At 43.4% G+C, this 257,963-nt stretch overlaps 13 protein-coding genes and 2 long non-coding RNA genes across 38 annotated transcripts; 10 read left to right on the forward strand and 5 right to left on the reverse strand.

Annotated features, from left to right (window-relative positions):
* Positions 1-7,304: 7,304 nt before the first annotated feature.
* On the reverse strand, positions 7,305-21,993 carry LOC100932522 (tubulin alpha-1D chain). Of its 7 annotated transcripts, XM_012546357.2 has the most exons (8): positions 21,498-21,993; positions 21,305-21,346; positions 18,904-19,024; positions 13,754-13,804; positions 12,747-12,869; positions 9,810-10,032; positions 9,250-9,398; positions 7,305-8,333 (listed from the first exon to the last, which is right to left on the reverse strand). In XM_012546357.2, the coding sequence occupies exons 4-8, from the start codon at positions 13,754-13,756 to the stop codon at positions 7,350-7,352; spliced, it is 1,482 nt and encodes a 493-aa protein (XP_012401811.1). In that variant the 5' UTR covers positions 13,757-13,804; positions 18,904-19,024; positions 21,305-21,346; positions 21,498-21,993; the 3' UTR covers positions 7,305-7,349. The 7 variants fall into 7 exon arrangements, with proteins under 7 accessions (XP_012401811.1, XP_012401810.1, XP_031813874.1 ...); XM_012546356.2 differs by lacking the exon at positions 18,904-19,024; XM_031958014.1 differs by lacking the exon at positions 18,904-19,024 and having other exon boundaries at positions 13,754-13,955.
* LOC116422222 lies at positions 13,084-21,432 on the forward strand. Its single transcript, XR_004232784.1, has 4 exons — positions 13,084-13,226; positions 20,033-20,176; positions 21,099-21,183; positions 21,353-21,432. It is a non-coding gene; the product is annotated as an uncharacterized LOC116422222 (long non-coding RNA).
* Positions 21,994-22,078: 85 nt separating the features above from the next.
* Positions 22,079-26,687, forward strand: LOC100932786 (tubulin alpha-4A chain). The gene is made up of 4 exons (XM_003765898.4): positions 22,079-22,186; positions 24,182-24,404; positions 24,718-24,866; positions 24,983-26,687. The coding sequence occupies exons 1-4, from the start codon at positions 22,184-22,186 to the stop codon at positions 25,952-25,954; spliced, it is 1,347 nt and encodes a 448-aa protein (XP_003765946.1). The 5' UTR covers positions 22,079-22,183; the 3' UTR covers positions 25,955-26,687.
* Positions 26,688-27,371: 684 nt separating this feature from the next.
* On the reverse strand, positions 27,372-30,873 carry STK16 (serine/threonine kinase 16). 3 transcript variants are annotated; one of them, XM_031958017.1, is made up of 8 exons: positions 30,698-30,873; positions 29,950-30,093; positions 29,464-29,683; positions 29,077-29,210; positions 28,770-28,890; positions 28,527-28,622; positions 27,944-28,065; positions 27,372-27,817 (listed from the first exon to the last, which is right to left on the reverse strand). In XM_031958017.1, exons 2-8 carry the CDS (start codon positions 30,033-30,035, stop codon positions 27,679-27,681), a joined length of 918 nt encoding a protein of 305 aa, XP_031813877.1. In that variant the 5' UTR covers positions 30,036-30,093; positions 30,698-30,873; the 3' UTR covers positions 27,372-27,678. The 3 variants fall into 3 exon arrangements, with proteins under 3 accessions (XP_031813877.1, XP_031813876.1, XP_031813875.1); XM_031958016.1 differs by lacking the exon at positions 30,698-30,873 and adding an exon at positions 30,378-30,463; XM_031958015.1 differs by lacking the exon at positions 30,698-30,873 and having other exon boundaries at positions 29,950-30,103.
* GLB1L (galactosidase beta 1 like) lies at positions 30,471-36,363 on the forward strand. Of its 3 annotated transcripts, none has more exons than XM_031958011.1 (16): positions 30,471-30,576; positions 30,864-30,985; positions 31,539-31,689; positions 31,794-31,854; positions 33,165-33,259; positions 33,340-33,514; positions 33,600-33,658; positions 33,762-33,883; positions 33,989-34,029; positions 34,171-34,289; positions 34,467-34,541; positions 34,644-34,733; positions 34,883-34,996; positions 35,227-35,361; positions 35,592-35,807; positions 35,950-36,363. In XM_031958011.1, exons 1-16 carry the CDS (start codon positions 30,484-30,486, stop codon positions 36,148-36,150), a joined length of 1,869 nt encoding a protein of 622 aa, XP_031813871.1. In that variant the 5' UTR covers positions 30,471-30,483; the 3' UTR covers positions 36,151-36,363. The 3 variants fall into 3 exon arrangements, with proteins under 3 accessions (XP_031813871.1, XP_031813870.1, XP_031813872.1); XM_031958010.1 differs by lacking the exon at positions 30,471-30,576 and adding an exon at positions 31,075-31,241 and having other exon boundaries at positions 30,901-30,985; XM_031958012.1 differs by lacking the exons at positions 30,471-30,576; positions 34,467-34,541 and adding an exon at positions 31,075-31,241 and having other exon boundaries at positions 30,901-30,985.
* Positions 36,364-36,412: 49 nt separating this feature from the next.
* Positions 36,413-40,986, reverse strand: ANKZF1 (ankyrin repeat and zinc finger peptidyl tRNA hydrolase 1). The gene is made up of 13 exons (XM_031958009.1): positions 40,548-40,986; positions 40,244-40,341; positions 40,047-40,149; positions 39,772-39,959; positions 39,533-39,645; positions 39,295-39,442; positions 38,800-39,028; positions 38,483-38,614; positions 37,441-37,909; positions 37,192-37,303; positions 36,929-37,096; positions 36,754-36,833; positions 36,413-36,651 (listed from the first exon to the last, which is right to left on the reverse strand). Exons 1-13 carry the CDS (start codon positions 40,687-40,689, stop codon positions 36,534-36,536), a joined length of 2,100 nt encoding a protein of 699 aa, XP_031813869.1. The 5' UTR covers positions 40,690-40,986; the 3' UTR covers positions 36,413-36,533.
* A 166-nt stretch (positions 40,987-41,152) lies between these two features.
* ATG9A (autophagy related 9A) lies at positions 41,153-48,488 on the forward strand. 3 transcript variants are annotated; one of them, XM_031958006.1, is made up of 16 exons: positions 41,153-41,241; positions 41,886-41,941; positions 42,449-42,577; positions 42,660-42,703; positions 42,941-43,005; positions 43,227-43,388; positions 43,732-43,873; positions 43,956-44,704; positions 44,821-44,974; positions 45,084-45,263; positions 45,460-45,708; positions 45,963-46,141; positions 46,334-46,451; positions 46,601-46,823; positions 47,093-47,238; positions 47,407-48,488. In XM_031958006.1, exons 3-16 carry the CDS (start codon positions 42,475-42,477, stop codon positions 47,410-47,412), a joined length of 2,520 nt encoding a protein of 839 aa, XP_031813866.1. In that variant the 5' UTR covers positions 41,153-41,241; positions 41,886-41,941; positions 42,449-42,474; the 3' UTR covers positions 47,413-48,488. The 3 variants fall into 3 exon arrangements, with proteins under 3 accessions (XP_031813866.1, XP_031813868.1, XP_031813867.1); XM_031958007.1 differs by having other exon boundaries at positions 41,226-41,324; XM_031958008.1 differs by lacking the exon at positions 41,886-41,941 and having other exon boundaries at positions 41,180-41,241; positions 47,407-48,487.
* Positions 48,489-48,827: 339 nt separating this feature from the next.
* On the forward strand, positions 48,828-55,257 carry ABCB6 (ATP binding cassette subfamily B member 6 (Langereis blood group)). The gene is made up of 19 exons (XM_031958005.1): positions 48,828-49,424; positions 49,514-49,648; positions 49,847-50,039; positions 50,514-50,615; positions 50,755-50,938; positions 51,042-51,163; positions 51,609-51,718; positions 51,984-52,049; positions 52,147-52,272; positions 52,401-52,477; positions 52,561-52,624; positions 52,714-52,799; positions 52,960-53,017; positions 53,164-53,268; positions 53,403-53,577; positions 54,207-54,319; positions 54,491-54,585; positions 54,665-54,733; positions 54,953-55,257. Exons 1-19 carry the CDS (start codon positions 48,909-48,911, stop codon positions 55,083-55,085), a joined length of 2,529 nt encoding a protein of 842 aa, XP_031813865.1. The 5' UTR covers positions 48,828-48,908; the 3' UTR covers positions 55,086-55,257.
* A 62-nt stretch (positions 55,258-55,319) lies between these two features.
* ZFAND2B (zinc finger AN1-type containing 2B) lies at positions 55,320-59,793 on the reverse strand. Of its 4 annotated transcripts, none has more exons than XM_031958021.1 (9): positions 59,492-59,792; positions 58,936-59,030; positions 56,893-57,024; positions 56,591-56,742; positions 56,263-56,358; positions 56,142-56,181; positions 55,992-56,059; positions 55,820-55,892; positions 55,320-55,607 (listed from the first exon to the last, which is right to left on the reverse strand). In XM_031958021.1, the coding sequence occupies exons 1-9, from the start codon at positions 59,544-59,546 to the stop codon at positions 55,569-55,571; spliced, it is 750 nt and encodes a 249-aa protein (XP_031813881.1). In that variant the 5' UTR covers positions 59,547-59,792; the 3' UTR covers positions 55,320-55,568. The 4 variants fall into 4 exon arrangements, with proteins under 4 accessions (XP_031813881.1, XP_031813880.1, XP_031813879.1 ...); XM_031958020.1 differs by having other exon boundaries at positions 55,320-55,710; XM_031958019.1 differs by having other exon boundaries at positions 55,320-55,710; positions 56,142-56,358; positions 59,492-59,793.
* Positions 59,794-79,790: 19,997 nt separating this feature from the next.
* Positions 79,791-85,636, reverse strand: RETREG2 (reticulophagy regulator family member 2). The gene is made up of 9 exons (XM_031958023.1): positions 85,374-85,636; positions 83,698-83,804; positions 83,556-83,586; positions 83,013-83,148; positions 82,570-82,654; positions 81,992-82,135; positions 81,792-81,886; positions 81,438-81,573; positions 79,791-81,203 (listed from the first exon to the last, which is right to left on the reverse strand). Exons 1-9 carry the CDS (start codon positions 85,634-85,636, stop codon positions 80,587-80,589), a joined length of 1,614 nt encoding a protein of 537 aa, XP_031813883.1. The 3' UTR covers positions 79,791-80,586.
* A 29-nt stretch (positions 85,637-85,665) lies between these two features.
* Positions 85,666-92,093, forward strand: CNPPD1 (cyclin Pas1/PHO80 domain containing 1). 4 transcript variants are annotated; one of them, XM_031958025.1, is made up of 9 exons: positions 85,666-86,258; positions 87,105-87,193; positions 87,638-87,740; positions 88,277-88,358; positions 88,544-88,664; positions 88,795-88,923; positions 90,058-90,119; positions 90,450-90,567; positions 90,852-92,093. In XM_031958025.1, the coding sequence occupies exons 2-9, from the start codon at positions 87,125-87,127 to the stop codon at positions 91,398-91,400; spliced, it is 1,233 nt and encodes a 410-aa protein (XP_031813885.1). In that variant the 5' UTR covers positions 85,666-86,258; positions 87,105-87,124; the 3' UTR covers positions 91,401-92,093. The 4 variants fall into 4 exon arrangements, with proteins under 4 accessions (XP_031813885.1, XP_031813886.1, XP_031813884.1 ...); XM_031958026.1 differs by lacking the exon at positions 85,666-86,258 and adding an exon at positions 86,276-86,648; XM_031958024.1 differs by lacking the exon at positions 85,666-86,258 and having other exon boundaries at positions 86,803-87,193.
* A 172-nt stretch (positions 92,094-92,265) lies between these two features.
* Positions 92,266-98,757, forward strand: SLC23A3 (solute carrier family 23 member 3). Its single transcript, XM_031958030.1, has 12 exons — positions 92,266-92,902; positions 92,998-93,155; positions 93,294-93,391; positions 93,585-93,658; positions 93,824-94,005; positions 94,309-94,429; positions 94,556-94,670; positions 95,220-95,473; positions 95,567-95,672; positions 97,578-97,742; positions 98,264-98,359; positions 98,456-98,757. Exons 1-12 carry the CDS (start codon positions 92,777-92,779, stop codon positions 98,686-98,688), a joined length of 1,728 nt encoding a protein of 575 aa, XP_031813890.1. The 5' UTR covers positions 92,266-92,776; the 3' UTR covers positions 98,689-98,757.
* A 52-nt stretch (positions 98,758-98,809) lies between these two features.
* NHEJ1 (non-homologous end joining factor 1) lies at positions 98,810-207,557 on the forward strand. 5 transcript variants are annotated; one of them, XM_003765922.4, is made up of 8 exons: positions 98,810-99,016; positions 100,964-101,143; positions 103,521-103,733; positions 134,907-135,045; positions 140,533-140,591; positions 205,894-206,011; positions 206,478-206,593; positions 207,139-207,557. In XM_003765922.4, exons 2-8 carry the CDS (start codon positions 100,964-100,966, stop codon positions 207,211-207,213), a joined length of 900 nt encoding a protein of 299 aa, XP_003765970.1. In that variant the 5' UTR covers positions 98,810-99,016; the 3' UTR covers positions 207,214-207,557. The 5 variants fall into 5 exon arrangements, with proteins under 5 accessions (XP_003765970.1, XP_012401805.1, XP_012401807.1 ...); XM_012546351.3 differs by having other exon boundaries at positions 98,810-98,995; XM_012546353.3 differs by having other exon boundaries at positions 98,810-98,931.
* Positions 207,558-208,400: 843 nt separating this feature from the next.
* On the forward strand, positions 208,401-213,475 carry LOC116422223. 2 transcript variants are annotated; one of them, XR_004232786.1, is made up of 3 exons: positions 208,401-208,621; positions 211,971-212,186; positions 212,763-213,475. It is a non-coding gene; the product is annotated as an uncharacterized LOC116422223 (long non-coding RNA). The 2 variants fall into 2 exon arrangements; XR_004232785.1 differs by lacking the exon at positions 208,401-208,621 and adding an exon at positions 209,272-209,966.
* A 7,289-nt stretch (positions 213,476-220,764) lies between these two features.
* Positions 220,765-228,517, forward strand: IHH (Indian hedgehog signaling molecule). Its single transcript, XM_031958031.1, has 3 exons — positions 220,765-221,782; positions 225,191-225,452; positions 227,342-228,517. Exons 1-3 carry the CDS (start codon positions 221,471-221,473, stop codon positions 227,998-228,000), a joined length of 1,233 nt encoding a protein of 410 aa, XP_031813891.1. The 5' UTR covers positions 220,765-221,470; the 3' UTR covers positions 228,001-228,517.
* The last annotated feature ends 29,446 nt before the right edge of the window (positions 228,518-257,963 follow it).

Genomic DNA, 257,963 nt, shown 5'->3' on the forward strand with positions numbered 1-257,963 from the left:
AAACATCAACCTTGACGTCAGGAGGACCTGAATTCAAATTTGACCTCAGACACTTAACACTTCCCAGCTGTGTGACCCTGGGCAAGTCACTTAACCCCAATTTGCCTGGGGGGGGGGGGGGGGGGGGGGGAAAGAAAGAAAAGAAGGAAAGGAAGGAAAGGAAGGAAAGGAAGGAAGGAAGGAAATTTCTGCTGCAGAGAAATATAAGTGAAGCTCCTGACAGAAATATGAAGAATAGGATGCATGTTTTTGGACATATAAGAATTTGTTTGATTGACTCTGCATGTTTGTTACAAGGATTCTGTTTTCTTTTCTTCCTTCTTGACCCTCAGTTAGGAGGGGTGGGTGAGAGAGAGAGAAAAAAAAAACTAATGTTTGATAATTAAAAAATAAAATGAATTTTAAAAAATATAGCTAAAGTATAAGTGATATAGAGCACTGAAAATCAAAGTAGGTTATAGCTGATATACAGTACAGGTGATTATAGTTTTTTTAAAAATCTATTCAAGCAAGATATAGAGCAGGGATATTTTTCTCTAAGAATTATTATGCTTTTTTTCTTTCCCAACAAACTACAGCAGCCCTGGAATTGCCTAAGTTTACTCAAATTTAAATGTTCCTATTTAGTTAAACTCCATTTCAAGTTGAAGTAATTTTGACAGTGTGCTAGGAAATATGCTTCAGAGAAAAGGAAGGAGGCAAAGAAAAACAAGCCAATGTTCAAGAACAAGACTTCCAGGGACCTGGTACCATAGAGACTTCCAAGAAAGTAGAGACATTGAGTCCGAGGTTATACGACAAGACAATTCAGCAGAAGCATTATGAGATCCAAGTAAGAAGTAGTGCTTTACACAAAGACAAGCTACGAGGCAGAAGAGAGCAAAAATGTTACAGGAATGCATCACAGAAAGGAAGCTGTGTCTGGAAGAAACTAAGAATGATGTTAGGGCCTGCAATGATGCTCATTGGAATTTAAAGTGATTTGACAGTCCCCAACCTCAAGATGAGTAGAGAAATGGGACTGGAGCATTCCCGAACAACTCATACTGGCAATGCCAACTTATGACTTTGAGAGTATCCAAAGTCAGGATACAAAGGCCTCCAGTGTGCTGAGTGGACCCCATGTGGTGATTTTATGGAAGCACAAGGGTTTAGAGTCCCATTGGTTGAGTCATAACCTGCATTGATGAAAAAAATCATCCAAATCAGTGAACTGACAGATCCTTCTGAGTATTTGAATAAGAAATATGTGCTCTATAAAATCATCCTTTTTTATATAGTTAGTAAATTTTTACTTTTATAGTTTGTCAGATTGGGGAGAATTTTTAATTTAAATGTTGTTTGTTGATATCTATTATTTTTATATCACTTTTCTTTCTGACTATACCTTCTGCTATTATCACCACCATTACTTATACTTCTCCTCAACACTAATGAGCCATCTTTCATAATAAAGAATTTTTAAAAGGGTGTGTGTGTATGTTTGTGTGTGTAGGGAAAGGAATTCAACAAAATTATACTAATCTAGTCCACACCCATAATCCCTCACCTTGACAAAGGAACAGGAGAATTGGACTTCATCAGTTCTTTTCTTAGGACAAGCTTGGTCTTTATCATTATACAGAGTTCAGTTTGGGACACTTGTTTGGTTGGTTGTTCTTTTTATTTGCATCGAAATCATTTTGTAAATTATTTTCTTAGAACTGTTCATTCTGTATCAATTCATAGAATCATTTAGAGCTGAAAGGGACCTGACAGACCCTGAAGTCCAACTGCTTCATTTTTTAGATAAGAAGCCAATTTCTAGGCTAAGACACAGCAAGCTGAAATGATTGATCAAAAGTCAGTGTTTGTGGTAGGATTTGAATCTAGGTTTTTCTCACTCTAGGACATGTTCCCCATCCACTAACCACAAAACCATGTTTCTCTGATTTTTCATATTTATCATATCTATTTCATTCATATAGCACAATTTATTTAGCTATCCCCCAATCAATGAACAACTACTTATTTTTTATGAATAGTGTGATAGTGAATAGTACATGAGGGACTTTTCTGTCTTAAAATTCTTTAGAGGTATATGCCTAGCACAAACTCATTCTTTTTTATGCATTTATACCTCCCCCTACCTTTTCCTTTTATTTCTTTTTAAAAGTTCCTTTTGAAAAAGTCCAACTTGGTTGTACATGTATAGCCTCTATCAGATTGCTTGCTGTCTTGGGGAGAAGAGAAGTAAGGGAAAGAGGGAAAAAAATTTGAGATACAAAATCTTACAAAAAATGACATGAAATATAAAATACAATTGAGGAAAAAGAAAAAGTTCACCTTGTCTTAGCTGAACTGAGGGGAAATAGGATTTGTGAACATGCAGAGAAAGCAGTGTGGTGTGAAAGGCCAGCTCTGGAGATGCTAACAATTAGCCCTTGGTGAGATCAGGAAAAGCAAATAAAGCTAAAGGGCATTGGGGTAAGGAGAGAGACTCCCTGAGAAGCAAAGTTACACCTTCTCATGTTGGCAACACTGGTGTGAAAACTTCTAGCCAGGTGTTGAGCCCTTACAACCTAAGGAGCTTAATTTTTTCAGCCTACTCTGGGCTCTGAGGAGTTAGTTCACATACAGCAGACACACAAGAGACTGACATAATAAACTATAATGCCAATTTGTTAATTTACATGGGAGATCAGGCTGGCAAGAAAACCACTGCTGGATGTCTATGTGAGCTCTCCCTCCTGGTGTTCAAGTCCACTCAGGAGACCAAATTACAAAGAACCAGAAGGTTTCTGGGTGAGTCGAGAATTAGAACAAACCAAGACGGATTTTCTTTAGGGATCCTGCCATCAAGCCGTGGTAATATGGTAAATTATCTTTCACATGGGTGGGGGGTGGGGAGAGGGGGGATATAGTCCAGTCTAAAGTACTCAAAACAGTCATATATAATCAGAGCCCTCTTCCCCCTATGCTATACTGAGTATATACTGGCAGACTTTTCTCACTTCATTCTGCCTTTTCTAGACTTCACATAGACCATACCCCCTTCTGTTAAGACAACAGTATCCCAGATGTTACTATGTAGTTAAGAAGATGACAGTTTTATTTGCTTTAGTTACATTTTAGCTTGACAAGTATCCTTGCTAGTGATTCAGGAGACACTGGCTCCTAAGGGAGATTTAGGAAGCTGCTCTAGTCTCATCAAAACCCCATTCACACCAACATGAAACAACAGAGATCATCTGAGTCCTTGATTGAGAATGCTGTGCTCTGTAAATTCATTCTTTTCCATGCTTGTCATTTTTACATATTTATTTATTTTATACTTTTTTCACCTCCCTCCCAGAAAATTGGCAAAGACGATAAGTAATGGAAATAGTCAGTGATAGAGGGACTATAGAAAGATTCTTTTGCCTGGTGATGTCATTATCACCCATGGGTTCAATTCTCATCTCTGTGCAGATGACTCCCAGAGTTATCTGCCCCTTCTCTCTTAAACTCCATACTTGCATCATGAACTGCCTTTTGGATATTTTGAACCATAAGTCTCATAAGTATGTTAAATTCAATGCATTCAAAATAGAACTCATTGTCTTTCCCCCCAAATCCACCCCTCTTCTGAACTTCCCTACTGCTATCTAGGGCGTCACCATTCTACCCATCACCGAGGCTCACAGTCTTGGTGCCATCCTTCACTTCTCTTTCACTCATCTCTACATTTCCAGTCTGTTGTCCAAACATTTTGTTTTTATTGCTATAAAACACCTGTATAATACACTGCTATAATACACTCACTTCTCACTTGGAATAGTCTTGCAATAGTCTTCTAATTAATCTCTTTGTCCCAAGTCTCTCCCCAATTCAATCCACCCTCCACACTGTTGGCAAGTGATTTACCAAAATCATAGGCAAATAATGTCACTCCCATCCCCCAAGAGACACACACAGAACACCCTGATCATATGATTCCAGTGGCTCCCTATTACCTCTAGAAAAAAACTATAAATCCCTTGTTTGGCATTAAAAACTCTTCAAAAGCTGTGTGGTCCTGATTTCCTGGCAGTTCAGTGGTATAGTAGATAGAACTCTAGACCTGGAGTCAGAAAGATCTGGATTCAGATGTGATCTCAGATATTTATATTAGTTGAGTGACCCTGAGCAATTCCATTTCTTTGCATATATGTGTGTATATACACATATATTATATATATGCATATGTATATATATATATATATATATATATACACACACACATATTTACATTTACATATGCACATAGATGCAGTCATCTCTTTGTGTCTAACTCTTCATGATCTCATTTGTGATTTTCTTTCCAAAGATACTGAACTGGTTTTGTCATTTATTTCTCCAGATCATTTTATACTTTTTTCACTTTCTTCCCAGAAAATTGGCATGATGAAGAAACTGAGGAAAACAGAGTTAAGTGCCTTGCCTAAGATCACAGAGTTAGTAACTGTCTGAGGCCAGATTTGAATTCAGGCCTTTTTCAGTCCAGCAACTCTATGGATTGTACCACCTGGCTCTGTGTGGTATATGTGTGTGTGTGTGTGTGCGCACACACAAGTATACATACTTACCATATATACAATACATATATGTACACCATATCTACCCATCTAATATATATATACAGGTATATCTATTTACACATAAACTATGCACAACATGTATATAAGTAAGTATACATGTATATTTATATACATATTGTTTATATAATATAAAGAATATATATATATACATAGAATGTGTGATATGTGTATGTATGTGTGTAAACATAGATAGTACATATATACACATACATGTACATATACATTCCTGTATAGATATCTATTGTCTTTCCCATTAGAATGGGAACTCTATGAGAACAGGAACTACCTTTTGCTTTTGTTTTTGTATTCACAACTTCTATGTCAGGTGATATGACACGATGAATAGAGTTGTCCTTCCAGTTAAGAAAACCTGAGTTCAAGTTCCACTTTTGATACATATTAGCTCTAGGTAAGACACTTCTCAGTGCCCCAGGCAATTCTCCAAGTCTATAAGTTGCAGAATAGGAACTAAATTGCATTAGTCAAGGGAGCTCCTTACTCAGAGCTCCATACACTGATAAAATCAAAATTTTAATGGTTTAAAAAAAATTTCCCAGTGTTTTATCACAGTGCATGTCCAGTAGTAATGGTCTTATTGACTGATTTCACTTTGCACCCAGAAAATTGGCAAAGAGAACAAAAAATGGGAATAGTATTGATGGAGGGTTGTGAAAAGATAGGCACAATAATGCTTGTGATAATACACTGTTAATGGAGTTGCGAATTGTTGATGTGGTGCAGCTTCTAGGGAAGATGCAGCAATAATCTGAAGGTCCCTTGGCCTGGGAATGATGTCGTTAGAAATGAGATGTTTCGTCCCATAGATTATCCTGCCCCAGTTTACTCTATATGACAGGGTGCTATGGCTACAAATGTTGCTGGATGTCAGATAATAGCCTGTTGGTCAATGATAACATTAGTCTCAGAAACTAATGAGCAACAATAGTGGGGTGCTTGAAATTGATATAAGCGCAGAACAAAATTGGGTATCTGCCATTTGACTTAGTGACATTTCAGGCCTAAAAACATACCTCCAGAAGGTTCCCTGTAAGTTCTACGCAGAGAATTATAGATGTCTTACCTGCTCACAAAGTTAGAACCAGACTATCCTCTATTCTACCTCTAAGACAAAATTAGCATATTAATAACATGAAGCACCTGATTTCTCTAGATTTCCTATAAATTCATCTTCTGGTTCTTTGCTAACTTCTTTGGAACTTAGCCCTTATCTCAACTGGCCTTACTATTATAATGAACTTTATCCCTTGACTTGGAAATGGGTCAGGGCCTGCGAATTCTTTAGAGACATCTCCCAATGCCAGTCTGGAACCCCAATATTTTGGGGTCCTCCTTGAACCCTAACAATTTCATTGCTTGATTAATATTAGTTAGGGACAAGCTTTTTCGTATGAGAGCATTCACTTTTGATCATTTTGGTTTTGTTTTTTCTGTTAATATCATTTGCAGTCATTTATACTGTTTTTCTGGTTCCTTTTGTTTTACTTTGTATCAGATCATTTCAGCTAAGTAATACTTTGTATTTTATGTTATCAAAAGACTAGAAACAAAGTAGATTGAGGTATATGTATATAAAGAAGAACTACTTAACAAAAGATACAATGAATATGATGAATATAGATAAGCATTGGAAGACAAATGATCTGATCTCTAAACAACCAAATTAAATAAACAATGAAAAAGTATCAAGTATTTACTATGTGGCTAGCACTGTGCTAAGTTCTAGGGACACAGAAGGAAAAAAAAAAAACATTCCCTGTCCTCAAGGAGTTTCCTTTCTAATAGGGAAAACCAAAGATAGATAAATAGATAGAAGCAGGTAGGTAGGTAGATGGATGGATGAATGCATGAATGCATGAATGGATGGATGAGAGAGAGAGAGAGAGAGAGAGAGAGAGAGAGAGAGAGAGAGAGAGAATAGCATACAAAGTAGAAGCAAGGTAACTTTGGGGTGGGGGGGAGGACATTTTAGGCTTGGGGAATGTTTGTAGATAGGAAATTGTTATATGAAGAAGTAGGTCAGAAATGACTGGATTGTAGAGTATATAAAAGATGGTAGCCTGTTTGATTACAAAGGCAGGACACAGCAGGCTGTGAAGAGCTTTAAATGCCAACAAAGGACTTTTGTATTAATTGCTAGAGGTAGTAAGTAGTCATTGGAATTGGAGGGTGGGAAAGACTTGAGAGAGTGACTAATTAGAAAGCCGCTGCAATAGTCTAGATGAACTGAACATGCTGGTGCATGCCTCTAAGTAATCCCATCTCTCAAGAAGCTAAAATGTAGTTGCTGGATCAATTGAACTCAGGAGTTCTTAGCTGCAGTAGAAATGCAACCTCTCTGGGTCTTAAAAGTCCCCTCATTCACCTCCCAGTCCTGGGCATTTCTTGCAAGGAAAAAATGCACAAATAATTGAGTTTCAGATAGATGTGATTGCTAATCTTCTAGCATGCTTTGTGATTATAAAATCCTGTAAAATATTTTTCAGTGAACTCCCACCCTAAAAAGGCTGATTTATCCTGATTTATCCCCCGTCATTTCTCCTGTCTGAGAGCAAATTCAGAGCCTGAATAGAAAGTTTGTGGGATAGAGAGGCACCAAGTGCTATTTCTTCTTAAGGTCAGAACTCAATTCCCATTCAAATTTCTAAATCTCAGACATAGACAAAACGAGGAAACACATGTGGACAATAAGAATAAAACACTTTATTTGAAACAAGCTTCCAAGTTCTTTATTTAGTACTCCTCTCCCTCTTCTTCCTCCCCTTCCCCTTCCAAACTATCCATGCCCACCTCCTCGTAATCTTTCTCCAGGGCTGCCATGTCCTCCCGAGCCTCGGAGAACTCTCCTTCCTCCATACCCTCACCTACATACCAGTGCACAAACGCCCTCTTGGCATACATCAGGTCAAACTTGTGGTCCAGGCGAGCCCAGGCTTCAGCAATGGCGGTTGTGTTGCTCAGCATACACACCGCCCGCTGCACCTTGGCCAGGTCCCCACCAGGGACCACGGTGGGCGGCTGGTAGTTGATGCCAACCTTGAAGCCAGTGGGGCACCAGTCCACAAATTGAATGGTACGCTTGGTCTTGATGGTTGCGATGGCAGCATTGACGTCTTTGGGCACCACGTCGCCACGGTACAGGAGGCAGCAGGCCATGTATTTGCCATGACGAGGGTCGCACTTCACCATCTGGTTGGCCGGCTCAAAGCAGGCGTTGGTGATCTCGGACACCGAGAGCTGCTCGTGGTAGGCCTTCTCGGCCGAGATGACAGGTGCATATGTGGCCAGGGGAAAATGGATTCTAGGATAAGGCACCAGGTTGGTCTGGAACTCTGTTAGGTCTACATTAAGGGCGCCATCAAAGCGCAGAGAAGCTGTGATAGAAGAAACAATCTGACCTATGAGACGATTGAGGTTGGTGTAAGTGGGACGTTCGATGTCCAGGTTTCGGCGGCAGATGTCATAGATGGCCTCATTGTCCACCATGAAGGCACAGTCGGAGTGCTCGAGGGTGGTGTGGGTGGTCAGGATGGAGTTGTAGGGCTCTACCACGGCTGTAGAAATTTGGGGCGCCGGATAGATAGAGAACTCCAGCTTGGACTTTTTGCCATAGTCTACTGAGAGCCGTTCCATCAACAGGGAGGTGAAGCCAGAGCCGGTGCCACCCCCAAAGCTATGGAAAATGAGGAAACCCTGGAGTCCTGTACATTGGTCAGCCTGGAAATGAGGAAGAGGTCAGGAAGGAGAAAATGAAAAACGTGACAAGATGCCACAAGTGTGAGGGGGGGGAAAAGACAGAAAAGAAAATTATTTGAAATCCTTAAAGGTTTTTTTTTTTTAACTTTTGAAAGCCCTTCACAAGATACTTCACAGAAATGAGCAAAGGGTAACAAGGGATCCTTTTTGCTATGTCTCAAAGAAAAAAAAAATATATTTTTTTTCATCTTCCTCCTCTTTTATTTTGGAAAAATATCTGATATTCCAAAGGATCAATTTTCTGCCATTTGCTCTAGACATGATTTAAGAACCAGTCTATGCCCTTCCATTTCCCTAGACTCCTGTTTCACCCTAATTCTGGAAGCACTATATATTATGGTCAAAACTAAAAAGGGTGGTTTGTTGGGGTTTTTTTGTTTGTTTGTTATTTTGCTCTTGGTGAGTTGCCCAAATCAATCACTGGGTAATCAGCAATGGCCAGAGAAAGAAGTTAGTATCCTTTCATGTAAGTTAGTCGATTATAGGGATCTTTGTATTTTATACTAGCTACCTATCTATATTTATTATTTAGGCTTTCCCATAGGATATTTCTGGATTTCATAGCTCTCTCAACCAATCCACTGGCTTCTATATCTTGAGCTCTCACCTACTATGTGTCTAGCAATGTTGTGGGATACCAACAAGATATGATCCCTACCTTCAAGGAAAATACAATTTCTCACTTTCAGATCCTGTTAGTGGTCAGCCATTTATGTTCTTATTCTACTTCTGGGACCTCAAAATGAGACTTTCCTCTTAAACTACAATTTCCTTTTCCCCTGTCTTGGTCTGACTTCTTCCTCACTACAAGGGGAAAGGACCTAGCTGTCCCAATGCCCCCATGATCTCCCATCTTCTTTGAACAGACAATCCTTACCAGCTTTCGGATACGATCTAGTACCAAGTCAATAAGTTCTTTCCCGATAGTGTAGTGGCCTCGTGCATAATTGTTGGCAGCATCTTCCTTGCCTGTGATGAGCTGCTCTGGATGGAAAAGCTGGCGGTAGGTGCCAGTTCGAACCTCATCTGTAATGAGCATAAACTTTGGTCTTTCCATGTCTTATGGTCTGGTTGAAGGGATAAAGTAGTCTGAGAGACTTGGGGAGCTGAAGATACCCTACTTAAAGGTCCTTATCTTTGTATCTCATCTAGTTATAGTTATTGCTAAAGTCCTTCAAATCAATAAACATTTACCAATGATAATATATCCAGAGCAGTATTCTTTACTTTGAAGTGGGAGTAGGGGAATAGAGGATCATCTTGAACCAAAATAGATCCTTGAAGCTTAGGGACTAAAAGACAGAGTTTTAACTCCAATTAATTGTTGTAATAAGAAAAATTAAGAATATGGAATATTTGCAGCTCCTATGATCTCCAGTGGAATAAAACATTTGCATGTGGTAAATAGGGCTAAGGACAAGTGAAAGCTGAACTCACCAATTACTGTGGGCTCCAAGTCCACAAAGACAGCCCGAGGCACATGCTTGCCAGCCCCAGTTTCACTGAAGAAGGTATTGAAGGAGTCATCACCCCCTCCAATGGTCTTGTCACTGGGCATCTGCCCATCAGGTTGAATGCCATGCTCCAGGCAGTACAGCTCCCAACAGGCATTACCAATCTGCACACCAGCCTGACCCACATGGATTGAAATACACTCACGCTAGGAGAAAAGAAAAGAAAGAATATTTGTGAAAGAGAGAAACTGGTCTTCCAGAAGAGGGTTTCCTTTCCTGCTTCAGTATAGATTATGACAATTTTGAGCTAGAAAGGATTGTAGAAAATTGCCCACTCTGATGCCTTAATTTTACAGATAAGGAAATTGAACTCCAAGAGGGAGAACTGAAGTTCCTAGGATGATGAAAAAGGTCTAAATAATCTAACTTTTTGGTGTCCAATTCATAAAAAATAATAAGTCAACTAACAAGAATCTAATATTTGATTTTATATGCAAGGCATAGGGAATTAAAGAAAAAAATAACATTGGCTTTTCTCTCAATTCATTTATCAGAAGTAGGATCTAATGCTAGATTCTTGGATCCTTAATCTAGTACTCTACCCACTATCTCACATGGAAAAGGGGTGTGTCTCAAGCATTGAGAATAACCTGTGTAAAATGACATGGATGTGAGAGTAAACAGGAAGGGTTTTGATTAGAAGGAAAACTGGAAGAATTTAATTAGGATATAGTTGACTGTAAAGAGGAATAGTATGGAATAGTTCCGGAAGGGAAATTTGGAACCAAATTGTGGAGAGTCTTAGGTAATTATCAAAAGAGTTAATATTTATTCTGAAAGTAATGAGGAGCCACCAAATGTCTTTGGGCAAGGGAGGAGCATGGCCAGACATGTGAATTAAGATTCTGGCAACTGTAGGAAGTTCTGGTTGGGAAGAAAGGGATGATGATTCAGAAAGACAAATTAGGGAGCTGTTACAATAGTCCGGGTAAGACATAACATGGATCTCAAATACAATGCAGTAGTGTGAATAGAGAGGAATAATGAGTACCAAGGATTTTATTGCCAAGGTAGAATGTAGAATGAGAAGGGCTTCGTCTTGATTGTAGGGGAGGGTATGGGGATGGTGGAGAGGAGAGGATGAGGAAAATTCTCAAACAATTTCAAGATTTACGCTTAAGTAACTGGGAGAATGGTTAATGCCATCATTAGAACTAGGAATATTGACAGCAGGATTTTGAAATGAAGATGACTTGTTCAATTTGATGCCAATTGGGCATCCAGATGAAGCTGGTGAACATGCAGCTGGAAATGTAAGATTAGAGAGTAAGGAGATCAGATGTTGACTAGAAGGTACTAAATTCTAGGGTGCCCCAACCTAGCTTTGAGCAGGAAGACTGAAACCCAGCAGGGCAATTGTAGATTGGGAAGTGTTGACTCTAATGACAAAGCATCTTGTAGAAAATTCTGCAGTCTGGCAAAAAAAGATACAGCTAATTCTTGTCAGAAAGGAAATGAGGATCCTTTAAAGGATGAAAGCTAGATTTAAGTGACAGTGCAGGAAACAAGAGATAATAAGGAGGAGGAAAAGTGGAAAGGAGAGACTTTTTTGTTCCCGTTTAAGCCAGAGAATTTAGTAGAAAAGCCAGGAATGGGTCTGGAATCTAGGAATCCTCAGGGAGAGCTCAGTGAAACTACTGAGGCTTTTTTTCTCTTTTAGCCATACAAATTTCTAGAGTGTAGTATTTAATATGTCTTCAAAAAAGTCCCTTGATTTCCTCACCATATGACCTAAGTCTAAGGGTCAAGGAAGGTCTGAATTTTTAATCTTCATTCTAAAGCAAATTTTTGAGATCCAACAAGAGAAAGAAAAAGGTACCCACCCATATACTCCTCCACCTACCCCCATTCTGTGATTCTGTAGCAACTAGAGAAGCTAAACCCTTTTGTTTCTTCTCAATTTTGCCCTGTCCTCAACTCCCAGATTTCTCAGGATTTAGAAATGAAAAGGACCTTAGAAAGCACAGATTTAGAATTGGGAGGGACCTTAGGGGATATCTAATCTAACACATTCATTTTACAGATGGGGAAACTGAGGGCCACTCAGTGGCTAAGGTATACACATGGTTAGAAAGTAGAAGGTTGGGATCTGAGCTAAGATCTTCTGACTCTTTCTACTATATCATAGTAATCAACTCCCTCATCTTGCATATAGGGAAAATGAAGCCTGGAGTGGTTGTGCTTTGCACAAAAATTAAAGTTAGTAAATAGTAGGACTAGGATTTCCAACTCAGGTCTTTCAACTCCATTCCCAGTGACTCTTTCCACTATACTATACTGCTTCTCTGACCCTAGGTAAGAATGCAATGAACTCTTACTTGATGTTGACCCATAAGGGGAGGAGTTAGTCCTATCCCCTAACACCAATAGAAGGAGATCAAGGGGTTTTGACTATCTGGTATTCATGGCATTGATTGATATGAGTTGAACCTAGGGAGATGCAGTAAGGCTGAAAAGATAGGTTGGAATCAGTTTGTAGAGGGTGTTAAATATTAAATTAATAGATTCATAGTAACCTAAAGCTAATTTCAAGTAAGAGTATGATATGATTATATATCTATGCAACTAAGAAGGGGGTATTGAGGAAGAAATGAATTCAGATGAAAGCAAAGGGGTCAAAGGGAAAGGGAAGTAATTGGGCAGCTCCACTGGAATTTGTGGAGAAAATAAAGGAAGCCACCTCTAAAGAGGAATTCTAATTGATGATCAGGTAAGAAGCTAACCTGAGTCCATTTCAGAGTGCTTTAGAATAGATTAATAGAGTATTAGACTCTAGAGAATTTAGGATTTAGGGCATTAATAAAGAAAACTACAAAAAATATTCTGAGTACTTTTCTGTTTTCTCTATAATTGCTATTACCTTTTGGAGGGGACCCCTGAACTTCTTGTGCTCAGTATTCTTAGCTGAATGAGCGCGCATATGGTTCAGACCCCAATGTCCCACTCCCAAACCGCTTTGCCTCATTTTAAAATCTGCTTTTCCCTAAAAAACAAAAAGCAAAAAACTACCCATATCCCACCTTTTTCTATTCTGCAAGTTTCTCCTGCTTCTAGCATATACTCTCAACTTTTTATGTAAATTTATTTTGTTTATTCTGTAATTACTCCGCCTAGCAACACATCCCAACACACCCCAACACACACACATGAGACATACACACACACCCCAGTACTCTGAAGAGAAACTGGATGAAGGAGGCACTGGGGAGAAACATTCAGATAAAAGCAGAAGGATCAAAGGGAAAGGGAAGCCGATGAGCAGCTCCCTGGGAATTTGTTGGGAAAATAAAGGAAGTCGCTTCTAAATGGGATTTGCCTTAATTCACACAGAGCTGGTCAGGTAAGGGGATGAAATGAGTTCATTTCAAAGAGCTTTAGAGCAGATTCTTGGTCAACTCCCTAGATTTTAGAATTTGGGGCTTTAATCATTAAAGAAAACTACAAACTTTTTGGGCTAGTTCTGTTTTCCCTGTAATTTCCATTACCCTTTTGGGGGAAACCAATGAACTTTTTCTTCTGCTGGATATTCTTAGCTCCAAGAATGCAAATATGATTCAGACCTCACTATCTCCCCTATCTCCTAAAAATCCTCCCCTCTCAGGAAAAATACCTTTCCTCTTTACTTCCAGTCTCTCCCGTTTCTGGGACACTCATCCTTTTACAGAGACATATATTGTATATTTGTACAGTTGCTTCTTCCCCTAGCAAAACTCTCTCTCTCTCTCTCTCTCTCTCTCTCTCTCTCTCTCTCTCTCTCTCTTTCTCTCTCTCTCTCTTCTGAAGATTTCTGTTATAGTAGCAAATAGCTCCCCTTTTTGACCCTTCCCCTGTATTACCTGTCACCACCACTTAAGCCCTTAGACTTACCATCTTGCTCTGATGTTGTATGCCAAATGATGCTTCAGGAGTGACAGTGATCTGAATGAGTGAGAACAGCCAGAGAGATCTCTTCTTATAATCTGGGTTAGACTCTCAGGGGGGGGTGTTGTTAGAAACAACCTCAGAGAAGCAGACTTGTCAGCTTGGTTACCATGGCTTGAGCTTGCTGGCCCACAGCCCAAACAGAAAGCTGGAGGAGAAGGTGCCCTGGGCTCAGTAACTGTGGGCATGGTAACAGGGCAGGTACACAGAGCCTCTGTTGCCCCAGCTTGTTTCCTGATGTCACACCCTAGGCCTTCACAGACTACAGAAAAGTTCTTAGGGAACTCTTCCCTTAAACTCTAGTCCCAAATGTCTAGATGGAGTTTTGGAATTGGGATGGAACGCTTGTAATGACTCAGAACAAATAAAGCCAAAGGGAAATAAACACCAAATACAGGTATGGAGGATAATTGAAGGAATCCTAGAATTCTATGAAATGTTCATTTCCTCATGCATAACGTAATGGAAGGATCTTTGGATTTGGCACTGGAAGGCCTGGGTTCAAATGGCAATTCTCCCAATGACTAATCGGATTACTTGGGCAAAATACTTACTTGATGATCTCTGCTTTCTTAAATATCAAATGAAATAGTTGGATTTAATGATTTCTCTAATTACTTACTTCCAGTTCTAAATCTTATGAATACAAAAGGTGAAATTCATTTCTGAAGCTCAACTCTTCCATCTACACTGTAGTCAGCCTCCTCCTTCCATAGAAAGAGGCTTTGAAAGACTGTACTTGAAGACACGCCATTTTGTTGGAGTGCCAGATTGATTTTTAAGCATACTTCCATTGCCACTCTTTCTTTGTACCACTTTGACCACTTTCTCTCTTGTAGGTCACTCATAGTATAACAGATAAAGAATTGTGTTTGAAGTCAGGAAGGCTTCATATCATCCCTTAGGAGCATATTACCAGTGTGACTTTGGGCAGGCCATTTAACATTCAAGTCTCAGTTTTTCTTAAATACAAAATGGTGATATTAGTGATCAAATTAGATCATGGATGCACAGTGTTTTGCGAACTTTATGATATTATATAAATGTGAGTTATTATTATAGGTCATTTCCCTCAATCCTTCTTCTCAAGGCAAAATATAACATTAAAAATACAGGAGGTCATTCATTCTATTAGTGGAGATACATTTATTCTCTCCTTGAATTATTTTAAAAGAAGATCTGGACATAGAAATGTTTGGGGAGGAGAGGGATTTAGGAGTGTTGCAGCAAACATTGTGATGAGAATTCTTTATTTTAGATCTTGATTGCTCCATTCTATGAATAGAATGGATTTGCCTGTTTAGATCACTGATAGATATTTCCTGGGACATGTCCTGTAATAGCTCATCAAAAATGAGGAGAGCTCTTTAAGTCTCATCCACTGAGGATAAATTAATTGGTTTAGACTAGTTGGCCCTGAACTGGTAAACTCCAAGGGAGTTCTCTTTGCACTTTGTGCTAGGTCTTTAAAAAGGATTGTTATATACAATATATATACAATGTTATACATTCATGCACATGTAACATATCACATATTCAGGCTCTTTTTGCTTGTTTTTGCATTCCCTTCCCCCTCCCCCATTTTCTGAGACCAATGAGCAGAGAATGGTTTAGAAGGAGGAAATGAGGGAACACAGGAAGAATATGACTCCCCCCTTTACTCTGGGAAAGGATTAACACCCCCAATTTAGGGTATTTCACCAATGCTCCTATCACATTGGGACCAAGATTAATATCTCTAGTGCAGGACTGAGAACAGGCAGAGGATGGACACAAACAAAAATGTCACTGGTAATTATGTGCACTCTGGTCTTCAGGCTGTGAAGTATGGGGGGAATGGGGAAAAGTGCTGGATATTGGCTTAGGAGACTGGAATTCAAGTCTTGATTGTCATTTCCTGCTTGTGTCACCTTGAATAAGTTACCTAATCAGTCTCTCTAGACCTTATGTCTAGAATGTAGGGTACTGTAATGAAGGGTACTACATAAACCTCTAGGTTCTTTTCCAACTAACAATCTATGATCCCATGATTCTGCCATGGACTCGAACTCTAAAGTCCATGCTTCAAAGAAGTTTATTCAGCTTGGAGGTCAGGGCAGCTGCTGGGATGCTGATAATAATATCTGAGTACAAAGCTACTCAGATATTTCCATATGTAGGAAAAGGGATTTTGTGATTGCTTTCCAAGCCCTGAGGTCAGAGACATGAAGAAACCAACTAGGAGACTGAGAAATTTTTAGTCTGGAATATTTCTACAGAGGTTTCAATATATAGACATAGAGGTCCAAGGGAAATGATAGGGAATAAGGGGTTGATCCAAAGCATGAGCAGAGGAAATAATTAGGGAACATACAGATCACTGGACAGATACAAACTAGGCCATAAACATCCGAGTTTTATTCATAATACCACCAATTAGGGTGAGAGAGAGGGGTTGTTTCCCTTATCCCAAGTTGCTTTTTTTTTGGGGGGGGGGAGAATCTAAGCTTTCATAATAGTATCATAAATTTGGAATGCCTATACTGATCCCCAGGGTGAAAGAAGGACTAATTGGAGTTCTCTGTTTCTAAAAAAAATAAAACAGAGAGATACTATTCTCCTCTAGAGGACTGAGGAAATGCAGACAAAGGTAAGACCTACTGAAGAGGAAAGGGAAATGGTGTCTACTGTTCATGGTCTGTGTTTGTTTTTCATTTTTCTGGGGCAAGAAGGCAGTCCGGTGACTGATACATGCACTGTAACCCTGAATATTTATAAAGGAGTAAGGACCCTTTTAGCTCCATCTATAGAGACCTAGATTATATATAGATATTTCCAAAAAGGAACTCTTAATCTTTGTCCCCTTCCTCCCCTCCCCTCACCCATAGTCTTCAAGTCAGCAAGATACTCCATTTGGCAGCTCCAAGAATTTTTCTCTGGCTATCCCCCATCTTGCCTAAAATACTCTGCCCTCTTCATCTCCATCTACTGACTTCCTTAGCTTCTCAAGTCTCAGTTAAAGTCCACTCTTCTACAAAAAAACTTTTCCAGTCCTCCTCAATCTTGCTGCCTTCCTTCTGAGATTATTTTATCTTATATATATCTTGTTCATATAATAATTCTTTGCATGCTGTCTCCTCCATTAAATTGCTTCTTGAGGCCAGAGAATGTTGCCTTTTTTTTTGTATGCCCAACAGTTAGCGTAGAACTTGATACATAATTGCAATTAATAAATGCTTGATTCACCACCAGTGAGGATATAATGAATCAGATAGGGTGATTTGAAGGATGAACTCTAGATTCAACTGAGTCCACATGGGCTCTGAGACTATGTTGCTGGGATACAGTTACATCTTGGGAACTTGTCTGGGAGTCCAAACTAAGGATTAAAGTTACATAGTAGGACTCGCTAGAAAGAAAAAAGGATTTCTCCCCCCTCCCAAAAAAAGGAATTTCTTATGGTGTTATTTCCAACATAGTGGCATCTGAAATAATAGGAGACAACAGGGCCTTCCTAGAGCATCTCAAATCCCTGTAGATAGCTAGGAGGCACATAGGATCACTTAGATTTAGGACTTAAACTCAGGAAAATTTGAGTTTGAAACCTGTCTTGGACGCTTAATAGCCAAGTGATCACTTCATTTTTTTTAGCCTAAGTTTCCTCATCTATATAATGAAGATTTTATATGTAATAGTATCTGACAGGATTATTAGGATTAAAATATCTGTACAGACCTTTGTAAACCTTAAAATCCTATATGAATGCTAGCTATTATTAAGTTGGTTATAAATATGGTTTGCCTAGGCTTTAAGGACTATAGACCAAAGATTCCAAGGATAGAAATGGTCTTTCTTCCATTTAGTTACTTGAGGTCCAGAGACTGAAAACTGCATTAGTTGAGGGGATATCTAAATAGAGGCTATCATAATCCATTAGAAATTGAGGTTGCAAAAATTCTTCACTTTCTACATAGAATGAAAAACTCCAGAGAATAGGAAAGGAGAATCAGGTTCACAGGACTATTGTTTTTCCTTCATTCTCAAAGAGGACCATGACATCAGGGAGATAATGCCAGGAGATAATGGTTGTAAATTAATTGGATTTAAGTGAGGGAGAGCTGTGCTATGCTAAGTCACCAACTTCACTTTCTCCTCCTGAGCCATCTGGGTCCAGTAGCAAGACATACATATCAGGATGACTGTAGATATGGCCCTGGAGGCAGTGGGAGACCTTGCCCTTTTTTAAGCTAATAGGTCTCAGTTTGTTTATGAAAAAACCCATTTAGTGATTCAGGATAGATTGGAGATTAGGCAGTAAAGGAGAGGAGATAGCCAAAAAAGGAGACCAAGAGGCTATTAGAGAAGTGGTAAGGGAAAGGGAAAGTCACACATGACTCAAAGGTTACAAACCTAGTGATAAGGAGACAAACTTCAGTAAGTATTGGAAGTTGGCAAGGTGGAACAAATGAGTTGTTTTAAATGTACTCAAATTTAAGTTCTAGGAGGCAACTAAAAATATGAGAGGTACTCAGGAGAGGCTGGGAAGATATACAAGATATCTCCTCTGTGGATACGTAGGTCTCAGGGACCTGTTTGAAGAGGGAATTTTGGGGGTCACTTTACAGAAGCTTTCTAGTACCTATTTTTTTTTTTGTCCCCACTAAGGTTTGCAATTAGAGAGGCACTATGATAGAACTTGATTCAAATTCTTTCTTTATAAACTTGGTAATAGTAGGGCATTTAACCTCTCAGCCAGTTCCTTATTTGTTGCTGTTGTTCATAGAGAACCAATGACATCATGAGTGATGTCTAGACTTGTGTATGAATTGGATTTAAGCTAAGCAGAGCTACAAAGTCATCAGCTTCACACTCTCTCAGAATCATCGTAGTCCAGTGGTAGAACAAAAGTCAAGATGACTGGGATACAGTGGATGACTTTGGCATCTTATCTGTCTAATCAAGCCCTAAGAGCTCCATAACTGTTGTCTTAGCATGGACTTCAAGGTCACTGGAACAAATTTTTTCTCATCTGTCCAATTCCTCCAGGGAATTCACATGCTTGGGATAAACATCCCCCCAACTCAAAAGGGCCGTGAGACCTATCAGTTTCCTTTAACCTGGGTTTAGGCCATCAGCTGAGACATTCTAGCAGGGTGTGGCCACTGCCGTGCTACATTTTCTTAAGAGTCTTAGGTAAGAGTTGAGTGCACAGTGGACACCAAAGGTGAATGAGCAATTCTGAAAAAAAAAAAAAAAAAACTAAGTAAACCCTCATACCAGAGATGCTAGTCCTCCTTGAATGCCCCACATTCCTTCTTATTTGTAAAATGAGAGGAATAGACGAAAAGACCTCTAACTTCCCATCTAGTTCTAAATCTAAGATCCTATAGATTGATGACTCGGCCTTATAGTTCCAACTGATCATTATCTAATGTGAAAGAGAAATTCCTTTAAAAAGCAAAATAGATCCAGTAGGGCAACAACATAACATTGAGCAGCAAAACCACTGGGTTCTGGTCAATCTGGTCTATCCCACAAATGCACCCTGATCATATATTTATCTCTCTCCTTAGCTGTCTGGTTAGCTAGGGCGAGTTACTTGACCTCTCTCTCAGCTTCGGTTTCCTCATCGGTACAATGAGAATTTTGTATGTAATAGCTCCTACTTCATAGAATTCTTAGAATTGAAATATCAGTATAGTACCTTGCAAACCTTAAAGTGTTATAGAGGTGCTAGCTATTATTAGAGAAAGCTAATAAATATGACTTAACTAATCTTCATGAAACAGAGACTCCAAGAGCAAAAGTGTTATCTCTCCCATTTATATTTTCCTTCCTCTTCTCTGCCTATCTGAATCCTACTTATCCTCTAAGGAAAGCCTAACTCAAATTCCATTTCCTTTAAAGCCTTCCTTGGACATTGTCATCACTCTTTTGAACATTTGTAATATATGTTGTCTGAATAATTACTTACTGATTATATATTGCCATGGTTCTATTACTTACCTTTCCATACATATGCCTTCCCCTTCTAGCTAAGATCAATGGTTCCAAAAAGTATGTCCTGAATTCTTGCCAATGTATCCCAAATTGTATAATTTAAACTGATAATCATATAATGTACTTCAATTTCTCATGGAAAATGATATTATTGGGAGCAATTTTTTTTTTTGAAAACTACTGTACTACATTTGTAAACTCTTTGAAAGTTGCTGAGTTTTCCCCCCTTTCCTTGTGTCTCCACAGTGCTGAAGATATTGTTTAAAAGTAGACATGTATTTATTTCATTTTAAGTGAGAGCTCTCCTATAAGGAACCCACCAGTGTAAATGACCCACTTCTTTGCAATTTTATAGTCTTGAAGATGGTTTGGAGAACCCTAAGAAATTAAGTAAGTTTGTTCATTGACATCGTTAACACATGTCAGAGTGAAGTCAGGTCTCAGTACATCAATTCAAATTTTGTTCACTGTGCCACTGCCCCTTCATATATATATATATATATATATATATATATATATATAAATTTTTATATATATAATATTTTCGTACCTATATATACATATCTATAATATTTATGTACCTATATATACACATATCTAGAATATATATGTACCCATATATACATATTTACAATATGTGTACCTATATATAAATATCTATAATATTTATGTACCTATATATACATATCTATATGTGGACCTATATATACATATCTACAATATGTGTACCTATATATACATATCTATAATATATGTGTACCTATATATACATATCTACAATATGTGTACCTATGTATACATATCTATAATATATGTGCACTATATATATATATCTATAATATGTGTACCTATATATACATATCTATAGTATATGTGTACCTATGTATACATATATATAATGTGTACCTATATATGTCTATATTTATATACCTATATATACATATCTAGAATATATATGTACATATGTTCCTATTAATATTTATAATATATTGTCTATATATACATATCTTAATATTCCTATAACAAATATCTATAAATTTATGTGTGCCTATATATACATATCTATAATGTGTACATATATATCTATATTTATGTACCTATATATACATATCTGGAATATATATGTACCTATTATGTGCATATCTACAATATGTGTACCTATACATACATATCTATAATATGTGTACCTGTATATATATCTATATGTGTACTATATACATATCTATAATATATGTACCCATAGATGTATTTAAGTGGTGCACAAGATATTTATCAAATGATTGATCCACACTTTTGTTCCCTTCCTTGACAGAAGTAGAAGCAGCCTCTTTTGCCATGATCCAAATAAGAAGGCCCAATCGGGAAATGTGAGTGCAAAAGTGACCACTGAATTCAAGGTGAGACGGATCTCTCTAGCACCGAGGGCACTGAGAGTAGTGGTAAAAGTGACAGTGATGATGGTTTTGAGTGGGGGGTGAGGGATGTGAAGTCGCACTAAGAACTCGTAGCATCCCTTACCTATATATACAAGGAGCCGCCCCTTAAATTGTTGCTGTCTACCTGTAGGGAAAAGGAAATTGGCGCAATTACTCTTGCAAAGAAACCTCAGGCAACCTTTCAGAGTCGGGCACCGGGGCTTCCTCTCTCCAATCCCTCGGATTCGCCAACCTCTATCCTTTTTTTTTTTTGAAACTCTGGGGACCGTGGGTACCTGCTGGAATTAACAGTTGGCGTAGCCAGAAGAACGTTCAAGAGTTGATTGATTGACGCTGCAGCTACTTGGAATCTTGTCCTAGGAAGAAAGGATGGCAAGGAAAGAAAGCGGGACCTGAGCACCTTTTCTCAGGAAAACGGGTCAGGAGCGCGGGGCTGGATCAGAAAGCCTAATCAGCCAGGATCTAAAGGCTCCGGGTGCAACCATCCTCCCCCAACGGTTGGGAAAGGACGTTCCGTAAGATGAAAAGTTTCCCCGCGCTCCTCCCCATGCTAGCTGGCCGAGTCCTTGACCAGGACTCTATTCTGAGAAAGAGGCGTCAGAGTCTGGGCTTGTGCTCCCAGACATAGTGCAGCAAACCAAGGAAGGGTTCGGGCCGAGTGTTGCAGGGCGATGCAGTCCCAGGGCTGGAGCCTCCCCTGGGTGGGACAGAGGAGAGCGAGCTGGAGAAACCGGCCCCACCGGCCGACCGCCGCCGGGGTGTGGTCTCAGGGACTGCGACCTCCCCATAATGTTTGGTGGGCGTGGTCGTCCGCCTAAGCGTCCCCTCCTTTGTGGGCGTGTCGGATGCGCTTGGCCCCACCCAAGTCATACAAGAGCAGTGCGGCACTGCAGCTAGCGCAGTTCTCACCGAGATCCGTCACGCAGACTCAACGTGAGACATTCCAGCCCGGACCCCAACCATGGTGAGTGAGGCTCGAACTGGAACCCCATCCCCGCCTCCGGGACCCTCCGTTTATCCCTTTTTTTCCGTGGGGCACCCCCCCGAGCCCTAGCCCGGGTCCTCCGCCCCGCGGCCCCAATCCCTCCCACTGGGCACTTAGATTTAAAAAATGGTTTGATATATGTGTATATATGTATATATATGAGATACGTGTGCGTATTTATAAGGATATGGCGATATCTGTGTGTCGGGGTGAGTCCTGGCTAGGCTAGGCAGGCTGGAGCGGAAAGCTTTACGACCTTCAGGAAAACGCAGGAGGGGATCAGGGCTGGGGGCCCGGTGCTTCTGTGGAGTATAGACAGGAAAGGGCCCCAGTCTCTTCCCCCGTCCCATTTTCCCCAAGCACGAATGCGTCCCTTCCCCCTCTCCTGGGTAGTCACGCGGCCTCCGCTGCCCCCCTGCACCTTGGCCTTCCCGCGCGAGGGAAGTCCGGCTCGCTGCCCCCCCATCTGGGACCACTGGGATGGAGGGAACACGTGCTTCTCGGGAGAGCAGGCCAGATTATTCCGGGGATCTGGTCGCGCATCCTTCTTCCTTTTAATATCAGCCCCACGAGCGCTCCTCCGTGACTCAGCACCCCCTCATCTGAGCTGGGAAGTTGGGGGGTGGGGGGCGAAGAGATGCTTGGGAGGCGCTCACCGGACGGCGGGAAAGGGTTTCGGACCGTGCAGAGAGTTAACCCCTCCCCCTCCGGCCGCACGCTCTGATGGGCAGAGACAGCTGGGGATGGGCTATGGAGAGAGTTGGGGTTGAGGCCAGGTTGGTGGGGGTGGAGGGGAAGGGCGAATGGTATTTATAGCCGGAGGTTGGGGGGGGGTGCTGTAATCCAATCCCGTCTGCAACCTCTCTGGAAATTATATCGGTGTAGGGTGGGGTGCTATAGTGGCCCTTGCGGAAGGGGAATGCGGAGGGAGGATGGAGGGCACTTGCCCTCGGGCCCCACCACAAGTTCCACTTCCTTTGCTGAATATTTTGTAACCTTCCTTCTGCCATGCTGAGGTGGGGGTGGGGAGGCCCTCCTGGACTCTGATCCTTAATTCTTCTCACCCTGGTTCTTCAGTATTTAATGTCGCACTAAAAAGAACCGTCACCTTGAACGACATTTGCTATTATTCTTATAACCCCCCAGCGCTTTGCTCACTTCCTTCCTTTCCAGCTCCCTACCTTTCGCTCTGCTTTCCCCGGGGTTGGTACACAGTGACAAGCTGACGTGGTGCTTCGGGCTTGAGAGCGTGGGGGTGGAGGTGGGAAAAGCAGCTGCAGTCTCTGTTTTTTTCTTTTTTTGCTCCGGAGAGGATGGGATTTAAATTGGGAAGCAGGGAAAAGTAATAGGATACATATTAAACCTGATAGGGCAATGTCCGAACCTAAATTTATGAATGGGAGAAATTCCAGCTGCTCCTGGAATTGGATGTTTTTATCATCAAAGGGAAGAATCTATCAGAGAAGGTGATTATGCAGACTTCCAAAGTCTGAGAGCCTTTTGTGATGAAAAGGCTGTTCTGGTCCTCTTATTTCAATGTGGTAGGAAGGGCAGTGAATAGAGTTCAAATCCCAGCCTCAGACACTTATTGGCTGTGTGACTCTGGACAAGTCATTTAACCAAGATTGTCCCCCCCAAAAGTGGTAGGGATTTTATATTGTTCTCCTACATCTTGTATATAAGAGAATTAGCTCTTGTTCCTGCTCATTTCTTATAGTTAGCCATCTCTAGCCCATTTTTGGTGAGCCCATGGACATTTTGATGAGTGTTTTCTCCTCTCAGGAGATTTCAGAATCGATCTTCTGCAGTTTTAAAGAGCAAACTGAGTATATTGCTTACATTTGGAGCTCTTTACCCATTATGAGTGTTGAATCTCCCAAGCCCAGTCCATCTTAAATGAGGATTTAGAACTGATGATAGGATGGACAGTCTGGTGAGTTTAGGGCTCATTTTGTCACCTCTCCCGTCCCTCAGCGTGAATGCATTTCAGTCCATGTGGGGCAGGCAGGTGTCCAGATGGGCAATGCCTGCTGGGAGCTGTACTGCCTGGAACACGGTATCCAGCCTGATGGGCAAATGCCCAGTGACAAGACCGTCGGGGGAGGAGATGACTCCTTCACCACCTTCTTTTGTGAAACTGGAGCTGGCAAGCATGTGCCTCGGGCTGTCTTTGTGGACCTGGAGCCCACAGTGATCGGTAAGAAGATGGGCATGGGGGCTGGGGGGAGGGACTTGGGATGCCTGGGTGAGGGAACAATCTAGGACAAACTCTTGAAAGTAGGTCCTTGGACCATAACTCCTGCCTTCCTGTTCTTGCCAGAAAGGCTCATGGCCTGTTGAAGTGAAGTGTACTGATCTCATTCTGAACTTAACAATGAATACAGTTTGTTGCTACCTCATGACAGGCTAAACTAAGCGCAAACCAGAGTGTCTGGGGGAAGAGTGAGGAGTGTTTAGCAAGCAGCACCTCCCCTTCCTCCCCTAACGTTGTACGGCCACCTTCCTTCCAGATGAGATCCGAAATGGCCCCTACAAACAACTCTTCCACCCAGAGCAGCTGATCACGGGTAAGGAGGACGCTGCTAACAATTATGCTCGTGGCCACTACACCATTGGCAAGGAGATCATTGACCCTGTGCTGGATCGAATCCGCAAACTGGTGGGTTGTGGGGTTGGGGCGGGGGCTTGGGAGGTTGGTTCGGGGAGGTGGCCCGGGGTTCTTGGCCCCCCTCCCTTCCGGACTCCTCTCCCTGACGGGCCCTCCTTGCCTTCCAGTCTGACCAGTGTACGGGACTCCAAGGCTTCTTGGTATTCCATAGCTTTGGGGGCGGCACCGGCTCCGGCTTCACCTCCCTGTTGATGGAACGGCTCTCAGTTGACTACGGCAAGAAGTCCAAGCTGGAGTTCTCCATCTACCCGGCGCCCCAGGTTTCCACGGCCGTGGTAGAGCCCTACAACTCCATCCTGACCACCCACACCACCCTCGAGCACTCCGACTGTGCCTTCATGGTGGACAATGAGGCCATCTATGACATCTGCCGCCGAAACCTGGACATCGAACGTCCCACCTACACCAACCTCAACCGCCTCATCAGCCAGATCGTCTCCTCCATCACGGCTTCTCTGCGCTTTGACGGCGCCCTGAACGTGGACCTCACGGAGTTCCAGACCAACCTGGTTCCCTACCCTCGGATCCACTTCCCCCTGGCCACCTACGCGCCCGTCATCTCGGCCGAGAAGGCCTACCACGAGCAGCTCTCGGTGTCCGAGATCACCAATGCCTGCTTTGAGCCGGCCAACCAGATGGTGAAGTGCGACCCTCGTCATGGCAAATACATGGCCTGCTGCCTCCTGTACCGTGGCGACGTGGTGCCCAAAGACGTCAATGCTGCCATCGCGGCCATCAAGACCAAGCGAAGCATCCAGTTTGTGGACTGGTGCCCCACTGGCTTCAAGGTTGGCATCAACTACCAGCCGCCCACCGTGGTCCCTGGCGGGGACCTGGCCAAGGTGCAGCGGGCGGTGTGCATGCTGAGCAACACGACCGCCATTGCCGAAGCCTGGGCTCGCCTGGACCACAAGTTTGACCTGATGTACGCCAAGAGGGCGTTCGTGCACTGGTACGTAGGTGAGGGCATGGAAGAGGGAGAGTTCTCCGAGGCTCGGGAGGACATGGCAGCCCTGGAGAAAGATTACGAGGAGGTGGGCATCGACTCCTATGAGGATGAGGATGAGGGGGAAGAGTAGAGCGGCCACCTAAAGCCATTTTACTGTTTGTTGCAAAATCCTTTCGAAATAAACAGAGTCTCTGTGTTTTGAAACTAAACTTGCCCCCACCCCTTGTGCTCTGCGCTCTCTTGCCACGTTTGTGAGCTGCCGCCGCCGCCACCCCTCCTCCCTGCTGCCGCCTTCCCTCCCTGCTGCCTGGTACCTTTTCCTTTCCTGTGGGCTGAAGGTAAGGACTGATGAGGACGATCCCTGTCCCTGCCCAGGGGCCTGGCCCCGTTTCCTTGTGTTCAAGGCCTGAGGGCCCTGATGTTGGGCCAAAGAGGACCACAGAGTTGGACGTGTCCTGGGTGGGGGCTCCTTCCTCCACCGCAGCCAGCTTTGCCTGCTCTTGGCAGGATGCACTCACCTCAAAGTGAGACCACGAGGCCAGTTTTGCTCCTCCGTGCGAATGAGCTCCTGCCGCCTTCACACTGCCTCTGCGCTCTCCAGAAGACAGGAGCTTGAGCCAGATCATTAGCTTCCTCCCATAGGGAGGCTCTAGCTGGGGCAGGGAGGGCTGAGTCCCGGGGTGGGGTGCCAAGCCTTCCCGGACAGGAGAGGGGCAGGGCACTGGTGCTATCAGTGGTGTGTGTGTATGTGTGTGTGTGTGTGTCTCCTTTGTGCCCCTGCCATCCCTGCATGGCTGGCTGTTCTCTCCCACTGCTTTGCCGGGGACCTGGAGCTGTGGCATTAAAAATCGGGTCCTCTCCCCTTCTGTCTGTGCTTTCTTTCCAGATCCAGTCTCGCCTCTCGGGGGCCTCCTGCCAGGGCTCCAGGGGAAATTATTATTGTGCTGATAGGTGGCCCAGGGCCCAGCCCTGCGTCAGCATGGGGGGGGGGGGAGGGAGGAAGCATGTGTCACAAGGGCAGCGGGCGCCAGCCCTGCCTTCTCTGGTGATTCAGGGACGCGGTGCCCTTCCCTCAGGGAGTCGAGGCAGCAGCCAAGGTTGGGCCCCATTTATTCAGCAGGCCCTGCAGCAAGGGGCACTGCCACAACAGCCTGCTTATTAATCATTAACTTGATGCATGCTGGGAGCATTCGGAAAAAGCCTGGGCTAAAATGGCTGCCGCCACCAGTACCCTGAGGCTGTCAAGACCTGTTTGGTGGCTTGCTGCTGGCCTGCTGGCTGAGCCATTCCGGCTTAGCCATCGCCCTAGAGACTAGGGAAGGGAAGGGAAAGGCCAAGGCCGACTGCTTTTTTTTTTTTACAAACAGCCTGGAGTTGTCCCAACCCACATTTGGTAAAGGGCTGGTGTCGCAATCTACATCCTAAGAGAGGGAGCTACTTCTTCCCTACCCTCTGAGTTTACTAACCTTTCCCATCTACTATCTAGAAAGTACAAATAGACTTTGATACCTTTTCTTCTATCCCCACAAGAAAACAAGAGACAAATATATGGACATGTTTTAGCTTTACTTCTGTATTTACATATTCTGAATAATGCTATTCCCACCCCCACAGACCATGAGGTGAGACCAGCAGTCCAACTCAAGGGCCTGATTGTACAGTATGTGACCATTTCTTCACTTCTAGGTCAGCCAGGACCCTTCCCAAGGACCCACTCTTGGTCCTTTATGGGTAGGAGCTCAAAAGCACCTAGATATTCTTGAAATTGTGGATGCAAACCTATTGTGAAAGTCCCTTTGAGGAAAAGTAGTTCCCTCTTATAGAAAGTTCTCTGTTCTCAAACTGCATGCTCTCTCAGATGTGAGTGGTATGTTGGCCCGGAGCTGTGGGCTGCAAACTTTCCAACTGATTGAGGAGGAGAGAAGTATGTGGCCGGCACTGGGGGTCCACAGTCATCATGGAGGCCAAGAGCTGCCGTAATTCTGGGGAATGCCTAAGGAGTACAAAGGTAGCAAGCTACACACATACATACAAGCACACACACTCCCCTAAGGCGTAGGGCCTCCCACATCACAGAAAGTTCAAAGCTTCTAGAAGGGCGGTGCCTCCCTGCACTCACCTTGGGCTCTGGGGAATGCTGAGCTGGTTCTGTACTGCCAAGGCCACGCTGTCCCCTTTCTGGAACACCATGTCATAGGGGCCTTCCCCAAACATCATAGCATACAGCACACAACCTAGGGACTGAGCACACATCCATGATTTCTAGGAAATGGGCCCCAGGAGGCCTGTATCTATCACCAAACATTTGTGAATTATCTACTACGTACTAGGCCAGTCTACAGCAAGTACTATGTCCCCCCATTCCTCAATGTGGGCAAAGGAAGCCGCCTGAGCCAATGTGGGGAAGGGAGAAGTCTGCTTGGCAACAGGGAGCTAACTCAGTGGGAGAACTGTTTGTGGGTTCCTCTTCCCTGCTGGCTCTGGAGGATGGATGGAGCTCCAGGCCTACATACTCCTGTTCAGAGACCCTGGCTATACCACTTCCTGTGTACTGCCACCAGTTTATAGGAAGGAAGTGGAGGAAAAGAACAGCATGACAGGTTTCCTGGGGCCCCAAGCTGTAGAAAGGCAGATGTGCCCTATTTCCCCCTTAAGACGTCACTCCAAGGTAGACAGAAGCCTCCAACTCCTTTTAAGCTCACCCAAACATCAGTCCGTTCATCAATGACACAGTGGCTCTGTACAGAGAAGAGTTCGGGGGCACGATACGAGATGGTGCAACGCTGGGCTGCCCAGTCCTGGAAGACAAAATTCCCAGAGGGAGGAGTGCATTAAGGGCTACAACTCCACCTCGGTTAGAACCTGAGGAGTGTAGCCTGACTTGCAGTGCTCATTCCACCCCGCCTCATCTCCAATATCCCCAAGCAAAGTTCCCAGGGTTCTACCTGCAGGGCTAGTGCCTGTCTGGAGCCTTCCACTTGGATTTGTGCCTGGTTCATGGAACCCAAGTCCATTAACACTGGCTGCCCATCATCTCCCAGCAAAATATTGGTAGGTTTCAGGTCCCTGTAGGAAAGGAAGTAGGACTTATGGCCGCCCTGCTGAGGACTGCCAGTCACACGTACTCAAGAAGCCTGCGCAGGCTTCTGGCCAAGAGCAGAACACAGGTCAGGGGCCTCTCTCTGGGTAAATGGCTATTCCATCCCCCTGGCACACCGTTCCCCAGCAGCCGCACAACACCTTCTCACTGACCTGTGGGCATAACCCTTGGAATGAATGGCCTCCAGGCCCCGGCAAATGCCTAGCAGCAGCAGCAGGATCTGATCCTCAGACAGGAAGCTGCCTTTGTCTTTCAGGCCTTCCACTTCGCTCCACAGGGTGCCCCTCTGTAAAACACAGGGCGCTTCCAGTCCCCGCCAAGGCCGGCTGTGCTCTCACGCTCACCAGGCTCGGAGCCTGGCTTCGCTCAAAGGGGGGCAGGGATCTCAATAACAAGGTCCGAAGTCCGGGACTCCTTCACTAGAAAACCCTTCAAAAGGGCGAAGGGCAAAACCTCCCCCCAAACACAAGCCCCGCTTCCGCAGCTTCGCACCTATTTCCCTTTGGCAGAGAACTTTCTGGGTTGCCAGGGGGGCTCACCTTGAGGAAGGGCAGCAGCAGCCAGGCTTCCTGCTTGGAGCCCCGGTCTGTCAAGCAGTAGGCTTCCAGGCGGAGGATATTGGGGTGCTGGAAGAGCCGGTGCATGTCGGCCTCGCGCCGCGCCTCTTCCTGGTCCTGCTGCTCGTGGCACAGGATTCTTTTCAGGGCATAGAACTGCCCGTCCTGCAGCCCTTCCACCAGGTCCACGTAGCTGAACCCGCTTGGGGCCAAAGGAGACCACAGCCGTTACCCTACCTGCCCGGGGGGGGGGGAGGGGCACCTTTCCCCGGCGCACAGCCCTGCCTGGCGCGCGGGCTTCTCCCCGACCCTAAATTCCAGGGCCGGACCGATGGAACCTGGAACATTCGGAGGCCGGGCGGGTTCAGATTCCATCTTGGAGGGCCTGGATCCATCCGCCCTGCCCCCCAGCGGGAGGGGCGGCACTACCCCCCCCAGCCCCGCAGGCCAGGGAAGGGCGGCACTTACCCCTCCCCCAGCTTCTGCACGAAGAGGTATCTCTTGTTGTCGATGGTGAGGGTCCCCCGGGAGCAGACACACAGCGCGTGGCCCATGGCGCCTCAGGCATCCTCGGGAGGGCACCGGCCGCCCGGCCAGGGGGGCAGGGATGAGCTGCGAGGGGAACCCAGGACGCCGGGGCTGAGGCCCAGCCGGAAGGCGCGCGGGGGGTGGGGGGGGGGGCAGCAGGCCCTCGGGCTCCCAGCCCCCCGGGGGAGAAGGTGAAAGGAGACCCGGGGACTGGGCGGGGAGGGCGCTTCCGGTCAGCGGGGGCTGCGGCCGGGCGGGGAAGGAGGGAGACGGAACCCGCGCCGGCCCCTCCCCCTGGGGGGCCTCTTCTCGTCCTCAGCCCCGGCTCCTCGCTCCCCCGGACCCCGGGCGCCCGAGCTGCCACGGACCTGTCCCAGGAGCGCGAGCGGCCGCAGGAAGCGGCGGTGTGACGTCATCTTCTCGAGACGTGGTAACGGCCCCCCGTATCCTAGCAACCGCGTGGCTCCGGGAGCGATGTGCGCCCGAGATCCGAAAGCCCGCGTCCGGGCTGAGGGCTGGCTAAAGTTTAGCCGGGCGCTCGGGGCGGGCGGCACCTCCATGTCGGAGGTAGGGGGTGGGGAGGAGCGGGGCAGGACTTTTAGGAGGGGCTGCGCCCCTCGTCCCCTCCCTCCCCGAGACTTTGCAGACCTCTCTTTCGAGAGGCCGCTCCTCTCGCCGCCTCCCTTACCCCCCTATTCGTCCTTCTCTCATGCACGGTTTTCGGTTTGCCTAGAGGTGTGGGAAGACCCTTCCGGGTCCAGGAACATCTTCCACAGGGAAAAGAGAAGGTAGGGGGAGGGGCGCTCGGAAGCTCGTCCGACGTCATCCCCCGCCCCCCCCCCGTCTCCCTGCAGGAGCGAGGCCACGTGACGCCGGAGGGGGAGGAGCTTCGGCGGAGCTCGGAACTTCCCGCTACGCCATGGGCCTCCGGCTGCGACTCTGGCTCCTCCTCCTGCTCCACCTGCTGCGGGCGCAGGTGAGGTCGGGGCGAGGCTTCCGGGGGAGCAGGGGAGGTGGGGCGCGCGCGCGACCTTGCCCCCACTCCCTGGGGCGCTTGTCTCCTAGGCAGCACCCCGGTCCTTCGTGGTGGATCGGGGGCGGGACGTGTTCCTCTTGGATGGAGTCCCGTTCCGCTACGTGTCAGGCAGCGTGCATTACTCCCGGGTCCCCCGCCAGCTTTGGTCCGACCGGCTGCATAAGATGCGCATGAGCGGCCTCAATGCTGTACAGGTGTAAGGGAGCCCCCCTCAGACGGGGGGCGGAGCTGGGCAGGACGCCGGAGAGCAGAATGGGTGCGGGCGGCGGGCTGCAGCCCGGACGGGGTGGGACCGAGGGCGGCAGGGAGCCTCCCGGACCCGCAGCTTTGGAGACCACCCAACCCGCTATTCCGCTTACAAACAGGACTCTGAGGCTCGTAAAGCTCCAGGGTCGTGTCACAATGCTAGGGAGGGAGGGAAAGGAATGATGGGAGCTGGGGGGGCCCCTTGGATCCCCTGCCACTCCAGGGGCTTGTAACCGTCTCCCCCCAGATACGTGCCCTGGAACTATCATGAGCCACAGCCAGGGGTTTACAACTTCCAAGGCAACCGGGATCTGGTGGCGTTTCTGAAGGCAGCCTCCAGGGAGGACTTGCTGGTGATTCTGAGGCCCGGCCCCTACATTTGTGCAGAGTGGGAGATGGTGAGCGGGGAAAGGGCCAGGACCAAGCTGATCAGCCCAGCCCAGCCCAGCCCTTCTCTCCCTTCATAACTCCATTTGTTTCTCATTCTGCATTTCCTTCTTAGGGAGGTCTCCCATCCTGGTTGCTTCGAAAACCTGACATTGTCCTAAGGACTTCAGATTCAGGTGAGTTTGATCTGAAGGTCAGAGTTGAAAATATAGACCACCAAAAGTCGGGCTGGGGACCTGGCTTTAGAGAGGCCCTTCCCATCATGTTTCCTGCCACTTTACAAGGTGGTTCAGGACAGGTTTCAGTTTCTCTTATCAAACTGTTCAGCTGGGTGGGATATAAGGGCTTTTCCTAGGGAGAATTCCTTAGGAAGTTTCCTTGGCCAAGTAAGTCAAGATCATGTTCAAGTACTACAGAAGGTTAAAAAAGCACTGCCCTGAGCTGGTAGTCGATCAGAATGCAGGGCTTTCAGGAAAATCTCCATGGCCAAGAAGTCTCCAGGACTACAGAGGGTTTCATGATTCCCATTGGCGTTGGACCAGGTGGTTCCCAAGAGCTCTTCCAACCATAAACTTTTATGATTTAGAGCTAAATTAAATATTTCCTGGGAAACTAAAAGAGGCCACAGTGAAATAATATAGATGGAGTTAGATCTTTTATGAGTTTAAGTCTCCAAACAGTTCCTTATTGTTCATAGGATAGATAAATCTGCCCCTTCAGTTAGTGGCACAAATGCTCCTTCTTTAAAGTTCCTCTTTGAAGCTCAAAATCTCTGGATTAATAATTACATCCTTGGGTTAGTATTCCTTCATGTTGGCACTTTAGCACCTGCTTAGGTAGTATTTTATTCACTTCATCATATCAAATGAGTATTTAAAGGCTAGCATTAATGATATAAAGACAAAACACAGAGTCTCTGACATCTAGATGTAAAAAGATGCAAGTCATTAAGTACATACATGCTAATTGGAGCGGGTTTTATGATGCTTGGCCAGAGGCCATCAGCCTTCCATCTTCTCAGTCCCGCGTGACTTTGTGCAGGATGTACTGGTTGTCTTTGAGAAGAAACAAACTTGAGTGGCATCTGGAAGAAGTTGATGGCCTGCCATCCTTCCCACTTCATATATGTCTTTGAGTTTTTGTCTATTCTTTTCATTCACTCTTCTACTCTTTCATTTCCTTCCTATTTTCCCCAGTTGGAGCTTTAAGCCCATACTGATACTAAGGGCATAGCTTTATCTCCTCCTTGTAGCACTCCAGGGTGCCGAACTTCCAGGCTTCCTATGTCAGTCTCAGTGTAAGGTGGGGGTGGTGCCAGCTTGGTTTTGAGTTTTTAGTGATTCCCACATTCATTGGTTAAGAGAGATGGGAGAGACCTTGGTCCCAGATGAAGGATGCTCTGGGTCTGTGACCATCTCTGTTCCAGGAGGCAGCTGACTGTGAAGAAAGGTAGTGATGGAGCTCAGGCAGACTTCTTTTCTTCTAGACTTTCTTGCTGCGGTGGACTCTTGGTTCCATGTCTTGCTGCCCATGCTGCAGCCATGGCTCTACCATAATGGGGGCAATATCATCAGTGTCCAGGTGCAGAGGCAAAGGGATCTGGGAGGGTAGGGGAGGTGTTTTACTTTCAGCCCAAACTTATTATCCCATCTCTCTGACAGGTGGAAAATGAATATGGCAGCTATTTTATCTGTGACTATAACTACATGAGACACCTGGCCGGGTTATTCCGGGCACTGCTGGGGGATGAGATCTTCCTGTTTACCACAGATGGGCCTGAAGGGCTCAGCTGTGGCACCCTACAGGGACTCTATTCCACTGTGGACTTTGGCCCAGGTCATCTGAGGAGAGGGTATGGGTAGGGTCTAGGCAAAGTGTACTCTGACTTGTGACATCCTGTACCCCTTCATTCCTACTGCAGCTGACAACATGACCAAGATCTTTGCCATGCAGCGGAAATATGAGCCCAATGGGCCCCTGGTGAGGGGGGCGGGGAAGGGGAGTCAGAAGACAATGCCCATGAGGGAGGGCTGTTGGTTCCCTTTTCCTTTTCCTCTCCCTCATCTTTTCATCTAATCTCCAGGTGAATTCAGAGTACTACACAGGATGGCTCGACTACTGGGGTGGGAATCACTCGTCACAGGATCTGGAGTCTATGACCAGCATACTACAGAGCATGCTAGAGTTGGGAGCAAATGTGAACATGTCAGTGGGGTGTGGGAGAGAGGTTTCAGGATGGTAGCTGAGTTTCTGAATACTAATGACTTGAGAAATCACATCATGTTTCTCCCATGCCCTTCCCTGCCTCAGGTACATGTTCCATGGAGGCACCAACTTTGGCTACTGGAATGGTGAGTCCAGGACCAGCTGGAAGCAAAAACAGGGAAATGCAGACTATTCTACATTTAAAGGATAAACAGAGGGTGGGAAATGAGGCTGATTGCTTCTCCTATAGCTGCTGGACTACATTTTTTTTTCTTCTAACCCCCTAGGGGCTGACTGGAAGAAAATCTACCAACCAGTCACAACCAGTTATGACTATGATGCACCTATCTCCGAAGCTGGGGACCCTACACCCAAACTACTTGCCATCCAAAAAGTCATCAGCCAGGTGCCTATCAATTTTATGGATCCTTGATATTCTCCTGAAGAGCTCCAGGAGCTCAGAATATGGGATGGTAGGTGGGGTGGAAGTGGTAAGGGGAGCCTGTGGGGGTGAGGGGTGGGGCATTTTAGTTGTGTGTTTCTTATTCCTGATGGTTCCTGACAAAATCAATGTTGGGCTTAGTTCCAGGAACTTCCCTTGGGGCCCTTGCCCCTCCCTAGCCCTAAGATGAAGTTTGGACCTGTGACCCTGAAGCTGGTGAGACCCTCATCCCACTTCATTTGGTTCCACCCATTTTTGAGGACTATCTCTCTTCCCTAGTTCCCACTGTTCTTTCCAAATTTCTTTCTGCTTTTGTAGGATGGTGATCTGCTGAACTTTCTAAATGTCCTGTGTCCTTATGAGCCCATTCGCACTCAATTACCCCTAACGTTTGAAGCTGTCAAGCAGGTGAGGCAGCCTCTCTTTCTCCAGCTGGCTACACCCTCCTGCAGCCCTACCCAGTTGTTTAACCCTGCTCCATCTCCCCAGAGTCCCTTAAAATACCTCATGCATGCATGCTTCTTCATAGCTTACCTTACCCTCTTCTTTCTCAACAGGATTATGGCTTTGTACTGTACCGGACCTGGCTGCCTCAGAACTTTACAAAACCTACCCGACTCTGGGCACAGAACAATAGTATCCATGACCGTGCCTATGTAATGCTGGATGGGGCGAGTACTCACTTCCAAGACCCCTCAAAGTCTCCCACCTCCTGAATCCTCCTGCTTCTCCACCCCCCCCTTTCCTGCCCTCCACTCCCTATTTCTCTGTCTATTGAGAGGGTGGAACTTGCAGGATGGAAGGGAGTTAGGGAAGCTCTCCTGGGTTCTGTGATGGAGCAGAACAGCAGCAGTGAGAAGCATACCAGCTTGCCCTCATCGTTCCCCCACCCTGTTCACAGGTGTTTCAGGGCACTATGGAACGAGACAAGGAAGAAGCAGCACTATTTCTGACAGGGCAGGCCGGATCCACATTGGATGTGCTGATGGAGAACATGGGGAGGATCAGCTATGGGGCCAACTTCAGTGACTTTAAGGTGGGACAATCTAGGAACCACTCTGCCCCATCTCCTTGTAGAAAATCACATAACTGACTGAATGGGGAACCAGACCTGTATCTCACCCCAACAAGATTTTGCAAAGGGAAAAGGGAAGTGGTTGGAAGTGGGGTTTGGAAATGGGATGGTTATGTGCTTAAAATGATTAGTATGGGTTTGAACTAAGTGTTTGGTAGGTAGGGAACAAATTTCATTTGCCCATCCCACAGGGCCTGATACAGCCTTTGGTCTTGGGGAATGCTATCCTCACTAATTGGCAGCTCTTTCCTCTGAATATTGATGCCCTTATGGAGTCAGAGAATAGGGCATTTGAGACCCAAAAGTTGGATTTGAAGCCTCCCTCTGGTCCTGCTTTCTACTCTGCAATGTTCCAGCTCCCAGGTCCTGCCTGGGACACATTTCTTTATCTTCCAGGTTGGACCAAGGTATTTGGGGGAAAGTTGGGGGGGAGGGGAGGGGAGGTATGAAGGGAAGCTAATAACCCTGAGGACACATTCTTCTACTTTATCTGGGAGTCCTAGGGAGCCTCTTTATGAATAGGACTGACCCTTCCCATTTCCCCACTAGGGCCAGGTCTGGATCAATGGGTTTAACCTGGGCCGTTACTGGACAAAACGGGGCCCACAACAATCACTCTATGTGCCAGGACCCCTGCTCTTGCCCGCGGGTGCCTCCAACAGCATCAAACTGCTGGAGTTGGAGCAGGCACCTCCTAGGACTCAAATCCAGTTTTTGGACAGACCGCTCCTCAATGCCACTATATGCTAAATATACTGATAATGACCTCCAGCTGACTGCTCTAGGGGAGGGCCGCCGCACGCCCACCTTCAGGGAAGCCAGGTCCTAAGGAGTGAATGATTCTGTAGCTTTTCCTGATTGCCTGGTTTGGCAGAGAGGCTGGCAAGGTACAATTGAAAAAGTGTTTTCTTACCAAATTTTATTGCATTAAATTTCAGAGACGCTGTTTTCCTCCTCCTTCCATACACGTCTCTGCCCCTGTTTTTGCTGTGACCCCCTGTGGCTCTCTGCATCATTCTTTGGTACCACAGCAGAGGTATGAGTAAGGGTAGAAATAGGAGCTGGGGGAGCCTGACCCCTTCATTCCTTTGAGATCCCTTCCCTCCAATAGGCCTGAGGAGGCTGTTGGAAGGTCAGGAGTGTGCTCCCCCCCTTCGGTGCTCCTGTAGGCATCGTGTAGAGCAGAAAGAGAAGTCGAGATAGTGAAAGGGGACCAGGCCCTGGAGAGAGGCCCCACAACCCCAACAGCGCCTGAAGAAAAGAAAAACAAGGAGCTGACAGGTAGCAGCCTCTCCCCACAAACTCGGCCCCCTCACCCTCCTCATCCCCCTCCTACATCATTGTCCTTTGTACCTCGTGTTGAGGAAGCTGGAAGTCTGAGGGGTGGAAGCCCCAAGCTGGGCGGCCAGTCTGCGCTCTGCAGCCAGAGCTCTCTGGAGACAAGAAGTCACAGTGAGGACAAAACACTGATGGTAGGGAAGCAACTTGAGAAAAGATCAAGCTCTTTGTTGCTGAGGCAGCATCTCACCTTCTCCCGGTCGCTAAGTGCGGCAAATCTCTGCCGCTCCTCCTCCTCCCGCTTCTCATGCTCCTCTTGTTTGCGGCGCTGCTCCTCCCGGAGTCGCCGGGCTGCCTTGTGCTCTCGCCGGCGAGCAGCTCGATGTGCCTCCATCTCTGCTGTCAGGGGCCCTGGGACCTGGGAAGTTTCAAGAAAGAAGCTTAGACGTTCCCCAGGCCCCCGGGGAGGAGCAGTGCCGTGCACACGAGCTCAGGCTCCCCCTCCCAGCTCACTTGGGCCTTGCTGTAATCGTGAGCATCCGGATTTTTCTCCATGAACTTGCGGAATTCATTGCGTGTCATTTTGTCGGCCGCAACTGCATATGGGGGCCGGGCACAGGAATCCCTGTGGAGTGGATGAGAGAACCAGGTTGGGGTCCATCTTCCCCAGTATCACCTGGGGAGACAAGGGCTATGGCCCCAGAATCTTGGAAGTAGGATCCGCTCTCTACGTTGTTTTGAAATGCGCTTTCCTTCACAAACCTGACTGTGGGGTCAGCACCATTCTCCAGCAGTAGTTGGACTACCATGCTTCTGCCGGCTGCAGCTGCTGCATGTAGGAGGGTGGAACCCCCAGAGCCCAACGGGGCACTGAGCAGGGAGAGGACTGTTGTGTTGGAGGGGAGAGCATCTAGCTGGGGCTGCAGCTGTCCAATGTCTCCTGCTCGGCACGCTGCCCACAGAATGTCCCACAGCTCTTGCTGCCTCGTGGTTTCAGCCGCCTCCTGGGAAGGCTGCACAGGCACTTTGGGTTCCTGGGTAGTCTGTGGAAAGGGCACACTTTCTTGGGGGGAGCGTAAAGCCATCTCTACCCCAGCCCCAAGCTCCTGGTTCTTCTTCTTCCTTCTTCTTCTTCTTCTCTTGGGCAGTAATTCAAATTCACGAAGATCCAGAGTTCCCAGGGTCAACTCCACCAGCTCTAGCTCCACAGGGGTACTACCTCTTTCAGACCCTGAAGAAAAAAAAGGTCATGTTAGAGGATAGAAGAACTTGCTCATGCAATATGTGAGCTTCTTAGATACATGAGAATACCTAAAGACAGATGAGCTATATCAGTGAAAGCCTTGTTAAAAAAAAAAAACAACCTGCTGATCACTGGTGGTAACTACCATACTGACAGTAGGAAAAAGCCTCCCAGATTACACTAGAAAGATTTACCCAGTAGGGATAGCCAGGGGACTGAAGACTAGCAGCAAAGCCTGCGGCTCCTTGCTTTGTTTTTGTAATGTCTGGTCAGTATATAGCAACTTGTGATCAGAGCCTTTAAGTATAACTGACACATGGTTCTGCTCTGAGAAATCAGCGATACCGGCTGCTCCTCTCCTAGAGGTCAGAGCTGCTCCGGCAGACACCTGTCTCTTTCCACAGGAAAGCACACAAAGGAGCTAGTGACTGAAGGCATACACCCAGGGCTGGGTCCAACACATACACAACCACTCACATTCTGGTGCCTTTGTGGCTAAAACACTTGGAAAGGGGGCTCAAGTGGCATGAGGCACTTTGTACTTCTTGAGGACAGACTCACCACTTGACCCACAGACCTCCTCTTCCTCCTCACTTGGCCTCTTCTCCTGACTAGGGGTCTTTTTTTCTTCACTTTTCATTTTCCAGTTTGTCCGAGGAAAATCCAATCTGGTCATTTCCCTTGGGTCTTCTCCTGTATCAAAACAGGAGGCTGTGACCTGTAGGCTCCCCAGTAGGCTCAGCTAGGAGAAGGAATACCAGGGTCCTCACCATGAAGATGTGGCAGGGGAACCCTGTAGGAACCAAATGATTCCCTTTTCCCAGAAGTCGGGTCAGAGAGTAGGAAGAAAAGTCTGAAGATCTGGGCTAAGCTCTCACCATGAATGTGCACCATGGCCAGCACCTGAAGTACACGTTGAAGCTCTCGGAAGGTAGGTCTACGGGTAGCAAGGGGAATATCCCAGAGCCGGGGATCCCCCCGCTGCAGTGGTGCTCCACGGCCCCCGAAGAAGAGAGCCCGGCCAGATCGGGGGGCTCGAAGCAGTATAGTCCCTGCCTCCCCCAGTGGCCCTGCCCATCCTGGCCCCGCCAGCAGCTCGCGCACCTCCTAGAAAAGACAGCAGCTCAGCTCTACAGGCTACTTTATTCCGTCCGTCTATCCTCCAGCCAGACAGTGACTCAGTAATCACGAGTAAGAGAAGGCATAGAAGGGTTAAAAATTACAGGGACTGAAGCCCTAGAGATTTCCACTCAAATTCCTCCTTAGGAAAAATATTGGTAATTAAAAAAATATCCTATTGCACTTAAGTTTGAAGAAACCGAGCTGACGGAGAAGCAGCTTTTGAGAGGAGATTGCAGTCTTCAAGACCCCACCTTGTAGAGGGCAGCTTCGTTGTAGCGCCGTAAGCTGGCTCCAGCAGACCGCGTGGGTCCAGAGCGGGCATCCTGCAGCCCCTGGGCCGTCCCCCGCCGGGCCCGCACGGTGTAGCGATGGAAAGTTTTATGTGCCACCACTTCCCTCCTGCAGACAGTAGAAAAGTGGCCCTCCAGGTCAGAGGGCTGAAGCTAGCTGCAGAGCCCCCTCAGTCCAACCCCAGTTGCTGCTCATTACCCTCTAAAGACAGCACCAGCAAAGTGGCCTGCTGCAGCCATGAGCACCACGCAGCACTGAGGCCCCCCGGCCCGCAGGGCCTTGGACAGCACCTCTGCCTCCTCTGGGGGCTCCTACAAGGAGATTGAAATCTTGACCGGAGGCTGCACAACCCGAGGAGAGGCCCTTTAGTGTGACTTCCCCCTTCCCCCGCACATGCTAGCCCTGCCGACCCTGCCGGACCCCAGGGCCCTACTTGCCTGCCGAGGCCCCAGGAGGCACCGGTACGCGGAGAGGAACTGGCCCTGCGCGTTACAGAAAAGCACGCGGTGGGGGTGGAAGGCGCGGGGAGCCTCCCGGCCTCCCGGGTCGGGCATGTCCAACTCCTCCGGGTCCGGGTCCGGGTCCGAGTCTGAGTCTTCGGAGCCTGAGATGCTGGACAGGTCTCCTGGGGAGGGGTCAGAGGGTGGGTGTGGGACCCTTCAGGCGCCCCACCCGCGGCTGCCCGGCTGCCTCCCTCTCCTCTCGGCCTTACCCGAACAGCTCTGCTTTTCAAACTCGGGGGCGGCCAGGGGAGGCCGGCCTCGGAGCCGCTGCTTCAGGTTGAAGCGATGCCAGTCCGACCTGTAGTGCTCTCTCTGGGAAGGCAAGGGGAAGGGGGGAGAGGGAACACGCTCAGCCCCAGGGCCCAGGACCCCACTCCTCAAGGCCCACCTCCAGACCCGTCCGCACCTGGTCCTGGCGGCTCTGCAAGGACTGGCCGCATGTCGAGCAAAACATCCGGTCGGACACTTCGGGGTGGCCCTTGGGGGCCGCGTCCTTCTCGGACTCTGCAGCGGGGGGGAGAGACCCTCAGGGGCTGTGCCGGGGGGCGGGACGGAGAGAGAGACAAGGAGCGGTGTCCCCCCCTTCTCCCAGGGAGGGCGCACAGCAGGAGAAAGCCCTGCCCGACACAGTTGCGGGAGGGGGCGGGGCACAAGCGTCCCGAGGCCGGCAGAGGAACCCCCCGCCCCCCATCCTCCGGGCCCTCGGCTACCTGCACCGGCCGGGGCCGGGGCCAAGGCCTCGTCCTGCGCTCCATCCACAAGGCGGAGGCCCTCCACGAGCGGGTCGCCGGGCCCGAGGTCAAACACGGACACTGAGGCGGGGGGCGGGGCTCGAGCCGGGTCCGGCGGCATGGCGGCGGCGGCTTCCACCTCCACTTCCACCTCCCGCGCCCAGGGCGCCACTGAGACCCCCAGCCCTCTGACCGTTACCGGGGAGACGGGCGCCGGCGGTGACTGCACAGAGTCCTGGCGGCCACGGGCAGGCCCTCGGCGCGAGGCCCTCGGCGCCCACGCCGCCTCAGTCCCACTCAGATCCCAGAAATACCACCTCGGGCCCGTCACTACGGGGCCCCACGAAGGACACACCGCGCCGCCCTCTCTCAGCCGCGCCGCCCTCTCTCGGCCTCGCCCTCTAAGTTGCCTTGTATTGGTTCCGCTAAATCCCCACCCGCTACACACCACATGTCCCACCCCCGTAGCGAGCGATTGGTCGTCGCATCTCCACCCCCTAGAGTCATTGGTCCGGCTGGCTGCGGGAGACAATGAGTGGCATCAGCCCGGCCTAGCGCTCGGGATTGGGGCCGGAGTCGGAGCCCTGGACGCCAGCGCCTTCACCGCCGCCTAGGCTTAAGGAGGAGCCGAGGACCGGTAACCGGCGACGGAGGGCCCGGAACAGGACGGGACGTACGTGCCCCCTGAACCCAGAGCGATCGGGGCTGGAGAGGAGAGATTGTGGGGGAGGAGGAGCGGGGGCGCGCGTGCGACGGGTAACTGGGGGGGACTGGGCGGGGACGCGCACTCCGGGTGTTTTGATCACTGGGCACGCGCGGGCGGGGGCGCGCTCTTGGAAGGGGGCGGAAGGGGGGGGGGTCCGGGAGCGCGCGGCCAGTGTCCCAGGCCCCGAGGCCCCAGAGCGGTGGGCAGGGGCCGAAGGCGGCGGGCACGGGAAAAGGGCCCCTCCTCGTCGGGCTTGGAAGGCCGGGCCAGGAGGGAGGTGGCGGCCCGAGGAAACCTGACCCCGTGGCTGCAGTGACCCTGAGGCTGACCCTGCCTGCCCCATCGCCGCCGCCGGCGGCGGCGGCTCCGCCCGGGAAGGCAGCGGGTCTCGGGCTGTGCGGCGGCGCCTGGAAGGCCGGCCAATCGCTATGGCTGCGGAGCAGGGGAAGCCCGGGGCTCCCCGGCCTGGGGTCTGCACCGATTTCAGCTTTTCTCAGGGTGGAAAGCAGCAGTCTCAGTACCCGAAGGTCTGAGTACTCGGCGCCCATCAGCCCCGGGGCGCAGCCCTCCTCCCCTTCCCACCCCCCATTGTCTGACACCTTCTCCTGCAGCTGCTGCACCTCGGGGCATCCCACCGAGAGTGGAGCTGATGCTGTCCATGGAGCTGGTAGGTTCCCTGGGAGTTACATAAACCCTTTGTTGTGGGTAAAGTGCTCTCTTATCCCATCACCGGTCATGATTGTCTCCTTTATTCTTGTCAAAGACACTGGGAGAGGAATGGAAAAATCCCTTTAAATGAAAGTGAAACTCCCTTCCTTAGAGGCCACACCTAAGAGCCGGCCCTGTCTAGGGCCAGTGAACATTCAGCAGAGCTTTGGGGAGTGACCTCACTGACGCCAGGAGCCTTGGCTTCTGACTAGGGTCTTGGCTGAAAGGAAGCTGGTCCCAGAGCAGGGGGAAGTCTTGTGGGAGGTCTGGGTGAGGAAGCCCAAGTTCCCCCCGTTCCCCACTTTCTTGAGACGGACAAGGCAGGTAGTGGTGGTCTCAAGGTCTAGATAAAGCCCAAGTACTCCCCTTCCCCCTCTTTTGAGATGGACAAGGCAGGTAGGTGGTGGTCTTGAGGAGGGACTGGACGAGGAAGCCCAAGTCTCCCCCCTTTCCCTCCTTTCTTGAGGTGGACAAGGCAGGTAGGCCGTGGTGATGGCACAGTTTGACACCGAGTACCAGCGGCTGGAGGCCTCCTACAGCGACTCACCCCCTGGAGAAGAAGACTTGCTGGTGCATGTCCCTGAGGGAAGCAAGTGTGAGTTCCTGGGGAGAGGGCTGTGGGCTGGCTGGGGAGACTCGGGCAGAGAGGGGTGGCCCTGACTTCCTTATTTCCACAGCACCCTGGCATCACATTGAAAACCTTGACCTCTTTTTCTCTCGGATATCCTTTTTGTGTTGGGTTACGGGGGAGGAGAATGCCCAAACTTAGCCACTTTCCAAGCAGACTGAGGAGGAGGAGGAGGTGGGGTGGCATTGAGGCTGTGTCCGAGAAGCAAAGGTGGGAGGCGCTCAGAGTTAAGGGGCGGAGATGTGGGTGGAAGTGATGGCTTTGGGACCCACTGTTTGTTAGGGTATCCTGGTCCCTCACTTACCCAAAGTGCTTTCTTAACGGCCGCACGTCTATAACCTGCATCAGAAGAATGGCTTCACCTGCATGCTCATTGGGGAGATCTTTGAACTCATGTAAGTAGATTGAAGGGTGAAGGGTTCAGCCTCCTGCTCCCATTTCTCCACTAACAAAGACAGTGGAGCTGGCCCCCGAGCTGGGACCCCGCACGCCTCCTTGCTGAGGCTTCTCCATCCTGTGCTTCCCCTCTCAGCGTCCTTTTCACTTTGTGTGTCTCCCTGGTGGTGCCCTGACACCAGAAGACAGAAGTACCCCTCCTGCTCCTTTTTCCTCCTAGGCAGTTCCTCTTTGTGGTGGCCTTCACCACTTTTCTGGTTAGCTGTGTGGATTATGACATCCTCTTCGCTAATAAGATGGTGAATCACAGTCTGCACCCCAGAGATCCTGTCAAAGTCACCCTGCCGGACGCTTTCCTGCCTGCCCAGGTTTGCAGTGCCAGGTAAGGTCTAATTTTTCACTTACAGCATCACATTCCCTTTGTGTGTAAGACAGAAAATTTTCTCTGGGAAATGGAAATTTAAGCCTAAATGTCAGCCTTGTTAGTAGTGTTATGCTTTCTCTTGTAATTGTAAAGCTGGTACTTGTTCTTCAGCTATTTTTTCTTAAGGCAGGTCAGTGCACATCAAGGCTAAAACTTGTGGCATCGTTGGCCACTATCATACATCAGTTGGGGAGTGGTAGCGTGTAGGACGCTCAGATGTAGTGGCAGAGCTGCAGAATGGCCTTTGGGGCAGGCAGGCAGGTGGGCCAGGGCACTCCATTCCTGTCCCCTTTTCCACCAGGATCCAAGAGAACGGCTCCCTCATCTCCATCCTGGTTATTGCCGGCGTCTTCTGGATCCACCGACTCATCAAGTTCATCTACAATGTTTGCTGCTACTGGGAAATCCATTCCTTCTACCTCCAGGCGCTGCGTATCCCTATGGTAAGATGGACTGGGAGAGGGGAGCATGGGAAGATGGTGACAGGGAACGAGAGCTCAGCTTCTGGGGCCGTGGCTTTTTCAGTCCACACTTCCGTACTGTACCTGGCAAGAGGTCCAGGCGCGGATCGTGCAGACGCAGAAGGAGCACCAGATCTGCATCCACAAGCGGGAGCTGACAGAGCTTGACATCTACCACCGCATCCTACGCTTCCAAAACTACATGGTGGCACTTGTCAACAAGTCCCTCTTGCCGCTGCGTTTCCGGCTGCCCGGCCTGGGAGAAGCTGTCTTCTTCACACGCGGCCTCAAGTACAACTTTGAACTCATTCTGTTTTGGGGACCTGGCTCCCTGTTTCTTAACGAATGGAGCCTGAAGGCCGAGTACAAGCGCGGTGGTCAGCGTCTGGAGCTGGCCCAGCGCCTCAGCACCCGCATCCTCTGGATTGGCATCGCCAACTTCCTGCTCTGCCCCCTCATCCTGATCTGGCAGATTCTCTACGCCTTTTTCAGCTACACGGAGGTGCTGAAACGGGAGCCTGGGGCCCTGGGCGCCCGCTGCTGGTCCCTCTACGGCCGGTGCTACCTTCGGCACTTCAACGAGCTGGAGCATGAGCTGCAGTCGCGCCTCAACCGGGGCTACAAGCCGGCCTCCAAGTACATGAACTGCTTCCTTTCTCCCCTGCTCACGCTGCTGGCCAAGAACGGCGCCTTCTTTGCCGGGTCCATCCTAGCGGTGCTCATCGCCCTCACCATCTACGACGAGGACGTGCTGGCCGTCGAGCATGTGCTCACGACCGTCACCCTCCTGGGGGTCGCTGTCACCGTCTGCAGGTGAGCAGCAGTGCAGGGCGCAGGGAGGAGACAGAAGCAAAGGCGGCCGTGGGAGGGCGGGCCGGCTGGGAGGGCGGGCCGGCTGGGAGGGGTCACCAGGACGCCATCTCTTCCAGGTCATTCATACCCGATCAGCACATGGTCTTCTGCCCCGAGCAGCTGCTGCGAGTGATCCTGGCCCACATCCACTACATGCCTGACCATTGGCAGGGGAATGCCCACCGCTCTCAGACTCGGGACGAGTTTGCCCAGCTCTTTCAGTATAAGGCGGTGAGTGGGGCCGAGGTTAGGGCTGTGATGGCAGCCGGGGGAAGCTGGCGGCCCTGGGTCTCTCTGGAGTCTTTGCAGGCTTCCTGATCCCCAGCCCCTTCCACTTCAGGTATTCATTGTGGAAGAGCTGCTGAGTCCCATTGTCACACCCCTCATCTTAATCTTCTGCTTGCGCCCACGTGCCCTCGAAATAATCGACTTCTTCCGAAACTTCACTGTGGAAGTTGTTGGAGTTGGGGACACTTGCTCTTTTGCTCAGATGGATGTTCGGCAGCACGGTCATCCTCAGGTGATCCAGAGTGCCCATGAATGTCTCCATCATTGTTGGTGGTTCCACCCCTTCCCCCCCCCCCCAGCAAGTTACAGAGCCACTGACTTGGCTGCCCATGGAGTAGGGGGAGGACTGTCACAGCAGGGATGAGGGCAGGGGTCCCTGTGTGGAGAAACCCGCAGCTTCTCTGATAAACCGTTTTCTCCATCTGTAGTGGATGTCTGGGGGCCAGACAGAGGCCTCAGTTTACCAGCAGGCAGAGGATGGGAAGACAGAGCTGTCGCTCATGCACTTTGCCATCACTAATCCTGGCTGGCAGCCACCTCGTGAGAGCACGGCCTTCCTGGGTTTCCTCAAGGAACAAGTTCAGCGAGATGGAGCTGCAGTTGGGGTCCCCTCAGGGGGACCCCTTCCTGAAAATGCTCTTTTCACTTCTATCCAGTCCTTACAGTCTGAGTCAGAGGTATGCCTTGAGAATAAAAAGCTCAAATGTGGCAGTGTCCGCCTATGGGCCCTGGATGGTTTGGGTGGACAGAAGCCCTGCTTGGTCCATGTGGCACCAGCGCCCCATCCAGGCCAGCGTTTTCAGACATGGGGCTTTGGTCTAGAGTTGGGCAAGATTCGAGCTTGGCCACCTCCTTTCAGGGAGGAGAACCTTGGAGAACAGGGGGGACCCTGTCTTCCTTGGAGCCTTCTGACGACTCTTCTTCTTTGCAGCCACTAAGCCTGATTGCGAATGTGGTGGCGGGTTCGTCGTGCCGAGGCCCCCCACTGCCCCGGGAGCTGCAGGGCTCCAGGCACCGGGCTGAAGTTGCCTCTGCCCTTCGGTCTTTCTCCCCACTGCAGCCAAGCCAGGGCCCCACAGCCCGAGTGCCTGGTACTCTGAGTGGCTCAGGGTGAGGAGCAGCGAGAAGGCCGAGCTCCTGAGGGAGCTCTCCTTTGGCGGGGAGGGTGGCGAGGGGAGGGGACCAACTCGAGGGGCTTGGTCTGGGTCTCTGGAGGAAGGAACAAATAGAGAGCACTGCTTTAGAGAAGCAGATTCCTCTTGCTCTGGTGATAGAGCTGTGTTCTGGGGCTATGGGGGACAGGGTGGATGCCCGGACAGCCAGTTCTGGAAGCAGCGTGTGGGAGGGGCAGCTGCAGAGCCTCGTGCTATCTGAATATGCTTCCACAGAGATGAGCCTTCATGCCCTCTACATGCACCAGGTTAGTGGGCTGGGACTTGGGGCAACAGGTGGGAATGTGGGGGGCTGGAAACCACTAGTCTGGGGAATGGCAAACCTGGCAATACAGGGGCTGTTGGGGAGGGTCATTTTCTCCAATGTCATGCTGCTTGATTCCCTCAATGCCCACAGTTGCACAAACAGCAAGCACAGGCAGAACCGGAGCGGCACGTGTGGCACCGACGGGAGAGTGACGAAAGTGGCGAGAGCGTCCCCGAAGAGGGAGCCGAGGGCTCTCGGGCCCCTCTCAGCCTCCCTCGCTCCGCCAGTTACCCTTGTGCTGCTCCTCGGCCCGGAGTCCCAGAAACCACTGCTCTTCAGGGGGCCTTCCAGAGGCGCTACGGGGGGATCACCGGTGAGGATGAGGCCCATGGAGGGAGGAGAGGGTTGTGGGAATAAGACAACTGGGGCATCCCGAGATGAGCAGCAAGTCAATGATTGCCTCAACTTCTTTATGTAAAATTGCAATTCTGGGGTGACGACTCATGGAGTAGTTTCTGCTACACATGAGAGTATGGGCACCCCGATTCTGCACACATGAGTGCAGCATACCCCATAGTTAGGCTGGATAGCCCCACACCTGCCCACTGCTCACGGGACCTTGACTGGGGTTCTCTTCTGTAGATTCAGGCCCTGCACCCCGGGCTCCCTCTCACTTCTCCCGCCTCCCCCTCGGAGGGTGGGCAGAGGATGGGCAGTCGGCGTCACGGCATCCCGAGCCGGTGCCAGAGGAGGGCTCCGAGGATGAGCTGCCACCCCAGGTCCACAAGGTAAGGAAAGGCCTCAGCAGCTTCTCCCTCTCCCCCCAGCCGGAAGCCTGAAGGCAGAGGCAGGGGGACCCTAAGTTCCCCATCCCTTCAGCCCCAGGATGACTCAGAGGAGAGCAGAGCCTCAGAGCTGTCTCTGAGCCAGGCACCCGCTCTCCCTTCTCTCTGCAGGTGTAGCCCCGGCTGAGGAAGGCCCTAGGGCCTCGATGAGCAGAAGTTACCCTCGACCCCCATGTGGCTGAGATCGGCTGGACAAGGGGCTCCCTTGGGATTTGCTGCCTGGCTGTGCTGTGTGTGTCTGATTGGGGCCCAGGGAAGTGTCAACTCTGTACTCAAAGTAGATCCAGAGAGCGGCAGGCCAGTCCTGGCAGCTGCAGGGCCTGGGGACACTGGACATTGGCGTGTCCCAGCTGCCGAGCCCTGACTGCTGGCCCTACCCCCAAGCCTCAGTGTGGTGCTAGGAACCAGCCCCCGAGTCCCGGCCGCAGCACTGCCACCTCCCCTTGCTACTGCCTGCCCTGCCCGGGCTGTGCCAACTGGGGTGCCCGTGCCAACAGTGGGGAAGCTGGGCCTGGGCCCCTCCCCCTCCTGGTTTGGGTGGGAGTCGAGGTGCTGAATGACCGGGGACCCGCCCTGCCCCCCCTCCCCCCCTCGGCCCTGCCTGCTCCCCTGCTCCCCCCTTGCTGGGGTTTGTGTGTTTGCCCCTGCTAGGGCTTGGCTTATGCTTTGCACAGCTCCCGCTGGCCGAGACGGAGCCTGAGACGGCGCCTGAGACGGCCCGAGACTCCGGGGGAGGGCTTTGTTTTGTTTTGGGTGTTTTTTTTTTAATTGCCGGAGCGGGACTTTGGAGCTCCTGATTTCCTAGGGTTTGGCCCTCCCCCTTTCATAGATGGGCCCCTCGGATCCTCCCCTAGGTCCTTCCATTCTTAGTCCTCCTGCTGCTGGTCGCCGCCGCCCCCCCCCCCCGTCCTGTTCCCACAATCTCCTGCTTTGGAAGTGGGGCTGGCTCTGCTCCAGGATTTTGATTACCCACCAGGACTACACTTCCCGGCGTGCAGTGCGCAAGGGCGGGGTCGCTGCTCCCGTCTGGCCTTCGCTGGTGCGTTGCATGCTGGGATTCAAAGTCGCTACGCCGGGCACCGGTAACCACCCACGGATTTGCCGTGGTGGCTTTGGATCCAGAGTGGCGGAGCTCGCCCTGTAGGGCCGTGTACAGCTGGACGGCACTGAATAAAAGAGGGACTTTGATTTGGTTGTGGTTCCCTGGCTGTTTGGTGTTCTCGGCGGCGCTCCCCTTTTCCCGGCCCGGCGCCGAACTCCGTCCCTCCTTTGCCCTTCCCCCCATGGGCGGGGAAAAGTTGGAGCAGTCCGAAGGGACTGGAGGAGCCGCCGGAAAACCCACCGGTTGTCTGCAGAACGCCGCCGCGGGGGGTGTGCGGGACCCCTACCTCTGGGCTCACTCCGTCACGTGATGCAGGGGCGTCCTTGTTATTTTGTGGCCGCCGCGTGCAGCGCGGCCTCCGCCCCTCGGGCAGAATTGGCCAATGGAACGTCTCTAACGGAACCGGGGGGCGGAGTGACACACTGCGTGGCCGGGAGGCGAGGGTGGGGTGAGAACGCGCTCGGAGGGACCGGAGACCCCGGCGCATGCGTCGCCGCGCACCTACCCGGCCATGCTGAGGCTGGACAGCTACTGCGGGGCCGAGGGGCCGCCGACCCCGCGCTGGACCAGCGGCGGCCTGAGCCCCTGCTTCTTCTTTACGGCCGCGCCCGCGGCGCTGCTGGCGCTGGGGGCCCTGGCCCTGGCCCTGCGGCTGCGGAGGGCGTGCGCGCCGCGCGCCCGGCCAGCCCCGAGCCCGGGTCCGGCCGCGCGGGGCCTCCTGGGCGGCCTGCAGCTGCTGCTGGGCGGCCTGCAGCCGCTGCTGCCCGCGGCGGCGCTGGTGGCCCGGGCCGCGGCCGCCGCCGATGCCCCCCTGCCCGGTTACGCGCTGCTCTGGGCCCTGCTCGGCGCCGGCGCCGGGGCCTGCGCCCTGGCGCTGCAGCTGCTGGAGCGGGCGCCCGCCCGCCGGGCCGGACACGGCGCCGCTCTTCTCCTCCTGTGGGCCGCGGCGCTGGCGGCCGAGAACCTGGCCCTCGTGTCCTGGAACAGCCCGCTGTGGTGGTGGGCCCGGCGGGGGCTGCACCAGCAGGTGGGGGCGGGGCGGGGCCCTGACGGGGAGGGGGCCGCGGCGCCGCGGCCACTGGGCCACGGCTGCTGAGTCACGCCCGTCTCCCGCAGGTGCAGTTCGGCCTGTGGGTGCTGCGCTACGCCGTCTACGCGGGGCTCCTGGGCCTGGGGCTCTGCCTCCCTGGGGCTAGGCCCCAAGCCTATGCCCTGCAGGTCAACGGAGATGCTGACCCGGAGAGCAGCCAGGTGCCTCGGAGCCCCTAAACTGCCCTCAGAAAGCGCTTGATCAGTGTCCCTGGCGGAGAGGGATCACGGGTGGGAAAAGGGGGGAGAGAGAACCTGCCCTAGATCCCTGGCTTTGCATTCGCCCCTGAGGTCGGGCTGGGGCTGGTCTCCCCTCCCCTCCCCCAGCCTGCCCCTACCTCCCCCCCTCCCCCCCCACAGCCTCCCCAGCCTCCCGCCGCCTCCAGGTACGCGTCCACGTGGAGAGATCTTGGGCACAAGCTGCGGCTGCTGGGCAACCACCTGTGGCCCCGGGGAAGCCCGGCCCTTCAGCTGGTAGTGCTGATGTGCTTGGCCCTCATGGGCCTCGAGCGCGGTCTGAACGTGCTGGTGCCCATCTATTATCGGGACATCGGTGAGAGGGCCCGCGCCGGCACCCACCCCTTATCTGCGGCAGCTCTGGCCCCTCCCGGCCGCTGCCTCTGCCACGCCCCGGGTGCCCGTTGCTGCTCTGCTCCGCTCCTGTCCTGTCCCAAACGCGGAAGGAAGCCAGCGGGCTCTGGAGGGCACTCGGGAGAGGCCAGCTCTAGCCCTAGAGACCCCGGAACGCTTTGTGGAGGGGGGGCAGTTTGAATTGGGTCTGGAAGGGTGATCAGTCAAGGTGGAGAGGGGGTAGAAAACAACAGCGCGGGCGAAGGCAGCGAAGGCCGGCACCGGCTGGGTCCATTGGGTCTAGAACGTAGGTTAGGAAAGGAGTCCTGGTCCTGCGATGCCAACACAAGCTGCGGGCGTGAACTGGCAGCCTTCCGGGCACCAGGGTAGTGGCGAGGCAGGAACGGCTTCCCCAGAGAGCGGCTACAAACTGGTTCCAACACGTGTTTTCCCCTAGTGAACGCGCTAACCGCAAGGGCCCCTTGGAACTCTCTGGCCTGGATCATCTGCACTTATGTTCTACTCAAGTTCTTGCAAGGGGGAGGCACTGGAAGTACCGGTACGCAGTGATTTTTTTAACCCACTCCCAATTTTGGAGGCCACCAACTGTCTTCCAGGGGACGTTTCCCCTCCCCTCAACTCAGTTTTGTTTTCCTGGCTTCAAGCCGTCCCTCCTCACGTGCTTGTCCCTTGCCCAGGATTTGTGAGCAACCTACGAACATTCTTATGGATCCGGGTGCAGCAGTTCACAGCCCGGCAAGTAGAGCTGCGTCTCTTCACCCATCTGCACGGGCTGGACCTGCGCTGGCACCTGGGGAGACGCACGGGAGAAGTTCTCCGGATTGTTGACCGAGGCACATCTAGTGTGACCGGGCTGCTCAGGTAAACAGCAGGCCCGAGGAAGGAAGCGAGGAGGGGATCCCAGCAGCATCGCCGCCTCCCTCCTCTCCGTTCATCCTCCGTTCTCTCTGTGCTCGCTTGGCAGCTACCTGATATTTAACATCTTGCCCACCTTGGCCGACATCATCATCGGCATCATCTACTTCAGCATGTTCTTCAACGCCTGGTTCGGCCTCATCATCTTCGTCTGCATGACCCTCTACCTCAGTGAGTTCCGATTCCCCGACTCGGGGTCAGCAGGGGAAAGGGGCCGGTGGTCTCCCGTGGGGTCTCACTGCTCACCAACGGTGACAGTCACTGGGAGCCTGATGTCCGCCAGCTGAGCTCGGGGATGGAGTTGTGAGGGGGGAGAGAGAACGAGTCCTTTCTGCTGCCAGTCTGGGGCGGGCCCAGGGTCGGGAATTCACAAACAGCATGTGTTTGTTCCCTCACAAAATTATTCAGAAAATAGGAAAACGTGCTCAGTAAATGTGAGACTCCCTGGGGCGGTGGCGGGGGGGAGGCAGAGAAAGAGGAGCCACAGTGTGTCTGGAGAGTGCCTTCTCTGGAGCATCTGCTCCCTCTAGGTTTGTACTTGGTTGATCCTGGCCCGAACTGTTGGGGAAACTGCTGTGTCTTCTCCCCTCCCCCAACCGCTCCCACCACCCTCCAGCCTTGACGATTTTAGTCACTGAGTGGAGAGCCAAGTTTCGCCGTGATATGAACACACAGGAGAACGCCACACGAGCTCGAGCAGTGGACTCTCTGCTCAACTTCGAGACGGTAATGGGGCTTAGCTCAGGATCGTACGCCGGAAGGCCGAGGTTAGGAGGTCTGGAGAGGAGGCGGAGGCGGCCCCTGGTCCTGCTTGCGCCTCCGTGGCCGCAGACGAACGACGGGCTCTTTGTCCGTGAAAGAAGGGAGTCGGACTAAATGGGCGACTGCTGTCTCCTACCGTCCCGCCTCTGGGCTGGTGGAGTGGCTCTGGGCAGCGTCAGTGGCGCTGGCGCTACGGCACTGGGGGCTAAGTCGGTTCTGACCTTCCCAGGTGAAATACTACAACGCTGAGAGTTATGAAGCGGAGCGATACAAGGAAGCTATCATCAAGTACCAGGTGGGGCTCCTGGGGGCAGCGGCGGGGGCAGTGGGCATTCTGGGGCTAGGTCGCCTCGGCCCGTGACGCGCCTCCCCTTGTGTCGCCCATCCCGCAGAGTCTGGAGTGGAAGTCCAACGCCTCGCTGACTCTGCTGAACCAGACGCAGAATCTGGTGATCGGGCTCGGGCTTCTGGCCGGCTCTCTGCTCTGCGCCTACTTTGTTAGTGAGCAGCAGCTCCAGGTGAGGCAGCCCGAGGAAGGTGGGCATGGCTAGGGAGGGCAGCTGAAGGGATGGACAGAAGGGCATGAGGTTGGGGGGGACATTCCGGAGCCCTCCCCACTCTGACACCTTCTCCCTGTCACACGAAGGTCGGAGATTTCGTGCTGTTTGGCACCTACATCATCCAGCTCTACATGCCCCTCAACTGGTTTGGCACCTACTACAGGTAGTGTGTCCTGGGTCCCCCCGCCCCCCTCCCCTGGTCCCTGCTCTCTGTCCTCTCCCGACACCTTGCCCTCCCTCTCCCAGGATGATCCAGACCAACTTTATTGACATGGAGAACATGTTTGACTTGTTGAAAGAAGAAGCCAAAGTGAGTAGAGCGAGGGGGAAGTGGGGGGATGGCAACTGCGGCATTGCACAGGGGTCCTGTGGCCGTAGCAGTGCCTGTGGTGTTTGTAGGTGAAGGACGTCCCAGGAGCCCCAGCCTTGCAGTTTCAGAGAGGATACATTGAGTTTGAGAACGTGCACTTCAGCTACACCGAGGGGTAAGGGCCTCCCGCGCGGACCCTTCCCCCATCCCCAGTGCGGCTCTCCACTGCTCTCCTCATGGACGTTTTCTGCCCCTCTCTTCTCTCTTTAAGGGAGAGAGGGCAGGATGAAGTGAGAAGGTCACGGCCCACTCGCTAACCATCTCTGTCCTCCCAGGCGGGAGACCCTGCAGGACATCTCCTTCGCCGTGATGCCCGGGCAGACGCTGGCCTTGGTGAGCAGACGTGCCCCCATGCCCCTCTAGGGCTCCTCCCCCACCCACTGGTGCTGGAGTCCCTCCCGGGGGCAGGGGGTGGCCTCGGGCCGGCGGGCCTGCCAGCTTCTCGGGCTCAGCGCCTTCCGCCACTTCTCCCGTGGCAGGTGGGGCCCTCCGGGGCGGGGAAGAGCACTGTCCTGCGCCTGCTCTTCCGTTTCTACGACATCAGCTCCGGGCACATTCGCATAGATGGGCAGGACATCTCACAGGTGAGAGCGGAGGAGGGATCCTTGCCCGGGGCAGAGGTCACCTCCTGGGTCGGGGTCCCAGGGCAGTGCTCAGAGCTAGCGTCTGACGGAGCAGCCCCGAGGGATGACTGGGATGGCCGCTCTCTTGGCTCCAGGTGACCCAGACTTCATTGCGCTCCCACATTGGAGTCGTGCCCCAGGACACCGTCCTCTTCAATGACACTATCGCCAACAACATTCGATACGGCCGTGTCACGGCCTCGGAGCCCGAGGTGGAAGCTGCCGCCCAGGCTGCTGGCATCCACGATGCTATTCTGGCTTTCCCTGAAGGTGGGAGGCCTTCCCCACAATGGGCTGCGCTAGGGCGTCAGTCTGAGAGCATCTCAGCCCAGTTCCTGGCACACAGTACTGGGTGTAGGGGGCAGGGGGCAGGGAGCACTGGCCTAGAGTGGAGGGGCCCGAGCTCCTCTGTGCCCTGTAGGCAGCTCACAGCCGCTGTCGACCTCAGGCTCCTCGCCTAAAGCTGCACAGGGCTGCTGGGAGGATCACGCGAGTGAGCACAGCACTGGGCACATTTTGTCATTCACTTGTGTCTGACTGGGCAGATGGAGTAGTGGCCATTTCTTTCCCCAGCCATTTTACAGAGAAGGAAACTGAGGCCAACGGGGAGAAGTGATTCAAACTCATGAAGATCTATCTCCCTGACCTTGGGCCAGCCCCTCTATGTGATATCACTGGCTGCCCTTGGCACACGTGCTAGTGGATAAGGGGCGCATGTCGCGCTGGGGAAGACAATGTGTGAATGTCCAGATAGATACAAGATAACTAGAGAGAGAACGAAAGATAACGTCAGAGGGGGATGTGGGAGGTGGGCCGAGGAGGAGCGGGCGGGGTGGGGACTCACTCCCAGCAGGAAGGGCTTCCCAAGTGCTGTGTTCTGGGCTGGGGGGTGTCCCCAGGCTATGAGACCCAGGTGGGCGAGCGCGGGCTGAAGCTGAGCGGAGGGGAGAAGCAGCGGGTGGCCATTGCCCGCACCATCCTCAAGGCTCCGGACATCATTCTTCTAGATGAGGTGAGACTCCCTTGGCCGGGGCAGCTGCACCGTCAGCCCTTCCCTCCAGGTCTCACCAGACCGCCTTTCTCAGACCTTAGTGTTCCCTCCTCGCAGCCCAGCCCAGGGCCCTTGGGCCGCTTCTCTAACCCCTGTCCAGCAGAGATCAGTATTCCGGCTTCTTGTTTGTAGGCGACCTCGGCACTGGACACATCGACTGAGAGGGCCATCCAGGCTTCCCTCAACAAAATCTGTGCCCTTCGCACCACCATTGTGGTGGCCCACAGGTATGGGACTGGGCGGCAGGGGGCAGGGGTCCCTCCCCAGGAGAGGAGACTATGCCCACTGGTCTCTATGACTCCCCAGGTTATCAACAGTGGTCAATGCTGACCAGATTCTCGTGCTCAAGGATGGCTGCATTGTAGAAAGAGGAAGGTAAAGGGCGCAGTTTCCATTGGTTCTTGTTTTGCAGAGCCCATCTCTTGTAACAAAGTAACAAAGAAAAGAAGGGCAGCAGGACCAGCGAACGTACCAAGCGTGGAAGCACCTTCCTAGTATCATTCTCGGGGGTTCAGGAAAAGGGGGAAGGGTCCGGAGGGCAAGGTAGTTACTACTGCTCAATCCTGACCTTCATTCTTTCCCTGTCCCACCTAGGCATGAGGCACTGCTGGCCCGAGGAGGGGTATATGCTGACATGTGGCAACTGCAGCAACAGGGCCAGGATGAGGAAGTTGCAGATGCGAGGGGCCAGGCGCCAAAAGGGGGTCCTCAGCCCCCAAAGCCCTAATGGAGGTTGTGGGGAGCATCCTCGTCGTTACCGGCTCATGGGAATCCCGTGATTGTAACATCTGGCTTCTCACCCCACTTCACCCTGTTCCTGGGGTACATTTGTGGGAAGGCCTTACCTCCCCCTTCAGGGAAAATGGGACCTCAGAAATAAAGTGTGGAGTGAAACCTGAGCTCCATTCTGCCTTTATAGTATAGAGAGAGCTTGAGAAAGATAGTCATAAAAAGGGTACCACCATTTGGTAAGATGCTTTATTCCTTTCCAAGTCCAACCTGCCTGCTCACCGGCTCAAGGAACAGAGGCCACAGCTCCAGGAAAACCTCTCCATGGGGACACAGAAGGAAAGACGGGGAGGGGGAGAGGCCGGCTGCCAAGGTTCGGCTCCAAGCCGAACTCCACCTTCCCCCTTCAAACATGCGTAAACAGTAGGGCTTCCGGCCTCAGCTCAGGCACTCCTGGTGTGGTCTTCCTGGATTCCCGCCATCATTCTTGCTTTGAGCTTCTAGCCTCTTCCAGGGGATCCTGGAAGTGTGAGGGCCATAGCCCCTTCTAAGCTGAGCCACCCTCCCCACTCCCGGGCCTAACAAAGGCTGCAGTTGGAGGGTTTCGGGCTTCGGCTTTGGGCCTGGAGCAGGGAAAGGGGAGAGAGAGAGAGAGAGAGGGGAGGGGCAGAGTTAGGGGCAGCCCCAGGGTAGAGCCTGCACAGAGCCCTCCCCTCTCTGTTAGCCCCGTACCTGCTGCTTTCGGTACTCTTCCTCACTGGCTGACAGTGCTTGGGCCAGGGCTAAGTCTTCTTCCTCTTGAGTCCTGAGAGTCGAGGGTCAGCTTGAGACAGGATCCTTAGCCCCTTCAGCCCCCCATTCAACATCTCTCCCCCCATGCCTCCCCAGTTCTCAGAGTGGGTACCTGGGAGCCACAGGCTTGCCTTCAGTCAGAGACAGGATCAGCGCCTGCTGCAGGGCTTCATCCTCGCTCTGCCGAGAAAGACAAGTCACTCATCCCGCTCTCACTTGCCACCCATTCACTTCCCCCTCCTGGGTTCCTATCTCAACTCACCAGGCCATTCTGTAAGGCGTGAGTCGGTGACTCAGCAGTTCTAGGAGAGAGGAGAAAAACATAGCACGGGGATGGGAGCACAGGTGAGAAACAAGGTGGGGAGGAGCGGAGACATACATACCTGCTGTGAGAGGGGGGTGAGGTTCTAGCCAGCCCTGGGCCAGGCTCAGGGCAGGTGCTAGAACCTAAGCCCTGGGCTCTGGAGATAGCAGCGTGTCTGCAGGGGAGAGATACCTTCTACATACACCCCAGGAACCAGTCACCTTCCCAGCTACCTCTCCTCCAAGGAGCATCCTAAGAGAAGTGCTCCACTGGAAGGGGGGAGGGGGGGAGGCCTGTTGTTCTAGGGAGCCATTACGGAGTATGGGGCAGTTGGAGTGCCTGAAGCTCAGGGGGGGTGGGAGTAGGGGTGGGGGTGGGGTCCCTGAGGAAAGCACTCCTTGAGTTACCCGGGCTGGCTGGAAGGCAGTCTGTGCCCAGGGCACTCGTGGTCTAGCGGGTGTCTGTGCTTGAGACAAAAGTTTCGGCTGCATCGTTCACAAGTCAACTCCATCATTTCCCGTTGCCGGCAGCCAGGGCGGGTACACTTATTGGTGAAGATCTACAGGGAGACAGAAGACTCTTTACAACAAAGACCTCTTTTTCTCACTCATCCTCTCCTGTCTGGCGGTTGCCTAAAAAGCCAGCCTTCCCACACAGAGTCTGTACTGCCAGAACAGATAGAATAAAGCAAAGCACAGGTGAACCTCACCTTACGTTTGCGTTGGGCTGGGTCGGATCGGCAGTCCCTGTCGATGTGCTCCCCCACGGCACGGTCAGGGGATTCCCCTCTTGCCACAGGCACCGGTACATTGCACAGTGGGCACACAGGCACCTGAACATCCTACAGCCAGGAAGGACAGAAGGAAAGGCGCTGTTTATCCTATCTGCTTCTGGCAGTAAAGACAGTCTAGTAAAGCCCCAGGACGTGAACTGTGGACTCTGGGAATCCTTCTTCCCCTCCCCCCCCATCCAATAACAGCTCTGACATAGCCTCAAGCTTAGATAAAGTAAGGAGATACATTCAGTGGATGTGTAGCAAGGCCCCTACTATGCATGACAAACCATACTAGGTATACTGTGAGACCCAGCAACGTGTATCCTAGAGAAATATGACGGATAACTGGGTGATACAGTAGGTAGAGAACTAGACCTGGAGTCATAAAGTCCTCAGTTCAAATTTGGCCTCAGGTATTAAGCAATGTGACCTTGTGCAAGTCAATTAATTTCTGGCTGCCTTAGTTTCCTCAACCTATAAAACAGGGATGATAATAGCACCTATTTCCCAAGGTCACATGAAAATCTCCCTAAGCCTCTTTGAAAACATGTAAGGCATGATATGAATGATGAGTCAAACACAAATTGGCACAATGCAAGACAAATTTGAGCAATGCCATAAAAGATATATAAAGAGATCTATAAGGATTTAGAGAAAAGATGTATCTAGCTGAACATAACAAATCTTCATGTAGGAAGTGACATTTTATCTGTGTATTGAAGAATAGGCAAGATTTAAACAATTTGGGGAGGAAGGGGCAGCAGCAATCTAATCCATAAATGGCAACGTTCCGGATAGATCAGAGAAGTTGTAAGAGTCAAGACTAGAAAAGCAGGTTAGAGGACTGTTATGGGCCGCAACTCTGAACTTGAAACAAAGGATTCTTACAAGGTGCTAAGTCGGTGGAATTGATAGAGACAATGATTAGTTACCAGGGTGCTTAACAGTTCTCTAGTTCAGGACATGTACTTAGAACTTAATATAGTTCCACAAGATTCACACCTATGGTAAGCTCAGACAAACTGAACTAGAATCAGAACTGGAAGACGGAGACCGTGGTGTGGTTCTCCTGCCTCCCCCACAGAAACCAAGACACATTTAGGAGGACCTCAAGAACTTGGTGGAGGCAGAGAAGACAAAGGACTGGCGGCAGGAGCTTAAACTCTCGGAACAAAGGAGAGAGATGGGCCTCTAAGAAAGCTAACCGGGCCCCAGGAAAGGAGGCAAGACTTGGAAAGTGATAAAGAATTTGGACCTTAATCCCTAGCTGCACTTGGGGTGATTACTGAACTGAAACAAAGGCTGCCTCCAGAAAAAACCTCAACAGAGAACATTACATTTTAGAGAGAATATCACAGAGGATTATGAATGTCAGGCTTTTGAGTATCAGAGCATCAGAAAACTGATTGATCAATGAGAAACACATGACTGGTGATACATTTTAGAAAGACCTGGTATAAGAGGTAGGGCAGTAGAGGGAGGAGAGGATGGAGGCAATGACCAATGAGGCTAGTTGAATAGCAATGAGGTTCTGGACAAGTGGAAGTAATAAAAGAAAGCAGTAGATAACATATATTTTAGAAGCAGAATTGAAAGTGCTAGTAGACTGAATAAATGGGAGGGATGAGAAAGAGGGAAGAGCCAAAGAAAATGGCTCAAGCTTGGATGACTCAGAGAAAAATGGAGAAGGCATCCAGCAGGACAAGCAAGATAGGGAAATCATACAAATAATGCCTGAAGGCAAGAGACCAGATGTAATTATCAAGGGTCAAAGTATATGGAGAAAAAGCCTGGAGAAATCCTATTTATTTAGGGTGAGGGAAGATAAAAAGGAACCGTCAGTGATGGATCACAGAGAGCCACGGGAGGAGAGAAATGAAGGAGCTGCTGCTGAAGGACACCAATCAGTGTCAGTAGGGTCCGGGTTTCCCTCAGCCTCCAAAAACGCCACAAGTCCCAAGCCAGCCCCGCGCTCACCTTCTGGTAGGCAGAGCCACAGTGATGCTGGTCATAAGCCACGTGGTCCGCGCAGAATATGCCAGAACAGGCGTCACACTTGAGAGGCAGGAAATCTGCAGGGAGGGAAGGACGCTTAGCTTGGCGTCTCGGGGGAGCCCTAATGCTACATCACGCCTCATTCGGGCCCTAACTCCTCTTTCATGTCATCCCGCCTTCCCCTTCTCTCGGCCCAGCAATAAACCCCCCCGCCGCCGCCGATTCACTCCCTGTCCGTCTCAGCTGTAGTTTACACGTGTGTGCAGGTGCGTATACACCCAAATGGGGCGTGCATCTTACTGTGTGCGTGCGCGCACATGTATGCACACTTACACACACGCACACATAACGCATGACAGCAGCGCTTTGGGACTTAGTTAATTTCTTTAGTCACCGCACTTGCTCCGGGCCCCGCCCACTCCTCCATCCCGGAAGTCCCAGCCCTCGGCACACCCCAGCCACCCACAGCCCTCCCGGCCCAGGCCCCGCCCACCAGGCCCCGCCCCCTATCGAACCGCGTCTAGGCCCCGCCCCTCACCCAGGCGCTGACAGGTCGGTTCCGAGCAGTGAGCTCCCAGGTCCGGGAATTCCATGGCCGGGGATGGAGGGAGGAGGGGCCTCTGCGGAGAGGAAGCGAAGAGGGAGCGTTGCGATGGCGCTGGCTCCAAACCTGGGCGGACCTACCACGCCCCCGGGGGCTCCTCTGCCGTGATCCACTCGGAACCGGGCGGACCCACTGCTCTCGGATCCGAGACCCAGCCGCCGGCGACCCTCAAACATCTGCAGGCTCGGCTCCGCCCCCTTTCCGCGCCATGGGCGCGGTGACGTCACGGCACGCACCCCTACGGGCGCGTCCCCGTCCCGCGCAGCGAGCCAGCCCCTCCCCTCCCCCCCCCCGCCTCTCCCACCAAGCCCCGCCCCTTCATCCTTCCCCCCGTGATTTTCTGTCTTCCTTGGCCGAAGGAGCGCGCGCGCGCGGGTGCCCGAGCCGCGGTGAGCCCCTATCGGGAGCGCTCTCCCATCTCAGCCAGCCTCTGCGTGAGCACCTGCAGCGACAAGAGTCTCAGTCACTTCTCCGCAGCCTCGGGCGGGCTCCTGCCCGGACCAGCGGGGGGAAGGGGCGGCCAGGCAGAAAGGGCTCACCCATTTCTGGGCTAGAGGCGCAGTCTTTAAGTCCGAGACATTTTCCCCGGCCACTGTCTCTTCTCACTTCAAGTTATAGTTGTCTGACCCTGGGAAGGCCGCGGCCTCTCTGTGACTCAGTTTCCCCATCTGCAAAAGGGAGCGGGTGATGGCAGCTATTTCCCCGCGCTGTCATTAGGGTGAAGTATAATATCGCGAGCGCTTGGCAAACCTTAGGTGATATATGAATGCTAACCATCATTAGCTATTGACGTTTTCAGTCAACTTGCTTTTTAGAGGCTGATTGATGTCACCTGGTTAATATGGGGAGCCCGTTTACACCATGACACGCCGGTCACACAAAAGATCATCACAATTCCATCAGGCAACAAGCGGTTCTAAACTTATCTGCCATGTCCTAGGCAGCGCTGAGCACTGAGGGCACAAATAAAGAAAGAAAAAACAAAACCTGCCCCTGCTCTGGAGGAGCTCAGAGGCTAATGGGTGAGACAACATGCCCAGGAGTCAGTCTCCCAGTGAACCCAAAAAAGGAATCAAAGCTCTTAGACATATTAGAGTGTATGGGAAATTACAGGAATACTCCTGGGAGTGAGAAATCTCAGCCCAAGAGAAAGGCCCTATCTTACCAATGGAAAATTTCCCAAAGTCGCTAGGGAAATCACGGGCATCTTGAGGTGCCAGCTTCTCTTCTGAAAGTATTTTTTTCCCCTGTCCTCACAAATTTCTCCCACGAGATAGTCTGGAACCATGCAGACACATATATACAAACATATACAAACACAGACATAGGTATATATGCATATATGTATATACAGATATGTGCGGGTCTAATCGTCTATCCATCTATCCATCTAGGTATCATCTATCTCTATCCATCATCTATCCATCTATCTCTATCTATCCATCATCTATCCATCTATCTCTATCTATCTATCCATCATCTATCCATCTATATCTATCCATCTATCATCTAGCCATCTATCCATCTATCCATCTATCCATCTATCTATCTATCTATTTATCCATCATCTAGACATCAATCTCTATCCATCTATCCATCTATTTATCTATCATCATCTATCCACCATCTATCTATCTATCTATCATCTATCCATCTATCTATTTCTATTTATCCATCATCTATCCATCTCTATCCATCATCTATCATCTATCTATCCATCATCTATCCATCTATCCATCTATCTATCATCATCTATCCATCTATCCATCATCTATCTATCATCTATCCATCTATCTATCTATTTCTATCTATTTATCCATCATCTATTCATCTATCTCTATCTATCCATCATCTATCATCTATCTCTAGCTATCTATCCATCTATCTATATATCCATCATCTAGACATCTATCTCTAGTCATCTATCCATCTATTTATCTATCATCATCTATCCATCATCTATCTATCTATCATCTATCCATCTATCTCTATCCATCTATCCATCATCTATCTATCATCATCTATCCATCTATCCATCATCTATCTATCTATCATCTATCCATCTATCTATTTCTATTTATCCATCATCTATCCATCTATATCTATCCATCATCTATCCATCTATCTATCATCATCTATCCATCATCTATCCATCATCTATCTATCTATCTATCATCTATCCATCATCTATCATCATCTATCATCTATTCTATCTATCATCTATCCATCTATCCATCTATCTATCATCATCCATCTATCCATCATCTATCTATCATCTATCCATCTATCTATCTATTTCATCATCTATCCATCTATCCATCATCTATCTATCATCTATCCATCTATCTATCTATTTCTATCTATTTATCCATCATCTATTCATCTATCTCTATCTATCCATCATCTATCATCTATCATCTATCCATCTTCTATCCATCATCTATCATCTATCTATCCATCATCTATCCATCTTTATCTATATCATCCATCTATCATCTATCTATCCATCATTAATCCATCTATCTATTCTATCCATATCTATCCATCTATTCTATCCATCTATCTATCCATCTCATTTCTATCATCATCATCCATCTATCACATCTGTCATCTATCATCATCATCGCAACACATGATCGTCTATCTATTTCGTTTTATCCATCATCTATCCATCTTATCTATCCATCTATCCAGTCATCTTTATGCATTCATCTTATCTTCCATCTAATCTTATCTATTTCGATCATATCTATCGTCATCATCTATCGGCATCTCATCATATTATCGATCATTTATCCATCGATCAGTCGATCTTATTCGATCTATCAGTCTATCATCTATCCATCTATCATTATCATCATTTTATCGCGATCTATCATATCTATTTCTATCTATCTTATCCAATCTATCATCTATCTCATCATCATCCATCATCTACATCTATCTATCTATCCATCATCTATCCATCTATTTATCTATCTATCCATCATCTATCCATCTATCTCTATCCTCATCCATCATCTATCTCTATTTATCTATCTATCCATCATCTATCCATCTATTTATCTATCTATCCATCATCTATCCATCTATCTCTAGCCATCTATCCATCCATCTATCATCATCCATCCATCTATCCATCATCTATCTATCTATTTCTATTTATCCATCATCTATCCATCATCTATCCATCTATCTATCTCTAGCTATCTATCCATCATCTATCCATCTATCTATCTATTTATCTATCTATCCATCATCTATCTCTATTCTATCTAGCCATCTATCCAACATCTATCCATCATCTTATCTCATCTATTATCCTATCTTCCATCTTATCTATCATTTATCTATCTATCCATCCTTGATATATCTTTCTTTGCCAATCATCTCACCATTATCATCATATTCCTCATCATTCTTCTATCTATTTATCTACCTGTCCAAATCCACTTGAAATCCAGCACTACTGAGTTCAATTTATCTCTTGTATGAGCAGTCAGTTATCATCTTGATAGCTCTTCTCTATTTATCATATTGTATAACATCTTTTCACTTCAATCCATGTAAACTAGCTCAATTTCTAGGTACTACAACCCATTGTGATCTCTTGATTTGCTTAATTTCATTGTCCCTATTCTAAGCTTCCTTTCCATCCCTTGTCTACCATAATAGGATTTCTGTGTCAGACTCATCAGCTCCCTTCATGAATGGTATAATAATTATACAGTTCATTCTTTTACTAATTTATTTTGATCTTGGAAAGACATTGTGCTTGATTATGGTATATTTTGTAGATATTTTTCTTTTTAATAAACGTAATCTTTCCATTGAATTAGCCCTTCGGGCTATTCATGGAAATTGCTTACAATTTTTCCTAAAATATGTCTTTACTGTTTAGGATGGGCAACCCTGAGGAGGTAAACTTTCTAGTAGTTCCATTCATGATCCCCTATCTAGTGTGCTCCCCCATATTAATCAACTAATCAAACAAATCAATCAATTAATTTTTAAAACCACATTTACTATTGGAGAAGTAGGAAAACTGGGATAGATAGGTAGACAGATAGATACCATTGTTAGTAAAGCTGTGAATCGATCCAGTCATTCTGGAGAGCAATTTATGCCCAAAGGGCAATAAAACTGAGCATATATCCTTTGATCCAGCAGTATCATTACAGGTTTTGTATCCCCATGAGATCTTAAAAAAGGGAAAATGACCCACATGTACAAAAATGTTTGTAGCAAGCTCTTTTTGTGGTGGCAAGTAATTGGAAATTGAGTAAATGCCAATCAATTGGGGAAGGGCTGAATAAGTTATGGTATACAAATATAACCGAATATTATTGTTCTATAAAAAGTGATGAACAGGCAGATTTTAGAAGAGTCTGGAAAGATTTACATAAACTGATGCTGAGTAAACAAGCAGAACCAGGAAAACACTGTATATAGCAACTGCAAGATTGTGTGATGATCAACTATGACAGGCTTAGCTCTTCTCAGCAATACACTGATCCAAGCAAATTCTGATAATCTTGTGGTGGAAGACACCATCCACATCCAGAAAAAGAACTATGGAGATTGAATGGAGATTCAAGCATATTATTTTACTTCTTTGTTGTTTTATTCTTTCTTGTTATTTTACACTTTTGTTTTGATTTTTCTTTTACAATAACTAATATAGAAATATGTTTGAAATGATTGCACATGTATAATCTATATCAGGTTGCTTGCTGTCTTGGGAAGGGGGGAGAAAAATTTGGAACTCAGAATCTTACAAAAATGAATGTTAAAAACTATCTTTACATGTAATTGGAAAATATTATTAAATGGCAAAAAAGTATATTTGCTGAGGAAAAATAATAGCTATTCTTAATAAAGCACTTTAAGATTTACAAAGTGCCTTACAAATATTATCCTATCTTATCCTCCTGACAACTTTGGGAGATAAGTGCTATTATTATCCCCATTTTACAGATGAGTAAACTAAATCACAGGGAAGTTGTGACTTTCCCAGAGTCCCACAATTAGTGAAAATTTGAATCTAATACTCTGTGTACTATTACCAAATTCCCCCAAATTCAATGGCACTCACCCATATATATATATATATACACACACAGGATCCCTGGGGAGAATGGACTGAAAATTAAGGTGCAAAAAGTGCACAGGATACCAATTACCTCATGCTTACTGGCTACTTTTCTCCCTTCAGAGTCCCCAGTTACTCTGCTGCAGAACAAGACATCTCTTGGGGAAAAAAAACCTGCCTTGCTCATGTTCCTTGGCTCTTTGCTACGTGTGATGTCCCTGATGACCGGTAGGTAGATTCATACACTGCTGGGCTGGGTCCAGCAAATCTGCTGGTACAGTGGCTTCCCAGCAAACATTGCTGCTACTGCTGGCAGCTGACTGCTGACTGCTGGCTGCTAACTGCTGGCTTCTGGCTGCTACTGCTGCTGAAACAATCAGCAGGATGATTTCAGAGAGGCCTGGAGAGACTTACCTGATGCTAAGTGAAATGACCAGGACCAGGAGATCATTATACATGGCAACAGCAGGATTATTGATCAAATCTGATGGACATAGCTCTTTCTAACAATGAGATGATTCAGGCCAGTTCCAATGACCTTGTGATAAAGAAAGCCATCTGCACCCAGAGAGAGCACTGTGGGAACTGAGTGTGGATCACAACATAGCATTTTCACTCCTTTTGTTGTTGTTCACTTGCATTTTGTTTTCTTACTCATTTTCTTTCCTTTTTGATCTGATTTTTCTTATGCAGCAAGATAATTGCATAAATGTTTACATATATTGGATTTAACATATTTTAACATGTATAACATATATTGGATTGCTTGCCATCTAGGGGAGGGGGTGGGGAAAAAGATGGAAAAATTTGGAACACAAGGGTAATGCAAGGGTCATTGTTGAAAAATTATCCATGCATATGTTTTGAAAATAAAAAAAAAAAAAAAACCTTTCCAAAAAAAAAAAAAAAAAAAAAAAGGAATTCCCTTAGCTTAGCTTCTTTCTCCATCCTCTCAACATCATTAATCTTTTTTTTTTTTTATTATAGCTTTTCTACTATTATCTCATACATCCTGGATTCAGCATAATCCCAAGGAGAGTGAAACCAAACTTTTCTCACATTATCTGGCTGGGTATGCTTCCACTCTGGAGTACTTATAACCATCTCTTAAACCAAACTTTGCCATGTGTGGTAGTAAAGACCTGACTTAGCAGGCCAATTTCCTGGTAGTTTAGGTGAGATCATAGAATGAAATTAGACATTTCTGAAACATTTGACACCACTTAAAAAGATTTACTTATCCATAGCCAGGTACAGGATAAAAATTAAGATACTGTATTGATAGAACTCAGCCCAGCTCAGCTTTCCTGCTTCTGCGTATCCATAATGGTGTGCAGGTCAAGCATCAGAGGAGAGACAGAGTACCTCATAATTATTTTGTACTTAACATCAAGAGATATAGTGTCATAAGCCAATTAAATCTTGGCGATAGTTTTAATATCACTTCCATTTAAAAAAAATAAATTTTATTGATATTTTTATTTTTACATCATTTGGATTTTCCCCCTGTATTCCTCGCACTCTGGTCTCTCAAAAAGACATTTTTAACTAAAAATTTTTTTTAAGAAAAAAAGAAAAATCCAGCAAAACTGATCAAAAATGGAAAAAATCTAATGTCATATTAATAAGTATATTAATAAAATATTAATATAACAATAGTTGTACTTCATATATTACATGCAGTGTTTCACACCCATGGATTCTAATCTTTGCAAAAAAGAAGGATTTTTTTTCTCCTCATATATTTTCTTTGGGGCCAAGCTTGTTTTTTGTGATTTTACAATATTCACTTTTAATTACTTTGTGGTTACTGTTCTTTCTATATACATTTTTTAGTGTTTGCTATTTTTTGGCTCTGCTTATTTCATTTTTCATCAGTTCATATAAGTCTTTCCATGCTTCTCTGTGTTCATTTTAGTTGTTTCCTACAGTATAGTTAACATTCAATTATACTTACATATCACTTTGCTACCACAAAAAATCCAGCTATAAAAATTTGTGCATATGGAGCCATTTTTTTTTTTTTGTCATTGACTTACTTGAGATATATGCCTAGAAATTTTAATAGCTTTTAAGGAAAAACTTCACATTCAAGATTATTCATTCTCACCCCATCTCCAAGATTAGAATCATCCATTCTCAGTGCATCAGGGGTTAGACTCAAATACTTCTTATGGAGCAAGGCATATGTTCTGATCTTTCCATCAAGGATAACTGCTGTGGCCTTTTACTATTGGACATATGTGGCTAACAAGCTCCTGGTTGATCCCTATGCATCCCTAAGACTGGAGAAGACCTTGGGAAACTGCTCTCAACTACAATAGGGCACTAATTAGGTCCCCTCTAAAATGGATTATTACCAAAAAATTTAGAAAATTAAATGGATTATTACATAGTTTCTTCTACAAAATGTACTCAATAGGCAAACTCAATATGGAGTATTGAACTGGTATTTGTTTTCTCTATCACAAAAGAAATTCTCAAAATACACAAAAAAGTCACATGTCCACATGAGCAAACATTCAAACATGAAACAACAATCCATTCTCTAAATAACTCTCCAGAAAAGCAAAAACGCTTTGTAGAACTGATAAATTATTATTTTACTTTTATCTCTGACCACTCTGTGCAACTCACAAATATGGAACTTCTGAAACTAGAGCATGGTCTGTGCTGCCTTAACTCTTTCAGCTACAGCATCTTTCAGATTCTAACCTCACCACCATGCTGCTCACTCAACTCTGGGTTGACATTACCTCCCTCAGCCTCCTCTGATTGGAGAGCTGGCGGGTGGAGTACCAAATTCTTCCTTGTTGGTTGTTAGTTAGTCTCTTCAGTCATACCTGAGTCTTTGTGACCCCATTCAGGGTTTTTTTGGCAAAGATACTGAGTAGTTTGCTATTTCCTTCTCCAGCTCATTTTACAGATGAGGAAACTGAGGCAAAAAGATAAGTGACTTGCCCAAGGTCATATAGCTAGTATCTTGGGTCATATTTGAAGTCAAGTCCTCTTGATTCAAGCCAAGGCTTGTACCTAGCTGTCCAAACTCTTCCTAGTGTTTTCCTTTGTAGAAGATAGAAAGTGGGCTCTGAGCTCACTCCTCTTTGCTTCTGCTGTTTCTGCCTTATTTCAATTCCATGGGAAAAGGGCTTGGTACCATTTTGTGTTCCATTCCACTCTGCATTTTCTTGATTCCTTCTGTGTGTTGTCTCTTTGTTTAGAATGTGAACTCCTTGAGGGCAGGAACTGTCTACCTTTTTATTAATTGTGCCCCCAGCCTTTAGCATAGTACTTCGAACATAGTCCTTAATAAATGTTTAAATAATTGGATTGGATTAGAGTTTCTCCTAGGAGTAGTGTATCTGGTAGGAGACAAAAAGCTCTTCCCAATATCAACTTGTATCAGCTCAAGATTTGGAAACATGCATCTTTATCTTTCCTTCCCTGAATGTGAAGGATTAATAGCATGCTATCAGGGCCCAGGACGCACGAACTTTGCCAGTCCTCCACAACATTACTATGAATGATTTGTGTCATGCAAGGAATATAGGAAGCATTTGTCCCAAAGTCCCATAAAGTGTCTTTATCTAGAATAAGTTTAATCAAGATAATGGGTTATTGGAGCATTTTATTTCTATTTTTGTTCAAAGACAACTTGAGTCTTTTTCACTTGTGCATTTTCTTTGATGGATAAAATGATTTTTTCATTACCTACATAAACATTGTACTGATGTTATGTCCATTTGGGAATTGGGCAGTCTTATGCCCACTTCTGGGGAAATCTAGGCACTAAGGATTTATAAGTTTTATTCATATTTTCCCAGAATTTTACTCTAGGGCGAAGGCAATGAGCCAAAGAGAGAAACTGACCTTTGGAAATCAGCCCCAGGTCCATGTAAGCCAGAGTCTTTGGGGGAGGCAAAAAGAGGGCAGTCTTTAGAGTTCATTTAAGATGTAAAAGTTTGATTTTTAAACCCTGGTTCTTAGTCCATTGGGAGGAGCTACACACAACTTTTGGATTTTGTCTAAATTTATTTATTTTCTTTTAAATTTCCTTTGCAGGAAATTGGTAGGAAATTCCATATAGAAAGCTATATTAATTACAGAGATATATTGGAGAAAATTGTGGTGGCTCTATGAATAATCAAAAAGGGATAAAAGTTCAAAGGGACTTTTCCATTTTAGAGGGAACCTAATTAGTGCCATATTGTAGTTGAGAGTATTTTCAAGACTTGACACTCTTGCCTTTCAAGATCCAAATACTTCCACTATCTACCTCCTCTGCCCCTAATCACATACTGCTGAATGGCTCTAAAGAAAGTTGACTACTCTAGAAATTTGTATTCTCTAAACCAAGAATCTCAACCTGGAATTGTGAAGTTGTTGTTGAAACTGTTGTTTTATTTGATTTATTTAATGTTTCCCCCAGTTCAAAAAAAAATTTTTTTTTAATTTTTGAGTTTTAGGTTCTCTAAACATTTAAACATTTCTATACAAATCAAATTGTAAAAGAAAACAGATTTCTCACCCTAATGAAAATCAAAACCCTCAAGAAAAACTGTTTAAAAAGAAAGAGATAGAGAGAGAATGCTTCAATCTATATTCAGATACACTCAGTTCTTCTCTGGTATGGATAGGATTTTCATCATAAATCCTTCATAGTCATGGATGATTTTACTATTAAGAATAGCAAAGTCATTTACAGCTGGTCATCCCAGAGAATTGGTATTCATTGCAGCACATTTCACTTTGCTTGAGTTCACTCTCCAGGGGTGGGTGTGGGTGTGGGTGTGTTTCTGGGAGCATCTTGCTCATCATTTCTCAAAGAACAATAAAATTCCATGTGATGTTTTTTATATTTTTTGATAATTGAATTTCAATTTAATTGGTTTCCTTTGTATTCCTTTATGTCATATATTAAAAAACAATATTCTAAGAAGTGGTTAATAGGTTTTACCCAACTCTAAAAGCCTCCAAAGCTCAAAAAAGATTAAGAAACCCTTTATCTAATGGATCCTTACTACAGCAAACTGGTGCTTTTCAAATAGGGTCATGAAAAGGCTGAACAGCAGCAAATGGATTCTCTATGCTATTCACCACATTAGATGTTCTAAAATTTTTCTTTCCTTACCTCTTTCTTGACTGTCTTGGCTGAAGGCCTTGCCTCATTTTTACTGAAAACTTTTAAATTAAATTAAAAATTTTAATTCTAAACTTAACAGATACCTCCCAGTGAGCACTCCTCTACACAAGATAGAACATAAAAGGATTAGATGCAAAAGCATAAATCTCAAGTCCATATAGCATGCTTTTGAAAAAAAGCATATAATAAATTCAGTTTTATTTTCCAAACTTTTCCTGCTTACCTGTGTCTATTTAGGCAGTATTTCCCTTCTGGTCCCTTTTGTTTTCCTTTTTCTTTTCTTTTTAGCCTCACTCTTGACAGTTTCCATATTCACCAACTGATCTACAAATTGACACTCGACTCCTGAAAGCTGCCTCAATTCAACAAATATTTCTAAAAGTGTCTGCTCTTATTTATGGAGTGATACAGAATCCCATGGAGAAGTCCATCGGAGCTGCCTTTTTTAAAAAAAAGTTTTATTGTTTGAACAGGTAATTAAGGTTAAGTGACTGGTCCAGGATCACACAGCTAGTAAGTGTCAAAGATCTCATTTGAACTCAAGTCCTCCCGATTGCAGGATTGGTGATTTATCCACTGCACCACCTAGCTGCCCTAATTGGAGCTACAGCTGAAGCTTCCCACTGTTGATGTATCTTGCCCCACTTTGTATTTCTGTTTAAGTCAGGTGTTCCCAAGTCACACCTAAATAGACATCTCCTATTACTCTATGTCAGTCTTCCAGGCTCCATTGTTTCACACTGCCAGCTTGATCACTTGCTAGCCAATCCGTGGTATTGTGAACTGATTAATGCAGGATTTGTGGTGACTCATGCCATTTCATCTGGGCAGTTAATTAGTCCTGAATTGTATTTCCTGGTTACTAAATGCTGGTGGATGCTGACCCAGAACGATAGTGTTGATGATGTTCCATGTGTTTCTGCTTGTATATTCCCTGTCCAATAGCTTGTTTGAACCTTCCTTAGGATCATATATTCAAAAGCTGAAAGGAATTTCCTGTTAGCAGAGAGTCTGGCTGTTTATTCCTCAGCTCAAGTCCCATACTTGAGGGGTATTGATACATTTGATTCATGGTACTTAGCCTTGGGAATAGATAGGAAGGTAAATGATCAACTCATCTTGCTACAGAGCAAACTGGTTACATATTTTCTATAAATATCTATATCTTACTTAATGCTTTCAAAACCTGAGACTTTGTCAAACATTGTCAGGAATATTTACAAAGTATACAGGCCCCACTTACTTACTAGTTTGGAACCTGAAAACCTGTTTTATGCAGTGTACAAAGTATCATGTAGAAATTTGTGTTAATGGCTGTTGGGTCATTGGAATCTTTGGAAAAATATTTAGGGCGCAGTAGCATAGCTTTTGGGGGGACAAAATAAGTACCTAAATCATTTGGATATGATTTCCTTTCAGTAAAATTCTTTTTTTTCCCCTAAGGCAATTAGGGTTAAGTGACTTGCCCAGGGTCAGTAAAATTCTTTAAATAGGAGTTCCATAATTGACTCATGAATCATTCAGGTGGCTAAATTTCTTCGAGCCCTAATTGTTTCAGTTTTCTATTTATATTCCAAAGTGGTACCACCAAGGTAAAGAGTTTAATATTTATTTCATATTATCACCTTCTTACAATTCTGCATTTCAGCAAAAATCAGCCTTCCTGCTATTTCTCACCTCCATACCTTGAATAGGTTGTCCTTGATATCTGGAATGTTCTTCCTCTCCCCTTTCACATGATAGGATCCCTAATTCTCTTTAAGGATGAATTCAGGTGTTTCTTGCTGTAAGGAAGATACTTTTTAAAACTTTTTTTTTGGGTTATTTTGAACTCGTCAAACATCAACAAATATGAGCATTTCCATATACAAATAAGAACAGAAAAAGATTGTATGTGGATCCATGAACTTATATTAATACAGCAGAATTTTTAAAAGTACATTATCAATTCAACATGCTCATTTCAAAGTTTCCTTGTCTGTGTCTATTTCTGAATTTCCTTTATATTTCTTATGTGCATTAAAAATAGGCTAATTATCTTCCTTTTCCCTTGCTCTTTCTTTATTTTTTCATTCTTCCTTCTTCCCTTTCTTTTTCTTCCTTCTTTCTTTCTTTTCTTATTTTCTTTCTCTTTTCTTTTTTCCTCCCTCCTTCTCTCCTTTCTTTCTTTCCTTCTTTCCTAATCTGCTTGGCTGCCCTAGCACTCATATCCATTAACATCATACTGTCATCAATCACACTCATTATCCTTTTCCTCCACACAATCCTAGAATTGGCCGTAACTGTGATCCAGGCCTATGTACCCAACTAGTAAGCCTGTACTTACATGATAATTCTTAATCAACTTTCTTTTCTTTTCTTTCTTTCTTTCTTTCTTTCTTTCTTTCTTTCTTTCTTTCTTTCTTTCTTTCTTTCTTTCTTTCTTTCTTTCTTTCTTTCTTTCTTTCTTTTTTCTTTCTTTCTTTCTTTTTTCTTTCTTTCTTTCTTTCTTTCTCATACTTCTGTGTAATTCTTTCTCATTAAAAGAAAATCTTTGTTAAAAAAAAAAATCCACATTTAATTCTTGAGAGTTCAGATCCAACTCATCATCACTAGCTGGTTAGGTCCTCAGAGTAGTGCTATTACTATTCCCAGAGTTCTAAGAAGTGACTCAGTGGGTGTCTATAGTTTTAGGTATTAGCTGATGAACTATTAGTGTGATTGTCCTCAATAGTCAGCTAGGAGACCCAGTTCTCTAGTAAAAACATTTTTTTTTTTCAAATAGCATAGCAAAAACAGCAGTTTTAAAGCTGACATGAGGGCTCTCCCACAAGTATATCCAGAGTCCAGGAAGAATGAAGAACTGGTAAACACTTAAAGTATGATTGTACTTTGACACATATGTCAGGACAAAAATAATCAAGGCAACTTATAACTACAGAATCATGTCTTTCATTCTAGTGTTTTCTCAGTATTTGCTCTTAGTTGCTCAGATGTTCATCTGAACTCCTCCTAGAGTCTGGTCTCAAGGTGATCTTCTGGACCTGCTTAATCCAGTCATGGTGGCTATGCTGTCTTCCTTACTAGGGTAAGTTCCATTGCTTGCCTTTAGCACTATTCTTAGGCTTCAGAATATCAATGATCCATTGGTCTCTTGCCATTGCTCTTCAATTGACATTTATAATCTTTGGTCCTCGGATGGGCTGTGACACTGATCTCTTCTCGGATGTAATATATTATTGTGTTCCTTTTTTTTCAGTGAGGGACAAAATCCTAGGTTTTATTTACCATTCTTTGTGTGGAACTACTTTTCCTAAAACACTGAATAAATAAATCTCCAATAACTCTAAGTTGAATATAAGCTGCCTGCTGTTAGTGAGTAAAGCTGTTTTGTTTTCTCCTTTTTTTAATCCCCGAACCTAGTAGTAAGCCTTGTAGAGGCTTGATACATGTTTTTTGAAAATCACGTTCTGGATGCTAAGTGAAGTGAGTAGAATCAAGAGAACATTGTACACAGTAACAAGAAGATTATGTGACAATAAACTGTGATGGACTTGGCTCTTTTCAACAATGAGGTGATTCAGGGCAATTCCAAGAGACTTGTGATGGAGAGAGCCATCTGTATCCAGAGAGAGGACAGACTATGGAGACTGAATGTGGATCACAACATAATATTTTTAGCTTTTTGTTTTCCATTCTAATTTTTTTCTCTTTTTAATCTGATTTTTTCTTCTGCAGCATGATAAATGTGAAAATACATATAGATGAACTGTACATGTTTAACATTGCTTGCTATCTAGGGGAGGGGTGGGAAAAGGGAAGGAGAAAAATTTGGAACACAAAGTTTTGCAAGGGTGAATGTTGAAAATTATCTTTGCATATATTTTGAAAGTAAAAAGTTATTATTTTTAAAAAAAATAAAAGAAAATCATGTTTTACCTCTTCCCCCAAGATAAGTTCAGAAGGGGTGCTAATGTTTTTTGAGCACAATATAACAATATGATTGTTTAAAAAGGCAGAAAAAAATTTAAAGCATACAAAATCTTAATAGCATACACTTTTAAGTTATATTTGTATGACTAATTGCAGGTTTTGGTTTGGTCTTCAGATACTGGCTGTGGCCCAAGTTCAAGCATTGTTGATATTTTCTCCTGATTAAGCATCTTCACTGGAGAATCTTGGCCAGAAGAAAAACCTGGATATCCAGTTCTTTGGTATATTGAAGTAATCTTTATTAAATAAGAAATGAATCATGGATATCATTTGGTACCATTTCTATTCAGTCCTTAAGGATACAAACAAAAGGTGCCCTGGGTCCAGAGTTTATTGGGTCTCCATTGGTCCCATCCTTTGTAGGCTATGACACGATTGTACTAGCCTTTTGCTTACAGAGGTCTAAAAGTAAACTTACTTCTTAAACTTCACTTATGTTATAGACATCTCTAAAAGTTTGCTAAAGCCTATGAGGCCCTTTCTTACAATAATTTTTTTTAAAGAATCTTTCTCAATTATATATAATTTTTTAAAACATTCATTTAAAAAATTTTAGTTCAAAATATTCTTCTTCCTTCCCCTTTGCCTTACAGGAAAGCAATTGATTATACATATAGTCATGCAAAACATATTTCCATATTAGCCATGTTGCAAAAGAAAACAAAGGAAAAAAAACAAGAAAAATAGAGAAATTTTAAAAAAGGATAGACTTTGATCTGTATTCAGATAATTAGTTCTATTTCTGGAATCTCTGGAATTTCTGGAAGTTGGTCATTTTATGATATTGCTGTTATCATGTGCAATGTTGTTCTCACTTCACTTTGCATCAATTCATGTAAGTCTTTTCCCAGGTTTTTCTGAAAGCATTCTGCTCATTTCTTATAGCATAATAGTATTCTATCACAATCATATACCACAACTTATTCAGTCATTGCTCAGTTAATGGGAGTTTCCAATTCTTTGTCATCACAAAAAAAAACTGCTATAAATATTTTTATATAAATAGGTCCTTTTCCCTTTTCTTGTACCTTTTTTGGATATAGACTTAGTAATGGTGTTCCTGGGTGAAAAATATGTACAGTTTTAAAGCCCTTTGGGTGTCATTCCATCCTATTAAATTTTTAGAGAAATGTGATTTTCACTGAGAGCTAGAGTTACCTGTCACACTTAAGCTATGCCCAATTACAGAAATGTAAATTATTGGCAATCAGAATACTAGACTGTCAAAGCAAATAAGATACTTTAAGAATCACAGACATATTTGCCTCAAAAAAAGTATCTTATTTTTTCTGCCATTGTTCCATAATTAGTGCTACTTAAAATTACTCACTATGAAGCTTTTAAAGTGGATGATCTACTTTAATCTCCCTAAAATCACATATGCATTCTCAACAGTCCACTTCTAAATCAGGTAGTAGGCAACCCTCACTCAGAAGCTGTTTCTGGATATCGCAACTTCCATTTTACTTTTTAATTGCTGCCTGTGGCTGGAAGGCTCTTGGAATAGTCTTAACTACCATCTATTTACTCTGCCAATTTCATAAATTAGCTAAAACTAGGTAGTTAAATCCAACAATGACATATTTAGGTCATTTTTCTTTCAGGATAACGCTTAAATTGTTGAAAGGCATTATATTCAAATTTGCTATAAAAGGTTATTTTATATTTAAAAACAAGTTTTTATGGATATTTTCTGTTTCTTATATCACCATAGTTATTATAAGCATCGCTCTGTTCATCAGAGAACCATCCCACATGTTAAATGGTACTTTTTTTAGACGCAAAAAAATCAGCATAACTGATTGTTCAATTGAAGAAATCTGGAAAACATGTACAATGTGTCATATCTATGGACCCGGCACCTCTATCGGGGATAGAATGGAGGTGTCTTTTCAACTTTCATTTGAGTCCTGCTTGATCTTAACTTTGTTACATTTACTTTTGATTTTTTGATGTGTAATTCTTTCCATTAAATTGTTGTAATTACTGTTTATATTGTTTTCTTGGTTCTGTTTACTTCACTCTGCATCAGTTATTATAGATCTTTCCATACTCCCTGGATTATAAACACATATACACAATACACACCCACATACTTCTTTTAGCACAGTAATATCCTATTATCTACATGTACCACAAATTGTATAGTCATTCTCCAATTGATGAGTATTTACTGTGTTTACAATTTTTAGCTATCACAAAAAGTGCTGCTATAAATATTTGGGAGGATATGGGGACATTTTTCTATTTCTGGTTCAAAGGATGTGGCCCTTGTAATCACTTTATTTGTATAATTCCAGATTACTTTCCGAAATGGTTGTACCATTTCACAGCTCTACCAATAATGTATTAGTATTGGGGTACTGAGGTGATGAAGTGTGCGGAACACTACCTCTGGAGTCAAGGACTTGAGTTCAAATTCAGTTGCAGATACTTGATACGAATTATCTGATTTTGGGCAAGTCTCTTAACTCCTACTGCTTGTCCCCCACCGAAAAAATGTATTAGTATGCTATACTTTGACAAGACCTCCAAAAATGATGCCATTTTTGGTCATTTTTGTTTATTTTCAGGGTATGAGATGAAACTTTAAGTTTTTTTTTTAAAGAATAGTTTTTCATTGATTTTTAGCAAGATTTTTATTTCAAAATCTCCCTCACCACTTCTGAAGATGGTAAGCAGGTTGATATAATGTATACATGTGCTATCATGTAAAACATATTTCCATATTTGTCACAGTTGTGAAAGAAGAAACAGATCAAAGAAAGAATAAAGTGAAAAAATGTGCTTCAAGATGAATTCTCAGTCCATCAGTTCTGTATCTGTAGCATTTTCCTTCAGCAATCCTTTGTACTTGTCTGAGATCATTGTGTTGCTGGCAGAGTCAATCATACTTGATTATCACACAATGTTGCTGATACTATGTACAGTGTTTACCTGGTTCTGCTCATTTCACTTTGTATCAGTTTGTATTAATCTTTCCTGATTTTTCTGAAATTTGCCTGTTCATTTCTTATTGCACAGTAGTATTCCATTACATTCATATATACAGCTTGTTCAGCCATTCCCCAACTGATGGGATTCAATTTCTAATATTTTGCCAGCATGAAAAGGGATGCTGTAAATGTATATGTGGCTTCTTTTCCCTTTTTAATGATCTCTTTAAGATACAGACCTAGTAGTGGTATTGCTGGGTCAAAAGATATGCAGAGTTTGGTTACCCTTTGGGCATAATTCCAAATTGCTTTTCAGAATGATTTGGATCAGTTCAAAGCTCCACCAACAGTGCATTAATGTCCCAATTTCCCCACATCATTTCCAACATTTATCACTTTTTTTTTGTCATATTGACAATCTGATATCTCAATTTTGTTTTAATTTGCATTTCTCTGATCACTTCTTCATATGCTCACAGCTTTGATTTTATTTAAAAACTTTTTATATTTTTTGGTCATTTATCAATTGGGGAATGGCTTGTATCCTTATAGATTTCTCTATAATTCTTTATATATTTGAGAAATTAGGACTTTTTCAGGGTTGTTTTAATTTGCATCCCTTATTAGTGTTGTGGAGCATTTTTTCATATTATGAATATTTTATCATTTTTTTGAGAACCATTAATGTCACTTGACCATTTACCTATTGGGGAATATCTATGACATATATATACATATTATATGTTTTGATACTAAAGTCATCAGATATATTTGATATCAAGAATTTTCCCACTTTCCTTCTTATCTAAGGTGAATTAATTTTGTTTGAAGCTTTTCAGTTTTCAAATGATCAAGGTTATCCATTTTATCTTTTGTAATTGCCTCAATCTTGTTTGGTTAAGCATAATCTCTTATCCATAACTATGAGGGGTATATGATATTTCTAATTTTTTTATAGTATGATCTTCAACATTAAAGATTGCTTGCCTGTTTAAAATGTATTGTGAAATGTGGTGCAAGGTGTTGATTTAAGTCTAGTTTCTGCGAGACTTCTTTCCAGTTTTCCTGGTAGTTTTTTTTATTAGTTTCTTTTTTTCTCCTAGATAATTTGTTTTCTGCATCAAAATATTGGATTATTTAATTTTATAGCTTATTTCCTTTACCTTCCTCCTGGATTTTAAAGACTTATTTTGGGTCTATCCATTAATCTTGCAAGATTAATGGATAGACACAAAATAGTCTTTCAAATTTTTTGTGTTCAAAAACAGCAAAATTCTTCTCTGACAAAGATGAATTAAAAAATTTCCTCCCCAGGTTTACCAGTTCTAGACCCTAGATTCAGTTCACTTTCCCTCCCACATCTCTTTTTGAAATATTTCAGGTCCTACCATGTGTCCAATAAATTTTGTCTTCATTTTTTGGCAGTTGTTCCTCCTTTGATATCATTTTGAGACTCTGCCATCCTCACCACTTGTAAGTTTGCCAATGTCCCTGTTAAAAGTGTGGCACCCACAAGTGAACACAGTATGCAGCACAAAATACAGGACTATTGTTTCCCCTGATCTCTACATCATACTTCTATTATTGCATCTCGATTACATAATTTTTTTGGTACTCCCATCACATACTGTTGGCTCAATATGAAGCTTATAGTCTACTTGTCTGTCCCTTAAGTAGAAGCTAGAAGGCAATTTTTTTCCATCCTGAACATAAGCAATTGATTTTTTGACACTTTGTATTTTCATCTACCCATTAGTTTAATTATCAAGATCTTTATCCAGCCTGTTAAGAAACAGCCAATTGTCCACTCATTTATAGTCAAAGTAGCAACCACTTCTGGACTAGGCTGGACATCAAAATGAGAGGAGGCATTTATTGCAAAGCTGATTTAACAGTACAAATCACATTTTCCCCATTTTAACAGATGAGGAAATTGGGGTGAGAGGACTAAAGTCATACATAAATTGGATTCAGAACTGAAACTTTTCATTGTTGAATCCAGGCTTAGGTTGCAAATGTCCTGTTTCTTATTGACTATTATGCTATGGCCTCTCAAAACCCCACAAGCTAAGAGGATTTATCTTCATGTCTATTGTGGGATACATGGGGATAACATTGCTCCCAAGTCTCTCTTCACATGACTCCATTCTATCCTGACTGGATACATGAGCTAGTGAATTTTTCCACTTCCCTTTCTTGGCTCATCATGACTTACTAAATAATTTTATTCATTAGATGGCTTGGGATGTCTTCCTCATTAAATTGAAAATAGCTTCTACGTATATACCTAAAACGAAGGGAAAGGTAAATCTCAATATCTATGTGGGCTGTGAGGCAAGGCAAAACCAAAAATACCTCAAAAGTTAGTGGAAACCATCAGCCATCAACCACTAAGGCAGCCTTCAGTTCTGCTGAGCACTGAAGGGGAGAATTGCATAGGGCAGAGAACCAGAGCTGCATTTGAATCAAGTTCCCATCATCCACAAGTCCTCAAACCCACTCCCGTTCATGGTCTTCTCAAGTCGTCCACACCTCTTGTGGGTGCTCCCTGCTTACTTGATCCTTAGCCAAGAACAGGGCTGCTTGAGCTCCAAAGGAATCAACACCTTCAGCTAACTTGATGGGTGGGCACTTGGTGGAAAACTTTGGTTTGTGTCACTAACTGCTCAGTGAAAATCACGGTTACCAGACTATTTTAGATCAGGATCGTCCAAGGCACTTTATATATTTTTCATTGAATTGTTGCATGACTTACTTCCCGTGTGGCACAATGGGGGATAGCAGCAGCCCTGGAACAGGGAGGACTGACCTCGAGACGCCAGGTAGCTATGCCATCCTGGGCAAGTCTCGTCGCTGACTGCCTCCCCGCAACAACAAAAAAATAACCAACACGAGATCTTTGCAAATTCCAGAAAGCTCAGACAGCAGTAACTCAGGAGAGCCGAGTAAAGCTCTGGGCTATTTCAGGCATAACTTTTTGCCCTTCTCCAGGGCAGAGCTCTAAGCTATCTAAGTAAAGGGCAGTTGGGGAAAGGGAGGAAGTTATCAGTCCTGTCAAGCAGTGGGTGGGGGTAGGAAGGCAGCAGCAAATCCAGCCAACCAACACATTTTATTATTCTAGTTGATGCCTGCACAGGTGTTACAGTCCAGATCCAAACCCAGTCCAGGACACCCCACTTCAGGCCTTTAGCATACCTGATGTCCAGGTGCCCAGGTCCCTCCTCCTCTCCCTCCCTCCCTTCTACAAGTACCCCCCTCCCCCCCCAACCCCAGTCAGCTTAAAGCCAGGCTTTGTGCTCATCCAACCCCAGTGCTGGTGTATGTGCTGTGAATTCCCTCATCCCCCCTCCCCACCCCCCCACCTCCAAACAGCAACCTCCCCAAGTTCAGCTAGTGCCCGGTACGGGGAGGGAGCTGGGGCAGAGCAGCCTAGCTGTAAGATGAAGACAACAGGGAAACAGAGCACAGAGGGGAGCAGGAGAAGAGGAAATCGGTAAAGTGCCTTAACTAAACAACTTGGTGGGGACACTGGGGCAAAGCAGCACAGGTCCCTGAGGCTGGAAGGGAAAAGTTTAGGAGCCCATTGGGGTGAGAGGGAGAGTAGAGTGGGGAGGAGGGAGGCAAGCGATAGGCTGCAGGCAGGGCTGGCTTCCCTAGGCCTGCACATATCCACTAACCCCAATTTAAAGTTATTTACAAACTTAGAACCAACGTCAGGCCCAGGTGCAGGCAGGATGGTGGAATGGCCCCGGCTTCACTGATCCACTCCCTGCCTAATACAGTAGGGCCTAATGCAGTGGGGCTGGGAGGAAGAACAGTGGTACCCTCAGCTAACCAGCCAGACCTACGCCTGCCTCCCCACTCTGCGTCTCCTCCCTCAGCTGCCTCAGGGTGCCGCCGTAGCCCCAGCCTTTTGGTCTGGCAGTGCAGGAAGAGGAGCATCAGGAATGGGGGGTGGAGCATCAGGGGGTTCTGGGGATGTGCCTGGCCCCAATCCCAGCTCCACTTCCAGCTGCTCCAACTCCCTTTGATCCAGTAACTCAAAGTCCTCAGAGGTCAGTGTCTCCTCCTCCTCCTCAGGGGCCAGGGCAGGTAGGGGACAGTCCTGGGGAGTAGGCAGGAGGACAGGGGGAAAGGGAACTTTGCTGCTTTCAGCATGGCAAAGTGGGGTTGACAGGGTACTGGGCACAGTGTTGAGGGAATCACTCACTAGCTCAGGGCTAAGTGACTCCATTGGTTCCCCAAGGGGAGCCCTGATCCCAGCCCTGGGGGACCCTGCCCCATTGAAGTGCGTGTTCACAAAGTGCAGTGGGGAAGTGAGTTGAAGCAAGGTCCCCTTGGCGGCCACCTCCTCTTCCTCCTCAGAGTCCAGTGCCTGTTTTGAAAGGGCATGTTCATGGTCCAGCGGCTCCTCAGAAGGGGCCAATTCTGTTTCTTCCCCCTCTCCGAGATCCCTGCTCAATGCCTCCTCTGGCTCACTTGGCAAGCTTTGCTGGTCCAGATCTGCAGGGTTGGAAGTGGGGTCAGTCCTGTGTTTCTGATGACCAGACTGACTAGACACTAAAAGCCCTGGGGCTAGATCTCCCATGTGCACAGGAAGACCTCAGCTAGGGGCAAGAGACCCCTCTGGGGAACCTAGAGAGGGCTTGTGTAGGGAATCAGGGGTGGAGCCTGAGCACTCAGGATTGGAAGCCTAGCAGGGATGGGAACAGAGCAGAGAGGGAGACTTCCCCGTACCCTCAGAGACATCTGTCAGTTGGGGAGTCGTGGCCCGGGAGACAGAGAAGCCACCGCTCTCCAAAATAGAGGCCTCCTCATCTGACAGTTCTGAGTCTGTAATGGCCAAGGCAAGGGCTGTTTTCTTCATATCTACCTGTACCAAAGAAACGGACAACAGCAACTGACCCTTGTGCAGGGCCTGAAGCTTTAAAAAAGTCTTACACAGGTTGGATCATTTAAACACAGGCAAGCAGGGAGGAATCCCCTCCGTCTATGCCTTTTATCCCCCAATATGCCAACATTTGCCAAATGTGGTTCCCCCGACAGTACGCCTCCCTTGGGGAGCCCCTCACCCCTCTACCCAGGACTCACCACCGGGGAGAAGCCCGCCAGCTCGGCCTCGCTTTCGCTTTCCGTCTCTGCCATGGGTTCATCGCCTCCAGGGGGCATGCTCCTCATCTGCCGCTCTGGGGGAGAAGGCAGAGTGGGCTCAAGTCTGACGCTGGGGACCGGTGTCAGGGTGCCCCTGGCCCAGCCTCCCGGCCCTCCCCAAGCTCAGGGGCCGCCCTTACTCCTCTTGTCATGTTTGTGGTGGAGGGCCTCGGCCTCGGCTTTCATGCTGTAGTCCAACTGCATGAGCAGGGGCTCCAGCCGCGTGTACATCCTCTGGATCAGCTCGTGATAAACCACCAGGGGCCACAGGAGGATACTCAGCACTGTGAGTCAGAAAGCCTCCTCAGTTCTCGGGACCCCCTCCTTCCTCCCTTCCCCCGCCCTGGCCGGAGGCCCCTTAGGCTGATGGCTCCCCCCCACCTATTCCTCCACTGAGACCTACATGAATATATGGTTTGGGGGAAAAAGGAGGAGCATGAGAAGTATCTGTGTGGCCCTCACTATGGGCCAGGCCCAACAACCCTCAGAAACAAGGGCTACTTTACAGTGGAGGAAATGAAAGCCAATGGAGTTAAAATGACTTGCTCAGGGTCACACGGCTAAGGGAGCATCGGAGGCCAGACTGGACTCAGGTCCTCCCAACTCCAGGGCCACGGCTCTATTGAGGGGTCAGTTAGCTGCCGAGGAGGCAATGTCTTTCCTGGCCAGGACCGGATGAGGGGGCTCAGGGAAGGGTCGGTGTCTACACTCTACTCACAGACAATGTAGGAAATCATAATCCCTGGAACATAGTGTCCCAGCATGGCCAGCACTGCACAGCCAGAGCAGACGCGAGCGCAGAACTGCAGAGAAGAGCATGGGTCTGAGAACGGCGCTCGGCTGGCTAGGAGGGGCATTCCCTCCGCATCACTCTATACCTTGTGCGTCACTGAAACCAACACACCCGTATTATGAACCCGAGGCCGCTTGTCCCTGGCCTCTGTAAGATAGGGTCACCTTTACAGCTACCACTATTTAACCTGAAGTGTGAGCAGCCCGAGGGGCCTGGGGACCAACCTCTAGAGCCCCCCAGGGCGGCCCCCACAAAGGTCTGGAGAAGATTTCTGTGGTCGTAAGGACGGTCGGCGCTTTGCCCCCAGACAGCAGGCAGATCCCCTCCTCCCTCCTGGGGCCGAGCAGGTGTGGGGCCGGGGGATTTACCTGGGCTGGGTTCTGTCTCTTGTACTGCAGCAGCTCCTGAAGATGAATTTGGAAGGTGAGCCAACTCTCGGCCAGGTATCGGCACAGCTCAGGCACGCTCAGCAGGTGAGGCCGGGCGCCGGGCCCTGCGCCCTCGCTGGGGAGACAAGACGCCACGGCTGGAAGTCTGAGGCATTAGCTGCCTGGGCGTTCCAGACCCGCCTGCTCTCTAAAACGTGTGTTCTTAACCGAAGGTCTGCCCCCCCCCCCCACTTTAAAAATTGTATTTCAAGTTTCCATTGTGATCCACTGTTGGCACCTTACGTTTAAATAATTTGTGCTAAAGAGAGATTTTTAGGTTTCGCCCCATTCTAAGGATACCAGGACAGTGTTCTGTCTAACACAGGGATAACCCCACCGTCCCCACTCAGTCGCCCCCCACACGGCACAAAGCCCACGGCCTCCAATTCTCCCTCCCAAGGAGCCTGCGATCCAGCGCTAAATGGGAAGCCTTTGATGCTGGCGGGGAGTGGGCCCAGAAGCGAGGAGAGGACCTGCCCGTACCTGTCAGAGTGCGGGTCTTCTGGGGTGGAAGCTGGGGAAAGAGAAGGGCCGGGGTCACTGAGCAGCTAGAAGGGGGATAAGCCCCTCGCCCCATCACGATCTGGGGTGAGGGGCTGCCTCCCCCTCCTCCCCTCCTGCTCACCTGAAAAGTCAGCCAAGAAGTGGGGCTGCCAGAGGTCCAGCAGCAAGTAGCCCAGCAGAGAGACGCTGAGGAGGAAGAAGGGCCGAAGGGAGGAGGACGACAGCACCCTGGGAGAACAGACGCGGCCAGGCTCAGCTGGGGTGCGGGGCGGCCCCGGCCAGACCCCCGCCTTAGGGGTGTCTCCTCCGCCCCTCCCCTTCCAGGGCCCTCTCCCCAGCTGGGCTGAGGGGGGCCTGGTCTGTCCCGGGGGCGGGGGGAAGGGTCTCCTCCGCCCCTCCCCTTCCAGGACCCTCTCCCCAGGGGGACTGAGGGGGGCCTGGTCTGTCCCGGGGGCGGGGGGAAGGGTCTCCTCCGCCCCTCCCCTTCCAGGGCCCTCTCCCCAGCTGGGCTGAGGGGGGCCTGGTCTGTCCCGGGGGCGGGGGGGAAGGCTCCTCCGCCCCTCCCCTTCCAGGGCCCTCTCCCCAGCTGGGCTGGGGGGCCTGGTCTGTCCCGGGGGGGAAGGGTCTCCTCCCCCCTCCCAGCTGGGCTGAGGGGGGCCTGGTCTGTCCCGGGGGCGGGGGGAAGGGTCTCCTCCGCCCCCTTCAGGACCCTCTCCCCAGCCCTGGACTGAGGGCCTGGTCTGTCCCGGGGGGCGGGGGAAGGGTCTCCTCCGCCCCTCCCCTTCCAGGGCCCTCTCCCCAGCTGGGCTGAGGGGGGCCTGGTCTGTCCCGGGGGCGGGGGGAAGGGTCTCCTCCGCCCCTCCCCTTCCAGGACCCTCTCCCCAGCTGGGCTGAGGGGGGCCTGGTCTGTCCCGGGGGCGGGGGGAAGGGTCTCCTCCGCCCCTCCCCAGCTGGGCTGAGGGGCCTGGTCTGTCCCGGGGGCGAGGGGAAGGGTCTCCGCCCCTCCCTTCCAGGACCCTCTCCCCAGGGGGACTGAGGGGGGCCTGGTCTGTCCCGGGGGCGGGGGGAGGTCTCCTCCGCCCCTCCCTTCCAGAGCCCTCTCCCCAGCTGGAGCTGAGGGCCTGGTCTGTCCCGGGGCGGGAAGGGTCTCCTCCCCCCTCCCAGCTGGGCTGAAGGGGCCTGGTCTGTCCAGGGGCGGGGAAGGGTCTCCCTCGCCCCTCCCCTTCCAGGGCCCTCTCCCCAGGGGCGGGGGGCCTGGTCTGTCCCGGGGGCGGGGAAGGGTCTCCTCCGCCCCTCCCCTTCCAGGACCCTCTCCCCAGGGGGACTGAGGGGGGCCTGGTCTGTCCCGGGGGCGGGGGGAAGGGTCTCCTCCGCCCCTCCCCTTCCAGGGCCCTCTCCCCAGCTGGGCTGAGGGGGGCCTGGTCTGTCCCGGGGGCGGGGGGGAAGGGTCTCCTCCGCCCCTCCCCTTCCAGGGCCCTCTCCCCAGCTGGGCTGAGGGGGGCCTGGTCTGTCCCGGGGGCGGGGGGAAGGGTCTCCTCCGCCCCTCCCCTTTTACTGCCCCCAGTCTCCAAGTAGTACAAGACCGTTGGGGAGGGGTAAGGGGAGAGACCGGGCCGGGCCCCGCCCCCCCGCGGGGGTCTCTCTCTGCCCTCCCCTCCCACGCCCCCGTTTCCCGGAGCACCACCTCGGACCGGGGCGGCCCGGCCCCGCCCCCCGCTGCGCCTCGGGCCCCGCCCCCGGCCCCGCCCCTCCCGGCCCCCCGCTCCCGGCGGCGGCGGCGGCGGCCGTGGCCGTTACCAGAAGAGGCCGTTGATCGCGGCGGCCGAGACGAGGCTGTGCAGCGGCCTCTCCCACACCAGGAGTCGCTGCGCCGCCGCCAGCACCGCCTCCCAGCCCCGCAGCCGCAGCCACAGCGCCGTGGTCAGCCGCCCCACCGCCTCGGCCGCCGCCTTCTCCTCCGCCTCGGCCGTCGCCTCGCCCATGGCCAGGCTGAGACCCAGTCCCACGCCCAGCCCCAGGCCCAGGGCCCCGCCGCCGCCGCCGCCGCCGCCGCTCGCCATGGCCCAGCAGCAGCTGCCGCCCGGAGCGAGCCCGAGCTGCGCGGCCGCCGCCGGGGGCGCGTCAGGCGGAAGGGGGCGCACGCTGCAGAGACCGCCCTGGAGGCCGAGCACACCACGTGACTAAGGCGGCCGCGGAGCGCGAGCTCCGCACGTGACCGGGGACTAACCGCCCCGGGGGCGGGGCGTAACGCAGAGCGCGTGCGCGACTGGCGACTCGCCTCCCGGATGTAAATCCCGGAGTACGGAGCAATCTCAATCATCGGGATCCCTGGAGTCTGCGATTGTGTCCCCCCCACCCCCCTTTAGGCGAGCCTCTGGGAGTCCCCCCCACCACAGTGGATAGTCCTGGCCTTGCTTTTCTGGGCAGGGGTAACAGGGCTGGGGAGAGGGGCGCTTCGACACGGCCGGTACTGCGGGCTAGGTGACCCAGGCTAGGGCGTCAGGGGTCGGCAGCTATGCGTAGCCCTCATGACCTTGAGTGCCCCGGGGCCCGGGCGCCTGAGGGCGGTTGAAGTGTGCCGGGGAAGGACCGGATCCTTGCGGGGCTGGCACGGGGCACCCCGCGCCGCCAGCCCCGCCCCGTCAGTTGCGTAGCAAGGACCATCCCCTTGCCCCTCCCCCGGTGAGAAAAACAAACAAGAGCCGGTGACCCAGTTAGGTATCTCGGGCGGGCGGATGTGGGCTACGCCCTGCTGCCTGCCCTCGCGTTGTCATCCCCCCGAGCCCCGCGCTAACCCAAACTTCTTGTGGCGATGGGGCCGAGACTCAAGAGCTTAATTAACGCCACCTCATCTTAAGCTCCTCCGCGCCGGTTTGGTTGCTTTGGCTCACGCGCAAGCTTTGCAGTGGTTAATCTTTATCAATAAGCGAGCAAAGTGCGCACGACTAATTAGCCGAGCTTTTATTAAGCGCACACTAAGCGCTGGAGATGAAAAGAAACACAAAGTCCCTTCCCTAAAGGGCCTGATTATAGTCTAATGGAGAAAAGGTGTAGCTAAATCGTGTCTGCCAGGTACAGAGCAGGTGGAAGGCGGCCTGCCGGGGGAAGGGAAGGGACCTGAGTGCGCGGCCACCGGCCAAAGACTCCGAGGCCGCGGCGAGGGGAGAGCGTGCCCCGGCTCCCTCCTGGGACACCGCGCGCACAACTTGTTAGGTACCCGTAGTTCTTCGGCGTTGGAGGATTGGGTACCAGAGGGGGCGGATTTTCATAGCCCCGCCTCCCTCCGCCCTCTTCCCCCTCCTCCCCAAGCAGAAGCCGGGGGAGCGCCTTTGCCTCGGCTCCGCCCGCCTCTTGCAGGAAGGCTGGGGATTGGGGGAAGACTGGGCGAGGCCCCGCCCACTCCGGCGGAACCGGAAGTACGGATCGCGGAAGCCGCGCTGCAGCCGGCACCGCCCTGCTGTCGCTGTCGGAGTCGGGTCGCGCCCTGGAGAGGGCTCCCGGGCCACCTTTTCCCTGCTCTCCCCCCAGGCGGCGTCGGCGTCGGCGTCATGGACCTGTCCGGGCTTCTGCTGGACGAGGAGGGGGCGTTCTCGCTCGCGGGCTTCCAGGAGTTTACGGTGGGTCCCGCGGAGCCCTGAGTCCGGGCCGGGCCTCTTCAAGGGCCTGAAGGGTCAGGGCTCCCGCAGCGGGAGCCTCTCCTCGGTCCGGCCGGTGTCCGCGAGGCCGAGACATGGTAGGCCCGCGGCAGAGCGGGAGGGGCCGGCAGCATGAGGCGGGCCTCGGAACCGCCCTCGTGGGTGCAGCCTGGTGCCGGGGAAACTGGAGGGGAGGGCGGGGTTCGGATGTCAGACGGGAGGGACCTCGGGCGGCCCCTTCTCCCCGACTGTCTCTGATGGGACTTAGAGTGTAGCTCCGGGTCCGGGAGTCCCGGGGAGATGTGGCAAAGAGGGTGAGCCGGCCTTGGGCCCTGCCGAGGGCCCCGAGCTCAGGGCCTCCCCATGTGCCGGTCGGGCTAGAGATGGAGCGGCTCACAATCGCCTTTCCCTGGTTTCCTCATTCAGTTTCTCCCCGGACATCAGAAACTGAGTGAGCGAGTCAGGAAGCGGCTTTACTATGGCTGGGACCCAGATTGTGGCCTAGAAGAACTGTCCAGTCCCGTGGCAGGTCAGTGTGTGTGGGGGGGTGCCTAACGAGAGGCACCATCCACTTGAGCGGAAACTAAGCTGTCAGAAGTTGGAGTTGAGCAAAATAATCTTTTCTTCTGCTGTTCCCTGCCCCAGATTAGGAGTTCGTTTTCCTCACTGTTACCCGTTTTCTTCTGGAAACGTAATCTAGATGGATGTCCCGAGGTCTAGTACTTAGAAGTTAGTCAGCATTGTCACTTTATGAAGTATGAAGAGGTTTAATTTTTCAGGATGTGGCTGACTCTCTTACTCTTGGCTACATCTCTTCTCAGTATCAATTGGCTGTGAAAACTACCCTCCAACTTAAAGCTAGAATTTACCTAGGAAAGATACGGTATGGAATGTGAGGGGAAAGAGTTCTTTTGGTTTGGTTTGTAGTTTCTTTTTTGCAGTTCTTTTCTTTAGAGCACCGACAAATCTAGCATTATATCCCTCTAAATTTTGCTATATGAGAGTGAAGGTGAAAGGGGAGTTGACAGAAGAGTACTTCTTTATTTTGATCTTTATTTTCTATAGACATTGCTGTGGAGTTGCTCCAGAAGGCAGCCCCCAGTCCTATTCGACGGCTCCAGAAGAAATATGTGTCTCATGTGTCCCGGTGAGCCCAGAATTAAGGGCAGTGTGTGTGGTGGGGTGGGAGCTGATAGGGATAAGACAAGCTCATAAGGAGGATGGTGGATTATCTTGAATGAAGAATGGAAGATTAGAATACAAGTGAACAGGAGGAGAAGGGATGTGGAACTAATCCTAGGGACTAATGCTTATTCCTTTCCTAACCCTCAGGGAGGCATGTATCTCTCCATGTGCCATGATGTTAGCCTTAGTTTATATTGAACGGCTCCGGCACAGAAACCCTGACTATTTACAACATGTGTCATCTTCTGACCTCTTCCTCATCTCTATGGTGAGCCCCCTGCCTCTTCAATACCATTTCTTTCTTGGGTCTTTCTACAAGGTCTCCATGTCTCTCGGCCTTTTCTATGGATAAAGATGTCAGATAGAATTACTGAAAGTACCCTATCATGCTCTTTCAGATGGTGGCTAGCAAGTACCTTTATGATGAAGGTGAAGAGGAGGAGGTCTTCAATGATGAATGGGGAGCTGCAGGGGGTGTGGCTGTGCCAACCCTCAATGCACTTGAGAGAGGCTTCCTGAGTGCTATGGTGAGAATCTGTTTGTTTCCTTGACTTATTTCTCCTTGTGCCAGGATAAATACTGAGTAGTTGAGTACGACTTTTAAATTTCATGTAATCAGAATTAGTCATTTTGCATTTTGTAGTACAATTACATCACTACAGCACACTGAGCTGTAGTGCCAACTATAGAACCATTACATCACACTAAGTACTAAGTATATGTGAACTAGAGAACCATTATCTCATCAATCACACTGTGTAAACACCCTGCTGTAAGTATCGTTGCTTCAAGTATACTTTTCTCAGAGTTCCACAATATCTGTGGTCCTCTATCTCACTTTCCCAATATCTGTGGTCATCTACAGTTTTCAAATAGTAAATTGCTGTAGTCATTTGCTATAATATATTATGTACTTAATCTATTCTACTGATCTGCCATTGTATTTCTTAGCCAGTACCAGGTTGTTTTGATGATTACCACTTTATAATACAGTTTGAGATTTAGGACAGTGAGGCCATGTGCCATCACTTTTTTCCCCCCATTGATTCCTTTGGTATTCTTGACCTTTTTGTCCTTCCACATGAAATTTGTTAATTATTTTTCTAGCTCTCTAAAGTGATTGTTGGATAGTTTTGTTGCTGTGGCAGTGGAAAAATAAATTTAGGTAGAATAGTCATTTGTGGCTCAGCCCACCTATGATTTTTCCAGTTGTTTAGATCTGACTTTGTGTGAAAAGTATTTTGTAATGGTATTCATATAGTTTCTTGTATTTGTCCTGGCAGGTAGACGTTCAAATATTTTGAATTGTCTATAGTTATTTTAAAATGAATTTCTCTATTTCTTACTACTAAACTTTGTTGGTAACATAAATGATGATTTATATGGGTTTATTTTATATCCTGAAACTTTGCTAAAGCTGTTAATTATCTCTATAGTTTTTTAGTCGATTCTCTAGGAGTCTCTTCCCTTTTTCTTTTTGTTTAACTTCTCATGTACTTGTATTTTTCATATAAGGATTAGCTCTATCATCACTCCTCTTATATAATACCCAAAGCCTTTGGTGAATAAGAGTATTAGTTTTAAGAAAATATCCTGTCCCATTCCCTATTCTCTCTGTCTTGATTCATAAATACTTTGTTTTGTTTTGTTTTTAACTCTAGGACTGGAGCCTCTACACTGATCCTCGGGAGATCTTTGAGGTGCTGAGTTGGCTGGAGGGCTGGTAGGTTCTGAAACACTAGGGGGGGAAAGACTGATGAGGAGAGGAAGGGAGAGGGAAGTATGTTAGAGTAAAAGACACTGAGGGGTGTCTGGAATGTGGAAAGATCAACTCAGAAAAGCACATGACAACATTTTTTTCCTTGTATTAGGTATAACAGAAAGAAGGACTTTCATGGCAGATTTATTTGACTTGGTTTTTAAAACTGTAGATTTGATAGATCCCATGGACACCTGTATAGAATGTTGCCTTTAGCACAGTGGGAAAAGTTGGTTGGGGCAAAAAATTTTTATCTTGCCTGAACCTTTCAAGACATATTTCATCTTCTATCAGTGTTGCTGAGCAGCAGGGACGACGACGTGGCTGGTATACCTACACAGACTTATGTGTGCTGTTGGAGCAACGAACCTGGCAATTGGCTTTGGGATCACTGTGCCAACGTTTAGCCAAGGTGAATGTGGTCATAGGAGTGGAAGTTGGGTTGATGGGTAGTGTAGGGAAGGAGGTGTGAATAGGTGACTTGTGGGGGGTAGGTAAAATAAGAGCCAGAAGAACTATAGAAATAGGACTTTGAGAACTAGACAGAGATTGGAATATATATATATATAAAATCTTTAAGAGAGGGTAGAACTCTATTTTTTGAAGAAACAGGAGTAGGATTTGATGAAGGAACAGACTCTTGACGTGTAAGGAAGTGCTTTGGGGCTCTGACATTTGTTTTTCTCTCCCTGACAGCTGGCTTGCCTGTTAGCTTTGGCTTATGTGAGCAGTGTAGCTGTGGCTGTGGCCTCAGTGACTGTGCTGCACCAGACCTTAGGACTACATGGCATTCCTCCTCCAAGGCTCTCTGATGTTGGCTGTCTCACCCCCAAGTGCCCACTGGGGCCATGTTCTCTGCCTGCACCGTCTGTTCCACAGTTCCTACCCCTTTCTGCTAATACCTCCCAGAATCTAATGGGGGAAGTGGGACTGCATTCACTGTGGGGAAGTCTTCTGGCTACACTGACTACTTCCTTACCTCCACCACCTGTGCCAGGCACTCTGACTTCTCAGCATTGCCCCCTTTGTCGGCAGCTCCAGTTAGACTCCCCAGCCCACTCGGCCTGTCAGTGTACCAACTCTACAAGCACAATGAGACCTCTCAGTCCCTGGTATCCTCCGCCTGGCCAGACTCCACCCTGGCCCTGGAGCCCCGTGGCACCTGTCCTCCCCCAGCCACAGCAGTGCTCCCTGTTTGGTGCTATGGAACTGGCCCGTCTCAAATCCTTTATCTTTCCTGGATAGAGTCTGCAAGTGTGTCAAGGGATGTTAGGTTGCCTTGGGGGACTTACAGGACAAAGGTTATCCATTAGGAAAGAGGGAATTTAAAAACTTGGGATTTAGTGTCTCTTCTTTCCTGGGTTCTTTGTTCTCTGTCCTCTTAGGGGAAAGGTAAATGGGGTGGTGGCAGCGGGGTGGAATATGTTGTCTGTCTTTGTGGCCTTTGTCCTCTCCAGCTGGACTCCGCAGATTTGGATTGTGATGTCACTTGGGGGAAGGCTTGGTCCTGGTGACCCGTGTAATGTCACATGTAGTAGGTCATGGGAGGGCTCTGCCACTTCTCTGAAGCTTTCTAGAGTTGATAATTTTTGCTTTTGTTTCTTAAGATGAGTGGGCAAGTAGGAGAGTGGGGGACAAGTTAAGGCTGGTCTGTGTGAAGTCCCTAGAGCTTGAGTGCCAGGGGATGATAGGACCAGGGAGTCAGAAGGTGCTTTGGAATAACATCAGGAGAGGTGGTGGAAAAAGCCCTTTTTGAGTCAAAACTCCAGGGCCTTTGGTCTTTTTCCTCCAGGGCTCCCTGTCCATCCAGTTTACTCTTTGTTGGTACCTTTCTCCTGTGTCTTCTTTCCTCAGGTCTCTAGCCCCCTGGTTTGTACTTGTTTTTTTTCCATACTTTTATAGAAGAATTTGAAGTTTCAATAAAGAGTTTAAGTTGCATGTCCTGGACTCTTGTTTCCTGCGCCAGCCCCGACCCCATCCAAGAGACTTCTCAGCTCTTTAATTATTCTGTGCATCTTCAAGCCTCCAATGATTTTCATAGATTTTTGTTTCAGTTTCAAGACTGCTCTACGATCTCTGTATCCCAGTGGCCTTCGTTTTTATTTGAGTTCTCCATCCCCTATCTCTTGTGCAGTGAGGTCCTGGAAAGTTGTGACTGTGTCGTTTTAGTTAAAGGTTTGTCACTCATTCCAGGTGAGCTTGACCCCAGAAGTGATTCTCAAGATTAGCCATGAGAAGTAGTTGAAGATTTGTTTTAACCTAGCATGCCTCCAAGGGAGCATCGTTGATGGCCATTTTGGAAAGCTGGAACGAATGACATGTATGGTGTGCCATCCACACTTTCCTACTCTTCTGGAGCAGGGGATTTGGGAAAAAGACAAAAGACCTAAGAACTTGGGGGAAGGGACTTGGATTCGGCAGAACAAGGTCCCCCAGTTAATAGGTGATGGAGTTGACCACAGAGCTGGGCAAAGGTGAATGATCTGCTGTGCTGCCGCACATTCCCTCATCCCCTCGTGTTGCTTTGCTGCCACTTGGCCCCTCCCTGAAGTAGGCAGCTCACCCTTTCTGCTGGTGGCCCCTGCCCTGGATCAGAGCAGAAGGGCCAAAGCGCTGGCAGCATGAACAAACAGATCCAGAAACCTCATCCCCTTCCCTTGCTGGCTCCCCAGAGCCCCTCATCCCAGCCCTGGGATTCCCTCTGTGGGACCCCTTCCTGGGCCCTCAGCTGGCTCTTGGCTGCCCAGGTAGGAGGAAGCAGAAGATGCCTCCGGGGACATCTGGGAGGTAAGTGTGGCTGGGAGCAGTATTTGAGAGTCTTTCCCCCTTGCATCTCCTGCAGCATATTCTGGTTCTGGCTTCTCTTCTCTGTGTCTCCCATCTGCTCCTGCTTTGTAGTCTTCCACCAGGAGGACTGTCCTATCCTCCTGGTCAGCTCCTGGCTTCCAGTTTCTTCTCTTGTGGTTTGTCTACAGCTATGCAGACTTGGATGGGCAGCAGGTGAGATGAAAACATGGAGGGGAAATAAATCTGGTTTGGTGGGCCAGGGGCTTTTAGGGAGATTCCCCTCACCCTACCCCAATCACTGGGAACTTTTCAAGTCAGTTGTCTAGCCTTTTCTGCCTGCTGTTCACACAGGCTGCCTCTGGTCCAGGCCCCATCCTTTGAGTTTCTCATTCCTGCTCTGGCATTGACCAGCCAGAAACCATACCAAGTTACTTGGGCACCTGCAAACAGTGAGCATTGGGGAAAGGGAGGGGTATGGGAAAACCTCTGCAAGGTTAGAAAATGGAAATATTAGGGGACAAGAGTAAGAACACTGGGGTTGGGCGAGATGCTATTAATTGGCACGTCTGGGCAACAAAAATTGGTCTTCATCTACACAGCCTTCTAATTCTTAGACTTGTTCTCCCCACCATTCTTTCCCAGATTCCGATGTGCTGAGTCCATGTGTGGGAACAGGCTGCCCTTCCTTGGGAAGCTGGGACGATTCTCTCAGGGAGGTGGGTGTTCTTTCTTAGAGAGGTAGGAAGGGTAAAGGTGGCTTAAGTGGGGTGGGAAGGGACAGAGACCGGTTTTGCTTGTTCTTTTCACTAAGGTTTTTGGGACCTAACCAGATTTGCCTTCCCAACATTCAGGAAATCCTTTTTCTTTCCGTCCCCATTCAGGTGTCAGGTGCCGTGCTGATATCTGGGCTGCTTCAGGGAATACTAGGGTTGTTGGGGGGACCTGGTCGATTGTTCCTTCATTTTGGGCCTCTGGTTCTTGCTCCCAGCCTGGCTGTGGTAGGGCTTTCTGCTCACAAGGAAATTGCACTGTTCTGTTCTGCAAACTGGGGCCTTGCATTGCTGTACGTGAGTCTCAGCAGCCCGAGTTGCCTCACTTCAGTAAAGATCTTTTTGCCCAAGCTTTCCATAATTTTATCCTCCATGAATGATTCCATTTGTTGCCTCTTTCCCCCTATGCTTCTCATTCCACTTTTCAACATTGCTCATTCCCTGTAAATCCCCTATGGTAATATCCCCTTCCTCACTTTCCCCACTCCCTTATGGTACCTAATTTTCATAGCAAGCAAACTCAAATCACCCCTTTTCCCACACATGCCCTGCGCTTACTGCAATGGTTTCCTGATGCCAGAGTCTTTCTCTTTTAGGCCTATCCTACTTATGGTCGTATGTTCTCAGCATCTGGGATCCTGCCTGCTGCCCTTGTGCCCACTTCGAACTCCTGTTCCTCCAACTCACACCTACATCCCTGTCTTCCGCCTCTTCTCGGTATGTGGAGGCTGTAGTGACTGGGATTCCTCAGCCATCCTGCCTGTCAGTGTCCCCTGTGTGTTTTTCTGCAGGGAGGGAGCTGGGGTCAGGGATAATGTACTATCTCAGTCTCATTTCATGTAGGTGCTGTTCCCTGTGATCTGTGTTTGGATGCTCTCTGCTTTATTGGGCCTTAGTTTCACTCCACAGGAGCTGTCTTCCCCTAACTTCAACCCTTGGCTGTGGTTGCCTCACCCAGGTATAACCACCTAGATCACTTTTGTCCCCCCGGTCTAGTCAGCATTTCTTAAGTGCCAGGCACTGTGCCAATTGCTCGAACTACAAAAAATAAAAAAAGGCACAAATCAATTTTACCTTCAAGGAGCTTATAATCTAATGGAGGAGACAGCACAGAAAAAGTCAAAGGGGAGGTATGTGTCAGGGCATGATGAAGTCATGAATCTGGGATGGGAAATGTGAGGGGAAATGAGTTTTTAAGCTGGTTTCATGTTGAATGATGAATTGGTGGAGATGAAGTAGTCCCAGAAAATAGTTCTCTGAAGTCAGTGTTCAATGTTTTCCATTTGATCTTAGGACTTGTTTCCCCCAAGCTTACAGTGGCAGTGCTTAAGATTTTGTGCTTGTGGGAGAAATAGTTTTGTTGTGAGTGTAAGAGTTAATTAGAATCCTCACTTTGGAACAAGTAGATTGTCAAGACTCTAGGCAGGGAGCACATGGGAGCAGATTGGGCATTTCAGATTTGTTGTTAATATCTGAGATGCCAAAGGACTCCTCACCTTTTTTGCAGGTGGATGGGGCTGGCCCAGGTTAACCCTGCGAGGCCTGGCTGCAGGCACCACCATGGCACTGGCAGCTTCTACCAGCTCCTTGTGCTGCTACGCGCTGTGTGGCCGGCTGCTACAGCTGACGCCTCCCCCTTCACACGCCTGCAGCCGAGGCCTGGGCTTTGAGGGCCTGGGCAGCCTGCTGGCTGGACTGCTGGGGAGTCCTTTGGGCATTGCCTCTAGCTTCCCCAACGTGGGAACCATCAGCCTCACCCAGGTATAGACCTTGCAGGTGGAAGCTGAAGGAGAGGTGTCCTGAGGAAGGGAGGGAGTTGTGGCTGTGTAACTGAGCCCCTATCCTCCTACTTAGGCTGGGTCTCACAGAGTGGCCAGGTTAGTCAGCCTCCTGTGTATAGGGTTGGGTCTCTCTCCACGCTTGGCACAGACCCTCACCACCATCCCACTGCCAGTTCATGGTGAGTACAAATCCTTGCTGTAAGTTTTCTTGCCTACTTAGCCCCTTTTTAAAACTTTTTCTCTTCCTCATCAAAATTTCCTAGTTGAGTTAGTGATACCAGGGGATGGGAGCTGTCTTAGTTCTTCTCATTCTGAGGTTTTGTCATCCTTGGTACAAGAAGTCAAGCAGGCTTTCTCTGCAAGTGGCACAGAGCTGGTCACTATACAAAACTTTAACATTTACTACCTTTCCAACAAGCCTTGGCCAAATGCAGTGCCCTTTCCCCAGCTCTCTTGCTGTTGGGCCTCTCTTTTGTATTTACTAAAAAGCTCCCATCTTGCTTCATCCTCTCTTCTTTTGGCTACCTGTTCTCATTGACTCTAAATCTTTCTTCCATCTCTTCAGGGTGCCCACTTCTGGGACCTACCCAGGTTTGCCTTCCCAACATTCAGGGTGCAGCCTTTGTTTTCCTTTTATCCCCAACCCTCTTTCTTTCCATCCCCATTCAGGTGTTTTGCTCCCCAGTGTTTTGTTCTTAATTGTTCCCTTGGTAATGTCATTCATGTCATAGCTTTAATTATTACTCAGCGAGGTTGACTTCAGACTGGAGCTCTCTAGCCTCATGTTTACAACTGCCTGCTGGATATATCCTCTTGGGTGGGTATCAGCCAGTATTTACTATAACTCTAGGATGTGCTGGGCACTCCAGATGAAAACATCCTCGTCTTCAAAGAACTTATGTCCTCTCAAAGGAGGTGACATGTGCATGTGTAAATATATGCAGTATAAAATGAAAGGGAAGATGGTTTGTTATTTCTGTTGGGGAGACATTAGAACACAGGAAAGGTTTCATGGAGGAGAGGTGGCCCTTGAGCTGGACGATGGCTGTATTGGAAAGAAGGGATTCTAAGACTGGGAGGTGAGGAAGGAATCCAATGGCATGGAGATGGAATTTTGTGAGGAACAGCAAGAAAACTGCCACAGTTTAAACATACTTCAAATCGAGGTTATTTTCTCAAAACCTAGTCATCCCTTCTCATGCTGTTGCTATTTCTGTTAATAGTACCATCCTTTGAGCCTCCTTTCATTCTCACTCTGGTTCAAGCCCACATTACCTCATGGAGAGAGGTGTTTGCAAAAAATCAGTAACTGGTTTTTCTTGTTTTGTTTCGTTCCCCAGTCCTCCCTTTTCCCCCTTCACTTTTCCATGTGGTCTTCCTAATACATCATTCTGGTCATAGCATTATTTTTGGACTCTCAAATATCTCTTTATTCTAGTGCATAGTGGTCCACCATCTGGCCTCTAGCCAGAGCTTCCCTCTCTAGCATCATCTTGTGCGATTCTTCTGCTTCAGAGCTTCCATATTCCAGATAGAATGGTCTGGGCTATCTTTTATGGTGTCCATTGTAGAAAGGGTCTTGGACTTCAGTGAGAATTTGTTTTCTCTCTCCCCCTTAACAGTATGATTCCTTGAACAAAGCATTTCATTGTTCAGAAATGTTTTGTTTAGATTCCTTGTCTTTAAAATAAGGCACATCCTCTTCACTGCTTACCTCCAGGGTTCTTGTGAGTAAAGTGCTTTGTAAACGCTAAATGCTCTGTGAGTTTGATGGTGATATTTTGCTCAAGCAACTTTTCTCATGCCTGGAATGAACTCTTCTTTGTCTCCAGCTGTTGGAATTATTTTCTTCCTTAAGGCTTGGCCTCAGGTGATCAGTTTCTCCAAGAAGTCTTGACAAATCAGCTGAAAGGAAGTTTCCTTCAGTTTTCACATCACACTGTTAGATGATTTCTTTCTACTTTTTACATGGTTCACTTTATTATGATTATCTGTGCACATCTTTGTACCAGTGTTAGTGGTAATTTCTTTAAGGGTGACCCCAGCCCCTGGCACAGTATTGAAACGATGAGTACCCTACCTAGGTGCTGTGCTGGGAGTGAACCAGGCAGTCATCTTGTCCACTGGCTTTTCCTACTTCTACTCTACGGACATTGACTCAGGGCGGAATGTCTTCATTGTTGGCTTTGTCATCTTCATGGCACTGCTGCTACCTCGCTGGCTTCAGGAGGCGCCCATTCTCAACACAGGTGGGATGCTTAGGAAGGGGAGGAGATCTCAAGTAGACATGGCTAGAGGACTCCAGTCTTTCATAGGAGAAGAACTGGGGGCATTTGGATCTAGGAGAATCCAGCGGCCTAAAGGGTGATTGATATTTTGAGGTGCTGGGATCTCAAAAGCAGAAAGTATTGAGCTGATGGAATTGGTGAAAGGAAGAAAAGGGAGGGAAGGGAGGCTTGCTCCAGAAGGCTGGCCTTTTTAGTTCCAAGCGATCACCTGAAAAATGAGGAGGCTGGAGCAGATAATGGCTCCTATTTATACAGCCCTCTGCCTTTTCCAAAGTACTTTTTTCACATCCACCTTAAGAGGGTGGGCAATGCAGGCAGTAGCCCCCAGCTGACAGGAGAGGCCATAGTAAGATAAAGGGCCTTAGAGGCTATGCATGGGCCCAGCTCTGGAGTCTGGGTGGGGGGCCGGGGCCCTTCTCCCAGCCTGCATGACAGCGGCTGGCCCTGAGGGATTCTCATGGCAGCTCTCCCCTGGGGCGCAGGCTGGGGCCCGGTGGACGTGCTGCTTGGGGCCTTCCTGGCCGAGCCTGTGCTCCTGGCCGGACTCTTGAGCTTCTTCCTGGAGAACACCATCCCAGGCGAGTGGCTGAGGGCACAGTGGGAGTGGGAGGTGGGGGCCTCCCGTAGGAGAGAGACCCGCGCTGCTGACCGTTTTTTCTCGAATGGCTTTTCAGGAACTCGATTGGAGCGGGGTCTGCCCTCTCGGAAAGAAGCTCGGGGCCCTGTGGAGCTCAGAAAAGCGGCCCTGGAGTACGAGCTGCCCGCGCCCTTGAAAAACCTATATTCCTTGCTCCCCTGGCCCCTGCGAGGCTTCTGCTCCTCCCCTGAGGCGCCCGAGGATGAGGAGCAAGGGCCTGCGGAGCCCCTAGAAACCCTGGACCTGTTGCCCAGCCCCGAGCAGCGCTGACTCCTCATCGCAGGGGCGGGCTTCTGGGGCCCCGCCCCCGCCCTATAAATGTCATCTAAAGCTTAAAAACTGCTGGAGCGTATTCTGTTCGGCCGCATCAGCAAGGCTGAGGGTGGGGTCACGGGAGGGACCGCCCGTGTGGGAGGGGCATGGGAGGCCACGCCCGTGCCGGTGTCCGGTCCCACCTCCTCTTGGAAAGGGTGCGCACGCACGGCGGGGAGGGCAGGCGGCTATGACGTCACGGTAGGAAAGGAAAAGCCGGAGTGGGAAGAGAGAAACCGGGGCATTTGGGCCGGGGGCGCATGACGTGAGTTGCGCGTGGAAGGAGGTAGGGTGGGTGGAGACGAGACTCTCGTCCCGGACCAAAATGAGAGGGAGCGCGACTTGAGAGTGCCGGATGGGGGTGGGGCGGGGCTAGACGTCTCACGCATGCGCCAAGCAGCCCCAGCTTTCCGGGGAGCCGGGAGGGACTTAGAAGTTGGGGCTGGTCCTTGGCGCGGGTTCTCGACTGCGCATGCGTCCAGGTCGAGCCGGGGATAGAGCAGCGGGGCGGCCTCGCCCCCTGCAGGCGATGAGATCCCAAGGTCCTTGGAGCTGCGGTGGGCTGCAGTGCCCCCTGGCGGTGGCCCAGGGGGAATTGCTCCCCTAGGGTCCTGCCCCAGCCGAAAGGCGGGTCGGACGCCACGCCGGGGTTAGGGCGGGCGAGGAGCTGCCCAGGGTCTCAGTAGGTCCGAGGTGGGAGACGGAGCGGGCCTGGAAGGCGCTGAACGCCGTCGCCTTTCTCCCCGCGCGTCCGCCTCCGGCCCGCTCCCCCTCCCTCCCGCGGCTGGAGCGCCCCGGCCCCCCCCCCCAGTGGGCTTCTCTGCCAGTGTCAGTGCTCCCCCCGCGGGCCCGGCCTCCGCGCCCGAGGGCCTCACGCCGTTGCCTGAGAAAGCAGGAACAAGCTGCGATGTGGCTCTCCTCCAAAAGCAAGGGCCTGCGGATAGAAGGCCCAGGCGCGCAGTGAGCCACGCTGCAGCATCCCCCACAGGGCAGCGGCTAGGAGCGCCCGCGCTCCTCTCGGGCGCGCGCCTTCTGAGGGGCGCGGGCGGCGGCCTCTCTGAGGGGCGCGGGCACCGCGGCTTATGTTCTCTAGGAAAGCAAGAACCACCGTTGCGGTTGCGCAGACTTAGCTCCGGCTGGCTGCTGAGAAAGCAAAAGCAAAAAGTTCTGCCTTCGAGGGGCCAGAAGTCCTTGAGGATCCCCTCAAGGCTGACTCAGTGCCGCTAGCTCATACTCCGCGAAGGCCTGTGCCGATCTTTTTTTTTTTTTTTTAATTAATTAATTTATTTTAATTACAATAACTTTTTATTGCCAGAACCCATGCTGGGTAATTTTTTCACAGCATTCTCCCTTGCACTCACTTCTGTTCCGATTTTTCCCCTTCTCCCAGATGGCAAGCAGTCCTATACATGTTAAATAGGTTACAGTAGATCTTGGATACAATGTATGTGCGTGAAACCGATCTGCACTGATCTAATGGCATTTTGAATTTTTTTTTTTTACTTTTAAATCTGTTTAGTGATAACGGTGAGGAATAGACACTCTGTTCTTTTCTTTTTTTTTTTTTTTATTTTTAATGGATGAAGGAAGAGGTTTGAATAGGCTGTTAGTAGGGATCGCAATACCTGGTTAAGGAGATCATGATATACGTCAACAGCGATACTGTATGAGGATGTATGCTGATGGAAGGGGATTTCTTCGAGAAAGACAAGATCTAACTTAGTTTCAAATGATCAAGGATGGACAGAAGCAGCTACACCCAAAGGAAGAAATACTGGGAAATGAATGTAAACGGTTTGCATTTTTTACCTAATTCAGTTTCAATTGATCAAGGATGGACAGAAGCAGCTACACCCAAAGAAAGAACACTGGGAAATGAATGTAAACTAAACTGCTTGCATTTTTGTTCTTCTTCCCGGGTTATTTCTACCTTCTGAATCCAATTCTCCCTGTGCAACAAGAAAACTGTTCGGTTCCGCACACATACATTGTATCCAAGATCTACTGTAACCTATTTAACATGTATAGGACTGCTTGCCATCTGGGGGAGGGGGCGGAGAGAGGGAGGGGAAAAATCGGAACAGAAGTGAGTGCAAGGGATAATGTTGTAAATAATTACCCTGGCATGGGCTCTGTCAATAAAAAGTTATTATAATAACAAAAAAAAAGAGAAAGAAATAGCTGGTTATTGTCCCTTCAGTGCAAGGCTGGTTGAATGGATATTCCCTTACAGATGGAAGAACTGGAACAGGGTCTGCTGGTCCAACCGTGGGCATGGCTGCAGCTCTCAGAGGACTCCCTCCTGGCCAAGGCCTGTGTCATGACCCACAAGGGCTATGCCATTCTTCTCTCTGACCTCCAGCATGTGTGGCACGAGCGAGTGGACACGAGTGTGGTCAGCCAGAGGGCCAAGGTAAATGCGAGAGGTAGGAATGGGAGAAGACAGTTCGCTCTCCACCCAGGAAAGCCCAGGAGGACATATCCCCAAATTGGTGCTTTTGGATTGCTAAGGAGAGTTGAAGAATTAGTGGAACATAACAGAAAGGACCCAGCACTGGAAACCAAGACATTTGGGGTTTGGTCCCCGCCCTCTTGCTAACTAGCTTTGTCCCTTTAGACAAAGCATTTAATTTGGGGGGAGGGTCTGTTTCCTCAGCTAGAAAATGAGAAGACTGGATCACCTGAGTTTCAGCTAAAAGTCTCTTCTCTCATTAAAATTCTGTTTGTAATAATTCAGAGTGAACATTCTTTTGCTTGACATTAAAGGCTCTGTACATCCTTCTGCCACCGTATCTTTGCAGTTGGGTCTTACATTATTTACCTTCTCACATGCTACACTCCTGCCAAACTGGTCCTTAGGATCAAGTATTGAATCCCATCTCTGCCTTCGGCTGTACATGTGACTTTGGGTCTGAAACACTTCTGGGCTTCAGGTTCCTCAACTTTACAATGGGAGTTTGAATTCTATGGCCCAGGGTTCCTTTCATTTCCAGATTGGTGGTTCTATAATCTCCCTGAATTTTTCTGCCTCCTTGGGTTTGCTTACAATGTTTTCTCCTGCCAGAAAGGTCATCTCTTTCCTCCTTCCATTTGTAAAATTACCTACCCGTCCCTTAAAGCACAGATAAAATGCCACCTTCCTTCCCCATGAGGTCTGCTCTGTTCTCCCCAGTTAACAATGATCGTTGCAAGTCAATAAACATTTATTAAATGCCATTGGATGCAAGGCACTGTATTACCAGTGAAGGGTAAAAAAGTGAAACAAAATCATTTCTTGGTGAATTTATATTCCTCTGGGAAGACAAAATATGTACATTTAATTATTAATACTTTTTCTCTCCCATCCTCTAGTAGAATCTGAGAAGGAGTTGGGGAGATGAGGGACAGCTTTCTGGAGAAGTTAGCACCTGGTATAAGTCTTAAAGCAGGGGTCCTCAAACTTTTTAAATAGGGGGCCAGTTCACTGTCCCTCAGACTGTTGGAGGGCTGGACTATAGTAAAAACAAAAACTTTGTTTTGTGGGCCTTTAAATAAAGAAACTTCATAGCCCTGGGTGAGGGGGATAAGCGTCCTCAGCTGCCACATCTGGCCCGCGGGCCATAGTTTGAGGACCCCTGTCTTAAAGAATAATAAGGATTCTGAAAAGGAGAACATTCTGTCTTTAGAGGAGATTCTGAAAATATCTATGATTGTCCACTTTGACTGGAATGTGAAGTGTATGAAGGGGCTTTCAATGTGAAATAAAGTCAAAAGTTAAGGTGGGAACCTGTCTAGAAATTGTGGAGGATATAGTTTGTATTTTATTCTAGAGACTATTATACAGAGGCACTGAGGATTTTGGGGAAGATCAGATCTCTGCCTTAGAAATATTATTTTGGAAGAAGTATGGGGTATGGATTAGAGGGAGAGACATCAGTTAGGTGCTGTCCGAGCAAGAAGTGATAAGGAACCAGGCATGTGAATAGAGAGAAGGGGACAGACATCTTGTGAGAGATGTTTTTGATAGAATTTAGTCATTTGTTGTCAGGTAAAAGGGAAAGCAAAGGATTCAAGAACGACTGAGATTACTATCCTGGGTGCCTTAAGAGAATGAAGGTCTCTTCAATACATTTATGGAAGTTTGAAATTAGGTTTTAGGGAAGAAGATGAAGCAGGCTGTCTTAGATGTTAAATTTGAAATCATCTTAAACATTCAGATGGAAATGGCTAGCAGACAATTTAATGATCTAGGACTTCATTTCAGAGTTGGATACATAGATTTTGGAGTCATCTGCATACATAATAATTGGGAACTAGCTCACGAAGCAAGAGAGAAAAGGATCTAGGACTGGTCTTTGGAAAATACCTGTATTTAGGGAAGTAAGAGACAGAGGATGATCCAGTAAGGAAAACTGGGAAAATCATTCAGTTGGATAGAGGAAAGTTGTGGAAACCAGTGAATATCCAGGAGCAAGACCTGATCAGCAACACAAAACAAACTAAGAGATCAAGGAAGATGAGAATTGAGAAAAATCTATCACATCAGTATAGTTGAGGTCTTTAGTAATGGAGCAATTTCACTTAGTGTGGACTGATAGCCCCTAATGGTGGGATGAAATGCTAGAGGGAAAAGGGCCGAGAAATGAGTTGGTGGTGAAATGAATGGGTGAAAACTAATTACTCCCAAACTAAGGACAGTCATAAGAATAAAAATGAACACTTTATCAGATTTGGAGCATTGTCTTAGGCTACTCTGTTCTGCTCTTGAAGGACATTCTGCAATCTCTGCATCTCTTCTGGTATTCTTACAGGAGCTAAATAGGCGACTGACTGCAACTCCTTCTGCCTTCCTCTCCCACTTGAGAGACCTCATATGCACCTTGTTAGAAGGTTCGGCTGATCCCAAAGGGGCCACTTTCTCTTGTGAGCGTTTGCCAGATGGATTGACAGTGCGTGTTCGAAGTGAGCTCTCTGGTCTACCCTTTCACTGGAACTTCCAATGTGCCTTGGCCAGTCCTTTCATGGTGAGTGGGGAATGGCCTCATTAGGCCCTTTTTAACCTATAGAATTCTTTTCTTGTTGGAAGAAGAGATTTTTTTTATGGTGAAAAAAATCAGAAATATTGTTCTTTTACTTCTCTAAAACTCTTTTCCCCTAGAAGCCTTCTGGCTAGGGAAGAGGCAGACTTAAATTTTTATTTTTAAACTTAACTACCACTTTATTTTAGAGGATAATTTATTGCTAAGTTTTCCACTTTTGATACAAAATAGAATTTCTCATTTAGAGCCCCCAAATAGAGGGAGATCCTAAAAATGTATCAGACATACTTGTACACATTGGTTTCAGTAATCTAGTTTGTACAGAAATGTTTCCATTAAATTCATATAATTGACTTTAGAAGGAGGAACTTTTCACTTAGCTGTCTGACCGTCTGTTACTCTTTAACAGGCTCCCATATTTGGTGAATTGTGAAAAATTTTTGAGGCAGGTCAGTCTGGTCATATTTTCTCTTGGTTATACATTTTTCTTTCTGTTAATAATCACATTAGTTTTGAAAAGGGAATAATATGGACATGTAGGCTGCTCTAAATCTGGTGAAACTCACGAATGTGATTAAAGGAACAAGTTCTTTCTTTTTCATTATGAGTGTAAGATATTCACGATTGCAACTTTTTGAGCTGGCAGCCAGGTATATGAGAGAGACTTGATTCTTTCAACCTTTCCCCTTCAAAGGGAACTTGAGTTAGGTAGTTAGAATGCATTTCTATAGCTTTTTAAGGTTCACAAAGCCCATGCCATTTGTTGGCTCATTTGATTCCCCTCACAACAGCCCTGAGAGTAGGTGCCATTAATCTGTAGATGGGGAACCTGAGACTGAGTTGGGATGCTTGCGAGCTAGTAAATGTCTGAGGCTGGATCTTCAGCCCAGCCCTCCGGTCTGTACATCCCTTTTTAGCCTTCAGTGAAACAGTGAAATCAGTGGCGTGCATAGTCCTTTCCCTAGTGCACATTGCCAGCTGTGAATTGTCATCCTACGCCATTCTTGTCAGTGTTATTTTCTCCCTAGAATACCTTCTCAGAGGGCTGGGAGATTACCAGGAGGCAGCTCGGTGGTGCAATGGATGCAGATCTGGGATTAGGAAGACCTGAAGTCAAATCTAGACTCAAACATTTGCCAGCTGTGCCATCCTGGGCAGGCCATGGGAACAGTAACTGCACCTTCTGCCCAGGCCTGTGGTGAGAATCCAGTGAGATAATAATTGTCAGGTGCTTATTACAGTAGGTGCTTTGCAAATACCTCCTCCCTCTTCTCAGAGAACTTCAGCCATCCATTTTATATCACTTGTTTGTGCCCCATCATTGGCTCGCCCCCTTTTCTCATATCTCCTCAGTGCTTCCGTGACCTCAGGTGATCATTTGAGTATACCACATACCCCACGGACATGTAGATGATAGGCAGCATCCTTTCTATGTGTGCGGGTATAGAAGGCTGGACCCAAACACATAGGATGGTGCAATTCACTGACAGGCCACGAGGAGGCAGAAAGACTAACTTTCATGAATTCAAATGACTTAGTTTCCTCAATGAATTGGAGAAAGAAATGGCAAAACATTCCTCTCTCTCTCTTTGCCCAGAAAACCCCAAAGGGGATCACAGAGAGTTGGACCCAGCTGACACAACTAAACAACAAAAATTCAGAGCATTTTGGGTAATAGGCATTTTTAGGACATTGACTTTTTCCTGTGTGGACTATCAGTCAATTCCTTTTGAATGATCATGGATTTCATTGAAAAGGCCTTGTAAAGTCAGCCATGATTACACCAAGGACCTCACCATCTCTACGTCACCATTACTCTTCCATTTATTCTTTGATGTCCAGAATACATAACATTGTGGTCAGTCTAAGTTTCTGTTTCATACGTCACTTTATATTGCACAGATATGACAGAGTAATGCATAGAGCTAATTCTATTGAGTCTTTCAAGGATCCTTGCATAATCTTAAATAAGCAAAGGAAACACCTTATTGGAGGAGAACCTTTAAGGACATCCAGCATTGTCAGATCATAACAAAGGAGCAGTAAATGTAGTAGGATACTGTATTTTCCTCCCATTTCAGATGCTGGTGTGATTGTAAAGGGGTAAGTTGATGGGGAATATTGTTTGGGAAAGCTTGCCTATTTTCCTATTTTCATTGTGAATGCTTCCAATACACATGTAGCTCATTCTCCTAAAGATTTTTACAAAATTTAGAAAGGTATTTTGTGAGCAACTCTGTGTGTGTGTGTGTGTGTGTGTGTGTGCATGTGTATGTGTCCACACAATTCTTGATGTTCTCTTGATCATCTTTTAGGGCATTATTTGATCTTTGATTATCTCTGAGTTATCTTTTTTTCTTTAAAGTATAATCAGGAAAATGTTTTAACATGTATTCTTGATTTTGCATTTCTCTATATATTATCCCATATGGCTTCTTTCTATAAAATCCATACAAATTTTTATAATTAGTTATCAATTGGATGTGGATCTCCTTCACTCAGCATTTATCTCAAACACTTTTTTGTGTGTAAAATGCTGCCCTAGACTCTAGCATCTCTGGGTATCAACATCACTATTCTTTCTTATACTGCTGCAAGCCACTCATGCCTGCTCATCGGGATCAATGGCAAGATGCAGGAACCCTGAAGCCCTCCCTCAGTTATATTATAATGCTTTTCCCTGCTTCTTAAAGGTTACTTATTTCCCTGTTAACCATGGATTTCCTCCAAGTATACTTGGTCTGGTAAATACTTTATGATTCTCCACAGCCGTAAAAGTCTGGTCATTTCATACACTCTTTCTCTCATAAATCTTACTGTCAGGATTTGGGATTTTCTTTGGACTGGTCTTGTTATTTCATTGGTACTGGGAACTCTAGTGTCGTAACTCCTTGTATTGCTGCAGGACAACACCTGCTTTGATTCTTAGTCTGAAGAGACTTGCTCTGAGAGGTTGGGACTCGCCCAGGTCCCATTGTAATTGTCAGAAAAAGGGCTTAAAATGACATATTCCTTACCTGAGGGTCTCCTTCTCCACTACATTATCTTTGCCAAGAAAACCCCCCAAAATGGGATCAGAGTTGAACATGGCTGACACGATTGAACAACAAAAAAGAATTTTTTAAATTTTAGGGTAGAAGAAACAGAATATAGCCACTGCCTACAGTAATTTGGTTTGTGGCCCAGGGACAATGGTAGTTTCAGATATTTCCAGTCCTGTACCAAATCTATATTTCTTTTCTGTTCGAAGTTTCTGTAGCTTTTTTTCAGAGATGACAGCAGGGGGCAGTGTCTGCTCAGCAATTCTACCTTAGGGAATCAACTAGTTCATTCTGTTGCTGCAAGGTGATGGTCAAGCAGTTGTGGAATTTTGTCCTTTCCTGGAGGACATGGTCCAAGAAGATTGAGACCAAAGAGGCGACTCTCTGAGAGGTCATTTAACCCTGTAGGCTTTGAGCTGCTATTTTTCAAATGAAAGCAGTCAGGAGGCTCGTGTAAGGAAAACCCTTTTAATTTTAATGTATACAAATCCGTAGCATTTAACGGTGCTGGGTCAGCTTTCTAGGGGAGCCAGGAGCTTAGCTGTGTCACTCTATAGAACAGCCTCAGTAGCACAAACCAGTTCATCCAGTGGTGTTTGAGGTGTGAGGATCGGACCTATATTAAGCACAATTCAGCCATATGAGTGATGGTGGAGGTTTGGTCAGCCGTAGGCTTGGTCTGTCCAGAGGATTTCTTGGCTTGAGGAAAGCTCAGAGTGCTGTCTCTCACTCTGTTTGTTGAATTCTTATCTTTTTAAAGGAAGATGGAAATATCACCTCCATGAATACTCCATGAATACTTGCCTTGTCAGTAAACCTTTGGACCTCATAATCACATTTTATAACTTTCGAATGAGTTTACTAGGGAGAATGGAGTAGTATAATTGTCTATGTGCACTTATCAATATGGGATATGCCCGTGAGGACAGGGAGTACGTGTCTCAGTAAAAATTGAGATCTTTCCTAGCAGCTAGCATAGCATTCTGTACTCCATAGATGCACGTAGGATCTATTTGCTGAATAAATTAAAATGGTGGAACTGAGGGGTCTTGCAAGAATGTGATTACTGTTGCTGGTGCTGGTTCAGGTCTGCTTCTGGGTACCGTGAGGTAATATTTTCAATATATTCAATTAAAATATTAATTTAATATTAATATCAAACATTAATATCAACAACAATAATCTTAGCCTATATTTTTATAGTGATCTGAAGTTTACAAATTATTTTTTCCCTTAGTGGGGTATAGTAAGTGCAGGCATTATTATCCCCCTTTTATATTAGATGGAAATGAACCTTAGGAGAGGTTAAGTGGGGAGAGGTTAAGTGGTATGTCTCTCAACCTACAGCTCCGGAGGGCAGGAGCTGGGATTTTGACTTGAGTCAATGTTGGGGCTTCAAGCATGGTTTTCTATCCAGTTTGTCAAAAGTATTGTTTAGGGTGGATGAGAACAAAGGCCTATTGTCATCTTTCAAGGTCAGAAGAAAAGTCTAGAATGAAGAAGACAAAAAATACCTTTACATAATGCTTTTAGAAACGTTATTGGGCCCAGCAGTACCTCTGGGTGTTAATAACAGAGCTGGGGAATAGAAAAAGGTGTTGTTTTTTTTTTTTCTGAAAAAGCCTTCCCATATTAACATCTCTCTCCTCCTAGTTATCATTTTCCATCTGTTTAAGAATCCACTATTTTATTTTTGTGTTATCTCTCCTTACCTCTACAGTCTAGTATATTATCTAGGAATACCTCAGAAATGTTTCAGGTTCTCCATAGTTACAACTCAACATTTCTTTCTTTTCTTCCTTCTTGACATTTCATTAATGCTCTAAGTTGTTTATCCTTTAATAATAGTTGACATCTATATAGCTAATCCTATATACTTTACTCTTTGGTTCTCATTATATGTAAACTACAGAAGGGCTAAAATGACTCATTTGTGGTCACATGTGAATCAGGAAGGTTCCATGCTAGGATCTGAACTCAAACCTTCTAGACTTAGGAGTCTAGCATTCTTTCCACTATTTGATGCTTCCTGCTAGATTTTTATGGTTTTTCTTTATATACATTTTCCCTCTCATTCTGTAGTTATTCCTCATTATTTTGTTTAGACTCCTTATTCTTCCTTCTCTTCTTTTATGAGAATTTTAAGCTGCTTTTCTATTGTTTTAAAATTCCCATCTCTTTGTAGATGACATTTAAGAATCAAATAATTTAAGATTAACAGCAATCTAGTCCAGTTCACATCACAAAAAAAATCCTTTCTACAAAATATCTGACAAATCCTCATCTGGCCTTTGCTTGAAGAACTCAGTGAGGCTGCCTATCATTTAGATTACTGTAATTATTAGGAAGTTTTCCTGATTTCAAACCTACATTTGTCTCTGCAGATTCTCCCCATTGCTCATCACCCTTGCTTCTGGGGCCTAACAGAATAATCTAACCTTTCTTTCATTTGACAATACATAAGGTCTTTCATAGGTAGCTAAGTTGCCTAGTGGATAAAGTGCCTGGAATCAGGAAGACTCCATTTTCCTGAGTTCAGATCTGGCTTCAGACACTTACCAACCATATGATCCTGGGCAAGTCACTTAACCTGTTTGCCTCATATATAAAATGTGCTGGAGAAGGAAATGGCAAGCCACTTCAGTATGTCTGCCAAAAAAAACTCAAAGAGGGTCATGAAGAATTGGACAGGACTGAAAATAACTGAACAGCAGCAAAGATACTTCAAGATAGCTATCACGTTTCCTCTAAATCTTCTTTAGGAGATGTTTACTCTAGAGAACAATATTCATTTGATGTAGACTGGATTGATTGGTGTGGATTTTGATTGTCTTTCTGTGGATATTAGACTTAAAAATATTCTTAAACTTCTAATGCCCAAATCTGAACACAGTATGCTCTAAATCTGGCTTTTGGATTCTAGTACATTAGGATTTTCAGATCTTAATCCTGAACATATTCCTTTTTTAACTCAAGCTAAAATCACATTAATGTTTTTGGTTGACACTGAATTCTATTCATATTCTACTATTAGTCCCAGGTCTTTTTCAGACAAATTGCTATCTAAAACATATCTCCTCTATCTCATACTTATCAGGTTGATTTTTTAAAAATTCAAATGTAAGACTTTACATTTATTCCTATTAAATTCAACCTAATGTTCTGGGGCTTTTTTTTTTTTTTTTTTGATCTTGATCCTGTCTTCAATATGTACAAATACAATCTGCAAAGTCTTTATCTAAGTCATTGATAAAAATATTAAATAGCACAAACAGGGACTTGTTTTTTCAATTAAACATCTTTTCCTTCCTTCCTTCCTTCCTTCCTTCCTTCCTTCCTTCCTTCCTTCCTTCCTTCCTTCCTTCCTTTCTTCCTTCCCTCCCTTTCTTCCTCCTTCCCTTCCTTTCTTCCTCCCTCCCTCCCTTTCTTCCTCCCTCCCTCCCTCTCTCCCTCTTTTGCAAAGCAGTTGGGGTTAAGTGACTTGCTCAAGACTTGGTATTAAGTGTCCGAGGCTGTATTTGAACTCAAGTCCTCTTGATTTTGCTCTGTCTGCTGCTCTGTCTAGCTGCCCCTATAATTATTTTCAATTAATAAGCATTTAATAAACATTTACTTTCTTTCCCATGCAGTCCATTCCAGTGAAGAAGAAAGAAAAGAAAAGAAAATCCTTCTAACAAACATGCAGTGTTAAATTCTGACATTAGCCAGGTCTCTGGTTAATCTAGGGGTCTCATTCTACATGTTGAAGCTGGCACCTCTGTCAGGAAATAAGTAGTGTTTCATCTTCTGTTTTCTTGGACCATGGTTGACATCACCTTGATCAGAATTAAGTCTTTCAAGGTTGAATAGGTACTAGGATCATTTTAATGGAGACCTTTCAAAGTTGACTTTGAACCATAAATGATAACTTTTTGAATCGGACCATTCAGCCAGGTCTGAATCTGTTTTATTATGCTATTATCTAGTCCTCCTCTCTCCATTTTTCCAAAACAAATAAGCATACTTTATCATAATCTGTGCTAAAATTCAGGGAGACTTGCAGGATTTTTCTACTATTTTCTACCCTGCCAAAAACGTTAGTGACTTGCTTTTGTTGAAGCCATGTGGACTTTTTCTGATTATTGTTTTCTTTTTCATATGTTCATTAAAAATGTATTTAAAAGAACTTAACATTATCTTAAAGAATTTTGTCAGGAATTAAAGTCAAATTCACTGGCCTATAGTTTGCAGGTACTGTTTTCTAAATTTTCTTTTTCTTAAAGGGGGCATTTTTTTTCTGGTATAGTGCTGTTGTAATTTTCCTATTCCCTATTATCATTTCTTTTTTATTTTCTTTCATTATCTTTTGAATACTACTGGGCAGTGGCTTAGTAAACACATCCACCACTTTCCATACCTGAGGATGTTATTCATCGGGATTAGTTGACTTACATTCATCCAGAATACCCATGTTCACTCTTCTTATCTCTTTGTTTGTTTTAAGTGTTAACTCCCTGTTAGCCATTTTTTGCTCTTTCTAGACCAAAGGTCCTTTTCCTTTGATAGAGAAAAAAACAAGGGGAATCAGAATAGTGGCCTTCTCCCTTCTCCCTGTGTTGTTAGGTGGTCTTGCCTGGAGTGGGCAGGGAGGGTTTTTCCTTTAATCCTTCTTTATCCATAGAGTCAGAAAATCCCTTTTTGTTACCCTGAGCTTTCCTTGACAGCCTCAGCTCATTTTGAGCTTTAGCAATCTTGTCAATATTATTTTAATATTACTTTTATTGATATTTTGCTTTTTAAGTGTCTTTGATTTTGCATTTCTTTCTCTCTCTTCTATCCAGCAAGCTTATCCCTGAGAACAAAGATTTTAAATAGGAAGAAAAAAAAGCACTTCAGCAAAACCAGCCAACTCCTTAGTCCTAATAGTGTGTGCAGTATTCTATACCTGTAGCCTCATATCTTTGCAGAGATAGGTAGCTCCATATCTTTGTTATTTCTTCAGCTCTTCTCTATGGTTTAGTTTGGTCATTATAATTATACAGTGTTCAGTTTCTTGCTGTTTTTTTTCCATTTTCTTTGTGGTGGCCCTTATGTCTGTTGTTTTCCTGGTGTTGTTGACTTTACTTTTGGTTAGGTCATATTGTTCTTCCCATGCTTCTCTAAATTCTCCTTATATTTGTTTCAATAATATTTTGTCACATTCCTATGTCATAATATGGTTAGCTGGTTCCCATTTGATGGGTGTCCTCTTTATTTACAGCTTTACTTTCACAAAGTCCTACTGTAAATATTTTGTTGTGTATGGGACATATCTTTATATCTTTAGCTTCTTTCAAGTGAAACTTCCCTTGCAGTAGAATCTCTGTCTTGACAATATTATTAGAATGTTTTGTCTCTTGTGTCTTTATCCTTTGTTACTTGCTCTTGCTTCCCTTTTCTATTATATTTTAACAAAAATATAAGTTGGTTGATGAGTTTTTTGTGTACTTATACTGGTCACTTCAAACAACTATATTTCCCCTCCTTTTTGGAATTGTTTCTCTTTTTATTTTAGAACATAAGATCTTTCCATTTTTCTTGGACTGTGGAACTGTTCATGGGATCCTACCCATTCTTCTTCTTAACCTTTTGAAATTTGTTCTTCCCCAAACTAGAACCTTTCTCAGTTTATATACCTAGCTTTCCCTTCTTCACTATTATTTATTTTTGGCAAGATAATTGGGGTTAAGTGATTTTTCCAGTTTCCCATAGCCACTGAGTATTAAACTCTGAGACCACATTTCAACTCAGATCCTCCTGACTTCAGTGCAGGTGCTCTCTCCTTCACATTACAGAGCATAATAGGGAATAGTCAGTTCCCCAAGGCTCTCCAGGATTTCTCTTCTTGTCAGTGACAGTGAAATCTACATAGACTTTTCTGTGGCGGACTTCTTAAGTACCTTTTTTCCATATAAAATTCTATAGCTTATTAATTTTTAAAATAAATCTGTGATTTCTTTTATGTAGTAAGCTGCAAATGCAGAACTTCCTTTGCCAATGGAGATTGGCACCTTCTCCTCAATTTATTGTCTGGTAGCCCTGAGAGAGAGGGTGAATCACTTGTTCAGGTTCACACAGCCAAAATGTGTAAGAGTTGGGAATTGACCAAAAATCTCCTGATTCCAAAACTGTCTTTCTATCCATTTTGCTTTAGCCTACCTAAAATGTGTCACCCCAAAGTGAATATTATGTTTTGTTGGGGTTTGGGGAAGGCAGTTGGGGTTAAGAAACTTGCCCAGAATCTGAGGCTGACTCCAGGGCCAATGTTCTATCCACTGTGCCATCCAGCTGCTCCAAATATTATGTTTTAAATGTGGTTTAATCAGGGAAGAATATAGTTGGACTAAGAGGTCCTGAGAACTATGCTTCTTTGAAAAAAAAATTTTTACTTATTTATTTACATTTAAAAAATTTTGATAATAGCTTTTTATTTTCAAAATACATGCAAAGATACTTTTCAACCTTGTGTTCCAAATTTTTCTCCCTCCCTCCCCCCCTTTCCAGGCAATAAGTAGCTAATATAGGTTAAACATGCAATTCTTCTAAATATATTTCCACATTTATCATTCTGTACAAGAAAAATCAGATTAAAAGGAAAAATTGAGAAAGAAAACAACAACAAAAACGTTGAAAATACTATGTTGTGATCCACATTCAGTCCCCACAGCATTCTCTCTGGATGCAGATGGCTCTCTCCATCATGAGTCTATAGGAATTAGCCTGAATCACCTCATTGTTGAAGAAAGCCATGTCCATCAGAATTGATCATCATATAATATTGTTGCTACTGTGTACAATGATCTCCTGCTTTTGCTCATTTCACTCAGCATCAGTTCATGTAAGTCTCTCCAGGTTTTTCTGAAATCATCCTGCTGGTCATTTCTTATAGAACAATAGTATTCCACATCATTCATATACTATAACTCATTCATCCATTCCCAAACTGATGGCATCTACTCAGTTTCCATTCCATGTCACTACAAAAAAGGCTGCTACAAATATTTTTGCACATGTGGGTAAAGCTATACTTCTTTTTTTTAATCTTTTGGGGTTTTTTCCATTACCAGAGTTTCTCATAGTACCTTTCCTTCTTCCCCTTCCAGAGTGCTATATCATATAACAAATGATGTTTAAAAAGAAAAAGAGAAAAGAGAAAAAAATCTTCATAACCAATCAATATAGTTTAAAAGTTGAAAATGTCTTCAGTGTACTACAGCTGTGTACCCACCTCAGCAAAGGAGTGGGTTGGGAGCATCTTCTTATATTTCTTCCCCGGGTTCATGCTTATATTTTGTTGTTTTACAACTTAAATATTTGATTGTTTTGTCATTGTTTTCCCCATTTCCATTATTGTAGTTATTGCCTGTTTTGTTTTCTTTCCCTGCTTAGGAAGCTATGGCTCTTAATGCAGCCTGATACAACATTAACTCTCTTCCATTTTCCATCATTTCTTTGACTTCATATTGAGCTTGTGGTCCAGTAATCCCCCAGATTTTTCTCAGAAGAATTCTTCTCTAGTTGTGTGTTCCCCAGTTTTATGCTAGAAAAATGGATTTTTTGAATCCAGCTGTAAGACTTTGTCTTCACTGAAGAAGTTTTTCTCTTTTTGACCCTTTCTCTTTGATGCTTATATTTGTACATAGGACCTTCATTTGGAACACAACACTTTCAAGGCAGAATGCTTAGGACATTACTCCTCAGTAGTCCATTATTGACAGCCAGTCTTGAAGGAGAGCCACAGTAGGGTTGGAAGTGATTTTAGAAATACTGTAGTGTAGCCTCCCATTGCCACACATGGCCTTTGAGGGGAGGACGTGTGACTGCGTGAGTTTTACAAAGAGGGAAATGGGCCTCAGTAGGCTGAGAGACTTGCCCTAGACCATGTAGCTAATTGGTGGCAGGTGAAGGCCTAGAACAATTGGCTTCTAGCCCATTGCTCTCTGCCATGAACCTTTTCAGGTATTACAACTTTTGACTTCCTTCCTGAATGCCATCAGTGAGCTTCTTCAGGCTGTCTTCTCCAGCTTATTTTCTTAGCCCTCATTGTCTAGATTAGAGGATAATATGCTACAAGGCTTTTCCTTTGCCTTTTGTGGACCCCCGAGATTTGCCAGTGCTGAAACACAGTATCTTGAATTTGCAAGGTAGAGCTAGCAAAAGGCCAGTTACCTTCTTCTGAGATATTCCGCCTGTCATTCCTGGCACAAGGTGGACAGGGGCTGGTACTCTTTAGCATAGTAAAGCTTACTTTGCTTAAGCTACCTCCTGATGAGGCAGATAACTTTGTATTTTACTGGAAGAGACTTTGTAGTATTCTGAGGTTCTCATTGTAGATCCTCATCCCTATGACATCTTGTCTAGTCCTTGTCAGAATTCTCCCATAAATTTATAAAAAATCTGTCCAATGTGGTAGAGGCCTTTGTTTTTTTAAAATCTCATTTGTCTGAGCCACTTGTGTTATCTGTTTATTGTTCATTTTTTCAGGTCAAATGTGCTTTCAAAAATGTTTTTATTTCTCATATAAGCAACTGATTCTGGAAACATAACCATATCTTGTTTTAGCCGGCTGCATATCTCCTTAGTGTTGTCCATAATTTTCCTTCTTCTGTGATTGTTCTGTTCTATAATTTGCAACCACTTGGGAGAATATCAGTGTTAAAAAGATGGATTTTTGCAGGAGGGAACAATTTGAGATTATTTAAAGCACTACACAGTTTCCCAAGTGCCATTTGGCATAATTTCTTCTTAATTTATGACTCAGCTCTTCCATTTGTAATTTGTCCAAGATAAAGATATTGTCCTGTTTCTGGTAAGCTCATAATAAAATGTTTCTTTGAATTGAATTGGATGAAATGGTCCAGGACATCTATCTTGTTGCTTCATGAGGCAACTTGGTGGCTTATTGGATAGAGTACTGGAATTGAAGCCAAAAAGATATTAGTTCAAATCACACTTAGGCAAGTCACTTAGCTTTTCTGTCTCATTTTTCTTACCTGTAAAATTATAGCATCTACTTCACAGGCTAGTTGTGAGGATCAAATGAGCTATAATATATGTAAAGGGCTTTGCAAACCTTAAAGAGCCATATAGATATTAGCTATTACTGTGCCATAGTCTAGATAACACATTTTTTTATTTACCTTTTTTTTTTTCCTTCTGCGGATAACTTTGTATTTTACTTGAAGAGACTTTGTAGTGTTCTGAAATTCAATGCAATTAGTACAGTGTCATTTGTTAAAAGGAGTTTTTGGAGAATTTTCCATTAATGGAAAATTATTTGTTTATTTAAATATTCTATAAAAAACCTCCTGTGATCCAGCTGAACTCTGGGAGAATATTGTTTTTTCCCCTCTTAAAACTGTCCCCTTTTCTGAGCGTTCCCATTTCTGTTGAGGGCACTTATTTTTCAAATCAGACGGGTTTGCAACTTCAGTGCTATCCATGCTATTCAGTGCTCTCTCTCTCTTCTTTATCCCATATATCTCTTCAGCTTCTGTGTCTTGTCATTTCTATCCTACATGTCTTTCATACAGTCAGTGTCCTAGTTCAGCTTTTTATAACCTAATGTTTATGTTGCATATATTGCAATAATTTCTTCTTTGGTCTTCCTGACTCACATCTCTACATTGCTGCAAAAGGAATTTTTCTTAAGTATAGGTTTAACCACTCCACTCCTTTATTCAGTAAACTCTAGCAAATCTCTCTCACTTTTCAGATAAAATACAACATTTTTTTTCAGTTAAAAAAAATTATTCCTAATTTAACAAGGTAGTATTTTTACATACAAGGTAGAGCAGATTATGAGGATTATGCATGAAACTATAGGTCTCCGTTATGTACTACAGAGCTGCCCACAGAACTCCCAGTGGAACCCAAACTCAGTTCCAATGTAATCGGACAATGTTCAACAAAATAAAATAAAATACAACACAACAGAAACATTAATTCATGGTTTTCTACAATGATGTTGTAGAAGGGATGTTGTTTACAGGGATCCACTTCTACTTGAGTTTGACCTCACTGATGTTTAGCTTACTTTTCTTTTTAAGTATGCAGTAAATTGAGGAAGTTAGTGTGCTTTCAAAGATGTCATGTTCATCTTTTTTTCCTTATGAATTTCTTTCTATGAACTTTAAGAAATGTATAAATAACCTTGTGATTTTTTTTGACAATATTATTATGAGCCCCTTCTCCCATTGGAAAGAGCACTTAAAAAAAACAAACAAAACCCAACAACAACAACAACAAACCAAAGGACCCTTATAACATGTTGATAAGACCTGACCAAGCAAACTAACCCATACTTTGAGCAAGCCTAAGAAAGCTTAGTTGCCATAGTGCATATTGCTCTGGGCCAGTATTTCCCTGAGTTCAAATCTGGCCCCAGACACTTCCTAGCTGGGTGATTTTGGGCAAGTCATTTAGCTATGTATGCCTCAGTTTCCTCATCTGTAAAATGAACTGAAGAAGGAAACAGCAAACCAGCAGCTTTGCTAAGAAAACCCCTAATGGAGTCACAAACAGTAAGATGATTGAAATAACTGAGTATTAACAACACAAAGGCATTTTGCACCTTAATAGTCTCCTAGAAGGTATATAGCATGCTTCATCAATTGGGTCTCTGTAGTCATTATAGGTCATTTCATCAGGCAAATTTTTTAAGTCCTTCCAAAACTGTTTTTCTTCATGTTATTGTTGTATAAATTGTTTTTATGCTTGTTCCCACTTTGATCTGCAGCAGTACATACATTTCTTTCCAGGTTTCTCTTAAATTATCCTTTTGTCATATCTTATAGAATAATAGAGAGATAGATAGAATTCTATCACATTATAATTTTCTATCACATTATAATTTTTTTTTAGCGATTTTCTAGTTGTTAGGCAATGCTCTTCATTTCCAGTTTTCTTCAATATTAGAATTTGTTTCACTTGTGACTAATTCTTCCCATTTTACCTCTCTCATTCTTCCTGCCTGTTTTCCTTTTGATTTAATGTTCTTTTTTTTTTTTTAACACTAGTTCAGAAACTTTGAAGTACTGTCTCTGTTTCCTCTCAAACTTCTTTTTTATTTTTTCTTGTGTATTTAAAAATATTACATTGACTCTCTTTTTTTGGTATTACTATTATTAATACTAACTCTCCTCCCAATTAAAACACAGAGAAAGAAAAATAATTTTTTGTCATAAATAAGCAGAGGCAAGCAATAAGAATCCACAGAAACATTTATCTCAAGTGTTAGAGAGAGAGAAACTGTGGGAAGTTAAATTCATTAATGTCCTGTTGGTGGAGCTGTGATTTGATTTAATGAAAGGCAATTTGGAGTTTTGACTCCAAAGTTTCTAAACTGTGTCTTTCCTTTGACCCAGTTATACCTCTACTAGGCCTGAACTTCATATAAATAAATTTAAGAGGAAAAGGACCCAATATGTGCAAAAATATTGATAGCAGCTCTTGAAGCAGTGATAAAGACCTGGAAACTAAGAAGGTGCCGATTAATTTAGGGAGTATGTGAAAATAATAGAATATTAATGTTGTTCTGTTATGTCTAACTCTTTGTGACTCCATTTGGGATTTTCTTGGCAAAGATACAGGAGTGGTTTGCTATTGGTTTGCTATTTCTTCCTCCAGTTCATTTTACGGATGAGGAAACTAGAGCAAATAGGATTAAGTGACTTGCTCAGAGTCACACAGCTAGGAAGTGTCTGAAGCTGGATTTTTCCTGACTTTAGTCCCAGCACTCTATCTACTGAGCTATCTAGCTGCCTCATTAAATACTATTGCTCCTTGAGAAACATGAGGAAAATAATTTTATTGGAAAGATTCATGTGAACTAAATGCAGAAAGAAAGTACACAGAACTAGGTATAATACAGTAACAACATTATACAAACAAACAACTTTTAAAGACGTAAGAACTCCAGTCAACATAGTACCCAGCCACAATTCCAGACGGTGCCTGATAGGACTCCCTATTTACCTCTTGACAGAGAGATGATGGACTAGAGTGCCAATGGAAACATGCATTTTTTGGATGTGGCCATTAGTTTTGCTTTTATTATATTCTATATTATACAGTGGTTCAGTTTCTTTTTCTTTTTTAGTTAAGGGAGAAAAATTTTTCTTCATTGAAAAAATAAATTATAAAATTCAAAGTATATCTCTTTCTATACCTTGTATTTGTCATTTCTGTCAGGAGTGGAGTAAATGGTTTTCTGATGGGTTCTCTGGAGACGTGGTTGACCATTCCATTGATAGGGTTCTTAAGTCTTTCTTTTTTATCTAGTCATCCAGTTTATTTATTTTGTTCATAAGTCTTATAAAGGTATTTTTGTTTGGTTTTGTTTTTACAATGTGGCTGCCCTTATATAAATCATTCTGGTTTTATTCACTTCACTCTGAGGTAGTTCATACTACTTGGGTTTCTCAGAAAGATCCTCCCTTTCAGTTCCCAGTTTAGGAAGGTTGTTTTCCTTGTGACTATTCCCTTCCCAGTATTATCCTTCTTATAGCTCCCCTCCCCCAGCACTGCTTATTTCCTCCTGTTGAGTATGATGTATTTTTGCACCAAATTCTGTGTGTGTGTGTATATGTGTGTGTATGTGTACACATGCACGCTCAACTCACCTTTGTCCAGTTTAGATCAAAATAAGGTTCATCTAATGCCTACCCCACCAGCCCTTCCTCTGTATTGGTATTCTCTCCTCCTGTATTCTTTTATCAGAAATATCATGAAGTGGGTGGTGTAAGGAAGGGAATAACCATTTATATCGCATCCCCTATGAGCCAGGCATTGTATTTAGCACTTTTTACAAATATTATGTTCTTTGATTCTTTTAACGACCCTGAGAAGTAGGTGCAGTTATTATCCCATTTTACAGTTGAGGGAACTGAGAAAGACGGGTTTAAGTGACCTGCCTAGGCTCCAAAATTTCCAATAATCTTCTACACTGGGGCTTTCTGACCACTCTTGGGGAGTCCTCAGGGGAGTCCTTTGCTCTTCCTGCCTCTGGACACAGAACTTTACAGGCTACAAGTGATCCTGACCATCGTGGATCCTGTTGGGAGGCTTCCCTGTTTTGGGGCTAGCATTTCTTTCTTTATTCCCTCGTCCTGTTGACTGACCTCTGATGCATTTCTGAAGTGAAAGAAGTCACTGTTGGGGGAGTGGGAGTAGAGCAGGGAACTGACTTTTAATGAAACTGAGGACTTTGAAGTATTTCTGATAAAATATTAGAGCTGAACAGAATCCTTAAAATACAAACTCTGCTGAGACGGCTGTCTGAATGAAGGCGGACTGCCCAGCTTCCACACACCTACTCCAGTAAAACCCTGACATTTGTCCAGTCTGAATAATGGTCAAGAAATCCACTGTGCAATAATGGACTTCTCCCACTTGAGAACCTCATGAGGGCTCAGTCAGTAGGACAAGAGGACTAGGGAAGAACTCGCCAACAGCAGCTTGATCAACATTTTTGACACTTGCCAAATTCGGGTTATTTAAACTCCACAGACATCGATTGTTATAGACAAAGTGACTTGAAGGGGAACGTGTGAGGCTAGAAAGGGGACGGCCTCCTTAGGAACTCGATATTTCCTTAATCCTGCTTTCTGGACATCCCCTTTACTCCTCCTGGGTTTCAGTTCCTATGTACCCCCGAACCTTCTTTATCAGAGGCCAAAGACCAAGAGGCAGAATGCTGAAAGAGGCAAAGCTCCGGCAGAGGGTAGGTCTTGGGAGGACGCTTCAGGCTAATCGGTCACTAATGGTCATTCATCTCGTATTGGCTTCTTCTCCCCAGAGTCTACTCTGCTGATTCCTTACAGTTCTTATCTCAGTGGTATGACAGGACGAGTATGATCACACCCCTTGAGTATCCATCTCAACTTGGGCCATGATAAGTAACAAGAAACTTGACTAAATTCAGTACTTTAATAATACAGGGTTTCATCAGTGTGGTGTTTCCCTCTTCCAAGATAAATCGGAATCCTGTTTTTTGATGGCTTTTGAGAGAAAAATTTATCACCTATAGCCTGGTGTAAAATACACCAGACTGGTGAGGAGCGTCTCCCAAGTGATCTTATTAGGAAAAACCTAAATTTAGACTTGGTTGGTCCCATACATGGTGACTTTCCAGTTTGTTAAGGCTTACTAGAACTTTCATTCCAAGGGTATATTCTTAGCCATTTTAGTAGAGATATAGAAAACATCACTTCTCCTTTTTTCTCCTTCCTCCTTCTTCCTTCTCCCCTCCAGCCAAGCAAAGATTATTGTAAAACTATCAACTAGGACTTTCTGTATTCTGATTTGCTAATGTTCCTCCAACTGTAAATATCGTATGCTTCTGACAGAAAGTGAATATCTGAATCTCATTTTTAATTATTATAGCTTTTTATTGACAAAACATGCATGGGTAATTTTTCAACATTGATCCTTGCAAAACTTTCTGTTCCAACTTTTCCCCTCCTTCCCTCTGTCCCCTCTCCTAGATGGCAGGTAGTCCCATACATGTTAAATATGTTAGAGTATATGTTAAATACAACATATGTGTACATATTTATACAGTTATCTTGCTGCACAAGAAAAATCGGATTTAGGAATAAGGTAAAAATAACTTGAGAAGGAAAATAAAAATGCAAGCAGACAAGAAAGAGTGGAAATGCTATGTTGTGGTCCATACTCATTTCCCAGTATTCTTTCTCTTGGTATAGCTGGTTCTGTTCATTATTGATCAATTGGAACTGATTTGGATCCTTTCATTGTTGAAGAAAGCCACGTCCATCAGAATTGCTTATCATATAGTATTGTTGTTGAAATGTATAATGATCTCCTGGTTCTGAATCTCATCTTGCTCAGTATCTGAATTATTTCTTTTTAAAAAATATTTTGAATATTGAATTTGAATATTTGAATATTGAATTTGAATATTTTGAATATTGATATCATTAAAAATATTTGTTAAGATTTTGGCTATGATAATCGTAGGAGTTTTGATTTGGGGGTTTCTTTTAGGAGGTGACTGATAGATTATGTGTATTTTCACTTTTCCCTCTGGTTCCATTAGATCCAGTAGATCAGTTTTCCTTTATGAGTTCTTGAAATATGATTTCTAGGCTTTTTTTCTTTATCATGGATTTTGGGTAATCCAATGTTTCTTAAATTTTTTTCACCTCAAACTGTTTTAAGGTTGTTTTTTTTTTCTTTAGCTTCTATTTTTTCTATTTTTCCCCCAGGTTTTTTACTTTATTTTTAATATTTTTTGCTGTCTTATGCAGTCAGTTTCTCCTATGTGGCCCATTCTGATTTTCAGGGACTTTGCTTCATGGGTAAAATTTTGAACTTTTTGTAGCAGACTGTTAATTTCCTTTCCAATTCTTTCTTCAATTGCTTTAATTTCTTTTAATAATTTTTTCCCCTAATGTTCTCATTTATAAAAATATTTTAAAGTTTTTAAGGAAACTTTTGTTTCTTTTCTTTCAGGAATTCCAATTGATTTTATTTTGCCCAAGTTGTGTTTTAATTTGAGACTTGCTTTTAAAAGTTTTGTAGTCATTTTCTTCTTCTGTGTTTGTATCTTGAACATTCCTATTACCATAATAGCTTTTAATGTTAGGATTCTTTTTTTGTTTGTTCATTCTAACAGCTTACTTCTTGACTTCAGACTTTATGTTAGGGAGCAGCATCTACACACTTCTGTAGGGAGTGTCTTGAGTTGAGTTTGTGTCCTTCAGGGTTGATTGCTATTTTCTTGGGCAGTTATGTTATTTCGGGATCTTGTGGACAGCTCACAATGGAGACTTCCTAGTTTTCCACACTCCCAGAGTTGTCTTATCCAAGTCAAAGTTCTGATCACTGCCCTTCTGTTCTGAACTTTGTATGTTTCTCGATCTGCATTTGGGCCTAAGCTGCACATCTTGTGGGCTTTCTTAAGTTGGACTTCTAGCAAACTATTGCTAGATCCAACTGTTATCAGTTAGCCTATAAAGCTTTGCTGGTTTCGTGACAAAACTGCAAATTCCCTTTTGGTCTGGGATTTCAGACCTGGTTGTTCCACTGCAGGCCTCAGCCTGGGCTTTGGGCTAAACATAAGTTCTACTAGACAACTCCATACTGATCTAGATAATTTACCAGACCAGATCTTGATAGGGGGGTCCAAGAAAAATTTTTCCAACCCAAAATTGACAAAAGAAGATAAGAGAGATATACATATACTGAGGACAGGAGTAATGGCTGTATGGAACATTCTAATGCAAAGAGAGGCTTTGTGCCAAGGCAAGAAGTTCCAAGTTCAGTCCAAAGAAGTCTTTCTTTGTGAAGGTTCAGGAAAAGGTGCCAAATGGCATTCCATCAACACTTCCTAGTTCTAGATGATAGATCAAGGATAGATTTAGGAAAGGACCTGGTCCTGGTTAATCAGGGAGCATTACAGAAATTAGCAGAAGCACAAAATAGTTTTTAATAGATTGCTTTATTTCCTTTTCAATTGTTCTAAATGCTTTGAGGAACTTTGTTTTTCTTTTTTCTAGCTCTGTAAAATACTACTTTAAGCATTTGGCACAATGTGGAATAAGTAAATTAATTTAGATAGAATTGTAATTTTTATCATATTGGTTCAACCCACTCATGAGGAATGAATGTTTCTTCAGTTATTTGCCTCTTTATTTCTTCAAATTGTGTTTTATAGGAGGATTCATATAATTGCTGGTTACATCTTAGTAGATATACTCTCATATATTTTATAGGTAAATTAGTTTTTTGAATGAAATTTCTTTTTGTATTTCTTGTTGAGCCTTTTTTGGTAGTATACAGGAACACTGATGATTTCTGGATTTAAGTCATTTTCTTTAAATTTGTTGAAGTTATAATTATGCCAGTTAATTTCTTTGATTTGCTACAGGATTTTCTAAGTCAATTGTCATTTAATTGATACAAAGAGATATTTTTATTTTCTTTCTGCCTTTAATTGTTCCCTTGATTTCTTTTCTTATTGCTGCAGGTAGCATTTCTAATGCTATATGAAATAGTGTTGATAGTGGTTATCCTAGCTTTTACTCCTGAAATTAGAATTCTCTCTAATTTTTCTGCATTACATATGTTTGTTTCTGGATTTAGATAGGTATTATTTACTATATTGAGGAAGGTTCTATTTTTTCCTATATTTTCTAGAGTTTTTAATAGAAACAAGTGCTGGATTTTTAAAAAATCTCTTTAGCATCTTTTGATAAAATTGTTTGATTTTTATTATTTATATTATATAATTAATTATATTATAAGTTATATTATATGATTTCTACTTATAATCTTTCTTATGTTGAAGCAACCCTGAATTCTTGACATAAACCTAACCTGGTCAAAATATATAATCTTTTTAATATGTTGTTATAACCCTCTTGCTAATATTTTATTAAAAATGTTTGCTTTAGTATTCATTGAGATTATTAGTTCATAGTTTTATTTCTCTTCTTATAATTGCAAACATTTTATGTAAAATTTGAATTTATTGTTCTTTGACTATTTGATAGAATTCACTTGTAAATCTATCTGATCCTGGATTTTTTTTCTTTGGGAATTAATTTCAGCTGTTAAATATTATCAAATGGCTATTCTGTTTCAGATACTTTGCTAAACCCTAGAGATACACAGAAAGTCAAAAGATCCTCAGGAAGTTTACAATCTAACAGGAAACCACTAAAAAGTGATCTGAAAAGGAGGAAGGGATAACTGGCTTGGGCATGGGAATTATGAAGTCTAGAGGAGCATGATCAGATGGAAAATAAAGAAATGGCTGACTTGGGTGTCTTTCTTAAATGGAGGTCCTCCGAGGATCTTTCTAGTCTCCAACTGTTGACAGGGAAGAGCCCCAGGAACATAAATAGATGAGTTCCAGGGCTGACGTGACTTGGAAAGAGGTACATTTATGACTTCTCAATTTTTCTTTTCTTACATTATCTAATTTTGCTAATCTGTTTTTTTTATAGTTTTATAGTTATTATTCCCATTTCCTATAAAATTTCAGTTTCTAAGCATATAATTACACAAAATTATTTTCAGTAGTTTGCATTATTTCCTCTTCAGCTGGTCTAAGTTTTCCTTTTTCATTTTGATACCAATCATTTGGTTTTCCTTTAAAAAAAAATTGTTTATCTACTATATTTTTTTCCCTAATTTTCAAGTAAACAGTAGTTAATTTCTCATTTGAGTGATGTTTTATGCTCTTGATTTGATTACTCTTTAAGGTTTGTAATTTCTATTTTCTAATTTGAATGAGGATTTTTTGTTTGTTCTTTAAGCAGTCGATTTACAGGGAGATGACCCTTTCTAAGAGGGCTTTTACCAAGAGATTGGTTGGCAGATAATCTGGAAGCCACTGCATACTACCATATCTTCTCCACTAATTGTTTAACCTGTAAAAAACAAAGATAAGACAAAAATTGATATCTATGAAAGCAATGCCCTATTTTATAAGCTTAATAACAGAAACTAGTATGAAACTTTTTGGCAAGCTGAAGGGAAAATATTAGTGGCCAAGAGAAAAGGAGATAGCTGCATAGAATCTCAGAGAAATGTTTTCAGAGTAGACTGCAAAAACAGGTCCTGTTGGTGACAAGAGACAATTTCTGAGTTAAAAGTGGTGCTAAATCCAAATTCACCCATCAGAATAGTCTTCTGTAGTCAGGAACAAGAAACAAGTTAAATTGGAGAAGTTAAAAAAAAAAAAAAAAAGATGTTCCATAAACACAAGGATGTGAAATCTGAAGCAAAAACCATAGGAAATTCAGTATACTCAGAAGGTATGGATTGAGGAAATCTCACCACAAAAAAATAATATATTCTTGCTAGGGACAACTAATGACAAATACATGGAGTTTGACTATTTTTATTTTGACTTGGGTTGGAGCTCGTAGAGTTCATGTTTGTTCATAATGGGGGGAAAATAATCTTATACATTACTGCGCAGTCTACTGAATGAAATCTGGCCTTTGAGATAACTTTGAAGTGTAAAAATTACAATTTTAGCAAATAAATAGAATTTCATAAATGTGAGGGGAAAAAATTAGTTGTATGTCTGGTTGAATAATTTATTCTTTCTTTTTTGGTGAAAGCATTTGGAGATCTAAAATTTCCCCTCAAAACTGTTTTAGGTGCATCCTCTTAAGTTTTGCTATTCTGTCTTATTATTTGTTGATAAATTTTTTATTATTTCTACAATTTTTACTTTGACCCAATAGTTCTTTAGCAGTATAGTAATCTCCCATTATTATTTATCTTTATGAGTCTTTCTTGGATAAAATTTTTATTGCACTGTAATCAGTAGATGATATTTAGTGTTTCTACTTTTCTACATTTTTGAGAGGTCTTTTTGCTCTAATACATGGTCAGTTTTTGTTAAAATGCCACATATACCTATGGAGTATGTAAATTTTTCTTTATTTTCCATTCAGCAATTTCCAGGGATCTAACATCTCTTAAGTTTTCCTTTTATTTTTTCTCTTTTTAAAATTTCACTTTTTCTTTTCTTTTTTTTTTTTTAAATCTCTTAATTTTTGTAATGTTTTCTTCAGGTCCTTGACTTCTTATATTTCTTTTATTAAGATTTGTTTAGCTCTGAAAATGGTACATTAAGGTCCTCTTATGTTATAATTCTGTTATATATTTCTCCCTCCATTTAATTAAATCTTCTTTTAAGTGTTTAGATGTTATCCTATTAGAGGTATATAATAAGTTTTGGTATTAGTTCACTATCTATGGAGCTTTTCAGCATGATCTAGCTGTCCTGATTATCTCCTTTTGCTCTCTATATTTTACATGTAATGTTATCTGAAATCATAATTGTTTATATTCCTTTTTTGAATTTAGCTGAAGGATAATGGATTTTGCAAAGTCCTCATTTTAACTCTGAGTGATTCTTTGTGTTTAAATGTTATGTTTCTTCCTTCCTTTTTTCTCCTTTCTTCCTTTCTTTCTGCAGTTGGGGCTAAATGACTTGCTCAGGGTCACACAGCGAGGAAGTGTTAAGTGTCTGAGATCAGATTTGAACTCTGGTCCTCCTGAGTATAGGGCTTATACTCTATCCACTGCGCCATCTAACTACCCCCATATTTAAATGTTTCTTGTAAATGACTCTTGTAAAAGAGTCAGTTTTCAAATCTGTTCTGCTATTGTATTCCATTCTGTCATGAGTTTATTCCATTCACATTCATGATTATGATTGTTAAATATATACTTTTATTCATCCTGTCCCTTTGTACTTTTTGTTCTTGTTTCCACTTCTCACCCCTTTACGAATAAAAAGATGTTAAAAGAGAGGAAGTTTGTCCAAAATATGTGATCTATAAATATAACTGCCTGTCCTCTTACCATCTTAGGGCTTTACTCTTATTTCTTTTCCTTTTAATCCCCCTTTCATAGCCTTTTCTCTGACAATTAGTTTGTTTTTCTTATGACTGTTCCCTTACCTATCCTGCCTTTCTTCTTCAAATCCCATTTCCCGTATCTTGGCTCTGTCCCCCCTTCTATTTTATTTTTAAGTTTAATATATTTCAATATCAAAATCTCAATGTGTCTGCATGTGGGTGTATATAACTGGATTCAAACTTTACCAGGTTTAGATGAAAGTGTAGTTCATGGGATACCCATTCCTTCTTCATCTTTTTCTGTCATTATATGTTCTTCCTTTTATTTATCTCTTTAATGTTATAGTGATTTACTTCCCTTTCCTTTTCCTCCATTCTTCCCCAATATAATCCCCTATCCTTCCCATTTTTGTCTTTGGTCTAAGGAGACCATGAAAATAGAACAAAGTCACTCACAAGCCTCTAGTCTTTTTTTTTTTTATCCTTTTTTTTCCCTGAGGCAATTGAGGTAAAGTGACTTCCCCAGGGTCACACAGTGACCCTGTTAGTGTTAAGTGTCTGAGATCAGTTTTGAACTCAAGTCCTCCTGACTTCAGGGCTGCCACCTAGCTTTCCCAGCCCCTTGTTATTTTAACTTTAAAATATTAAGGTTTTGGGAAGACTTTTACTCCTCTCCTTAACATGCAAACAGCTCAAACCTACCTATTCCTTTTACAATTAAACAAACATGTGGACTTTTCTATATTTCTTTTGGTGCCTAAGTTTGCATTTAAAATTATCTTTTCTCTTCTGGTGTTTTCATCAAGGATATTTGGAAATCGATATTTCCCTGGAGTATTTTTCTTAATTTTACTAGATATGTTATCCTTGATTATGTGTCTTTATCTTTTGCCTTTTGGAATATTGTAATCTAAGTTCTCCTCTCCTTTAAAGTGGAAGATAGGTTTAATCTAGTGCATTTTCTATTACAAAAAGAGCTACTATAAGTGTCTTGTACATATGCATCCCTTTTTTATTTAAAAAAATTAAGTAAATTCACTTCCTTGAAGTGTTTAGATGTTATCCTATTAGACATATATATTAAGTATTGATATTAATTTACTACCTGTGGTGCTGTTCAGCATAATCTAGTTTTCCTAGCTATTTATTTTACTGTCTATATTTACATGTAACCTTATCGGAAATCATGATTGTTTACATTCTGTTTTTGGGCTTAGGTGAAGTATAATAGATTTTGCTCATGTCCTTCATTTTAACTCTTGTGTGATTCTTTGTGTTTAAGTGTTTCTTGTAAACAACATATTGTCAAAATCAGTTTTCAAATCTTCTCTATTATTATTTTCCATTCTATCATGAGGAGCTACAGTCTAGTAAACTATCTCGGCAAATGGACTAAATGAGATTGAAGATAACTGATAGGCCTCAAACCTGTTAGTGAATTAGAAGGCTGTCGACCCTAAGCATGTGACCTTGGCAGAATGGACAGATGAGAACAATTTATTCCAGTGGCCATGAAGGAAGCTAAAACAAGCATTGTAAAACACTTGGCTATTGGTCCAACATTGAAGACATTAGGGTCACTGCATTCTGGATCCTCACCAGTCATTTTCACTTTTTTTCCTACCATTGGACTTTGATGACTCTGGAAGAGAGAGGCTGATGACTTTGTGCAACTCTCTCTCACTTAAATCTAATTCACAAGAGTCAAGATGCCATCTGTAATATCATTGGTCCTCTTCAAAAATGAATGATGATTGAACTCATTTCTTACAGCACAGTAGTATTTCACTACAATCATATACCACAGCTAAACCCCAGTTATTGGGCATTCCAGTTCTTTGCCACCACAAAGAGAGTTGTAAAAACATTTTAGAACATTATAAATTCTTTTCCTTTTTTCCTGATCATCTTTGAACATAGACCTAGTAGGGGTATTTCTGGGTCAAAAAGTATATAGGCAATTTAATAACTATTTGGACATAATTCCAGATTGCAGCCTTAAATGCTAAGGTATTTTCTAGTTTTCCCAGCAGTTTTTGTCCTATAAAGATTTTTTTTTCCCTTGGGTAATTTCAGTTTTTCACTTTATCAAACATTAGATCATTGAGTGTTTTAGATTCTCTCTTTCCAGTCTGTCCATTGATCTAGCTCTCTTTTATTACCGATTTTGATGATTGCTGCTTTAAAATATAGTTAGAGGTCTAGAAGTGCTATTCCCCCATTTTTCATTCCCTTTGATATTCCAGAGCTTTTGTTTTTCCAAATGAATTTTGTTGTTGTTGTTTTTTAATCAGGTTCTATGAAGTTTCCCCTTGGTAATTTGATTGGTGTAGGATTACAAATGTAAATTAATTTTGATAGTATTAATAGTTTTGATAATATTGTCATATTTATCATATTGACACAGCCTAGCCATGGGCACTGGGATGTGATTGTGCTGGTTTTGTTTTTTCTAATTTTGAATATTCTATATATATCCCTGGAATTAATTTCACTTACTCATAAAGAATGAATTCTTAGATAAATCATTATAATCTGACAGGATTTTGTTTAAAAATGTTGAATAACTGTTCATTAATAATGTTGGCTTATGATTTTCTTTCTTTTTTTTATCTTTCCCTGGTTTAATTATTATCACTCTATTTGGCTCATAAAAGGATTCTAGTGGAGTGCTTTCTATCACAGTTTTTGAGAATAATTTGCCAAGTATGGATACTAAATATTCTTTAAAAGTGTGAAAGAATGCTCCTTTGAATTCATTAGCAACAGGAAATTTTTTCTTTGTAGTTCCTTTACAGCTAGATCCATTTCCTTTTTTGAGATTGATTTAAGATTTTTCTTTGAGCTTCTTATATTTTGGGTATTTTACACTTTTGAATGTATGCTCTAGTTTCTTTTGTGTTCTGACTTATGTGAGCATATATACATGTAGTACATAATGTATTTCAATGATTCTTTTTCTTCTGGTTTTGCTATGTTTTTACTTTCTTCATTTGCTATTTTATTGATTTGATTTTCTACTCTTTGATCAGATTAGGGGTTTATAAGTTTTATTAGTCTTTTTCAAAGAACCAGATTTTAGTTTTATAATTGCTTTGTATTGTTTTGCTTCCAATATATTTTTCTCTTTTGTACTTATTTTAGATATGTTTATTTATTGGCATTCTAATTTTGTAATGCATATTCAGTTCATTAATTTTCTCTTTTTCTGTAAACTATAAATAGTTATTAATTTTTTTGTGATTTATTATTTAATCCAATTATTATTTAGTATTTTATTGTTAAGTCTTTTTAGGTCTATATCTTTTTTTTTTTGTGGGCCTCGAACCAATAACTATTTTTATAGTGTTATGGTTGATAAAGCATGTTTTTACAAGTTATACTTTTTTTTACATTTATTTATAATGTTTCCAAGCCCTAGCAGATGGTCATTTTTGGGTAAAGATCCATGTAGAGCTGAGAAATATATATATATATATATATTATTTTTTTTTTTTTTTGCTGTCCCTTTTAGATACTATATGCCTTTTAACTCTATTTTCTTCCCCTATTTGCTCATTTCCATATTTTCCCTTATGTTCGTTTTTCTGTTTAGACTTATCCAAAACCTAGAGAGGGATATTAAAGCTGCTTGTTACTATTATGTTAATACCTCTTCTTATAGCTCATAGAATATTTCCTTTTTGAATTTGGATGCTAAAGTATTTGACTCAGACAATTATTATTGTAATATTGATTGGTTGTCAGTGGTTCCTTTCAATATGATAGTTTCTTTGTTTATTCCCTTTTATTTTTTGAATTTTTTTTTTTTTTGACAGCTTGATTGCAACTCTTGCTTTTTTGGATTCATTCAGTGCAAAGTAAATATTTTTCCATCTCTTCAGTTTTATTTTTGTTTTTCAAATGTGTTTCTTATAAGCAACAGATCATAAGATTTTCTTATGTAATTTTCTTATCTAATTTGTCACATTTTTATTTTTATCAAATTGTTTAATTAATTTACATTTAAAGTTAAATTAGTTTTATATTTTTCTCCAGTTTTCTCTAATATTGTTTTTTTCCCCAATTTATTTTCCTTCTCTTCTTTTATAAACACAGGCTTTTGCTGTAAATAGAATTCCTCCAGTTACTTTACCTTAATCTTTTAAAAAAAGAGTTCTGTTCCTACTGGCTCTCTTTACCTCATTCTTCATTCCTTCCTTTCCTTTACTGTCCTTTCTCTTTGGAGTTTTGCTTATTTCCTTTTTTTCTTTCCTGCATTTATTATTTCTTTTTTCTTTCCTGTCATATAATTTTCTCCCCTCCCCACTTTTTTTCTTCTCTGTCAAGTAGATTCCCTATTCCTCTTTTTACTTTCAGCTTGTCCTGTTCATTCGTTTTTGAACTTTTAATTTTTTTGTACTCTTTTCCAAAATAAGATTTCTCTCACCGTTTTCATTATTGAACTTCTTTTTCTGTTTACTCTAGACCTTCATTCCCTAATAACTAGTGACTCCTGTATTTATCTGGTTTCTTTTATTTCTCTGTATTTCTCTTGAAATCAAAATTTTCAAGATATCCATTTTAGGTTCTGTCCTCAATGTGTTTTCTGTCCTTCGTAGAGCTTGTATATCAGTTTCCTTTTTCCTAATAAGAGTACCAATTGCTACAAGGGTTAGAAAGAACACTGGGCCATGATTAGGCCTCTTTTCTACCATATCCCTGATTATGCAGACTGCTACTGATCTATGTTCTTCCTTGGTTACTGTTTCTCCCCATATACTTTATAATCATGCTGTTCCATTCCTCCAAGTATCTGTTGCCTTCAGGAGTTCTACTCCTCCCTCTCCTGAAGTAGGAAGGATATACTTTTCAAACTTTCCATATCTCCCAGACTCAGCACTTAATCTCCCTTCATCCATAGGCTCATGGAACTCTCTCCCCCCACAAAAGGACCACCTTTTGCCCTTTCTGACCCTTTTCCCTGCCTCCTCACCCACTCCTCTGTTTGGCTTTTCTCTTTCTGACACTACAATAGTCACCTTCCCATCATTGTTAGTCCCTGACTTGACCATATCATAGCAAATATTCTTCTCTATCCCTTTTCCTTCCCTTCCCCCTTTTCATGCCTCATGTTGTAATGTAGTCTCACAAAACCCCCAAAATCAAAACATTGATTCACCTGTAGGCAAGATACCAGGTTCTATACACAATGCTCCTATCCCACCTTTCCCCAGTTTCATCTGCCTTCATACCTGTCTCCTTATGTACATTTAGAAAGAAATCTTTTATTGTTCTCTCTAAGGCGTAATGGATTCCCCATCTCCTACTTAACCATACAATGTTCTGTCCTGATGTCCTATTCTTCTCCTTGTATCCTTAGTTCCTTAGCCCATCACCAGCAATTTAGAGCTTTGCATTGCTGGTGCTATGGAGTTGGGACTCTACCTACTCTACCATTCCCTCAAGCAGCTTCACTGCCAGTAATATGGGAGTGCTAAGTGTCTGTTTAGATGTTTTCATTTTTTTTTCACTTCTTTTGGATTCTGAGTTTCCTATACCATGAAGGCAGAAAAAATTGGTTTTTTGCTTTTGTTTTTGTTTTTTGTTTTTTGGTATATTATTGTCTGCTTTGATGTAGTTGGAGAGTTCTTAGGACTGGAGAAAATGTCCAGTCCTTTATCTTGCAGCTCATGTGACTCAGTTGTCTTATAAATATGAATGGATTCTTTATAAGGTTCATTGTTTTAGAAGAAGCTTCTAATAGTAAAATGAGGAAAATTTATTAAAGACATGAAAAAGCACAGGAGAAGTTGAGTTTTATGGAGTATGGGGTTTTGATCCTTATTTAAATTTATCCATAGAATAGATTGGATAGCACAGTTTAAAGGCATTCCAATCTGATTCCATTCTTTCATCTTAACTTTCCCTAATGTCATCTTTTTCTCATCTTAGGTTTTCTCCCTCTCCCCTCTAGGGGAGTAGCTGGCACAAGGACTAGGCAAGACAATAAACTATTGATTTGATTAATGGGAAATTCCTACTGGAGAAACCATTATACTTTGCTAGTAGGACATTTTTATATTAAAATTCTAAAGTTTAGAGAAATATCGTAGCAATGTTTTGATATCTGTAGGCCTTCTTGATCATCCTTTCTCCCTTGTGAAGGGCTCATGATCTCTTGATGGAAAGCTGGTTATTTTAATAAAAGATTTAACTATTGGTCACTAACTTTTAGGTTTTGCAGCCTTTATGGGAACAGATTGAAAAAATTAAGATCATCGTCCTTAGTGTCAAAGGATTATCAAAGCTAAAATGGTTCCTAATAACTATCTAGATCTAACATATCCTTCAAAGCTCTCAATCTATTTCTCTCTTATGTTCTTGTTTCATAGTGTATCCTAGCTTGCACTGCCCATTTTAGCCTGGGTGACCTTCTCATGCACTGGGTTTGTAGTCTCACTGGGTTTCTCTCACTCAGTTCTTTCATGCTAGCATCTAAGCCTTTATTTAAATTGTTGCAAATTCTTGATTCAATCTCTCTCCTCTTTACTACACAAAATCCTTCTCTTTAAATCACAACTTATGGCCATCAGTTGTAGGAAACTTTTCCTTAGTATTTCTATAAAAATTCCAATAACTTTTATAATTATAACATAATTGTAATTCTATTTATGTCATTTTCTTGCTTATCTATTTTGTCTCTCCTATGAGATGGTAAACCTCTGGGTATATTCTTAGGCCATCTGAGTCTGAACATGGCACTCCCTGCCTCAAAAAGCCTATTAATTATTCCCATTATGTCTAGGATAAAATATGAACTTCTTTCTTGAGTACCAGAAATCCTTTACAATCCAGTTCCACATGTCTGTTCTAGCTTATTCCTTGGTATTCCCCTTCAGGCACTCTAGCTTCCCTTCTCAGAGACTTCATCTCTGCTAATTACTCAGTGATTTCTTAAGACCTTGCCTTGTCTCCACCAAACTGATGTCCACCTTGTTTTAAGAAGGCTGGGTGTCCTGCTGCATTCAGGGCTTTCCTTCGTCGTTCTGATCTGAATCTGGCCCCTGGACTCAGGTGGTTGCAGAGGAAAGACCAGTGACTTTGCCTCCTCACTTAAATCCCACTGACTTGCGTGTCATGACATCACTTCCATGTTGTTCTGATCTTCTGTAAGAGCAAAAGGCACCGTCCCTGGCCCAATTCGGCCCAGGTGGGAATGCACTTGCCCGCTTAGGCCTCTTGCTCTCTCACTTTCTTAAAGCTTAGCTGGAAGACCACCTGCTACTGGAGTCTCTTCCTGATCCCCTTGCTGTCTAGCACCTCGTACTGGAAATCACTGTGTGTTACATTGTGTTAATGCTATGTATTCTCGAATGTCCCAGACAGGCCTGACCAGGATTCTGAGTAGGTCCCTTATCCCCTCAGCCCTTGGCAGCTCTGGAAGATTATTGACTGTGGAAGGGCTGCCCAGCTATATGGCTGTAGAGAATTTCTTCTCCTGGGAGCTCTGTACTAATGAAATCGATCCCTTATTTTTATTCCTCCTCGAATATAAGTTCCTTGAAAGCAGGGACCATTGCATTTGTGTTCCCACTTCTCAATGCCTGATGCCTGGCACAGAGAAAGCCCTTAATAAATGCTGAATGAATTCATGTGTGAGTGAGTGGAGGGTATATCTATTCCTTTAGCCTGTTCTTCAGGTTATGGTTATAATACCTGAATGGGTTATGTAAGGCTTTTCATGGTAGACATCTCCTTTTTCAAAGGTTTCCCAGCATCTCATACGTCCCCTGATGGGCATGAGTGTGATACTGCAATGCCAGGTGAGAGAGATGGCTTCCTTGCTTCGACTGAAGGACGTGGAAATCCAAGACTACCAGGAGAATGGAGCCGTCCCGAGCCGAGGTGAGAGGGGACAAGTTGGTTTTAGAAAGGTGAGGGTCGCAATGAAGAAGGAGGAAGAATCGTTTGAAGTTAAGAATTGGCATTGGCCTCATCGTATTAGGTAATCCATAGGAAAGAGAGAGGAATACTGGGGAATGAGTAGAAATTAGAAATTAGATGCTGGGTCAGAAAGTTCTCTTCTTGTCCAGCCATGCCTGGACACTAGCACGAAAAGCCTTTGGAAGAATGGCAGTAGTCATATAGCTTTGGCCTAGGATATCACAAGATTTGGGTATTAGGAAGCTTACAGTCTCTAAATCTCTCCCCCTAAGAGAAAAGGGATGCTACAAAAAGTGCCCTCTTAAGTATCATTCAGAGGAACGAAGCACTGATTCTTTTTCCAGGACATCTCTTATTCATCCCTTCTCTCTTTTTCTGCTGCTGCCACATTTATTTAGATCCACATTACCGCATTCCAGGACCATGACACTCACTTTCTAAAAAATGTTTTCTACTTTAACTCTCTCTTCCAATCCGTGCTTTATACCACTGCCAGAGTAATTTTATTATGATTGGTCCATTCTTCTGCTAAAAAAATCTTCATTGATTCCTATTGTTTAGGAAGTGAAGTCCAAACTTCTTTGTCTGACATTCAGAATCTTGTGCAATGCTGCCACCACCTTGCTTTTCTAAACATATTTCGTACTCTCTCCCTCTTGCCAAACCAGCCTATTCTTTGCCCTCCTTACATTTTGAACCAAATGTTTTTGCTCATTCTGTTTCTTGTGCTTGGAATAGTCTCCTTCACTTCGTCACTTGGGTTTCTACATGTGCTTTAAAGCCTTATTCAAACGCTTCCTCCTTCATCAAGCCTGCTTCTCCTCCTAATAATGATTTCCCCCCCCCTTAGACCATATAAGGCATTTGTCTTGTATATGTCTGATACATTTCTCATGTAATATCTAATGTATCTAATAGGCAGACTGAAGCTCGGGGGAACAACTAGAGCCAGATCCTTGGATCTGAGAGTCATCTGCATAGGATTAAAGTTAAACACATGGGAGCTAATGAGGTTACCGAGAGAGAGAATATATAGAAGAAGAGATTTGGGACAGAATCTTGGGGAACACTCACAAGGGCACTTGATATGGGGGTTGATCCAAAAAAAAAGACTGAGAATACAGAGAAGGTGGGAGGATGGGAGAGTAAGAGTGAGTGGAACCAAGAGAGAAAAACCCAGAAAGGAAGAATGTCCAGAAGAGGATGATCAGCAGGCTCAAGTGTGACAGGTTAAGAAGAATTAGGTCAGAACAAAGACCATCACATTGGGTGTCTAGGAGATGATTGGTATCTTTGGATAGAATAGTATCCATTGAGTAATTAGGTCAAAATCCAGATTGCCAAGGGTTGAGGAATTCGGGCAAAAGTTACAGGTTCCAGGAGAGGGGATGATGGATGGATGCGTTCTCTTGGGGAAGATCGGAGGAGGGGTGATGGAGGGCACACGTAGAGGGGCTGGCCTTGGCCTAGAGAACAATTACTTCTTTGTCAGATGCTGGGAGAAGGGAGTGAGTGCGAGGTAATGTCGACTTGTTTAGAGAGGAATGGAGCGGGAGCACAGTGTTAAATGTTGAATGACCTTAATGTTTTCCACAAATTCAGAGGAGGTATTCTTAGCTGATGGTGGTGGTGAGGCGAGGGATATGGAGACATTGGGAAGGAAGAAGGGATTTGGAATAACACCTGTGGAGCGTGAGATATTCAGATAAGAAAACATGGTCTGCCTTTCTGCAGGACACAGGTGAGGCTGCATAGCATGGATTGTAATGAACCCAGTCAGAACGGTTTGGGGATTGCTTGTGAGTGGCAGAGAAGGAGTTGCGTAGTGGGAATAATCCATTACCAGCGTTTGTCAAATGAAGAATGGTGGGATAGCACAAGGACATACAAGATTCCAGAACCACTAGAGTTACCTCAAGGTTTGCAAACTTTATCCTCCCAACAATCCTGAGAGGTAGACACTTTTACTTAAAGAAATCGAGGCATAAAGTGGTGAGATTACTTTCCTAGGGATACATGTGCCTAAAGGCAGATCTAGCCTTAGTTCAATTAGTCAGATAGCTCACATGTGTGCCATCCACTACCAAAGTTGGCCAGGCAACTCCCAGTCTAATGGGGAGAGGCAGCAGGTAGACTATGTGTAAACAAGAGGTGCACAGGACAGGTTGGGAGTAGTCCCAGAGAGGAGACACCAAACTTAAGGAGGACTGGGAACCTTCAGCTGAAACCTGAAGGAAGCCAGGAGTGAAGATGAGGGACATGAGTCACTGAAAAGGCTCAGGGAGCATATAGTGTCATGTTTGAGAAGAGTTGTGGGGTGTGGGAAAAGTGAAAGATAAGAAGACTGGAAAAGTAAGATAGGTTTTTAAAGATTGAGAACTAAACAGAGGATTTTATATTTGATCCCAGGGACATGGAGGAGTCACTGGAATTTATTGAGGAGGGATGATATCATCAGATCTCTACATTATAGCATGATCAATTTCACAATCAAATTAAGGATACTTTGGAGTGGAAAGAGATTTGAAGCAGGGAGATGGAGCACAAGGCTATGGTAGTCTGAGTGTGCAGTGATGAGAGTCTGCTCCAGAGTGGTTGTGGTATCAAAGGAGAGAAAGGTGCAAATCCCAGAGATGCTAAATTAAGCTAAAATGAACAGATCCTGATATTAGATTGGGTATGGGGAAATTAGGGTTCTGGGCCCACAATCAAGAAAACCTGAGTTCCACTCTAGCCTCAGAAATTTACTAGCTATGTGACCTGGACCAGTTACTTAACCCTGTTTGCCTCAGTTTCCTTATCTGTAAAATGGGGATAATGATAGCACCTGTCTTGAAGGGGTGTTATAAAACTCATCAATTTTGACTCTAAGAGAGAATAAATAACCTAATCATTCAGTTGGTTATAGAAATTTATCTAACCCTATAAAAAAGTAGGAAGAGAAAGGAAAAGAAAAGAGACAGGATAGAAGACAGAGAAGAAACACTAGAGAAAAAGGAAAGAGAAGGGAGGAAGGGTTGATAGAAAATAAGGTAGTGGATAGGATGGATTAAAAATATACTTCAAAGATAAGGGGCAAGAGTAATAGGAGATAAGGTAGTGGGTGGGATGGGTAAAACACACACACACACACACACACACACACACACACACACACATACATACACACACACACCACTAAGGATAGGGGATAGGGTGGAAAGAGAGACAAAAGTATATACAGGGAAGAAAATACGACAGGGGGAAATACAGAGATAGTAACCATAACTGTGAATGTGAATGGGATGAACTCTTCCATAAAATAGAAGCAAATAACAAGAGTGGATTAAAAAGCAGAATTCTGCAATATGTTTTTTTATAAGAAACACATCTGACACAGAGAGACATACAGAGTAAAGGTAAAAGGCTGTCTGAAGTAAAAAAAAAAAAAAAAAAAGCAGGGGTAGCAATTCTTATCTCAGATAGGAAAGTACATCTTGATAAAGAATAATGTAAATAATGAAATAGTAAAATACTAAATGTGTATGCACCAAGTGGTAGAGCAGGCAAATTCCTAGAGAAGATTTTAAGCCAGTTCCAAGAAGAAATAGACAGCCAAACTATTCTAGTGGGGAATCCTCAACCTTCTTTTCTCAGAATCAGACAAATCTAACCACAAAATAAACAAGAAAGAAACTAAGGAGGTTAACAGAAACCTAGATATGATAGACCTCTGGAGAAAATTTCCTCTGGGAAAGAAAGGCAGTACTTGGCACCTTTTTCTTGGCAGTACATGGCACCTACACAAAAATTGATCATGTATTAGGGCATAAAAACCTCACAATCAAATTCAGAAAGGCAGAAATAATAAATGCTTTCTTTTCAGACCACAGTACAATAAAAATTATATTCAATAAAGGGAAGGACTTAGGACAGAAGATAATGAGTTCAATTTTAGACATTTTGAGTTTAAGATATCTATGGGATTTTTAGTTCAAGATGTTTAATAGGCATTTGGGGATAATAGACTGGCGGTCAGTAGAGAGTTTAGTACTAGATAAAATAGCTCTGAGAGTCACTTCCATAGAGATGGCAATTGAACCTATGGGAGTTGATCAAGTTGTATACAGGGAGGAGGGAAGAGGGTCCAGGACAGAGCCCTGGTGTTTTCTCATGGTTAGTGGCTGTGAGATGGATGAAGATCCAGGAAAGGAGCTGGAAAAGGAAATGTAAAAAATAGAAAGAAGAACCAGGAGAGAACAGTGTCACAAATACCTGTATCAGGTATGGATGGAGTATCAAGAAGATTAGAGCCATCCCCAATGGTCTCTTGTAGAGACCAAGAAGGAAAAGAGTTGAATAAAGGTGTTGGATTTGCCAATTAAGAGATCATTAGTGACTTTGGAGAGAGCAATTTTGTTCGAATAATGAGATCAGAAGCTACATTGTAAGAAATTAAGAAAAGAGTAAGAGCAAAGGAAGTGGAGACACTTATTGTGGATGGCCTCAAAAGGATGGAGAGATATAGGAGGGTAACAAGTGGGGATGGATGAATAAAGGATTCTTTGAAGTTGGAGAAGACATGGTCATGGGCAATAGGGAAGTAGCCAGTAAATAGAGAGGTTGAAGATTAGTAGAATGGGGATGATAGAAGGGGCAGCTTTTGGAGAAAACAGTATGGAATGGGATTATTTGTAAACACAGAAGCTTTTGGTTTTAGAAGGAAAAAGGCCACCTCTTTATATGAAATTTTAATAGAAAGGCTTCTGATTAATGTAAGATGAAGATCAGGGGAGAAGGGAGAGTGCTTGGCAAATTTTTTTCAGTAAAATGAAAGGCAAGATTCTCATCTGATTAGTTGGGGGAGGAGGAGCTGGGAAAGCTTTGAGGAAGGATGAAAGGATGGGACAGTGAATTGATTAGGTAGGTATAAAAGGATTTCCTGGTTACTTTGAAGGCCTAGTTAAGCTCATGGAATTTTAATTTAGAGTAGACCAAATTAGCACGGTTTTGTGAGTTTTCTCCAGTTTCACTTAGCATGATAGGAGGAGCAAAGGCAATGGTTGGTGGGAGTAATCCAAGTACTACAGTGGAACTGACCAACTGGTTAACTATTGGAAACAGGTTGTGAAGGGAGGCAATGAACTGAGAAAGTACTGATAGATGGAGGGAATGGAAATCTTTGGTGAAGGCAAAGAACAGGTGTAAGACAGATGACACTCAGAGGAGAGCTGACAAAAATTTTTTTAAAAAGTAAGACAAGGTCCTTTTGCTTGGTTGTGATGATAACATTGCTGTTAAACTACATTAGGTATTTTTCAAAGGTTTAATTCTATTACATAGTGAGCTTCTAATAAATTATTAATTAAATAAATGAACAAATAATCCTAGGCTGGGCTGGATCTGCTCTTTGCTCTTCAAGTGTAGATCCTTGAACCCATTTCTTTTCCCTTTCTTTTCTGGTTACAGATCGATTGAAGACAGAGCTGTTTGATGAGAATGCTTTCCTGGATCGGGTCATGACAGAGGTAAGAATTCCTCCATTTCCTTACTTCTCACTTAGCTTCTGTTTCCTAATTCTACCCTGGTCACTGATTAGGGACCATGATTTTCTGATACTTTTAGGCTTCAAAGCCTGTAGGAATCAAAGAGCTTTTTTCTGAAAAAAAAAAAAAATACCCACAAAAGAAATGGTTTAGTTTGACAAGTATAGGTGGTAAGTGACAATATGCTTTTAGTTTCTTTTAATTTTTCAATATTCATAATAAAATAATTTACTAGAAATTAGTAAATACAAGTAAACTACTCTTTGGAGTTCAGAAAATCATAGCACCGCCACAAAGATGTTGACCATGTGGCACTGAAAAAAACATTTATTTTTCACACAGTGATTCACAATCTTAGCATTAGCATGGTGATAAGAATGCAGTTTGTCTTGTATTATTTAGGAGCTGTTCTTGTGTTCTAGGTGATGGGCCCTAGGAACGTCCTCAGTTAGATTTCTCAGCAGTGACTATGGCTACAGTGTTCTCCATCCAATGCTGGAGGTTCAGCTGGTTTGGATCAGAGCAGGTTTAAAGCCAGGCGATTCACATGTCAGGGATCTCTTGCTCAATGGTTTTGCTGAGCCAGAGTAGAGCTAAGTGTTTATGGAATTCATAGGAGCTCTGGCAACCTCCATCTGGCCCTTTCAGATGCTGCACATGACCCTGTTATTGGTGCAGTTCATGCTGTGGATGTGGGAAATCCTGATGAGGTCAGTGCTAGCTTATAACCTAACAACTCTGGGAAGTCCAATCTTTTCTAACCCAAGAAGATTTATTCGGTGCTTACTCTGTGCTGAGCGCTGGGAATATGAAGACAATAGCTCCTCCCCTCAAGAAGTTCTCTTTGTACTGGGGGCTGATATGCTGCGTGCAGACGTGACAATTTGGGGAGGATGCCAGGAACCATGCCAGTGTTTATCTGCCCTCAAAGCACCATGCAGATGATGTGTGGCGCCCCCCACCTGGGCCACCAAAGGCTTCCCACGTGGGAGGGCCAGCTTTTTTGTGTTATTGTTGCTGAGGCAACTGGGGTTAAGTGACTTGCCCAGGGTCACACAGCTAGGACGGGTTACGTGTCTGAGACAAGATTTGAACCCAGGTCCTCCTGACTTTGGGGCTGGTGCTCTGTCCACGGCGCCCCCTAGCTGCCCCAGGGAGGGGGAACTTCTGATGAGCTGTTGGAATAGTCCAGCTAACAGGTGGCTGGTGTTGTCCTTAGATTGGTACTTGTTGGTTGTTGTACCTGAAGCACTGCAGGTAACAGGTAATGAGAACCTAGATCAGCATGGGGGTCCAGGCTGGGCTGGCCAGGTAAGGGGGGAAACGCCCAGGGGGCATTCCCCACTGACGAAAGGAAAACGAGTGTGCTGCAAGCAGAGTGACGGCATAAGGCATGGGACAAGCACCGGGAGTCACAGAACAGTGGGTGCATCTTCCCAGTGTGCAAGGAGAGTGTGTGGCAGGGTCCCGATGCCCTCTAAGTCTCACAGGTAATGTTTCTTCTCGAGCACTCAGGACTCTGTCCTTTGGGAAGCTTACTGACCCCTTAACCAGTCTTCAGATTGTTCTGTATGGTTTCATGAGGCTGGCGTCTGGGCTGAGTAGCGGGACCCGAAGCCGCGTTTGCATTGGATCATTGAGGAAGCAACTCGTGTGGCGCCATTGTCCGAGTCCCCTCAACTCCTATTGCAAGAGTCGTGGTGGGAGAAGCCTTGCTTCCATTCAGTAACCACCTTGTTCTAGTCCGCAGACTGGCCAAGTCCTGTGTGCGAGGCGGCTCACAGGGGAGGGCAGAACAGGTAACGGAGCCTGTCAGCAGCCCCTGCCCAGCTCTCCATGAATAGATCTACACTTTGCGAGAAAAGGGTTAAAAAGCTTCCCTGCTGTTGTTGCTCCATGTTGAATCCCTTCTTTTCTTATTTTTCCACTTGTTACATTATACAGTAAGTGCTTCCAACAAGTAGTCCTTCATTTTCTAACTTGTATTGTCTGCATAGACTCGTTTAATGCTGTGTACCACTGTCACACACACACACACACACACACACACACACACACACAGAGTATTGTCTTATTCGTTGTCACATGGATGTATTTCTTATCACCTTGCTTTGCTTCAGTCAAACCGAGACCGTTAAAGACCTTAGCTTAAAAGGTCAAGGTCTCCCACTGCATCTGGAGCCATCTCTAGTTGTACCAAGCACTCTCTGGCCACTGGACCCAATGGCTCTGGGAGGGGAAAGTGAGGCAGGCGACCTTGCACAGCCCTCCCCCACTTAAATCCAATTTATTTGCATGTCAGGCATACCCTCCCTGATGTCATGGTCCTTTTGGAGAAGAAAGAACAAACAATAACAATGATAAAATTCTCTCCCACAGGCTTTGTTTATACTTTGTAGCATGTAATGCCTTTGGTGGTACAAGGAAGATGGCAGGTACTCAATAAAAACTTTTGTTCTGCTGTGGTTCACTCCCCTACCTTCCCTTCTTGAAGCATGATGCCCTTGTCCTGTGTCCATGTTGTAGGAAGAGAGAGAAAAGGCCTGTGGAATCCATGGACTTGTTTGGAGAAAGGAATATCAAACTTCTGAGTTATTTATGCAATACAGCTATTTCAAACCCATAGAATATTAGTGTTCAGAGGGGCCATGTATCACTAAATCTACCTTCCCTCATGTATAAATGGGAAACTGAGACTCAGAAGTAGTAACTGATTGTATGACACTATCTGGACTTAAATCCCCTGACTCCTAACTCCTAATCAAGTACCCTCTGCATTGTGCCCCATTGCTTTAGCTGGTTCTTGTACATTTGTGAAGACTCTGTGGGAGGGAGCCACTGGAGAACCCTCATGGTCTCTTAGGATACCCTGTTGTGTTTCTGGTGTGGGACATTTGCTTCTTGAACTTGGAAGGTTTCTCTAAGCAGTTGTGGGCCCATCATGACCACCAAATTCTTACAGCTCCTGCAAACAGGACACAGTGAGGTCAGGGGGTCACACAGGGCTGAGCTGGGAGGATGTGCCATTAAAATAAGCAACGCTGAATAGGAAGATAAACAAACTGTGGACAGAGAGCTCTAAATGAAGGATCGGGGGGCCAGGGCTGACGTCAGAGGGCCAGGGGGTCAGTAGCTGGGGTCTGTGTTTCCTGAAGGGAATAGAGTTGGGCAGAAGGCCAGAAAGATGATGTTCGAGGGGTAATAGGGTGGGTAGCCTTCGGTGGAAGTGACCCAGGGGTCTGAGACAAGGAGCAGAACTTGAGAGGTTGAATAGGTCTAAGTTCGGAGCAATAATAAATCTTGGATTTGAAATCCATTTTATCTTTACAAATGACAAGAATCTTTTCTCTTTCCTTACTTGGACTTCACTTGGTGATTGCCCTTTCCTCTCTTGCCTGGGAGCCTTCATTTCTCATTCTCATCCCTGGGCCCCAAGGAGACCAACCTATGAGGAACCTGCTTAGAAGGAGTCTGGCAGCTGAGATTCAAGAGGAAAACAAAAGAGACAAGGGTTGGATAGAGCATAGGAGATATTTCTTAGGAGTAGAAGCCAGCTTCAGGATTGGGAATGGGACTAAAAAGTTAGGGATGGCTAGTGTCCAAGAAAGACCATTACTGTACAGGAGCCTTGTGCCCAAGGGAGCTGGGCTAAAAGAATGACAGAATGCCCTCCCAGCCATGTCCCTCATGGTCCTTCCCACCCCTTGGCCCTCTCTGTGCATCCTCCTTCCCATCTGGTTGCCATCAGGCTGTGTGGCTGCTGGCGGGCTCTTTATTTATTTATCCCAGCATAATGGGGTGAGGAGGGAGCTGGCCCAGGCTTGGCATTCCGGGGCCGTGCCACAGAGCCACAGGCGGTTTGCATGGGTGTGTGAGTCACTAGGGCCGCATGCTGCTCAAACCAGACGTGGCCAGGCTCAAAATAGAGCTCCGCCCTCTGCAGCTGGCTGCCCCTGGCCAGGGACCAGCCCTCAGCACTGGCACTTGGGCAGCTTCATGAAGTGGGTTCCTCCAGGGTGGGGGTCCTGGCAGAGTTACTGCCTGTCATCTCCCTGGCCCCGAGGGGTTTCAATGTAGTTGGCTACTCCCCATTACAACACTGATCCCAGTGTTGAGCCCAGATCATGATGGCTCTGCTCGAAGTCCACAGGATTTACCTTCCAAAAAGAAACTCAGTCTCATTTATTGCAATTTGGGGTCAACCTCTTTCTTCCCCTTTGGACACCTGGTCATGTCCACTCTAGGGCCAACATCATAAGGTCCTGCATCTGATGCTTATGAGGTCTTGGACATGTCTGTCATTTGCCTTTGGCCTTTTGGTGTCGTTACTGCTACATAAATTCAGTCTGGGGTGGGGGGGTGTTAGCCCCACTCAGAGGTAAGCACAGGGTGTTAAAATGCATCTTGATAAGGCCTTTCCTTTCAATTTTGTGAGTGCCATGGTTGGTGAAGAGGAACCCATTGGTGATACTGTACTCTAGTACTCTCTTCCCTAAAATAGGACTATTTGAAAGCAGATATTGTGAAACCTTCTATTTGATTTTCTTTATACCTATATTACTCTTCCCTTAGGTCTGGCCACTGCGTTGTCTTTAGTTTTCATTTTGAAGTGTCTTCAAAACAAATCGATCATTTCTTACAATTTCTTTTTTATCAATGAATAGATATTTCCTGACAAATGCCTACATTGATCCCTTCAGAAATTACAGTTTAATTTGCCGTTAACAAAAAGGATCAGGGACATGTCTTTTACTTTGGGGAATGTGACATTAGGATTGACCATTGTGTTTGACTGAAGTCGGGTGGCCTCTACACGATGACTTTCTTTCCGTTGTTACAATTGTGTATATTGTTCTTCAGATGCTTCCTTCATTGCATTATTCCATACAATTAAGACTTCCCAGTGCTCTGAATTCTTCACATTAGTCATACCTGATAGCACTATGATATTTCATTACATTATGATGGTATGATTTATTACTGATTTCCCTGTTGGGCACAAGTTTTATTTATTTATATATATTTTAATTTATATCCTTGATCTTTCTCCTGATCTTCTGTTTCATATTACCAATTGTGGCTGGACACTCATCTTCATCTGGATAGCCCATAGACATCTCAAACTTAATGTGTTCATTATATGCTTTTCCTCTGCCTTTCCTCCCAGATTTCCATCTTTCTTTTGAGGTCACCACTAGCTTTCCAGTTTCCCAAGTTCATGACCATCAGTGTCATTCTGTCTTACTCTTTTCCCAACCCCTCCCTTGATGTTGCCAACAAATTGTCGAGCCTTGTCAGTTCTCCCCCTAAAATGGCTCTGCCATCTATCCTTTTCTTTTCATTTATATGACCATCACTTTAGTTTATAGGCTTTCACCCTCCCTTCCCTTAATTGTTGCAGTAGCCTCCTAATTGCTTTTCTTGCATTCACTTTTTCTTTTCTCTATACTATCTTTCTCAGTTCTGAAGCCCAGGTTTGATTCTATAACTCCATGGCTTAATAATCAGCACTTGCTCCCTGTTACCTCCAAAGTAAGTGCAAATTCCTTAGCCTGCTTTTTAATAAATAAAATAAATATGAAAAATAAAACACATCTTATATCTATATAAAATATATTATTTTATATAAAATAGATAATAGGTAATAACTATATATATATATATATATATATATATATATAACACATATTTTTCATGATCCAGCCAAAATAGCTTTCCCTCATGGCCTACCTTCTCCTTTTCATGTGTCTTTGCAGTCAGTGTCTGTTCCTCATTCTTAGAACTCCTTCCTTCCTTCTCTTTGCCTCATAGAATCCCTTGCTTCTTTCAAAATGCAGCTCAAATCCCACCTTCTCCACTAAGCCCATGTTGTTCTCCCAGACTGCTAGTGTCCTTCCTTTCTTCCTAGTTACCTTATATTTTATTTAGTATTTTACTTAGTATTTTATTTAGCATTTATTTAGTATTTATCCCATATACATATAAAGCACTCATAATGCATGTACAACCTTCTTTAGTTGAACTTAAGTTCCTCCATAGGGACGATTGTTTCCTTTTTCTTCTTGTATCCTCAGCCCTGGCACAGAGCTGGGTACTTAAAAAGTACTTATTGACTTATGGAATGATTAAATGTGATATCATGGAAAGAGCCCAAAGGAGACCTTGATTCAAATTCTGTCTCTGAGCTGTGGGACTCTATGCACACAGGTAATTTATCTCCCTGAGTTAGGATTTCTTTAGTTATAAAATAGAGGGGACTCTTGTAGCTGCTCCTGTCGATAGAGCTGTGGTAAGTGTCAATGATATGATGTTTCTAAAGCCTTCCAGAATTTCTCCACCTCCTGGCTCTCTCACCTTGGTGATGTCTCTGCCCTGCATCCTTCTATTCTGATTAGTCTCTAACACATCCCCACTATCTGTGAGGTACCCAGAACATATTTCTTTCAACTTTGGCTATTATCCATCTCTGGAATTTTCCATCTCTTCTCTTGTTCCTTCTCATCCCTTCATTTCCTCCCTACATTTTTTCAGGTCCCCTTTATTTATTGACTTCTTCCTTTAGAATGGAAGCTCCTTGAGGGTAGGGGACTGTCTTTTTTGCTTGAATTTAATTTTAAATTCGCACAGTGACTGACAATAACTTTTAAGGAAGTACTTAAATGCTCTTTTTATCTGTCTTTATAAATCTTAAAGTACTATATAAATGTTAGCTATTGTTACTTTGTGGGCTGATATATTGGCATTTTTCTCATGGAGATTAGATTTATTGTGGAGGGACCATCGCCAATATCAACAGATTATCTTTATTGAGCACCTTTGTAGTAAATACAGTGGGGTTATATTTTTTAAAAATTCAATATGCTTCTTGTTCTCAGGGAGTTTTCAGTCTGGTAGGAAAAACAAGCCAAATGAACACTGATACTATACATTTACACATATACCAAATGACCTAATAATTGTAAAGCACTTAGCACAGTGCCTGAGCATAGTAATCACTTTATAAATATTAGCAATCATTTTTATATAATACATTTACAAATAGCCACATATATATATATATATATATATATATATATACCTTGACAGAAAATAGGAGATTATTTATGATGGACTCAAGGTTTATGCCAAGTTATTTGGAGGGGGGGTAACATTCTAATGCTATAGAAGGAAAGATTCTCTTGCTCTCTTGGGTGGTCTTGCTTTAACTTTTATTTTCTTTTCTTTAACTGGAAGTTGTGTGGGTGCTTATTGGAAAGTGATGATTATGTAAAAAGCAAAATGCATTTATGTATGCATTTGCAAATACAGTATTTGCACCATAATATGCAAAATGCATCTTTAAAAAAAAAAGGCTTCCTAGAAAACATAGATAATTATCTGAGATATAAATTAGAAAAAGTATGCTTTTTCATTAGTAAAATCATTCCTATATAATACATGTTCAAATAATCTTATATATACCTTAAGAGACAGTAGGAGATTTTTTGTGATGGACTCAAGGTTTATACCAAGTTTTTTTTTTTTGGGGGGGGGGGTTAGTATTCTAATGCAATAGAGGTACAGATTCTCTTGCTCTTTTGGGTGGTCTTGTTTTAAATTTTTTTTTCCTTTTCTTTAACTGGAAATAGTGTGGTTGCTTATTGGAAAGTGATGATTGTATAAAAAGCAAAATGCATCCATGTATAAATTTGTAAATATAATATTTGCACCAGAATATGCAAAATGCTTATTTTTTGTTTTTTTAAAGAAAAGCATCCTAGAAAACATAGGTCATTATCTGAGAAATAAATTACAAAAAGTATGATTTTTCATGAGTGGTAGAATAAGTGATGAAACTGAAAATTTAAATAAAATAGAAAGGGGGTCTTTGATATAACTGAATAAAGCTCTCTTCCTCCTTTGAAGCTTAAACCAAACAAATACCATAGAGTGTCTTCCTCCCATCTCTTACCTTACAGACTCCCTTCTAAATGATTGTGGGTGCATGTAGAGTGAAGAGGATCTTTTGGAAGAATGGTCATATCCTATTTGGCTTGAAGGAGAAATTATCTTCAGGACCTTCACTCCATAGGAGCTGACCAAGAAGGAGAAAGGACCAAGTTGATTGTTAGTAGCATTCTCAGTTTCTTAGTGAATACAAGTGTGGGCAGAACTGAAATCTGTATCCTTTAGTTACTTCATCATTTTTGGAATTATCAGTAATTCTGATAGGTAAAGGTTTGTTTGAAACCTTCATATGGTCCCAGTCTGGAGGGACATCCTGATTATCCTCGGTAAATATTGTTGAGTGCACAGAGCTGTCACTAGACTTAGTTGTATCCACTTCTGTCCAGAACAGAAATCACCATGCAAAGTCCTCCAAGAGGATTGTCAAGAAACAAGAGGAACTAAAGACTTTGGCCATGGGACCTTGAATGTGGCTATCTGAGGGAACCCCAGTAACTGCTTTGGTGCCTTTCCCTCATTATCCGTTCTTAGAGGGAAGCAATATGTATACTTTTCTTTGACTTCACCTTAGTTATTTTTTTCCCTCCTTAGATCCATGAGACATTCTTACATTTTCTGCTCACTACCCTAGTAGTAATGGTAATGCTTTAGAGATCCAGGGCTCATTCCAATTGTGCCTGCCCTTGTTGGAGCTGTCCAGGTTTGACCATTAGTTATTGACAGATTGAGAGTCTCTCATCCCTGAAGCTGCCCCAGAAGTCTCCGGCTTGAATCAAATGGCCCTTGTTATGGCCCCATATAGAATTCAGAATATCACTTTTCAGTTTGTCCACATGTGTAAATATATGTTTCTATAGATATAAAAATTGAGAGAGTCTGTGAATTACTTTTTTTTTTCTATACCCCTTTTCATGGGGCAGGCTAATGAGATGCATGTCATTAAAGGGCTGATGTTTTGTGGAATGGGAGCCTTTTAAACTGGATGTGCCTGGCTTAGTCATGGCAAATATTTACCAAAAAAAAAAAAAAAAAAATAGGGACATACCATATAAAATTAGAGTTCTGAAAATAGTACTGAGAGAGGGAGAACCAAAAAAACCCAGGACAGAAAATACAGCCCAGACTGTTCAGGAGAGAAGGAAAAAGAGATAAAACGAGAGAAACCTCGGCAGTAAAAACAGCATCTTGGTAAACAGACTATAAAAAAAATTGTGACCTGCTTTCTGGCAGCCCTGGCGGCTGTTGAGCAGGCGAAGGTGGCGGAGCCGGCGTCTGTGTGGACATGCGGTGCCCGGGGCGCACGGCTCCCCCAGCTGCGTAGGGCGTTAAATTTAGCCACATAATGATGGGCCTGAAGAGCAGCCTCTTGTTGACCACATAGTAATTACTGCCTCGCTTTATGAATTTTATTTTGCTTATTCTGTTTCCTTCTCCTTTGGCACGAAGGCATCCTGGGGAGGGGGAAGTCCCACTCCCATAACCCTCCCTCGTATGCAAACCACAGTCTTTGAGGGGGCTAGGGGCCTTAGACCATGAGGGGGAGAGGTGGCTTTTCTGGTTGATCAGGGAAAGGAAAAAGGCTCCCTGGTGCCCAAGATCCTCAGTTTATCATTGGGAAAGGCCCATGTGGGACTTGCACTACCTCCTACTCAGTGGACCTGGAGAAAGTGACTGTCCTCAAGACTTTGGTCTGGGATTGCTTTCATTTGGCATTTGACTCTGAGAAGTTGGGCTTCTCAAATTAAATCCAGAGAGTTTAGGCTTCTGGTTATTGTTTAATATTTGTGCTTTAGTCTTAAATAACTCAGTTCCTTCAAGTTCTTACCTGGAGCATCACCTTTCTAGACCACGGAGAGCTTTACTATACCATAGTTAACAACTGCCATAACAGCTAGCGTTTTCACAGCACTCTAAGATTTGCAGGGCACTGTATGAATGTTATCTTGTGCATATTGTTTTGGTCTCATCTCTGAACTGAGCCCCAATACAACTAAAGATCTGCTTCAGATTATGCTGCTCTGGCACGATGACCCTATGATAATGTATTTCCACTGGAAATAACTTGTTGAAACTTTAAATCCTGCTCTGGGCTCTAGACTAGCCCCTCTGACATTGCTAGGGTTGAGCAGCGTGTTTATATCCCAAGTGTCTCCCATCACTCCGAGATGCGTTATTACTTTGAGAACTGGCTACCTCCCCAATCGTGAGGACAGGGTAGGAAGCCCTTGGTTGCAGGCCAAAACAGTCTGGTCGGTGTGGGGAAGGAGATGGTTGAAGGACTGTTGGACAAGTTGTGTAGGCCAGGCAGATGGGTCATGAGGGGCGAAGTTTCTGAATGGTGACCTAGGCTGTCACCTGTGCCCCCACAGTGGCTCCCGAACCAAGGAAGTAGTGGAAAAGGAAAAGCAAACAGGAGCTGCAGTTGGGGCATTTGGTCTGTCCCACCTTAACCAAGACTGTCCTGTTTGTGTCTAGGAGTGGGATGGCTCCCAAGGCCAAGTGGGAACGTGTTGGGGAGAGGCCTCTTGCTGCCCTTATTTTCCCAAAACAAAGGAAGCTCCTTGCATTGCTGGAAGTCGCGTGCTTGGAGTCTGAGTTTGTTATTGCCTGATAACCCGGCCACTGGCCCCTGCCCTTCTCTTCACCCCATACAGTCTCTGGTGCAGTGTGAGCGGCTTCCGGCCCCTCGTTGCAGGCCCTAGATTCACTTTCCATCCTGGTCTGGGAGGGCAGCGTCTTGTGGTCTTAAAATCCATTGTGCTTGAGCTGTTCCCAGGTAGATTCAGGGATCAGGCCCCAGTCCTGTCTAGGAGTGACAGACGGGCCAGGGAGTTTTTGAGGAAACTGGGGAAGCTCGAGGGGGGAATGTTTCCTTAGCCTTTGGTGCCCAAGTGCTTACAGTATTGGCATTCAGGGCCGGGGTTGGGCTAGAGGACCTCGGGGGCCCTGCTAATTCACTAAATGAGAGCCATGAGGCAGGCCAAGGAGGAGGAGAGCTCTGGCAGTGTGGATGGAGGGCTAGATTTGGAGTCACAGGAACTGCGTTTTAGTCCTGGCACTGCCATTACCTCCTTGTGGGCACTCGGGTGAGATAGCCAACCTCTGGGGAGCTTGATTTCTTGATTGGTAAAATGAGGAAGTTGGAAGAATTGACCTCCTTGATCCTCTCTTTAAGCTTGAGATCTATAGGATCCTATAGTTAGGGCTACTTTAAAAAAAAATAGATTTTCATTGATATCTTTTGTTTTTACATCACAGCCTTTTCAAATGGTGTCCTAAAATTTCCTTCTTGATGTGGTTTTGGTTATAAACCCTGACCCCAAGATTAGGGTGCTTAGGAGCATGTTTTAAAGAATGGGAGTGGTGAAGAAAAGGCATTTAAATGTGTCCAGAGGTTGTCCTGTGCTTTAGTGAGTAGTAACCATATTGATCTCTGCAGTCATTATCTGGAGAAAAAAAAAAAAACTGGAGTGCAAGTTTTAGTAAGTTCTTTGGGACTCAGAGGACACACAGTGGAGATGTCTTGGGTTAGAAATGTGAATTATTGGATGCTGTTTTGTAGGGTTCTGTAGAGGAATTCAAACAGAGACAGCAAGAAAACAAGGATGGGAAAAATAGCTGGTGGATGAGTGGGTGTGAGAAGCTTAGTTAAAAAGAATTGTTGTTGTTGTTGTTTTCCTGTTAGGAAAATAGAAATGAAAGAGCAGAGAAAGTCAGACAACATTATGTGGTAACGAAACCAAAAATTCAGATGGCTTGCCATCTTCATGAGGATGAGATTAAGAGCACTCTGGATTCTATGATGATGGAGAGACTGATAAAAAAGAAATGGCTAGTCCTAGTTTTGCAGTTGGCTGAAGCATTATCTGTTTTCCATAACTGGAAACTGATAAGTGTAATTGGAAGCTTTGAGTGAAGCAACGTGTTAGATGGCCTAAGAAATCCTGGTCTGGTCCAGTCTTCTTGAGAATATGTTTCAAGGTAGTAGAAAAAAGTAGGGCAACAAGCTAGACTATTTTAAGGAAGACTAAAGGAAAGGGATAGGATTGGAGAGATTGGAAAAGTGAGAGTAATAACAGCTGCCATTTAGAGAATGGGACTTCTCTAAGTCTCTAAGACACTTGACACACATTATCTCATTGGAGCAAATGAAGCAAATGGGGGCTAGTTTGCACTTTTTTGGTCAAGGCTAAGAAGAAACTTCATGTTTTATACTGCTTCCTTATACCCCTTGGACCATCTAAGGAACAGAGGATCTCATGAAATGAGAATAGGAATGAGTACTGCTTTCTTCCCTTTTTCCCAGCTTTCTTAGACTTGACTAGCAAGTAAAGAGTCCAATCAAGATGCTGATGGGTTTAGGCCCTTTCGGGGCTTTCAGCCATCTCTCTTATACCCAGTTATCCTTCAGTTCTAGTTTCCTGAACCCCAGTCAGTGGAAATCTAGGTTTTAGGCAGGGATACTCGGGTCAGGTCCAGAGTCATTTCTGTGTGTGAGCATTGGGTGGGAGAGGAGCGTGGCCCTGGCCCTGTCACCAGCAGGGAGCAGTAAACTCTGGCCATACAGGACCCAGACGTTCTTTGTCCGACTGTGTTTTCCCAGTGTCTCCTGGGGAGTGATTCAGGGCCAAGGTGATCATGGGTTTGGAGCCCAGATGAAAGGATTCCGGGGACCACAAGACAAGGTCCCTTGTGTGGCAGCTGGCTGGAGGATGAGGGAGTGAGCGTGTGGAGGTCAGTGACGTAATTCCTGCACTGTTCAGGGGAGGAGGAGGAGAAGGTTCGTGGTGTGTCTCCTTATAAAGAGGCCCTCACCACATGAAGTAATTGGTGAAGGTGATCCCACCGTGAGTCACCCAGGAAGGGACGCCGTGTGCCGGAGCCCAGGAGGGAGGAATTGTGGATTTCCCTCTTGCTCCTTCTATGTTTTTATGCATCATGTGGGTCGTCTTAGTCACCCAGGCTTCCTTGTCTAAGGCCCATCCCCTGGTATTTTTTGTTTGTTTGTTTTATTTCTCATCTATCATTTTGTTCTTGATTTTCAGTCTTTTATCTCAGGTTTACACTCTTGCTTTCGGAAGACCCAAACCACACTTACTGTGTTTGCCATTTGAGGAGGTAGCCTTGTGGCTCCTAGCCCAACTTGGTTTTTCCTGGACTTTAGGTTTGTTTTCCCCTTCCCAGGTGGGTGGCATGTCCTGGGACTGGAATTCTAAGGAGCCCCAGGGGGCCCCTGAGTCTGGGGTGTCCATCAGTTGGGGACAGCTCTAGTCTGGCCTTTATTGAGGTCTGGGGCTGCATAGAGCTCTGGGGAGTGCCCCTGTAATCAGCCAGCCACCAACCCCGTACTGCCTTGTAATAAGGCTGCTCTATATTTGTTCTGTTTATATTCTCCTCTGTAATAATGCCATAGCCCTCATTGCTTTCTCCCTTTTGGGGAGATTTTCTGGGTAATAGAAAAATTTGAAATGGTATGCATGTGAAGTCCAAGAAAATTTTACTCAGGATGAGTCTTTTAATTGGTGTGTGTGTGCATCTGTCTGTCTGTCTGTCTGTGTATGTGTGAAAGACAGACAGGCAGAACGACAGAAAAAGAAACAGACAGGCATTATGGTGTTAGGGTTATATGAGGAGTGGGTAGCACATGGGTGTGTGCTATGTGGTTGTAGTAGATATGGAATGAATTTCTGCAGGGGCAGTAACAAGTAGGGAATGTGGTTGGAGTTGGGTATGTGTGGGAGATCTATGAAGGTGGATAGTGCAGTGATGGAAAACCCTTCTGAGGCACATGGCAAACCAAGTTTAATATTGAGAATTGAACATGTGGCCTTGGCTAGAAGAATTTTAAAACTTAAATAATCTCTTCAGTCTGATACCTCAGGTAATCTTGATCCCAACTTCTTCTGGCCTGGGTGCCCCAATGCCATCCAGCTTTTGAACATCCTTTATTTCCTTTGTTTCCTGATATCAGATCCAGAAGAAAGTCGGAGAAACGGTTCAGCATAATGGATAGGTATTTAAACCCACTCGCCTTGCCATAACTCAGCCAATTGAACAATTCATTGCTGAGCCCTATCAGAAAGAAACGGCACTGAGCAATGAATTGTTCCTTAGCTTTGTGTTCTTCCTTATGGACTCTCAAACTAATTTACCTGTTAGTGAGTTTTAGGAGCAGTTATTGCTGAGCTGTAGCTTAGCAATCTTAAGACACCTCCCCTCCCCCCTTTCCCCTTCCCCTTGTGGTGCACCCCCCCTCCCCCAACTGATTCTATAAATACTTTATTATATGGCACCAGTAAAACTTCAAGTATTTCTTTTTATTAGTGCTACATAATATGGTAATTGTGTGACAGAGTAGGGCTCCTGTGAACAGCCTCCACCCTTTTCCTAGGTGTGGCTTCTCACCACCAAAGCTTGGGCTGGGCCCACAGGCCCCTCTGTTCCTCTTCAAGGATGCTGCTAACTTGGAGGAGGGGGCTGGGTCCTTCCTTAGGTAGTGCTGAAGGGGTCTGGGGCCTTGATGGAGCCGGGTCTGGGCAATGAGATAGCTGTCTTTCTCTTCCTAGAAGAACAACTAGGGTCTTGCCAGGTTATTACTAACCACTCCATGGGGACATGAGGGCTGCCCTAGCCTTTGAGTGTGGCCCTCACGTGGCCAAGGAGGAGGTTGTGAACTTGGACCCTGGGCAGTGGTGGCTGCTCCGGCCTGAGGAAGTGTCTGGTTCATGGGCCTTGTCAGCTCTTCTTGATAAAGACCATTCCTTCCAATTTCTCTAGGACTCATTTTCTGTGGTGATCATTGTAAAGCCTCACCTCCATCTGCCTTCTGTCTATGGTCAGTCCTGTGTCTTCCTGCATTAGCTCAGACCTCTCCACGGCGGGAGGTTGGTGATTGAGGCCATTGCTCAGTCCACCTTGTGTCCCTTGTCTGCTGCTGTATGGAGCACTCTGATATCAGGCAGTCCTTCTCTGACTCCTAGCCTCTCCAGCTCCTGTCGAGCTTTAATCAGCATCTCTAGTCAGATGACGCTCAGGTCCGGGTATACCTAGACCCAGTCTTGGTCCTCCCTGCAGTCCTCCATCACCAACTGTCCCATAAGGGACACTTTATCCTCCTCCACCTTTGAGCTTCCTCTGTCCCCCAGGGGCACTCCTGCTGTCTCGGCAGAGGCCCACGTTTGCAACCTTAGCACTCTCTTCAACTTCTTCCTTTTCTTCCCCCATATGACCACTTAGTTGTCAAATCTTAGCTTTGCTACCTCCAACATGGCCCTTGAATTCACTCCTTTTTCTCTATTTTTGTGATGTCCAGCCTACTTCAGGCCTTTACCACCTCTCTTCTGGACTGTTGTCCCAGCTTCCTACTCAGTCCCTCTTCTTAAATCCTCTCTTCCCTGATATATCCTTCACACAGCTCCCAGAGTGATTTCTCTGACATAGCTAGGTCATTCTCTTACTTAGTAAACTCTAATCACTCCCTATTGCCCCTAGAGTCAGATGTACACTATGTATGTATGCATGTAATCTTTCTTCAGAGCCTGTCTCTGGCTTACCTCCTCAGTCTTAGGTGTTACTGCCCTTCCCCCAGCATAATCTCCGATTCAGCCGTGGTCTTCCTTGGATGCTAGCCTTTCTTACTGTTCCTCATGTATAGTCCTTTATCGCTCACCTCTTTACCTGGGCACAGGCTCCTCCCATGCATGCTGCCCTTATGCGCTTCCCTCACCTTCATCTCTTAGAAGCTCTTTTTTCTTTCAAGCCTCTGCATGTGCCATCTGATGCAAGAAGCCTCCCCCTCCAAACTACTTATGTTCACTTTGTGTACAGGTATGTATGGGTATGGGTATATATGCATATGTGTGTGTGTGTGTGTAAAATATGTACTATATATGTATGTGCATGTATGGAGTGTGTATGTGTGTTGGTATGGTTGTATAGTGTGTAATGTGTGTGTAGAGACAGTGAGTTCCTGTAAGTGTATGTGTGAGTATGTATGTATAGAGTGTCTGGGTGAATGTTTATAGAGTGTGTGCATGTCTGTGTGTATAGAGTATGTACACGTGTGTACATGTAAATATAATATGTAATATTAGTACAATAATTTCTATTATTATTAATTATTGTTACATAGTCCCTGCCCTCAAGAAACGCATATTCTTTTAGAGGAGGCAATCTCATTTTTGTCTTTATAGCTCCACTGCCTAGCACAGGTAAATTCTTGGTGATTGATTGAAAGTTTTCATTTGGAAGAATATTTTGTTTTTTCAGTGCTGCATCCATAGCTGTTCCTGTTTCTTATTTCCTAAGGTGATTGGTCTCTTGCTGTTTACTTACTGATACGGTAAAGATGTTGCATTGAATCTTATTAACTTCAGCAGCTGCTCTCAGAACTAAGGGTAATTTACCTTCCAGACCCTGAATATCAATAGGGAAGAGAACTAGGGACCACTACCTAAAGAGTGGTAACTCTTTAGTTAACAGAAAACTACCCCTCCACCCCCAGGCATTGGGAGTAGAGTCGTATGGATCTCTTTGCTAGTTGCCCACCTTCTGCATGTGAGCCAAACTCTAAACTGGACCCTGCTGTCCATTCTTCAGTTCTTCTGTGGATCCCTGGGCATCACATCTTTCCACTCGCTGGACTCAGCCAAGGTTAATATTAGACCTAGCTGGGCTGATGTTCCTGAAAGCCACAGGGTGTTGTTAATATTTATGTGGCCACAGAGGCTCATCAATATTCATGAGAGTTCTGCATCCTTCCTTCAGGCCTCTAGCCTAGAGAAAATAGTTATGATTAGAACTTCTGGGGCCGATATAATGACTACGTGTTAACCAGTATTCAATGAAATGAGGGTTTGTTGGATCCTAGGAGATGGTGAGGGCATTCCTTTTACATGGGGGTGTTGGAGTTAATCACAGAAGATTTCTTAGAGAAAATAACAGGCCATATCAGGTATTAGGGATACCTTAAGTAGATACTTCAAGGCAGGAGATGGAGGGTCTTGCAAGAAAATTTGCAGAAATAATTTCTTGGCAGAAGGAAGGGATATGGCTAGGGTTAGGGACGGAATTCTTATGTGGCTTTTGGTGAGAAAATCAAAATCAATTTAAGAAAAATAAGATGACATCTTTTTCCCCTCTCCACATCTCTATTTGTGACAGCTCTAACTGAGCTCTCCCAGATCATCCTAACCCTCCTTCGTTAGTAGAAGCTCATTCCTATGATTTCCTCCCTTTCTCCCTCCTTGGGGAGTTTAGCTTGTTTCTTAAAGCAATAGCACATAGTTCAGTGTTTTTTGAACAAATCAAAGGCTTGGTTTCAAAGGAGGCACAATTGTGGTATGGTCTTAGTGTGGAATTTTTCTAAGTGATATTAGTGGAGGAGAGGAGCAGGGAGCATGAGAATTTGGAACAGAAAATAAAACAAAATTGAATTTTAAAGAGTAAAACCTAACACGGGAGCATTTTGAAATCCTCCTAGTTTACTCAATTCTACTGTTGCCTTGGCATTTTGGTGCCCATATCTTAACAAAAATGTGAATATATGTCCATTTCCATTGACATAGAGCTTTTTTAGTTGCTTCCAGCTGGAAATAATCTTCCTCTACTTTTCTCCCCAGTGCTTTTTACTCTCACTTTCCTCCCCACTTTTTTTTTTTTTTTTTGTGGGACAGGGAATGAGGGAAGGACAAGTAGGGAATTTTTTTCTCTGATGTGGATCTGCAACTCATAAGAGCATGTAAAGAGAGATTTAGAGCTGGAAGGGACCTTGAAGTCCTTCTAGTGCAGCCCCTGACTTTACAGATGAGGAACCTAGAGAGGATGACGTGGCCAGTCTTACCTAAGTAGATAAATAGCAAGGAGTGCTCACAATCGACATGCTTTTCCATGATGCCATGCTCAGTCTTGGAGATTTGCCTGAGAGGTTGTATGTCATCAAAAACAGGATCGAAATCCAGGTCTTTTGACTCCCGTGTCCTCTCCTTTTTGTTGACTCTCATTTACAGTATTCTTATATATGTAGGTGCTATGTCCTATTAGATTATCATCTCCTTAAGCTCTGTTACTGGTGAGTTATTTGTATCTCCTCTCTCCTTTTTAGCACAGTGGTATAGTGGGTGGTTAAATGGATGGTTGGATGAAATGAATGTGAAATCTTTATTTTCAAAGGACAAAATAGGAATGGGGTGGGAAATAGCACCAGGGGGAAGAAACTAATGGAACTGAGATTATTTAACTCACAACAAATAAGCAGTTATTAAACACTGTGTATAAGAGACTTGAGAGAAGAAACTCCAGACGAAGACAAGGTTGAAGTGTAGTTACAATAAATCTTCATGTATAAATAATTAAACTAAGTAGCTATCAGCTTTCCATTTTGAGACAGCACATCAAGAAATGAAGGGAATAGTTTGGTGAATTAGAGGCTGGAGCCAAAATGGCAAGAGTACAGGTTGGGACTCAGCTGAGCTCTCCCAACATTCCTCTCCAAAAAACTTTAAAATAATACCTCAAATTAAATTTTGATGTGGCAGAGCCAATGAAAAGTCAAAGGGAGACATTTTTCCAGCCTAAGACAAATTAGGTTTACAGGAGAGATCTGTACCATTTGAGGTTCTTGAAGATGATGGCAGTAGTAGCTCCAATAGCAGCAGCTTTGGGAGCTCTCAGCCCAGAGATAGTAAGGGGGAGGGGTGTGTGTCAGACAATTAGTCAAAAGAAGATTATGGAGGACTTTTTGCTGGTACTGGATTTATCAGTATTGATTGGCAATTTGGGGTCATAGTTCCAGGGTAGGGTAATTCTGATCATTTACAAGGGAGTAGGTGACCTGATCACAGTTCCAGATCCAAGAGGAGCACTAGAACTTGTGTCTACAGGAAGCGGGGGCCCTTACTAGGGAAAGACAGAAAGTAGATCCAAAGAACAGTGACCATACTTCCCTCAGAATAAAACCACCTTGGAAGCACTGAAAATTTGCAGATCCCCAGAAGTAGCTCTAAAAGCAGTAGCATGAAAAAGCCTGAAGCTTTATACAATTCTTCCCCACCCCCAGGTGAACAGAGCCCAACTTTAACATAAAGTTACAAGTCAAGAAATAGGCTGGGAGAATGAGCAAGTAATAGAAAAAGAACTTGACCATAAAAAGAGCTATTGTGATAGCAGGGAAGACCAAGACATAAAAAAAACCTAGAATGTGAAAACAGCTACAAGCAAAGTCTGAAGACCCAGGTCTACAAGAATTCCTGGAAGAGTTCAAAAAAGAGGTAAAAGTGATAGAGTAAAAACTGGAAAAGAACTTAGCATGATGCAAAAAAACTTATGAAAAAAGAATTAACAGCTTGGTCAAAGAGACAAAATACTAAAGAAAATAACTTTTACCTTAAAAACAAACACAGAATTGGTCTAATGGTTAAAAAAAAAAAAAGACAGAAATTCACTGAAGAAAATAACTTCTTTTGAAAGCAAAATAGGTCAAATGGAAAAAAAGAGGTACAAAAATTCTTTGAAGAAAATAATTCCTTAAAAATTAGAATTGGCAAGTAGAAGCTAATGACTCCATGAGATTTCAAAAAAATCAATTTAAAAAGCCAAAAGAATGGGGAGGGGGGGAGGTAGAAGAAAATGTGAAATATCCTATTGGAAAAAAACAGCTAACCTGGAAAATAGTCAGAGGAGAGAGAATTTAAGAATTATTGGGCTAAAAACCATCATTTTTTTTTTTTTTTAAAAAAAGCCTAGACATCATATTTTTATAAATTGTCAAAGAAAACTTTCTTAATACCTTAAATCCAGAGGATAAAATAGAAATTAAAAGAATCCACTGATCACCTCCTGAAAGATCCCAAAATGAAAACTTCCAGGAACATTTTAGCTTAATTCCCCAAGAAAACAGAAAGAAACAGTTCAAATATAATGGAGCCACAGTCAGGATCACACAATATTTAACAGTTTCCACATTAAAGGAATGAAGGACTTGAAATATGGTGTTCTGAAAAGTAAAGGAGCTAGGATTATAACCAAGAATAACCTATCTAGCAAAACTGAATATAATCCTTTAGGGGGAGAATGTATATTCAGTGAAATAGGACTTCCAAGCATTCCTAGTGAAAAGACCATAGCTGAATAAAAAATTCGACATTCAAACAAAAGTCTCAAGAGAAGCACAACAAAGTAAATATGAAAAAATAATCATAAGGAACTCAAAATAATAAAGTTAAACTGTTTATACTCTTATATGTGAAACTCCTAAGAACTTTACCATTACTATACAACAGTTAGAAAGAAACAGAGGATATGAGTATAAGTTATATTGGGATGATTTCCAAAAAAATATATAAGGGGAGAAAGAGGGATACATACACTAGGAGATGGGGGAAGAGGAGGTAGATTGGGGAAACTTTTTTCACATAAAAGAAGTAGGAAAAGAAGAGCTTTTATAGTAGAGGGAAGAATGGAGGTGGGTGGGCAATGCTTCAACCTCATTCTACTCAGAATTGGTTCAAAGAGGGAAAAAATGGAGATATACATACACATGTACATAAACACTCAGGTGGGTATAGAAATCTTGTTTTACCTAATAGGGAAATAGAAAGGGAAGAGATTAACAGACAAGGAAAGGGCTGAGATGATAAAAGGGAGGGTAAAATAAGAGAGGAAGAAGTCAGAAACAAAGGAGACTTTTGAGAAGGAACAGAATAAAAAGAGAGAGAAGAATAAACAGAAGAAAATGAGAAAAGAAAATTTACACAGTCATCATAACTGTGAATGGGATCAGCTCGCCCATAAAATAGCAAATAGCAGAATGCATAAGAAACCAGAATCCAACAATATGTTGTGCATGAGACATATTTAAAATAGCAAAATACACAGAGTTAAAATAAAGGGCTGGAACAGAATCTATTAAGCTTCAGCTGAAGGGGGGAAATTTAGGGATCATGATTTCCGAAAAAGCAAAAGCAAAAATAGACTTGATTAAGAGATTCAAGGAAACTACATTTTGCCAAAAAGTACATGGAAAATGAAGTAATACAAAAAATTTATAATAAGTTTCTCTGATAAAGGCCTCATTTCTCAATTTATAAAGAACTGAGTCAAATTTACAAAAATAGTCATTTACCAATTGATAAATGGTCACAAGTTCTAAAAACTGGCAGTTTTTAGAAGATTAAATCAAAACTGCCTATAGTCATGTGAAATAAATGCTCTAAATCACTATTGATTAGAGAAAGGCAAATTGAAACAACTCTGAGATATGAGGTATCACCTCACATCTGTCAGAAATTACAAATACTAGAGGGGATGAAGGAAAAGAGTTATAATTAAAGGATTGTTGGTGGAATAATGAACTGATTCAACCATTTTGGAGAACAATTTGGAACTATACCCAACAGAGTGTAAACTTATGCACATCTTTTGATTCAGCAATACCACTACTAGGTTTGTCCCCAAAAAGATCAAAGAAAAAAGGAAAAGACTTATATGTTAAAAAAAATATTTATAACAACTCTTTTTGTGGTAGCAAAGAATTGGAAACTGATTGGATGCTTATCGATTGGGAAAATCAAGTTGTGGTATATGGCTGTGATGAAATGCTATTGTACTATAAGAAATGATGAGGGGAATGATTTCAGAAAAAAATGACAAGATCTATATGACTGATAGTGAAGTGAGAAAAACCAGAAAATCATTGTACACCATAATAGTAATGTTATAATGAAGATCAACTGTGAAAGACTTGGTTACAATGATCAATAAAATGATTCAAGACAGTTCCAAAGGACTCATGATGAAAAAACACTATCCATTTTCAGAGAGAGAACTGATGAACTCTGAGTGCAAATTGAAGTATAATTTTCTCATTTTTTTGTGCTATGGCTAATATGGAAATCTGTGTTATGTTATTTCAAATATAATTAATATTTTGTTTGTCTTTTTGGTAGGTGGGGAAGGGATGAGAGAAAGGGAGATAAATCTGGAGCTCAATTTAAAATATAAGAACACTTAAAAATAAGTGATAAAAATCAAAACAAAAAGGATTGAAGGAGCTAGAACTTTCTGCCTAATAGCATCACCTGTGAGAAGTTAAACCAGCTGATCTGTAAGCTCAATTTCAGCTTTCAAATTTTACAATTTTAGGATGATTTGAACATCTTACCAAGAAAAAGTTGAAGGTGTTTTCAAAACCTTTAAATTCTTCAACAAACTTTTCCCTCTTGCTCCAGGACTGAATGGGATGTTAGTATTGTCTGCAGGGAGGGAAGTCCCAAATGGCCTTGGAAAGTGCTGATCAGCCCTACAATTCTAAGATCTACCTTCTGCTTCACTTGATTGTAGCGATTCATCTTGAGACTGATCGGAAGCTTCTTGTTTACAAGGAGACACTGAATAAATGAACAAATGAAAAAGCACTGCCTAAGGACTTACTATGTTTTCAGCACTAGAGATACAGAAAAATCAAACAGCCTATGCTTTCAAGGAGGCAATGCTGAAAAGGAGCATTAGCTTCTGTGGTCCTTCAGATACAGGAGGAAGGCAGATGATAATGAAGCTCCTTCAGTGTTGTTTTTCATTCATTAAAAACCATACCCATTTCTGATGTGCCAGGCTTTTGGTGGTAAAAACTTTGTTTTACATCAGTGTGGCTGATGAGGCCGGGATTATTGAAGTAATTGCCAGGATATAATACAAGATTGTGGCTGTTGGAGGGACAGACTGGAAGCAGGGCTGGTGATGGAGGTGAGAGTAGGGACAGGGGCCTCAATGGCCAAGTTCCTGAGGCTTACCTGACCACTGGTGTGGTGGTCTGGGCAACGGCTGATCTCTTCTCTTCAAAGGTTTCTCTCTTGTATGATGGCTTTATGAACTGATATCGATTGATCGTTCAGTCTACAAGTACTTATTAAGCACCTGTTATGTATATGGCATTTTTATTTAGGTGTTGGGGATGTAAACACAAAAATGAAATAATGCATACCCTCAAGAAGCTTGCATTCAAATGGGGGGATAAGAGTATGTGTACATTTATAAACATATATACAGAGTAAATAGAAAGTGAATAAGTACAAATAAATTCAGAGTAAAATTACAAAGACAGTAGTTTGGGAGGGAGGGCATTTGCAGAAGGATATTACATGAGATTTCATCTAAAAGATGGTGCTTGATATGACTTTTGAAGGAAGAGACAAATTCCATGAGACAGAATCAAAGAGCAAATGTATTTCAGCACAGAGGAAGGCCAGTGCAGAGATGGAGGGATGGAGGTGGAGTGTTGTATCCAGACGCTATTTCTCAGAGTATGAATGTAATGTGTAATGAAGCCAGAAAGATAGGTTGGTGCTAGGCTATGAAAGACTTTAAAGACTAAACAGCCATCTTTATATTTTATCTTAGAGACTGTGGGGAGCCACTGGAGTTTGTTTTTTAAAATAGCTTATAGCTAACATTTGTGTAGCATTCACTTTGAGCCAGCACCATGCCAAGTGCTTTATAATTTATTATCTCATTTGATACTCACAACAATCCTGGGAGATAAGTGCTATTATTATCCCCAGTTTCCAGTTGAGGAAACTGAGGAAACTGCCTAGGGTTACTAGCTAATAGATATCTGAGGCTCCACTCTTTTTGACTTAAGGCCCAGAGCTCTAGCCACTGTACCACGGGTATCCCAGGATCATTGAATGGAGGAATCACTTTGGTGGCAGTGTCTTGATAGATGGCGTCTTGGAAGAGGGAGACCAGTTAAGAAATGTTTGAAAGGTGAGGGTCTGAACTAAGGGGGTGACATTGTAAGAAGAGAGAAGGGATAGATGGAGAGAAGCAGCAGTAAGACTCGATGTCTAAGATTGGAAGAATGGTGGTGATTTTGGTTGTCTTGACAGAAACAAGAAAGTTTGGAAAAGAGGTGAGTTTAGGAGGAAAATAAGAGTTTGAGTTCGAAATGTCTTTAGGACTTTCAGTTGGAAATGTCCACGCAAGAATCAATCAACAAACATTTAGTAAGCACCTACTATGTGCCAAACACTGGATGAAAGTATAAGAATGAAACAAACCCTATTCACATGGAGTTTATAACTAATAGGAAGACAACAAGTACATATAAAAAGATTTGCAGACTAAATACACACACATACATATATGTATTTATATGTATATACAAAGTAATTAAATATAAGGTAGTTTGGTAGGGAGGGCCCTAGCAGATGGGGGATCAGGAAGGACTTCTTGCAGAAGATAGTGCTTGAGTTGCATCTTAAGAGAAAGGATTCTGTAAAGCAGGGTATTGTGTAGATAATGTATTCCAGACAACCTGTACAAAGGCATGGCGACTGGAGATGGAAATGTTTTTAGTAAGGATCCAGAGAAAGCCAATCTGGCTGAATCAAGAGGGTTCGAGGGCAGTAATGTACAATGAGCTTGGAAAGATAGGTTGGGGGAAGTTTGTGTTGGGATTTACAGACTAAACAGTGGAGTTTATATTTGATCCTGGAGATAATATGAAGCCATTGGAGTTGATTAAGGAAGTCACATGGTCAGATTTGCACTGAAGGAAAAATACTTAGGCAACAGTATGTAAGATGGGACTGGAATGGTGGGATTCTTAAGCCAGGGAGACCAGTTATGAGGCTGGCTGCAGTAACCTTGAGAGATTGTGAGGTTCTGAACTGAGGAAATAACTGGGTGAATGTCAAGAAGGTAGAAAGGGCAAGATCTGGTAAATGATCAGATAGGCAGAATGAGGGAGAGTGGGCAGTCTAGATAATGAAATCATGCTGAGGTTAGGAACTTGGGAAGCTGGAAGGAGGGTGACTCTTTTTGACAAAAATAGGGAAGTTTTGGATTAAACTTGGAAAAAAAGGAAGGTTCTTATTTTTATTTTTGTTGGTTGGATTATTTTGTGGAAAGATTGTGAAATTTAAGATATCTCTTGAGATGTTCTGTCTGAATAACCAGTAGAGAATTGGTAATATAGGAGTGAAGTTTAGGAAGAGTCCTAGGACAGGATGCACAGATCTGGAAATCTCTTTGTGTAGGTGATCATTAACCCTATGGAGTTAAAAAAAAAAAAAACACTTGGGACAATGCTCCCACTACTGACGCTGGCAGTTCCAGCTAAGAGTACAGTTACATTCCCAGCTTTCTGTTAAAGGGCTCCATATCCTGGATGTGTGCCGATGTTGCACTCATTTGATCTGATTTGTGATTCCTGAAGTTGGATCAGGGATAAGTGCATTAAAGAAAATTAATTGATTTTTCTTTAGAGAAACCATACTTTTAGTCTTTGACTCTGATTTTCCTTTTCTATTGTCTTCCTTTCTTAATCTTTCATCTTTCTTTTCACAATTCAAAACAAGCTATGCTTTTGACTAATTACCTAAATGAGTTAAGGTTGTTCATTAGGGTGGGTGAGAAACTTCCATATAATCCTAGGGGATCAGGCTAATGGTAATTCCTGTAATGGGGGCCAAGTAAATTGACTCCACAGTGGTGTGTTTACTGTCAGAGGTGTGCCCAGAATGAAAAGTAGTATTCAAGGCATCATTCCTTCCTCCGTGTCAGGATGGCAGAGTTTTATGAGGTTTCTTTCGATAGCTTAAGTAGGTAACTTGACTTTTATTTCTAGTGAGTTGGGCCATTTGTGTACACAAGCAGAATTTCTGCTTAATATCAAGAAAAATACATTCATCTAACTCAGAAATGCTTTTAAAAGTTTGCAGATTACTTTAAGGAAAGGCCTTTTTTTAAAAAAAATTATATTTCAGAGATAAATCTTACATCTCTTTAGTCAAGATCATCCTAGAAGGAAAACAGATGTTAAGACAAAGAATAAAACCTATTGCTTAAGTTTGGGTTGAAGAACAGAGGGTTTTCCAAGACAACTGTCTCATGCAGTGCAATGGGATTTCTCCACTGTGTACTTTAATATGGGCACTTTTTTTGAGCTATATCCCTTTGGGTCAGGTAATTAGCCAAGGGGAGGTAATAGAGTGGGAACAGTGCTGATGGGGAGTTCAAATCCCAGTTTTGCTACTTTCTACCTTTATGACCTTTGGAAAATCTATTAACCTTGCTAGGATCTGGGAGTGGAGCGAGATAAACCTTCAGGGAAGCTCTCAGCCTTGTTCTCTGACCGGGAGGGATGATCATTTCATGAGCCAGTTGCCCTCGCCTGTTAGGAGCGGGCAGCAGGTGGCGCTAGAACCTTACTATCCCTGCGGCAGAGTGCTGGCTGAGGGCGCTGGCTCTGGAGAAAGGTTGTCCTTTGCTTTGAATGAGGGGAGTGGGCGCCGGCTCGTTGCTAGGTGGGAAACCTTAAGGGTTCCTAGAGGGTGTGCCCCCCCCCCCCCGCTTCTCGGGAGCAGCCACCGCTTCAGGGCCTTAGTGTGGTGGGGAGAGGAGGATTTTACGGGAGACACTGTCTGTCTCCTGCTGCCTCGGTGGTCAGCCGGTCCGCTGGCTCCCTCCCTCCTGCCCGACGTTCTCAAATCTGGGGAGCTCTCTGCCTTTTGGGGTTCGCCCATCTGCACTTCCTTGGGTTTCATTATGGCGTGGTGCTAACAAATAGATGCCCAGAGCTTGTCCCCACTTCTGTTTGAAGCTTTTGCTTTGATGCTTAAAGGGGGATAGGACTAAAAAGCTTTTGTGTTTTCTTCAGGCCCCCCCCCCCAAATAGAGAGATTAATCTGGATTTGAAGCGGGAAGTTGGAGGAGCCACATTTAAGATGATTCCCGGGTCACGCTGCAGCTGTTTGGGGCTCAGAAGGGGGTTTTTAGTGGCAGTGGTTGTGGTGGTAGAAGGGGGGCAGATTTAGAAAGTGCCCTTCTTACATTAACCCTGGCTCTGCTCCTTATACCTAGGTGATTTGAGATCAGGCCCTTAACCTCCCCAGTTTCGGTTTACTTAGATATAAAATGAGGGAGTTAGACCTTTCTAGTCCTGTGATCCTCTGCTTCCCTTGAAGTAAGTAGTGCAAGGGTTATCTCCATTTTCCAGGTGAAGAAAATGAGGTTCATCCCAGTTAAATGATTCACCAGTCACACAGCTGATAAGGGCCAGAGCTAGGCCACAAGTGCTTTTTCTCCTCAGACACACGTCGCCTTTGTAGTAGCCTGATGGGAGGGTGATGGGGAGGGCGAGATGGGACCTGGAGATCTCTCCCGCCCATAGAGCCAGCTGGGTGCTCCATCCCTGTGTGCGTCAGGAGACCCTTTCACACCTCTACTTTGGTTCTCATTGCCTGGCCCCTAGCTCTCACCATCTTTCCTAGCATTGTCCCTACCCCCTAACCTCCCCACCCCCTCAGTAAACCCGACGGACTGTCTCCAAGTCTCATTCCTCTGGCTGGTTCCCTGGCCTCCCCCTGTCCCTGGGGCAGGTTTACAGGGCTGGGCGGGGCTGTCCGGCTAAATCCCCTGCGGCCCCTTCAGTTCCTGGTTCTATATATATCCCTGTCCTTCTCTGCACGGGGTTTGATATGGGCTTTATGGGCATTTCCATCCGCTTTACAGACATAGCCATCACAGAGGCGTGTTTCACCCGAGAAACCTCAGAGGAGCCGGGCCTGTAGCGGCCCCGTCTGGCCTCTTGAATCAAGGCTCTCTTCTCTCCTTACCCTTCATGGCTCCCTCCCCCACTGAGCAGCAGAGCCCTGGGGAGCCCTCAGCCTGACTGGCTGAGGATGTTGGACCCCCAGGGGCGAGGGGAGCAGTTGTTAGAGCTCTTTTCTCTACCAGATCAATTTGAAGAGGTAGTCCCTTTTCTTTTCCCCAAACCCCTGCCCCCTTCCACCTTTGCGCCCATTCTAGGGATACTTATTTGGAACAAAGAAAATGAAGAGGAAATAGAGAAGTCAGGAGAGAAAGGGGTGAATGGCAACTCTGGCTTTAGGTCAATTAGGACAGATGAAGCAATTCCCCAGTTTGAGCCACTTTGGCTCTGTGAGGTTAAACACTGAGATCAAATCAGACAAGAGGATGTTGGTTAGGATATGAAAAGACCTCGTAAACTTGTTGGATTATGGAAGTGGAGCAAGTCAGTTTTCCTTGTTAAATTTCCCCATCTGTAAAATGGAATGGTCGAATAGATGATCTCCAAGATCCTTTTCATTTCTAAACCCTGTGACCTTCTGAGAAACCTTTTAGATCTTTCCTGTCTCTGGTAGTATGGCTTGCCTGTGTTTGTCCTGTGAGTTCCCATTATCCTTTCCAGATCCGGAGTGACCTAATTGACCCTTTGAGCCTGGTAGTTTCCAGGATACAGGATGCTCGGGTGGTACCCAGTGATGGGCTGGCATCTGTGACCTTGAAGCCCTTTGTTACTCTTGGGTTTAGGGTCAATTTGCTGCCTTTAAACCTGTGTCCTGTGCTGTGTCCTGGGCAGGTCCCGGAGACATCAAACCATCTGTGACTGGGCTGCCTGGAGTGGCCTGGAGAGGTGTTTTCTTTCCTTGTGATGTTTACTGTTCTTTCGTGGGATTGCAGGTTTCCGTGATGGCGGAAGGCTTATAAAATGAGGGAGGTGGGGGCCGTGGCAAGAGTCGGGAGTTGGGACAGGCCGGGCCAGCAGCACAGACACAGCTTTTATAATGGTGCTCGGGGCTGGGAGGCTCGTAAAGGCGACGCAGGCAGATAGGGGGATAAATCATGCGAGCAGTGGGCAGGGTGGTGAAGCCGAGGTTAGGAATTAACTTTGTGTTGGATGAGTCCCAGGTTGTGCGGTGGGAAGAGAGGCCTCTCCTCTCCTTGACTCTCCTCCCCGCTTGGCTCTGTCCACTGCAGCCTAGGACATGTTTGCCCGGGCTCTTCCTGCCCCTCCCCCAAGTTGTCTGGACTAAATCAACAAGGGAGAGAGGACCCCAGAGCCAGGGGAGGAGATCAGGAGAGGCCTGTCAGCATCCAACTGTTGGACCTTCATTTAGTTTGGAGATGGGACCTTGGGACCCCTTCTTCCCAGCTGGTGGGGCCTTTCACACTGCACCTCCTCGGGAGGGAAATCTAGGAAAAAGGGGGAAAGTCTCTCTAAGGACTGTGGTGAATGCAGAAGAGTCCCTTTTATAGGCTTTTGTTCACTCCGTGTATCTTCTCCGACTTAACTGATGAGTCTGTGTCCTGAAGAGTAGCAAGCTTGTCTGTCTGGCTTCTTCAGAAGGCTGAGACTTTCAAGTGGCTCCTCACCTAGAAGTGAGAGCTCCACCTTTCTCCAGTGGGGTTTTTGTGAGGATGTCTATGGAAATGTACAGAATTCAAGGAGATGGCCTGGGGAATGACGGAAATAGAAATGGGCATATGGAGCATAGAAGCCACGGCTGACTTGCTCTCTCCGTGCACGTATTGGTAGAGTCTGCAGGGAGCTTCTTCAGGACAAAGAATATGTTAAGTTTCCTTTCCCTCTTTACACAATCACTTGTATGGCTTTCCTCAAAGCAGATAATTTCAAAATGCCTTATCCTAACTGCTTTGGTGTCTGGGAGACTTGAACAGCCCTCCCTTCCACTTGGGTCCCTCTACTTGTCTCTAATCATCATGACTTTCAAGTGGATGGTTCAGCCCAAACAAAAGTCATTGACTGTTCTTCTTCCTCCCTGGTTCTTTAATAGCATTGCTACTTTTCTTTCTAATTAGGTCCTAATTGAAAACTGGTTGCATTGGATTTTTCTTCTTCTGCTCTGCTTTTTAGTTCCAGTGGTGGAAAACGATTATGTTGAGGTTTGGGTTTTTTTTTTTTTTTTAATATGGCAGAATTCTTTTGGAAAGGCTGTCCCCTGCCTGTTGGAGCCCAGCTCACAAACACCAGCCTTCTCCTGGAAGACGGGGCCTTTTCAAGTGGTTTGCCCAGAACACGTCGGAGGCCCCCAATGCCTGTGACAGTTTCTGTTAATTATAGAGGCTCTTTCCCCCTCTCACATTAGTCAAAGGAGTTTTGTGTGTTTTAACAGCGTTTTCCCTTGGCCTGAATAAGACTCTGTTCAGACATTTCCCAGGGCTAGTGAGTCGGCAGCACTCCCCAGTACCCGGTAGCAGTGTTTCCTTGTTTGCTTCTCCAGGGGCTTCCAAGATTAAGTTGGAGAGATGCTTCCTCATAGTATATTCAGGACTCAGTTGTCTCTTATACATTTGAATATTCAAAAACTTCTGTAATCAAGCATAAGATAGTATTTGTACATTCATGCTACTGAGGTCTACTTATCTTTTTGAGGTACTTCTACTCTGTTCAGAGCTCTAGAGAAAGAGTTCCAGTTTGCTACTGTTCAGGCCTTGCTAGCAAATTATACTCCATACTTGATTTTCATATTCCAATTTAAAAATTGCTCTCCCTTATTGATTTTTGAGGGTATGTGTCTCTATTTCTCATCTTTGTCATTAAGGTTCTCTTGCCATTTGCCAGTCCTATTATGAAAATCATAGGATGACTTTTTATCTTGCTTGTGATAGGACATTCTGAAAAAGCACTGATCCTGAAACATGCTGCATCTGGAGACTTTTCAGGAAAATCAGCTCTTCTCATTTTGGCTTGAAAGGAGCAGGAAATCTTTGAAAAAGAAAAATCATTAACTAGAAACTTTACCTGGGACATCCTTTTGTTGGAACAGGCGATCTGAATTCAGTCCTCGAGTGTATTAGCAGCATGTTTCAGATTAAATTACAGGGTAGGAATCAGAAACCTGGGCATCTGGGCTTCACACTGCTATCAATGGGTACAGTTACTTTGAATCTAATGACTGATAATCCTCTTGTGGAGCGGATCTGCAGTGGCCAGTTTAGCTTACTCAAAACTTCTAGTGTAGGGTTATGTGCAAGAACATTTTGATTTTTTAGTTGTTTTCAGATCCTCCCTTTTTTCCTAGCATAAACTACCTTTCTGTTTGAAAAATTATTTTCATTTGGTCCTTGGTGAGACATTGCAATAATTACAGTTATCATGTAGAGATCATAGGATGAGCTTGGTTCTGTTTAGGGATGTTATTGTAGACACTGGCAGTTTTGCAATGGGATCCTTCAGAAATTTAATGCAGCAAACTTTATTAAATATATTTTGTGCAGAACACTGTTAGATGAAGAGTGACACACAAAGTTTAGATAAGACATATGTAATCACTGTCATCGTGAAGTTTATAATCTAGTATGGAGATAAAACACAACACAGTTTAGTAGTATAATGCCCAATAGGTGTTTTAGAGGAATCCAAAACAAAGTGCTGTGTGGAATTAGAGGAAAGGTCATTCCATACTGAGAGAGATTGGGAAGTTTTATGGAAGAGTTAATTGGACTTTAAATGATGGATAAGTACTCAAAAAGCAGAGAAGAAGATAGAACATTACTGACCTGGGATACAACATAAGTAAAATGTCACAAAAGTGGAATGATAACAGGACATTTTGGGAAACAGGGTAATTTAATCTGAAAGGAGTACAGAGTTTTTGGAATGGAGTAATAATGGGGTGAAGCTAGGAAGGTAGGATGGCAAATAGAAAAACTTTATGATAGGCAAAAAAAAAAATTTTTTTTTTGGTATTTTGAGTTTTACTTGGTAAATCATAGTGTCCCATTAAAGATTTTTGAATATAGAAATCACAAAACCAGATTTGTGCTTATAAAAAATTAGTCTGAAAATGCTGAGGACTCTTGGATATAGGAAGACCTGTTAGGAGGCCATTATCATAGCCCAGGACAGTGGTAGTGAGGGCCTCAGAGTTGGTCTCATTGAAAATGGATTTAAGCAGTAGTACAGAGCAATTCTTTTTTGGGGGGGAGAGGGGAGAAGATGTAGAGGTACATGAAGTTTGCCCTGAAGTGTGTTAGAGGCCTGTTAGACAAATGACTAGACTTGTTTGGCTTGACCCATGAGGCAGGATGACAATGTGTGGGAATTGCAGAGAGATGGGCTTTTTGCCTTGATGTGAAGAAACAGTTTGTAATGACTATTCAGAAACGGTCTGCTGGGAGATAATAGTCTTCTTTCTACTAAAGGTTTTATTGTGAAGAGTGAATATAGAGGACCAGAGAATCTTGAAGATCCCTGCTATCTCATGAGACCGCGACTCTTGCTTTCCTAGCTCTTTTGGAGTGAGTGAATTGTTTTAGCCAATATGATCATTCTGGGGAAAGCCATAAAAACCTTATATCATCTCCTTGGGTGCCTTGGGGCACTCTGGTAGAACTGTGAGTCTTCAATTTTAATTTGTTATGTTTGATGTAGGACCTAAAAGGACCATCCAGGAAAAGATATAATTCACTCAACTTATGTAATAGAAAGTAAAACTGAAACCCACAAAGGGAGAAGACATTTTCTCATGATAACATGAAAAAATGCTAATGAAAAAAGAAAAACTTTTTTTTTTTTTTTTTTTTTAGGTTTTAGTGATTACAACTTCATCAGCCTGAAAGAAACAGCCTGTTTAGCTTTAGAAGAGTCCTTAGGAAAGGGCAGAATTAAAGAGAATAGATTGTGGAAGTTAATGAAGTTCAGGTATAAAATAAATTCTGTAAATAAATAAAGCTAGGAAAGTGGGTCTTCTAGTATAATTCCATCCCTTTCCCTTCTCTCTTTATTTTTGGCTCATTGTTCAGGATTTCTTCAGGGCATCCAATGAAAAATTGCCTATTATTGTTGTGTGATCATAGAAACAGCAGAATTGGAGTCTTCTTCAGTTGAAAACAGGGGCATGTTGTAGATTATGTATCTTTATGGCATATTTAACTATGTAAAGGGTTATATTGTTACATTAAAGTAAAACATTGAGCAAATCAAATAGGAGCCAAAATTCTGGTTATGTGCCTTTTACTTAACAATGAGGTTGTGTAGAAAGGGCCTCACCTTGCCCAAGATCTTTCTTTTTTGCCATTGATAATGTTGTCTTTATGAACTGTGATCACAGGGCGTGTAATATAAAACTTGTGCCCTACAAGGGTTCACAGCTACTTTATTTTTCTGTTTTCTTCAGTGACTTAGGGTCCATTTGTTTCCTTGCTCTGATTTCAAGCATTTATATAATTGGGCAATTGATCCAAGCAATATCTTTGTATATTAAATGCTTCCAGGACTGTTTGCTCAAGAGAGGACCTAAGAAAAAACCCATTTATAGCAAAGTCATAAGGAGAACGAATTCAGCCACAAAGGAATCATTTGTAGGTGCTGTTGTATTCTGAGTAGTTTTTAATCATCAAAATCAGGGCTATAGAAAAAAGTAACAGCATTCCAGGAATTAGAGACAGAATGGAGCTGTCCATTCTTTGCAATAAATAGCAAAAATTAAGTCGAACCTATGTCAAAAACTGCTTGTCCCATAGCCTGCCAGGCAATACTCAAGGAATATTGCAGATGATTTTTTCCCCTCTACTTTAGTTCTTTGACCTCATAGGTGCTCCAAGTCAAGATGTCAGGATCTGTATAAGATTATTTAGTTGTTTTTGGGCAAGAACAGAGTTTAGGTGTGTGCCACTGGGCACTTTTGGAGAAGAGTGAGAAATCTAGGTAGAACTGAAGCTCTGCTTCCTGACCTTTCAGCTAACCCCTTGGAAGACTACAGCCTTTGGATGAGTTTTGGGGAAGAACAAGCTTGCCTTAGGAACTGTACAGTTAGCGGAAATAAGACCAAACCATCTCAAGTTGAGAGGGAAGATTCCAGCTGCCTTCTTCAGATTGCTTACCAGGTCTTCCACTTCAGTGGCTCATGGCCTGACCAAGGGCCAGAGTTCAAAAGGATAAGTTTCCTAGCACTCTGTTTTCACTCATTTTCAATCTCTTGCCATCCAGCTGGCTCCTTTTCCTTCCATCTCTTTCTTTCCAGCACTTAATTTTTTCTTTTTCTCTCTCTTACTCCATTTCTCCCCTCTCTCTACTTGAAGAATATGTACTCTCTCCACTTTCGTGGAAGTGCCTCTGTAGGAAGCCAGAGGAGCTCCCACCTTCCAATAGAGTCTGTGCATTTAGGAGACTGTTAAAAACGTCTCCTGTCCCTTCCCCTTCCCCCCTCTCCCTCCCCCCTCCCCCAAAATGCGGCCTCTTCCCGTCCTGCCGTCCGGCTGGCTGAGCGCGTGGGGCAGCTGTGGTCAGTCCCATTTATAAAGCTGGTAAATATGGGACCGGTTTCTGTCCCCTCCAAAGGTCAATATTTGTGCAGAGTTTAATTTTAACTTAACAAGCAGTTGTTTTCTGCAGCTGCCCTGGTGTGTTGTGTTGTGTGTACTTTCCTCTTTCTCCTCCTTCTCCCTGACTAACTGTACGAGTATATGTATTTTTTTGTTTTAGATAAGTTTTTATTTAATATCAGCATATATCAGTATAATTTTCCTCCATGTCCTCCTCCTTCCTTCTCAGAAAACCATCCCATATAACAAATTGTATTTTTTGAGACAAAAGAAAAAGAAAAAAAGAGGAAAAAATTAGCATAACTAATTAGCACATTGAAATAATCTGAAAATATGTGCTGCAATAGAAATAAACCCATGAGTCTTTCACCTCCTCATAGACATGTGCTGACTATGACTTCTCCTCTCTTCTTTTGAACCATGCTTGTACTTTATAATTTTGTAACATTTTTTTTTTCTGTATGGTGGTTCTTTCTGTTTACATCATTGTAGTCATTGTATATATTGTTTTCTTGGCTTTGTCTACTTCATTCTGCATCTGTTTATAAAGATCATTCCATGCTTCTCTGAATTCATCATATTCATAATTCCTCACAACACAATAACATTCCATTACATTCATATGCTACTACTTTTTTGCCATTCCCAGTCATTAGGCATCTAATTAGTATCCAGTTCTTTGCTATTACAAAAGGGGCTGCTGTAAACATTTTAGTGTCTATGGGGATTTTCCTCTTGTCAGTAGTCTCCTTGATACATATATAAACTTAGTAATGGAATTTCTGAGTTGAAAGGTATAGCCACTGTAGCTATTTTATTTGAATAATTCCATATTTTTTCCACAGAGGTTGTACTGATTCATAGCTCCACCAACAATGCACTAGTGTATCTCTCTTCCACAGTTCTTTCAACATTGATTCTTGTGTCATTTTGTCATGTACAGGATGTAAGGTGATCCCACAGGGTTATTTTGAATTGCCTTTTTCTTATTATTAGTTATTTGGATTATTTTTCCACATGGATCTTGATAGTTTGTAATTTTCTTTTGAGAATTGTTTGTCCATACCTTCTGACTACTTATTCATTTGGGGAATGGTTTTTAGATTTTATGTATCTGCGTATATGCAAACACATACACATTTTATATATATATATATATATATATATATATATATATATATATACATACATATATCCGTTAATTGTTTATATATCTTGTATTGTGAACCCTTATCAGAGAAATTTTATATGTTTTTCACAGTCCTCTGACGTGCCCAAGTTCAGCTGTATGAGTGACATGGGGGAAGGGAACCCCGCAGCTTCTGACAATCTGCCAGGATCTTTTCTAAGAGCCTCCACATCTTGGTTCAGACTCCTTCAGTTCTCTTAGCTAGACCATTTTCACTCTCTTGGAGGAAGTTTTCCAGAAGGTCATGATGCTCACCATTAATTATTCTTCTCTTTCTAAACCTTTTTCTTTTATCACTCTTTTCCCCATCTCCATCCTTTGTGAAGTACAAATTTGGAAGCCAGTGTTGTATCTCCTCCCCTGGGTCTCCATTTACATCCAGGATGCTTAATCTTTTTTGTGTGTGTCATGGACTGCTTTGGCAGTCTGGTGAAGCCTATGAACCTGTTCACAGAAAAAATATATTTTTTTAATTTCTTAATTTAATTTTTTTTGGCCGGGGGGGAGGGGAGGGCTGAGGCAATTGGGGTTAAGTGACTTGTCCAGGGTCACACAGCTAGGAAGTGTTAAGTGTCTAAGGTCAGATTTGAACTCAGGTCCTCCTGACTTAAGGGCTAGTGCTCTATCCACTGTGCCACTTAGCTGCCCCAGAATAATATTTTTAAGTGCATAAGATAAAATACAGAAAATTACAATGGAAACCAATTCATTTGAAATAAATAATGTCAATTTTCCCATCTAAGTTCGCTCACCCTCCAGAATTTGTCAGTGCATCCTCAGGTTAACCTTTGATCTACCTCTATGCTATAAAAAAAGTTGGATTTTAGACCAGAGGATCTGAATTAAAATCTTGAATCTGTGTTTACTGCACTTGTGACCCTGGACAATTTCATCTTCCTGTTCTGGGCCTGCATCCTCAGCTGAAAAATGCTGTTGGATTATATGCACTCTTCCCACCTCTAAATCATATGAAATCTGCAAATGGGGTGATATAGAAAGTACTGGACTGAAACTTGGGAGATTTGGGATTTAGGGCTGGTTTTGCTGTTAACAAACTCACTAACTAGGTAAGTCCACTGTCTTTGGGACCCAATTTCCTTATTTGTAAGATGATTTCTAAGGTTCTGATATCTTTCAGCTCAAAAATTGTATTATTACATGAAAAAACTTCAGGTTCGTGGGATACATTCTAACTCCTAGCTTTGCCTCACTTAGGTCCCTTCTTCAGTGTAGGGCTTTAATTTCCCATCCTTTAAATAAAGGAGCATAACGACCCCTCTCTAATTTTATGAGGATGAATGAGATCCTTTTTAAAAGAAACTTGAGCTACTGTCAGAGAAAGTGGAGAGGACTACCTTGAAATTAGCCTTTCCCCACTTGAAAACATTTAGGGAAGATAATTCTTTCTGCTCAGCATTATGTCAGATTGGGAGGCTGAGTCCCAAGAATTAGAGGCCAAGTCTTTCATTAGAATTTATGCTTTGAGGATCCATCATTCTTCTTCATCTGGGCCTGGAATTCCTCATGGAGGGACCCCAAGTCAAGGGTCGGGCAGAAAGGGCTTGTCCCTCCTGACCTAAGGTAAGAAGGTGGGGTGATGGTGCTCTTTGTCCTTCCCCTCCAACCTCCCAACCCATCTCCACCTCTCCTTCCCCTCTCCTTTCCTCCAAACATAGCCTGATCCTAGGGAGAACATGCTGCCTGTATTGTGAATTGCTGTAGTCCAAAGACAGAGAGCCCTTGACAACAGCAAGCGCTTCTCGTGACATCATCCCTGTGGCTTTGGGGGAAAGGCTGTGGCTCTGGGCTCTCGAGGGAGGGGGCTGTTTTTCTCTACTTGATCATTCACGTTGGTGCCCGTCTGACTTATAAACTTTAATGGCCAGTTTTAAAGGTTACTGCCATGGGGCACCTTTGTTGCCAGTTTTAGTTTTTTAATTTGGAAACTTTTTTTTCTCCTTGTGGTCTTGGGAGGAAAGATTTGGGGCCATTTGGGGCCGGGGATTGGCATTTGTGGGTGAGGATGAGACAGCCCAGCAGCGTTCTGGTTCTGGTCCCAACAACTAGAAACCCCAGCACATTACCCAACTACCCATAGGAGCCCCCAAATCAGTGTGGTGGCAGGAAGGAAGGGCTGAGAGCTTGGAATAGACAGATGGGGAGAACAAGCTGGAGGGGAGGAGTAGAAGAAAAGTTGGGACTTGTGGAGGGTATTGAAGGGGAATAGTAAGGGAGGGTGTCGGGATAGTGCCTCTTCTGGAGGGAAGAAAGCCTTTCACCTCCACTTAGAGCGATTTATCCCAGCTCCTCATTCCCCATGCCTTATGCTTTGAACCAGAACTCAGCTAAGGAAGGATAAGCTAAATCAGGAGTGAAGAGGGTTTCTTTTAGGAACCAAAGATAGAATTGGTAGTACAAGCTGAGGCTCGTCAGCAACTTTACTGTGAGCTAAGATCATGCATAAGTGATAGAAGAACCTCACAGGGCCTTGATGCCAAGAATTGTGGTCTTCCTCTAATGGCCCAAGCCAACCCCAACTTTGGGGGTTCTATATCACAATCCTCCCCTCAATTTGGGGAGACACAAGATACATACTTTCTCACTTAGAGAAACTCTTAAGTCTCAACCTTAGAGCCAGCTATATTTCCAGAGAAGTCACTGAGACCCCAAATCTATTGGTACCTAGAAAACTCACTTTATAGAACTGTCTGAATTTAAACTCTGTGGGTTTGAAATGAATGTGGCATATTTTGGAAAAGGGACCCTCTAACAGGTAAAGAGTCTTTATGGAGTTCTTGTGGTTAGAGCTTATGTGCATGTTTTTCATGGCGTGGAGAAGGAATAGAGTAGGAAAATAGGTGGGCGGATGGGTAGACACACTAATGAGCAGACATGTGGGCATTTGTAATAGGTAGACACACTAACTGCCATCTTTGGGAATCACAGTGCCTTTTTCTCCTTAAATTAACTGATCAAGTAAGTTGGAGAGGTATGTAGAGGATTACCTCTTACATCAGCCCAGGGATTTGGAGGTGCATTTGGGATCAGAAAGAGGCAATTTAGATTCCACGAACAAATGGCCCAAGCACAGATTCTATCAATCAGACAATTCTATCTCCTTCTTCACAATATTTGGTCTTAGGTTCAAATCTTACCCCTGGCTATTTTTCCTGGGATATTCAGAGCTGGACTTACTTCTTGTTCTCTGAGCTACAGGGTGGAGGAGGAGGTGTGGGGGTTGGCACGGGGCTGGCCCACAATTAGTGACCTGGAAGCCAGGCTGGGCACCCAGAAGCTATAAATAGCAGGCATGAAACTTTCACTGAGCGCGGTCACAGCCCAGCCAGACTAGCCGCGTTTCAAGTGGTCTGGGTGGGATTTTTTTTCCCTGTTAACCATTTGTACATCTGGTTTCCTCCACATTGGTGGGGAGCAGGAGGAGGGAGGGCCATGAGAAGAAGCAGAAGGCCTTCATACAGAGAATAACTTTGAGATACTCCCCTAGCATGAGTATTCAAGAGACTTTTGGGGTCCTAAGTCTCTAAAGGGCCTAGGGATACAGGGCAAGCTTTGTGGCTTCGTTAAAGGGAGATCAGACCTTGTGGGGAAAGCATGAAGTTCTTAAATTAGAGTTCTTTTATAGGGTCTTAGTTCCTTGGTTCATGGATAGGTATATTTAAGAAGAGGAAGTCTTACATGGTTCTATTAACAGCCTTTGAAAGGAAATCAGGGATTTCCATCTGTGTTCTCCAAAACAACAAAAATGTTTTTTGTTTTGTTTTGTTTTCCTCTTCAAACTTGCTAACTTGAGCTTTTATGACATTCTCTTTTCATGGAATACCCCTACTACTCATCTCTAATACAATGTATGAAGTATTCATTAAAATATATTATTGAATGAGCTTCACTGTGTACAGGCTATGAATTCAAAGGTGGCAAATATTTTGTCCTCAAGGAATTTACAGCTTGAGGGTGGACATAAATAATATATGCAATTGTTATAATATAAATGACAATGTGATTACACACATAGGAGGGGGAAACAGTCTTGTGAGAAATTTGATGAGGAAGAGTTCACTTTTAGCTGGGATTAATCACAAAAGGTTTCATGTACTTGGTCTTCAGAGAAGGGATATGATGTGGTACAATGGGAAAGAAACACTGGCCTGGGAATCCGAAAGGACCACACTTTGCCACTCAGCCATCTAACTGTGGTCCCATTGTTGAGCTCCTCTGAGGCTTACTTTCTTCTTCTTCTTCTTCTTCTTCTTCTTCTTCTTCTTCTTCTTCTTCTTCTTTTTAAAGCTTTTTATTTACAAAGCATATGCATGGATAATTTTTCAACATTGACTCTTGCAAAACCTTGTGTTCCAAAATTTCCCCTCCTTCCCTAATTTCTTCCCTTAGATGGGAGGTAGTGCTATACATGTTAAATATTTTTAAATATATGTTAAATCCAATATATGATTACATATTTATACAGTTATCTTGCTACACAAGAAAAATTGGATCTAGAAAGAAAAAAAACCTGATAAAAAAACAAAATGCAAGCAAATATCAACAGAAAGTGTGAAAATGCTATGGTCCACACTCAGTTCCCACAGGCCTCTCTCTGGGTGTAGATGGCTCTGTTCATCGCTGAACAATCGAAACTGCTTTGAATCATCTCATTGTTGAAGAGAGCCATGTCCATCAAAACTGATTATCGTACAGTCAGCTTACTTACTCTGTATGCAAAATAATAGAAATAAAATTACCTCCAAGTTTCTTTCCAGTTCTGTCATCTTATTAGTCCTATGATTCCAAGTATGAAAATCTGTTCCAGGCATGGAGTTCAGCATATTCAAATATCCTAAAGTGGGAGAGAGCATAGTGAAATTAAAAAATTAAAAAATTCAGTTTGGCAAAAGTATAGAATGCATGAAAAGATCATAGGGTCATGGATTTAAGAGTAGAAAGTGTCCTTTTAAGCCATCTAGTCTAACTAACATCTCATTTTTTTTTAAATTAAATTTTATTATTTTTCAATTAATAAGCATTTCTTTTTTTTCTTCTGACCACCTTTCCTCCACCCTGCCCCTCTCCCTACCCCAGTCCCCACAGAAACAAAGAATACCTTTGTAACATATTTGCAAGGTCAAGGAAAACAAATTCCTACTTTGGCTATATCCAAGAATGTTTGTCTCATTCTGAATATTTAGTCAGTCACCTCTTTGTTAGAAGGCAGGTAATGGCTCATCATTGGTCCCCTGGAATTTTGGTTGATCATTTCATTGACCAATAATTTTTAAATCTTTTATAATTGTTTTCGCAACATTACTGTTAGTGTTCTCTTAATTCTCCTTTAGTCTTTATTGATTCATTTAAGTTTCTCTGAAACTCTCCCCTTTTCCTTATGATTTTTGTAGAACAGTGGTATTCCATTATATTCATCATATCATTTAGCCATTTCCTAGTTGATGGGAAATTTTGTATCTTGTTCTTTGTCACTATAAAAAGAACTGCTATTATATTTTATGAATAAGAACTTTTCTTTCTTTGATCTCTTTGGGGTATAGACCTAACAATACCTGATTCATCAATTTGCAGCTAAGGAAACTAAGGCTCAGACACTTAGCTGTTCCTTGCCCAGGATCACATTGCTCATAAGAGTAAGACTCAGAAGTTGAACCTAGCCTCTCCATTTCTCTGAGTTCAGCATTCTTCCTACTATGTCATACTGTGCTAGATAGAGCAGTATGAAGTAAGATGAAAATATAGGTTGCAGGAAGGCCGTGGGACATTGGATTCTAGACCAAGGAGTTTGCATTTTATTTACCAGATGAGGAAGATCCACTAGAGGTTCTGAATAGGGAGATTGTATATTTGAATGATTACTTAGGCAAATATGGCCGATAGACTAGTTAAGGAAAGAAAATGGAGTTAGGAATGCCATTCAAGAATTATAATGCAGGTGAGGAAGTAATAAAGGAAGATGGTAGTAGGGGAAGGGAGTAGGGCATTTTAAAGTTAAATAGGTAGGATTTGGGTGGCTTCTGCTGAGAGAGAAGCAAAAATCAAAGATGATACTGAAGCTTTAAGCTTAGGAAAAGAATGATGCAATCAAAGGAAACAGGAAAGTTAAAAGAAGGAAAGGTTTGTGATGATTTGCTGTCAGGACTGAAAACTTAAAGAACAGGTCAAGGCAGGGTACATAGATTTAGGGATCATGGGGAGGCAGCATAGACTTAAAAAGAAAGGACCAAATATAAATCCTTAAGGGACAATTACCCTCCAAATTTAAGAAGTAACAAGAGGAATCAGAGAAGAAAACCTAGAAGATTTATCAGAAAAATGAGAGATGACAACTTCAAGGAAAGCAAGCAGCAGGAAGCACAAAGTAAGAAAGAAAGTGATTAGGGATGCTGTGCAGCAGAAAAAATCAAGGGGGACGAAGAGGACTCTTTAAAGGTAGCTTTTGTAAATGTTCTCCAGTTATTTCATATTTGCATGCTGTGTGTGTCTTACTAGACTTATACACAGTAAAGACAGGGACCTCTCTTTTGTGTTTGTACCAATGAGTACCACAAACATAAACCCCTGATGTGTGCAGAAGTTCATCTTACAACTTTCAAAACTGTCATCCTTTTCTGTGCTCTAGTCTTTTTTCTTTTTTTAAGATGCTTCAGTGACCTACCTTCCTTCCTTCTTTCCTTCCTCTGTTTCTCTCTGTCTCTCTCTCGTGCCTTCCCTTCTTTCTTCTCTCTGTTTCTTCTTCCCCTCTCTTTTTCTCTCTGTCTATCCCAGAGTTGTCAAGTTTTACAAAGTTTTTTTTATATTGCTGTTATTGTATAAATTCTTCTCTTGTTTCTACTCACTTTAGTGTTCATGTAGTTCTTCCCAACTTTTCCTGAAGTCATCTATTTTTATCATTTTTTGGATTACAATATTACATTCATTATAGTCATAAACCACAATTTCTTTAGTCATTTCTCAGTAGATTAGTACCTCTTAGTTTCTAGTTCTTTGTTAGTACAAAAACACCTGCTTTAAATAATTCTGCATATTGCACCATTTCTCTTTTGAGGTGATATTTAGTTTTTAGAGGCTGCACTATTCCATGGCTCAACATAAATCACTATTAGCAGAATATTGGTGTTAAGATTATGGGCTTTTGGTGTCACTAAAAGAGCTTTGCAACTTCCTAAAGTCATTCTAAACTACTTTTCTGTGTCATATTCAATTCTGGTCCTGACTTATTGTCCATTTATAATAAATGGCCAAGACGAGTTCTATAAATTGCCTATTGAATTATATATTGGAATATAAACAATAAACATTTTTCATCCATTTGGTTTTTCCTATGGAAAAGTTACACAAAAGTCTTTTGATTGGTTATGGAGCTCATTTAGGGGGCCCTGTAGTATTCTGGTACTTCATGCAATCAAACTGCATCATCCTCAAACAGATGTATATGGAGGTTCTCATCATTTATTAAGGAATTGCTTTTCAACCTTGATTGTCTTTTGGAACTCCTTCATGACTGGAGCAAATACCTTTGAAAAGCATATGATCAAAGTTATGTGCCTTTGCTTGATATTTTTATTTGGAGGATTATCAAATAAAGTCATCTTTGCTACTATAACTTTTCAGAAGTCTTGTATAATTTTGACTTACCTCATGCAGATAACTCCTAGATCTGTATATTTGGTCTCATTTAGTCCAGGCTTAAGTCTAGTCCATTGGTTCATGCTCAGGATCAGAATGTGTTGAGGTGCTCATGGATCATAAAATACAGTAAAAACAATTTTACTCAAAATAGAATAAAATATAATTACTGGTTAACTTTAAATAAAATACTACTCCCTCTATTTCAATGTTAAACATTGTAATACTAGATTATAAAGATAATTCTTGAGGGAAATGGAACTTCTGCTAAAATTTTGATATGAATTCCCTAGAAACTGCATTTTTTATGCCTCAGGTAGCAATGAAGCCAAATGGCTTAGATCAGCCTAGACACCAGCCAATAAAACAGATTCCATTCCTGCCACAAGCACTGACTTTTCATTTGAGTTCCAGTTTTATACTTCAGCTACTTGTGTAGCATCACTTGGATATGCCAACATCTTAAACTTAACATGTCCAAAACCAAAATAGTCATATTTTCCCAATCTTTTCCTCCTCTTGTTTTTCATATATATATGATTTACTCAGAATTTAACCCTTCTCCCTAAATTACATTTCCATAGACAAAACAGAACACAAAAAGAGGATCCTTCCAAGAATTTTCATTTCACACTACCTGCTTTTAAAAAAAAAAAACATAATTTTACCTATTACATTCAAAACTGTCCTTTTGTTCTATGCTTCCTTCGATTCTCTTCTCTGTCTTAAAAAATGTTTCAATAGTCCTCTTATTTGAAATCATTGTTGTAACTCTTGCTCCCTTTAATCAAGAGAAACATACGGGGAAAACCTTTTGTAATAAATAAGGATTTATTTACACAAAATTAATCTACACAGTGGCCATGTCCACAAATGTATGACTTGTACCCACATAATTTGTTCATTCATTTCCCAATTAATGGTTAGTTATTCTCTTAGTTTTCAGAAGTATGAGGATTGAGAAAAAAAACATCAGATTTTGCTATTAAAAGATTATTTGAAACTTTGGAGAGAACAGTTTCAATTTAGTGATGAGATCAGAAGTCAGATGACAAAAGAATAAGAAGCAAAAGGGTAGAGACAGCTTTTCCTAGGAGTTTTGACTATGAAAACATGAAGAGCTATAAGATAATAAGATAATAAACTCCTAGGAATTTTGACTATGAAAACATGAAGAGCTATAAGATGGTGCAGCTTCACCTCATGAAGAGGTGATTGCATTTAGTAAGTATTTTGAGAATGAGAGATTTGAGCCTATTTGTAGGCAATAGAAAAGAAACAAACAGATGAGGAAAGACTAAATATTGAGTGTGGAGAGATGATCATGAGGTATTTAATGGAGAAAATATGAAGGAATGGGATTGAGGGCATATGCATTGGCCTCTGTGAGAAAAGATACTTCTAATACACAGTTAAGAAAAATCTATCAAGATTAAAGGTGGAAATATGTTTAGAAAAATTGCACATGTTTACCCTATGTAGGATTCTTGCTGTCTAGGGGAGGAGCAAAGTTGAAGAAGGAGGAAGGAGGAGGAGATTGAGAAAAAAATGGAATACAAAGTTTTACAAGGATAAATGTTGAAAAATTGCGTGAGATAGTTCCAAAAAAAAGAAAGAAATATGTATCAATATACTTAAAATATATTATGCTCTTGGTTGAAAAAAAAGAGAAAAGACACTTCTTTATCAGATACTAGAAGTATAAGGGAGAATGGGATATAATATCAAGATGTTTTGTGATGTGGAGAAGGGGAAAAGAGAGAGTTTGCAAAAAAGTGCCCTGTTTTCTCAATAAAATGTGTGGCAAGATCCTCAGCTGAGAATGGAGGGAAATGAGACTTGGGGAAAGAAGATAAAATTTGAAATGGCCTCTTTGGGAAATGGCCCTGAGGAGTAAATAGGAGGAGTTAAAGGATTGTCTTGCTACAGTAAAGGGTTTGGTATCAAATAGCATCTTGTTGGAAAGAGTTGGAATACTTGTTGATTGTGGAAAAGACTGACCTTTTATTAGTGGTCTCAGATGTTTCAATGAAGCAAGGAGGCAAAGGCAGTATATTGTAATAAATATTTTTGTACCTATGAGTTTTTTCCCCTGTCAAATTTATCTCTTTGGAGAATAAATCTTGTAATAAATTGCTGGGCTAAGTAAGAAGTATGCACAACATAGTGACTTTTGAGGTCATAGTTGCAGATTGGGTAGACTCCTTCACAGATTTGCACTTTATCCATGTATTTCTCCTTGCAGGTCCTCCAACAATTGGCATTTTTCTCTTTGTCATCATTGATCATCCAATGATTGATATTGCTTTGATTTGAATTTCTCTTATTATTAGTTAGTTGGAACATTTTCTCACATATTTATTAATATCAATTGCTTACGTTTTTAAAAAATTCTTTACAAAAGTACTTTCATATGTATTATTTAATTTTTTAATAAATGAAGTAGGAATTCTGGGTGTCAGATCACACTTCTCTCCAGAAAGCATTAAACTCTTTGGCACTTAACCATTATTAAGTAAGATATGATAGAAAACTAAATTGACAGAAGGTTGGAAAAGTGAAGCTCCTAGCAGGATTTTTCTTTTCCTTACTGGCTGTTGAAATTCCAGAACTGCCTCTTTGCTGATTTAGAGTGTCCTTTTTCTTTTGCCTTTCTCATTCAGATTCTCTTAGGTTGTATATCCATTCTGTTCTTTGAAATTGCTTTGCACATTGCATATCCCTAAAGTTGTAATGTTTTGTGGTAGTTGAAGGGCCTCCCATTCCTTACATTCATTATCTTATCTTGTCTGAGTTCAGCTGTGGCTGATTTCATTTGTATATTTCGCTTAATAAAGTACTCCTTTAATGCTTAATTGTGGTGTAGAAGAGAAAAGGAAATCATCTGTTTGTAGATATAAACAACAAGATATAGAATCTTACTCTTCATATCTGAAAATGATGCTGTTGATGGTAATTGGTTTACCATCTTTGTTCTTCCTTTTCCAAAGAACTTTTGTGTATGTGTAGATATGGATATAGATATCTGTGGCATTTTGCTTTATTCCAAGGAAGAACAGTGTTTCTCTTGAGAGGCCTTCCTATTGGACTTTGATCTTCCTTCCTTTTGTTTCATCTTTTCTTCCTACTTTTAGCCCCTTGAACCAGGCTAAACAATTCCTCCCCTCTTGCATGTTTACACTCTTCCAGTGTTAATAGAAAGTTATCATGTCTAGCCTCAGACGTCACTTAGACTAACTGTCCAACTCAAACCTTAATCTTTCATCCCTTCCTCCTACCCACTACGATCACTTTTCTCTGATAAGTTTTGTTTCTCTTCTTGAAACTCCCTTCAATTTTTCTTTACAGTGTTGGCACCAGAGTGTTCAATAATGAGCATAAAGAGATCCATTTTCTGTATCCCCAAGATACAAAGCCTTCCAGATCTGGGATTTTGAACAACCACTATAGTCATCCTATTTTTGCCTTTCCTTCTATCTTAGCATTGTCAATTGGTATCACTTCATTAACACACATTTTTTTTCTGCTGATTCTGTAATCTTTTGACTTTGTTCTGGTTCTTTCCTCTTTGGCCTTTGCCTTGCCACCTGGGCCTTCATTTCAATTCATTTAGCATAAATTGCCTACTATGTATAAAGTTCTAATGACATAAATTCACCACTTTCAGCCTCCTTACAGTCTACTGGTGGAGGGTGAGGAAAGGGCAGCCTTCTTAGCAGTAACAGATATTTCATAGAGCAAGGTACTTAAGTCACAATGATGCTCCTAATGTTATTGTGGTGCTATCTAATCCTGATGTGCCTTCTCAATAATCAAATAAAGAGTAATTTGTGGTCTGTATTTAATGTATTTTCATATTTACTGAAAAATGATCTTCTATATTTGGTATAAATGGCATAACTCTCTATTACTTCAAGTATTCCATATTTCATGAATTATGAGTATTTCCTCTACTGCTATAGATTACATTCTTTGTAGAACTCTTGAGAATTTCTGTGACTGAAAAATTACTCATTCTGTATCCAACCTGATGATGAGCCATTCTGAATTTAGGCATTTTCTTACATCAGCTTATCATGTGACTTGTTTTTAAAAATACATACTTATTGGTGTTTCTTGGTTTTTTATATCACCAAAATTTCCCCCACTATCTTTCCTCCCCTCCTTCGCAGAGAGCCATCACATGTAACAAAAAATATTTTACAAAAATAAAATATAAGAGAAAATAAGCGAAATCAATTAGTATGTCCAAAAAACATCTGGAAAAGATGTACAAAGTACATAGACCTCCTATCTCTGTAAAGGAGTAGAATATGGATATTTTACCTGGTTGTTCTTTGTAATTTTGCAATTGACTTTTTTTTTTTTTAACAGTGACTTGCCCAGGGTCACACTAGTAAGTGTCAAGTTGTTTGAGGCCATATTTGAACTCAGCTTCTCCCAACTGCAGGACTGGTGCTCTATTTACTGTATCACCAACTGCCCCTGCAATTCACTTTTTAAAAAAATTAATTATAACTTTTTATTGACAGAACATATGCCTGGGTAATTTTTTACATTATCCCTTGCATTCACTTCTGTTCTGATTTTTCCCCTCCCTCCCTCCACCTCCTCCCCAAGATGGCAAGCAGTCCTATACATGTTAAATAGGTCACAGTATATCCTAGAGACAATATATGTGTGCAGAACTGAACAGTTCTCTTGTTGTACAGGGAGAATTGGATTCAGAAGGTATAATAAACCCGGGAAGAAAAACAAAAATGCAAACAGTTTTACAAACAGTTTACATTCATTTCCCATTGTTTTTCTTTGGGTGTAGCTGCTTCTGTCCATCATTGATCAATTGAAACTGAGTTAGATCTTCTCTTTGTCGAAAAAATCCACTTCCATCAGAATACATCCTCATACAGTATCATTGTTAAAGTATATAATGGTCTCCTGGTTTTGCTCATTTCACTTAGCATCAGTTCATGTAAGTCTCTCCAAGCCTCTCTGTATTCATCCTGCTGGTCATTTCTTACAGGACAATAATATTCCATAACATTCATATACCACAATTTACCCAACCATTCTCCAATTGATGGGCATCCATCTATTTTCCAGTTTCTAGTCACTACAAACAGGGCTGCCACAAACATTTTGGCACATACAAGTCCCTTTCCCTTCTTTAGTACCTTCTTGGGGTATAAGCCCCGTACTAGCACTGCTGGATCAAAGGGTATGCACAGTTTGATAACTTTTTGGGCATAATTCCAGATTTCTCTCCAGAATGGCTGGATGTTTTCACAAATCCACCAACAATGCATCAGTGTCCCAGTTTTCCCGCATCCCCTCCAACATTTGTCATTATTTTTTCCTTCATCTTAGCCAATCTGACAGGTGTGTAGTGGTATCTCAGAGTTGTCTTAATTTGCATTTCTCTGATCAATAGTGATTTGGAACACTCTTTCATATGAGTGGAAATAGTTTCAATTTCATCATCTGAAAATTGTCCATATCCTTTGACCATTTATCACTTGGAGAATGGCTTGATTTCTTATAAATTGGAGTCAATTCTCTATATATTTTGGAAATGAGGCCTTCATCAGAACCTTTAACTGTGAAAATGTTTTCCCAGTTTTTGCTTCCCTTCTAATCTTGTTTGCATTAGTTTTGTTTGTACAAAGGCTTTTTAATTTGATGTAATCAAAATTTTCTATTTTGTGATCAATAATGATCTCTAGTTCATCTTTGGTCACAAATTCCTTCTTCCTCCCCAAGTCTGAGAGGTAAATTATCCTATGCTCCTCTAATTTATTTATAATCTCGTTCTTTATGCCTAAATCATGGACCCATTTTGATCTTATCTTGGTGTACGGTGTTAAGTGTGGGTCCACTGCAATTCACTTTTGATAATTTTTATAGTTCTTTCTATTTACAGTGTGGGTCATTATATGCATTCTCTTCTTGGCTCTATTTACTTTACTCTACATTGATTCATACCGATCTTTCCATACTTCTGTGTATTCCTCATATGCCATTTTTTATAGCACAGTAATATTCCATTTATTCATCTATCACAATTTGTTTACCCATTATCTATCAATGGCAACCTGCTTCATATCCAATTCTTTACCATCACAAAAGTGCTGCTGTAAATATACTGATATATATATGGGGATCTGGTCCATTCTTAAAGCCTTTCTAACTTTGCATAGGACATATGTGCATAATTTCCATTGGCACAGACGTTGAGAACCCAGGGTAGTTTTTCCATTATAATGAAGCATTGGAAGAATACTCTCTATTGACTGGAACATATAATGAACCATAACAGCCCATTCCCAATCCTGCCAGGTAAGTTATTTACTTAGTTTGGCTGAATCTTTCATTTTTCTTCCTTGTTTTCCCCCCTTCTCAATCTGTTCCCCCTAGAATCATGCAGTTCCATGGCTATGGTGAGTGGCCCCTGATGTATGTGATGTCTATCCTTTGCCTCTTCCCTCGATGATATCTGGGCTTCCCTTTCCTTAATTTATCTATTTATGTAGCTTTGGGTCATTTAATTTGCTGAATTCTGCATGGCTTCCTAAGACTTCAATTGCTTTTACATCACTTCTGGGAGAGGCTAAGCTGAGGAACAAGTCCAGGATTCCATTCATTTCAGAGTCACCACAACTGGGTTTCCTCTCAGCATCATTTTCTCCTGGGAACATTTCCAAGGCTATCCTTACTCTCTAGGATACTTTTCATGGGCTGAAGAGGAGGGTGACGATCTGGTCTTTAGGTGGCCATTTTTCCTGCTACCTTTTCTAGTGTAGCATCTGAATACTCTCTTGCTGTTCTAGTGGACTTTGGGCTTCATTTCTTTCTTCTCTTATACTTGGAAAAATTGAGAGGCCTATAGAAATGAGTGCCATTTGCTCTTTGGTCTTCCTTTTTCTTTTCTTTTCTTTTTTTTTGTTTTTCCTTTTTCAAAGAACATTTGATGTTCCAGATTGTAGTCAATAGGAACCCCCTTCCCCACGGCTTATTTCACCTTTCTTGGGCCTGGTTCTGATGCCTTTTTATCTGAGATTGTATCTGAGTATACGATGACAATACTATCTGAGTAGATGAGTATCTGAGATTGAGAGATTCATTGCCTGTTAAATCATGTGCAGAGAATGCTGGACCTTCAATCTGTAAGAGAACAGGGTATAAATTCTGCTCTTGACATTAGCTGGGTGACCACAGACATGTCATTTAATTTCTTTTTGTGTATGCTCTTATCTATAAAGTAAGGCTAATAAATACCTGTGTTATTGATGTCAAAAAGGTTTATTTTGAGTTTCAAATGCGATGCTAAACTTTGTAAACCTTCAAATGCTTTGTAAATGTGAGTTGCTTTTATCAGTGCTTCACAGCAAGGGGTTCTCTAGCTTCCTGATGAATATGGAGTTTGTCCTTCAACTCTAGAAGCTAGATCTCTTACAACTCCATACTGACTTTACAATCCTTAGGACCCTGTTTCACTTCCCAAGCTAAGGAGATTTAGAGTTATTCAATCAGAAATGTTATTGAAGGACCACTTTTTTAAGTTATAATTTTAAGTAGTTATTTTTTTCCTTTAAAAAAAGTTTTTTGATACCTGAATTTTTACATCATGTATATTTTCCACTTTTCTCAGAGAGCCATCCCATATAACAAATAATTTTTTAAAAGAAGGAAAAAATCAGCAAAACAAATCAGTGCATTGAATAATCTGACATTATAGACAATGTTCCATATCTGTAAAGCCTTACATCTGCAAAGCAGCATATCTTCTTCTATCACTTGGAATGACCGTTATCTTCCAAACGTTGAACACTTGCTAAGAACTGGTGGTTAGGTAGAGGTTAGGTATCATACTAGATATGAGTCACTGGTAACAGGGACAATTTATTGTCTCTTAATACCAAAGGCAACTATCTCTAGTTATCCCATCTATCCAGGTTTCTGAAGGGAATTGAAGAACATATTGTGGATGCTTGATGGTTGGAATTAGTCATGAAACTGGGAGTTTTCCCAGCCTTGAGTCTTGACTACCAGTCTAAAGCTCCATATATCGTCCTATTGATCTCTGTCATCTTTAATGGGAATGCTTCACCTGACCCCTCTCCTTCCCACATTTTGCCAAGTCACCTATGTGGTTTATTCATTGGTAACTAAGGAAGGAGGAAGTCTACCTGCTTACGGTTTTCTTTCTCCTCCCTATTTAGGGTACCCTTGGAAAGGCCATATTCATTCCCTCTGTTGATCCAGCTTTCATTTCTCCCTCACTCCTCTGCTCAGATGCCCTTCTGCGGGAGCCACAGGATTTTGGCTGATTTGCTGTTCTTTGAATTGGGGTTGAGAGAGAAATAAAATTCCTCTCTTGCCCTTTTTCTCCACTTTGACAGATAGAAGGCCAAGCACTTGACAGGAGTGTTTTATTGTCAACAGGTGTCTAGGATGCCCTGTAACCAGAGCCTGAATGCAGTCCTTTACTGGTGTCCTCACCTGAAGGTGAACCCTGGGGCAGTTTCTCTGCTACCCAGGGTCAGCCTGGAGTCAGGGCTATCTCCTTTTGCCTCTAGGCTGTGGAGTTAAGGATAACAGTTAAGGGTAAACCAGCAGGGCAACTACTGCCAGCAGGGAGAGGGGGACTACATCTACAGTACATGGTTTCCTCCTTCATAAAACCTGGAGTAGAGAAGGCATGTGATATTCTTTATTCACAGATGATTTAGGTATTTGAAATAGGTCAGATCAAGTGGGTCACAGCAAGTAAGGAGGAGCATTTAACTGAGAAACCAAAGAGCTAAAGAGTAATTCCTACTCTGAATCTCAAACAAGTCCTCATCTAGAAGGCAGAGATAAAAGCACTACTCCCTTAGGCTTTTTTTTTCTCCCTAAGAGGTCCTGGCCTTTGGCTTATTCATTGGGAATCAGTTTCCCCTTTGTGCCTCTCTTATAATTTAGTTATCTGCTTGCCACAGACCTAAGGCATACAATCATGCTCTACCCCATATTCCTGTCCTGTCTTTTGTGGAAGCTCCTTAGTCCCCTAGTTAGGCCTGCTCAACTTTAACTAACTTCCCAGGGCTCTGGAATGCAGGGCAGCCATTGGCATGAATCCAGCCCAAACACTCTGCCCAGTGGGCTGGGCAGAAGCCGATAAGAATGAGCACTTTGAAAATACACAATCTGGCTCAGGCAGCAGGTAACTCCTGCCTAACCACTGACCTCCTAGTTCTCTGACCTCCTTAACCCCTGCCTACCTAGCTCTTCTAACCTTATTGACTTGGAAGGGAGTGGCTTATTTTAAATGTATTTCTTACCTTTAGTCCCTGACTCTACAACAGCTTCTTTGCCCATTTCTTTGGTTGGTGGCATCAAGAGGGGTGCTAAGGTATCTACGTACAGCTGGGCTACTCTTGCTAAGAGCATTGGTATGAACATGCATTAGTTTGGTAGGCTTTATACACTTTGGTTTCTGTAGCTGTTGCAGATTTTAGTCTCAACTCTAAGGAATTTTTCACTTTTTTATTTAGGTTTTTGATTTGGTTTGGTTTTAGTGGATTTTTTTCTTTTGATGAGGGGGAAATGTTGAATAATTATAAAAAGAACATTCCAGAGCCTAACCTTCTTGCTGCTGTATATTTTAACCTTTCTGCCTTACCTTCAAGGACTTAGTAATATAATGAGAGGAAGAACCAGAAAAACCTCAGGGACAGCAAAATGGGGGTTTGAGAAATAGCTATTCTCTCAGGGTTACCCACTGCTTCTCCCTATTTGCTTTTTACCTAACTCAAGATGCTTCATGGCTGAGCTTTGAACAGGTTTCTGACTAATTGAGCTTCTCTTCTGTCCCTAACTTCCCCAGACTTAAAAATCTATAATCGTTTTGATAGTATTGTGACATCTGCATTGGGTAAATATGTTACACCATTTTGTTATTGTTCCTTATACTTACAATTTGTAGTTTTAAGTTACCTTTTAGGTTTGACTTTAAAATAGGTAAGGTACAGATCAGCCCCTACTTACTCAAAGTCATCATCATCATCATCATTATCCCACTAACTGAGGTCTCTTTTAAAGTTCAGGAATTGCTAAGAGCTATGGAATTTACAGAATTCAGATTAGCCACTGCCTAAGACTTTAAGAAGTTTATAATCTAGCGGGAAGATAATAGTCACAGGGATACAGATATATGCTATAAATGCTTGGGTTGGTTAGAGTGGTTATTTAGAAAGTGATATTAATGAACCAAACTCAGTGACTTCTTTCTCAAATCTGCTTGGTAGCTTTGCTATTCATATAGCATCATGGCCATAAACTAAAATAAAATCCTGTCCAGCTATCTAGCTAATGTATACTTTTAATCATCAAAGAGATAAGGCAAGAGAGTATGAATGGACCTTCTTCCTATTAGTGGAATTTAATTCAAGGTATGAATCCTATTGATAGTGAATTCAATTGAATAAGCATTTTTTGCACTCCTCCTATTTGCAAAGCAAGATGAATGCAAAGCTCTGGGTATATAGTAGCATAGGTGAAAATATCTTCATATGGAATATAATATATATAAATGTTAAAATCTTAATATATAACGGGGCGGGGGAGAAATGGCCATATAGAGAGCTGTAGGTTCGTAATTAGCCATGGAAAATTTAGCAGGGAATATTTCATGGAAGAAATGAATTTTGAATCATACTCTAAAGGTGGGAGGTTCCTACATTGTTTCAAGTCTTTTTTTTCTCTAATCCATCTTTCACATAACTGTCAAATTGATTTTTATCCTACAAAAACTGGTGAAATAAAATCCTGTAAAGCTGACTACAGCAATTAATCAAGAAATTAGTCATTATGACAAAGTTGGACTAATACTTGGGATTCATGGATGGTTCAACATTAGGAAAACAATCAATGTAAGTACATTAAAAAACAAAACCATTCAAAAGCACATAATTATCTCAGTAGACGCAGAATATTTTGATGAAATATAACACTCGTTTAAGCTAAAAATCCTAAAAAGGTATAGAGGGACCTTTTTTAATATAAAAAATATCTCAAAGCAAGCGTCATATGCAATGGGGATGTACTACAACCTTTCCCAATATAGAAAAGTAAAGCAAAGATGCTCGCTCTCCTTACTGTTGTTTAGTATAGTTTTGGAAATGCAAGAAATAAATAACAATAAAACTAGGAGAAAGAAATTAAATGTTAAGTAGAGCTAGGTAAAGAGGAGATAAAACTGCCCCTCCTTGCTGATGACAGGGTGGTTTATTTAAAAAATCCTAGGGTATCAGCAAAGATACTAATTGAGGCAATAGCTTCAGCAAAAGTGGAGGCTATAAAATAAACCCTCAAAAATATGTTTTCAAATAATTATAAGATGCATACACATTCAGGAATCAATCTACCAAAGTACACAAAATCCTTTTATAGATATAATTACAAAGTGTTCCTTGAAGAAATTAAGATCTACTTAAATACTTGGAGGAATATTCAATGTCTATGAACACTGAGACATAACAGTGTGATAACAATACTACCAAGTTAATTTATAGTTTTAATGTCATATCAAAGTTTCATAGAGATACTTTACCAAACTTGAGAAAATGATATCCAAATTAATTTAGCAAAATAAAAAATCTACAATATCAAGGGAAATAATTAAAGAGATAGAGATGAAGGAAGATTAGCATTTCCAGACCTCAAACTATATTATAAAACAAGTCATTAAAACTATCTGATTAAAAAAATAGAGAAGTAGATCAGTAAAACAGCCCAGACAAAGGGGAAATCAGAAATAATGAAAGTCAGTAACAGAATGTTTGAGAAACTAGAATACATAAATTACCCTATTTATTAAAAACTGCTGGGAAAATTAGCAATCTGGTAGAAATTAGATCAATACATTAGGCTCTATTCTGGAATACATTTTAATTGAATAAGCAACCTTAATATTAATAGTCATACTATAGAAAAATTCAGATTAGTTATTGCCTAAGACTTTAAGAAATTTATAATCTAATAGAAAGATAATAATCACAGGGATACAGAGATATGCTATAAATGCTTGGGTTGCTTAGATTGGTTATTTAGAAAGTGGTATTAATGAACCAAAAATCAGTGACTTCTTTCTCAGATCTACTTGGTGGCTTTGCTTTTCATATAGCATCATGGCCATAAACTAAAATAAAATCCTGTCCAGCTATCTATCTAATGTATACTTTTAATCATCAAAGAGACAAGGCAAGAGAGTATGAATGGACCATTCCTTCTATCAATAGAATTTAATTCAAGGTATAAATTCTTAGGTACTTATCAGAGAAGCAAATAGCTGGTATAGGATGAGGTCCAGCCTGGCCTTGCTAACTGTAAAATACAACGATGTGCCACAGTAATGGTCGCTCTACAACAACCTGATGTAATGTCAGTTAAGGTATTTGAAGAACAAGGGATGGTGGTAGTGAATGTTAGATCTTGAGAGAGTTTTGTTGCAATATATGTGCAGTATTCAGTAAGAGGTTGTTGTCCTAGATTTCAAGTGATGTCATTATACTAATCTAGGATAGGAAACCCTGCCCTAATGAGCACTTGCATGTATGTGTGTGTGTGTGTGTGTGTGTGTGTGTGCACATGCTATATATATATATATAATGACCTGAATTAGAGAGTTTAGTGTATATTTCTCAAAGAACAGTTCTCTGAGGAAATTGCTGATTTTCAATCTAAATGCAATAATTTGTCTAGAGTTAGAGAATTCGAAACCCTCATCTGCTCATTTCCCCCATTCTTTGACCATTTCTCTAAACCCAACATCACCTAAGAATATCTCTAATCAATAAAAATGACAAAAGATGGTAGTGGGAGGGGCTGTGGAAAGACAAGCACACTAATGCTTTGGGGATAAGGATCTGAATCAGTACAACTTTTGGGGAAAGTAAGTTGGAATTATACAAATAAAGTCCCCAAGACTACATCTTTGACCAAGAAAGTCCACTGCTACACATATGCCCAAAGGAGGTCATTGGTAAGAAGAAAGTCCCCATATACATCAAAATATTCATAGCAACACTTTATAGTAGCAAAGAATTGGAAACAGTCTAGGCCCATCAGTTAAGGAATGGCTAAACAAATTATGGTTCATGAATCTAATGGAATATTAGTGTGCTGTATGAAATAAATGTGGTAAATGGAGAGAAGCATAGGAAAACTGAATTGTTTGCAGATTGTTGCAAAGTGAAGTGAACAGAGCCAAGAAAACAATATACATAGTGATTGCAACAATGTTGTTGGAAAGAACAATAATCATAAAATCAAAAATTTATATTGCAGAATTACAAAAAATAACCTTGGCTCTAGGTTACAATATGAGAATACATTTCCTTTAACCCATTTGCAGAAATAAGGTCAATGGATGTGAAATTGTATTTTGTTCTATGAGTTGATTAGTTTTATAAGGGTCAATGGATGTGAAATTGTATTTTGTTCTATGAATTGATTAGTTTTGCTGATTTTTTTTAATACTTTGTTATTTAAAAAAAAGCTTCCTGGAAATGAGGAGGGGGGGGGCAGGCATAGAGATGGAAATGTAGGTTATATAAAAAACAAGAAATATTAATAAAAATTGATCTTTAAAAAACCCAGTATGTCCAGGATTATCAACTGACTTGGACACTTAAGCTGTTTCATGCTAAAAGTTGTACTTTTTAGTTCTCTTTACTTTTTCCCCTAGGTTGGGGCAGGCAGAGACTACTACAGAATCCCTTTTTCTAGGGGAACAATTTTATAGATGAAATGTAAAGAGTGAGGAAATGGGACTTAAAGAGATCCAATGCCTGGCCATGCAGTCCCCCACAGGAGCTCCAGAGTTCAGGCCATGTCATCTTTTGCTCTCTAACCAGCTGCCCCAACACCTCCAGGGTGACATTTCCCAGAATGAAAATATTTTCCCTTTACAATTTCCTGCTACATATCCTGAGGTCTGACCATTAATCCTAGCAGATTTGAGACAATGGTGCTTAAATCAGAAGCTGATTTTCCTCATCCCTTCTAATCTAAAGTTTGGAGATTGTGGAAATGTATTCTTCACTTCCAAGATCCTATCTTCTTTCTTATCTTTATTTAGGCTTGGTTCACTTCTAAGATGGGACTCGGTAATTGTGCAAGTGTAGATTTGAAATTGGATGGAGAGGTCAGTTGTGGAACCAGACAAAGCCGAAACATCTCACCCAATTTCTGTAGCTTGAGATTTCCAAGGACGTATCTGGAATTTGTTTAGTTGCTTTTACTGTCTCCCAGTCTTGGAAAAAACCAAAACAAAACCAAAAAACTGCTTCTTGGCCTAGAGAACACACAGCAGAATATTTTGAAGTGCCTACAGACTAATGAAGTGCCAATATTCCCAGATCTCATCAGGTTGGCCCTAAGCAAAAAGCTGGGTTTGGGATGAAGTCAGACTAACTACAACATAGCTTAGGCTGCTAGAAACAGCTGCCCAAGTAGAAGCCAAACAGATTAAACATAGAAGGTTTCAAGAGTTCAACACTGCCAGACTCAGTTTACTCCTTCCCTAAGGGACTGCATAGAAGCCCTAAATCTTTAGCTTATAGAGAGAATGTGGGAAATGGGGTAGCACCCTTTGCTGTCCCCATCCCTGACCCCACACACTTTTACCCCCATATTTAAATGAATTTGAGAGGGATAACATTTACAAAAATGACTTTAGAAGTGGGCTTAGGTTGAACATTGCTGGCTTGCTTTGACTCAATATCAGCCCTAGGTCTGTCAGCTCATAACTATCTTAGTAAGCATTGGGATTTGGTGGTGCTAGAGGAAAAAGTCTTCAGAGCCCCAGCTTCTCTCTTACACTCTAGAGGTGACTGCCAGGTTTCTGCTCTCATCTGATATACTACTCAGTGAGAACAGGAAGGAAGACTCAGCCTCCATCAAAGATTACTGTTGTAATTACTGTTGTTGCTGTTGTTGTTTGTAACCTCCTTTGCCATTTCCTTCTCCAGCTCATGTTACAGATAATGAAACTGAGGCAGAGTTAAGGGACTTGTCCAGAATCACACACCTGATTTGGTCTCAGGAAGATAAGTCTTCTTGCCTCTAGTTCCAAACTCTGTCCACTGTGCCATCTGGCTAGCCACTTAAGAAAGGTGTAGATTGGTTTGCCATTTACTACTCCAGCTTATTTTACAGATAAGGAAACCGAGGCAAACAGAGTTAAGGGACTTGTCCAGAATCACATAGCTAATAAGAGTCTGAGACCAGATTTGAACTCAGGAAGATGAGTCTTTTTTAATCCAGTTCCAGCATTCTGTCCACTGTGTCACCTAGCAAGCCACATAGAAAGGCATAGATTGTCCTTAACGTGTGCCATCATTTCCTCTCGCCTACTCAGGCCACTCAAAGGCAGAGCTGAGGTTGGAGCCCAGAATCCTACACCAATATCTCCCTCCTTAACTTGGATCCCCAAAGGCTTTGTTTTAAGTTCTTCAGAGAGGTCCATTTTCTTAGTTCCGTATATACTGAGGTTTTTTTGTCTTATGCCTGCCTTGCCTTCTTTTTCCCCCTTCTTATGCATCTTCCCCCTTTGTCTGCACCAGTTTTTCCCATTGTTAAGAGCTGCTGTTATAGGCATGAGGTGTAGGGAGTTAGGGAGATTCCTTTTCCCAGTGACATCAGGGGTGGCCCAGATGATAAGTCCACTCAGAGCTTTCCACATTCAGATAACCACATGTCACTGAGTCCCGTAAATGGCCGCTTGGCCCCCCGTAGAGCCTGGACCCATTCTTAGTTAGGAATATAGTGAGCAGTAGAATGAAGTCGGGGTAGAGTGGAATCTCCTTCCCTCTGTCTCTGTGCACTACTGGCAGCCAGAGCCGTTTCTGTGAGAATGGTGAGGCATTTGCACCCTTTAGAATAGAATAGGATCTCTCTGGGTGGGGAGGGTCGGTACACTGCACCTGGTGACAGAGAAACTGCCATAGGCTGTGTGTCCAGCTGTCAGGCGTGTAATTTGGAGTGAAAGAGAATCCTCTTATGGTGAAGATGCTCCCAAGCACACGGGCAGCTCCCTAAATCACCCCTGCGAGCCACGGGGCCCACTGACTGCCCCTCTCCATCCACCATGCCGGGGAACAACTGTAAGTCCAGTCCAGTTCACAGCACACTGGCCTTGCCCGTGCCTTTCTTTGTGGTTGACGTTTCCCTTCAGGCAGGCCTCCCCTGGCCTCAGTCCCCTTGGAGAAGGCAGCTGAGCTATTGAATAAGGAGAGATTTCAGGAACTGGGGAAAGGGGAAGACTTCCTCTTCTTAGGGAAGGGTAGGAATGGGAAGAAGGAATAAAATTTGCTATTGCACTTGCTGGGAGGCCTGAGCCTTCTCTCTCTCCCCTTTCCCCTTTCCTTTGTACTTTCTTTCACACACAGAAAAATCTCCTTTCCCTGGTTTGTCCCCCTCCAGCCTTTCCACTAGGATCTGCACTAGGACAGGGTGAGCCAGGAACTCTTTAGGGAGGCTCTGCTTCTCCCTGGGGGTCGGGAGATACCCGTGAGGGAAGGGGAAGGTGGGGGACTTGTCAGACATTTGGAAGGGTCACAGCTCAGATGTGTCATCTTGACAAGTTTCACCTTCCCAGGCAGCCACCACAAAGGGTCCTTATAGGAGCAGCTTTCCCCATCCCCCACTCCCTCGGCTCTTGTTTTTCTTTTGGGTAGAGCCTGGGGGTCTGCTTGATCAGAAAGGAATTAACTTGTCTAGAACTTCTGCCTGTCCCTTGGGTGTGCAGTACCTCAGGTATTAATTTTTCTGAATCTCTAGACCCCAGGCTTATCCTCTCGAAAGAGTATTTCTGCTTTTATCTGGCAGACCGCTCGGGGGGAACAAGGAGGGAAAAGCTTCCATCACTGGTTACTTCAAGGAGGGTAAAGGGTGCCTCTTTCCACCTCAAACCTGTGAGCTATTTGCAGGACAGGGGAGGAGAGACATGGGGCTTAGAAAAAAAGGCAGTCCCAGCTATGTCTAGGAGAGGCTCGAGCTCTGCTGAGTAGTGCAACCTGGTACGATGTGGGGGAAATTGGACTGGGAATCAAGATGTGAGTCACTAAGATCCTAATGAGCTCTGTGACTGGGCAAATCTCTCTCTGGACCTTAATTTCTTTTTTGTTATAAGAAAGGATTAGAGACTAGATGAGCTTCTTAAATTCATTTCTTTTCAGAAAGTTCAGTGTTCTAATTCTGGTCTTCTTTTGTTCTTTCCTGCCTGATTCTGTCTCTATGATCTCTGAAAAATCTGGGGGATTAGGCTTCAGTTGACTCATTCAAATCAGGATAATATCAGTAGAATCTAGGCTTTCAGAATTTCTTAAACTATGCCTGTCTTATTTCCAGTACATTTTCTTTACAGTTCCTATGAACAAATTGTAAAAGGCTGCAGAATATTCCCATTTTGTAAGGAATGAACCTGAAATCCAGAAAGAGACCCAGGGGTTTGGCTGGAGTCTTTTTGCTTCTCAATCTGTCTAAATTCCAAATCATGAAACTACGTTTCAGATAACTTCAGTCTTTGCAGTGAGGAAGCCCAGAATTCAGATATGATTGGGAGCTGGAAGTATATTGTGGTAATTATTTCATCACCATCAAGTGACATGGTGAGGAAGAATATGAAACCAGAGGCAATCCATGCTCTAGGCACTGAGCCTGTGTTAGGCAGACCCAAACAAAGCTAAGCCAGACCAAACACAGACACATCATCTGTCTGTCTTGTCCCTTGAGGAGCTCCTCAAGGGCAGAATATCTCGTATACATTGGGCATGACAGCCAGGACATCAAGATTTCTGGTCATAGAAATGGCCAGTAGAAACGAATGGGGAAAATCCTGGGGGACAGCATGGATTATCTCTGGGATTCATCAAGGATCCTGTTTGGGAGAAGTTGCTTTTAAAAAGAAGAAAGGAAAAGAAAGACAGCAGATTGGGACTCAAAAAAAATCTCTTGAAGGTTGGCAAATAACCATCCTTCCCCTTTTTCTCTGTCCTCATAAGTTTTAACCATGAGGCCCAGAATTCAATTCAGTGAGAATTTTTTAAATGCCTCCTATTATAACTCCGGCATTGTACAACGAGAATACAAAGCACAAGCACTAGAGATAAATATGAAGGCAAGAATGAAATGGTCTCTTTCCTCAAAGGTTTCTTCAACAAGCATTCATTAAGTACCTGCCATGTATCAGGAGCAAAGTTAGGCTTTAGGGATACAGACAAAAATGATAGTCTCCATCCCAAAGGAGTTTGTAGCTATAAAAATATTCTCTAACAAATGTCCTACTGTTGTGAGAACTTCACCTGTGTCAGATTTTATGGCAACTGCTCCCAGAGACAGGAAGTAACTTGCCCATGGTTATAAAGATAATAATAAAGAATTGAGTCTGAATTGAAACTAGTCCTCTGAGTCCCAATCCGGGGGACTACCCTGTGATGCCTCTCACCATGTTCCTTGTTTTTCTCACTCCTGTTTGAGAGAATCTTTTGAGGAAAACACATACACACACACACACACACACACACACTCACACGCATGCACGAAAATATCATTTGTCTTCTCTTTCCTTGGAGTAAAGACAAGTGCCATGGTGAAAATTGCCTTTATCCTCAAGCAGGAAACTCCTAACTCTTTTAGGAAGGAATGAGGGAGGTCTGCACCCTCAGCTTTCATTGAATTTTTCTAACCCTGTAGCAGAAAAAAGTGGGAAGGGCATCCCTTGTCCTTGACAAGGTCACATGATGGGGGTTCTTCTTTGGATGTTGTGACTGGCTGTGCTGGGTCCTTGGGGGCTGTGCCAAGACTGGGACAGAAGGAGAGATTGCTGGGGAGGAGCTGCTCAAGGCTGAGACTGAGCTGGGTTTCTCAGCTGGAGAACTCCATCTGTATCTTTTTTTCCTCTTTATTTGTCTCTCCTGCTTGAAATATTACTTTCCCTAGGAGTATGGTTAAATGACATGACAGGTTTTACATCACCGTTTTTCTTGTCATATCTTCCCAACATCCTGAAGGTAACTTGCAGGAAGAGTTACCTCTTTGGTTGTTTTCTAATTGAATGTAGTGATTTTTAATCTAATCTGCTAAAAGCAGAAGTCTTTTTGGTGGGATCCTTGGAAGTGCTCATTGCAAGAAATAAATCTGGACATCAATGGAGATGGGAGTGACTGCTGACTAGTAGTAGAGCTGAAACTCTTGGGGAGCTAGGTAGACCTGAATAGTGGACTAGAAGGGAAGGTAAGAGATTCTGCAGGATATCAGGGTCTGGTTTTTCTAAAAGCCTTTCTCCAAGAAAACTGGGTCCAGAGTCCTGGAAAGACCAGAGAGTGTGGAATACCATTCATTAAGCCTGCTGGATGTTCACCCTGAAGTGGTGAGAGCTATTAAAAATACAAAGTGAATTGTGGAGATAAGAACTAATTAGAAAATTTTGAAGGAAACTGATAGAATTCTGGAGAAAAGGATTGTTTGCTCTTTGGCCATATGAACATAACCAGGGGAAGTAGGCTTCATCTGGCAGCTGCCCGGTCTGAAGTGTGTAAAACTGAGGAGTGGGGCATCCCTAAGATGATGAGCCCAGCTTTGAGAGCCCTGCCGCAGGGCTGAGCTGAGGCGCTTTCTCGCCTTCCTTCCCCTCCCCACCTGGGCAGTGACCCGCATTGTGACTGGTACACTTTGCTCCTTGCTCAGTCATTCTCGAGGCAGGGGGCACTGCTGTTTGCTTTTCTCTGAATCCTGACTCCAGCATTCTCCCTTTGATCCACACCGACTGCCTCAGCCAGACTCGGCTATTGTCCTGCCTCGAAAGTTAATGTCTCCCTTTCCTGGGCTGAAGCTGCCGCTCTCACCTTTTGTCCCACTTGTTCTTTAGCCTCTGTCTCGGGTCGGTGATGCTAGGCAGTGATGCTCAGAGCGCACGGCCTCCTCCTGCTCACCCTCGGCTAGGATACGTGTCCCCTGAAGGAGAGCCACACTGCCGCAGCATCTTATCCTGGGGGAGTTTCTCATCCGGCCTGTCGGTGGTATAGCCGGATAACCTTGGGCATTAGCTTCCAGGACAACATTCCCATGTGTGTGATATGGAAGGGGTGGGTGGGAATATAGGGGATGGTTAGTTTAGCCATATGGCTCTAAGGTATGACTACACTGAGCTTCTGAAAGAGACCTCTGACTTCCTTTCCTTGGGACAAATGAAAAGAAGGGGAACATAAAAGGAAAAAACCCAAGGCAACAATTGTAGTACTAAACTAGTAGCCTTAGAAAAGGGGAGGAGGGAGGGCTAGCATGTAGGTTATGGGTTTGGACTCTGGCCCAGGGCAACCCCGGCTTCAGTGGCCTTTCATCTCTGACGTTTGGTTTCGAGGCCAAACACAGGGGCTGGGTAAAGATCATCCCAGGAACCTTTGAGACGGGATTATTGAGGCCCCCAGCAGCTTTATGGATTTGCTTTGCTCTAAGAGGAGGGCAGAGGGAGCGCTGGCTCAAGGGTCTCAACTATTCTTACTGGGTAGGCTTTATCTGGCCTGTTTGTTTACTCGGGACGGCCGTGTTAGGGAAGCTGTATGGGAATGACTGAGGCAGAGGCCGTATGCACTGAAAGGTTCGGAGGAGAATCATGGAGATAGGCATAGAGGCCAATCCGTGGCCTCTGAGATAACAGGGTCCTTTTGCTGCAGAATAGAGTACCTCTTTGTGGGGAAGTGGGAGGGAGGGGGCAGAGGTCTTGGCCTGGGGAAGAGGGTGTTTAGGTCTAAAACAGGCATGACCTAGGAATTCCCCTTCCCCATTTCAGTGCATTTCCCAGGGCCCCTGGAGGCAGGCTGCCAAGGGGAAGTGCTATTCCTTCTTAGCATGAGTTTGGGTCAGAAGCACAGCTTGGACTCTAGGCTTGTTTCCTAATCTCAGACTCCAACCATTTAAAACTGCTTCTGCAGTAAAAAGTCCAAACCCACCGGATAGAATCCTACTTGGTGGGAGGGGACAGTGGGCCAGACTTTGGGTGGGTGGGTGGGTGGGATAGGGCTTGGGGAATGGAGATGAGAGTGATGTTGCATTTCCTGGTAATATCTCATCCCAGGTTCCTCAAACTGCCTCTGCCCTAGAAGGAAGTTGGATAAATTCCAAGAGATAGAGCTAAGTTTGGGATTCACGGAGGGTCATTTTGCCTCCCGGCTCTCCACTTCCTTCCTGTGCCTAAGCTTGGTTTCCAGGATCAATTATCCCCAGTGCAGAGAGGATACTCACAATAATTACTGGTGGGCCAGGCCAGGGTCTCTGTTCTCAGTCCCATGTGAAATGGTAGTTGGTGTGGCTGCCCCCTTGGGCTTTGGCAGTTTGGCTGGGAGCCACAATGTGTGTGCACAGCTGCGGAGGGAACAGCTTAGGGCCTTGCCAAGGATTTGGAGCTACTTGTAATATCGGTAGGTTGGGTTGTATTGAGGAGATACCCAGGCATTTTAACGAGAAAGTACCGACTTAATCCAGGAAGAAGAGAGGGTCTGTTTGTCCTTTTACTATCACTTCTATCTCTACTACCATTCTGTTATATGATGGGGAGGAAGAGGAGGATGGTGATAATTAGTTGACACTTGCATAACACTCTACAAGTTATTGTTAAAGAGCTTTCTTTACAACGAAGCTGTTGTTGATAATGTGGAGTTTGAGAGATTCTGAGAATTTGTTGCTGGCACTTAGTTATGTAGCTAATAAGTTGTGGACCTGGAACTTATTTATATGCAACTCTTTTGATTCCGTGGCCAAATGCTGCTTTTCTTTATGTTGTAGGATTCTTTCCTCCATTGTCTTCAATCCTCATTTCATGTTTTCTGTTTCCTTCATCCTCAATCCATTTCTCCCACATCCTTCACCACATCCACATCCTTACAATCTACATTGCTTCTTTCTCCACTGTTCTAAGATTGACCTCTCATCATTTGCCATAGACTCATATCTATTAGTTTTTACCTTTTTTCTCCATCATAGAGATTGAATATGAACTTGATTAAAATGATTATCTGTTCAGTGATGAATTGGAGAATTTGCTCCCCTAAACAGATCTATCAGGGAAAATCAATTTGACCAGACTAGAAACCCATGGATATAACGTGAGAAATTGAGATGGAATTAAGAATTGGGGAATATGAAGACTCAGAGACTCAGAGAAGCCTGCCAAAGGAAAAGTTCCAAATGGGATTCTTTCATATAGTTGGGTTCTAGTGGGTTTGGAGCCCTAGTCCCACCCCAGACTAGCTTCTTACCTTCCTTCTGTAGGGATGTCTTTTTGGGGGGTTGATGCCAGTCCCATGGTGGAAAAGAGAGTTTCTAAGTCCTTTCTTTCTGTGCATGTCAATGACAAAGGTTTTATTTCTCCCATAGAATCTGCCAGAGGCATGCAGTATTGAGAATGGAAAACCCTTTGCTATGAAGCTACAAGATCTCTATGTGGCAGTAACTAAACAAGAATTCCAGGCAGGAAGAAAAAGACAAGGTTCAGGTAAGCAGTTCAGGGTGTGTGTGGGGGTCCTCTTCCTCTTCTGGATATCTAGGGTTGAAACCAATCCTTCTGGGACATGCCTGGGGATGCCAGAACCCCAAGCCATAACGTAGCAGCAAGAAAGCTTTATTTCTTGTTCTCCATCTGCCTATTGAGCATCTTTATTTGTCATAACTGGATACTGATTGTGAGACTGGAGTTGGGACTTTTGAAAGCTTGAAGAAAGCTGAGATTTGTGGCTTCTCAATTGATACTGAGTCCCAACCTCAAAAGTGCTTGTCTGGGACTGAAGCTTCTCTAACCTTCCAGCAGCTAGCTCGGTATATGTGACTCTTGGCAATTACTGTGAGAGTGGTTTGGGATTTAGAACCGATCACTCTAACCAGCCCATGATGAGGAACTTGTCCCTGTCCCTCTTGGTGGGTGGGAGGTTTCTTGACCTTCTGTCCCATCTCTCTCATTCCAGGAGACTCTCAGGCCTCTGATGGGACTTATTCCAATGAAACTGATGGTGGGCTCCTGACACAGCCAGAACAGCAGTCCTCTGCACCATCCCTATCTGTAGCTGAGACTTTGAATATGGTAAAAAAAAAAAAAAAAAAAAAAAAAATCAGGGAAACTTGAGAGCATTTTTGAGAGTAAACTTAAGAGTTTGGGAAATCAGCACCAAGAATTAACCTACTTCTTGCCCCACTGGAGTTGCCACCATGTTGTCTTTTTCTTTTAAGTGCTTAGAGATGTGGATCATGACTTTGAATACTAGATGCATCTCCAATATGCATCTCCAATACCCTTACTCTTTTCTTACCCAATAACTTAGGTAATTGTTCCTTTATCTTTATATTCTACTCTTAGTCTGGGTCTTTTAAAGATCAGATCCAGTGGGAAGAGAGGAGATTCTATCTTTTTCCGCTCCCTCCTCCCCTACTCCCTACATACCTCTAAGAGAGCAGCATACATTTTCAGCCTGAAAGAGTTAGGTGCTCATTTTAAGATGAGAAAGGAAAAGTAAGAAGACCCTAAGAAGTAAATGTCCTGCCTGTAACTCTCTCGGGATGGAAGCCCAGGGGGTAGGGAAGATGCAGATTGTTTCTCCTTTAATTTGGGTTTCATTCTTTTTTTTTTAGGAGACTTCCCTTCCAACACAGAGACCTCATCTTTCCAAAGTCAAGAGAAAAAAACCAAAGGGACTCTTCAGTTGAACCAAACTCCCCTACATGCTTTGGCTATTGAGGAGAATTTTGTCAGCGTTACCTTGAAAGGCTCTTCTCAGGTGAAAGCTCAGACCTTGGACAAAATCAGGCAAGGCTAGAGCCTTGGATTGGCATCCAGCTGTAATATTTGTGTTAGCGGAGAGACCTTCAGTCGGAGTATACCGTGACATGCTAGGTTTCCTGACCTAAGGAAGAGCCCAAACCTGGGAAAATATTCAACCCCATTCTTCCACAGGATTCTTCTTTAGACTTTGTATGTATATATTTGTGGTAGATGTACTAGAAACACAACAACAAAAATAAAAGCTTCCAAAACTCCTGTGCCATCTTAAGATAGTTTTAATCTACTTTTATATTTACACTGAACTCACAGAGCCTGTAGTTACTTCTATGATCTGAGTAAAATAGAAAAAGCTCCCCAGATTTTGATCTCTTCATTCCTAAGTCAAGAAGTACTTGTTTTCTCTTCTCCCATCTCCACCTTTCTCCTCATGGGCCGTACTGTCTCTCATACCCAACACTTCCATCAGAGACCTTCAGGTTCTCTTGTAGTTTTGTTTTTTTTTTCCTGTGACCTAAATGAAACCTTGCCTTTCATCTGGAGTCACTTTTCCTATATTTGACACAAAACATCACAGATTGCAATTGCCTTCATCTCAATTCTGTCCATCTTCCTATCTTGTTTTCAAGGCAAAGATAACAAATTGGGGTATGTAAATGTCCTAATAGGATCCTTCTGTCCCAGACAAAGCCACAGGAAAGGCCTGGAGCTTAGGCCCACGAGTTTCTGTGTCCTTCCTAGCCTCCTATTCTCTAGGTAAAGTGTCTTCTGCAAGACCTAGACAAGGTGCGACACTAGGAAGCAGCAGAGTGGTCCCAGAGATGGCTTGAGATGTCAGCAGGGACTGGATCCTCCACCCAAAGACCCAAGGTGAGCACAGTGTGTATATATATAAAATCACTTAGCCAGCTTCTGGGGAAAGGAGTTCGATTAGCACCTTAGGGTTGAATGGAGCCCTACATTTTTGCCCCATTCCCCTACAGAGGCAGGGCGCACAGCTTCCCCTGAATGCTGAGAAAAGGAGCCAAGGGCATCGGTCTTTAGGACTTAGTCCAAGAGAGGATCCTGCTGGGGCTGGACTGGTGATTTTTTCCTGGCTGAGGAGTTGTTCTTCTCTGTCTGCTCCTTTTCTAGGTGATTCCCAGCTCTCACTAGAGAGCCCCAGCCTACTACTGGAGACCCCACTGGGGATGGAGATTCTTCCCCGGGGCCCCACCCCCTGGTCTGCTGGGCTCCCCCCCTCTCTAGCCTCCCAGGCCAACATTGAGAGAACCTGTTACAAGTGACTCTGTTGGTTCTCCAGATACTTTCTTCAGGATCCAGAGCTTGGTTTCAGTGAGTGTCAGACACTGGGCCACATGGGAACAGGGAGGAATCCCCAGCAAGGGGCTCAGTGGTCTCTCAACCGTTTGTTTTTGAGGGGCTGCTCCACCTCCCACCCGCCATTCCAGGGAACTGTTTCCTTTAGAGACAAGATAAAGGTGGTGGCAGAGAGTCGCCCACCCCAGGACAAACCCAGGGAATCCCAACCGGAGAAGTGGCCCAGCCAGGCCTTTCTCAGGCCCTGCCCTTGCCTCGGCCCCTCCCCCAGGGCCCCGGCCTGGCCCAGCCTCCACCCCAGCTCTACAGGCACATAAAAGGGTCGAATTCTAGTGGCTGCTCCATAAATTTTATTCCGTAAATATTAGTTTTCCCTGTGTTTAATAAAGCAGCGGCCCACCTCCCCGCCCACCCGCCCTTTCCCCGGGGCCGGGGCCGAGGCTGGGGCCGGCGGTGGGAGAAGGGACTCTTTCAATTGCTTTGGAGTATTTTTAGAAAAAAAAATAATACAAGGTGGTTTACATGAGCGAGCCAGCAGAGCAGCCGCGGGACTGGAGACCTCGAGGAAGCGGCGGCCGGGCCGGCCTAAAAGTGGGGAAATAGCGCCACCTGTTCTGCAGGCCCGGCCGCGGGCCCGCCCCTCCCCCCGGCCGGCCCGGCCCGGCCCGGCCCGCGGGAGAATGCCTGCGGAAACGTTCCGGGCATCTCCGGCGCTGCCAGGGACGGCCGGCCGGGCCTGCGCAAAGCCCGGGGCCGCCTTCTGCTCCCGGCCGCCGCAGCGCTGCGGCACAGTCAGGACAAGTTCCCCCGGAGCCCCTCGCGGGAGCCGGGCCCGGGCCGCCCCGAGGGCAGGGCCTCCGCGGGCCTGCCAGGCCCGGCCCGTGGCACCCCCGCGTCCCCGCAGCGAGCCCGGAGGGAGAGCTCGGAGCCCGAGCAGCCGCCGGGCCCGCCAGGCTCAGGGGCCGCTCTGCCCGAGGGGCGCGGAGGCTTCCTTACACTCCCCCGGGCCCGGGACCCCCGTGTCTGCGAATTCGCCGTGGCCTCCCTGGGTGCCGGGCCCGGCCCGTACGGATCCTCCTGGGCCCCGCTACCGGCCTCCCCGCGAGGGTCCCGGCCCCGCTGGCCCTGAGCCCGCCATGGGAGCGCGCCGTCTCTGCCCCTTCCCTCCCCGGCACCAGCAGGCCCTCTGTCCAGCACAATCAATAAACACTTGCTAAATTAGAGAAGAGGGTCTCCGCCTCGCTTGCCCCTCAGCGCTAGGCTCCGTTCCGATCCTCTGCCTGTTGTGTTCAGCCAGACTGCACCCATTCTGCTGGGTATGAATACGCTCGGATTTACAGCCCTGTTTCCAGGCTAATGGGTCAGTGTTAAATGGCTAGTTCTAGAGTCAAACTGGTAATGATACAATTAGCCCATCCTCCTGTCAGCTCTGCCCAGCAGCGGGGTCTGTTTTATTTTATTGATGGAAAAGTTGAAGTTTTAACAGGGAGTCAGACCCACAAATACACGTCGAGTCAGCAGCCGGCCATCCTTGCCCACAAACATACAAAGTGGTCACTGTCTCTAAGGTGCTGGGCCGAGTGTTTGGGGATGAGATAGCCATCTCCGGGGGGTTCTCTCCAGCTCTGAAGAGGCCCCTCCAAGACACTGTGGCATGAGGCTCCTCCACCAGGTGAGGAGACCCAGGAGATTTCACCCCTGAGAGAGATCAATGGTTCTTGATCAGAGATTCTTGCCCCAGAAAACCCGGAGAGCTGCCTTTGTCAGGGATGCTTCCTTCCTGGTGAATTCACCCATCTCCCCATGCCATCAGCTTCTCCCCAAGCTATGAAGCTAGCAGGCCTTCCCAGGGGTAGTAGCCGCCTGCTCCATATTTCTGCATTCCTCTAATTGATGGCTGGTCTAAAAGGACCTACCCACCACTATGGGCCTCGGGGCCGGCCGGCCCGGGGGAACCCGCAACAGTGGGGAGCAAGCAGCCACTTGGACGACTGTACTCAGGTGACTTGTGCTCTCAAGCCAGGGGCTCACCCTTCACTCACTCTGGGGCCAAAGTCATAGGGTCAGAAACGGGGAGTAGAACCCAGGGGCGGCCGAGGCCTCCTTGCTGAAATCTGGGTGTTGTATTTACTTTTTCATATTGGCAGCTGGAAGGGGAAGCCCATCCCAGCTCGGCATTGTTGTCTAACATGGTTAATCAGATCCTATAATCCTGCTGTGGAAATATTGGGCCTCACTCAAAACAATAGAGACCAAGAATATTGTGGTTAAATTTCAACCAGTTGCCTCCCTGGCCTGTTTGCCTAACCCCTACCCCCCTCTCCTGGGCCAGAGTCCTCCTAGCTTTATGGACCCCTGATAGGATCGACAGCCGGTCAGAAATGAGTGACTGGAGAGGGGTGAACAGACTAAGGCAGAGATAATCTTCCTGGCTGGCACCCCAAGCTGCTTTTCTTCAACCACACTTGGTAGGGTAAAATGAGGTGGAGCTTGAGAAAGGATAGAAAAGCCTGTTTGTAATACAGGGCACTGGCAGGCAAGCTAGAACCTATTATGCAGTCAGATGTTGGAGCTAGAACAAGAGAGTGGAGAAACCGAGGTACGCCATGGGCAGAATAGGTTCCACTGCTTTTCAGATGAGGAAAAGGAAGAGGGAAGCCTCTAGGGTTTTGGATTTGAGGGGGGAGGTTGTCATGTAAAGAACATGGCAAATAATCGGGGAGGGCTAGAGATTTTCATTAAAATGTGATCATGGTATAACAGCGTTACAAATGGTCACTTAATAAGTTAAGACTGATATCAGCTGAGAAGGAAAGAATGCTCATTTTGCTCATTATACTGCCAAGAAACTTCCAGGGCAGAGGATGAGATCGGTCAGTCCAAAAACTCCGGGCTAGTGATGATTTTTCTAGTTCACTGTAATACTAATACAATCTGCATATACATAAAGGTGAAATTATGGTTACCCAAGATGATTAGGGCATGCACTTGGAAATATTTGTCTAGTAGTGGTGATGAAGTGGCACTTACCTGTCCCCATTATCTTGATTAGTACAATAAATATAACAAGGATAGTAAGATAATTTGCATGATTAGTCTATCAAGACAAAAGGTATAGACCACTTAAGAAAGATAAATAGAAAAAATGGCAGGTGGTCTTATCTTTCTACCATAGATTTGAAGATGTACTTTTAAAATTAAGAAATAAAAAAATAAAAGATGTTGGAATCAAGATTACCCGTGTCCAGAAAGAGATAAAAGAAAAGTTATTTAATTAGAATTGTGTGTAAATTTAAAATGCAAATGGATTATAGGAGGAAAAAAAAGGGAAAGAACTAATATATCTATGCAATGTCTATTTTAGACCTTGAACCCAAAGGAAAAGATAGAGAAAGTGTCTCTGCAGAATTCTTCTAAGGAACAGAAAATACATATGGCTGTCTGGTGGACCTAACTATAAACATTGCCATCACATAAATGAGAAGAATTTTACATGGATAGATGCTACTGGAAATGTCAATCAAGCCGACCAATGCAGTGACAAAGAAAGAAAAGGAAAAAATGCATCCCCCAGCTACATGTGTGTAATTGAAAATAAAAATAAACCTGTATTTTTAGAATATAAAGAATATAGGTCAAAAAAACTGCCAAATGCAATTCAATGTTTGCCCATTGTCTAGATTGTCTACCTAAGACTATTTTTTCACCTCCAATAAAGTGATTGAATCAGGGCTGGGCATGAGGCCCAAAGAAACATAAATGCTTCTGGGTTTGAGTTTTGAAAACCGTGAGATTGGGGAAAGGAGGTAGGTGTATACTTCAGTGAAAATGACTAAAAAGTGATAGAAATTCCAAAAAAACGAAATAAGAATCCTAGCAAAAAAGAAAGCTGATTTTAACAAAATCCAATTCAACAAGCTCAGCTGTTGGGAAATCTTCAATGGGAAGAAGGGCCAAGATAAAAGGTGCTCAGGAGAATAGAAGTATCTAGGAAGGGGTAGCTAAATTGACTAAATCTGGTACAACTAGATTTTAAAATTTGAAATGCAAATGGAATAGTCTTAAGCAGGAGATTGGTTTGGGTCAATAGAAGGGAATTGCAATAAATGGCTGAATTTAATTGAGTAAACTTTTATAAAATTTCTACTCCATCTAGGCACAAAGACAAGAACAGTTTCTGCCATTTTGAAGATTAATTTCTACTGAGGAGACTACAACCTGTAAAAGGAAAATTGAGATGGAAGGAAATACCAACAGCTAGTGAGGAGGCTTCATGAAATGGGTACCACCTGAGGTGTAATTTGTAAAAATCAGCCCTTCTTTTTCCCCATTGTTTAATTACTAGCCTCCTAGTTGCCTAGAAGAGTTCATCTGATTCCCTATCCATTTAACATTCCCAGAGAGGAGACCTGAGTCCTGGGGAAGATGGGGCCCATTAAATTTGTTAAAACCCACATGCAGAAATATGCACATGTGCAAATTTGCAGATGGTCAAATGAGTCCTACTCAAGTGTACAGACACATTTAGAGCTATCTGGAATTATTAGGACTTTTAGCTCTAACTTGAGATAAGCAGAATAAACTCTCTACTCAAATGGGAACTAGTTGTGCTTTTCTAAATCACCAAGTCAAAGGTCTTGAAGCTAGATATTCACAGGTGCTTTCTCATGGCTTCATTGTTAGTGTCTGATGTTTATGGCAAGTCACATAAATAAAAATGATGTTTTTATTTAAAGCTATATATACATATATACTTACACACACATATATAGTTCTTGCCAAAACTGGAGAACCATTTTGAAACATTCAAAATGAAATGACGTGTCAAAACAATAAGAAAGTTTATTATAATTATAATTAACATATATGCATATGTATATGCATAAATAAAAGTTGTAATAGTTGCCTTTCTTTGTGTTTTGATATTTCATTTGATTTTAAATATCTCAAAGAGGTACTCCATATATATGTATATGTATATGTACCTCTTGGAGATATATATATATATATATATATATATATATATAGTTGTAATAATCGCCTTTCTTAGTGTTGATATTTCATTTGATTTTGAATATTTCAGAGGTTCTCTCTCTATATATGTATATATCTATATCTATATATATATCTATATATAAAATTGTAATAGTCACCTTTCTTAGTGTTTTGATTTTTCATTTGATTTTGAATATCTCAAAAAGGTACTCCAGTTTTGTCCAGAACTGATCTGTTCATTCGAAGATAAGTATTTCTACATATAGAACATAGTAGATAAGCCATCAGATCAGGAACAGGTATCAGAATGATCCTATCCAGTTGGGGAAAGAGATTGATTGATTGCCTTGAGCAAGGTTCAGCATCAGCATCGGTGACTGTGGGGTAAAGATATCAGTGGATTTGGAAGGAGTCAGAAGGGCTGAGATTGAAAACCCTATTTTGCCACTTATTAGCTCTGTGATCTTAGTTCACTTAACCTTTTTGGACCTCAGCTTCCTCATCTATAAAATGGGAATAGTGATATTTACATTGTCTCTGAAACCTATGTAAAGTACTTTGTAAGCCATTAAAGCCTTGTGTAAACCTTGCATTATATTAAAGAGCCACTCACCAGATTGACCCGTGTGACCTTTGGGACTCTGCTAATGCTTCATTTTCCTCCAGAGGTATCTCTGTCCTGCATGCAAAAGTTTTGTTTCCACCTCGGTCCCTTTGTTCAGACCAGTCCAACCCCATCCCCCATCCCTTTTGCTATTCCATGCTCATTATACCCTTCAAATCCCTTCACAGAACTAGCAGTATCTCTATGGTCCATTCACTCTTTAAATCCCAGTCACCTTAGATCCAGCGTGTGTGTAAATATAGCTGCAGTACCTATACCTGCACAGTATAGAGATCGTTGCACATCTGTGTACAGTACATTTTGATTACATCTGTGATTTGTCAGTGTGGAGACTCACTCCACTGAGGAAAAATCTTGCCCATGGTCCCATAGCCAGCACTTGTCAGAGACAGTGTAGGAACAGAGAGGGGTCTTTCTAACAGCAAGCCCACCCTCCAGCCACGATACCCTGCTGCCTTTCAGGTATTTGTACAAAGAATCCATTCTTATCATCTTGCTCTTTCTTTACATGTTTTATCATTGTTTTGTGCATGACCCAGGTTTGGTTCTTGAAACTAAATTGTAAATTCCTTGAAGAGTTTCCCAGACTGGGTCCCTTGATTTCCAGAGATAATTGGATCAATTTTAGATCTGAGCCAAGAGGAAGTTATCTAAGGCCTAGATACTATCTCCTATTTCTGTCTCTAGCCTTTGTCTGGTCTGAAGCTCAGGATTTTGCCATTCACTGATTCTTCAACTATAGATCCCTAAACACTGCCACCCTAAGAAGTCTATCATATTGTGTTCTCTTTTTTTCCTTTTGTCCTAACCCACATGATAGTCTCTGAGCTTTCTATAGAGATTTTCTCACATCAGAAAAATCATATCCAATATACAAAGGAAAGGTAATAAGGGGGTAAAAGAAATCTATTATAAAATGATGTCTCCCAATCTATTGAATCTAGTTGCTATTTACTTTCCCAGACTTATCTGGAGTTAACTCCCCATTTGTTTTAGGAGAAGTCATCCTCATGGACCTTTTTCATTCTGAATCTTGTTCTCAGGATTCTTTATGAACCTTTGGTTCTACCCAAACACTTTGTCAGGATTTAAAATTTGGTATCAGATCCTTAGTTAATTAGCAGTCACCTATCCACGAAGTCTTGATGTGGACTTATTCACGTACTTCCCAAGGTATTAACAGTATTAAAGTATTAAATTCCAAAAAATCAACCAGTTTTCTTTCTCATCACCTCAAAACCCTTTTCAAAAGTTCATGACGTCCTGCTTCTTTCCATCTGTGAATAACTCTTCTCTCTCCTTTGTGTACCCAGGACCCTTTAAGTGCCTTTTATAATATTATACATACAAACTTTGCTTTAAAAATGCTTGAATACTAGTACCTTTTATTCACTCACTCCAGATCACAGACACTATATTGTGCCTTGATTGTTCCCATATCTACCTGTTGATGGGCTGATTCAGTGAATGGCAAGTAACTAATGTCACTACAGCAGACCAAATCCAGTGACTCAAATGGGCTTTCAACCCATGCATTCTTGAGTCCAAGCTAGTTCTGACTGAGCAAATTTGGGATCTGACTAGTGGTTGATTTCACAAAGTCTCCAAGTGGCTACGGAGACATAAAGGCATAAATGGCATAAAATGCCATCCCTTCTGAGCTTACTTCCTACTTACTCTGTATATGTCTTATGCATAAAACATTTGAATTATGAACTCTTATTCAAATGTGAGTTACTTGAGATGAGGTGCTGTTTTTACTTTTCTTTGTATTCCCAGCACTTATCATAGTCCCTAACACATAGAAACCATTTAAGAAATGGCTTTCGATTGATTCAGATAAACTTAGATAACCATAAAGATAACTATACATTGGACAAATCATTTAACTTGTGCTGTCCTCAGGTTCATTATCTGCAAAAATGAGAGGTTCAGATGTGATAACTGCTAAGATTCCTTCCAATTCTGAGTCAAGTATCCTGTGATCAAAAGAATGATTACAAACCATTCCATGTCTCTCCTCCCTTTTGCAGCTAAAACTCCTAGAGACAGCGACTTGTCCTCCTGCAATAGCTGCTTCCATTGTCTTTCTTCTCAACTCTACAATCTGGATTCTAATCTCATTATTCAATCCAAACTGTTCTAATGGCCTTTTCTCAATCCTCATTCTCATAGACTTCTCCTTAGCCAACAATTGTCATTCACTCTTTGATCTTCTCTTCTCTAGGAGTTCATGCTATTGCTCTCTCGTTTTCCTTTTAGCTTTTGGATTACTCTTGTCTCTTCTCCTGGATCTTCATCCCTATCACACTCATGAATCAAAGGGGCCCCCCAAGACTCTGTACTGGGCCCTCTTTTCTTCTCCCTCTATGCTATTTCATTTGATGATCCCTTCAGCTTCCATGGTTTCAATGATTAATCTCTATGGAGATTACTCTGGGTTCTACTTTGTACATAGTTGTTTGCCTGTTGCCTCCTTCATTAGATTGTAAGCTCCTGAGGGCAGGGATGCCTTTGTCTTTCTCTGTATGGCCAGCTTTTAGCATAGTGTCTGGCACATAGTAGGCATTTAATAAATGTTTATTGACCAAAACCTCTATTCCTACATCTCCAGCTGCCTAGTAAACATCTCCAGTTTGAAGTCCCATAAACTGAACACGTCCAAAACTAAACATTATCTTCCCCCTCCGCAAACTATCCCCTCTTCCAGACTTCTCTTTTACTATTGGGGGTACCCATATTCTTATTTATCCAGGTTGCAACCTGGATGTCATCCTTGACCTCTCACTCTCATATTCCATATCCAAAATAATGATTTTATCTTCACAACTTTCTCTTTATTCTGCCTCCTTTTTTCCTCTGACACTTCACCATCCTGGTCTGTCCCCTCATCATTTTACATGTGAACAATTGCAGTAGTCTTTCTGCAGTTTACAGTTTGAAGTTGGTCTTTCTGTTCTTAGCTGTCAAATTAATCTTCCTAATCTGCACCCTAAAGTACAGCTCTGACCACATATACACCCAATGGATCCAGTGGTCCCCCATCACCTCCAGGATCAAATAGACCATTCTCTGACATTTGAGACCTTTCATAGACTCCTCCCACCCACTGCCCAGCTTTTATCTTTCCAGTCTTCTTACACCTTATTCCCATCCATGTATGCTGGCCTTCCTTCTTATTGTTTCTCAACTTACTTGACACCCCATCCCACAATTGAAATGTTTTCTTTGGTTGTCCCTCATGCCTGGAATGCTTTCCCTGCTAATTTCTACCTGCTAGCTTCCTTGGTTTCCTTAAAGTTTCAACCTTCTACAAGAAGTCTTTTCTAGTTCTTAATTTTAGTGCCTTTCCTCTGGAATGATTCCCAAATTTCTCATGTATATATCTTATTGTTTTCCCCTTTGGGCTGTGAGTTCCTGAAGAACAGAGATTGACTTTGCCTTTCTTAACACAGGACCTGATACATAGTAGGTGCTCAGTAAAGTGACTCCTAGCTACCTTGTCAGGCTTTCACTTGGGAAGTTCACTTGGGAAGATCACTCAGAACCGAACTGAATTGTACTCGTTTTATCTTCCACAAACTAAAAAGTACAGAACAAAGAGATCATAAAAGCCAAAAACCATGTGTTGGTAACTTCAAACCCCCCCCAGTTTGATATTCCAGCCACTGCTACTCATTTGTGGGGCAAGCTGCTGATGTTCCAGAGCTGTCTCTGGCTACTAGCATAGAAAAAAATGCCCCCATCTCATTACCATTGCTATGGCAGAGACATAGCTTTGTTCTATGAAGTCAGGGGAAAAAACACAATCAGGATTCTCAGGTAATTACACCTATCTGTCAAGTCCACCACTAAATCTGTCCTAGAATTTCCTAGAAGAATGTTTCCTTTGCTAGTAGCTCTGGCTGTGTGGCCTAGCCCTTAAAAGCTCCTTGGGACCAACAACTAAGAGGAGATAACAGGTAGGTCCCCAATAAGTTTGTTTTAATTCAGAAACTTTGAGCCTACTCTGATACAATGACTTACCCAGGTAGTAAACCACAAACCTGACCTCATGTTTTTGAGGTTCTCTGGGCCTGACTAACATACTAGTTCAGGACAGCTGGCAAACACAGCCATTCCCTTTCTCTCCTCTCCAAGTCCAAAGGCCAGAGCTGTTACACTGGTCCTGAACCTAAGCTTATCATTCAGCACTCTGAGTGTTCTCCCAGAATACATGCATCAGATTCCCTATTGCAAGTGTGAAAACCTCAGCCAACTTCTAAGCCAGACAGTAGTGACGTATTTTAGCAAGCAACCAACCAGAGGAGCAGGTTGTCCACAAGGTATCACTGTTTACAGAAACAGAGACAATATATGATAAGACTTTGGCACCCAAGTTTGGGAAAAGAATCTTTTCACTCTATTAGGGAATAATCCATTGGGGTTCTGAATCCAAGTTAGAGTCTTACAGTTTGAAAGAAGAAATCAGAGTTCAGGAAAGAATGGCAAAGCTAAGAACTTATGGTGTGAGATTTGTGAGGAAAATAGAAGGAAATTCACGTTTTTTGCTTAAAAATGAAGAATACATTTCGAGAGGATTTGCCTTTAAAACTGATGTCTTCTTCATCCGCTTCTTGCCAGAGAAGGGATGACTTAAACATCAGAATGAGACATATTTTTGGACATGACCAATGGGAATTTATTTTGTTGATGAATATTTGTTATAAGGGTTTTCTTTCCTTCCCTGCCCCCCCATTCTATTGCAGGAGGGGGAGGACAGTTGAAGAGATAACACATAAAAATAAATCTATGTATTTTTTTAAAAAGACTAATGGTCTGGTAAGGACAGAGCAGTGAGAAACATGAATTGTGGCAGAACTTCCAAAGAACTGTTAGAGAATCCTAGAAGACATTACTAAAGGAGGCTGTGGCTTTCTTTTTATGAATCTCTGTAATAAAAGGAGACTCACCTCTACTTTGTCTGGGCTAGGGGTGAGGGAAGCTGTCTTGATCAGTAAATGAACCAGCAAATGTTGATTAAGAATCTTCTATGTTCTAGACGATATGCTAGGCTCTCCTGGAGATCCAAATACAAAAGAAAAAACCCAGCAAAACCTGGAGAGGTGCAAATATGCCATTCCTTTGTGGGGAAGGAGAGAAAAGGGGGAGCTGCTTATAGTGCAAAACCACTTCATATATGATAAGAGTGGAATGAGACTTGGGTGACTAAGGAAAAAAGAAATTTGAAACACTTCCAGTAGAATTAAGATTGAGCTATTTTTGATATGAAATACAGAAGTTTTGGGGGACCAATATCTTGTAAGGATTATAGGGTAGTCTGTCGACCTCAAATCTTGACAGCTGCGATTTAAAGTAGATTCTCTAACTACAGATTGCACCCCTAATGCTGAGGACCGTGTTTTTTAATGGTGACATTGTGCAGTGAGGATGAATCGGTGCAAATTCATCCTTCCTTGTAGGAGAAAATGAACGTCTCTAGGTGCATGCTCTTCCCAGGCTTAATTTGGGAAGGTCATCTTTGGATACAAAGAATAATGAGCTCTGCTTTTAAAAGGCTCAACCAGTCCTTGCTGGAATTAAGAGACAATTGTCTTGGTTCAGTTATAAAGGTTCTTCTCCATTCCTTGTTCTGGGTAAGCTCTTTATGCTAGTCCTGGAGCCCTAGGTTCCACACATACCCCCCCCCACACACACACACACATGCACCCTCCTCCTCCCCCCATCCTTCCCCCACTCCCCCTCCCCCGCCCCTTGCTACTGCCGTTGCCTGGATTTCCTACAAGTTTTCCACGTCCTTTTTAATCTGTAGCTCCTAGAAGTGCGCAATCCCATGTTCCCTTCAGGGGCTTACCCTTGCTGAGTCTACTGAGAGGATTAGTTTACAGTTCTTACTCGCAATTTCACCGAATCAGGCCTCCGTGTCATTTTTACCTTCTTGTTCCTATTCATTTTGTGGTCCACGATGTGCTTAAGGTTCTTATTATCCCTTTCAATTATAACTGGTCATTCTGCCACCTCTATTCGTTTCACTAATTGCTCCATCCTGGTCGCTCTACCTTATACCTTGTACTGGAACTGCATTCTACTTGTTCTGACCACATTTCCAACTTCAAAAGACCTATTAAAATCCTATTGTTCTCCTAGAGGCGTCCCACCCCCACCCACCTTTCCCAGCTGGCGGGACCAACGGGTGACTGACATCTGGGGTGAATACTCAGCGAGACAAAAATCTGGGGGTCAGATCAGGGAGAGCTGAGGTACGGAGCAGAGCTTAAGCAGAGCACAGAAAGGCTAGGCTGAACAGCGTGTAGGTATCGAGGTCCGAGGTGCAGCGCCCGGGTGTCGATGACCTCCCCGGGTCTTTCGTTTGTCTCCCCGCAGGGAACATCGTGGGCGGCTGTGCTGTCCAGCCACCGTCCCCTGCCCCTCCCGTCCGGCCGCGCCGAGGGCTGCGGTCAACTTGGGGTGAGACCTCCTGCCCAGGAGATTTGCGCTTTGTCAGGGTCCCGCCCCAACCCCCAACCCCAGCCCCCTGCAGCTTGGCTGAGCCCAGAGGCGAGGCCAGGGCGGGGCGGGGCGGGTCCCGGCGGGCGGGGAGGGCGAGCCCAGGAGGTGCAGGGGGCATAGAGGGCAGCGGGCGGGCGGCCGGGGATCGGGGCAAGGGCTAGTGCCTGGGGCCGCCCGCCCGAGGGGGAGGAGGCTGCGGCTGCCCCTGTCGCAGGTTCGCTGGGGAGCGGGAGGGAGGCAGGGACAGGGATAGGGTGCGGTCTGCGCGGGGCCCGAGTCCGGATCTCTTCCATTTCCCCTCTCACTCGGCCCCGGGCCGCGCCGCAGACGGCAGCAGCTCCCGCTCTGCCCTAGTCGCCTGACCGCCGGGCCGGGGTGCAAACCGCGGGACCCGGCCAGCCCGCCGGTCCGACCAGCCCAGCCCAGCCCAGCCCCACCGGCCCGCAGTCCCGCCGCCCCCCGCCGCCGCCGCGTTGCCAAAACAAACGGGCCGGCCTATTTATTGGCGGCCGGCGGGCTGGGCAGCTCAGAGCCGAGGCGCCGAGGGGGACAGAGCGCCGCCACCAGCCCGGGCCCTGGGCCCCAGTCCCCCACCACCCCGCAGAGCTCCGTCCCGCCCCCGCCGATGGCGCTCCCGCCCGGAGCCCCTCAGCGCCACCCCAACGCCTGAGCGCCCCGCTGCGCCCCCGCCCGCCCGCCCGGCGCCCCCGGCCGCTCCCCCGGGGCTCCCGGCCATGGCTCCGGCCCGGCTCCGGCCCCGACTCCGGCTCTCGCTGCTACTGCTGCTGCTGCTGGCGCCGGCGGCATGGGGCTGCGGGCCGGGCCGGGTGGTGGGAAGCCGCCGCCGGCCGCCGAGGAAGCTGGTGCCGCTAGCCTACAAGCAGTTCAGCCCCAACGTGCCCGAGAAGACTCTGGGCGCCAGCGGGCGCTACGAAGGCAAGATCGCGCGGAGCTCCGAGCGCTTCAAGGAGCTCACCCCCAACTACAACCCCGACATCATCTTCAAGGACGAGGAGAACACGGGCGCCGACCGTCTCATGACCCAGGTGAGTGCGACCTACCCGCTGCTGACACCGCCAGCGCCCGGCGGCCCAGCCGACCCGACCTGGCTGGCACCTTCTTCCAGGCTGCCCGGCCCGCCCCCTTGGCACCTGCCCACGCTGGGCCGCCCTGCCCCCTTTGGCCTCCGTCGGGCCGGCTCGTGCCCCGCGCTGGGCTCCTAACCTCCCGACCTCCCCGAGGAATCCCGAGGGCTCAGACTGGGAGCAGGTGCACGCCAGCCCGCCTGAAGTTCCAGGGTCGAGGATCGAGGTGGGATAGACCGACCAGACGGCTAGCCCGCGGGTGGGGTGGGGTGGGAGAGTGTCCAAAGGAACTCTGACCCGGGGACATCGGACGTCTCACTGTCTCGGGGATCTGCAGGGTTCCTCCCAGCTTAGTTCTCCATTCTGCCCGGGGCTGCGCCCTTAACTCCTGCACCCAACCCTCTCTGGTCCCCGAAGCGACGCAGCTAGGAGCGCGGGGACAGGGCTTCCTCTACAACGTCCTAGCAGTCTTCCGCGCCCGCCGCTCCTGGAGTTGAGTCCCAGCCAAGTCGGAGACGTGTCTGGGGCTTGTGAGCGCAGGGACTTGGGGACCCCAAGCAGCAGAAGATGAGTTGCGCGAGTACCGGATCAGGAGGGGGAGGGCACCCTTTGGGAGCTGTCCCTGGAATCCAGAGGCTGAGTGTGTTGCGGTGCCTCAAGCTAGATTCTGACACGGAGATCCAAAGCAGAACTGGGTGGATGGGGAGGTGGGGGGAGGATTACAGGACTTGGTTAGGGGAGTTGAACAGGAGGGGATGGAGCTTCAGAAGTGGGTTGGCATGTGAAAGGGCCAGGATGCTTAGGAAAGTTAGAAGAGAGCTGACCGGAACCTCCCGAGGTCTCTGGCGGCCCGGCGTAGAGCCAGAGTTGGACAGGAGTGAGTCCCCGCGCTGACTGGAGCAAACCTGCCTTCTAAACTAGGGCGGTAAAAAGCTCCGTCGCGTTCACTGTTGCAGCCTCGGGATTCACTCGGGAGTTCCCCGAGGGGCTCCTTAGAGGACCACCGCCCCGGCATCTGGGCTTTAGCTGTGGATCGGGAGGGGAGCGCTGGCAGTGGCAGTGCCGGGCAGGCCCTAGTGAGGCCGAAGGTTAGCTGCTGGCGGGCCCGGCTCTGAGGAATGCAGATAAGGATCCCGGTGGCGGGCTCGACAATCATTGACAGCGCCCAGCTCCGGCCCTGGCCCAGGGAGAGAAGGCGGCCTGTCCGGCCGAGCAAGGAGCAGAACTAGACTGGGGAAGAGAGGTCAGGGATCTAGACACTTATCCGGGAGGGAAAGGGAAATGGGAAAAAAGGCCCCTTCGAAAGGGAGAAAGCGCCTGAGCGGGGAGAGCACAAGAGCGGGAGACAAGCTGCTCGGAGCCTGCCTGCAAGCCGGCCATCTAGTTTCTTCTAGAAGCGGCTGCCCTCTCTACCTCTCTCACCCTACCTCACCCAGTTCTCTTCAGCGCCGTCCCTGCCCCCACCCCACAAAAGGGTTGCCGCTGTTGACTCCCGACCTGAGGAGTCCAAGGGTCTGTGAGGCTCGACTTGACTCTGTTCAGTGCCCCCGCCCCAATGAAGGGAAGAATAAGGTCAGCTCTGCAATCCAAAGTGGTCGTGCCCCTCTTCCTGGAGTCTCGGATATGTTCCCTACTAGTCCATCTCCCCACTCCCACCTCCGTGCCCTGTCAGTTATCCCTTTTGCCTTCAGGTCCAGTTTAAGCGTCAGTAGTCTCTATTTCCTTGTTCCCAAGCTCCGGGACTTCAGGCACTAGGGAGTCAGTGGCAGCTTCAGCTCTTCCCTCCAATCCCTTCCCTCCGGTCCAACTGACTTCCCGGGTCCCCAAGTTTTGGGGAGGGCGGGCAGTTATCTTGGTCTGCACTGAAGAATCCATTTCTCTTTTCCCGTCTCTATTTGGGCAGGCTTGTGACCCCCGCCCCTCACCAAGGTGCTGAAGGCGCTCTGATCTGGATGAGGACTTCGTTTAGGCTGTCAATCTGTTGCTCTCCACTGTCCAATTCTCCCTCCTTCCCCACTCCCCAACCCCAGCCAGCCTTAGGCCTTAAGGGCAGTTGTTCTCCTTTTGCCATCCGACTTATTTTCCTACTCCGGCCACTCCAGAGTCGTGCTCAACACTTTCCTGGTCCCTGTCTGGGTCCTTGACTTCAGATCTGCAGGTGGGGACAGGGAAGGACCCAAAAAAAGCAGAGATGGCTGATATCTGACTTGAAAGACATTCCCGATGCTCTCACGGGATCTAGGGTACAATAATTCAGCTATAGACCTTGGCCGGGGGATGGGGGGGAGGGAGAATGGGGTGAGGAGGATTGCCGAGATGTTGAGCTGGGTGTATGGACCTTTCGCCCAACCAGGGTGCTCTTCCTACACCTGTCATGACCTGGACAATCCCACCCTTTGCGGGACTTCAGCCCTGAGGCTGCGGTGACACCTGCTGGGCATAACGGTCCCTGCACCCCCTTTCCCGTCCCGTTCCTGCTAGTCCTAAGAACTTGAAATCCCCTGCCTTTGGACCCAGCCGGGTGGGGTGAGAAAAAGAGTTACGAAGTCCCAGAAGCCGAAGTCCGAGGCGATATAAGTAAGGGAGGGCAAAGGGATCAAGACATATGTGCATAGATTGGTAGAAGGCTTTGGGCTTGGAAGCAGAAGAGGAGGAGTATTAAATAGAGGCTCTCCCTCGGAACTGGAGCTTAGGCAGGGAACACAAGAAAGGTTTTTAGGGATTTCTGCTCTTAAAGGCCTTAGGGGGCAGGGTCTTGGTCTGGGAGCCAGAAGCTATCGGTGTCGTTCAGAAAGAGGGCGGCCCAGGAGATAGAACTGTAAGCAGCGGGATTCATCCTGATGGAGTGTCTGAGTCAGGAAAAGAAAGGGTTCTATCGTTTCATATGCTTCCTCGAGAAGGGACAAAGTTGGGAGGTAGTGGCCAAGGGAGCGGGAGCTTGTGCTGTTCCTGCGGCACGTGCTCCCCACACCCCAATCCTCTCTTATTTGGACTGTCCAGTTTACCCTCCTGTCTCCTGATCTCTGCCTTTTGACACCTCGCCCCCACCCCAACTCCAGGCAATTCCCTTTCTTTTTTCACTGACTTAAGTCTTCCGGCACCGAGCCTCGCGCGGGCGCTAGTGGCTAAAACCGAGGTCACTGGAGGATCCCTGAGGTTAGATCCGAGTGAGACGAGGCAGGAGAGGTCCCCAAATTAGGGGCACGGAGCCTGGTGATTAGGTTGGCCGCTTTTTCCCTGGAACAATCTGGTATCTGGACTGTCTGGGCTGAGCTTCCAGCCCCTCTGCCCTTCTTCCCCCCCTCCCCCAATACGAGACAGCGCTTTCGGACTTTGCCCACGTCTGATCCCCTCTCTCTGCCCTCGCAGCGCTGCAAGGACCGTCTGAACTCGTTGGCCATCTCGGTGATGAACCAGTGGCCGGGCGTGAAGCTGCGGGTGACGGAAGGCTGGGACGAGGACGGGCACCACTCTGAGGAGTCGCTGCACTACGAGGGTCGCGCCGTGGACATCACCACGTCTGATCGCGACCGGAACAAGTATGGGCTCCTGGCAAGGCTGGCAGTGGAGGCCGGCTTCGACTGGGTCTACTATGAGTCCAAGGCGCATGTACACTGCTCGGTCAAGTCCGGTGAGCCTTCGGGAGACTGGGCCCGGGAGGGGCGGGGCCGAGGACAGGGCAGGGGCCGGTCGGAATGAACTGAGGTGAAAAGAGGGTGGGTGGAGAAACAAGGCACAATGGCCCTCAGCAGGACGCGGATACCGCCCCCTTCCTCTGCTTGTGACCACTGGTCCGGCCTTTGCTTGATATAACCTGATTAGCCAGCACTCTGGAGTGGGGGTTCAGTGCCCCTGCCCCGAGCCTGGGGCCACAACCCAAAGTCACCCTTCAGGATGGGCCCAACACCCCCCAAGCCGCGCATGAGGAAGAGCAAGACCAAAACGAGATGGACGATGGAGGGAGCCAGGGGCTGGCAGAACCACTCAGTGCCCGAGCCTTTGGGCTGGAGAGTGGAGGTGTTGAAACCGGGGTGCAGATGGGGAGAGCGCCTGAGGCACCTTGGTTGGGGAGCTGGGATTTCTACTGTATAGAACGTGACCCCCAGATCCTTGGAAAGTTCAGAGCTTGGAGGGGATTTCTGTATGCCGCCATGCAGGTCAGGGCCCCCCTCCTACCGTGTAGCTCCCTCTACCCAAGGGGGCGCAGGCGACCCCCAAGCCCTGACGCTGGGCGATTTGGGGCCAACCAAAGAATGAGAGCCAGAATGGGCAGCATGGAGTTAATAAAGTGGATTTACCTGAAATGGCTGCCTTGTCGATCAGAACTGCCTAGAGTTGGGGTCTTGCAGCACCAATTTCCCACAATGACTGCACATAGTGCTTTTTGGAAAAGGATACAAATTTATTATCAACATTACTGGTTCTTTCCTCCTAACGATCCCTGCCTCCACTGGTCCTGCACAGTAACGCTATACTTTGAGCCCACAAAAGGGTCCATACCAGGACCCTCACACATTCAACACAGCACATGGATTCCTGCAAATAGCTCTGTATCCCAGCTGTCCAGAATTTATTGGCCTTCACCTCAATGGATCAATGGTCTCACACTGATAGTGTGAATACACTAACATGAAGCCATAAAATGAGCCTCCCCAGTCCCTCTGATTTCAACCAATACTTCATAGCTAACAATAAATTCATTCCATCACTCTTTCCCGTTAATCTTGACAATCCTGTTCTCACATATTGATACCACACATTTCTGTTACCCCCAATTTCTGCTCAATGACCTTGACTCATTCATTAATCTCGCACTGCACTGTCCCAATACATTGTCTGCACACTGACCCTACATATGGACTGGAACTTGGTAATCTTTGCAATTTGTACTGACCTGAACTTGATTACTAATGCACAAACTTGTACTCCATTCCCTTCCCACCCTTTCCAACCCTCCCCCTGCCCATAACTGGACCTATATTCCACACTCATACCAAATGCAACTAAGGCAGGGTAAGATCAGGAACAACCTGGGGCAGAAGCAACATTTGAATCAAGGGTGAGAGAAAGAATGGAAATGATAATCTATGCAGGAGTGGAGATGTAGAGGATCTACTCCTTTTCTTTCCATTTCTTCCCCATAGTATCACTAGGTTTCTCTTCCTCCTTCCAGTTGTGCAGATACCCTTGTCTCAATGTTACCAGAAGGGCCCTTGAACTTCCCCTTCCATCCTGTTCTCCTTCCCTTCACCCATTTCCTGTCATGGTTCTTAAAGTGGAGGCGGACTTTGCTGGGGTTTTAGTTATGTTGCATTCCCAAAATGAATGGGGATGGGGAGAGGCTGGGTTTGGGACTGGCATCGATAAGTCTGCACGTAGATCTGCATGCAGGATGGAAGAAAGGGAACTAGGCTAAAGAGCTAGTTATCTCCTGCCAACGGGTGAGCTGAGCGGTGAGGCTAGGAATCTGCAATCCATGACAATAACCAAGTCTCCCTACCCTGTCCCTTCTCCCCACAGAGCACTCAGCTGCAGCCAAGACTGGTGGCTGTTTCCCAGCAGGAGCCAGGGTTCGCCTGGAAAACGGGGCTCAAGTGGCTCTGTCTGCCTTGCAGCCAGGGGACCGGGTACTGGCCATGGGGGAGGATGGGAACCCCACCTTCAGTGATGTGCTCATCTTCCTGGATCGGGAGCCAGCCATACAGAGGGCCTTCCATGTCATAGAGACGCTGGACCCGCCCCGGCGCCTGGCACTTACACCAGCACACCTGCTGTTCACTGCAGATAACCACACAGAACCTGCTACGGGTTTTCGGGCTACCTTTGCCAGTCAGGTGCAGCCTGGTCAGTACGTGCTGGTGGCAGGGGTGCCAGGGCTGCAGCCTGCCAAAGTGGCCTCTGTTTCCACAAGAACAGCCCCGGGGGCCTATGCCCCTCTCACGAAGCACGGGACACTGGTGGTTGAAGATGTAGTGGCCTCCTGTTTCGCAGCTGTGGCTGAGCAGCAGCTAGCTCAGCTGGCTTTCTGGCCCCTTCGCCTCTACCATAGTCTGTCATGGGGCAGCAGAACCCCAGGAGAGGGTATTCATTGGTACCCTCAGCTGCTCTACCGCCTGGGGCGCCTCTTGCTGGATGAAGACAGTTTCCATCCCTTGGGAATGGCAGGGATGGGCAGCTGAAGTGTCCCATCCCCATTCACCCTCAACCCACCATACTAGGCAAGAGGCCTCCCCCACCTCAAATCCCTCTATCCCTCTGCCAGGAGGACTCTAGTCCTGGTGGATGGTGAAGGAGAATAGGGAGGGGGGTGGGAAAGGGAAGAAATGCACACTGGGAGACTTGTCACATTTAACACTAAAGTGAGTGACTCAAGGTTCTCTCCCCAACTGGCACAAAGACAGTAGATGTGGGTTAAGTCAGATGTCCCGCTTCTACCCACAGAACAAAACAGCTACGGGGAACCCTCTAGAGACCTCGAAGTTGGCTTCTGGCTCCCATCACTCCCAACCAGTCAAGCCCCTCTTCACTGACTCCAAGAGGCTTCATGCTTCCAGTCCCAGGTCTTTACCCTTGGGTTAAGGTGCACCTTCCTTGATGCTGCTAGATTTCCCAAGAGCAGGGTGGAGAAGAAGGTAATAAGTGCCTGGGCATATGGAGACAGAACTTGCGGAAGTTCTTCACTCGGCCATAAGGGCTTGTAACTACGATACACTCCCAGCGAGCCCTAAAAGACTTGTTATTGGTGGATAGAGTTCTTTAAAGCAAACGGAACCCTGTGATCTAGCCAATAGGATGGAGGCACCCGAGCCCTTCCCCTCGAAAGACCTGTGTGAGCCAAATCAGGATACCACCCGGGGAGCCCCACAAAACGTGTGTGGGGGTAGAGGTGGGGTGGATAAGTGCCACCCAGGCCCGGATCCTTCAGGACTTCGTGGAGGGGGGAAGAAGGCTCCCCACAACGTGAGATGGGGATGAGGAGCATTGTTCTCCTGGACTAAACACAATTCCCTCCCCATCTAAATCTCCCCCCACTACACCCCCTCCTCCAGTCGTGTCCCCCCCTTCTTATTTATTGGCGCGGAGGGGGCGGGTCCGTGGGGGCGGTTTTGAAGCATTTTTGTCTTCTCTCTCTTTTGTAATAAACGTTATTTAAGATGTCACAACCGTGGGGCAGGGTCATTGTAATGAGACCAATAAATTGATTCAACGGTGATGTGGGCAGGTCCTTTGCCCCCAAATTCAATTCATATTCTCGCTCAGCTCTAGAGGTTGGTCTACACAGTGTTTTCCTCCCAAGAGCCTGGAAAATAAGGTAGTACAGCATTGCAATCAGCATTTTACATCTTCACCACAGCGCGATCCCCTTGTGCTCCTTCTAGACTCCAGCCGGTGCTTAATGCAGCTAATTATGGCAGAGGACAAAAGCTGCAAGGAGCTAATATAGTTAGGGGATATCCTCGACTTGGTTTATTTTTCCTACTGCAGTTTGGCCTTCTACGGAGTTATTTCTATTTCTTGTCTGAATCCTACTTAGGATTTGACACCCAACCTTAGTCTATGGATAGCCCTGCTTTTATTGCTGGCTTTAAAGGTTAACAAAATACTTTCCTCACAAGGAACCTATGAGTCAGGTAGCAGAAACAGTATATTATATAGGTGTTGTTAACAGACAGGAAGGAGTAGACGCTGCCTTTTTCTGCACCCCTCCTTAGCGATTCCACCCATCCCAGACAAGGGATGGGCCTGGGTCCCACCTCCATAACAAAGAGAAATTGCTTCTCCAAGAAGACAATGTCTAATTCCAGTTTATGGTCTTGTCCTCCCTTCCCTCTCTCCGCCCACTCAATCCTGTTGAGCACCTGTCAAATAAGCATGTTATGGCGAATGCTCTCTCTGGGTTTTTTTATTTCAGTTGACAATCTGGAAGTCTATTTCTACATCTATTTAACTCTGACTTCTGTTCTAGGGTTATCTGACCACCCCACCCCACACACAAGTGTCATGCCCTCTTAACTTCTAGTTCTAGATGAATAAGGAAGGATCATCCTCCCACTTGACCTGGCAGCAGATAGGAGGGTATCTCACATAACACTCAGAAAAGAAAATCTTGGAAAATAATTTTAAAGGCTGGGTGGCTAAAAGGAGGAAAAGCAGCTTTTGAAAGTCTGGCTTTGGTAATTAGGAAAAAAAGGCTTTTTTTTTTTTTTTTTTTTTTTTTGAAAAGAAAGAAAATCTGGCTCCAGCCCCTAACATGCATAACAGCTGCTGCACTCACTAAAAAATTCTCCTACCCCAAACTCGGATTAGGTTCAGGAAAGAGAACACCTTTGACTTTTGCCAATCAGAAATTCAACAAAAGTCAGTGGGTCTCTATGATTTGTAGCTTATGGCCTGAAAACCTACCTCCCTTGAATCAGGGCCAATTTTAATACTTCAAGGTTCTTTAATTCCACTAATGTGACTAATACCCTCCCCGCTAATGCAAATCATTTCTCCTCTTTGCCTTGGTGAATCTGCACTAATTTCTGGGGTGAAAAATTCTGCTATTAGTCAAGACAGTGGTGACTTTCTAATACCTTATCCAGGCTGGGATTTGAATGGCAGACAAATAGATTGATGTCAGTAGTTCTCTTCTTCCCCCCCCCCCCCCAAAAAAAAAGCCTTTCTAGGTAGGTAGAACATATAGGGCTTGTATTCAGCAGGGTAAGCCTTTGACAGATGGAAGACAGGCAGATGTGATAGGTGAAAATCAGATGAGATAGTTGAGAGACAGCTAGCAGATGTGATAGATACATAGAATGATGCAAGAAACTGAACAATTTCCCCTCCCAGATTGATCCCCTCCACCCCCCCCTTTTTTTTGATTAGGTAAAAAAGTCGATTCTCTGCCTCATTTCTTACCCAGCCTTAATCACTAAATGGGTGGTTACCTTAATCAAATTGAGACTGGTTAAAACTTAGCTTAAAAAGGCCAAGGTCTGCAGTCATCCTGATCTGTATCTTGCCATATAGACTCGGCTATCTGGAGGAGAAAATAAGACTGATGACTTTGTATAGCCCTGCTTAACTTAAATCCAATTCACTTATATGTAATGGCAGTACCTCCATGGAACTAAGGAAGGACAGCAAGAGTTACAAACCCTGCCCTCAAAGAGCTTTCATTCTAATTGGCAAAGACAATGCACAAAGAATGGATCCAGAAAACAGGAGAAAGGGATTACTTTGAGAATGATTGTTCCCCTTCTTGTCCTACTGGGACTATTTTAGTGAAAGAACAATGGCTGGTGTTTTGATAGTACTTTCAGATTTATAAAGTGTTTTTATGTATCCAATCTGGTCTGATCCTCTATCAACCACATACAATTAGTTTTCCTATCTTTTTTTCTCACTGGTGAGTGCTATAGAAAAAAGAAGGCACCCTGAAAGTTGCACTTGACCCTCTTTTTTTATTGTGACCTCTGAATGAAGTAGCATCTGAAAGGAGGAACATAGGTTTTATCTATCTCCTCCAAATCCAGGCTACTGGGTTAGTTTACCTTGGCTCTGACTGAAAGAGGAAGACAAGCAGGAAATAAAAAGAAGAAAGGAAGGAAGGGACCAAAGAAGAAAGGAAAGGGGAATTGAATAATAAAAAAGCACTTAGCACTTTCCCTGTACTAAGTCCTCTTCTAAAATAACTCTTTTGTGGCTTTGCTGTATATTCAGGCAAATAAGTGTTGTGAATATAGAGGGATCAGAAGTCTAGGTAGGGCAAGAGAATGGGGATACAATGGAGGTGGGATTTTGATAGATTAAAAAGTTAACTCATGTTAAGTAGTTCTAGTCTTAATAGAGACTTTGAAGTCCAAAGTGAGGGAGACAGTAAAGACAATTTGGACTATCATGTTTATTTCTGCATGCCACTGTTTTTCTTTTTCTTCCTTCTTTTCTTTCAACAAATTGGCAAGCATACAGAGGAGCCATGACCAAAATAATAGGTGAACTGGACATCATTCCATATGAGGATGGATTGAAGGAATTGGGGAGATTTAGCTTGCAAAAAACCAGATAGAGTGAAAACCATCACATGAGCAAGGGATGAAACTTGTTCCAGAGGTTAGAATGAGCATTGTAATACTGGAGGAAAAGTTCAAATCCTAACACTGCCTTTTATTACTTTGTCTTTTTGGCCAAGTCACAGTCTTTCTGAGTCTCAATTCCTCCTTTGGAAAATGAGGGGACTGAACTAAAAAGTCTCTAATGTGCCTGCCAGGTCTGATTCTATGCTCAGTGGAATGAAAGCTTTGGTAAGGTATACTTTCTAATATAAGGAGAACCTTCTAACACTTCTAACCATTCTGGATATCAGTTTGAAATCATTTAAGAAAAAGGAATAAATTATATCTTTTGATCCACTCACCCCACTACTAGAATATAACCTTAAGGAAATCAAAGACAGAAACAAGATAAAATATTTGTTGTTGTTTGTCCTTCATTCTGGAAGAGGACCATGACATCAGAGAGGTGATGACATGACATGCAAATGAGTTGAATTAAGTGAGGGAAGGCTATGCAAACTTACCAGCCTCACTTTCCCCTCCAGATATCTGGGTCCAATGACCAGACGTAAATCAGGATGGTTGGAGATAGCCCTGGATGCAACAGCATCATTGTTCATGGTCCATAGATTTGGAAATAAACAAGTGCTCGTTGTTGGGGAATTGCTGAAAACACTGGCATATGAATATGGAACATTAACTTTAAAGAAAGAAATGACAAATATGAGGAATTCACAGGAACATAGGAAAATCAGATGAAATGGTTACACAATGAAATAGGAATAGATACAAATGGAATAGGCCACGTCAGGAGAGTTCCTTTTCACTGAATGTCTTCAACTGGAGATTCTATGACAATGTTCATTCTTGGTCAGATAGGTCAAAGAGCAGATGACTCTAAGAAGTCAGATGACTTCTTAAATCCTTTTCAATTCCAAGGCTCTGTGATTCTAGTGGTTGGTTTTCCTAAGTGATCAGAGTTCCAAAACCTGTTTGTATCCGGGGTCAAATTCGAACTCTGGTCCTCTTGACTCCAGCCCCGGATCTCTATCTACTGTGTCACCTAGGGGTCTGCAGTGTAATGACTTTCCAATTACAATAGAAAGAAAATTTGCATTTGAATAGGAGCCGTGAAAGGTGTTATTATTTGTACTTCATTATTGAAGAAGATCAAGACTTCAGGGAGATGATACCATGAAAAGCAAGTGAGTTGGACTTAAGTGAGGGAGAGCTGTCCAAGGTTACTTCAATTGCTACCTAATGAGAGGTGAAAAAAGACACTGAAGCAGAACTGAGAGAAAAAACACTGGATTTGGAATCAGAGGATCTGAATTTGAATCCCACACCCAATGTTTATTATCTATAAAACTTTGGGCAAATCACTCTCCAGACTTCAGGTTTTTTCATTGTAAAATCAGGAGAAGGTCATTTACAATGATTTGTAAGATTTGTTCTAGCTCCAAATTCTTTATTTGAGGATAAAGGACTAGCAACCAAGTGTACTTCCCTTCTCTGAAGAGACAGATTATAGGTGTGGAACCAGGCATACTCTGTTAGTCATAGCCAATGTGTTGATTTATTTTGCTTAATTCTGCTTCTTTGTTACAAGGAAAGTTTTTTAGCTGCTGAGAGCCAGTGGGAAATAACAGCACCATAAAAAGTACAAACAAAACACTTTAAAAATAATCTTATTTTATTTTTAAATTAATAAGATTTATTTTCTCTCCCTCCCTCTTCCTCAGCTGGAAATTTTTTTTAAAAAAGAGAGAAACAAAACCCTTCTAACCAAGTTTGCATAGTCAAGCAAAACAAATTCCCACATTGGCCATAAAGCATTTATTTTATTTCAAAATTGTTTTCAGGGAAGGTTGTCAGGACTGTTTTTTTTATTGCATTTTTTATAAATAGTATTTTATTTTTTTCCAATTACACATAAAGATAGTTTTCTTTTTTGTTTTGTTTTTATTTTTATATTTTGTATTTATTTCATTACATTTTTCTAATTGAATTAAATTTTTTAAATATTCATTTAAAAATGTTGGTTCCAAATTCTCTCTCTTCCCCCTCCCAAAACGTAAGCAATCTGATATAGATTATACATGTGAAGTCATGCAAAACATATTTCCATGTTAGCTAGTAGATAGTTTTCAACATTCATTTTTTTATATTTTAAGTTCCAAATTTTTTTCTCTCTCTCATCCCTCCCCAAGACAGTAAATCTAATATAGACAATACAAAAGCATTTATCTTTAAAAGTATGTGATAAACTAGTAAAATCCAGAAGGGAGAAGGACCAGGTGTAGGAGTGGGAAGAGGAGGTAGGGACTGAGCCAAGAAAAGGGGGAAAGGGGAGCAAAATGACTTGTCTCTTAACTACTCCCAGACATCAGAACTGCAAAGCCTACATGGAGCTAAGCTTTGGGTGTGTGGTACAATGTAAACAATCTGCTCTCACCCCCAGCAGCAGATTCCCTCTTAGATGACTGGAAGCAAAGGAGGCTGGACCCAGGTAGAGAGCCAAGCACCTGTTGAGGCTGTTTGGAAGTCAGAGAACCAAGGGCGGACCCAGCTACTGCAAGATAAAGCAGGTTATCTCCCTCTCCCTTTTGCCCTTTGCCAACCCTATGGGCATAAGCCGCTTTAGCTTGTTATTCCCTCACCCTCACCTGACTCTCAAAGTCTCTTTGTTCACTTTTTGCTTCTTCTCAGACTCAGCCAGCTCTAATCTGATAAAATTGCAGTAGGCAGATAGGAACCTTACCAGCCCCACAGTCTCCCTTCTAATCTCACACCCCTGGCAGCTGGGTGCAATTACTCCCACACCTCAGGCACCCAAGTGAGTGAACAGTTTCTAGGTAATGGCTTCTCAGAAACCACCCACGCACCTAGTACAAGGAGATGAGGTATCGGAACTCCCTTCACTTAGAACAAAGTCTAACTTCAGGATTTCCCTTGGCACAGGCAGAGATGAACCTTCCATTTCCTTGAGCCCTTCGGGGACATATAATTTATGCCCCTGGAGGGAGAGGATATCGATTTCCTTCATCATGACCCATGACTGAGTCTCATTTTTAGGGATACTGGCATATACTGGTATATATCTTTAAATACGATATCCTATATATATACATATATATATAGGATATCGTATTTAAAGCCTCAGGTGGCTTTAGAGATAATTTTATTTATTCCCTTCATTTTATAGCAGAGGAAACTGAATCTCAGAAAGGGAAAATTATTTGCTCAAGATAATATAGTTAGTAAGCAGCAGAAATGAGATTTGAACCATAGTTAATATAAATTCAACTAATATAAATTTCCACCGAACCCAATAGTTACTAACATTTAAAAAATTTATTTTATTTTGAATTAAAGAATAAAACAAGCATTTCCATAACATTGTAGAATGTAAAAAAAAGCTGATTTAACATAAAATTGCAAATCCATTATTTACAACTTGCTATTCCTTTTAAATATATATTAAAGTTGCCAAGTAACCCCCCCCCCACTTTTTTTAAACATTCTGCAACAGTACTCCATTTTAAAGTAAAAAAAAAATAATCTGGACTCACATTATGGGTAGTTTTACTATTTCTATAGTAATGAATAACCAAAAAGCCACTGAATTAAATAATTCTTTAAAATGAAATGGTTGATTAATTTCAACATTTACATGCACTTGTAAAGTAAGTAGTAACATATGGTCTTAGAGTTAGAAGGAATGTCTAGGTCATTCTAGGAATTCTAATGTATTCATATAGCATTTAGCTTCACAAATATTATTTCATTTGAGTCCCCCGGGAGGCTAAACAACTCTGAGAGATAACTGCTCTTTATTATCTCCATTTTGCAAATGAAGAAACTAAGATAAACAGAATTAAGTGACTGAGACCAGATTTGAAATCAGGGCAGCTAAGTGGCAAAGCAAATAGAATTTGGGAATGGTAATCAAAAAGACTCATCTAGCCTCAGATGCTTACTAGCTCTGTGAACCTGGATAAGTCACCTAATAATCCAGTTTCCTCATCTGTTAAAATGAGTTGGAGAAGAAAATAGCAAACCACTCTAATATATATATATATATATATATATATATTTTTTTTTTTTTGCCAAGTAAACTCCAAATAGGGTCATGAAGAGGCAAAAAATGAGTGAATAACAACTATTTCCTGACATAGGTCCAGTGTTCCCACCTCTCAACTTCAAGCATCTGGATCATTCCAGTTCAACCCCGACATTTTACCAATAAGGAAACAATGAGAGGTCATGACTCATCCAAGTTCATGAAAATAGAGTCAGAGCCGAGATATGAAATCAGACTTTTGGACTCTAGATCTAATATGATGTTGACTGTACCATGCTGCCTTTATTTATACACTTTAAAGAAGCTAAGCTTGCTCTTTTTAATTAAATATACTGCTGACAAGAACTTTGTGTAGTAAGCCGTTTGATAATGTTCAGTCTTAAATTCATCACCCCACAAGTCTTTCCTGATGATGCTATTCCTCCATTCTCCCTCAGTGTAAGTCTGAGGTGATTTTTTTCTTTTCAAATCTTGAATCACAAAGGAAAGGGCTACACTTCCAGGAGCATAAAGAAGGGTGGGAGATTTTTAGAAGTCTATCACACTAGAGATGATGACTGTGCTATAGATTTGGACAATTTCAAATGTGATCTCGGTATTAAAAAAAAGTACTACATGGAGGCTGGAAGAAGTATCATTATGTAAGGCAAATTGGTAGCCATAAAAAAGGCATGCAATCAAAGAACACTTGATAATATACTGGTTTTTCTAGAAGAAATCATGCCTCATTAATTTATTAGATTTCCTTCAAGAGAAATTAACATAAATATAACAGATGAACAATGAATCCTAGATAGGTAAGTGGCCAAAAACTATAAATAAGATCTTAAAAGAAAAATCATAAATTATTAATAATTATGTATAAGATTGTTCTAAATTACTAATAATAAGAACAATGCAAGAATCAAAACAACTCTGGGGTTTAACCTCACCCTCTAACAGATTAGCCAAGATGATATAAGATGGAAAATAGTCATTTCTGAAAGGGTTGTGGGAATAAAGGAACACTTAATTGTTGGTGGAGCTATGAATTGATCTAATCATTCTGGAAATTGATTTAAAATTATGATTTAAAAAATGTAATAAAAATATCCACACTCAGAGTTCTCACTGCTAGGCATATACAATAAGGAGGTGAAAGACTAAAACAAAAATATACCAAGATATTCATAGAAACACTTTTTTTGTAGTAGGAAGAATTGGAAACAAGTTGTTGTTCATCAACTGAACAATGGCTAAACAAATATTAAAAGAATATTATTGTGCCTTAGCCAAGTGTAAGAATATGATCCAATTATCCCAACCCTCTTAAAATAACTATTTTAATGAGACTAGGACACCTTTATTTATTTATTTCTGCTCAGATTAGGAATTTCATGAATATTTATTTCACCCATTTAAAAAAATCAGAATTTGAAACTTGGAAGGGATTACAATAGCTATCTAATCCAACTAATTACTGAAAGGAATCACTCCTATAATATACTTGATAAGAGGTCATCAAGCTTCTTACTAAAAAACTCTTTTTTAACCTAATAGTATTTTATTTTTCCAATTACATATAAAGATAGTTTTCAATATTAATTTTTGTAAGATTCTGAGTTCCAAATTTTTTTCTCCCTTCCTCCTCTCCCAAGACAGCAAGCAAATTGATTATAATATATAATCATTTTAAACATATTTCTATATTAATGTTGTGAAAGAAAAATCAGAACAAAAGAGAAAAACCATGAGAAAGAAAAAACAAACAAAAAGTGAAAATATATGCTTCCATCCATATTCAGTCTCCATAGTTCTCTCTCTGCATGCTGATGGCATTTTCCATCCCAACTCTTTGGGAACTGTCTGGGATTACTATCTTGCTGAGAAGAGCTAAATTTATCATAGGGGATCATCACACAAACTTTGTACAATGTTCTCCTGCTTCTGTTCACTTCACTCAGCATCAGTTCATGTAAGTCCTTTTAGGTTTTTCTGAAATCAGCCTGCCCATCATTTCTTACAGAATGATAACATTAGGATGCTCCATTGAAACAATCAATTGAGGGCAGTAGAGTAGGTGCAAAAAAATCCCCAAATCCAAATTCTACAGCATTGTGGAAAGAGTGAAGACCATTGGATGAAGTGAAGTAATCCTGCAAATGAAGTGGATTGGTATTGGCTGAGGAAACTTGGTCACATCTTGGGTCTCCTATAAAACAGCAAGCCAATTTAAAATCCAAGAAATCTTAAATCTGGCAGTTTATTAGAAAGAGCAATTCCTATCAAGCCCAGTCAGCTGCTAGGATAGGCTGATTCTTCATAAGGCGCAGAATCTCTTCAGGAAAGGTTGATTCCTTACTGGACTGGACCAACTAGATAACTTAGATACCACACATGATGACTGCTGAGATGAGCTGGAAAGGTCCTCAGCCCTTGGACTTTTCACAGGGAATAACGTCTCTGCTAGATCGGTTGGTCCACTGTATTCCCTGATTTTCCTTTTTGATGGGCAGTTTCAGCCTCCACCAACTCCAGGCTCCAGCTCAGCTTGGTATTACTGAACTCTTTCCAACTAGAGGATTACTGTGCTCTTTTTGTCTGGAATGCTACTGAATTCTTTCAGCAGAGGCAGTAAGGATATGCAGGAGTCTCTCTCTCTCTCTCTTTTTTAAGTCTTTCAAGGTTTTGCCCTTGTTTCCTCCAGAAGAGATGGAAGAGGTCGAGCACTGAAGGTGTGAGAATTTTTCCTGATTCAGAGCAGGTACCCGTCCTTATGTTAATCACTTACAATTCTCAGATTCCCACTGGGGTCTTGTGTGAGTGAATGACTGGGGATAAAGGTGTAGAGGCAGTCTGTGCTAGCTGACAAATCGTTGTCTTTGCTGGTCTTTCAAGAAATAATTGATCTATTCAAGCCCTAGATATAGAATAATATAGAATGCCTCCTTTACATTTCAGTGCTTCTTTTTGATTCCTCCCTTCTCTAGCTTTGCTGAAATTTAAAGGAACACACCTTAACAAGTATAATCAAGCAAAAAAAAAATATTCAAACAATGACTGTGTGCAAAAATAACAGGAGGTAGCCTTCATTATTTGTCCTCTGAAAGTCTTGAAAAGTCATTGAATTGCTCCAAGTTCTGATATTCTGAAGTCTTTCAAAGTTGTTTTCTTTCAAATTATTGCCATTATATATTAATTGTTTTCTTGATTCTGTTTGTGTTACTTTGCATCACTTCATTGAAGTCTTCACAGTTTCTCTGATCCCATCTTCTGTCATTTCTTATGGCATATTAACATTCTATTACATTTGTTGTGAATATGCCTTCGTGTTCTTTCCTGGATCCAGGCTGGCTCCATTGCCTTTAGGGTTCTAGTGTAACCCAAAGGATTGGAGAGGGCAGGCTATTTCTCTAGCACAATCAACGTGAGCTCCCACCAGCTGTGTTTCGCCCATTTTTGGAGATCCAAAGAAACTAGAATTCCATTTCATTTAAACATTTTTTCAGAAGGACATTTACTTTAAAAATATATTAATAAACATATAAGCATTACCCCAACTCCTCTGGGACACACTACCTCAATATTTGGGGGTAATGTAGCTCAGTTCTTACATAACATTTACCTCACCAAATTCTTTTCCAAAAATAGCATTAATGTTAGATGAATCCTCATCTCCACTATAATAAGCCTGGATGCAAAAGGTCACACTCTGCTTCTCGGGGCATTAATGCTGGGCTGGCTACAACATCTGGTCTACAATCTAGGTCCAAGAATGTTGGGATGCTCTAGTGCCCTCATGATGACCTTTTATTTTAATTTTTAAATTTTTAATCTTTTATTTTTTGATAAAGCTTTTTATTTTCAAAACATATGCACGGATAATTTCACAACACTGATCCTTGCATAGCCTTGTGTTTCAGATTTTCTCCTCCTTCCCCTCACCACCTCCCCTAGATGGCAAGCAATTAAATATATGTTAAAGATGTTACAATATATGTTAAATATATATGTGTATAGACATATTTATACAATTCTCTTGTTGCACAAAAGAAATCAGATTTTAAAAAAAGAAAGTAAATGAGTAAGAAAACAAAATAAAGCAAACAACAACAAAAAAAGTGAGAATGTTGTGTTGCACTCCACACTCAGTTCCCACAGTCCTCTCTCTGGATGTAGATGGCTCTCTTCATCACAAGATCACTGGAACTGGTCTGAATTATCTCATTATTGAAGAAAGCCGTGTTCATCAGAATTGATTGTCATATATTGATGTTGTCATGTACAGTGATCTCCTGGTTCTGCTTATTTGACTTAGCATATGATGACTTTTTAACTTCACTAGTTTGTGAAGCTCCAATTCCTTTCACCAAGTACAAATGAAAAGGTTAAGAGCCCAGTCTTGTTTCTTGGGGTCTTTAGGGATCAGATCAGAATAAAGACCTTTCTTTATTCTCACTGGATGGCATGAGAGAGTCACCAAGTTCCCTTATACATAGCGAAGTAAAATAATCAAGCTGGTTTAAGCCACTTTGAAAATGTCACATGCAGCCAATTGGAAAGGCAGCTAACCAACCCTGTGGCTAGTCAACCATAACCAGTTACAGACTATTCATAAATGCCTCCAAATGCAAGTGTGCCCCTCCAAGTCTCTTTCCTTACAAAATATCAGAATTCTCCCAGAAGGAAATTTCTCAGTTCCCTGTATGGGGGGACATTCCATCAACCAAGCAAGCTGCTGGAGTATGCACATGTGCCACCCGACATCCACTAAACATTCAAATACCATATTTGTTCAGTCATTTCCCAATTGAATGGGTGGGCATTCAGTTTGTTTCCAGTTTTTTGCTGCAGCAACAAAAATACTGCCATATATTTTTCTACCTACACATCCTTTTTCTCTGTCTTTGACCTCTTTGGGAATATTATCTACTGGTGGTATTGCTCAAAGGGTATGTACTGTTTAATGACTTTTGGTCCTAGTTAAATACAAATTGTTATCCAATATGATTTGAAAACAATCCTCTTAATAGTGCATGCTTGTTCTCCCATCACCCTTCTAATAATTATCCTTTTCCTTTTCTGTCACCTTTGCCAATCTGAAGGATATGAGGTGAAACTCCAGTTATTTAAATGTGTGTATGATATTAGTCATATAGAGAGGTTTCTTTTAAGCAATCAGGATTAAGTGACTTGCCCAAGGTCATAGAGCTAATAAGTTTCTAAGCCACTCCAGTTTTACTGACTCCAAGGGCCAATAATCTATCCACCATGTTCTTATTTTGTAAAATGATGGGGATTGGACTAATATGCTCCAAGGTCTTTTTCAGCTCTGACAATGATAATTATTTTATAACTCCCTACCCTGTGACCTAAATAGGCTGTTTCAAGTAAACAGAATTGGCACTTAGTGGTTTTTACTGGCAATCTGGTCCCCTAAATTGCTTTGAGCACATACCTTAAACCTTAAAAGTTAGTCCTACAAGTAACTCCACATCTGGGCTATACATGGCTATTAAATTGATGTTAGCCAGGTCATTCTCCTACCCTCCCATTCCATAGTTAAACAGTCTGAAAAAAGAATGATCCATTCCTCATTTCAGAGGAGAGAGGAACAAATTCACAGACATCTTAGGGGGAGTGATGTTGGTTGGGGTGGGTATATATGAGTGAGAAAGGGAGCAGGGGAAAGGAGAGAGAGAGACAGAGAGACAGAGACATACAGAGAGACAGAGAGAAAGAGAGACAGAGACAGAGACAGAGAGAAAGAGAGAGAGAGAGAGAGAGAGAGAGAGAGAGAGAGAGACAGACAGACAGACAGACAGACAGACAAAGCATGCATTTTGTTTGATTTAGGACATTACTCCAACTGGCAGAAACCCTTAACCCTTATGCCAATCCAAGGCTAAAACTATTTTGGCAGCTTTCAAGGTCTCTACAAATCCCTTCATTTTAGAACACTATAGTCATTAAGGTCGTGTCTAGTACTGCAATTAATCAAATATTTATTAAGCATCTACTAAACATAAAGTACTGTGCTTAGAGATGGGGGTACAAAGATATAAATGAAGCAGTCCTTGACCCTAAGGAGCTTCCATTATATTAGCATTTAGTTCATTTTCCAAGTAAAATGCAATATTTTTATCTGAAAAGCTCAGTGATTCCTGGAAGTGAGCTTGGTTCAGTGGAATATACATTGGCTTGGAATCTGGTAAATCTAGGATCCAGACAAGACCCTACCACAAATTTGCTAGATAGTCTTCAGCTATTCCATCACTGGGGTGTCTGTTTTTTTCTACTATACAAAGTGATCTAACCTTGACACTTTTATCTCCTATGCTTATCTTTTACTTTTTCTTTTCTTTGTTTTTGTTTGTTTTTTCAAAACAATTTGCCAAAGGGAAGAGAGGGAGAATTTTGAAGGTCTCAGAATCTATGTCATAGCTAGTGAGGTTTGTGTTGCTTAGCAGCTCTGGAAAAATCTTTTTTTAAAAAAATCTGGGTAACATAGACACTCTCCTTATGATGGCATCTTATTTTTTCCTACCCCTCTTCAGTAAATTTGGTCACAGGAGAGGTGTCATGGTCATTTTGTTTCCTTATCTTGGAAGGGGCCAATTTTAAGTTTATCTTAAGAGGCAGTTATGAAATAGCCTCTTGGTATTAAAATCAATTCTTTTCTACACTAGGTCTTTCCTCTCTCCTTGGGGCAATTACTTTTCTTTTGAAAAAATATATTTGAAATTTTCAATAATAATTTATTTTTCCAAATATATATATAGATAGTTTTCAACATTCACTTTATGTTCAAAATTTTTCTTCCTCCCTCTATAACCTCCCCTCTCCCCAAGACAGCAAATAATCTGATATAGGTTAAATATGTGAAATTCTTTTAAACACATTTCCATATTTGTCATGTTGTACAAGAAAAATCAGTCCAAAAGGGGAAAAACTATGAGAGAGAAAAAAAGGAACAAACAAACAAAAATAAAAAATACTATGCTTCAATCCATATTCAGTCTCCATAGTTCTCTCTCTAGATGTGGATGGCATTTTGGGAAAAAAAAATACTGATACACTTTAGTTTGACACAGCAGGCACTTCCCAACAAACATACAAAATGTATTTTCAACAAAACAGTTCATCTATTGTTAACAGAAAGGAGGGATGTGTCCTTTAACTTTGATGATGTGGTATTAACAGTGACCATTGTATTTTAAAATAGTTTGATTGTGGTTCCACATTGATTCTATTTTATACTGCTGTGGACACTATTCTTTGAGCTTGATTTTCTTCATTTTGTATCCCTTCTTATAAGTCTTCCTGAATTTTAAAAAATTCCTCATATTTATTATTACTCGTGTTAAAGTAAGATTCTGTTACATCCACATACCTATAATTGGTTCATCTATTCCTCAATTGCTGGCCACATTTTTTGGTTGTGTCTCAAATAATGCTACTTTTTTGGGGATACTTATGGGTCTTTTCTTGTTGTCAATTACCTCTTTGGAACACAGTTCCTCTAGTGGAATCTATGGGTCAAAGGAGATGAACAATTTAGTGACTCTTCTTACATAATTCCAAATTGTTTTCCAGAACAGTTGAACCAATTCACAGTTCCACCAGCAGTGAATTAGCATGCCTGTCTTCCCACAGCCTCTGTAACAATGAGTTTTCTTTTTTTTATTATGAACTTGACAACTGTCACAAATATCAAAATTACCCTATATAAAGGACAGAAAAAGAAAAGGAGGTTTGTAATTTTAACTATTTCTGTTATATATTTTTATTTTATGTTTTAAAAAGTTTTTAATTGGTATATTTTTAAAATCATCATAGTTTCCCCCAGTATTCCTTTCTTTATTCCTCTCATAGATCCAGCTCACATACCAAATAGTATTTTCAAGACAAAAATAAGAAAAAGAGGGGAAAAATCAACATAACTGATCAATCTGTTTAGACATTCTTACTATTGATGGGCATCTACTTTGTTTTCAATTCTTTACTGCCCCCAAAAGTTGATGTAAATGTTTTGATGTACATTGGGATTTTACTCTTATTAATGGCTTCCTGGGGTATAAACTTAGTAATGAAGTCTCTAGATCAAGCGATATGAACATTTTCATTATTTTATTTGCATAGTTCCAAAGTACAATTTGATTTTTTAATGATATATATTAAATTTAACATGATAATACCCATACCTTTTATAACATCCCCAAACAAGGAGCATCTGCTTACTGCTTGAAGACCATCTTGATGAGAATCTAGACCAGTGGCTCTCAAAGTGTGGTCCAGAAAAACCCAGAGGTCTCTGACACCCTTTCAGAGGGTCTACAAATCTAAAAAAATTATAATATGGTAATATGTTAATATAACCCTTATAAACAAAAACTCTTTGGATAGATTCTCAATAATTTTAATGGTAAAGTGGGATACAAAGGACAAAAGTTTGATAACTATTGCTCTAGAAGACTTTCCTCAATTGAGTTCAAAGACCTCTAGAAAACCATTGAATATTGCGATAATGACCATTCTATATTGACATTGCCACTTTTCTGTTAGAAGTTCTCTGAGATGGCCCTTCTGTCTCCTGGGCTTATTATCCCAGCCAGCCCTTATTGTTCATTTATTTCAGTTATGTCTTTGTGGCCCTTTGGGGTTTTGTTGGCAAAGATATTGTAATGGTTAGTCATGTGCTTCTCCAGCTCATTTTACAGATGAGAAACCTGAGGTAAATTGGGTTAAGTTACTTGCCCAAGATCATACAACCAATAAGTGTCTAAGGCTGAATTTGAACTCAGGAAGATGAGTTTTCCTGACTCCAGGTCCAATGCTCTAACCACTGAGCAACCTACCTATTTTCAGTATCAGACAATACCCAAAGGCCAATCAGTAGCCTGGTTTTCTATAGGTCAATACCTACAATAGTAAGTTATTCCTATAGTTGGTCTGCTTATTGCCTTCTAGGTGCTCTGTGACATAGGCAGAGCAAGGAATCCATATAGTCTAGCCAAAAACTGAAACTGAATTCCCTCTTCCCCATTCCCAGTATATTACTATCCATTAGAGACTGAGCCTTCATTAATGCTTGTAACTTGATACAACCAAATAAATGCCTAAGAAACTTGGACGGTGGGATTTTCTGACATTAAATTGTCATTGGAGACATGATTGTGGAACATTGTCAGCCATTTTCAATATGTTGGTTAATTTTGCTGATTTCCTCCACTCTTTCCCCCCCTATTTTATTATAACATATGTATCTCTGAGGAGAGAAAGATTATATTGGGGAATATAGGTGATGTAAAAACAAAATATATAAATACAATTTTTTAAAGTGTGTTGGTCATTGAAATTCTTCTCTCTTCATGATTGAAGTTCTCTTAGTGGCTATGGACCTTGTCCAGATCCCTTCTTTACTTCAGGGTGTTAAAGATTCAGTCATTTCATTTTATTCATTCATTAAACAAATATTTATTAATTGTTCTATACCAATGTCTTAGAGAAGACATGGAGTTTATAATCCAGTGTGGGAAGGACACAGGCAGGGATAACTATTTTGCCAATATTCAAGTAAGTATGAGTCAATATGATTTAATGGATGAAGCACTAATCTTAGGGTCAGGGAATCTGGGTTTAAATTCCCTTTCAGGCACTCTCACCGTGAAATCAGGCAATTCACTTAACAGCTCTATGTTTAAATTTTCTCATTTGTACAACGAAGGAGTTGGACTCTCGGACCTCTAAGGTCCTTTCCAATTCTATGTTCTTGAGGTCCTGCAATATACATTAGAGAGCACTTTTACACATAATAAGGCACAATATAATGATGCAAAATGGAGGTCATTCCCAAAAAAGCAGAGAAAGTGGCACTTGTATTAGGCTTTAATAGATTAAAATTCATCAGGTAAGGAAGGAAGAGAAATGGACAGTCCAGACAGAGGGCTCAGTAGGGAGAAAGCACATGATATGTTATGGAGATATTACATTAGAAAGATAGAAATAGTCAGTCAAGCCAGAGTGCAGAATACATGTATGATAGTCATATGAGATAAGGCTGGAAACACAGGGTAATGCCGGGTTATGGAGGACCTTGAATGCTACGTGGAATGGTTTGAACTTTACTCAGAGGAAAATAAGGATCCAGGGTTTTTGTTTTGTTTTGTGGAGAAATTACCAAATATATACCCAGATGTTTAAGAAAAAAGGCACAAAACCAAAAACATAAATGGTCTATAATTTGTCCCATTGCCCTGGGCCACTTTTCTACAGGTAGATCATTTTCCCTTACCCCTTCCATGAGGAAGCTACCCCCTCAGTGTGATTCTCTTTTACAGATCTGCTGATGTCTTGGGTACTGTTTTTCTAACAATATGATCCCATCCTGGTGTCATTAGCAGGGAGAAATCTCCTTATCTTCATTGCCTGCTTTCGAATCTGCCTTGAACATGGCTATAATCTCCCCACAGATCAAGGGCTCTATGGAATTTGTGGTGTTTCCCTCCTCAAAGCTGTTTCTATTTTCCTTTGAAGTCTGTCTACTTGAACCTAATTGTCCTTTGTGTCATTTGTCCATGACCTCTAGTAACACTTCCATTTTCTATGGCTTATGTTTCTATGGAAATCTCAAGTTCACAATTATTGATACTTCTGGAAGTACTGAGTAGTTAATAGACTGTTCCCAATAAACTAGAAGTGAGGGTCAAATTGTAATCATCAAAGAACAGGAGCTCACATTTCTATAGTACTTTTTTTTTCTTTTTAAAAATTTTGTTTTTATTAAGTTATGTTTGATGTGCTTTGCTTTCACCAATTTTCTCCAATTTCTCTCTCCCTGCTCCTTCCAGAGAGTCATTCCAAATAAGAAATTGAATTTGTTAAAGACAAAAATAAAAAGAGAAAAATTAAGTGTGGTAAATAACAATAGTAGCACTTTTATGTTTGCAAAGCACTTGACAAGTATCTTATTTTTTCCTCACAACAGCCCTGGGAGGTAGATGCTATTATTATCCCCACTTTGCCGATGTGGACACTGAGGCAAGAAGAGACTAAGTGATTTGCCCAGATTCTGAAACAGATTCTGCCTAAAGTTGTCTAGTCTTCATATTCAGTGCACTCTACAAACTTTGTCACCTAGATGGTATCAAAAACATAGGTAATGGACCTCCAACTTCATTTCATCATTTGAACTATGCTTGATTTTTATATTTTTGCAGTATTCACTTTTGATTTATGTGTGATTAATTTTTTCATTACATGGTTGTAATCTTTGGATGTGTTGTTTTCTTGGTATTTCTACAGTACTTTAATTCCAAGGAGCTTTCCTCATAACAGGTTGTAGTGCAAGCATTAATGTTCCCCTTTTCCAGATAAGGAAACTGAGGCCCAGAGAGGTTATCACATAGGTCATGTATGCTACAATGGATCTTAAGTCTTCAAACTTCAAGATGTACAGGATTGCTTCCATTGTTCCATGTGGCTACATTCCATGAATAAGTGAAAATATTTTAAAACATGAAAGAGAGAGACACAGAGATATGAGACAGAGAGAGGAGAGAGAGAAAAAAGATTGGGGGAGAGACACATACAGAGAAGAGAGAAAAAGAGAGAGAGGGAGAGAGAGACAGACAGACAGACAGACAGACACAGACACAGACACAGAGACATAGAGAGAAGAAAACTGAGGCATTAAAGAAGAGGTCCACGCTAGAGGTGATAGAAATCTGAAGGCTTTGAAGAAATGATTTTCTGAAAAGAGGGAGAATGCAGATACCTAGAAAAATATCACAAATTATTTTACTATTTAAAAAAAGCAAAATAGAAAATTTCAATTATTACTGGTCAATATGCCTATTAAGTCATCTCTACAAAATTTCTATGATAATTATATTCTTATCAAGGGCATCTTTGATGAAGTAATAAAAGGGAATATACCAACTTTTTTTTTATTTAATAGCCTTTTATTTACAGGTTATATGCATGGGTAACTTTACAGCATTAACAATTGCCAAACCTCTTGTTCCAATTTTTCACCTCTTACCTCCCACCCCCTCCCCCAGATGGCAGGATGACCAGTAGATGTTAAATATATTAAAATATAAATTAGATACACAATAAGTATACATGACCAAACCGTTATTTTGCTGTACAAAAAGAATCAGACTCTGAAATATTGTACAATTAGCTTGTGAAGGAAATCAAAAATGCAGGTGGGCATAAATATAGGGATTGGGAGTTCAATGTAATGGTTTTTAGTCATCTCCCAGAGTTCTTTCTCTGGGCATAGCTGGTTCAGTTCATTATTGCTCTATTGGAAATGATTTGGTTGATCTCATTGCTGAGGATGGCCAGGTCCATCAGAACTGGTCATCATATAGTATTGTTGTTGAAGTATATAATGATCTCCTGGTCCTGCTCATTTCACTCAGCATCAGGGAATATACCAACTTTTAAAATGATTTCCAGGAACAGACCATATTTTTATGTCATATCATTGTTTGAAAGATATACAGTATACAAAATCTCCTTTTGCTTGTTGTTTGTGGACAAGAATTGGCCATGTGATTTCGCTAGTATAAGCAATTTCAAATTTGAGAAACCCTCTCCACCAATACAGATTAGCATCTTTCTCTGGGACATAAAGTCTTAGAGAGTAGCCTAGAGCACTGAGTGCTTAGATGATTTGCCCAGAGTCATACAGCCTGGAATCCAGGTCTTCCTTGATCCAGAGGATAGCTCTTTGGTCACCATATCACAATGCATTATAAATGTTTTTAAGAAGGAAATTTTTATTATTTATGCATATATTAGTAATAGCTAACATTCATTTAGTACCTTAATATGTTTTATGTATGTTATCTCATGTGATTCTAACAATAAGCCCAAGGGAAGTATTAAGATACTATCATTTTACAAATGAGGAAAGTAGTCCTAGTAATACACAGAATAAGTTTCAGAGTGAGCTTTAAGACCGGAGCTTTTCTGATGCTAAAGCTGACCCTTTCTACTATATCACTGCTGCCCCCTGGAGCAAGACCTATGAGATTCCGTGAAAGATTCAGCAATAGAGGCAACTCAATCCTATGGCAACTGTGAATCCTCAGATTATTCATTTTCATTGAGAGGATATTTGACTTCCCTGGTCATTCAATTAATATAATCTCAGAAAGCAAGGGACACAGGTATTGTCACACTAATTAGCTGCAAAGACATGTATTAAGGACTTCTCTGATTGAATCAGAAGAAAAAAAGATCAAAATTACAAAATTACAGGTCACCAAAAAGGCAATAGTAACACACAATAACATTTTTAAAAAGCATTCATTAAACACCTACTCTATATGAAATGGAGTCACAAAGAATCAGACATGACCAGAAAACAACTTCACAACAACAACAAAATGTGCCAGGCATTTTATAGATACTGTCTTATTTGATTCTCACAACCCCTGAAAGATAGGTGCTATTATTATTATTTTATTTTTTACAGAAAGATCTATAGAATATTTATAAAATTTATAGAATACACATATATAATATTTATAGAATTTGTAGAAATTCATATATTTATAGAATAGATTCATTTATATAATTCACAAGAATAAATTAATATAATTTATATTATATAATTTAATATTACAATATTATTATTATCATAATTTTTCTCTCATTTTACAGCTGAGGCAGAGTTTAAATGATTTGTCCAGAGTTATATAGCTAGTATCTATCTCAGGCTAGATTTGAATTCTCAGGTCTCCCTGAGTCCAGGCCAGTGCTTTATCCATTTAGCTATTCAATGATGGGAATAATAGGCTATAGCATTTTACTAAGAACTGTACACAAGAAATACTACAAAAATGTATAGAAGAGATGAAGGATAAGAAAGAGTCAGCTAGTTATGTAATCAAGAGGGAGGGATAGTCAATGGATAACGTGAACGCTATGTTGATACATATATAATATAAAAAGTCCTAGCAGAATCACCTCAGCATTTTGAGTTTTCTATGTAGAATTTTCTTGGAGATAAGAGCATTCTGTGTCCTGTATCTCTGATGTTTAGGTTGATTGGGGAAGGATAATGGGGCAGAGAAAGAAGAAAAGATAAAGGACACCTCCACCATCACCACCTAAGGATGTGATTCAAATGTATGAAATTATAAATAAGTATGAATAAAATAACATGAAATTTAAAAATCCCAGGATTAAGTATAGTAGAAAGAACACTGATTTTTGAAGCCAGTGGCCATGGATTTTAATCCTGGTTTTATTATTAATTATATGATTGAGGTTAACTTGTCAAACTATTTGAGTCTTTCTTTGCTTATCAGTAAAATTGAGATAAGAATTACATCTCCCTCACTGGATGGTTGTGAAAATCATGTGAAATTATATATAGAATATGATACATAAATTTGAGCTGTAAATTTTCCCTGTAAAAAACATGTTATGGTCCTTAACATTCTACCAGGACTGAGACACACTCTGTCAAATCCCAGCAAGGTAACATTTGGGCAATTTAAAAAATGAGCAAATTAGAAAAATATACTTTTTTATTTATAAAGCAAATGATAAACTTTCCATCAGATGTGGTGTGGGAAGAAATTCAATCTGATTTCAAGAACTCGGAGAAAATTGTGGTTGACAAGAGACATGGTTACTCAGAAAAGGTTCTGGCTTTTGAAGTTTGTGTATGAGAAGACACCAACTGCTGACCAGTTACCAGATAAATAGGTAAGCCCAAGAGCCCAGGGAAAAGCTGTGGTCTCCAGCTCAACTTTGAGCTTCCAACCTGGCCCTACCCCAGTCAGAAGAGACCCACCAAACCTACCCCTAACTAGGATGACCATTGCTACTAAAGATAGGTCCAAGAGTCTGGAAAACAGCAGTGCCTCACAGACAACTAACTCTACTACCATTGTGTCCCCTTTAGTCACTGACCAGGGGAGCAGTCTTCGGGATAGGATCTGGTCACTGCCTCTGTAGGTACCACAACTCCCACTTTTCTTTTAGCCACAGTTGAGAATAATTCTCATCAAACACCTTCACATAGTTGAATATCAGAAGCAGATATGGTTTTACGAATGAAAGTGTAACTTCAGAGACATTACCCACCTGCCTTGCTACTAAACTTTAAGTCCATTGGATTTTTCCTTAGGATTTACAGTTGAAACATGTGGTCTTCCTCATTAGAGTGTGAGTCTATTATATTTGAAGAAAAGATTGTTTTATTTTTCTATTTGTATCCTCAGTATTTAGCACAGTGTCTTGCACATAGTAAGTGCTTAAGAAATGCTGTTTCATTCATTCATTGCTTTGTGGACAGAGGGAAATAAGAATAATAAAATAAGAAATCAGGTACAGTGTGTAATTTGTCCTTTGTGGTTCAGAGGAAAAAACAATATGATTGATGTGAGTAGACCCAAATACAATTTGAGCTTTGCTATTTACTACTTGTAATACCTTGGGCAAATCACTTTAACTTTAGTTTCCTTATTTGTAAAACAATATGGATTATAGTAGATCCATTGTTCTCAGACTTTTTGAACACACACACACACACACACACACAGAGGAGATAGAGGGAGGGGAAGAGAGGGGGGGGAAGAGGGAGGGAGGGGGAGAGGGAGAGGGAAAGGGAGAGAGAGAAGGAGAGGGAGAGGGAGGGAGGGAGACTTTCTTAGCATAGTTCCAAAATGACTTTGATAATGGTTTAGTGAATTCAAAATTTTACTAACAAGGAATTCATGTGCCTATTTCCCCACAACTCCTTTAGTACTATTTCTATCTTTTGTCATCTATGTTAAGTTGCCGGTTGTAGGGGGGGGGGGATTTAGAGATACTTTGATTTTTCATTTCAATGATTTGCAGCATTGTTTCATATGATTATCAATAGTGTATAATTCTTCTCTGGGTAATTGGTTGTTCATATTATTTGAACACTTATCAAGGAATGGCTAAAAAGATCATGGTAAATTACTGGAATGAGCTTATAGTATAAGGTATAATGAATATAATGAACAAAGAGAAGCATTAAAAATGGAAACAAGTCCTATGAAATTATGATGATCAAGTTTGGCACCCCAAAAGATAAGGAACCCTTTTTCCTTCTTTGTAATGAGGAGACATGTAAATGTGGACCACTATAGATAATGTCAGACTTTTTTGATGTATGTTAGTTTAGCTAAGCTACTTTTTTATCCCTCTTTTTTATTAATTGTTATAAGAGTTCTCTGAAGAGGGAGAGAGAAAGAAAATATTGAGACATGAAAACAATCTTAAAAGCCAAATTAATTCAAATATAGGTTTTAAAGATGTACAGAGGTAATAAAAGAAAAAAGATAATGGCTTTTGAACAGAATTGAGGAGTCAAATCAATATAGGATAATTGGCCAGCATGGAGCTGTCCAACAGGCTGTTGAATTTAGTTGCACTTAGAAGATGCAGTGGGGGGCCTTAGTCTATGTAGTCTGCTTGGAGCTGTCCAAGGTTTCATCCAAAGTCATGTTTAGCAGAAGAGGGAGCACATTGAGATTGGGTGGGGGAAAGTGAAAAGGGAAGGATATTATGCAGGAGATAAAATGAGGAATGAGTAGGAGGAAGCATCTGGGAGATTCAGAAGAAGAGTCATTTTATTTGGCTAGGGGTAAATAAGAGAGCCTCTAATTGTTTTGGGGATGCTGGATGAGAGGAAGGGATTTTTGATACAAGAAACAACTTTAGTTTCATTTTGTGTGTGTGTGTGTGTGTGTGTGTGTGTGTGTGTTAATTTGCATTTCCTCAAATACCCTTACCTCTCAGTTCAACTTGCTCATTTCCCATGACCTACTCCTCCACCCCCACCTCAGGTACATACAGAGATCTTTTGATGTGTTATCCCCCCCATACTTATTTGATTAAAATCTGTTGTTATTTTTTTTCTCCTTCCTCAAAACCCTAAACCCTTTTCTTCATCCTCAACATGACCCTAAGTCCCTCAACCCCTTAGTTATTTCCCAAATTATTGCTCTCACACTGTTCACACTCTAAATTCTTTAACTTGACTCCTTAGTGAATCAATTCAATTACACAGTCTGTTTCTCTTGAATTCTTCCTACCTGAATTGGGATCATTGTGATCTTGCCCTGCCTGAAGAATTTCCAACATCTCATATTTCATTGAAAAATAATGAGGTCATTTGCAAAGTACTCCCTCTTTTCCCCTCCTCCTCATCTCACATCACCCAGATGCCTTCTACTACATCTCTAGCTCCACAACTATCTCTCATAAGGAGGTAGCTCTTCTTTTTGCCAATGCAAAATTCCTACATGTACTTTCTGTCTCTTCCAGTAGATTACCTCCTCTATCATCACCACTCTTTCACTTCTCATAAATTTTTCTCTATTGGCTGCTTCCCTACTACCTACCAACATTCCCACTTCTCCCTTCTCCTAAAAAAATTTGATCTCTTCATCCCCACAAGCAATCATCCCATGTCTGTCTTCCTTTTTGTGGCTTAACTCTGAGAAAGCCAGCTACAAAGAATGTCTACCTCTCCTTTCCTCTCACTCTCTTCTAAACTTTGTAAATCTGGCTTCTGACTGTCATTACACTAAACCTGTTTTATCCAAAGTTACTAATTATCTCTTAAATTGCCAAATATAATGGTCCTTCATCGATTTTCATTCTTTTTGATCTTTCTACAGCTTTGGTCAATCCCTTTTTTTCTCCTCATTTATTCTCTTTAACTTTTCCAAGCACTACTCTCTTCTGATTCTCCTCCTATTTGACTCCTTATCAGTCTCTTTTGCTGGATCTTCATCTAGATCATTCCTGGTAACCATGGCTGCTCCCCAGGGCTTTTTTTTTTCTTTTTTTTTATTTAATAGCCTTTTATTTACAGGATATATGCATGGGTAACTTTACAGCATTAACAATTGCCAAATCTCTTGTTCCAATTTTTCACCTCTTACCCCCCACCCCCTCTCCTAGATGGCAGGATGTTAAATATATTAAAATATAAATTAGATACACAATAAGTATACATGACCAAAACGTTATTTTGCTGTACAAAAAGAATCAGACTCTGAAATATTGTACAATTAGCTTGTGAAGGAAATCAAAAATGCAGCTGTGCATAAATATAGGGATTGGGAATTCAATGTAATGGTTTTTAGTCATCTCCAAGAGTTCTTTCTCTGGGCATAGCTGGTTCAGTTCATTACTGCTCCATTAGAAATGATTTGGTTGATCTCGTTGCTGAGGATGGCCTGATCCATCAGAACTGGTCATCATCTAGTATTGTTGTTGAAGTATATAATGATCTCCTGGTCCTGCTCATTTCACTCAGCATCAGTTCGTGTAAGTCTCTCCAGGCCTTTCTGAAATCATCCTGTTGGTCATTTCTTACAGAACAGTAATATTCATAATATTCATATACCACAATTTATTCAGCCATTTCTCCAACTGATGGACATCCATTCAGTTTCCAGTTTTTAGCCACTACAAAAGGGCTGCCACAAACATTCGTGCACATACAGGTCCCTTTCCTTCTTTAATCTCTTTGGGATATAATCCAGTAGTAACCTGCTGGATCAAAGGGTATGCACAGTTTGATAACTTTTAGCATAGTTCCAAACTACTCTCCAGAATGGTTGGATTCATCACAACCCACCAACAATGCATCAATGTCCCAGTTTTCCCGCATCCCTCCAACAATCATTTATTTTTCCTGTCATCTTAGCAATCTGACAGGTGTGTGTGGTATCTTAGAGTTGTCTTAATTTGCATTTCTCTGATTAATAATGACTTGGGCATCTTTCATATGACTGAAATAGTTTCAATTTCTTCATCTGGAATTGTCTTTCATATCCTTTTTGACCATTTTCAATTGGAGAATGGCTTGATTTTTTATAAATTAGGTTAATTCTTATATATTTTAAATGAGGTTTTATTAGAACCTTTGACTGAAAAATTATTTTCCCAGTTTATTCTTCCCTTCTAATCTTGTCTGCATTAGTTTGTTTGTACAAAACTTTTCAGTTTGGTATAATCAATTTTCTATTTTGTGATCAGTAATGATCTCTAGTTCTTTGGTCATAAAGACCTTCCCTTCCACAGGTCTGAGAGGTAAACTATCCTGTTCTCTAATTTATTAATAATATTCTTTATGCCTAGGTCATGAACCCATTTTGACCTTATCTTGGTGTACAGTGTTAAGTATGGATCAATCCTAGTTTCTGCCATATTAGTTTCAATTTTCCCAGCAATTTTTATCAAACAGTAAGTTCTTATCCCAAAAGCTGGGATCTTTCCCCAGGCTTTTCTCGGACATCTTCACCTTTCTCATCAGCCTCCAAAGATTCAATGATTATCTCTATGCTAATGAATCTCAGATCAACTATCTAGCCCCTAATTTCTCAGCTGTTCTCTAGTCTCAAGTCTCTGACTGCCTAGCAGACACCTTGAACTGAATGCTTTATAGACATCTTAAATTGAAACATACCCAAAACTGGAATTCATTATCTTAAACTCCTCTTTCCTAAATTCCTATTTTGTTGATGATAACACCATTCTCCCAGTCACCTAAACTATGAAGCTATGTAACATCCTTGACTTCTTGATCTCTCTCATCTTCCATCCTCATATCCTATTAAGTAGACCTGATAATTTTACCTTCAATAACCATCCCTGGTATATGCCCTTGTGACTATTGAACATAATTTTTTGGTTGTTTTGCCTGCTACAAGTCTCTCCCCACTCTAATCCACCCTCCACAACTTCCAAAGTGGTATTCCTAAATTGGAAGATTAAGCAACACACATCCCCTACCACTAATAAACTCCAGTAGTTCCCTATCACCTCCAGGATCAAATATAAAAATATAAATATAAAATATACAATTCATAAATATATTTTAAAATATATAAAATATAAAGCCTAGTGGCATTCAAAATCATCCATAACCTGCCTTCCCTTTTTAGTCTTCTTACACCTTACATCCTCGATTTTTTTTGACCCAGTGACACTGGCCTTCATGTTCCCTCCACAAGATACTCCACCTCTGAACTGCATTTTCATTGTTGGTCTCCTATGCCTATAACTCTTTCTTCATTTCTACCTTCTGACTTTCCAGGCTTCTTTCAGTTCCCAGGTAAAATCCTATCTTCTACAGAAACATTTCTAGGTCCCCCTTAGTTGCACTGACATCCCTCTATGAATTATATCCAGATTATCCTATGTATAGCTTGTCTGCACATAGTTGTTTGCATGTAATCTTCTTCTGTGAGCTTCTTGAGAGAAAGGAATGTCTTGCTTTTCTTGGTATCTCCAGTGCTCAGCACAGTGTCTTTTATGTAATAGCCACTAAATATCAATTTAATATTGACTGTTGTAGATAAATAAAATCACTGGATCTTAGTGGTAGAAGAGACCTTGAGAGTCATTTCCTTGGATCATTGCCTGAAGAATGCTGCCTGTGACATAGAAGACAAATGCTCAACTAATCTTCAGATGAAGATATTTAATGAGGAGGAATATACTATCTCTACAGGCCACCATTTCAAATTTGAATATCTAATTGTTAGGTAATAATCTAAATTGTCCCTAAATCTACCTTGCCCTAAATTCTACCCATTGTCCCAGATTCTGACCTTAGAAGTCAAGCAGAAGAAATCTAATCTCTTTTTCTCTTTAACACTCTTTCAAATACTTGTAGCTATCATCCCCCTCCCAGCTCTCCTAAACCTTCTCTAAGATAAATAGATAGGAAAGATCTCTATCATAGCAATTCTCAAACTTTTGATCAAGGACCTCTTTTCACTCTTAAAAATGATTAAGGACACCCTTCCCCCCAAAAGTCTTTTCATTTATCTATACCTATCTATAATCTATCTATAGCTATATCTATCTATAATCTAAGACTATGTAGAAGAGTTGTGGACTTGCTTTGGTGGAAAGATTTTCCTCAGTTGGGAGTTCTTTTTATACCAATGAAATCATAAGTTTAGTCCCTTTCCTATGTTTTGTATTTACTCATCTAGATGGAGTTTGTTTTTTTCCCAATACAAATTAAATTCTTGAGGGCAGAGATAGTTTAGTTTTTGTCTGTATATTCCCAGTACATACACCATTCTAGACACAGCAAGCACTTAATAAATGCTTATTGGATGAATAAATGAATCGATAAATGATAACCAGTTCTGGAAATTATTCAATATTTGAACCTAAGTATTTTAATCTGTGAAATGAAGAGGCTGCAGTAAATGATCCCTAAGAGATGATATTTGTAAAAGCTCTGTATTATATAAATAAAAACTGGTGTTTCACCTCTCAGATTGGCTAAAATGACAAGAAAAGACAAAGATGAATGTTGGAGGGGATGTGGGAAAACTGGGACACTGATACATTGTTGGTGGAACTGTGAATGGATTCAACATTCTGGAGAGCGATTTGGAACTATGCTCAAAAAGTTATCAACTGTGCATACCCTTTGATCCAGCAGTGTTACTACTGGGCTTATACCTCAGGGAGATCTTAAAGGGAGAAAGGGACCCACATGTGCAAAAATGTTTGTGGCAGTCCTCTTTGTAGTGGCTAGAAACTGAGCCCATCCAATTGTTAATGCTGTAAAGTTACCCATGCATATAACCTGTAAATAAAAGGCTATTAAATAAAAAAAAAAGAAAGAAAGAAAATCTATCTCATATCCATTAACCTGATAAAGATGACCAAAAAAAAAAAAAAAAAAAAAAAGAAAGAAAGAAAGAAAGAAAGAAAGAAATTGAGCCCATCAGTTGGAGAATGGCTGAATAAATTGTGGTATATGAATGTTATGGAATATTATTGTTCTGTAAGAACTGACCAGCAGGATGAATACAGACAGAGAGGCTTGGAGAGACTTACATGAACAATGCTAAGTGAAATAAGCAGAACCAGGAGATCATTATATACGGCAACATCAAGACTATTGGATTTAATATATATTTTAACATATTTCACATGTATTGGATTACCTGCCAACTAGGGAAGGGGATTGGGGGAAGGAGGGGAAAATTTGGAACAG

The sequence above is a fragment of the Sarcophilus harrisii genome, chromosome 3 (genome assembly GCF_902635505.1).
Source record: "Sarcophilus harrisii chromosome 3, mSarHar1.11, whole genome shotgun sequence".
NCBI classification, from domain to species: Eukaryota; Metazoa; Chordata; class Mammalia; order Dasyuromorphia; family Dasyuridae; genus Sarcophilus; species Sarcophilus harrisii.

Coding starts and splice junctions, on each gene's coding strand:
- LOC100932522 (XM_012546359.2), bottom strand. Junction 10,033..12,746: donor TCAGGGGTCCCCTCCAAAAG/GTAATAGCAATT, acceptor CTTTTCTCCTAG/CGTGAGTGTATTTCAATCCA. Junction 9,399..9,809: donor CTTGGAGCCCACAGTAATTG/GTGAGTTCAGCT, acceptor TGCTCATTACAG/ATGAGGTTCGAACTGGCACC.
- LOC100932786 (XM_003765898.4), top strand. Junction 24,405..24,717: donor CCTGGAGCCCACAGTGATCG/GTAAGAAGATGG, acceptor CCTTCCTTCCAG/ATGAGATCCGAAATGGCCCC. Junction 24,867..24,982: donor TGGATCGAATCCGCAAACTG/GTGGGTTGTGGG, acceptor CTTGCCTTCCAG/TCTGACCAGTGTACGGGACT.
- STK16 (XM_031958017.1), bottom strand. CDS start 30,035: ATGGGCCACGCGCTGTGTGTCTGCTCCCGGGGGACCCTCACCATCGAC. Junction 29,684..29,949: donor GTGCAGAAGCTGGGGGAGGG/GTAAGTGCCGCC, acceptor TTTGGCCCCAAG/CGGGTTCAGCTACGTGGACC. Junction 28,623..28,769: donor GACAGGCACTAGCCCTGCAG/GTAGAACCCTGG, acceptor TTTGTCTTCCAG/GACTGGGCAGCCCAGCGTTG.
- GLB1L (XM_031958010.1), top strand. CDS start 30,929: ATGGGCCTCCGGCTGCGACTCTGGCTCCTCCTCCTGCTCCACCTGCTG. Junction 34,290..34,466: donor TCCAAAAAGTCATCAGCCAG/GTGCCTATCAAT, acceptor TGTTGGGCTTAG/TTCCAGGAACTTCCCTTGGG. Junction 35,362..35,591: donor CCAACTTCAGTGACTTTAAG/GTGGGACAATCT, acceptor CCCATCCCACAG/GGCCTGATACAGCCTTTGGT.
- ANKZF1 (XM_031958009.1), bottom strand. CDS start 40,689: ATGCCGCCGGACCCGGCTCGAGCCCCGCCCCCCGCCTCAGTGTCCGTG. Junction 39,646..39,771: donor GCCTCCTGGGGCCTCGGCAG/GCAAGTAGGGCC, acceptor ATCTCCTTGTAG/GAGCCCCCAGAGGAGGCAGA. Junction 37,304..37,440: donor GGTGCTGACCCCACAGTCAG/GTTTGTGAAGGA, acceptor TCCACTCCACAG/GGATTCCTGTGCCCGGCCCC.
- ATG9A (XM_031958006.1), top strand. CDS start 42,475: ATGGCACAGTTTGACACCGAGTACCAGCGGCTGGAGGCCTCCTACAGC. Junction 43,006..43,226: donor GGGGAGATCTTTGAACTCAT/GTAAGTAGATTG, acceptor TTTTCCTCCTAG/GCAGTTCCTCTTTGTGGTGG. Junction 44,705..44,820: donor GTCGCTGTCACCGTCTGCAG/GTGAGCAGCAGT, acceptor CATCTCTTCCAG/GTCATTCATACCCGATCAGC.
- ABCB6 (XM_031958005.1), top strand. CDS start 48,909: ATGCTGAGGCTGGACAGCTACTGCGGGGCCGAGGGGCCGCCGACCCCG. Junction 50,616..50,754: donor GGGAGGCACTGGAAGTACCG/GTACGCAGTGAT, acceptor TCCCTTGCCCAG/GATTTGTGAGCAACCTACGA. Junction 52,050..52,146: donor AAGCTATCATCAAGTACCAG/GTGGGGCTCCTG, acceptor CCCATCCCGCAG/AGTCTGGAGTGGAAGTCCAA.
- ZFAND2B (XM_031958019.1), bottom strand. CDS start 59,546: ATGGAATTCCCGGACCTGGGAGCTCACTGCTCGGAACCGACCTGTCAG. Junction 57,025..58,935: donor GTGGCTCTGCCTACCAGAAG/GTGAGCGCGGGG, acceptor TCCTGGCTGTAG/GATGTTCAGGTGCCTGTGTG. Junction 56,743..56,892: donor CAGCCCAACGCAAACGTAAG/GTGAGGTTCACC, acceptor GTCTCCCTGTAG/ATCTTCACCAATAAGTGTAC.
- RETREG2 (XM_031958023.1), bottom strand. CDS start 85,636: ATGGCGAGCGGCGGCGGCGGCGGCGGCGGCGGGGCCCTGGGCCTGGGG. Junction 83,805..85,373: donor GCGATCAACGGCCTCTTCTG/GTAACGGCCACG, acceptor CTGTTCTCCCAG/GGTGCTGTCGTCCTCCTCCC. Junction 82,655..83,012: donor AGAGACAGAACCCAGCCCAG/GTAAATCCCCCG, acceptor TCTTCTCTGCAG/TTCTGCGCTCGCGTCTGCTC.
- CNPPD1 (XM_031958025.1), top strand. CDS start 87,125: ATGGACCTGTCCGGGCTTCTGCTGGACGAGGAGGGGGCGTTCTCGCTC. Junction 87,741..88,276: donor ACTGTCCAGTCCCGTGGCAG/GTCAGTGTGTGT, acceptor TATTTTCTATAG/ACATTGCTGTGGAGTTGCTC. Junction 90,568..90,851: donor TGTGCCAACGTTTAGCCAAG/GTGAATGTGGTC, acceptor TCTCCCTGACAG/CTGGCTTGCCTGTTAGCTTT.
- SLC23A3 (XM_031958030.1), top strand. CDS start 92,777: ATGAACAAACAGATCCAGAAACCTCATCCCCTTCCCTTGCTGGCTCCC. Junction 92,903..92,997: donor GCTGGCTCTTGGCTGCCCAG/GTAGGAGGAAGC, acceptor CATCTCCTGCAG/CATATTCTGGTTCTGGCTTC. Junction 93,156..93,293: donor CAGACTTGGATGGGCAGCAG/GTGAGATGAAAA, acceptor CTGTTCACACAG/GCTGCCTCTGGTCCAGGCCC.
- NHEJ1 (XM_003765922.4), top strand. CDS start 100,964: ATGGAAGAACTGGAACAGGGTCTGCTGGTCCAACCGTGGGCATGGCTG. Junction 103,734..134,906: donor CCTTGGCCAGTCCTTTCATG/GTGAGTGGGGAA, acceptor CCTTTTTCAAAG/GTTTCCCAGCATCTCATACG. Junction 206,594..207,138: donor TAGCTGAGACTTTGAATATG/GTAAAAAAAAAA, acceptor TTTTTTTTTTAG/GAGACTTCCCTTCCAACACA.
- IHH (XM_031958031.1), top strand. CDS start 221,471: ATGGCTCCGGCCCGGCTCCGGCCCCGACTCCGGCTCTCGCTGCTACTG. Junction 221,783..225,190: donor CCGACCGTCTCATGACCCAG/GTGAGTGCGACC, acceptor CTGCCCTCGCAG/CGCTGCAAGGACCGTCTGAA. Junction 225,453..227,341: donor ACACTGCTCGGTCAAGTCCG/GTGAGCCTTCGG, acceptor TTCTCCCCACAG/AGCACTCAGCTGCAGCCAAG.